At 42.0% G+C, this 237,500-nt stretch overlaps 5 protein-coding genes across 13 annotated transcripts in view; 2 read left to right on the top strand and 3 right to left on the bottom strand.

The window, feature by feature from the left end:
• ptprsb (protein tyrosine phosphatase receptor type Sb) overlaps positions 1-25,463 on the bottom strand; it is a 116,625-nt gene extending 91,162 nt beyond the window's left edge. The window contains exons 1-5 of the mRNA XM_079434799.1: positions 25,335-25,463; positions 11,054-11,136; positions 6,999-7,110; positions 2,708-2,853; positions 343-484 (exon numbers count right to left, since the gene is read on the bottom strand). Coding sequence (XP_079290925.1) covers positions 343-484; positions 2,708-2,853; positions 6,999-7,083 — 373 coding nt within the window. The 5' untranslated portion in view covers positions 7,084-7,110; positions 11,054-11,136; positions 25,335-25,463. The remainder of the gene's footprint in view (positions 1-342; positions 485-2,707; positions 2,854-6,998; positions 7,111-11,053; positions 11,137-25,334) is intronic.
• A 4,302-nt stretch (positions 25,464-29,765) lies between these two features.
• fem1a (fem-1 homolog a) lies at positions 29,766-34,123 on the bottom strand. The gene is made up of 2 exons (XM_079434820.1): positions 32,728-34,123; positions 29,766-31,238 (listed from the first exon to the last, which is right to left on the bottom strand). The coding sequence occupies exons 1-2, from the start codon at positions 33,946-33,948 to the stop codon at positions 30,615-30,617; spliced, it is 1,845 nt and encodes a 614-aa protein (XP_079290946.1). The 5' UTR covers positions 33,949-34,123; the 3' UTR covers positions 29,766-30,614.
• Positions 34,124-59,616: 25,493 nt separating this feature from the next.
• LOC306880736 (uncharacterized protein) lies at positions 59,617-66,150 on the top strand. 2 transcript variants are annotated; one of them, XM_079434472.1, is made up of 3 exons: positions 59,617-59,970; positions 60,625-61,797; positions 66,016-66,150. In XM_079434472.1, the coding sequence occupies exons 1-2, from the start codon at positions 59,806-59,808 to the stop codon at positions 61,771-61,773; spliced, it is 1,314 nt and encodes a 437-aa protein (XP_079290598.1). In that variant the 5' UTR covers positions 59,617-59,805; the 3' UTR covers positions 61,774-61,797; positions 66,016-66,150. The 2 variants fall into 2 exon arrangements, with proteins under 2 accessions (XP_079290598.1, XP_079290599.1); XM_079434473.1 differs by lacking the exon at positions 66,016-66,150 and adding an exon at positions 62,723-62,948.
• Positions 66,151-72,343: 6,193 nt separating this feature from the next.
• LOC306881303 (myomegalin) lies at positions 72,344-188,301 on the top strand. 2 transcript variants are annotated; one of them, XM_079435321.1, is made up of 46 exons: positions 72,344-72,563; positions 109,550-109,605; positions 109,847-109,911; positions 112,479-112,589; positions 113,956-114,032; positions 131,727-131,850; positions 134,771-134,919; positions 135,113-135,266; positions 135,687-135,740; positions 151,127-151,258; positions 152,682-152,801; positions 153,459-153,548; positions 153,695-153,898; positions 154,232-154,390; positions 154,472-154,582; positions 157,751-157,888; positions 158,020-158,199; positions 160,512-160,700; positions 160,784-160,972; positions 162,022-162,076; positions 162,184-162,272; positions 162,590-162,658; positions 163,106-163,212; positions 163,368-163,507; positions 167,195-167,310; positions 167,809-167,921; positions 167,997-168,324; positions 168,468-168,705; positions 170,771-170,887; positions 171,530-171,768; positions 172,100-172,299; positions 172,994-173,229; positions 173,336-173,390; positions 173,469-173,704; positions 175,140-175,340; positions 175,484-175,615; positions 176,688-176,804; positions 177,138-177,327; positions 177,462-177,586; positions 177,926-178,144; positions 184,075-184,280; positions 184,354-184,497; positions 184,585-184,723; positions 185,574-185,620; positions 185,758-185,812; positions 186,504-188,299. In XM_079435321.1, exons 1-46 carry the CDS (start codon positions 72,529-72,531, stop codon positions 186,626-186,628), a joined length of 6,375 nt encoding a protein of 2,124 aa, XP_079291447.1. In that variant the 5' UTR covers positions 72,344-72,528; the 3' UTR covers positions 186,629-188,299. The 2 variants fall into 2 exon arrangements, with proteins under 2 accessions (XP_079291447.1, XP_079291448.1); XM_079435322.1 differs by lacking the exons at positions 72,344-72,563; positions 109,550-109,605; positions 109,847-109,911; positions 185,758-185,812 and adding an exon at positions 183,625-183,711 and having other exon boundaries at positions 112,207-112,589; positions 186,504-188,301.
• prkab2 (protein kinase, AMP-activated, beta 2 non-catalytic subunit) lies at positions 187,535-193,320 on the bottom strand. 7 transcript variants are annotated; one of them, XM_079435328.1, is made up of 9 exons: positions 193,201-193,288; positions 192,783-192,860; positions 192,280-192,464; positions 191,390-191,547; positions 191,198-191,291; positions 191,011-191,125; positions 190,719-190,852; positions 189,916-189,984; positions 187,926-189,821 (listed from the first exon to the last, which is right to left on the bottom strand). In XM_079435328.1, the coding sequence occupies exons 3-9, from the start codon at positions 192,430-192,432 to the stop codon at positions 189,744-189,746; spliced, it is 801 nt and encodes a 266-aa protein (XP_079291454.1). In that variant the 5' UTR covers positions 192,433-192,464; positions 192,783-192,860; positions 193,201-193,288; the 3' UTR covers positions 187,926-189,743. The 7 variants fall into 7 exon arrangements, with proteins under 7 accessions (XP_079291450.1, XP_079291454.1, XP_079291449.1 ...); XM_079435323.1 differs by having other exon boundaries at positions 192,280-192,670; positions 193,201-193,278; XM_079435324.1 differs by lacking the exon at positions 192,783-192,860 and having other exon boundaries at positions 187,535-189,821; positions 193,201-193,320.
• Positions 193,321-237,500: the final 44,180 nt, after the last annotated feature.

Genomic DNA, 237,500 nt, shown 5'->3' with positions numbered 1-237,500 from the left:
GTGTTGTTTTCACACACACACACAAAGAAAAAATAATAATAATAAGTGTAAAATTTAATTTAAAATAAAAACAAGATTATTCTGACTGCACTGGCAGATATTTGTTCTTGTTTTAAGCATAAACTCGCTTCATCTTAATACATCTTTCAGAAAACAGTACTTAATATTTTAAGTCGTTTTGCATCTCCAATATCTTGATTTAAGAATGTTTAGATGTTTGTACTGGAAAACAAAACACACAAAGAAGAACATTTTCTGCTGCGTGACTGCAATATACAGTACATTTGGAGGAAATTATGAGTGGTGTGAGTTTATAACGATTATGATGAGCGTATATCTCACCTCTGATGATGGACAGTTTGGAGGTCACAGCGATTTCACCTTCTGTGTTTTTGGCAACACATTCGTAAACGTTCTCGTCCCGCGGCGCTCTGAGTGGCTGGATGCGCAGCACTGCTCCCGCCCCTTCATCAAATTCTATGGTCTGGACCAATGAGAGAGCGGAATGAGCAGACATCCACCAATCACAGCAGATCACATTTTGCCATAAGTTAAATATATTAAGGTTCTGCAATATATAAATATATTGTGGAAACTTAATTTCCTGTAGAGCTGCTTTGCAACGATTTGTATCATAAAAAGCGCTATACAAATAAACTTGAACTAGATCACGGTTATCAGATCAGAAAAGAGGATTCAGAGTCTTGCAGCAGGTGAAATAACTCATTTATGACCAACACATGTAAATAAATGACTTTTATCCGACCGAATAAATATGGAGACCTTTAAGAGTTTCTAAAGGTAATTCTGCAGTATTTACAGTCTAATAGGTTCATTTGAATCACAGAACACACACTAAACACACTCATCCAGTGAGGAATGAAACACACACGCTACAGTAAACACACACACAGGAAGTGACATCAGCAGCCAGTATGAGCTCTGAATACATGTTCAACATTCAGGTAGAGTTCAGCGGCTGAACTAAACTCATTTATGCTTCCTTCAGCTTATTTCACACGTGATTGACACTGACTTCAGGCGAAGCAGGATTGGTTTCCGCCGCTGACAGAGGGCTCCATTCCCCGCAGAATCACGGCCTTTCTTCTACTGCTTAAGTGACTGTACAGGAGTAAAGCTTTTGCTCTGCTCATTAGCATCTCATTTACATATTCATGAGAACAGATTAGCTCAAATCCCCTCCTGTTTGGTCACAAAAGTGCAGAATAAAGACTCTCCATCACCAGCTGTGAGGACGCAGGTGCACACACACACACACACACACACACACACACACACGCACGCACGCACGCACGCACGCACACACGCACGCACGCACGCACACACACACACACGCACACACACACACGCTCCACTGACTCCTATTGGTTTTTTTTTTCTACTGAGATGATGATATTTTCTACTTCCAGACCCTAGACCTGCCCCTCACAGATTTTTTTATTTTTTTGCATTTTTAGATATCAATTCAAATATTATTTAGAATGTTTAATAATTTGTTTTCTGCATGGGGACTATTGACTGCTTCACAGAATTTACTGGATTTTCCAGAATAAGTCACATTTTTATCATCTGAAACATTCTTTGACTTCTATTCCAAAGTGAGTTTAATATAATGCAATTAATGTCAAGCACGTAAAACATGGTCAAATCCCACACATTTGTACTGGTGCTGAGGAGCGAGAGGCAAGTTTATTTATAAAGCACTTTAAATAAAATCGTTTAGGCTTGGCGTTTATAATAAATGCTGTTTACAATGAATGCCACTATAATTTATGTTTCTTTCATGTTTAAATCTTTCATTCTGTTCTGAGTACAGTTCCATTTAAAGGGTTTGCTGTAGAGTGAGAGGATATCAGTTTATAATGCTTCTACTGTAAATGTTTCATTTACTGGTATTTTACAGAATAATAATAAAATGCAATTTACACTGATGTGACACGGGTTTTTTTCTCTCAATGCAATTGAGTAATATTCAGATGTGACTGATATTCTGGAAAACGTGTGTGTGTGCGTATATATATATATATATATACACACACAGCAGTGGCCAAAATGATTAGAAGACTAGTATTATCAGCTATTAACAATGGCTTTAAGTCAGTCATTTCTATCTTTTGCTGTAGTGTGTCAGTAGAAAATATCCGTTTACATTTCATGAAGAAACAGAACAAACTGAGACTAAATCCAGAAGAACTGTGTCTCCAAGACGCTTCTAGAAACCTCCTGAAAGCTCCTGAGAAACTCTGCTCAAGAGCACCGAGGACGAAAGCTGCTTTAAACACAAAGCATGCTCACAACAAATGTTGATTTCATTTAATTAATATAAGTTAATTGATAAAGAAAAGCTATTTATGACATTTTTAACAGCATTTTTACACAAGTGCCTAAAGCTTTTAACAGTTGTAAGTCGCTTTGGATAAAAGCGTCAGCTAAATGAATAAATGTAACAGAACTGTAGCTTTGCAGGAGGTTTCTTGAAGCGTCTTGGAGACACAGTTCTTCTGGATTTAGTCTCAGTTTGTTCTAATAGTGTTCTAATAATTTTGGCCACCACTGTCTGTGTGTGTGTGTGTGTATATATATATTTTTTTAATTAATTAATTCATTCATTCATGCTTGTCACGACTGGCTGATTCAGAGTCTCGTCACAGAGTGATCTGATTCTCTGTTGCTGTGTGTTTCTCACCTCGATCCTCTGTGAATTCACTTTCTTTCCCTTTTTGTTCCAGAACACCTGAGGCTTCGGGTCGCCTGCGGCCTGACACACGAACGACACGACTCCGCCGGACACGCCGATCTGATCCGTGGGAATCTTAGTGAACCTCGGTGCCACTGCAACAGAAACACAAGCACCTCACTGACGTCACAATCATCAATTAATCATCATTCACAGCCTTCACAGAGCTCAGAGGTTAAGAAACAGAGGAAGAACGAACGAAAGAGGCGGACCTAAAAGAGAACTGGAGGACCAAAAGATCTTCAGAATGAGAACCATCCTGAAGTTAATGAGGAAACAAGAATTAGTAAATAAATTAATAATGAAGTTAATGAGGGAAATACTTAAGTTGTATGATTTTTCATCTGAATTGCAAATGGTAACAAATTAGAGACAATAGACCTTCAAACTCCCATCATAGACCTATAAATGCTAGATGCTATACCAAGGAAGTATGTGCTGTGTATTTAAGAGCACGAATATTGATTGCTTTGTGGTTATAATTATGTGGTTATTTTGCTTGCTTCATAGGAGGGTGGTCGAAATTAGGAGATGCATTTTGCAACGGTGGTTGCAACATGGACTTTCTAGATGAGACCAAAACTTAAGTGTTACTCTATAACGTGGAGGCAGTGTCTTTAAGATCCATGTGCAGCTTTATTATCACACAAGAATGGTCATACAAGCTTAAGTCAATCACAGGCGTCAGGTACCACGTAGGCAGGGCAGAATCATAAACAGAGCTCGGGCTAGAGGTCTGGGCAGGCGGCAGACAGATAACAGAACAGATCAGCAAGGCAGGCAGAGTCAGATTAGGCAGGCAGAGTTCTATCATAAACGGGTAAACAGTCCAGGTCGGCAACAGGAAATGAAATACGGGATAAACACTCAGAAATGTCTGCATGGCAAGAACAAGACTTCGCAAAGAGAGCAAGGGTGGAGCAGATTAAGGCTACGTCCACACGAAGACGGGTTTCTCCGTATCCGATCTTTTTTTTTGCCTCAAATTCCGTAAACACGGAGTCGTCTCAGGAAATATCTGCGTCCACACGGAATCACTGAAACCGACTGAAAACGATGTAGTACACATGCCAGACCAATATGTGGCGCTGTAATTCTGCCACAGAGATACACAAAAAACAGAGAAGAAGACTTGGACCATGTGCGTAAACCTTGCACGCTGAATACAAACTTACACACAAAGCAGAAGATTTTGCTTTAATAAAACTAATGAGTTCAGTAGGTTCTGCAGCACGAACACAGGCACGTAGTCTGACATTGTTGTTGTTGTTGTCAACGAGACGTGGGCTGATGACGTCATCGTTTCAGAAAATATACGGATTCGCCGTCCACACGAAAACATGAAACCGGCGTTTTCAAATTTATCCACCCTGGGACCCGGTTTCAAAAATGATCGGTTTCACTCTTCGAAAACGCCGGATTCGTGTGGACGAAACGCCTATACGGTAAAAAAATTATGCGTATACAGAGAAACCCGTCTTCGTGTGGACGGGGCCTAAATAGACCAGTCAATGGGGAACACCTGTGCAGGTAATCAGTCTCAGGTACGGGGTGTGATGGGAAATGAAGTCCGAATGACAGAGTTAATACTCAGGTGAGGTTCCCTCTGGTGGTGATCGGAGGGAGCCACAGAGGCTGAGTTCGTGACATACTCGCACCTGCTAGAGGTGTGATATAGTGGTTTAGACAAGTGTATACAAGATTCACATATGTATTCTGAGGTGTTGCCGCTTTCCTTATAGTTTAAAATAGCAATATGCATGCTTGCTGTTTGAAGGTGTTATAATTTTTTCTTTTGAACTTCCACCAGGAGGCAAACACCGGCAGGGGGAGAAGAGGGGAAAGTGATTTTTGTTATTTGCTTATGAGTTATTGTTTTTAATAAAAAAATGAAACCATTGTACTGGTGATTCGTTAACTCTCTTAAACAAGTCTCTGAGTGATTAATAGATAATAACTAGTTATCAGAACCTAAATTAACTCCTTATTACGAGTCCCAAGAGGCCCGAATTTGACTGAGCCAGGACGGACACCGGAGGAAAAGGACGGAAGACTTCTGCCAATATCAACTGAGCTGAAAGGTGATTATGTATATATAGATAGTAATCCATTTATGAATATGACAGATAGGAATCAGAGGTTTTATCCTTTTATTCGGTATATCAAACACAACAACATATAAGAGGTCATTGTCCTATAAAAACATCCTGTTAGTTTCAGGACTCAAATCTTTGTCGTTAGTCTAAAAACAGCTTATATGGAAGGCATTCTGCCAAAACGACAGCTTGTGGAATGTGCCACTCTATGATGTAATTCTGCCAAGCAATAAGCACCGCCTCCACAGAAGAAGATCAACGCCTGCTTCTACATCACTGCCTGTTTAGCCCCGCCCACACATTCCATATCACTGTCTGTTTAGCCACGCCCACCGAATCTACATCACTGCCTGTTTAGCCACGCCCACCGATTCTACATCATTGCCTGTTTAGCCACGCCCACCAATTCTACATCACTGCCTGTTTAGCCCCGCCCACCGATTCATGCATGTAGTGTTTATGAGCGAGGCGAACGCAGGTCTATGCAGAAACCAAACGATAAAGATGCTCTGAAGACAACAAGACGCTGTTTAGTGCCAAGCTGTGAAAAAACAGGTTTGCGTTGCCTTCCTTCTGATCCAAACTTTAGGAAAGAGTGAATGAACTTTATTTTTAATGAAGATCCAGACCATGTCAGTAAGAACTTGGTCCTTTGTTCACTTCATTTTACTGCGGATTCGTTTACAAACAAGGCACAATTCAATGTGGGATTTTTCAGAAAGATTCAAACTAATAGACGATGCTGTCGACTATATTGGCTCTGACAGTAATGTCACAACACAAGTGTGAGTAACTGTTTTAATTACATGATCACTATTTGCTTTGTCCATTAAACAGTTTGATGTGAGTATTTATGTGTTTTTAACCTAAATCACATTGATGGTGCATTGATGATGAAGCATAGAAACATTAAATTGTTAGATGTCATGATATCAATAAAAGCTTACAGAGGCAGTGAATGCAGGATCATCTGTCACCAAAAACACCAGCCTGATTCCAACAGGCCACTAAACACTCGACCATGAACACGAGAAGATCAGATTCTGCAGCACAATATACACACACACATGCATGCACGCACACACACACACACACACACACACATAGGCCGGCCGTAGTCATAGATACGGCACTCAGAGCACAGGATCATAGCGGCGGTGTCCTGTTGCCATAGCGGCGAGTTACAGCTGATCCCGTGACATTCATCTATAAACCCTCCACTCATCTGCAGGTGAGACACGCAAACACACACACACAATATGACACGAGTGTGTGTGTGTGTGTTTGTGTGATATTTTGTGTTTTATTTTATTTCCACTTGTTTAACAGTTTAATTTATGCAGATTTCACTACTATTATTATTGATTGTATCCTGTACATCATCATTTCTCAGTGTATGGAGGGCTGAGGTGAGCTGCCACTGAAGCACAATAAACAGAAAGTAAACTGAACGAGCTGCTGTGGGGCGTCTCCTGCTCCACTGACAACTCTCACTCTCTCACACACACACTGGAATCTCCCAGAAACACAATAGCATCCTTCAGGATCACACACACACACACACACAGAACCTGCATCCTTGCAAACATCACCATGATGACTGCCATGAGAGGAAATGACATCATCGCTATCTAGTATCATGTGACACTGTGAGATCACGATCACAGTGAATCAGAGACTGTGATCGTTATTTACACAGCTTTCATTTGACACCACCAGGCAACTCAGGTCTGAATTATTGCAATGAAATAATGAATGCAATTAATCATTGGAATGCAATTATTAATGACATTAATTAATTGTTAACTCGTGTGAATTAATGCAATCATTATAACTATATTAAATGCTAATTACAAGTTGAACATTTTAATGAATCTTTGGTGACATCACATGAAACGGCCTCCTCAATCACATCACATGATCACATCACAGCTGCGCTTTCTTTATTCATCAATGTTTTATTGCTAAAGAGAGAGAATTCACTTTCATTCCAGCGTCCAGCAGACACCAATCTTTCTATTTTAATAATTCATTGCAGTAAAACAGCATCAGCCTCTACTTAGTTTCCATGACGACATCCCATCACAAAGAACATGCATTGTTACCATACCAACAACGGCGCGTTAGAGCGCATGGAGACCTACACAAGGAGTCGCAGGAGTTCTGCAGGAAGATGAAGAGCAACAGCAGCAGCGAGGAGCGGAGCGGACCTCTGCCCCAGACAGCCATGACCCTCGACGACTGACGCCAGACACACTGCAGACAGAGAGAGGGAGAGCTCAGCAGCAGAAACACACACACACACACACACACTCACACACTCACTCACACACACACACACACACACACACACACACAAACACTCACTCACTCACTCACTCACTCACACACACTCACTCACACACACACTCACTCACACACACACAAACACTCACTCACTCACTCACACACACACTCACTCACACACACACACTCGAAACGCCCATATAACCCACCCACCCACCCACCCACCCACCCATCCAACGTGCACATACACACAGCAGTGAACACACACACACACCGTGAACACACACCCGGAGTAGTGGGCAGCCATTTATGCTGCGGCGCCCGGGGAGCAGTTGGGGGTTCGGTGTCTTGCTCAAGGGCACCTCAGTCGTGGTATTGAGGGTGGAGAGAGCGCTGGACATTCACTCCCCCCACCTACAATCCCTGCCGGCCCGAGACTCGAACCCACAACCTTTGGATTACAAGTCCGACTCTCTAACCATTAGGCCACGACTTCCCCGTGATGTTGATGTTAGTTCAAGTTCAAGTTGAGCTTTATTGTCATTCTGCTACATGTGGGGACATACAGTGGAACGAAATGTCGTGCCTCGCAGGACCACGGTGCTACATAAATACAGACATACAACAATGAAGTAAAAAACACTATAAACCTATACACTACTAACCTACTGACAGATTTAACTAGAAGTATACTATATATAAGTATTTACCCTATACAAGCTAAAAAATAAAAAGATAAAAAATACAAACTATACGAATGCTTCACATAAATATTTACCCTATACAAACTAAAGAATAAAAGATAAAAAATACAAACTATACGAATGCTTCACATAAATATTTACCCTATACAAACTAAAAAATAAAAGATAAAAAATACAAACTATACGAATGCTTCACAAATACTGTACATGTGCAAGGAGAAACATTTTGAGTCAAGCAGCTGGTTGGGGAACAGAGCAGGATGATTTGTAGTGCTTGAGCATGTAAACATACATTTACATTTACATTTATTCATTTAGCTGACGCTTTTATCCAAAGCGACTTACAATTGCTATATATGTCAGAGGTCGCACGCCTCTGGAGCAACTAGGGGTTAATTGTCTTGCTCAGGGACACATTGGTGTCTCACAGTGGATTCGAACCCGGGTCTCTCACACCAAAGGCATGTGTCTTATCCACTGCGCCATCACCACGCCATCACCACCAAACAATACATATATTGTTTCAGGAGGTAGGGGTTTGCATGGGGTTTCAGAGGGGGCGGGGTGGTTTGAGTTCAGGGCTCTCACAGTCTGGGGGAAAAAGCTGTTGAGCAGTCTGGCGGAGCGGGCTCTGTTGCTCCGGTACCGTCTTCCTGATGGTAGGAGCTGGAAGAGACTGTGGGAGGGATGGGTGGAGTCCTTCACGATGCTGTTGGTTTTGCTGGAGCATCGTGTAAGGAAAATGTCCAGGATGGAGGGGAGAGGGGCACCGATGATCTTTGCAGCTGTGTTCACTGTCTGCTGGAGGGTCTTGCGGTCAGCAGCACTGCAGTTCCTGGACAGTGATGCAGCTGGTCAGCACACTCTCAATGGTGCCTCTGCAGAATGTGGTGAGGATGGGTGGAGGGAGACTTGCTCTGTTCAGCCGGCGTGCCCTTCGATGTCATCAGGGTATTCTTGTTGGAGGATTTCCCCAAGAGAGGCCTGAAGTTGCACCATGGCCCTTGTGATGTTCATGTCACGGCCATCACTGGCTTGGACAATGACATAGTCAATGAGATGCCACTATTTGGAGCAGGGATGTCTCCAAGATGCCTTAAATTAGTTTTTCTGACGAAAGAGAGTATTAGTGATGATGGGATCATGTTTAACACAATTGCTGAGAAACATAACTCCACTAGTGTTGATGTTTCCGATGCCTTCCTTTCCTATAGTGCCCTTCCAGATTGTGTTGATCCCTGCCAACCCTGGCATTGAAGTCTCCAAGGAGAATAATCTTATCTTCCTTCGGGATTCTCGACAGTGTCTCCTCTAAGCAGGCATAGATGGTCTCTTTTACTTCCTCTTCAGAGTCTAAGGTAGGGGCGTAGGCGCTCACAACTGTTGCTATCTGGTTGTTGGCAAGCACCAGACAGATGGTCTTGAGTCAGATTTGTACTTTCTCAACTATTGTCACAATAACTGTAAGTAACACTACTTTATTTTGTCAGTTTGAATTAGTTTGTTCACTAAATGCCTCATTCAGCCAACAAATTTTCATTTAGTTATACAATAAATTAATTAATTGTCTTGATAGCCATATATAGTCTTATAAAACACTTAATCTGTTAATCTGAACTATGCAATCTTTGTTTGTAAAGAAACAATCATCCATTAAAGCCAATATATCCAAGATAGTATTACCTGTAGTAGTCAACACACAAACACAATCAATGTACAAACATCACAACACAACAAATAACCAACAATAATGACAAAACAACCGCATCATTTATTCACACTGCAATGCATGCTGGGAAATCACTAACCCTTGACATTTCAGAAATATGAAATTCTTTTTTCAGGCTGTGTTTGACTCGTTGGGACAACATTTGGAGGAATATGGGAAAATTGCATTTCTTAGTATTTGTGATGTAAAGGTTTCTAAACTGGAAAATACGTAGTTGTATATTTTTTTTGTAGTTTCACTTGTAGTGAACTTGATGAAGCCACGTTCATCATCATTGCTGCAAGTTTTTCTGATGTAGTTTTGATCTCGTGAAGACGTGGTTTATTACGCTGATTATACGACGGATGCTTAATACAGTCGATGCTTTTCTGGTCTGGATTCAAACAGACGAGAGTAAAGTGCTGCTGTCCATAGACATCATCTCAACACCATCACTTCGCTCTCACAGAGATGGATTTTTTCAGAGAGAGCCCATTAATTATTGAAAAGCTTCCCAGTCATTGTGCGTTTTACTCTCTGACCTCATGTTAAGTGCAGTTTGGACCGTCATCTTCCAGGAGTTTTTCTGCACCGATTCCACACAGGCCTGCAAAACCTCCACGGCCAGGAGTCAATATCTTCTCTGAAAAATAGATAATTCCCATCCAGGGCTGCGTGCAGGTGTGTGGCGATCCGATATCAATCACTCCACGTCTGCTTTTCACACTCGGACAATGATGAGCGCCAGAGATTTGAGATGCTAAAAAAACAGCACAGAATTCAAAGGTGGGTTGAGGAGTGAGTTTGTCCTCATCATTCGAGCACCGAGTGAAACAGAGTCTCAGTAATCTCCTCTAGTGGGTTATCGGTGTGTCCAGACATTCGCTCAGGTCACAACCCGCTTGCGTGCTGCCAGATGTTGAGTCGCTCCACAAACACAGTTCAGCACGGGATCATCAAACAGCAGCTAAAGACCCACACGAGCATATGCTAGCAGAACGAGCTGCGCTTTAACTGTGCAATGCGCCATTACTTCCAAACAGAACAAGATCTCGTCTCAGGGGTGCCGCAAAACGCATGCTGATGTGCAGCTAACATGCAGATGGCATCGCACTGTCAGGTCATCAAAGGTAAAGTGCAAGACGAACATGCTTCTTATTTCCTTCGCTCGAGGAAACGACTGAGGAGGAGTTTGGCTTTGCTGTCAGGCTTGTCAGAGTTCAATCAAGACACCTTCACGGATCCACGATATGCTCAAATCACGCTCGAGAAGAGATGACATGTCCAAAAATAGAGGAACTGAAGGCATGTGATTATCCAGCACACACACGCACGCACAGAGATACACACACACACACACACACACACACGCACAGAGATACACACACACACACACACACGCACAGAGATACACACACACACACACACACACACACACGCACAGAGATACACACACACACACACACGCACAGAGATACACACACAGATGACAGATACTCACCGCACTCGTTTCTCTTTTTTTCTAGATATGTTTGAGCTTCATGTCCTGTTTTTCATAATCCTCAGCGGTCTGATCCGGTATTCCTACAATCAGACACGACATGGCAGATTTAAATGAACAAATATTATATAACATACAGGAAAGATTGTCTAATAAAGCGGTGAGCCAGGAGAGGCCGTGCCGTACACTGATTTTAGCAAGAGATACGTTCTCAGATACAGACTGATTTCTGAAGAGTCAAACACTGAGGCTCTCTCAACATCCCAAACACGATCTGATTTAACTTGTTTAAAAACTGATGAACTTTATGCTGTTATTGATCTGAACTGAAGCGACGCTGAACTGACTTGAGTCTTTCAGAATCTGAACTCTCTCCATAATTTCCATAATTCATTCTGTTATTTTCCTGTTTGTTACTGTGAAGCTAATTTTACACAATCTGTATTATATAAAGCACAATAGAAATAAATGTGGCTTGACTTGAACACGTGACTGTACAGTGGGGGAAAAAAGTATTTGATGCCCTGCTGATTTTGTGCGTTTGCCCACTGACAAGGAAATTATCTGTCTATAATTTTAATGGTAAGTTTATTTTAACAGAGAGAGACAGAATAACAACAAAAAAATCCAGAACAACGCATTTCAAAAAAGTTATAAATTGATTTGCATTTTAATGAGTGAAATAAGAAGTTGATCCCCTATCAATCAGCAAGATTTCTGGTGCCCAGGTGTGTTTTATACAGGTAAGGAGCTGAGATTAGGAGCACTCTCTTAAAGGGAGTCTCAGTTTGTTACCTGTATAAAAGACACCTGTCCACAGAAGCAATCAATCAGTCAGATTCCCAATTCTCCACCATGACCAAGACCAAAGAGCTGTCCAAGGATGTCAGGGACAAGATTGTAGACCTACACAAGGCTGGAATGGGCTACAAGACCATCGCCAAGCAGCTTGGTGAGAAGGTGACAGCAGTTTATAACAGATTATTCTCAAATGGAAGAAACACAAAATAACTGTCAATCTCCCTCAGACTGGGGCTCCATGCAAGATCTCACCTCGTGGAGTTTCAGTGATCATGAGAACGGTGAGGAATCAGCCCAGAACTACACGGGAGGATCTCGTCAATGATCTCAAGGCAGCTGGGACCATAGTCACCAAGAAAACAATTGATAACACACTACACCGTGAAGGACTGAAATCCTGCAGCGTCCGCAAGGTCCCCCTGCTCAAGAAAGCACATGTACAGCCCGTCTGAAGTTTGCCAATGATTCAGAGGAGAACTGGGTGAAAGTGTTGTGGTCAGATGAGACCGAAACCCAGCTCTTTGGCATCAACTCAACTCGCCGAGTTTGGAGGAGGAGGAGGAATGCTGCCTATGACCCCAAGAACACCATCCCCTCCGTCAAACATGGAGGTAGAAACATTATGCTTTGGGGGGGTGTTTTTCTGCTTCGGGGACAGGACAACTGCCCCGCATCAAAGGGACGATGGACGGGGCCATGTACCGTCAGGGTCAGGCCATTGAAAATGAGTCGTGGATGGGTATTCCAGCATGACAATGACCCAAAACACACGGCCAAGACAACAAAGGAGTGGCTCAAGAAGAAGCACATTAAGGTCCTGGAGTGGCCTAGCCAGTCTCCAGACCTTCATCCCATAGAAAATCTGTGGAGGGAGCTGAAGGTTCGAGTTGCCAAACGTCAGCCTCGAAACCTTGATGACTTGGAGAGGATCTGCAAAGAGGAGTGGGACAAAATCCCTCCTGAGATGTGTGCAAACCTGCTGGCCAACTACAGGAAACGTCTGACCTCTGTGATTGTCAGCAAGGGGTCAAATACAAAGTTCACTCATTAAAATGCAAATCAATTTATACCTTTTTTTAAATGTGTTTTTCTTGTTGTTATTCTGTCTCTCACTGTTCAAATAAACCTACCATTAAAATTATAGATTGATCATTTCTTTGTCAGTGGGCAAACGCACAAAATCAAAAAATAATTTTTTACCCACTGTATATTATTACTGTTCAACAGGACATTCAATGAGTCAAAAAACTAGAGACTAGTTGAATTTGCTAAAACAGTGTCTAAACAGCTTAAGCTAACATGAACCCATGCGTGTGCTGGCAAAGGAAACTAAGCAAAGGCTGCTTGAGTGATTACATTTAGAAGAAATATTATGAGACAAACGTTGTATATTTTTCCAGAATAAGCTGCAGTGATGAAGCAACCAGAAACTTGCATTAAAGTCATGCAGCGCTGTCTGTCTGTCTGTCGATCAGAGACTAACAGCAGCATCTGAGCCGTCTCTCTCTGTATCTGAAGCTGTTATTTATCTTTGGTGCATCGAGGCGTATCTAGTCTTACTGTTGCCTAGTCAACCACCTCTGCCCATCTCTCTCTCTCTCTCTCTCATCACTGCTGGCCGTGTTTGCGGATCCACGGATAGCCAGCGGCCGCTGGGAATATGGTTTCCATGGCAACCATCCAAACCAGCCAGCAGATGTGATTGGTGTCATGTGACCCTGAGGTCAAACGAATGCTCACTGATGCCATTCATTACCTGATGCATTACAATTTGATATGCAACTACATGCAAAAATCTAAAGAATAAACAGAAGTTTGCATAAAGAAAATTAAGCCTATTTTCAGGAAATATCTTTATAATGACATTGATTTCTTGACAATTAAACACTTGACAATCAAATTCTTATTACTTTAGTTTTAAAAAATGATGTGATAAATAATGTTGAAATGATATATGTTTAAGTATAATGCTGATTAATAATGACAATCATTGGATTGCGGTAATGGAATCACTATTGAGAATAATGAGAACAACAACAACAAACCAAACAAACCAACCAAAGAGTACATAAAAAAGGATTAGGTCAGCGCTGAGGCATAACCAGGTCAAGAGATCTGTGTAATACAAACAGTCAAACACGTCATATATCGTTTATCTCAATGCAGAAACAGCTCTAGGCATTGAAACACTTCTATTTGCTAGAAATTCTACAAAACATTGGTTGATACACTGCAAAAAAAAAAAAAAAGCTTTTCTTACGTAGACTTTTTGTCTTGTTTCCAGCCAAGATATCTAAAAATTCTTAAATCAAGAAGGATTTTCTAGAAAAGTACAAATTAGACTTGTTTGCTTAGAACAAGCAAAATAATCTGCCAATGGTGTAAACTAAATAATCCTAAAACAGAAAGCAAGACTAGTCTTCTTACACCACTGGCAGATTATTTTACAAAAAAGCACTTAATTTTGAGTTGTTTTAATTTTTACTTGTCTAGAAAATCCAAATAAATTCTATGATTTCTATGAAATCTCAAATGATTTCTTTTTAGCATCTCAAATGTTGAATTCTTTGAAAACTAAATTCTTGATTTAAGATTATTATTTTTATATATCTTGGCTGGAAACAAGACAAAAAACCTAAGTAAGAAAAGCATTTTTTGCGGTGTAAATGAAATAAAACTCCAGTGAATGAATCCGTTGTGCTTCATCACATTTGATTATTTTCTCTAATGTGGATGGAGCAGAATCCGGTCTGATAATCGCCTGTTAGTATAAACCATTAGACTAGCCAGCTCTGAACGCGTGATGGTTTGAGGACAAGCTCACATCAGACTCTGTGTACAATGGGAAGTTGCCTGAGCTGGCAGGAGTTGTTGAGTGGGGTTAGGGTTAGGCTCTAAAGCCGTCGTCTGCGCTGATTGGCCGTCTTACGGCGCGGGGACGAGCCTGCAGCTGTTGCGGGTCAGGACATCTGCGGAAGGACAGGCCGCGGGTCAAAGACAGGCAAATGACGGGCGTTGGGTTAGAGCAGGCCGCAAGCCGCTTACAGAGGGTGGCGGCAGCAGATTGCACGGCTGATCGATGTTAAATGAAGCTTGCGCCAGTGCAGATGTGTGTGAAAATAACACTAATGCTTAACAGCTGAACCGCTCCAGTTCCTCTACAAACAAGCTGCAGCCACGACCCCGAAGCAAGGATTCACAGAGTACAGCAGCGTCAGCGCACACATTCACTGGGAATCCAAGCCAAAGCAGTATGAAACATGTAAAGAGCATATAGAGGGGAAATATGAGCTCAGGTTCCAGTGTAGTCTTTAATTGTAAATGCACACGCACACATGTCAAAATCAGCAGAAACCACATTTGAATTTGACTGGATTCACAATTTGGGAGAAAGTGTAGTCATGCAGGGGGGTTCAAACACACTCGGCTTCATCAAACACATATATACAGTGTCTGCGTCTCAATATATGAGCACATGAAGTTCATCTCCAGAGCTGCTCTGAGAGTCGCTTCAGCAGCTTTACTTTGAGAAAAAACCACGTCAAACACACACTGATCTTCAGCAGAAACTGCCAACATACAAGTTTGGTTTAACTTTAAAACATTATGACAGAAATATCTCACTACTATATACAAACATGTAGCCTACTTATCAATGTAATAATAATGATAATAATATTATTAAGCAATTACACAGAGCCAGTATATTTTCTAATGTATACAGTTCTGTTGTGCAGCATCTTATTTGGCTAAAAGTAAAAATGCACTGCTCTGCTGTAAATTAAAACTGTTAAATTCTCATATAACTAGATTTGAGAAGTCTGATGAACTTGATTAAATAATTTAATTAATTGATTTCATTAGACACGTTTTTGATGCAAAATCATATAACACTGAATCCAGAAAAAAATTAAATGGAAAACACAGAATTTAGCGAAAAATAAAACGGATTTCATAGGGTCCTAAATGAAAAGGTAGCTTATGGGAAAAAAGCATTTTAAAAAAATGATACAAAATGTTTAAGGTAAGTGGTTGCAATCAATTTATTTAGCTACATTTAAATAAACAAATTTAGTTGACTAACTTTCAACATTTTTTTTTAAATGTAGCTAAAATAAATTGTTTGCAACCACTTACCTTAAACATTTTGTATCATTTTTTTCAGTGCATTGAGTATATATATATATATAGTGCACATACATCAGCAATGGAATATGCAGCTATAAATGAGCATCTCTGTTACGCTTCAAAGCTTTAATTTCACTCTCCCAGCAAACTTTGTGAGATCCAGTGCTGTTTGACCCTCAGTAGAAGCGGTTCTTCTGACCCGTCCACGCCGCTCGGAGGCGTCTACACTGCAATGTGCCGGAGGTGTAAACAATGCTAAAACACGGCTGTTCTGACGCAGAGCTCAAACCCCTGCAGGCTACAACTAGAAGCCGTCCAGAGACGAAATTTAACGTGCACGGCTTTGTGAGATCTTCCCGTCTGCTTTAGCCGGCACTTGCTATCTCTCACATGAGCAGAAAACCCAACCGTCCTTCATACAAGCCATCTATCTGAGCTCTTTCGAGGGCTTGAATCAGTGCTGCACTGGTGAAAAGCGTCTTCTCTGGGACTCTTGGTGGAGTTTTTGGCGTGTTTAGCGCAGACAGATGGCACGGCGTCATGCTGCAGACGTGAAGCTCGCCGGAACACACATGGAAAAACACACAAGACGGAGCGAGAGGAATGGAGGCAGGTGAAGCAATTCAATTTGGTGACATGAAGCAGGTGAAATCCTTCTGAATGTCAGTATTGCAGTTTCTGTGCACCATATAAATTATGCTGATTATGGCCATAACTGATACATATGACAAAACAAATGCTGGATTCAGATTAGAGAAACACTAGACACACAATCTGCATTAACGAGGTGTGAACAGCTACATCTCGTCAGCTCATAATAATAACAATCAAATTATATTTAGCCATTTTCAGATGATAAAAACACTAAAACAGTGTCAGTAAAAACCTACAGACTGTTGTGCCAATATACGGTGCACAGTTTGAGTAAATATTTTAGAAATAATCAAAATCATTTCAGCAATCTCCCATGCTGTCACTGAATTGAGTTACATATATATATATATACACACACAGTGTTAAATGATAATTTATCTTAAAGAATCTGGCAGTAAGCTTCATTTTTAGTCCTATCCTGAAAATCCTGTCTTGCAGAGATTGAATAAAAATGAATTCCAAAAACGTACTGCCAGATTCTTGAAGATCAATTCTTGAAAGAATGGTGCAAGAGGATGTGCTGCTGGTCCTTCAAGAGTCACTCTTAACTTATCTGTACATAAAGCCTATGGAGAAAATCAGTCTTCATATTAAGTGAGGGTTATTTTTCAGGATTTTTTACCTAATCTGAGTCGCTGAGAACCTGACACCTTGCACTTCTGGAGACTCCAGGAAGGTTGCAGTTCTGGGAAATGCTGGCTCTGGAGACTAAATGGTTTTCATGATGGTTTCTCACCTTAATTCTTTTGCAGTTAACGTGTCTTTTCTTCTCCACCTGTTTTTGTCTAACCGTGCTGACCCAGTGAGCGTTTAATCATTTTTGACTTTTCAGTCTGAGGTCAATCTCTTTTTGGCTAATTTTATCTACAAAGAAAACCTGATTAATAATTCTGCACACCTGAATAAAAGGAGCTTTTCACTTCTGGCCTTCATGGACAAATATTTATCACTTATAAATTATTAAATACAAAATTAATAGTAGTTTTTAGGATTGATGTGGTTTGGTATTGGAAAAATGTACTTGGAAAAAAATATGATCAGAATATCAACTTGCATAATAATTATGCACGCACTATATATATATGTGTGTGTGTGTGTGTGTGTGTGTGTGTATAGGAGCAGACACCTGATCTCTAAATATCAATATTGACATTAGCCATTGATAAACCCATAATGGTCAGCCGCTACACATGAACACACTATAGATTACATGCTTCTGGTTGGATGTGAAGCTTCATAAAACGATATCGAAGATCTCAAAATAGCCTCCTCATATAACATGAGTGAATATTATCAGATTGAAAACTCATATGACCAACAGTGTTGTGTCCGTTTATCCAGAGAGAGTGGTTTATCACAGCTTTGTGATTAAGATTCAGTGTGACGAGCTTGTGCTGTTTGTGAGGTTAACAGTGGCCCCCGCGGCCCCCTGAAGCCCAGACTAACGACACAGGTGGATTAACGACAAATGAAGCAAATCCCCTGCAGTTCATGCTTCGAAGTACAACGATGGCTCACAGACCGCCAGCGAGGAGCATGTGTGTCTTAGATTTCTCAAGACTTCTTCACCTGATCAGAGAAACCAGCAGGCGAGGATCTTTGGGCAGAAACGGAGAGAGATACTAAAAATAGCAGCAAGCTCTTGAGATTCATCCAGACTCGCATCGCAGACACCAGCTCGTTTCCTCAGAAAACTGACTGAACGAATGAATAACGGACGCTTTACTCTGAACGGATCGGACACAGAGGACAGTTCTGCTAAATTAGACGTCATCGACTGCATTCAATACAACGCTGGTGTCACAAAACTACACAGCCTCTGAATACTGATCCGCATGGCTTTAACATGCAGATTAATGCACACCTACACGTGTTATGAAGTAAACAGGGCTGCGTGAATGACTCTATACTTCAGATCATTAGAGCAGCAGATAAACAGAACGAACACAATGAAGGAAATGTCAGACGTTCATCAAAAGGACCAGTTTCACATCCCTCCTGCACCAGAAACAGGCCTCGCAAAGCCCGGATCATCCTTTATAATCTGCTGTTATTACAAATGAGAGTATGACACACATCAGCTCCACCCAGAGAGAGAGAGAGAGAGAGAGAGAGAGAGAGAGAGAGAGACACAGAGAGAGAGAGAGAGAGAGACACAGAGAGAGACACAGAGAGAGAGAGAGACAGAGAGAGAGAGAGAGAGAGACACAGAGAGAGAGAGAGAGAGAGACACAGAGAGAGAGAGCTCCATTGTGGGCTGCAGCGGGAATCAAAGGCCGGCGCGATAAGAAACGCTGCGTATATTCAGCACAAATCTCTCATTCACTCCTCTTCAGCACAGAGACAGAAAAACACATCGATTAAAGCCAAAGAACAGATCAAATATCAGGACTCACAACACGAGTCGCTCATTTCAACATTAAATCAGACGGCCTGCGCTGTTTTAACCCTTAAACGCACACCTCGTGTCTTTGCACTGCAAAATATGATCTTCTTACTTAGTATTTGTGTCTTGTTTTCTAGTACAAATATCTAAACATTCTTGAATCAAGATGCATTTACTTTAAAGGTCAAATGACTTAAGATATTATGTCTTGTTTTCTGAAAAATGTTTTTTAAAAGCTTAGCAAAAATATCTTCCAAACTAACTCAATTTTGATCATTTTTTCAAGACATAATATCTTAAGTCATTTGACCTTTAAAGTAAATGCATCTTGATTCAAGAATGTTTAGATATTTGTACTAGAAAACAAGACACAAATACTTAGAAAATATTTTTTTGCAGTGTATTCCTCAATCTATTCATCATCATCATCATCATCAATGTGACAAGAAAAAAATACAAAAGTGTAAAAGAATGTCTGTTTTCTGATTTATTTATTTTTTATATATCTGACTTCTCAATAAGTGTGAATCACCTTTATTTCTCCCGGTGACGACGTCTGATGAACAATGATGCCGTGACGCATAACAAACATCATCATTCGCTACAGAGCACATTCACTATTAAACACTGCAGGCATTTACTGCTGGACCTGATGACAAAGCTTTCAGCAAACACAATGCTGATTTTGGAACAACATGAGGGTGAATAAATGATGACAGAATGATCATTCTTGTGTGAACTATCACTTTAAAACAATCACCAATGTGACACACACACACACACACACACACACACACACACACACACACACACACACACTGTTCAAACCCTGCTGAGCACAAAAGAGAAACATATTGATGGGCATCAAATTTCCATTTAAAACAGAGCAAAGTGTCCTGCATGTCTCATGTCTCGCGGTTCTGCCGCTGCGTCACGCTTCTTCTGCCCGTCTCATTCATCTTGTGTTAATCAGAGACCGGTAACGAGCTCGTCTGATCTCAGACTGACCTGCAGACTGACTGACATCCATCACGACACACACACACACACACACACACACACACAGCTGTCAGCATCAGCACATCTGAACCCGACACACTCCGCTCACAGACTGCACTGCACTGCACTTTCTCAACGCAGCAAGCTCAAATTTGATTGGCTGGATTTACTTCTTGTAGTAACTTGACAGACCAGCAGTATGAAGGTATTACCCTGCATGCAAGCATGTGTGTGTGTGTGTGTGTGTGTGTGTATTGTACTCTGGCCAATTTGGCCAAATTGCTTCTGAATCCAAACTCTCAGGGCAAACAGCTGTAAAGCGGATCTTTCTGTGCATCAGTTTAAGCGTGTTAAAGTTCAGTGTTTGTGAGCGGCGCTCCGTCGCAGTCGTTTTAAATAAATCAGATGCTTATCTGCCACTGCAATCTACGGCGGATTCTCCTTCCTGGATTATTATTTTATCTTTAGTTCTCACAAAATTAAACATTAAACATACATCAGCGATGAACAAGGACACATGTGACTCGTCTTGAGCACATCACAGAGATTGAGACGAGGATCCAGCTCACAGGAATGAAATAAGAGCTACGTTAGTGGTTAACTAGTGCTAGTTAGTAGCTTGTAAACCATGTAAAGATGAACTGCTGTAAATTATGAGCAGCTTGACAGATTCAGAGAGCTCTGAACATCATCAAATGTGATTCAGTGTTTCTAGATCAACAGTTCTCTGCAAACAGGACTCAAATTATTTCATATTTTTAAAAAATCATAAAAACTTCAACACGCATTAAACCCCTCCTCATGAACTAATCTTCAAGAATCAGAATCTTCTAGAAACACAAAAGGAATCATGTGTAATGTATTTAGTATTTCAGCAGAGTTTGTGTTAATAAAGCGGTGGTAATTACAGCAGAAGCGCAGGAGTGAATCTGCAGTAAATCTCTCATATATCACACATTACAGTAAGAACAGCGCTTTCTGAGCTCGCCGGGGATCAGGTTGTGCTGCGAGACACACGCTCAATCACAGATGCAGTTATAGGACGAGTCAAATCACATTTACCATTCAAAATCACTCATAGGACGGTCTGAGGTTCCTTCGGCCACAGGAACAACCCTTGCAGATGCACATTTTGGCCAAATATTATCCTTGTAATACTGTAATCACTACGATAACCATCTGTAATCACTGCACGGAAAAAACATTCTCTTCCTTGTTTTCTGTAACAAATATCGAAACATTCTTGAATCAAGATACATTTATACTTGTTTTCTAGGAAATGTATCATAATAAAGTGAATTCATGCTTAAAACAAGAACAATATCTGCCATTGGGGACAGAAAATGACACACTGCTTTTCTTACTTAGATTTGTTTGTCTTGTTTCCAGCCAAAATATCTAAAAATTCTTAAATCAAGAAGGATTTTCTACATAAATCAAAATTATTGTCTTGTTTTCAGAAAAAACAAGTCCAATTTAATCGAATCTAATTAAAATCTAAGTAAGAAAAGCAGTGTGTCATTTTCTAACCCAATGGCAGATATTTGTTCTTGTTTTAAGCATGAATTCACTTTATTATGATTCAAGACTTCTTACCTTTATTTCGCATCTCAAGTATCTTGATTTAAGAATTTTTTGATATTTAGGCTGGAAACAAGTTAAAAGTACTAAAAGTCATTTTTTGCAGGGTACATTAATGGCATGTGGAACAATAGCACTGTTATTATTTCCATCTGAACATTACTTTGACACAATCTCCTCTGACATCAAAGCTTTGAATCGTTCTGTTTTGTGGAGGTCTTTATCCCGAGGTCTTTATCCCGAGGTCTTTATCCCGAGGTCTCTCTCTGACCGGCGCACACTGAGTGACGGGTTATTGAGTGCATGGATTGATGTCACCTGCTCTAGTGAATGAAGTCTGTAAATTTCAAGGCCAAAAGATCAATATTAAAGAGCAAATGAGGAACAGAACGACAGGACATCTGCTCTCAGCACGTAAACCTTCATCTGTTCCTCAGCTTCAGGATGTGACCCTACAGAAGGAGTCCAATCTGCTGAGGTCAGAGGTCAACACAGCGCATACGCACACTGGTTTAATCACACCAATCAAAACACAAACCAGATGAGCTCAGCCACACGGATGAACACCGTTTTGTGTTCTCATGATCAGAGCGACAGTCCAAAACCTGATCACCTTCAGGAAAAACCTTCAAAATCTCTCTCTCTATATGAAACACAGACTTTATTCAGTCCACAGAAAGACAAATGTATTATTGAAAAACGTCTAAACACACTCTTGTAGTCGAGGGGGAAGTCATTATACTCATTATCAGCAATCTGAGACAAATATAATGTAATTTAATGAAAAACGACAGGATTTTGAGCAGCATGGAGTGTGCCTTTTACCTTATTCTTCTGAATCTTGCTACCAGCATTAAGATTCTCACAATATTCAACATTAATATATTAACAATGTGCATGTCAAAAGAAATACTTCTTAATCACTGAAATGAACTGTCAATCATTTGGGTCGGCCAATCAGATGTCAGGAGTGTCACGTGGCTCCGCCTCCATCCAGCCTCGAGTGACTCGAGAGATTCAGTCGATTCAAATCCAAGTGAAAACGAGCTGGAGTTCGTTTATTAATACGGTCAGACCACATCATACACAGTTTGAGTTCGGCTGGGAGCGATTCGAATCAAAGCATCAATGAAAGAAAACCTCTCCAGTCACTCAATGACCTGCTGTGTTCAGCGCTAACATTCAGATACAGAAGTCTATTATAAACATTAACAGTCTGTCAGTTTCTTCAGTTCAGTTCCTATACGCCAACAGGCACGTTTACATTGACCGTATATCACAATACAGTCTGTCTTTGCTTCAGTCTTTTGGGTAAAACGCTCTCAATGTTACACATTAGCAGGATCCATGGGAAAGAAACAGTAAAAACAGCAAATAATCAGATTCTACGAGCTTCCAGAGAAACCTGAGCCATCTTCGCCATCAGCAGATGTTCTGGCACACGGATGCTGAGCGATTCTACCTTGTGTTCCCAAAATCACACGCTCCCGCTCGGCCCACAGCAGAGCCGGCCATCTTCTCATCATCTCTCGCTCCTGTCAGTCAAACCGCTCCGGACCAATCAGATGCGGAAACACAATCACAAACCACACGCATGCTACGCTCGTCTTGAGACGGACCGTCAATCACAGAGAAGCCACTGCACTTTCAGGTCAAATCATCTGGAAAGTTGAATGCACTGATCCGATCCTTCGCTGGTCTGAGCAGTAAACCAGGCTGTGTTCTTCAGAAGCTCTGTCTGAGACCAACTAACCTGTCTCACCGCTAAACCACAGCACTAACCTACTTAAACCTGCGCCGAAGAACACAAACACACGGCGCATCTGAGCGTTACAATGACAGAAACACACTCATGTGAAGCGGGAGATGAACATATGAGCCGTGCAGCAGGAGAATTAAACATGTTCTGAGCAGGAGAGATTATAGACGGATGATGATGGGGTTTAATACAGTGATACGAGCACAGAGAATATCATTCCTGTTAAACTCTACCAGCACGTGTGTTCTCACGCACATCACACCGTACTGTGTAAGGAATATTGAGCCTTTTTCAAAATACAGCATAATGCTAAGGTGTTCTGAGCATGTGATGCCGTTGCTAGGTGGTTTCTTACAGTCCCCTCAAGATATTCAACATGCATCTGTGGTTTTTCACCCATTTTGTCATTCACCGAGAGAAAACATGATTTAGTAAATGAACAGCACTTTCAGTGTTTCTGAAATGATATCTATACACTTATAAAAGCTGGAAACTCATCTTCTCTTGACAAAAGCTTAAAAAAAACAAATAATAATAATTGTTGTGATATTCTTCTGCAAACTTTGGAAAGCTAACGTGGATGAACTGACATGATTTGACGGTGATAAGCATCTCACGCCTTATATTTGAAGGTTTAATGCAGAATAACACTCACACAGCGGATGGATGAACAAAGTTTGATCCCATTGAGGGAATTTGGCAGGATTTTCACTCACGCTGATGTCCACAAATAGCCACAGCTGAGATCATTATGAGAAACCCACGAGATCTACAGCGAGGAACTGCTGATGCTCGTTTCCCAGAGCCACCGGCCACACATTCATGCTGTAGAGGTGTGTAAGTGTCTGTGTGTGTGTGCGTGCGTGTGTCTGTCTGTGTGTGTGTGTGTGTGTGTGTGTGTCTGTGTGTGTGTGTGTGTGTGTGTGTGTGTGTGTGTGTGTGTGTCTGTGTGTGTGTGTGTGTGTGTGTGTGTGTGTGTGTGTGTGTGTGTGTGTGTCTGTCTGTGTGTGTGTGTGTGTGTGTGTGTGTGTGTGTGTGTCTGTCTGTCTGTCTGTGTGTGTCTGTGTGTGTGTGTGTGTGTGTGTGCGTGCGTGCGTGCGTGTGTGTTTGTGTGTGTGTGTGTGCATATGTGTGTGTGTGTGCATATGTGTGTGTGTGTGTGTGTGTGTGTCTGTGACAAACACAGAACAAGAATCAAGCAGCCAGGTGAATAAAAAAACTGTGCAATTACATATATATATATATATAGAGAGAGAGAGAGAGAGAGAGAACAACACCTGACAACTTCTCATATATTATTGTACTGTTTCTTCACAATATTGTTCTAGATATTTCTTCACAATTACAGTTTGCTTTTTTTTAGCAGCTCATTAAAACTGAATTAAAGAGCAGGTTCTGTCTGTGTTTGCATATAAAACTCATGCATTGCTGGTGTTTGCCAATTGTAGACATGATATTCTTTGTGCTGGTAGTATTTAATGTTTTATTTGTTATTTGTAACATTACCAGACTATAACAGACGCGCTGGTTTTGCATCAGAATGAAGGCGATCGTGCATCAGTGCGCAGACAGGCTTTGTTCGCCGGAGTCCCAGTGAAACTGCTCAGTAATTTTCCTTCATATTTCGATGTTATTATCAGCCATGATCGCTGACCAGGTCAGAAAACACACATCACTTCAATTATCCGCTTCAAATGCACGAGGCGAAGGTTTGAGGTGTGAATCCGGAGAGAAAGAGAGTCGAAACCCGAACAAAGGCGCAAACGCGTCTGGATGCGATCGAACAACGAGCAAAATAACCTCTCGAAGAAATCATCTATTCCCTTTCATCAATAACTCTCTGAGCACACACAGATTGATCCGGGTGTTTCCGGGTGTTCTTCTGCTCTCCGGGAGAACGGAGGTGTAATTCGAGCACTTATAACACCGGCATGTGATCATTTCTCAACATATACAACAAAAGCCGCGTTTACCTGCGCGAAGGTGCCTTTGAAGGGAGACTCGAGCATCATATTCCGTTCTCAGACACAGCCTCCATTTCCAGAAGCCTCCGGAGATTCTTGAGCTCGTTGATGTCATCGATGCTCGCAGGCAGCAGCCTCTCCTCCTCGGTACCCTCCTCTCCTCTTCCTCCTCCTCCTCCTCCTCCTCCTCTCAGAGATGACGTGACTCGATCCGCTCCTCCAGAAACAATGAAGCGTCTCGCGGCTGATTGAGTTGCTTTTCGATTAACAATCCTAAAGGAAAATAATTCGTAATGTTGATCTATATTTATGGACTGGATCTGGGCACAAATGTGACAAATTGACTGATATTTCAAACATAGGGGAAAGTGTCTCTGTGAATTTATAACACATTACTTAATTAGCAGTTAAAACTGTTTAAGACATGGAAATAAATGGCGGTCAGACAGTTTTCCCTCGGAATTTGCGACTAAATATCATAAACACGTTCATTCAGGGATGGACTGGGGCAACATTTCAGGCCGGGAAATCTCACACTCATCCAGGCTATCCCATAAACCCACAACAACATTTGAAAGTACGGGCAACAATATTTTTTGTGACCATCATCATCATCACACAAACAAGTTTAAATCTCTAGGCTGATGCCTGTATAAAATAATTCAGTGTTATCACTTGAACTTCCATTTTCCTTTTTAGTCTCTTCATTTTCCCTGACATCTCTGTCCTCATGTGTGTTTACTTTTTCACATCTCCACCTTGTTGCAAAACAACAACATCATTATAATTTGCACATAGTATACTTTTATTTTAGAAAAAATTAAGTATTACATAGGACCATATGTTATTGTTTTCTCTTACCTAAATGTCAACATTGGTACAATAATAGCTGCATCCTGAATATATCTAATATATAGAAAAAATCTTAACACTGAACATGTTTTTGTATTATCATGGGTCATGTTTTGTCATTTCAAAGGAAAATTAACCATGGTATTATTAGGCCTATGGTAAAAGTAACCATGTTTCTTTTTTTGGCCATTGTTAATTTGTGGTTACCGTGGTTTAAGTATAGTAACCATGTTAATTTTCGTTGTGTTGTTGTATGCCTTCCTCTAAACCTATTATAAAACGATATGAATATTTGTCTGCTAAATTCCTACTCTTTACAATAGTAATTATGTCCTTTTGGTAATTTTGCAGTAATTAATTGACTGCTATTGCTAACATTTGCTAGCAGTCTAATGTTTAAGTAAACAAATACAAAACTACAATAGTCTGTTTACAGATATAAATGTAAAAAGTGTCGGCACTTGAAGTCCTGAACAGGACAGTTTAGTCTCCAGCTGGTCGCTTCACTCCATTCTCAACGCCAGTCAAGACTAACCCACTCATGATTTATTATTTTAATTCGTTTTTTTATTATTATTATTGAATGGCGAATTCGGAAATAATCACTTTAGTACATTCGGCAGGCAACAAAAACAGCAACAACAACAAAAAGGGCAGCGGGCCAAATTGACTGCCAGGCCACGGGGAATTCTCCCGGTGCTCCCGATGGCCAGTCCGCCCCTGCGTTAATTAAACATGACATTATGAACTAGATGGATGTAAACAGTATCTTTTACTTTTTGCCTTTGTTTTATACTGTATTCCAGGATGACATTTTTAAAAACGTTCTAAAACAACTCTCATCAAATGTCTCTCATTCTATGCGCCATTGTGCTTCGGGGCGTCCCGAGTTCGAGTCCCACGAGCATTCCCCAATCCCACCCACTTCCCATCTGAAATACTGCCCTCTCCTAATAAAATGCAAAAATTACAAAACAAAAATGTCAGGCTGTAATAATAATAGACAGATCAATTTCTTACACTAAATGAGATTGTAAAATATTTCTGAGAGATGAATGCAGAGTGAACAGAAGCAGAAGAAGCGAGCAGGTTAGACCGATGCACGGTGGTTTCTCTCAGAGATAATGGCATGTGTTCGGACAAAGAGCCGTGATTCTCCGCTGATCGCCGGACTCTGGCGCCCTCTAGCGGCCGCGGACTGAACTCAACTCCCGCTGGTGTCACTCGAGCTCTGAATAAAGGACTGTGATCCCAGCGAAGAGGCATCTTGTGTCATAATGGGCTCCATTGTCTTATTCTCGGATCCGAGGCCAGCTGGGTCACGGAGGAGCTCAGATGACCCGCAGATGCGTTTCCAGAGGATCCAGATCAGACTCGGAGAAACCGCATCGTGCAGCTTTACAGCATGTTATATGGTGATTGAAAAGATACTTCTTTGTGACAAAAATACAGCTTTTACAGCAAACCCCTCATCACTAACCAGCTGGGGCTACAGTTCACATGAATAGCTAAATAAAGAGCATTTAAGGGATTTCATTTATAAACACGGCTGTCTGGAAATCCATCCAATGGTGAGGCAGTGTTGTAGCATTAAAATTAAAAATTAGAATTTACTTAGTCATTTTCTTTGCCAGTAGAAATATCTAGCAAATTTAACAAATAATTACAAAGAAACGGCAAGCAACACGTTGAATTAAATGGGGATTTTAATTTTTTTTTTAAGTAGAAAGACTGAAATTGAATTTCATTGTAAAATGAACTCCAATCATTTTTATTTTACGTTGAAAAATCTTTTTTACAGCACATGAAGAACATCCCAACCTTTCAGCTGAAAACAGATTACAAAGATGACCGCAGCTACAACATCAGTCCAGATCTCCGTCCATCTGAGAATTTATCAGAGAACTTATCAGAGAATGTGCCTCTGTGATCTGAGATTGAGCACTTCTGCAAAAGAAGAATGAGAGAAACACTCAGACTCTTACTGGAGCTTCTCCTTAAAGTGCAACTATAAAATACTGACTGAAGGGCGTGAAAACTTATGCAAACAATATATATATTTTTTACCTTTGTAATGAATATTGTAAACGAAAATTGTAAAAATGTGTTAAATTAATTCCACTGTAGTTTACTGTAGTAAAATAAATCAAGCGTGTGATGGCATTTGAAATGCAGTGTATGCTACAGCTACACGTCTCGGAGCTTTATATCATCAGTGTCTTCCAGCAGCCCTTACCATGTGTTAGACAGCACATATAGAAATGACACAAGCCCATAAAGAGTATTTAAATGGAATATCAATAAAGAAATTCATCAGTTCTGATGGGACTCGATGTAATGACTGACCCTGTGCTGGACGAGCGGCTCCAGACCCTCAGGATGACTGACCCCAGAGCCAAGGGTTCGATTACACGCACAGGACTTCAGGACCCTAAAATAGTCAAGGAAACACAGGCCGTGGCTCTCAGGAGACCCACACACAGATGTTCATGACACGCTATTTATATCTGCTCGCCTGAAGATCGGGTTTCTGTTGTATATGTGGCTTTGAACAAACAAGAGCGAGCTCTGCAAGAGTGAAGGGACAGCATTACTGTTAAATATCATACAAATATAGCTTTAAACATACAATAGGATTAAACTGGATCAAGTTAATGGCACTGATGGAAATGATTGAAACGCTGCATGTGTGTAAATGTGATATGATTCTGTGAGCAAACGGAGCAGAATACAAACACTTTTCAGCTTCAGACGAGCCATTAAATGCTCGTTTAACAGCTGTCAAATTACTGCAGTTTCCACTGAAGGGATAAGATTTCTGCAACGCGTCCAAACGAAACACTAACCTTTGATCCTGTGAGTTTCCAGAGGAACCACAATCAGCTTTGAAAGCTGTGCCTGAGAAAGAAATGTCATATTTCATATTTCACCCCCACATCACTACTTCAAAGTTTTTCAATTTTGGCCGAAATTAGAAAAGTATGCCTTTTTACTGTAATGCAGTAATGAATTAAAAGCACAACAAAGCATGATGCATACCAATTACACTTCACTAATGTAATTACGACTGAACAAATACATTTCATTTCTCTGTATTTTGCTGTAGTTTCTGAAATATAAGAGGGGATTGACTAATGAATTACAACAACAGAAATAATTCTTAAATTCCATTTTCTTTACAGTTTCTTGGTTTTGGGGTGAAATATGACCTGCCCATGATTTATGAGACAAATGTACATAACAGCATTAATTGAAGATATAATTACCTACACCAGAAACTCCAATTAACACATCTATGGAAATATTTGTTTTGAGCGTGTGAAGCAGCAGCAGCACGCAGAAATATAGATAGAAACTATAGCAAGACATTAGATAATCAGTGCAGCTATTTAAAGCGTGTTCAGTTCTGAAGTTGCCAAAAGGAAGAACTTGCATAACGACAGGAAAGCGGCTGGATGATGCACATCTGATGCTGCGATCGTCCCGACCTGAAAGGAAAGACCACAATCAACAGCTCTTTATGGAGTCCCACAGATGTATTCAGATCTACGTCAGTCGCTCCGGACACCAACAAACATCAGACACACAGACGGGACACTTGAAGTTTATTCAGGCATCGCCATACACATTTTTGTCTTAAATTAACCAAATCAGTTGTAGTTTCTGAGAGACGTCTCTGGTTTTCGAGGTTAAACAGAGTGTTAAGATTTCCAAAGTGCTTTGAGTGAGTGGCATTTACAAGGACAGACCAGACAACAGAGAAATAAATCACTTCAGCAATGAAATCTTACCAAGAATACAAACTTAACTTAAGACTACAATGACGCTTTTCACGTAACCCTGCAAAGGAAAAGAAAACACAAAAACAACCTGGGTTGCCAAATCTGTCACTCCAAACCCACCGCTGTTAATAAACTGCATAGATATCAATGTAACGTCAGCGACTCAAAAATACCTGTTATCATACGGGGGGGGGGGGGGGGGGGGGGGGGGGGTTTTGGGGGATAAAGTGCCAAGGTCTATATATTACAGTCCATCCCCAGAGGAAGGAAATTCAGTAAAAACACATTAAAATCACAGCCGTACACATTCAAAGCCGTTAGAAAAGACAACTGTGTACGGCTAGCATTTGGCACCACGGGCTTCAAAAGTCCTTCAGGATCACTGAGAAGAAACAACTCAACACCATGTTAACACACTAAATGAGAGACGGTTAGAACCAGAGAGTCCGATAGAAAACGCTTGAATTTCAATTCTGTATTAATGCTCTGATCATGCGATCGATACACAGTTTGTGACGCCCTGAACCAAACCCTGTGAGGCAAAGACAAGAACAGAAAGGCAAATTTCCTGGAAGATCACCCACGCCTCGCGGAAACGTTACCCACGAGCCCTTCGGGAGCATTGCTGGCTAGTTGGGTGGATTATTGCTGGAGGTCAGTGCAGCTCGATGAAGGCCTCCATCTCCTCCGAGATCAGCCCTTTGTACGGCAGTCTGTGGCTCTCGATGGCGCGGGCTGCTAGACACTGCAGCGTGATGTAGCTGAGCGGGTGTAGCGCGTGCCGCCCGCTGCTCTGCTCGTCCAGAAGATCATAGGCCGTCTTGCGCCGCGCGTTCGTGGCGTCGAAGTGCGCTCCGGCCCGGATGAGCGCCGCCATGATCTCGGGGCAGCCGTTAGTGGCGGCGATGTGCAGTGGCGTGTTGTTCTCGCAGTCGCGCGAGTCCACGTCTGCGCCGCACTCCAGCATCAGACTCGCCACGGACAGCGACGGGAAGCGCCCCACCGGGTAACGGCCCACCGACGTGGTGTCCTTGTCCACGGCCATGTGCAGCGGCGAGAAGCCGCTCCGTGCCCGCGGGTTGAGCTTCAGCAGCCGGTACACGGTCTGCCGCTTCTGGTGCTCCTGCTCCGGAGAGCACTCCAGCTTCTCCAGCAGGAACAGCAGGTGCAGGATGATGCAGAGCGCTTTAGTGAACTGCGGCGTCTCCGGAGGACTGTCTCGCTGCGCCACGGCACGCTCCACCTCACGCACGCTCTTCCCCAGAACACCCATCAGATCCTGAGGACCAGCACCAAACACACCAGACGGGTTACCAACACTAAAACATCACCTCAAACTGCACTCTTAAAAATAAAGGTGCTTCACGATGCCATAGAAGAACCTTTTTTGACTAAATGGCTCCATAAAGAACCTTTAACATCTGAAGAACCTTTCTGATTCACAAAATAAAAAGGATGGTTCTTTAAAGAACTTTTGACCGAATGGTTCTTTGTGGAACCAAAAATGGCTCTTCTATGGCATCGCTGTGAGGAACCTTTTAAGCACCTTTGTTTTTAAGAGTGTTATATACAGTTGAAGTCAAAAGTTTACATACAGAATCTGCAAAATGTAAAATACTTTACCAAAATAAGAGGGATCATACAATTACAAATTGTACAATCATACAAATGTTATTGTTTATTTAGTACTGACCTGAATAAGATATTTCACATAAAAAAGTTTACATATAGTTCACAAGAGAAAATAGTTGAATTTATAAAAATGACCCCGTTCAAAAGTTTACATCCCCTTGGTTCTTAATACTGCGTTGTTCCCTGAATGATCCACAGCTGTGTTTTTCGTTTAGTGATAGTTGTTCATGAGTCCCTTGTTTGTCCTGAACAGTTAAACTGCCTGCTGTTCTTCAGAAAAACCCTTCAGCTCCCACAAATTCTTTGGTTTTCCAGCATTTTTGTGTTTTTGAACCCTTTCCAACAATGACTGTATGATTTTGAGATACATTTTTCCACTCTGAGGACAACTGAGGGACTCATATGCAGCTATTACAGAAGATCCAAACACTCACTGATGCTCCAGAAGAAAAAACCATGCATTAAGAGCCGGGGCGTGAAAACTTTTGAACAGAATGGAGATGTGTATTTTTCGTTTTGCCTAAATATATATTTTTTTATTTAGTACTGCCTTTCAGAAGATACTTGCATGTATCCCAGAAGACAAATTAAGTTAAATTTACCCTTATCTTCAAATTCAAAAAGTTTTAAAGTTTTCACCCCCCCCCGGCTCTTAAAGCATTGTAATCATTTATCCAGAACAGAGGTCTCCAACCCTGCTCCAACACACCTGCCTGTAATTATCAAGCAACCCCAAACACCTTGATTAGCTAGATAAATAGCTGTATTCTGACTCGTGTACGATAGTTTTCTTCCAAATATGATAATTCTGAGCTTCTGGTACGATACTTTGGGTGTATTCACACCAGGAAAGAGTGTTGGTCCGGACCAAATACAACGTTGATTTATTTTTTTGTTTGGTGCGGTTCGCTTTCACACTACCGTTTTTGTAAATGAAGTAGAAATTGTAAACAAAAGCACATGAGTGTGTGCTAAGGTCCTCCATTCAACCGTACAAGAGTTTGCTCTTCAGCTGGGTCTGGGTACGGTTGATGCTCCGCACCCGAACCAAACAACACAGGTGTGAATACACCCTTGTTAGACATTTCCAATCTGGCAACACTGGGCTATTTTGACAAGGCAAGCGGTCACCGTACCTGGAAGGTGACCCGAGCGACCCGGCCCTTAGCTCGGTCCTGCAGCACGAAGGAGAAGAGCTCGGCGAAGGAGAGGAAGCTGCTGGCCGTCATGGGGCTGAGCGGGTCGAGGTTGCTCTGCTGCATGTCCAGGGCGTACTTCCACAGCTTGATGCAGCGCTCGAAGTTACCCGAGTCGGCGTAGACGGCCCCTCGGTAGCGGATGTAGTAGGACGTGTCCGGGTGCGAGGGCCCGAGGATACGCTCTCGGATCAGCAGCGCCTGCATACGCATCTCGTCCGGGTCAGTGATCAGTGCCTCCAGCTCCTCGGCCGTCGCCGCCTCGCGGGCGCAGTCGTACGCCAAAACCGGCGGCCCTGGGGCCGGTTTGTCCAGGGTCTTCTCGCCCGCCTGCCGCAGTTCCATGGCTCTCCGCCAGTAGCGCATGGCCCCCAGCAGATCTCGCTTCTTGTCCACGAAGGTGGCCCCCAGCAGCTCCAGGGCATCGACGCGTTGCTCCCGGGCGGAGAGCGGCTGGTGCACCAGGTACTCCACGATGTTGGTGTGTCCGGTGACGCTAGCGGCCAGCAGCGGGGTCATGCCGTAGCCGTCCCGCTCCATACGCGCGCCACACTTCAGCAGCATCTTCATGATCTCCAGGCTGCCGGACTCGGCGCAGTCGTGCAGAGCGGTGTTGCCCTTCACGCTCCGGCGGTTGACGTCGGCCCCGCGCTCCAGCAGGAACCGGGCGATCTCCTTGTGGCCCTTGTAGCAGGAGATCATCAGGCAGGTGTGGCCATGCCGGTTGGCCACCTCCATGTCAGCGCGGTGCTCCACCAGGTAGCGCACGATCTCCAGGTGTCCGTCGAAGCAGGCGGCCCGGAGCGGGGTGGAGTTGGTCAGGGTGGTGTTGTTCACAGAAGCTCTGTGTTTTAGGAGTGTCTTCACCACAGGCAGGTGCCCCGCGGCGGAGGCGGCCCACAGCGGCGGAGCGCCCTCGATCGTCTCGCCGTCGAAGTTGACGGATCCGCCGAGCTCCACGCTGGCCTTGCAGTGCTCCAGCAGGTACTCCACCACCTCCAGGTGTCCGTAGCGCGACGCGATCAGCAGCGGCGTGCCTCCCTGCGTCTTCTCCTCCGCCAGCGCCTCCAGCTCCTCCGGACTCTTATTGCTCAGCAACTTCTGGATGAGCTTGAGTTTTCCGTCTCTCGCCGCGTTAAACACCGCGGTGCTGATATCCATCGCGTCGCCGCGGGGCGTCTTCGAGTGTCCTTTAAAGCGCGGCCGTGTTCGCGGGCGTGAGAAGCGCGCGTCGCTTCTTTTTTAATGAGGAGCGATCCCCGCTTTGCATTATACTGCCATTTTAAGGCTCTTGTCGAAATGGCGTCGATGTTGTTTGACAGCTCTGTTTACCAGTGGCGCGCGGAACGCTGGGTAATGGAGTCCGTGCGTCCTGTCAGCGCACAGTGCGAGCCGCGCAAAGAACTACATTAGCTGCCGAGCTTCGCGAGCTCCGGGCAAACGGGTCGCGCGAGGGCTTGTGGGAAATGTAGTCCATATACATATCGCTTGCTCGTGTGAGCCAGTGTTGCGGCGACTCACGGAACTACATCGCCCGTCATGCACTGCGCGAAACTCGTGATGTAAACACGGAATGTATGAACAACTCGTCTGGCATGTGTGAAGTCACTGTGATATTTTAATGTACCAAGAACGTGTTTGTAGGTGTATGAGTCATATTTAAATGCTTTTCGAAATATGTCTGTTTTTGAGTGTCACACACAAAACTGAGTAAAGTTTTGAAAATCTATTCTGCCATGTGCCTTATGCCACTTTATCTATCTCTTTCTTTATTTTTCTACAATGTCCTCATTTGTATATCTGTATAGTTGTATGTACATATGTTTAAACTGTATTTATCTGTATCTGAACGTGTTTAATGTTAACTGTATGCACCAAGGGTCTGAGAGTAATGCAATTTCAATTCTCTGTATGTATGTACTGTACATGTGGAAGAATTGACAATAAAGCAGACTTGCACTCGAACTTGAAAGTGCTTCGTGGTTTTATTCTGTTTGACCTTTAGACCTGCTGTCACATGCAAAAGTTTTTGCTACAATAATTAACACCTCTGTTTTTTCATAATTTAGCAGTAAGAAATTGCTAGTCATCCAGTTTTTGATATCAACTATACATTCCGTTAGTTTTGCAAATTGGTAAGTTTCATCAGGTAGCAAAGAAATATAGAGCTGGCGTAGGGCTGGGTAAAAAATATCGATTCTCCGATTTTAATCGATCTTCAGTTTAAACGCAACGATATCGATTCGGGAAATCCCCGAATCGATAATGCTCGTGCTTCACGTAAGAGGATATGAATATTCACCTCTCGTCCTGAAGGTGTCACCATCTATAGATATACTTACCTGGCAGGGGAGACACCATGATCAAGAAGGCGGTTCACCCTGTGTGCACCCTATTATTAATGTAGATGTGTATTTCAGTAAAAAACTTAAGTAGGAGAGTTTCAGTTACCAGCATTTATATCAAAATATGGATCCCATGTCTGCAAAACTAACATTTTAAATGAAATATTGATAGCTAATCGATATCGAATCGAATCGAATCAAAATCGAAATCGAATCGAATCTAAACCATAAAAATAAGAATCGAATCGAATCGCAGAATTGGTCACAATACCCAGCCCTAGAGCTGGGTATCATCAGCATAGCAGTGAAAGCTAACACCATGTTTCCTAATGATATCTCCCAAGGGTAACATGTAAAGCGTGAAAAGTAAGGGGCCATGTACTGAGCCTTGAGGTACTCCATACAGCTCTTGTGATTGCTATGATACCTCTTCATTCACTGCTACAAACTGATGTCGGTCAGATAAGTACGATTTGAACCATGCCAGTGCACTTCCTCTAATGCCAACATTATTTTCTAGTCTATTTAAAAGAATATTGTGGTCGATAGTGTCACACGCAGCGCTAAGACCCAGTAGCACTAATAGAGAGATACAACCACGATCAGATGATAGAAGCAGGTCGTTTGTAAGGTTTTTGGGACATATCCTAATGACAATGATGAGTTAATAATATTCAGAAGAGAATCTATTACTTCTGGAAGCACCTCTTTTAGGATCTTAGAACAAACACACACACAACTCTGTATAACTATCTTTGTGAGAAACAGAATCAGAATGAGCTTTATTACCAGGTATGTTTACACATACGAGGAATTTATTTTCATGTCAGAAGCTTCCACAGTGCAACAGAACGACAGTGATGAGACAAAACACAGATAAAAGAAAAAATTTATAGAACAAGTAAAGGTGGACATTCAAAGACAAATAAATGAGGACATTCATTGACACAATGTAATCTCTAGCTCCTAACCCTAAACCTACCCATCAGAACTAACCCTAACCCTTACCCTAAACCTAACCTTTAGCCAATTATAACCTTACCCCTAAAACCAAGTCTTGACCCTCAAATAGGCCTTTAAAGGGGTCTCAGAAAGTGAGGACCAGCCAAAATGTCCTCACTTTATAAGATTATCCTCACTGTGACGGTCTAAAACTCAAACCGGCCCTCACAAAGATAGCTGTACAAGTACACATTACACACACACACACACACACACACACACACTCCCTCTCTCTCTCTCTCTCTCTCTCTCACACACACACACACACACACACACACACACACACTCCCTCTCTCTCTCTCTCTCTCTCACACACACACACACACACACACACTCCCTCTCTCTCTCTCTCTCTCTCTCTCTCTCTCTCTCACACACACACACACACACACACACACACACTCTCTCTCTCTCTCTCTCTCTCTCTCACACACACACACACACACACACACACACTCCCTCTCTCTCTCTCTCTCTCTCTCTCTCTCTCACACACACACACACACACACACACACACTCCCTCTCTCTCTCTCTCTCTCTCTCTCTCTCTCTCTCACACACACACACACACACACACACACACACACTCTCTCTCTCTCTCTCTCTCTCTCTCTCTCTCTCACACACACACACACTCCCTCTCTCTCTCTCTCTCTCTCACACACACACACACACACTCCCTCTCTCTCTCTCTCTCTCTCTCTCTGTGTGTGTTGCATGCTGGGAAGCGAGAGTGTGGCGTGGGGTGTGAGAGCGGTGCGCTTGAATTCGTTTCAATTTTCCCGTTTTCTTTTTTTTTTATGGTGGGGTTTTCTTTTTTCTCTTTTATCACTTAAATATCTTTTGTTTTGTTTTTTTGTCTTTAGTTTTTTTTCAAAAAATAAAACAGGAAAAAAAGGGGGAAAAAAATTATTAAAATCCGTTTGTTGATTTAGAAAACTATGGCGTCTCCCTCGGGTGAGGGAACGCCGGTTTTCTCAATCAAGAACGGTTGTAAAGTTGCTCCGGATCAAGCGTGTACGGTAGAAGATGTTCTACTAGCTATGGGAGAAATTGTAGGACATGGAAAAATAGTCTCGGCCTCTAGAATGAACAAGGCCGTCGTGGTTTTTCTAAAAGAGGAAAATTTAGTGAACAGGCTTGTTGAAAACGGAATTGTTGTGTCCGGCACTTTGGTGCAGATAACGCCGTTGCGCGCACCTGCTACTAAAGTAACGATTTCAAACGTGCCTCCTTTCATTTCTAATGAAGAAATTATCAAAGAACTTAGTCGATTTGGTAAGTTTGCTAGTTCCATCAAAGTAGTTCCACTTGGATGTAAAAATGCTGCATTGAAACATGTGTTGTCTTTTCGAAGACATGTTTTCATGTTTTTAAATGCACCCTCTAAGACTTTGGAAATCTCTTTTCGCATACAACATGGAGATAGCTCGTACATGATATTCGCAACAACAGATAGTATGCGTTGTTTTGATTGCGGGGATTTGGGGCATAAGAGATTTACTTGCCCGCATAAAAAACAGACGGAGAATGAAGTGAAGGACGGAAATATTGACGAGCACGTAGATCGAACCGAGAATACTGAAAATCATGATAAGGAAAAAAGACTTAACATTGTAAAAGAAACAATGATTCCAGCAAAAAAAACAAAAGAGGCAGGAAACTCAAGATGAGGATAGCGAGGCTTCTGTTTCTACCTGTGGAACTCCTCAACCCAGCGAAACAACCCAGCTTAATTCCTCATTTGAGCAAAGCGCTTCAGAACAGAGCTCAAAATCAGAGGTGAGTGCTTTTAATTTATCTAAACAAGATGGTGAAAACAAAGGAGGCCCAAATGCTCCGAAAGATGTAGCTGATTCTGTAAAGGACAGTGAACTGAGTACTGGTGTTGAGGATGAGAGTGGTAGTGCTTTGGTAGTAGATGTAGATAGCGATGAGGCGCAGATGGAGGGATGTGATAGCGGCTCGGAGGTGTCGGAATTTGATTACAGTCAGTCGATGAATGACGTGTATTCTGTGGAAGAATTAAACCAATTTCTGGATCAAACTAAAGGGAAAAAAATTGACGTTTTAAAATACTTTGCTGATGGTAACAAATTTGTTAAATCGGTAATGATTGCTCAGAAGACTGTTGGTTACGACGTGATTTCGAAACAAAAAAGATTTAGGCTGAAAAAATTTATGACGGCTGTGCGTAAAGCTCAAAACGATCAGGCAAAAATGGTAAAACGGAAAAAATAAATGCACATGGGTGTGGGATCTATTTTTATTTTCTCGTTTTTCAGCTATTTCTTTTTCTGTTTCCTTTTTCTCTCCCCTATAATGCAGATTCTAAGAGTGGGATCTTTAAATGTCAATGGGTTGAGGGATGGTGGAAAAAGAGCTTTATTATCTGAATTTTTTAGGCTTAAAGATAATAATGTAATATTTTTACAAGAAACGCATAGTGACTCCAATAATGAATCTGAGTTGAATTTGTGGTGGGAAGGGAAAATTTGTTTAAGCCATGGCACAAATATCAGTGCTGGAGTAGCTATCCTATTTTCAGCTAATCTTGATGTTAATATTTTATCAAAAATAGAATTGGAGAAAGGACGCCTTTTGATTGTGAAAGCTGAAATTCATAATCAAGTATTTGTTTTCATAAATATTTATGCTCCAAATAGAGGCACAGAAAGAATTTTGTTATTTAAAAAGTTGGGAGTTATTTTAAAAAGTTTTACCCTGGATGAATTTATAGTGATCGGTGGTGACTGGAACTGTACTCTTAATTTTCTTTTAGACAGAAATAATGAGGAACCAGATTCTGTATCAGCTTCTTTCTTGAAAAGTATTATTGTTCAACATGATTTTATAGATGCGTGGAGAGAAAAGAATAATGTTGTAAAACAATATACATGGACAAGAGTTTCACAAGGGAGGATTAGTGCAGCTCGACTTGACCGGTTCTATATCAAGCGTAAAGAAAATAATAGATTAATGGAGTGTAACATTTTTCCATGTTGTGTATCAGATCATCATTTTATTACAGTAAATATTGCCTTGACAAATCAAAAATGTAAAAGTCCTTACTGGAAGTTTAATGTAGCATTGTTAAAAGAAAAAGATTTTTGTGAAAAATTTGTGTTGTTTTGGAGTGAGTGGGTTTCCCAAAAAGATGATTTTGAAAGTTTGATACAGTGGTGGGAGATAGGAAAGACCCAAATAAAAGTTTTTTGTCAGCAATTTACTTTCTTGTCTACAAGAAAAATTAAACAACAAATATCTGAAATAGAGCAAGAGATCTTTCAGATTACATCTGGAATGATTCATCATTCAGATTCATTATTAGATGGAAAGTTGTCTGAAAAGAAGCACGATCTGGAAACTTTATTACAGGTTCGGGCTAAAGGTGCCCTAATAAGGTCGCGGTTTATGTCTATACATGACATGGATGCTCCCACTGCGTATTTTTTTAATTTAGAAAAGGTCTTAAAGAAACAAAATGTAATGCACTGTTTGACAACACCAGATGGACTAAAGACTTGTGATTCAAGAAAAATGCGAAAGATTGCAGTGGATTTCTATTCAGAACTATATAAAAAGGAGGACACTGATACTGGATGCATTTCACAATTATTACAACAGCTTCCTACCATCACTAAAGAGCAGAGTGGGACTCTGGACAGTGCTGTTTCGTTTCAGGAGCTAACTGATGCAGTATTACAGATGAATGCTGGCCGTGCACCTGGAATTGATGGACTGCCAGTGGACTTTTATAAGGCTTTTTGGAAGATCATCGGAAGAGACTTTTATGAGGTGGTTCAAGAATGTTTTAAAGATAAACTACTTCCCAAAAGTTGTCAACGGGCAGTGTTGGCACTGATACCCAAGAAAGGAGACTTGAGCTTCCTAAAAAATTGGAGGCCTGTATCGATTCTAACATCTGACTATAAGCTAATAGCTAAGTTATTGGCCAATAGAATGAAAACTGTTTTGGGGGATATAATACATCAAGACCAGTCCTATTGTATTCCAGAAAGGACAATATATGATAACATTTTTCTGATCAGAGATATTTTGGACTACTCTAAACTTTATGAAGTGGATGTAGGTTTTTTGTTCCTGGATCAGGAAAAAGCCTTTGATAGAGTGGACCATGGTTTTCTGTTTGAAACATTGCATGCGTTTGGGTTTGGAAATGTTTTTATATCTTGGATCAAACTCTTGTATATGAATGTATCTTCTATTTTAAAGATTGGTGGTGGTTTAAGTCAACCAATAAGAATACAGAAGGGTATTAGGCAGGGGTGTCCACTGTCAGGTCAGCTTTATGCTTTAGCAGTGGAACCACTTTTATGTCTATTAAGAAAACATCTGTCTGGTTTAAGGATTGGTGATGATCTTCATTCTGTTAAACTGACTGCATATGCGGATGACATTACTGTAATTGTGAAAGAACAAAAAGATATTGACATTATAAATTACAGTATTGGATTGTATGAGAGAGCATCATCCGCAAAACTCAACTGGGGTAAAACAGAAGCATTTTGGTGTAATGATAAAATACAAATGCCTTTACCAGTTATCCCTGAAAATGTGAAGTGGGAAAAAATTGGTTATAAGTTTTTAGGAATTTTTATGGGTTCTGAAAACTACCAAAGAAAAAACTGGGAAGGTGTGAAGGACAAAATTTGTGCTAGATTGTCAAAATGGAACTGGATTTTGCCTCAGCTGTCCTATAGGGGAAGAGTGCTGGTTATAAACAATCTTGCCGCCTCTATCCTATGGCATCGATTAATTGTATTGAATCCACCAGAAGATATTATTGGAGGAGTCCAAAAATTGTTTGTTAATTTTTTTTGGTCTGGACAACATTGGTTACGAGAGTCAGTTTTGTATCTGCAGGTACATGAAGGAGGCCAAGGTCTTATGGATATTAAGTCTAAAGTGGCTGCTTTTAGACTGCAAACTGCTCAGAGACTACTTTATCATCAGTCTCAGAACTGGATAAGAGTGGCTTGTGCCTTATTGAATCGAGTGGGACGGTTGAATTTGGACAGACATCTCTTTTTAATGAATTTAAAGGAGATGGATCTTAGTGGGCTCCCATCTTTTTATGCCTCAGTACTCAATGCATGGCAGATTTTTATTGTTAAAAGGGAGAATTCTGAAACACAGAGTCTTTGGGATCTTGAAGAACCCTTAATTTTTAATTCTCACCTACCTAGTGCGATATTGGAATCACAGACTGTACGCACAAGCTTGGTGAGAGCAGGAGTTTATTAGATCTGCCATCTTAGGTCAAATGACCAGTGGATTACTGCAGAAAAACTGGCCATAAAGACTGGTATCCGTTCTGCTCGAACTGTGCAAAAACTGTTAGCTGAAATTCAAGTCTCTTTTCCTGTTTTGCCACTAAAAGTTGAAAAAACTGAGAATGTATTCCCCAAGATCAGTGTGGCTGTGGATGTAGGAGACTGGCAGGAGTTTGAAGGAAGTCTGCTCTCTTTTAGGACGCCTGAACTTGGTCTTTTTAACATTACTTCTAAGAAAGCTCTTTATTGTGTTTGTGTAAAATATCTCAATTTAAGAGCGTTAAAAGAACTTCCAGAAACTAAGTGGACTGAATTTGTTGAGTCTGGTACTTCCCCAAAAGGTAGTTGGAGGTCCTTATATAAGAAACCAATTGAAAAACGGAATGGAGATTTGCAATGGCGAATTTCACATTGGATAATAGCAACAAATCGACATAAGGCACGGTTGAATCCTTTGCAGGAGGAAGAGTGTTGTTTTTGTGGAATCTCAGAAACTGTTTTTCATATTTTTATTGGTTGTTCAAGGCTAAAAGACATGTTTGGTGTTTTAGGAGAATTGAGTCATAGATTTGGTTTTCATTTTACAAATGGTCTTTTTGTTTTTGGACCAAAATATAGTGCCTCAAACAGAACACAAACAGTTTTGATCAATTTCTTGTTTGGTAAGGCTAAAATGGCAATTTGGCTGACAAGGAAGAATAAAACACTTCTTAATGGAGGAATTGATCCTTTACATATGTTTAAGGCTTTGGTAAAAAGCAGGTTAATTTTGGAGTACAAGTTTTATGAATTTGTAAATGATACTGATTATTTTTTTTCTTTTTGGGGTACTAAAGGTATTTTATGTCAACCAAGTGAAGAGAGAGGTTTTGATGTAATGTTATGAATTGAATTTTCTTTTTAATGTGAGCTAATAACCTATTTATGTACATGTAGGTAGTATTCTTTTTAATGCTTCTTGGTTAATATAATGTTTGTTTTTTATAAGTGTCTGTAAATAAAAGAAGCTTTAAAGTCAAGTCTCTCTCTCTCACACACACACACACACACACACACACACACTCCTCTCTCTCTCTCTCTCTCTCTCTCTCTCTCTCTCTCTCTCTCTCTCACTCACTCACTCACTCACTCACTCACTCACTCACTCACTCACTCACTCACTCACTCACTCACTCACTCACTCACTCACTCACTCACTCACTCACTCACTCACTCACTCACTCACTCACTCACTCACTCACTCACTCACTCACTCACTCACTCACACACACACACACACACACACACACACTCCCTCTCTCAATTCAATTCAGAAAGCTTTATTGGCATGACAAAAACATACATTCTGTATTGCCAAAGCATTAAAACAACATAGAAAATTTAGTAAAGCTTATAGAAAATAATAGTAATAATGAAACTAAATAAAAGCATTATTACATAAACACATGGCTAGATATAACAAAAACAAAACAATGCTAACTGTTAATAAAATAAAGAATGAATTATAATAATAAATAAAAGATTATACTACAGACATCATGTAACAACTGAACTTAGAAAACTGAACATGGTATAGATGATATAGATGTGTGTAGCTGTAATGTGTGTGTGTGTGTGCTGTGAGTGTGTGTGAGTGTGTGTGTGTGTGTGTGCTGTGAGTGAGTGTGTGTTTATTGGCTGTTTGTCGATAAGTTTTAGGTATAGTCCTTCATGCCAGATTGAATCGAATGCTTTCTTGAAATCAACGAAACAAGCAAACATTTTTCCTTTGTTTTGATGTACATATTTGTCAATTAGTGTTTGTAATGTAAAAATGTGATCGGATGTGCGACATTTTGTAAGAAAGCCAGTTTGGCATTTACTCAAGGCATTGTGCTTCGTAAGGAAGTGTAACAGTCTGGTGTTTAAGATGCTACAGAACACCTTCCCCAGGTTACTGTTCACACAGATGCCTCGGTAGTTGTTGGGGTCTAGTTTATCTCCGTTCTTGTGAACGGGGCTGATGAGGCCCTTGTTCCAGATCTCAGGGAAGAACCCGACACACAGAACATCATTGAAGAGTTTTAGCATGGCCAGTTTGAAGCTTTGCTCTGTGTGTTTCAGCATCTCGTTCAGGATGCTGTCGACACCACAGGCTTTCTTGGGCTCAAGGACCCCTAATTTATCTTCCAATTCTTTCATTGTTATGGGGAAATCTAAGGGGTTTTGATTCGCTTTAATCGATCTTTCTAAATTGTCTAGTTTATTAATTATTTGGGTTGGGCTATATAATTCTTGTAAATGAGTTTTCCACGTCTCCCCATCTTGGATGGCCAGAGTTTCTTGATTTGGTTTGTATAATAATTTCCATTTATCCCAAAATTTGTGTGAATTTATAGATTTTTCAATTTCTTCAAACTGGTTTTGCAAAAACTGTGCTTTTTTCCGCCGGAGTGTGGCTTTATATAGTTTTAGTGCCTCACAGTAATGAAGGCGGAGGATTATCTGGTTGTCTGTGTTTCTGATTTGATAGATTTCTGAGGTTTTTTCTCAGAGTCTTACAGTCCAAATCAAACCATTTGTCAGTATCTAAACATTTTTTCTTTGGTTTAACAATGGTCAAATGACTCTTTTGTGCTGTTTTGTATAATATGTTGTTTAGATCTTGTACTTCCTGATTGATGCCGAATTGATTTTTAGGGTATGCCTGTGTTTGGAATGAGTGTAAGAGGGACTGTATTTCTGGAGATTCAACAGCATTGATGTAATTTGTGGCGCTGTTTTCTGTCCATTTGAATGACATAATTTTGATCATTTGATATTGTGTCCTAATTGGTGTGGGGGATGTTTCAGATTGCTTTATATAGAGTGTGATTTGGCTGTGGTCTGAGAAAGGTTTCAGGGGTTTGACTGTGAATGCTCTCAAAGAGGAAAGGTGGAGATCTGTGATGGTATAATCTACAGTGCTGTTACCGAGAGCTGAGCTGTAGGTGTATCGGCCGAGCGAGTCTCCTCGCAGTCTTCCGTTGACGATGTACAGAGCTGCAGCAGCTGCCGTCCGTGAGCGTTCACTGTCTGATCACAGTTTTCTCTGGCGGGGTAAGAAGGGTACAAGTCGTTATTGCCAGTGATGAATCTGGTACCGTGTGGTTCTAAGAAATCTAATTGTTCTCCGGTTCTAGCGTTTAAATCACCCATAAGCAGCACGTTTCCCTGGGCCTGGAAATGGCTGATTTCTTGTTCAATGTTTTGAAAGGTTTCCTCTTGGAAATACGGAGACTCGAGGGGGGGTATATATATGGCACAAAGGAAAACAGGCTGAGATGCTGATATTAATCCTTTTTGTATTTTCAGCCACAGGTGGTATTGATCTCTCTTAACTAATTCTATGGCCAGTTCAGATTGAATCCAGATGATCATCCCTCCCGAGTCTCTCCCCTGTGTGACTGATGTGAGTTTGACTGATGGTAATATTATCTCTCTGTATCCCGAGGGACAGCCAGTGAACACATCTCCTCTACACCAGGTCTCCTGTAAGATGATGACATCTATGTCTTCAAGTTCTTTCATAAAGTCAGAATTTCTACTTTTTAGGCCAAAGACTGAGGAGTTTAGACCTTGAATATTCCATGTAGAAAAACTAAGTGATTTCATCACAAACTTTTAAAATAATCGGTATGGTTTGTTTGCCATTTTGAGAAAAGAAAATGATACAAAAATACAATAGAGTAAAAGAAAATAATGAATGATGGAAGTAATGTTATGGTAGGAGCTCAAAACATCAACAAATCCATTTTAAATTACATGTACACGTATACTAAGAATGTGGCTTGGTAAATGGTATATCTAAGTGTGTATGTGTATATATATGTTTGAATGTATTGTATGTGAATTTTGATAACTATTATATGGTCAGATGAGAAATCTGGAAAAAAGTTAATGCTTTAAAAGTTGTATTAAGCCTCTCTCATGTAACAACTGAACTTAGAAACTGAACATTGTATAGATGATATAGATGTGTGTAGCTGTAATGTGTTTGTGTTTGTGCTGTGAGTGTGTGTGTGTTTATTGGCTGTTTGTTTCTCTCTGGCTGTCCCTCAGGAGATGACAAGATGCTACAAATCTTGCAGCTATATTACAACATTTGGCTTCTTCGCCAAGAATGAAACCCAGTTTTTGGGTTGGATTATATGTGCTAAATTGGGGGAATATTTGATTAATTTTGGGGTAGTATTGGTCTCTGATAGCTTTATATTTAGTGCATTCTGTGAGGAAGTGCAGCTCCGTCTCCGTCACTCCCAGGATGCAGTGCGAGCAGAGTCTGTCCTCACGAGAGAGCCAGGTCTGTCTGCGGCCCGTCTCTACTCTCTCTCTCGTGCAGATGTGCCCTGTGCTGAGAGGCAGACTGGGTTTTGTTGTTGGTCTTTTGTTCAGTTTCACAACAAAATCACCAGTCTTCCACGCAGCAGCGCAGGGCCGGATGATCGGGGTTCAGTCCTCGGCTCCTCGAGGGTCTGCAGGACAGAAATCAACAATACACAGATTAACTGAGTGATAAACACACTAATGAGCAGTCAATGACAGTCAAATCTTCTTACACATACACACAAATCATGAACGGTGTGTTTTGTGTGAAGAGTCAAATTTGATCATAAAAGCCCAAACTGAGCACATTTTCCCCTTCTGCACCTTTATTATTATTTTAAACATGATTCATAGAGTTCTTCTGCTTTAGCTTTACTCAACCCCGTGTCTCTGACACACAGTTCAGTTCCTAACGAGTGTTGAATAAGTCCAGGATCAGGACTGAGAACCATACTATCCACCTGATTTCTAACGAGCCTACTGCGCTTTAATTTATGGGAGGCACTTCTGGTTTGGGGAAGTTCCACTCAAAAACACTAAAACAATTCATTTCAGGTCATAAGATCACACTATAAATAATCCTCATCCATCAGGAGAATAACGTTATGTTTGGTATATTAATGTGACGTGATATAACAACGATATCTGTAGAATTATTTTCCTCCTGATTATTCTGCTGTATGTAAATGAAAAAAGACAACATACTGTTCAATTTACGATATAAACCATGAATAATTCCCTGCACTAAGAATCTTTCATTTTCTCCACAAATCCTCACGTCTCTTTCCAGGATTGTTTTCACACAGATGCTGTAAAATGTAATGGTTACAAAATATAGACATATCTTACTATAATAATGTCTCACACGTCCGTAATATGCTGCGGATAGGATGTTTAGGAGTTATTCATGGTATGTTGAAAGTCATTTGTTAATGCTTTTATACTTTTAAATTTCCTTTTAATGATCGATAGTTAAAGGCTGAGTAAAATAATGTTACCTCGTACACAGTTTTTGAAAATGCTTATTATTGCATTCATAAAGCGAACCTTTTGCTGATTGTTTACAGTGTAAACGGATGTTACTCGCATCAGAAAGAGAAATCAACATCAAGATGGGGATGTGCACAAAATAACGAGAGCAGTGGGTTCATTTAATGTTTTAATTTTAAATACCCCCTCGTTGCTTCACTTTATGGTCTGTATTACCAATTTCAGTACTGTTACTGTTTATAAATGTTAATCATCATGCCTATAAAGCTGGGGTGGTGGTGGTGCAGTGGATAAGACACATGCCTTTGGTGTGAGAGACCCGGGTTTGAATCCACTGGGAGACACCAATGTGTCCCTGAGCAAGACACTTAACCCCTAGTTGCTCCAGAGGCGTGCGACCTCTGATATATATAGCAATTGTAAGTCGCTTTGGATAAAAGCGTCAGCTAAATGAATAAATGTAAAGCTGTGTCTGATTGTGGAGCAGAGAAGAGGAGCATCTGTCAGTAAAAGAGCAGAAAAACAATCATGCAATCATAATTTCCCAGTGTTTCCTTTAAAGAGCGAATCCAGGGATGATTTCTTCCATGAATGTGTGATGATGAGACTGTGTCATATGAACAGCATTATATCAACCGCATCTGATGCTGCTTGTGTTTCAGAGCCGTTTCCACGCAACAGCGCTCAGAGAGAGAGAGAGAGATAGACAGAGAGAGACACAGAGAGAGAGAGAGAGAGATAGACAGAGAGAGAGATAGACAGAGAGAGAGAGAAACAAGAAATTGACAAATACATCCAAACAATTAAAAAAGAAGCATCACATATCTGACTCAAAATCAACAAGCACCTTACCCAAACCACTAAAGATGTTTTCTTATGTGCTGTCTATATTCCTCCCTCTGAATCTCCATACTATAACGAGGAGATCTTTGAATCTCTCCACAGTGAGATTAACCACTTCCAGGCCCAGGGAAGTGTGTTGATCTGTGGAGATCTAAATGCCAGGACAGGATCTCTTCCCGACTACACCACAGATAACGGGAATAACTACATTTTTGGACAGAGCTTCCCACAAAACACTGTAAACTTCCCAAGAAATAACTCTGATGAGCAAGTGAATAAAAACGGGAAGCTTCTGCTGGGGCTCTGTCGAAGCCTCGATCTGTACCTCGTCAATGGCAGGGTGAGAGGTGACTCTCTTGGAAGGTACACCTATAGTTCATTTCATGGTTGCTCAACGGTTGATTACATGATCACAGATCTAGATTCATTCTCTTTCAGAGCATTCACAGTCAAACCTCTAACACCCCTATCAGACCACAGTCAAATTACTCTATACCTAAAAAGGACAACAAATACGAGCATACACTCACAGCCCAGTAAGCTGTACAACATTAGAGAGAATTACAGATGGGCACGAAACAGCACAGAAAAATATGTGACCGCAATTGACCATCCAAACGTATGCTTACTTATAGACAACTTTCTAGGCAGAATTCATCCTCGCAATCCAGATGGTGTCAATCTAGCTGTAGAGAACATAAATTATATATTTGAATATTTGGCCAATTTTCAAATTCAAATTCAAATTTTATTTGTCACATACATATACATACGTAGTACGACATGTAGTGAAATGTATTGTACGACTGTCCAACAAATTGTCCAACAAAATTAAGAAAAACCTCAAGTTTACAAAAATACAAATAGAAAAAGTACAGTAAACATATATACAGAAATAAACTAGCAATAAAATAACAAATAGATATGAGGAATAAAAATAGAATATGATTCTATATAGATTCTATAAAAAGTAAAGTGTATGTCAGTGATAAAGTGTCCGTGTGCTGTGCAGTGCAGTAAAGTGTGTAAGTGAGTAAAAGGAATACTAAAGACAAAGACAAATGGTATGTAAGTCCCACTCATTTATCCTTACGTAACCTTCTACAAATTAGTGCAGATTGTACTTGAAAAATGTGCAAAGTGGAAGTGTGGGGTGATGTGCTTAGAGTGGAGAGTGGTTTAGACTCCGAATGGCCTGCGGGAAGAAGCTCCTCCTCATTCTCTCTGTGTTCGCCTTCATGGAGCGGAAGCGCCTCCCTGAACGCAGCAGAGAAAAGAGTCCATTGTTGGGATGGCTGAGGTCCTTCACTATCTTCCTGGCCCTGGTCAGGCACCGCTTGCTGTAGATGTCCTGCAGGTCAGGGAGCTCGGTGTGGATGGTACGTTCCGCTGAACGCACCACCCTCTGGAGGGCTCGTCTGTCCTGCATAGTGCAGTTCCCGAACCAGGAAGTGATGCTGCCCGTCAGGACGCTCTCGATGGTGCAGGTGTAAAAAGTCTTAAGCACCCGAGAGGGAAGTCTAAAGTCCCTTAAGCGTCTCAGATGGTACAGACGCTGCCTGGCCTTCTTCACCAGGGTGCTGGTATGACAGGACCAAGTCAAGTCCTGCGTGATGTGAACACCCAGGTATCTGAAGCTGTCCACTCTCTCCACTGGAGTCCCGTTGATCGTGATCGGCTGGTATGACCGCTCCTGCTTCGTACTGAAGTCCACTATCAGCTCCTTAGTTTTGCTGATGTTCAGGTGTAGACTATTCACCTGGCACCAACTCTCCAGGTTCTTAATCTCCTGTATGTAGGCCGTCTCGTCGTTGTCTGAGATCAGGCCCAACACAACAGTGTCATCAGCAAACTTGATGATGGTGGTGGAGTTGGAAGTGGCCACACAGTCATAAGTGTACAGTGAGTACAGCAGGGGGCTCAGAACACAACCTTGAGGAGCTCCAGTGCTTAGGGTGATGGAGGATGAGGTGTGTTTACCCATCCGTACGGCTTGCTGTCTGTCCTTCAGGAAGCTGGAGATCCATTGGCACAAGGATGTGCTGAGACCAAGGACCTCCAACTTGGAGGTGAGTGTGGAGGGAATTATGGTGTTAAACGCTGAACTGTAGTCCACAAACAGCATTTTTACATAATTCCCTTTTCTGCAGTCCAGGTGACTTGTTGTGGTGTGGAGGAGGTGTGAGATGGCATCCTCCGTGGAGCGGTTATGCCTGTATGCAAACTGTAGTGGATCCAGTGTGTCTGGTAGTGATGCAATGATGAAGTCTCTGACCAGTCTCTCAAAGCACTTCATCACCACTGATGTGAGGGCTACAGGGCGATAGTCGTTTAGGCAGGTGGGCTGGGGTTTCTTGGGGACAGGAACAATGGTGGACTGCTTAAAGCATGAGGGGACTATGGACTGTTCCAGGGAGAGGTTGAAGATTTCGGTGAACACCGGTGCTAGCTGGTCAGCGCAGGCCTTCAGAACACGACCTGTGATGCCATCTGGTCCTGCTGCCTTCCTGATGTTCACTCTCTTGAATGCCCTCCTCACGTCATGCTCCGTGATGGTGAACACGTTGTCCTCACCGGCTTCCTCAGCGTGCATGCAGTTAGCACTGCTAGCGCCGCTAGCGTGATTAGCTGCACCCTCGAAGCGAGCATAAAAAGTGTTCAGCTCGTCAGCCAGAGAAGCGTCCGCATTCCCCGATCTGGAGGGTGGTGTTTTATAGTCCGTGATGGTTCTAAGTCCCTGCCACAGACTCCTAGAGCCGCCATGTTGGAATTGCGACTCTAGTTTCCTCCCGTAGCGCTGCTTCGCCTCCTTCACCGATCTGCGCACGCTGTAAGATGCAGCCTTGTAGTCATCCATGTTCCCGGTGATGAGCCCTGTGTTGTAGGCAGCGGAGCGGGATCTCAGAGCATCGCGGATGGTTTTATCCACCCACGGCTTCTGGTTGGGAAACGTCCTGATGATGGTTTTCTGCACCGTATCATCCATTAGTTTCTCTATAAATCCCACGACCGCTTCCGTAAACAAGCTGACGTCATCAGAGCTGCGCCGGAACATGTCCCAGTCTGCGTCATCTAGCGCGTCCTGCAGAGCGGCCACCGATTGGTCCATCCAGCGTTGGACCTCCCTCTGCACCGGGGCTTCCTGTTTCAGCCTCTGTTTGTAAACAGGCATGAGGAAGATGGCGGCGTGGTCCGATTCCCCAAACGGTGGTTGTGACTGTGCCTTGTAGCTGTTCTTGTATGGGGTGTAACAGTGATCTAATGTCCTTTCACCCCTGGTGGGGCAGCTGATGTGCTGATGGAAGTTCGGCAGTGCACGCTTGAGGTTGGCACTGTTGAAATCTCCCAAAACAATGAGTGCGGCATCCCGGTGCTGTGTCTGGTGAAGGTGTAGTGTTTCATGTAAATCCCATATCGCAGTGTCCGTGTCCGCTTGAGGTGGAATATAAACGGCACTGACGATGACCGAGCTAAATTCCCGAGGGAGATAAAAAGGGCGACATTTGATGGTCAGAAGTTCAAGATTCGGTGTGCAGGAGCGTGAGAGGGGTACAATGCTCGCGCTGTCGCACCAGTGTTTGTTCACCATCAGACATACTCCACCTCCCCTAGTCTTCCCCAAGTCCAGCGTTCTGTCCATGCGGTAAACCGAGAAGAACTCGGCCGGCTGGATGGCGTGGTCTGGTACCGCTGGGTTCAGCCATGTCTCGGTGAAGCAGAGAAGGTTGCAGTCCCGAATGTCCCTCTGGAACCTGACTCTTGCCCTGAGGTCATCGAGTTTGTTATCCAGCGACTGGACATTGGTGAGCAGGACACTTGGTAAGGGAGCGCGGTGTGCGCGTGCCCTCAGCCTGTTCCTGACGCCGGCTCGTTTCCCTCGAGGACGCCGGTACGAGTCGCGTCCTTTGTTCCTCCTCAGGATCTCGCTTGGCCAGGATGGGTCCGGGTTCAAAAACGGCGAAAGGTTAGTGCATTGTGCACCAATAGAAATAAGAGTGGCCCTGTCGTATGTAAGAATGGCAAAGAAACCGGTGTTTATAGTTAACAATACGAAAAAATAACAAAAGAAGACAAAGTTTGGTCGGAGCAGTCGTGACGGCAGCCGATCTCACCGGCGCCATCTTAAATCTAACTCTAAATTTAACCAATTTATCTAACCTCACATCCTCTAAGAAAATCCATAAAACCACACAAGAAAATGAAAAATGATTTGATTTAGGCTGTAAAACCATAAGGAAAAAATTAAGACAATTAGTGAAGTGACATTCAGCCAAGTATGGTGACCCATACTCGGAATTCATGCTCTGCATTTAACCCATCCAACGTGCACACACACAGCAGTGAACATACACACACACAGCAGTGAACACACACACACACAGCAGTGAACACACACACACAGCAGTGAACACACACACACACACCGTGAACACACACACACACGCAGCAGTGACACACACACACACACACACACACACACACACACACACACACACACCGTGAACACACACCCGGAGCAGTGGGCAGCATTTATGCTGCGGCGCCCGGGGAGCAGTTGGGGGTTCGGTGTCTTGCTCAAGGGCACCTCAGTCGTGGTATTGAGGGTGGAGAGAGCGCTGGACATTCACTCCCCCCACCTACAATCCCTGCCGGCCCGAGACTCGAACCCGCAACCTTTGGATCACGAGTCCGACTCTCTAACCATTAGGCCACGACTTCCCCACAAATCAAAAACATAGACAACCAAACAATGCAGATTTACGCCATCAATATTGTGAAGAACTTAAACAGTATAAAAGTACACTCAGAAAAAAGAGAGAACAGTACATCAAAAATCTGCTAAAAACTATTGAGGAATCCATAAATTCAAACAATTTCTGGGATAACTGGAATTACCTGCATAAAAAACATCCTGAACAAGCAGCCATACAAAACGGAGACACCTGGAAAAATCACTTTAAACAACTTTATAGTGAAATTATAATGACCCCAGAACAAACCCAAAAATATGAAAAACTAATTCATATGGAACATACAATTGGTAAATATCAAAACCCATTAGACTACCCCATTACAGAAAATGAACTGATTGATCAAATCCAGGCCCTAAAAAACAAAAAAGCAAGTGGTCCAGATGGCATCCTCAACGAAATGCTCAAGAACACAGAGCACAAATTAAGATCGGCTCTACTAAAACTGTTCAGCTTGGTTCTGAGTGTTGGTCATTTCCCTGAAAGCTGGAACCGAGGACTCATAACGCCCATATTCAAGAGTGGAGACAAATCAGACCCAAACAATTACAGAGGCATCTGTGTGAGCAGTAATCTGGGGAAGCTGTTCTGCAAGATCATCAACACAAGACTTGTACACTTCCTTACAGAGCACAATGTCCTCAGCAAAAGCCAGATTATAGAACAACAGACCACATCTTCACCCTACACACCCTGATCCACAAATACATTAACCAAAACAAAACCAACATATTTGCTTGCTTTGTAGATTTCCAAAAGGCCTTTGATTCAATTTGGCATGAAGGTCTGCTGTCAAAACTTCTAGAATCAGGTATTGGGGGTAAAACATACAATATTATAAAAACAATGTACTCAAACAATCAATGCGCAATTAAAACTGGAAATAAACGAACAGAGTTCTTCACTCAAGGGCAGGGCTGTCCACTATCACCGACCCTCTTCAATATCTACATTAATGAACTGGCAAAACTCCTGGAACAATCAGCAGCACCTGGCCTCACACTACATGACTCCAACATTAAGTTCTTGCTGTTTGCAGATGATCTGGTTCTGCTGTCTCCAACAGAAGAGGGTCTACAGCAGAACCTGGACATCCTGCACAAGTTCTGTCAGACCTGGGCCCTGACTATTAATCCTAACAAAACCAAAGTACTAACATTTCAGAAAAGACCCAGGCTTCAGGGAAAGAGACACAATTTCAGCCTTGGTAAATACTTAATATAAATATAATAAATAAATACTTAAATAATAAATACTTATTTGACACAGTAATTCACAAATAAATTGTTAAAAAATCATACAATGTGATTTCCGGATTTTTATTTTTAGATTCTGTCTCTCACAGTGGAAATGCACCTATGCTGAAAATTGTGGACCCCTCCATGATTTCTAAGTGAGAAAACTTGCAAAATCACAGGGTGATCAAATACTTATTGACCTCATTGTAACGAGAACACTATTGTAAAACAAATGTTGTGAATTCTTAGGGTTTCGCTGACGTTTAATGTTAACGATCTTTTAATAAAAACATTATTTAGCCCGTGTGTGTGTGTGTGTGTGTGTGTGTGTGTGTGTGTGTGTGTGTGTGTGTGTGTGTGTGTGTGTCTGTGAGAGTGAGAGAACATCTGTAAGTATGACTGACTTGACTCTTGGTCATGTGTTTTGACCTCGACACCTCTAGCATGATTAGTAGCAGCACACGGATTCACAAACGAAACCTGAACACTTGCTGATAGCGCTTAGCATTAGTGATGCCCGAGTACTAATACAGCGATTATATTAATCCCTGCCATGATCAAGAACACTCGACACCTGTTGCACGGAGCAGGAACACAGAAGCGAACAGATTCATGCAAGAAACCATTTAAACCGAGAATGACGCTCACAAACGCCTCGACCGAGCAATACAACGCGATTGACCGAAGAACGTCGTTTTCCCGGCTGTTATGATGATGATGATGATGATCTGACTCACCTTCATCTTCGGATCAACAGGTGATGCTGGCGGCTGGAGTCGTGCACGAGCATCAGCACCGGAGCTCGTGAGTGTTTATAAGAGAGAGAACGAGCAACACCGTGACGAAGCACAGCAGCCAATGAAAACCGTGCATCTTTCACCAGGACCCCCCAAACCAGCTCTTCATCTTCATCATCATCTTCACTAGGAATTAGCCGACAAATATAGCATCATACACGATATTATTGATCAATGACACCTACAGACGTTTTATTTATAACAGCTTATTTCAGTTTTGCCTGTTTGATAGAAGAAAAAAATGCTCTTTTGCCACAAAATAGTAAATTCCTCTTTTGACCAATTCAATTTTAATTCAAAAATACAGAAACAAAAAATTTTAAAATGCAAAATTTAATTATGTTTTGAAACATACATTTCATAAGCAGTTTTAAATCTATATTTGTAAGTGATTTATTGTTTTATTATTTTAACTTCACATGAATTTATCAATTTAAACATTTGTTTATTTCTATTTTTATAATTATAAGCAACAACTGTATATTGAGAACGTCTTATGAGATATATTATATGACAAGCATTGATGATCAATAGACACTTATTCATTCACTGACAGTAATTGATCATTCATGGGTAATAATTTGACTGAATGGGCAGCAGTGAAATATGAATATAACTGTGTCAGAAGAACAACTTGAACCTGAAGAGCTTTATTAGCATGAATCACTGTATTATATTCTCCAGGCCTGTATTGCTGAAGATGTTTGAGGAGACTCAAGGTGATGTTGTCCATCATGAGGTCTGCTGGAAGCTCTGATGATCCGTCAGGAACCTGAGCAGGGGTTTTTACAGCTTGATCTCTGAGACACACAGGATTGCTCTCTATAGTGCACCAGTTTCACCTGCTGCTGGACCAGAAGAAATCAGACACTCAGAGAAAAACACAGAGACATCAGAACATTCAGCACACTAACCTGCAAAAACTGCTTAGCGGTCACATAGCAACACCCTGGCAACGGACCACAACACCTTAGCAACACAGAAACACTGCTTTCATGCCGGATCTGGTTTAATGTGGGATCTGTTCTCATCAGGAGAGAGTTCACCCATATGCTGCGTTCACGGCCACATGTGGAGCAGTAATTCTTCAGTCTGAGACACTAAACCATTTCCCTCCATCTCTGAACCAGAGTTCACATCCCACCGGAGAGAAAACAGGTTCACTTCAGGAATATTACACTCGTTCTTCACCTCTGCAGAGCTGTTTCTGTCATCTTATGGAGCTTGATGCTCCTGCTTTCACTGGATGGATGAGAGCAGCTTTACATTCATGCATCTGCTGCCGCTTTTATTCAAAGTGAATTACATTGCATTCAAAGTGCACTTTTTCAAGTTCATGCATTCACACTGCAAAAATAGATTTTCTTAGTATTTTAGTCTTGTTTTCTAGTATAAATATCTAAACATTTTTGAATCAAGATGCATTTACTTGACAGGTAAAATGACTTAATATATTAAGTCTTGTTTTCTAAAAAAAAAAAAAAAGGATCAAAATTGAGTGAGTTTTTGCTTAGAACAAGCTAAATAATCTGCCAATGGTGTAAGCAAAACAGAAAACAAGAATATTTAGCTTACACCACTGGCAGATTATTTAGCTTGTTCTAAGCAAAAACTCACTTAATTTTGACTTGATTTATTTCTGAAAACAAGACAATAATTTTAACTTTTCTAGAAAACCCTTCTTGATTTAAGAATTTTTAGATATCTGGGCTGGAAACAAGACAGAAAAACCCAAGTAAGTATTTTTGCAGTGTACCCCATTGGCAGATATGTTTCACTTGTTTTAAGGAAAAACTAACAAAATCTTGATCTTTTTTTTTTTTTTAAAGAAAAGACCTAAAATCTAAAGTCATTAGAATACAAGACAAAAATACTAAGTAAGAAAATGATATTTTGCAGAGGGATGGCACCCATGAGCTTGTGTTTGAGCGAGAGAAGCGCTCTGAGGAGCACCCGGGGTCATGCTCAGAGGAGCTGTAGCCGTTCTTCACCTGAACACAAGCGCAGATGAAGGGGATCCGCAGGAGCCGGAGCCGCACAATGAGCCTCAGTCTCAGCTTTAGGCCTGGATTATGACTCTGTGTGTCGCAGCGGGAGAAGAGCAGGATTACGCCGGTGTGATCAGACAGAGTCTCATTACCAAACACCTGCTGCCTGCAGAGACTCATCTCACATCACGCCGGAGCTCAATGATCTGCTCAGACCCTGCTATTGTTTGCTGTAATCCTCAGTCATTTCCTTCATCTCCATCCCGCACTCTTCCTGAGACACCGAAGGAGCCTTACAGAGGTCAGGGGTCGTGACCCCGGCTGACCACTTCAGCATAATATATGATAAATATATGAATATAATGTCACAGTAATGTTCGTAAAGCGTCCCGTCGAACTGCAGTTGTTGGTGGCAGGTTTGATGAGACCGATGCCGTTTCTGAGGGTTTGTCTCTGATCACAGACGATGCCGGACGCTCATGAGTGTTACTCGATGGAGCAGATAGGACATCTGATGCTGATTGTGAGCAATCGTTGTTCGTTATGTGACTGTGAATCATTATGGGCTGCACATAAAAGAACTGATGAAATTCAGACACATTTACTCGGCTCACTAAACCAGAACAAATCTTAGATTTCTAATCTTCTAGAATCAGAAGAGCTACACTGTATCCGGTGTCTTATTTTTTTTATAGTTGTTCATATTTTTATGTTCAAGTTTGTGGATCTTATATCTGCTTCGTCGGGGGTGTGTTTTGAAACATCATTACAGTGATTACATCAGCTGGTGAGAAGTTATAACATCAGTTTACCGAATGAATCAGGGAAGCATATAATTCTACATGCCTTTTTATCTCAGGTTATGTCAGATCTTACATAACAGCGAGCTAACGTGAAAATAGTAAAAAAAAATGAGTTAAGACACGCCGCTGTTATGTACATCTTTTGTATTTTATTGTCAGGTTTTAGTCTGTTGGTAATGTCTCTGTAACGGAGGTGTATTGGAGTCTTTTCTTGAGATTGAATCATAGAGGTGTTAATAACAGGTGAGTAAACTGCCATATATTATCAGAATTATACACTGGCTGCTGCTCAATAACCCACAGGTTGTAGAGGAACGGATTAGCCATATATAAGATGTTTGGCTAACAAATATTCTGAATGTTTATTTTATTATAACCTGTAAGTTGTGTTACTGTATGGTAGTTCTCTGACCATAAACTACAGTAACACTGACAGGATTGGCTCTGTTACAGGAGATTGCTCCGAGCACTAACAGGGATGCTGACTATGAGGGGCAGAATCATCAACTGGACAGCTGTCAGTTTTATTTAAATTAGGTAACTTAAAATACATTTGATTTTACATTATATTTACATTCCTGCATTTGCCAGATGCTTTAATCCAAAGCAACTTGTGCTGCATTATGTACACATTTTGAGTTAAGTTACCCAAACAGTATTTTTGGGTCTGAGCAGTGCCGACGCAGCAGAAGAAGAAGAAGCGCGTCAGGAGAGCCAGCGCTAATAATGATGAAATAACACATTATATTCATATATTCATCATATATTATGCTGAAGTGGATTGATGTAAGTTTAACACAGAAGGGTGAATAAAGTCATTCTGGAGGTTATTGGAAATGCAATGCTGACCCATGAACTCAGGAAGAGACTACTGCACATATAGAAAGAGGATTATTACTGATGTCGGCTGTAAATGTATTCCTGGTGGTAGTAAATGGGAGTTTTTATTAAAATATAAACTTATGGAATATTCGATAGCATATGGAGAAAATCTGAAGAGAAAGAGATGAGAGAAAGAAATGAAGTTAATACATCAGATTAATATGTGCTGTTGTAATTGAACTCTAACAGCTGAGGACGAGGAAGAACTTATTCATACACTCTTCATTGGATGAACTTTATAAGAACAAACTGGGTGAGGACGGGGAGGAAAATAAACCAACAATATTCTTGTTTCAGTTTTATTCATGTTTATATAATTGATCTTACTCCAGTGACGATTCACAGCATTTCTTTAAGAAAGTAAAATGTTATATTCCTACAGTTTTGACTTTATTTAAAGCATTTTGTGCTTCAGATTTCACATTAGCTCCTAAATCTCCTTAAATCTCCTTAAATCTCCTTAAATCTCCTGGGCCAGATGGTTCTTTTGGGAAGATTTAAATATTATTATTTGAAGCTGGGCTGTATTAGGAATAATAATCTATTATGAAGCAGGGTCTCATTATTTTGATTCCTAAACCTGGAAAAGACAAAAGGATGTTGGATAACCTCCAGCCGTCACGCTGATAAATACTGATTATAACATATTTTCTGGAGTGTTTAAGGATGAGGTTTCTTAACAACATTCGTTTGGTGCTCGACATCATAGAATATAATCACTTAACTGAATACAATGGTTTAATTTTATTTTGGGTTGTTTTGTGTGTCAGTTAAAGTGATTTGTATGGTGTGCAAAAAGAGTATTTGAAAGTTATTCAGTGTATTCCTTTACCATGAGTTAGTGTGTTAAGATCTGAACATAGCCCTAAAGTTTAGGATGTTAGATTAGAAAACTAAGTTCTGTTGACTACAAATGTACTAATAAGTTTATAAGACATTGTTATCCTGGTCCTATAAGAAGAAATTATATTTTTCAACATCAGTTAAGGAATTTAGATGCAAATATATATTATTTCCTCTTCCTCCAAAAATGTAAAGAAGTGCATTTTAAAATGATGTATTAATGATATTTATCCTGCTAAAGTATTTCTGAGATTAAGATTAATGCAGATTTGTCAATTCTGTAATAATGATGTAGAAACTGCTGAACATTTCTTTCTTCGTTGTAATTTGATTAATTCGTTTTAAATCTATTACTTGGAACATGGTGAAGTTTGTAAATGTAGACTTATTTTAAACTTCTTTATTCATGAATGTAAAGGAGCTAGCCATGTATACAGAGCTCTTAACATTGAGTAGTGAAATTATGATTCGTTCATAAGTGTGATTGTTAACCATTGTTTATAGTTTAATGTATTTTATTGGATTTCTTGTAGGCGTTTTGTTTCTCTGTTGTAGTATGATTCATATAAATATCGCAGTCTGTGGGGAGTTGTACTTATGTTAGCCTATATTTGTTAATGTTGAAATGCAAAATTAAATAAAATTAAAATTAAAAATTAAAACGTGCAACTGTGATGACGTCAGGCGGCGCTGCGGCGTGACGTCACGTCACGTGAGCAGTGCCGACGCAGCAGAAGAAGAAGAAGCGCGAGGAGCGCGTCAAGAGAGCCAGCGCTAATAATGATGAAATAACACATCGTGCGCGGAATAATCACAGAGATCGCGGCGCGTCGTGGAAGATATCGCGCTTCTGCAGCGGCGTTTGGAGCCCAGGCTGAGAACAAAGGCGGAATCATGTCTGACGACGAGACGCTGCGCTCGCTGATGTTCACGCTCAGTTACGTGCTGATGAAGCGGCGGCGTGACGTCACCAGCGCAGACGCGCAGCGCAGACGCGAGGTTCAGCGACGCGTCGCGCACAGACAGTATTTCCAGCAGAGACACAAGAGGATGATCATGGTGAGACAAACACAGAATATTAACCATGATTACAATAAAGCTGTAATATACTACATTTTTCCTTTATTTTGAATATTGATTACCATTTGTATACCCACAATTGTTTGTTATTACCATGGTTTAACTACACTAGCCATTTTTAATTTGTGTATATATATATATATATATATATATATTTTTTTTTGGTCATGCCTGCAAAAATTCCATGAACTTTTGATACTTCATCTGAGTCCCTGCAGCACAAAAGCAGTCATGAGTAGCACAGGTATATCTGTAGCAATAGACAACAATACATTGTATGGATCAAAATTATACATTTCTCTTTTATGCCAAAAATCATTAGGATATTAAGATCATGTTCCATGAAGATATTTTTTAAATATATCAAAACTTCATTTTTGATTAGTAATATGCATTGCTAAGAACTTCATTTGAACAACTTTAAAGGAGATTTTCTCAATATTTAGATTTTTTTGCTCCCTCAGATTCCAGATTTTCCAGATTCCAGATTCCATACATCAATGGAAAGATTATTTTTTTAAATGATGTATGAATTGTAATTTCATGTAACTGACCCATATGACTGGTTTTGTGGTCACATATCACGTGAATACGAGCTGTTCTCTTCACTCTTGAACTGTGTTTCTCTCTCAGATGATGATCGCTCAGTCGTCTCGTCCGATCGGAGGCCCGTCGGCGCGCCCCACGCGGGTCTGGAGCAGCATCGAGAGCACCGATTGGTGGGAGCGCGTGGTCATGAGGGAGTTCCAGCCCTCTGATTGGCTGGAGAAGTTCCGCATGACCAAAGAGACGTTCTTCCTGCTGTGTGGGAAGCTGAAGCCGCGTCTGAGCCGTCAGGACACTCGTCTGCGTCCGGCGCTGCCGCTGGAGAAGCGTGTGGCCGTGGCTCTGTGGCGGCTGGCCTCTAATGTGGAGTACCGCACCATCAGCGCTCTGTTCGGCGTGGGCCGCTCCACCGTCTGTAAGTGTGTGCGAGACGTGTGCCACGCCATCGTGCTGCTGCTGCGGCCACTGTACCTGCGCTCCCCGAGCGAGCAGGAGCTGGAGGATGCGGCTCGACTCTTCGCCTCGCGCTGGGGCTTCCCTCACTGCGTGGGAGCGGTGGCCAGCCTCCACGTGCCCATCATCGCCCCGTCCAGCAACACGCACAGCTACTGGAACAGCCGCGGCTGGCTGTCGGTGGTCACGCAGGGCGCAGTGAACGGGCTCGGGCAGTTCTGGGACGTGTGCGCCGGGTTCCCGGGCAGCACCGAGCACGCCGAGCTGCTGCAGAACTCCACGCTCTGGGCTCGAGGCTGCGAGGGGTTTCTGCTGCAGGGCGAGCCGGAGCGCCACTTCATGGGCCGGCCGCTGGGCTTCCTGATGCTGGGCGACGCCGGGTACCCGCTGAAGAGCTGGCTGCTGAAGAGCTTCCCGGAGTCCGGCGCGCTGTCGGAGGCTCAGCGAGCGTTTAACCGGCGGCTGGAGCGGGCGCGCGGCGTGGTGGACGAGGCGTTCCTGCGGCTCCGAGCGCGCTGGCAGTGTCTGCTGAAGAGGAACGACTGCCGCATGGACGTGGTGCCCACCATGATCCTGGCCTGCTGCGTGCTGCACAACGTCTGCGAGGTGCACGGGGACGAGTTCGACGAGCGCTGGGAGGAGGCGGTGCGGCACGAGGAGAGTCCGCAGCCTGCAGACGAGGTGTCGCCCGCCGCAGACGACCGCCACGGAGAGGAAGTGCGAGCGCTGTTCTGCGAGTACTTCCTGCAGCAGGAGACCCAGCAGAAGACGCTGGGATGCTGAGACCGGACCGGACTGGACCAGACGGTCAGTCGAGAGGAACCCTGCACAAAATGATCTGCTCACGTATTATTGTGTCTTGTTTTCTGGTATAAATATCTAAACATTCTTAAAACAAGATTAGGTTTGGGTTTCAAGTCCAATGTGGTTTAAAAAAACATTTAGATATCAAACATATTTATTCTGTGTCTTTTTTTGCAAAACATTTAGTAGCAGCTGAATACCGTGAACACAAATCAGCCGGCTACATAAACACTGGACTCGATTAAGAGCTGTTCGTGTGCAATAGAGCGGCACGATTCTGGATAAATTCAGACTTTCTCATGGAATTTCTGAATGGAATGATTCAGTGACTCACTCAATATTTACTTGTTTCATTACTGAATGAATCAGTGTTTTTGAATGAACAATTCAAAGACAAATACATTTTTAACAGCCCCTTTTCACCACCTATAAAAGAAATTGCACATTGATAGGTGGAATCAAAGTTTAAATTTTAAAATAAATATCCGATTCCTGACCTTAAATATCTGATTCTGGAATTGATTTTTGATTCCCAACCCTAATCAAGATGCATTTATTTGACAGGTAAAATTATGATTTTAAGTCTTGCTTTCTATATAAAAAAAAAAGGATCAAAATTTAGTTAGTTTTGGCTTAAAACGAGCTAAAATATCTGCCAATGGGGTAAGAAAAATAATCTTGTTTAGCCTCTGAATTAATATTACACTTCTTAAAACGAGCAGAAATATCTGCCAATGAGGTAAGCCAAAACTAACTAAATTTTGATCCTTTTTTTTTTTTTTGAAAACAAGACTTAAAATTTTAAGTAATTTTCCCTGTCCAGTAAATGCATCCTGATTGAAAAATCTTTAGATATTTGTACTAGAATACAAGACACATAAACTAAGTAAGAGAATCATTATTTGCAGTGAAGTTGTGTGTTTTTCAGAACTGTATCTCAGATCAGAAACAGCAGCTCATTCATTAGAGCATCACAGCGAGAGAGACGTGTGCTGATGAAGACGGTCAGTAGTGTGGGTTAGTTAGTGCAAACACACATCATCCGCTCATCAGCACAGACTCACTCAAAGAGACAGAAACCTGCAGCGCTGGGGTCCAGGAGCGGTCAGGAACCGCTGAGTTAGTTAGTGAGGTTATAGTTAGTGTGAAACTGAGCAGAATTGACTTCATCCATCAGTCAATCATTCTTCACAATGTCTTGATTCGTCGTCCTCACGTCACACGAGCAAACGATGACAGAACGATTATTTCTGGCTGAAGTATCCCTTTAACGCTGTTCATCATAACATGCCATCTGTCTCTGTGAGGCTTTAGATTCGGAATAAGCGGTGAAATCTGGCACAGGATTATACTCAGGATTATCTCCTGTTGTCTTGAAGTAATATAAGGGAAGATGGGTGTATTAGGGTCAAGGGTCGTCTGAAGACCTGTACATTAGAGCGTGTGGCAGTATAATGATGATGTGTGGTGTTGATGACCGCTGAAGCCGTCTGTGGTCCTCAGAACATGCGTCTCTCTCATTATTTGCCGGATTATCTGCGTGTCTGTAGAGACGGACATTCGTCTCGCTTCTGTTTAGAGAGAGCTCCACCGACACTAGCATGCTGCTTCCGCTCTTCATCATCAACATGTCCATCATCTTCTGGACCTTCTTGATGTCCGAGGTCTTCTTCAAAGAGGCAGAGCCGCGGCGGCCGTGTCTCCAGCGTAGAGTTCGTCAGTAGATCTCACGCAGTCCTCGTTAGTTCATAGAGCTTCTCTCATCAGACGCCCGATTTCCCTTCATTTAGAAGCTTTCTGTCCAGTTTATTCTGCAGTTTGGGAATCATGGAGTGCTTTTTTATTTACAGGTAAGAGAAAAACATGTTTCTCATGTTTCAATGCATTACAACTGTCCTTCACTTACACAATCATTACTGTATGAAGAGATTATTAATTGTTTAACTCTTTAGATTGGATATTTCTTTAAGAAATGACTTTTCCAGTAGGAAATGGTGTCTTTTTCAGTCATTTCATTTGACAAAGTTTCTGTTGAACTTGAGAAATCAGGGCCCGGGGCCCCAATGATGACAGTTCATGACTATTCAGATGAAGTCAACAAATATGGCTTCTCGATCACAGTCTTAAACGTGCTGATCGTTATGCTCAGAATGTTTGAGGGGGGTACTTAAGTATTTTCTCAAATACACAAAGCATTTTTATATGATGATGAATGGGGATATGCAAATTAATAATTGGTGAAAAATTGAATGCATTTCTTTGCATCATGCTCTTAAAATAAAGTCAAAAATGTTTGTCATGGAGACAAGGACTTGAGAGAGTTGCTGGTCACTATCTCACACACACCTGAATCTGCTCATTACACAGACTGTGCAGTGTGTCCGATCTGCTGGGGGTCCAGGAGGGGTTTGGAAGCAGTGCATTATGGGATGTGTTTGCAGAAGACTTATTAGATAAACTGTTGGATTAGTTTTGGAGATGCATATGACAGCGTTTTGGAATGCGATCAGTGGATTACAGCAGAAGAGGTTCACTCCAGCGCCGTGTGTGTTAGATTAGAAGAGTCCTGTCTGAGGCCAGCATGCTGCACCCGCTCATGTTTGTGATCGTCGTCTTCAACACCGGGATGACAATCGTGGAATGGACGTTTCTCATGCACGAGGTCATGAGGTTAAACTCGGAGGATCCAGATGAAGTTCATCCATCCGAGTAGACAGAGCGGCTCGGTAGCATGAGGAGTTTAGTCTTAGATCACGAGCACAAAGACATTAAGTGTCAAGGTAAGAGCTGCGCTTGAGGTCTCTACAGATCCATCAGTTCATTACAATAGAGTCTGTCAGTGAAGGGTTTCTGTGATCGTGTGACGCTGGTGCTGCAGGATTGAGGCGCTTCAGGTCTATTTTTGGTCGAATCGTTCCCATTATTCTCTCCTTTGCTGGATTAGGTGGGAATCTCTGGTAATCTTGGGAATGTTCTGCCCGCTGGTGATTCAGGATTTGATTAAAACAGGCTTAATCTTCTCCTCGTTCTCTGCGGCTCAATCATTCCCCCGTAATCCAGGCAGATAGTGTTTGTTATTAGAAAACTTTCAAATCTTCTTTACCTTCTGTATGTCATGCGCTGCCCTACACGTCTCGGTCTCTCATTCTGGTTTTCTGAACGGCAGATGTGTTGATCAGAGACATGGACTCTCGTCTCCTCGTCTGGCTCAGAAGAGCGGCTCTGGAGGGCCGTGGCTCCTCAGCGTTTGCTGCGGTCTCCGTTCCTGGAGTACAGGCCTCCAGCGCGTGACTCGTTCTCTGTGCTGCCGCACGTTCTGTACGTCTCTGTGGGGTTTCTGCTGGTGGTTGTGGTCACATACGTGGTCGTGGGTCACCTGATCGATGACCTGGCAGGTACCGTCCGCGGCGGCTCGTTGGTGGCGTGATGCTCTCCCGGTGTTGTGTCGTGTTTCTGCTGTAAGTCTTTTTGTTGGACGTCTGTTGCGATGCTTTGTGTCTCATTTGGGTTCAGACTCAGGTGTGTTTCTCCTTTCCGACTCTTAATCTGTGCTCAAAATAAAACATTGATTTTTTTATGCCCTGATGGAGGTCTTTCACATCACAGACGTGGTCCACATGTCTCCATTCTCTTGGTTCATCTGATGGTCTGTATGTTTTGTGTCTCTGTTTGTCCTGATCATTAAACTGTTCTTCAGGAAGATCCTCCTCTGCTTTTCCAGCATCTTCTGCACATTTGAGCTCTTGACCGTTTGATATTTGAGGTCCATTTTGTCACACAGAGGATAACCGATGGATTCAAACTCGGCTATTACAAAACCTGCAACCTTTCACTGATGCTCAATCTAACACACTGCTCTTTACACGTGTACGATCCCATCTGTGAAGTGAGAAGAAAGTGTGTTCATTATTGTTTCCTGAGTGTCTGTTGTTTTTGTGCCATTAAATGAGTAAACAGCTGCTGTATGAACACGTTTCCACACAAACTATTAATCACACACGAGCACTCATGCATTTAGTTCGATATGAACTGAAAGTGTCAACTAAAAAAAAAAGACTAATTTTGAATAACTGTGTAAATATTTAAGTAATATTCAAGTGTTTGATATTTAGCTTAAATATGAATGTATATGGGTTATAATATAAGCAGTGTGTGTTGTGGCCCATGTTTTCATGTCTGTTCTTTCACAAGAACTCAATGGTTTTCTTGGTCTCTCGTCAGACTGGGTCTTTGGCCCTAAAACCGAAGCTGGTGATGCTGAGAGCGCCGTGAAGAGGATCGGGTTGGTCTGGACGAAGTCTTCTGCCGGGATTCACCGAGCCCCATCATCTCACAGCATCCGGCCCTCATTACATCACATCTCTATGAGTCTGTGCCAGCCGTCATTACTCTGGCTTTCATGTTTGCACTCCGTCTTTAAGATGTTTTTATCAGACCGGATGCTCTTTTTGCTGCTGTAGAAAAGCAAAGTGTAGATAACAGTCATTCAGTGTGATAAGAGGGCGAGGTCATGTGATCGTTGTGATGTCATCAATGTAATTGCTCTGTGATGCCATTAAAATGAATTCTGGGATAGTTTCATTTTGGGACTGTAAAGTATGTATATATATATATATATGAATAAACAAGAAGGAATAAATAATGCAAATAAGATCTAGAATTAAAGCCTCTCCTCATGAGGAACCAACAGCTTGTTGTGTCTGATTCATCTTTATGAGTTATGGATTATTTTAAAGCCTGTCTGGGTCAATAAGGTCAGAAACATGTGAGATGTTCAGCTCTGAATCACTGCAGCCCAAAATCAGAAGAATGAAATGCATCATGCTAAACTAAAGCTGACCTAGTTTCATTATCAACTATGTTTATCATGTGCTGGTTTCATCGAGCTGCTGCTAGAACATAATTCAGAAAGGTTTATCTGTTTATTATTAAAGTCGAGTACTTTGTTTACATGTTCTCTCAGTTCACAATTAACAATAACCAGTCTGTAAGCCGTCTCAAAGCTGGATAATATGTGCAGATAAAGCCTGTGACCTTGAGCGTCTCAGCCAATCACAGCGCTGCACATCAACACCTCCATCCTTTATTCTTCATTCGCTGCTGGAGTTTCAGAGGAAAGGAACGACATGGACGTCTATGATTTCTCCGGACAGATAATGTCTGGCCTCCATCACGGCCTGTGAACTAACTCTCATCTGAAAGCTGCAGATCCACACTTTCACAAGCGTACCACACCTTTATAGTGTACTTGAGGTGCTTAGTTAAACAGAATTAAGTTTACAGGTGCTTAAAGATGTCTATAATATACTGACATGATAAAAGTGTAGCAAGTGTTTAAGCTCAGAGAAATATGTTGTGCAACTATCGAGATATATTATGACTGCTAAGAAATCCTCTGAAGCAATCTGTGCTGTGAGCAGATCACTGATCATTGGGCAACAGGGTTAGGTTATGGTTAGGTTAGGGTCAGTTGTTCTTGTATTAATGTTAACTGTAATATTTATAAGTTCAGGATAAGAGCGTGATGGCCGGCCCACATGAGCCTCCTCTGCTGCCACCTTCTGCTGAGGAGAAGATTTTCTTCAAGAATTACATCCCACCTGCTCGAGACGCCATCCATCTGCCCATTCACATCTTCTACATCATCCTGGCCTTCATCGTCATCGTGGTGACGCTCTACGCCATCATCGGCCACCTCATCAAAGACCTGATACACGGCCTGGCCGGTGAGACCACGCGGTTCCACATCAGCGATGATGACACTCCGCAAGAGTCTGCAAGTCCAACCTAGTAAAGGGATAGTTCACCCAAAAATTAAAATTCTGTCAGTAATTACTCACCCTCATGCCGTTCCTAACCTGTAAGACAATCCGTGTCCTCCGTATCACCCTATAGCGCCATTTTGGAAAGCATCACATACGTAAACAACATATGTATGTGGATCCGTTGTTTACGTTCAGATCAAAGAGTACATATGTTGTTTACGTATGTGATACTTTCCAAAATGGCGCTATGCGGAGGACACGAATTGTTGAACGAAGTTATTTTTGTTTTCTTTGCGCACAAACAGTATTCCCGTAGCTTCGTAAAATTACGGTTGAACCCCTGATGTGATATGGACTATTTTAACGATGTCCTTGCTAGGTTTCTGAGCCTTGATCGTGTTAGGATCCTTGCTGCCTATGGAGGGTCAGAGAGCTCTCAGAATGCATCAAAAATATCTTAACTTGTGATCTGAAGACGAACAGAGGTCTTACAGGGTTGGAACGACATGAGGGAGAGTAATTACTGACAGAATTTTCATTTTTGGGTGAACTATCCCTTAAAGGCTTTTCAAACTTTCTTAAGCCAATCTTCTCCCAAATTAGTAGCTGGGTTTCCATCCTTGCGCAAAACTGGAATATTGCATAAAACATTTGTGAATAAGCACTGTTTCTAGCCAACGAGTCAAGGAGAACAAATCGTCACTTCCTGATAAACTGGCACTAAATATCACTAAGAAAAGTGGGGGAAGCCACTGAATATAAGCATTTTCACATATAATAAATTACTTGCGCATCAGAACAAGCAGATGAAACACTATAAATGCGGTCATTGATTTCGGAGGTGGATGTGAACGCAGTCGTGTAACACAATTATACAGAAACACTTCGATGACAGATTTGCTCAGGCATTTCAGAACGACCATAACAACATTTCAGATGCTGTGAACGAGATCGGTCCACCGGTTAGTCAGGTTATGCCGTCTCATAGCGCAAAGTCACATGATTGTTTTGATGTGCGTGTAGGAATTTATTCGCAAAATGCGTTTCTATCTCCCATTATTCGCATTAACCCTTTTTCGCACAAGTTATAAACCATCTCAAGCGAGCGTAAACTTTTTTGCGAAGGGATTTTTTTTCTAAATTTGATGTTTCCATCACTCGTTTCTGATGCGATACTTCAAAATGCACTTAAAAACTGTGATGGAAAAATAGCAATTAGCATTAATGTGCATTTTGGGATATCACATAAAAAACGAAATACCAAAATGCTCATGAATTGTAAAAATGCACATAAAAAAACCTATGCGCTCAACTAAGTTGGATATATTTCTTATACGGTAAAAAAACATGCACAAACTACGATGGAAACACTTTTGCCTAATAAATTCCTTAATGTGCATCAAAAAATACATGTGACTTTGCGCTATAAAACAGCATAACCTGACTACCCAACGGACCGATCTCGTTGCACAGCATCTGAAATGCTAGTCATTCTAAAATGCTTGAGCAAAGTCTCGTCAAAGTGCTTCGTTATAATTAACTCCCAGAACAGTGTTCCCAAACAGCAGGCTCCAGAAAAAAGATGACATGACCGTGTTTCGTCTGCACACTCTGAAGCTCGTAATTTATTAAATACAAAACTTATTATACGGAGTGCCTTCTCCTACTGCAGCAAATTAAAATTTTCTTAGTGACCCCTAGTGCAAGTTAATCAGGAAGTGACTATTTTGTTCAACTCTTCAACTCACTGGATGGAAACGGTGCTTTATTTGCAAATTTTGTATGTGATATTCCAATTTAATTTGTAACTTTGGATGGAAACATACACACCACTGTTAGAGTAAAAACCCTTCAAAGATTTAATCTGATGTAGCCAGTGAATAGTTCTTCCTCAAAGGCGTCGTTCTGGAACTCTTTGGTTAACAATTGTTAACTCGATCACAGCATCACCGGTCTTAGATCAGGGCTGTGTTTCCAAAAGCATCGTAAGCCTAAGTTGATTGTAGAACCATTGTCATCAATGGAGCTGTGATCATCTTAGTTTTCTGATGCTTTTAGGAGGTTTGTGGCATTAACCCCATCTCCTCCTCGTCTCCCTGCAGACTCTCTGTTCGGCCAGCAGCCCGAGGAGGTGCCCATTAATCTGTGCGAGGCCAGAGACAAGTTCATGGTGGACTGGTGTCCGGAGACCAGCCCAGAGCTGGAGGAGATGGCCCGCACAGAGGAGATCCGGGTGGTGATGGAGGGCGCCAGATACACCCCGGCCATCTGGATCATCTCAGACGGGATCGAGCCCAGAGCGCCACGTACTGGCCCACGGGTCGCCTTCGGAAAGAATGTGTAGAAACAGAGACTTCATAAAGACTCACAGACAGAAGAACACTCACCTGTCATCTGAGCTCATACACCAGTAGAGTTCAACACTGATGGTTCATGTTCAGTTTACAGTGACTGAGCGTTACTCAGCTCTGGAGACGCCTGCTGGTATCTGCTCTAAAACAGCACTTTTCAGTCCTGATCCTGGAGAACCTCAGTTTGTCTCTCCTTTCTGAAGGCTGAGCTCACTCTCGTCTAATGAGCTGATGATCTGAATCAGGTGTTTTTACAAAATGTGTTTCCCCATCAGCAGGACTGAAAATGCACTGCTTTCTGTGAAGAACGCCCTCTGGTGGAAACACAGCAATCTACACGATTATAACAATAAAAACATACATTTCATTTAAAATGACCTTTTATTCAAATTAGGATGTCTATAAGCTTGTGTGTTTTACTCTCCATGCAAAAGTAAGAAAAACAGTGATTCAGCCTCAGTTTGGAGCATCATAATGAAGCGGACTACTCTTTTCCTACATAAATGTGCTTATTTATTACTTACTTTACTTTTACTTTTGACATTTAGCAGACGCTTTTGTCCAAAACGACTTACAAATAAGAAAAAGTAACTAAAACTAAAAGTTACAACTCTATAAATACTATATACCCACACATTTAAGAAAATAAAGAAATTAAATAAAATTGACACATGCATATAACAACATTTCAATACTAAACATATAAATGAAAAAACTAAAATAAAAAGCGATACTTCTATCCCTGCCCGGTGTCCCTGCCCGGTGGAGCTGCCCGGTGTCCCTGCCCGGTGGAGCTGCCCGGTGGAGCTGCCCGGTGGAGCTGCCCGGTGGAGCTGCCCGGTGGAGCTGCCCGGTGGAGCTGCCCGGTGTCCCTGCCCGGTGGAGCTGCCCGGTGGAGGTGCCTGGTGTCTCTGCCCGGTGGAGCTGCCCGGTGGAGCTGCCCGGTGGAGGTGCCTGGTGTCTCTGCCCGGTGGAGCTACCCAGTGTCTCTGCCCGGTGGAGCTGCCCGGTGTCTCTGCCCGGTGGAGCTGCCCGGTGGAGCTGCCCGGTGTCCCTGCCCGGTGGAGGTGCCCGGTGTCTTTGCCCGGTGGAGCTGCCCGGTGTCCCTGCCCGGTGGAGCTGCCCGGTGTCCCTGCCCGGTGGAGCTGCCCGGTGTCTCGGCCCGGTGGAGCTGCCCGGTGTCTCTGCCCGGTGGAGCTGCCCGGTGTCCCTGCCCGGTGGAGGTGCCCGGTGTCTCGGCCCGGTGGAGCTGCCCGGTGTCTCTGCCCGGTGGAGCTGCCCGGTGTCCCTGCCCGGTGGAGGTGCCCGGTGTCTCGGCCCGGTGGAGCTGCCCGGTGTCTCTGCCCGGTGGAGCTGCCCGGTGTCCCTGCCCGGTGGAGCTGCCCGGTGTCTCTGCCCGGTGTCTCTGCCCGGTGGAGCTGCCCGGTGGAGGTGCCTGGTGTCTCTGCCCGGTGGAGCTGCCCGGTGGAGCTGCCCGGTGGAGGTGCCTGGTGTCTCTGCCCGGTGGAGCTGCCCAGTGTCTCTGCCCGGTGGAGCTGCCCGGTGTCCCTGCCCGGTGTCTCTGCCCGGTGGAGCTGCCCGGTGTCTCTGCCCGGTGGAGCTGCCCGGTGTCCCTGCCCGGTGTCTCTGCCCGGTGGAGCTGCCCGGTGTCTCTGCCCGGTGTCCCTGCCCGGTGTCCCTGCTCGGTGGAGCTGCCCGGTGGAGGTGCACGGTAGAGTCGATGGTCTTCACATAGGAGGGCTTCACACGACGACTGCCGCGGTATAATAACCTTTTTTATACCAATCCAACAAATCAGCATTTCAATTCAGCTGGACCCACTTTCCTGTTTATCAACTACAAATGGCCAAGCAAGTGCACACACTGACAAGATACGCGATACAGTCTTTATCAGATATTCGTGTGTTTAAATTGGATTGCAATATATTAAATTGCCTGAAAAATATTTGTGTTTGAAATGAATCACAAAATATCTTGATTGTGGTGCATGTGTGTGTTTTTAGATGCTGATCTTCCACAGACATTCCTGCTGATAGTCAAAGCTGTGAGGCAGTCAGAACTAAAAAAAGCCTTTTAAATTCATTGAATCGAATTCGCAGCCAATCAGGAATTGTTCAAGAAAGTAGAAATAAAACAGAATGAAATTCAAAGAGATTCAGTTGTGTGCCGAAACATCTTTCTTCCCGAAATGAATCACACATAAGCTGTCATCACACACACAATACAGAGCATTTCCAGAAGCATGACATGATATTCTGCTACAAATAAGCATATTGAGATATTGCTATATTTTAAATAAATTAAATGAACACTTAAATGTTGTCATAAATTAATATAAATGTTTCTAGCTCTGTTTAGTTATTTCGACCAAAACTGATATTTCTATTGTACTCTTTAATTAAAGCGCTGCTCGGTGCAGAGAGAGGCGCATGCGCAGTACAGCCGAGGTTCTGATGAGGTTCGGCTGATGTAGGTCAGATGTAACCTGAATGAGTCCAGAAGCAGCCTCACACGGGCCTGTGAATGTAGGACAACCGAACCGAATCGGAGCTCAGCGTCGGCTCTGTCTGCGAGGAACAGCGATGGAGGGATGATCGGAACCGGCCCGGTGTTTGAGGATGAACCGGAGCGACGGAGCGGCGGCGGCCGAACGGTGAGCGCCGATCACGGCTTGATTTCACATGAATCCGCTCATCAGCGTCACAAACACGGCCTGCGTTTCATTGCACCAGTCTGTGTTTATGTGCTGATGCAGTTCATTCGACAACGGGACTAATGTTCGTGAGGGTTTCAGAGGTTCATCCATCAATGCACCTGATTCAACCTGCACTGCATTTACATCAAACATGATCCATTCATCAGATAATGTTAACTGTAGCCTATATTTTCTTCATCTTCATCTCATAAGCAGTGCAGTGAACCTGATCAGACTTGATCGATCTACATCGATCACATCATTCGGGTTTTGCATTCTCATCTGCTTCAGGAAATGCTCTGATTGGCTTCCAGAATGCAGTAAAATACAGCAGTTAGAGAGAGAAAGACATATTTCCCTGGCGCTGCTGTGAGGTGTTTCTGATGGACAGATGATGATAGAAATCTGCATTCATTTATTAATGGAAATAGAAGTTTGCTAGATTTATGAAGTTATTATTGCAGATGTTTATGTGAGGCTCGTGCTGTTTCTTTACTGAGCTCTCAGCTCCGTTTCAGTGAAGGATCGGCTTTGTCTCATGATTCTGCTCAAATAAAATCAGACCCAAATGAGTCGGTAGTTGTGACCCAGTAAGAGCACAGAGATATGAGACGTGTTTGAGCTCAGATGGAGATCATGTGATCTTGGCAGATCTGAGCTCGGTTTGAGATGTTGAGATCCGTGTGTTACTCCAGAAGAGACTCTGAGATTACTGAGGTGTTTTCTCAAGAGAAGCCTTTGAGAACAGAGAGAGTCTCATACATCTGTGATGACGGTGTGTGTGTGTGTGTGTGTGTGTGTGTGTGTGTGTGTGTGTGTGGCGAGTGGATCGTGCCATGGCCCTGCTGAAAAAAAACAATAGAACCCTGCCCAAAACACAATAGAAAATGTAATGGATTTAATGGTTATGATGGGAATTGTATTGGTTTTAATGAAAACTATAATGGTGTCTACTGGTATGTGATGGATTCTATTGGTGGGATGTTAAATCCTGTTGGAAAAATGACCAAAACACACTACAAAAAGGAATTTTGTAATGGTTTTCCTGGAAAAAGCTAATGGTTCATAATGGTATTTTAATGGGAACCATTGGAATTTCTGTGATGGTTTCTATTCAAGTTCAAGTTGAGCTTTATTGTCATTCTGCTACATGTGGGGACATACAGTGGAACGAAATGTCGTGCCTCGCAGGACCACGGTGCTACATAAATACAGGCATACAACAATGAAGTAAAAAACACTATAAACCTATACACTACTAACCTACTGACAGATTTAACTAGAAGTATACTATATATAAATATTTACCCTATACAAGCTAAATAAAGGATAAAAAATACAAACTATAGGAATGCTTCACAAATACTGTACATGTGCAAAGAGAGACATTCAATAGAGTCAAGGCTTCTATTGGTTTGTTTAGCATGTGACCTCCCAAAGGAGACCGTCGTGTTGTTTTCACGCGTGAGGAGGAGTACATCGTGACCCCAACGCCGTAGAGAAGTACATCGCCACCTCAATAAATTCATATCTTATCCTCGTGTTTTTTTCTAGGTTTTCTTATTTTCTTTATCTTTATTATCAATCATTAACTTTTTTTCTTTTACTTTCCTGTGTTCTGATGACATTGAATATATTCTTGATACAAATTGTGTATTGCATAAAAAGTTGTATGTCATTAATGTCATCTCTGTACTGTTTACAAACATAATAATAATTAAAGAATAATTAATTGACTTTCTCTTGGAGATTAATGTCTGTGCAAATTATACACCATCAAAGTCGCAATGTTATGTTCACGATTATTTACAACAACTTCAAATATAAACATAAATTTAATCATTATAATCTATAAATATAATATTCTGGGATATGTCATTCTGAGCTTTTACTTTTGATGGTGGTAAGAATTTTAATTAAAACAGCTGACTATACAATGTGTGAAGACATTAGCTCACAATATCAGACTATATGCCATATAGTTTTCAGGAGATGAACTCATTTTAATAGCCTACTATTTTCAAGAAATCAATAATGAAATATATGACAGGAAAATACTATTCTAATCACACATTTCAAAACAATGCAGGTTCATTTTCAAATGTTTTAACTAAGGCTGTCAGTAATGATTATTTTGTTAATCATCTGCTAAAGATTTTATTTATATATTTTTGGTAATTAAGATAAGTGAACAATAGCTTTTAGTACGAATTAAATACATGTAATAATGAGACAATAATAATTGGTTGAAATAAAATATCAAAAGTAAGTAGTCATATTTTACTGATCAACACTATTAAAATACATTAAGAAATGTGTATAAACTTATGTATTTTATGTATTATAACAAAAGCTGGCAGACGGCACCAGCGGCCTGACGATTGTTGTTCAACTTTACATCACGAGCAAACCATTGATTATCTAATGTTTAATTGCATGTAATCTGTAATGTTTGGCCACATATTTATGATAGAAATGCTACAGCCAACAGTTTAAAGTTTTATTTTGAAACCTTAAACATTTATTTTCATATTTATAAATATATTGATGCATTCTCATGTGTTGCTGGCTATGTTTTAAGTTGTTACAAATCATTTCAACAGCGCAAGTTCTGTCCACATTCCCAAATGCAAGTTATTGTGGAAAATAAATGACCAAGCATAGAATAAAATAATACAAGGACCATAAATGCTTTTGTCACAAACTCAACTCAGAACAGAGGGTTAAAGGGATCGAGATGTTTATGTTGTCCCAAACATGTATTTCTTTTTCTTTTTTCTTTGGAAAATAAAAATTAAAAGGAGACTTATGGAAGACTTTTCCATGTCCCTCAAAAATATGATTGTTTATTTTAAGAAACATCAATAATGGTTCATTGCAGAGAAATTGTGAAAACTTTTGAAACCATTAATATTTACTGTACAGCTCAGCTGTACGTGTTTTTTGTGTTTTTCCAATGTTTTGTTTTTCTTGTTTGCTCAGCATTTTGCTGTTTTTAATCATTAATTGAAGACATTATTTGTACTCTGCTTGCTCACGTTTAGTTAAACAGTGTATTGTATAGAAAGATATACATTGCTTTATTATATGTTGTGGGGAGTGGTCTATAATCTCTTAAATTCATCATAATTACTAATTGAATCGTTAGAAGTTTTGGGTTGTCAGAATAGTAGCTGCATAAAAAAATATTAAGAATAAAATTCAGAGTATGTTCATATTGTGATCCAGTATATAGCACCTGTGTATTCAAATGCAATACATAAGCTGTTGGAGTTTTAGGCTCTCACAGAGAGGGAAATATAAAATTATTAATATATAAAAGAAATGTAAAATTACTGTATTGGAGACCTGGGGCCGTATTCCTAAAGATTCTAAGAATCCTTTTAGAGAGCTCCTAATTTAGCTTAAACATGTCTAACTAGGAGTCTTAGCTTAAAAGTGATTCAGGACCGATCTGAGAGCAACTCTGAGGGAGAAAAAGACAAACACTTTCATCTTAGTGAGGAGGCGGGGCTGACCCCATTGCTAGCTATGACACATTCTTTTGAAGGCTGTGATTGGTTGGTTGTCAAGAAGGAAATAAAAGAGTGCTTTTAAGAGTAGGGTATATTATTAGCCTTCACTTTGAAATTACAGGTGTAATGTTTCCTGTTTTACCGTACTCGCTCTCGCTCTCGCTCTCTCTCTCTCTCTCTCTCTCTCTCTCTCTCTCTCTCTCTCTCTCTCTCTCTCACACACACATTATATATGTATCTATATTCTTTATTTTTTATTTACCATGCTGTCATACCGTATTTTATAGGAAATGAACAGAGACATAGCCTAATAAGTGCTGTAACAGACCCAAATCATCACTGCTGCATAGTTGCATTTTTCCAGTTGCCAAATATGTTAATGTAGTGATTACGTCCATCTCTGGCGCTATGGCATTTCAGCGCGGGGTCGGAGATGTTAGCGTGTCTTTAATAAGATCAGTCACAAACATGATCCCTGCACGATCTGATGTGTAGCGTCTTATTAACTCACTGTCATGCATTGTGTGCAACACATTTCTTCTCCCTCTTCATGTTTCGTCCCTTTTCTCCGCTGCTAAAGAAACTCTTAAGCCCCTTAAAAGTCCTCGTCCGTACTCCTAACAAGTTTGGACTTTAAGACCTCTTTTAAGGGATAAGATGCTTTCTGAATTACTCTTTTCTTTAATAGGATCTTTTCTTTAATTTTAAGAGGAAACCCACATTTCTGAGAATTTTCTTAGAATTTTGTTACTAGGAGCAACTCTTAGCACTAAGATTTTTCATGAATATGGGCCCAGATCTTAGATATAGTTATTCAGGTGAAGGAGATTCTTGCAAATGACAAAAGCCAAGTATTAAAAGTCTGGAATCAAAAATATGGAAGAATGCAGGTAAGTTAACACATCTCATCATGTAGCCGCCTTAGCACCTAGCAACAACAGTCATTTAAAGTGCAGAAATTATGTAAATCAATTATTGTAAACATGAAACATTATTTGATATTAAAAAAATATTTTTCCACCATCAAATATTAGTGATTCACATTTCACAAACTTACATGTAAATGAACTATATAAAACTATACTTTCAATACACAACAGTTACACAAATGAATTAGATCAATCAATGCATTTATTTCCATTCAAAGGGATAGAAAACAAATGAATAACATTAGTCTAAAACGATTCCTTATCTTATAGCTCCATCTAGTGGACAAGGTTAATATCAAAGCCTTCAGGTTGCAGTTGAAATTGCAGATGATTTGGAGCAGTGGTTATAATACCAAAAATACAATTATAATAGTTCAGGAGGAGAACAGCAAATGCTAAACCAGGAGTTCTTAACTGATTAGGGTTGGAGCTAAACTCTGCAGGAAAGTGGACCTTGAAGACCACAGCTGACAAGCCCTGGTTCAGAATGTGCTGTTCTCCTCCTGAGCATCAGAAATTCATACATCTATTATAACTGCTACTCCTTTTGGTCAGAAGTTACCATGTTAGTATTCCTTTGTTGTAACAAATTCAATAATAATAAAAAAATCCTTTCTACCATCACCTTTTTACTGTTTATTTTTATTTATTTTTTTTATTATGCAAACAAACATGCTATTTACAGGTGACAAATCAGATACAGAGTAACCAGGGTCAACAAAACATACATGACAGCCAACATGGTTTGTGTGAGTATGAGTGTGTGTGTGTGTGTGTGTGTGTGACTGGGTGTTGGGTTTGGAAGTATACTAAACAAAATAATCAAAAAATTTAATAAATTAATCAAAAAAAAAAAAGTACAACAGTAATGATAACAGTAATAATAATAATAATAATAGTAACATTAATAACAAAAATTAGAGGATAGTAATTAATTAAAAAATAAATAAATAAATAAATGTGGGGAAAGTTGGAGGATTAGAAAGAGGACAAAATAGTAATAATAATAATAATAATAATAATAATAGTAGTAATCATAGTATTAATAACAAAATAATAATAATAATAATAGTAGTAATCATAGTATTAATAACAAAATAATAATAATATTAATAATAGAGAGAAAATAATAATAATAATAATAATAATAAAGCTAAAAAGAGTAAGATATTGTAAGGCTGCCTCTGGTCCCTCCGTGGGCAAGGCATAGTTTAGGCCCAGGACGAGCCATCTAGGAGAGGAGCTGCAGGGCACAAGGACCAAAGTCTCACCCCCGGCCGCCACTCACATGCCATGTTTACCTCACATATGTACTGTATATGTATTGTTAAGTGTATGATGCATTAAAAAAGTGTGACATGCAGTGTGGAGCCAGCCCAGTGCAAAGCCCAGGCCCCCATGCTCACGTCCCACTTACCCTGTGTGTGTCTGATATACATGTATGCATTTTTTTTTCCTCTCTCTTTTTCCCCTTTTTTTTTTTTTTTTTTTTTTTCTTTTCCCTCCCCTCCTCTCCTTCCTCCTCTCTCCTCTTCCCTTGCTTGTTTTAAAATAGATGTATGTATACCGTCTAGTGATGCATTAAAAAAAACAAGGCATGTAGTGCTGAACCTGCCAGAGGCAAGAAAACCAGGCCAAAGCTGGTACAGGTTGGAGATACAAGGCCCCCGGCCCCACAGCACACCCACCAACCACTAAACCCAACCACACAGGGCCACAGCCAACTGAGGCCCAGAGGCGTGAAAAGAGAAAGAGAAGAAAAGAGAGAGAAGAAAAAATAAATAAATAAAAAGTGCAGATAGCAGAAAGCAACCGTAAGAAAGGATAGAGAAAGATAAAAAAAATAATAATAATAATAATATTAATAATAGAAAACTATTTTAAGTTTTTGATTTAATTTGATATTAGCCTTTGTTGCTACCTCTTCCTAACCCCCCTCCCCCATAATCTTATGTAGATATTGATGAATGGTGTGTTGTTGAGGGTGGCTTCAGACAGAGAGGGTCAACGGATTCATGATTGATGGAAGTTTATGAGAGATAACAAAGAGGGGTTCAATTCTGTTGTATTATTTTGAGTGGAAGTTGACAGGTTTTCCATGGAGATGTAGTCTGTTATTAAGTTTTTCCAAGATGAAATATGTATGTTATTCCTTGATTTCCAGTTCATGAGGATAGTTTTCTTGGCGATAGTTAGAGCTACTAAGAGTAATTTACTATCTGTATCGTTTGAGCTGATTATGGATGTGTCACCTAATATACAGAGGGAAGGAGATAATGGGATGTGACATCCCATATGGTTGGATAGTGACTCAGTAACATTTTCCCAAAATTCTTTAACTGGGGTGCAATGCCACAAGGCGTGAAGATGGGTGTCTGGGGTGTTTTGTGTACAGTGTGAGCATGTTTCTGAAGTAAAACCCATTTTAAATCATTTTCGTCCAGTAAGGTGAAATCTATGAAGTACTTTATATTGTATAAGTTGAAGATTGGCATTTTTCGTCATGAAGTAAATGTTTTTGCAGATTTGTGTCCAGAAAGTGGCATCGGGGGCAATAGATAAATCTGATTCCCATTTAACATTTGGTATACCTAATGTATTGTCCGATTTTGATATAATTCTGTATATTTTGGAGAGTAGTTTTTTAGAAGAAGAAATATTTAATAGCGCTGATATTGGGAGGGGGAGGTCTAGATTAATTGTCCTAGTGTCAATTTTTGATTGAATTGATGATTTGATTTGTGAGTATTCCAAAAAACAATTGCTCCCAATGCCGTATCTCTGAACCAAGTGGGAGAATGGTGCCAGGTTATTATTATGAAAGATATGCTGAAGTTGTGTGATTCCCTTTTCTGCCCATGTGCGTAAATTGAGTGGCTTCTTGTTAGCTGTAAAATCTGGGTTATTCCAAATTGGGTTGTATTTAGATGGTGCAAGAGGAGAGTTTGTGATTTGATGGAATTTCCACCAGGCTGTCAGAGCTGCTGCTATTGTCGGCATTTTAAAACAGTGATGCTTTTTGATTGTCTGATTGTAGAAGGGTAAATCTGAAGTTTTAATGTCCTTACAAATTGTTTGTTCAATATCTAGCCATGTACTTTCTGATGAGTTAGGTTGAATCCATTTGTGTATATTTTGGAGCTGATTGGCCAGAAAGTAGTGGTAAAAATGTGGTGCTTCCAGTCCTCCTTGTGTTCTCTGTTTCTGTAGGGTGGTCAATTTGATTCTTGGGGTCTTGTTTTTCCAGTAAAATTTGGTAATTATTGAATCTAGTGATTTAAACCAGGAAAGGGTGGGTTGTGTTGGTGTCATTGTAAATAAATAGTTTAATTTAGGGAGTATAGTCATTTTAATTGTTGATATTCTGCCCATAATAGATAGTGGTAGGTTCATCCAGCGTTGAAGATCCTCGTCTATTGTTTTAAGTAGTGGAGTGTAGTTGAGTCCAAACAGCTCTGACAGCCTGGGGGAAACATTAATACCTAGATATTTGATATGATCGGTGCACAGAGGAATTGGTGATGTATGGGATGTCACATCCAAACTAGTGGAATGTAATGAAAGTATAGCAGATTTACTCCAGTTGATTGAGTATTCAGAGATATTTGAAAAAGAGTCAATGAGTTTAATCGTTTCTTGTAATGATGATGGAGGATCTTGTAAATATAATAATATATCATCAGCGTAAAGACTTATTTTGTGGTGTATATTTAGTGTTTGAATACCTTTTATGTTGCTGTTTTGACGGATGGCTGCTGCTAATGGTTCAATGAAAATGGTAAAAAGTGAGGGGGAGAGTGGGCATCCTTGTCTAGTCCCGCGGTGCAGTGTGAAGCTACGTGATGTTAGTCCATTGGTGATGACAGTGGCGAAAGGTGATGTATATAGAATTTTAATCCAATTAATGAACGACTCCCCAAAACCAAACCTCTCTAATGTGGAAAACAGGAATTTCCAGTTTACTCTATCGAAAGCTTTTTCTGCATCAAGAGTGACTATGATGGTTTTGGCTTTGTGAATTGATGAATAATACATTAAGTTAAAAGGTCTACGTGTGTTGTTAGATGCAAGTCTACCTTTAATGAAACCAGTTTGGTCTGGATGTATTATAGATGGTGTGACTTTTTCTAATCTATAGGCTAGTGCTTTGGCGATGATTTTAATGTCTACATTGATTAGGGAAATTGGACGATAGCTTGACGGTAGTGTTGGGTCTTTATTGGGTTTAAGAAGAAGCGAAATTGTAGCTGTGTTCATATTATCTGGGAGTTATGATTTTTGTTTTGATTCATTTGTCATTCGGATAAAGAGTGGTGATAAGATGGACCAAAAGTGTTTGTAGAACTCAGCAGGGTATCCATCAGGACCTGGTGCTTTATTATTCGGCATAAGTTTGAGGGCATTAAAAAATTCATGTTCTGTTAACGGAGATTCAAGAGTATTTATTTGATGTTTACTAAGTTGAGGTAGGTTGATATTGTTGAGAAATGAATTGATGTCTTTCTGAGTCGGGTGTTTTTCTGAAGAGTATAATTTACTGTAAAAATTGTGAAAAATGTGATTTATTTCTTCTGGTGAATTGGTGGACTTCCCTGCTGTGTCTGTAATAACTGCTATTGTTGTTTTTTCCTTATTTTGTTTGATTTGATTTGCCAAATATTTACCAGATTTGTTACTGTGATGGAAGTTTTCTTGTCTTAGCCTTTGTATTAAGAATTGGGTATGTTTATTGATTAATTCGTTTAACTGAAATTTATATTTTCTTAATGTGTCCTGTGTTTTTTCTGTTGGATTATTTATATTGGAGTCTTCTAGTTCTTTGATTTTTTGTTCCAATTCTGCTTGTTGTTCCTTCTCTTTCTTTTTTTTGTGAACGGAGAATGAAATGATTTTTCCTCTTAGTACTGCTTTTCCTGCTTCCCACAGAAGAGAAGGAGATAATTCTGGGGAGTCATTCATCTCTAGAAAGCATGCCCACTCTCTTCTAAAATAACTGTCGAAGTCATGGTCTCTCAGAAGGGATGTGTTAAATCGCCATCTAGTAATGGGTTTATGTGGACTATTTATGTTCCATTTTAATGTTACTGGGGCATGATCACTAATAACTATTGGATGGATCTATGATTCCGAAATATTTGATATGATAGAGTTACTGGTGAGAAAGAAGTCAATGCAGGAATACGATCGGTGGACTGGTGAGAAAAAAGAATATTCTTTAATAATTTATTCTTTATTCTGCAGATTTCCAGATACGTGTATTGTCTGAACTGTTAAATCTATCTATTGTAGGGTCTAGAACTGTGTTGAAATCACCTGCTATTATGACTGGGCAGCTAGAAAAGTTTGAAATGGTGGAAAAAAATGTCTGAAAGAAAGATGGGTCATCTATGTTTGGGCCGTATAAATTGCCAATTGTAACTGGGCTATTATTAATTGAGATGTTTATGATAATGAAACGTCCCTCGGGGTCTATAATTGTAGTGTTATGAACAAATGAGATTTTTTTACTTATTAAAATGCATACTCCTCTCTGTTTTGTGTTGTAGTGAGCCGAGAATAAATGACTGTACTTTGATGATTTAATTTTGTTATGATCAGATTCTGATAGATGTGTTTCTTGCAGAAGGCATATGTCGGCTTGTAGTTTGTTTAGATGATTCAAAACTTTAATCCTCTTTGTCTGAGAGCCAAAACAACGAACATTCCAGGTTACAAAATTGATAGTTGACATGTTTTAATAGAGAGTGAACAGAAATAAATATTAATGTGTGGGCCTGTTAGTACTGTATATGTATACATGTGCGTGTATGTATTTGAAAGGATACAGCAGTACATATGTGTGTGTGTAAAACAGTGCAATGTTGTTGGCAAACTGAAAAAACTACAGATACATAATTGACAGAATGTACACAGCAGGACAACACTAACAAAACAAAAACCATTAAATACAAACATAAGGTGGAATATGGGAGTGGGGCACGAGACCTAGGTGCAAAAACAAGATCACATCTTATATATTAGAGAGCGAGAGAGAGAGAGAGAGAGAGATTGTCCTAATGACAGTTATCGGGAGTGAAATGTTCAGAAAAGCCAGGGAGTAATGTCCTTATCGTGATATAGTTGTCCATCTATGTATAATTTGTCCACTGTAATGATTGCTCTTTTTTCCTTCATTTATTTTCTGTTTTCGGATTGGGAAAAGTTGTTTTCGATGGTCGAGAATGTCCTACTGCTCATTGAGACCATAGTTTGTTCCTTTAAGTTGTCTGCCTTGTCTCTGAACCAGTTCTTTGTGTTTGTAGTGTTCGAATTTTGCGATGATCGGTCGTGGTCTATTGTTGTTGTTTTGAGATCTGATACGGTGAACACGGTGAAAGGTGATGATCTGTACAGATTCGGCTGGTAATTTGAGTTGTTTTATCATAAAGTCCTTTAGTGATTTCTCGGGGTCGTCTGGAGTTTGTTCCGGGATGCCTGTGAAGACTAAATTGTCCCTCATGCTGCGCGTTTGCAAATCCAAAATGTTTTCTTTCATGATTTTGTTTTCTGCGGCGACGGAGGTGAGTTGAGTGGTAAGTGCGCGAACTGAATCCTTTAAGAAGTGATTTTCTTTAGTGAGAGTGTCTATCTGTTCTTGGCTGAATTCTAAACTGTGCCGCAATTCCTGGAGATCCTTGTGTATGACTTCTATCAGTGCGATCCTGATGTCAAGTCCGGAAAGTTTATTTTCGATGGAGAATAGAATGTCGCTTACCTCAGTGCAGCACGGCGGTTTGGGTGATGTGGATGGTGTTTTGCTTGGACTGGAGGGTGAATCGGGACGAGGTCTCTTGGAGATTGGAGTGGGGTTACCTTTGCTTTTTTTGTTGTGATCTGGTTTGTCCCTATTCATGGTGCAGCAGAGTGTGTTGTAGTGTGCGTCGATATACTCCTCGAGATAATCCAGGTTGTAAAACAGTATAGTCCAGTTTTGAATCGAGTTGAAAGAATTTATGAAAAGACGAGAGAAAGAAGGAGGTTTACAATCTAGCAGACGGGAGCCGCCATCTTAGATCACGCACCAGGTCTCGTGGGTTCTCGCGTTACTCAGCCATCTGACGCCCTTTTTACTGTTTATACGTAACCTCTTATATTCCTAAATAGATAAACTATATACATGAAACCAAGAATGTTTTCTCAGAATAACTTGTTCTCCATCTCATTTAATGTTGAAGAAAATGTTAAATGACTTAAAGAAAATTCAGGCAAGTTTAATTTGTTCACTTCATCAACACTAACGTAACAGTCAATACACACACACACGCATACATAATACATTAAATTTAGAATTCTTACGCAATATTGCCAAGTATTGTAACTAATTACTGTAAAATCAAAAGCCTATAACAAATACATATACTAATGCAAACTTTTAAAGGCGGCAGAAACTACGTATGTATCAGGCGTCTTGTAAGTGGACACACCGAGTTCAGACGTACCTATCGCATGTCATTTTTTATGTAAATTTCTCATGTACATCGCCGCCTATGATTGGTTCTACAGTGACATCGCCGCGGGTCTATCGTTTGTCCTCCCTATCAATCCCATTCAAAATTTGACACGGACTGATGGCGACGGAAGGGTAGACTTACAATTCACTCGTCATACGTGCGTGTGTGTGTGTGCGCGCGTGTGTGTGTGTGTGTGTGTGTGAGAGAGAAGTCTGTCACCCGCTGGACATCAGTGTTCTCTGTGAGCCGAACTCTGACCGCAGTGAGAAAGTGAAGAGCTCTTTCCAGTCGTTTGTTCAATTGGAGATGCTGTGTGTTTTTCTGTAAATGACTAGCTGCTGTTCAGTCAGGAGAATGATTGATGAAACCAAAGTTTCCAGAAAGGGTTGATTCATTCTGTATGTGGTCTAAATCTTTAATTTGACTCTTTAGTTTTAGTGATTTTTGGAAAAGAAATACTGAGTCATTCCGTTTCAGCTCCACCAGAGGTCCCTGCCCCGGCTCAAATTTACAATTTTGCAATTTTTTAGATTTAAAATTTTTTCAGAAGAAAGATAAACATGTATAGTGATAAAAGCCAAAATATTAAATGTCATGGATGAATATTTATTGAGTAATCCACTATTTTGTAAAGGGGGGTCAAAATAGCAGTTTTCACCTGAGATTCAGAGCCAAATTATAGGAGCCTTCAGAAAGATGGCAGCATCATAATGTTATTTTACACAGAGATTGGAAGCCTGTTAGTAAAATCTGTTGACTTTAGCAATCTTTGCTGCATTATGGGCCAATGGTGACCATTCATATATGGAGAAAGAGTACTTTTTTCATAATAGAAGTTTTTCTCCAAAGTTTGCATGCCTGTAACTCATTAAAGCATTAAAGATATCTTCATGCCCTTTTAGTTATTGGGTCTTAACAAATGTTCCTTTTGGCATCTTTATTTAGGCCCTATATGGTTCTATATTGGTATTTTAATATGGCTCCAGGGGTAAATCGTTAAATTATACACATTTTCAGTGGTCAAAAACCGAATGGGGGTCACCTTGCAAAAATATAATGCCTCTTTTCTTTTAAAGAGGAATGTCTGAAGAACAAATAATGTTGAAACTAGAGATGTGTATCGTTTACTTCTCTCAAAACTACTGCATTGAACATCATACACTGTCTGAGAGCCATAAATATTTTTTCCAAAGTTTGCATGCCTATAACTCAAGAAGTCTTAAGGAAATCACTATATGATTTTAGATTGCTCTTCTTAGTAAAATTGTCTTTTGGAATTTTCATTTTCAAGGCCCTACATCATTCAGTCCTAATGATATGGGTGTCTCAATGAGGCTCCGTATTCAGATTGTTGAATATTAAAAACCACTGATGACGGAGGTGTATTTAGTGACAGTGGATGTTATATTGTCATGAAAGAGTTCGCACATCTTCTGAATGTGTCTGTGTGGGCATATAATATTTCAGGCATGTTTGTATTTAGGTCAGTGATGTGCCACTCTTGCTGTTGTAAGTGAATTTTAAATTATGAAGTTATATAACTTTCAATGAAAAAAAAAATAGACCGTACTAATGCCTAACAGTACTAATTCCTATCAAAATGATTGTTAAATTTTACAAGATCATATTTAAAAATGTAATTTAGATTTTAGAAAGGTTACATAAATGTGCCATGCATAACTTAACTTCAATTAATGTCCAGATAGGGGTGTTAATAATTTAATCTTTTTGTGCTTGCAATGTGGGCTGGTTTTTAAGTGAAATAAAAGAATTTAAATGTCATGCTAGATTACACACATTTTCCTGGTCAAAACAGGAAAGAATTCATTCAGCAGTCCTGTGTGTTTTCTTCATTTTTGACCATTACTGCCCGCTCCCGCAAACATTCTAATATTGTAAATAATTCTCTCTAAGGGTGCACCGATAAGGATTTTTGGAGCTGATCGTCGATCACAGGAAGCAGTATCTGCCGATACAATCACTGATGCTGATCTCTCTGAAGCCATCTTTTTAACATGTAGATTTATTTATAGTGATGATCCAGTCAGGATATTTACAGCCATCCATTCAGGGCCTGAATTTCATTTTTGAAAATGGGGGAATTCCCCTCTTAGGTGACTCTTGTAGGGGAGATTTTTCTTTTATTTCAATTAGAAATCTAAGATGGCGCCGCTGAAGGCAGCTATTGTGCGTTGCTCTTTAGTGTTTGTACTGTTTTTGTTTGTTTTTCCTGTTTTTTGTTACTCAAATACGATCAGTTTTATCAGGGATGACCTGCTGAACATTCGGCAGAACACACCACAAAATCTTTTACCGGATTTTTACTACTTGGATGTTTTGCTGGACGTTGTAGTTGGCGGAGCCGTAGCTCTGGTCAAACGCTTCAGGACGCACAGACGGAGGAAGCGAGCCGGCGCGCTTGTGAAGCTTCGTCAGCGCGGATTTAGAATGCCGTTGCCTAGCATCCATCTGGCAATGCGGTAAATGTTGAACGTCACATGATGAAACCCGGAAAACAGGTCTCATCGCTTAACGCTTAAAGATAATTGTCTGTTTTGTTTATCTATACACCTTTCATTTTTTTAAGACCAAAACAAAAGATGGATTCATTGTTATTCTTAATTAAAAAGCACAACAACAATAAAACAGTACGTTGACAATGACAAACTAGCTTACATAACATTTATCAACAAAAACGAATAAGACGAGGCATGGCACAGGACACATCACATGCTGTATTATATACCGAGTATATTACAGAATGTTTAGCAAACTCTGAGGAAGCAAATAAATATTAATATATATTTTTTTAAATTAAGGAAAGCCTCCATAGCATAACGTGAGGTAAACAGCAAAGATGATAACCCAGACAGCAGCATAGTGTTGGCCCAGATCCGGCCCAGATGTGGTATGTATGGAAATATGGAAAGTATTGAAAGCCAAAGTGCTCATAAACACCTGCTCGGGCGTCTGATTGCTCTAAACAATGTAATGACATGAAAAAATGCTAAATTCACAAAGCTTTTTTTGGGGGGTCTCAGGAGGATATAGCGGACACATGACAGAATCGGGCAATGAAGTCAGCACACGCTTTTGACGCGTGCCATTTTGAGAACACTACAGAAAGAGCACGTTGTTTTCGCCTGTGTGGATACTTCAAAAGACGTTTGCTCTGCCTGTTTGGTTTACCTGTTTACATGTTCAGAACGTGCGTTTTGTCCGACTCCAAACGCAAGTATTCGACGCCCATTTCCTGTTATGATAAACACACGTCAAAAAGCGTTTTTGGTGACTCCAACGTGCGCGTCAAGAACGCGCGTTTTATAGGAAATCACACGTCGAGGACGCGCGTTTTGATACACAAAACCGCGCGTTTCCGACACGCTTTCTCCATAATCCCAAAGCGCGCGGTAAGAACGCGCGTTTTCATGGCAAACGCGCATCCAGTACGCGCGGTTTGCTGTCAGGTCACACGCTTTTGACGTGTCAGTGTGCAATCAGAAGTCTGAGCAGGCGTTTATGACCACTTTGGCTTTCCATATTGGAGCAGCGCAGACCAGGCACTCGTACAAATGCGACCATGTCCAATTTTAACTCGCAAAAAATTACCATTTTGGTCGCAGTCTAGAGCCCTGTCATGTTAAATTTAATCTTCGTATTACAACAATAAAAAACATTTTATTTAGAAAAAGCTTTAGCAGCAACACTAATATTAGCAGTAAGCAAAATAAACGTAGAATGTCTAATGTTTTCAAATGGAGAAAATAAAGGAAAGGACAGGAGTCATATCAACTTCATTTTTAACTACAGTTTTAGTAGGTTTATAAGCTGTTTAATAGACTAAAGAGTGAAGAATAATTCACTGGATAATGTTAATTCACGGAATAATATTCTCTGGAATATTGGAATATAACAAGCATTGTATTTTATTGCATTTCTCAACTGGCATGCTCTAAATTATGCGGTTTATTTTTACATTTTTACATTTTTATGCATTTAGCAGACACTTTTATCCAAAGAGACTTACATTGCATTCAAGTTAGTTTTTAAAAATTTTTTTTTTTATCAGCTCTTTTATCAGTTTATCTATGTATTTACACAAAACTATAGGCTACTCAAACTGTGATCGATTGTAGAGAATTTCCATAGAGTTGTATTAATTTAGATGTTTATAAACGAAATAAGGGTTATATAGTAAGTGTTAATACAAATTAGGGTGCTTCAAAAAAGTGAATCTTGTTAAAAGTTACATGCAGTGGCCGTGCTGAGCATTTCTTGAGCATCAACCGCTGAGTGAACTGCAATATGAAAGCGGCTTCACGAGACTAATGATGAGCATATAGACAACAGAGAGAGAATTACATTCAGCGCTTTTATTTCCAACATGCAATCATTCATGGCTGTATTATTTAATTAATGCAAAGTTACGTCTTTATTGGGAGAGGACTTGACGGATTATCTATGTGACTCCGACTTCACGAGACTAATAGACCACAGAGAGAGAATTCAATTCAGTGCTTTTATTTCCGACATGCGCTAATTCGTGGCTGTTATTTAATTCATGCAAACTTATTTCTTTATAGGGACAGGGCTTGACAGAGTATCTTATTTATCATATTTCTTAGAGCAAAGTTGCATAAACTATATATCAGGCATTTATGTAATACATCTAATTTGTGCATTAATGACTGTAATATTAAATAGTTTACTAACTACAGCAAATCAAGTACCTGCACTCCGTTGTTGTTGTCTCATCTCCCCTCAGATGCGCTGCAATTGCGATCCTGTGCACAATTCTCAAAACGTCCACAAGATGGCGGTGTTTATCGGTGAATCCGATATTACAAAACCAATATCCGATTATGGAAAAATGCTTAAATATCGGGAAAAATATCGGAAAATCGATATATATGCCGATCTCTAATAAAGGCCCCTCTGTCAAGCTCCTGAAGTTTGTAGATGACACCACACTGATCGGCCTCATCCAGGACGGTGACGAGTCTGCTTACGGTGACGAGGCTCAGCGTCTCTCCAGTTTTTGCAATTTTGCAGTATTTTTCCTGCTCATCTCGGGTCTGTTCTCACTGAACAGCTTTGCCTTAACATCATACACCCGACAGGAGCTTTTGGATATCGGTCTGCACTTTTCCAACAGTTTTTTAACCAATCATCGACTCATCCCGGAGATCTCCAGAACACCCGAGGCTACGCACTCTGCTCGGCCGGGCGGAAGTGCTCACAGGCGGCGCCGAGATCGTAAACAAAGGCGGGGGAAGCGCGGAGGACTAAGAGCTAAGCTAAAGCTAACACCGCACCGGCTCTCTTTACCCAGCATTTTCCTCGCTAATGTGCGGTCATTGGTGAACAAAATGGATGAAATACGACTTCGCATCACCCATAGTAAGAAACTTTTGGACTGCAATGTCATGGTTTTCACTGAAACATGGCTACATAGTGTAGCGGGCTGAAGAATCACACGACAGGTTGCAGTGCAATAAAGACCCCGGAGGGTGTGTTTATTGTGCCAGACTTGTGAATAACAGGAAATAGGTGAAGGTGCCAACGTGCTCCGTGCTCGTCCACAATCTCCAGGTGATTCTCTCGGCCGGCCGGCTGCGTGCAGGGTGCTCTGGATCCTGTACGTGGGTGGCGGGCTGTGCGATCAGCTGGTGTCTGTGGAAATCAGAGAGACAGGGTTAGTTGGCCTTCTCTTGGAGACATCGCTCCCCAGTGTGTGCCAGCTCGGCCCTTTTCTAGCCCTCTCCAAACGAGCCGCAGCTGTGATCGCTCAGCCCGCTGTGATTGTGAGCAGGTGCAACTCCTTCGTTGCCAGGGCGACGCTGATAGGTGCCCGGGACACTTGTCACACTTCCCCCCCCTAAGCGTCGTCCTGATACTCCGAGAAAGGGGGGAGGAGGGGGCTGGAGGGGGGGGGGGGGCACCCTGACCGACCTGCAAAAGCTGCCCACAGGCGGGAGAGTCCGTCCGCGTTGGTGTTGGCGGTCCCTGCTCGATGTCGCACGTCAAAGTGGAAGTCCTGGAGCGCCAGGAACCACCGGGTCACCCGAGCATTGGTGTCCTTTGCTCGGGCCATCCACTGCAGCGGGGCGTGATCCGTAATGAGGGTGAACTTTCGGCCCAGGAGGTAATGCTTCAGCTCCAGGACTGCCCACTTGACGGCCAACGCCTCCTTCTCCACCGCCGCGTACCGCTGCTCGGTTGTGGACAGCTTCCGGCTGATGTAGACCACCGGGTGTTCCTCACCGTCCTGTACTTGGGACAGCACGGCTCCCAGCCCGGTGTCGGACGCGTCCGTCTGTAACAAGAAGGGACAGTGAAAATCAGGAGCGCGTAACACTGGTTCCGCCGTGAGCGCCGTCTTCACCCTCTTAAAGGCGTCCTCCTCCTCGGGTCCCCACTTCACCCTTTCCGGCTGTCCCTTCTTGGTCAGGTCGGTCAGGGGTGACGCTAAGGAGGAGAAATTGGGTATAAAACATCTGTAATACCCAGCCAACCCCAAAAAGGCCCTTACCTGTTTCTTGGAGGTGGGCCGAGGGGCCGAGAGAACTGCTGCCACCTTTTTCTCCTGCGGACGGACCAGACCCCGGCCCACCTGGAACCCGAGGTACTGTGCTTCCGGCAGGGCGAGGTGACATTTCTTGGGGTTGGCGGTGAGCCCCGCCCGCCGCAGTTCGAGGAGCACCCTCCGGAGCCGCTCTAGATGGTCCTCCCAGGTCTCCGAGTGTATGACCACGTCGTCAATATACGCGGCTGCATAGGCCCAGTGGGGCCCCAGCAAGATGTTCATCATCCGTTGGAAGGTCGCTGGAGCCCTTGCAGCCTGAAGGGGAGAACCCGGTATTGCCAGTGGCCGCTGGGGGTGGAGAATGCTGTCTTGGGCCGGGCGGAGTTGGTTAGTGGTACCTGCCAGTATCCTTTGGTGAGGTCGAGTGTGGATATAAACCGGGCTCTCCCCAGCCGCTCCAGCAGCTCGTCGACGCGCGGCATTGGATATCCGTCAAACTCGGAGACCTCGTTTAGGCGGCGAAAGTCGTTGCAAAACCGGAGGGTGCCGTCCGGCTTCGGGACCATGACGATGGGACTCGACCAGGGACTGCGGGAGGGCTCAATAACTCCTAGCCTTAGCATCTCTTGGACCTCCGCCTCAACAGCGTGTCGCCGAGCCTCTGGGATTCGGTAGGGCCGCTGACGCACAATGGTCCCTGGTGGAGTGCGGACGTCATGTTGTAGAACTGTGGTCCGCCCGGGTAGTGGGGAGAACACATCGGAGAACTGACCGACCAGATGTTGAAGCTCCGTCTTCTGGGCGGCCGTAAGGTGGGAGCTGATGTCGACGACCACGGGAGACGTGACTGCTAGTGCCGCCACCTGTGTCCTCGTCCCCTCCCAGCACTTCAGGAGGTTGATGTGGTACAACTGGCTCTCTTTTCGTCGACCGGGCTGGCGTACCCGGTATGTCACGGGTCCCACCTTCTCCGTGACAATATATGGCCCTTGCCATTTGGCGAGAAATTTGCAGGCCGACGTGGGGACGAGGACCAGCACATGATTGCCCGGTTGGAGGTCCCGTGGGCAGGCCGCCCGGTCGGAACGTCGACGTTGCGCTTCTTGGGCAGCAGCCAGGTGCTCCCGGACGAGTGGCATGACGCGGTCAATCCTTTCCCTCATCTCCCTCACGTGCTCGATCGTGGTCCGATGGGCAGCGGGCTGCTGCTCCCAGGCCTCTTTGGCGACATCGAGCAGGCCGCGAGGCTGTCGCCCGAACAGAAGTTCGAAAGGTGTAAATCCTGTGGAGGCCTGGGGGACTTCCCGGATGCCGAAGAGGACGTACGGCAGCATCTGGTCCCAATTCCGTCGGTCGTCCGCAGCCACGCGACGGAGCATTTGCTTCAACGTCCGGTTGAATCTCTCGACTAGCCCATCGGTTTGGGGGTGGTAAACGGTGGTACGCAGTTGTTTTACCTTCAGGAGCCGGCAGAGGTCAGCCATCGTCCGGGACATGAAGGGAGTGCCCTGGTCGGTCAGTATCTCCCGGGGTATGCCGACCCGGCTGCACAGCAGAAACAGTTCCTGGGCAATGGCTTTTGACGTGGCTTTGCGCAACGGGATGGCCTCGGGGTATCGGGTGGCATAATCCACGATGACGAGTATGTGCTCATGGCCCCGGGCGGACTTCGGCAGCGGCCCTACTAAATCCATCCCTATCCGCTCGAAGGGCACCTCAATGATGGGTAGTGGAATCAGCGGAGAGGGAGGAGGAGTCCTGGGCGACGTCCGCTGGCATTCCGGGCACGCCTGACAGAACCGCTTCACTTCCGTGTCGAGACCGGGCCAATGAAAGCGATCCCTGATGCGTTGGGCGGTGTTCTGTGGACCCAGGTGGCCGGCCATCGGATGCGCGTGGGCCAGCTCCATCACTTCTCCGGTTTTTGAGTGGGGTACCACCAGGAGTTTCACTGTTTCCCCTCTCCGCTGGGCGACGCAGTACAGTAGGCCATTCTGGACGACGAAGTGAGGGACTGGATGCGGGGGCGGCTGAACGTCTTGTCCCTCGACTACCCTCACTTGTTTCCAGCCATGCTTCAGCCGATCGTCCCCCATTTGCTCTTTTGCAAAGTCGCCCCCCCCCCCTAACCTGTTGAAAGACATCATAAAAAAGGTTAGAATTTTGGGAGGGGGACTCACCATCACGAGCGCTGTCCGAGGCCAGGAGGACGGGGCGCTGTCGGGGACGTCGGTTCGATGTCTTCCTCTTTTGGCGGTTCCCGGCCGGCTTGGCTGGCTGTGTGACTTCGGCAAGCAGGCGCTCAAATCCTGGCCAGTCTCTTCCGAGGAGGACGGGTACCGGCAGATCTTTAACCACGCCCACCTCCACTGGCCAGGTGCCCGGGCTCGCGGTGACGGTGACCTGCCGGGTTGGTACACTCCGGGTGTCGCCGTGCACACAGGTAATGGGCAGGCGGGCTTTGGCCCCCGCCCGTGGGGGAAACAGGGAGGCCCGTACCAGACTCACGGCGCTGCCTGAGTCTAGAAGAGCTTGGCATGGTCGTCCATTCACCGTCACCTCGGTCTGTGGTGCCTCCCGCGGTGGTGCCTGATGCACTACACAGCCTGCCAGCCAAGCGCGGTTCGGCGAGCGAGGTGGCTCCGTGGGCATCGGCTCGTCTTGCGGGTCGGGAACCGCCGGCCTACTGACTGCGCGAGGGGTGCCCTCCGGCGTGCGCCGCTCCTGGAACACCCTCCGGGGAAAAGGCGGTGCTCGCTCCCCAGCTTCGCGCTGTTGTGTTGCCTCCGCGAGCTCGATGGCCTCCACGAGCTCCCCGACGGTCTGTGGGTTCCGCATCCCGGCTGCCTGCCGAAGAGGGCGTGGAAGAGCGTGGAGCAACCGGTCCACGACGACGCGCTCGGCTACTTGGGCCGCGCTGGGTTCCCCGGCGAGTAGCCAGTGGTGGGCGAGGCGGGAGAGATCGGCCGCTTGGGCGCGGGCCGGCAGTCGACTGTTGTACTCCCAGGTCCTGAATCGCTGCGCAGCTGAAATGGGTGACACTCCGACCCGGCCCAGGATTTCTCTTCGTAGGTTCTCGTATGAACCCACCAGGCCGATGGGCATGGAAAAATAAGCCTGCTGAGGCTCGCCAGTCAGCAGCGGCGCCAGAATCTGCGCCCACTCCTCTCGCGGCCAGTCCTCTCGTGCGGCGACGGCCTCAAACATCCGCAGATAGTTCTCTGCGTCGTCGTGGGCCGTCATCTTCGGCAGGAGCTGAGTGGCCTGGACGCGGGGATCGGGCAGCGGAACACGTTGGGCAGCAGCAAAGCGAAGGGCGGCGACTTCCCTTTCGGTTTCCCCTTGTCGCGCTGCCATGTGCTCCACAATCTGCTGCTGCCGTATGCTCACCTCCGTCAGGTGCTTGAGGAGCTCGTCCATGTCTGGGGAGGAGTCACCGCCTGACAGAGAAAAAAAAAAAAAAAAAAAAAAAATCCAAAAAAAAACTGTGATTAGAACGGGTGTGTGGTGTCGGTGATTCTTCAGCAATCTGCTCGCATTCTCCACCAGTGTAGCGGGCTGAAGAATCACACGACAGGTTGCAGTGCAATAAAGACCCCGGAGGGTGTGTTTATTGTGCCAGACTTGTGAATAACAGGAAATAGGTGAAGGTGCCAACGTGCTCCGTGCTCGTCCACAATCTCCAGGTGATTCTCTCGGCCGGCCGGCTGCGTGCAGGGTGCTCTGGATCCTGTACGTGGGTGGCGGGCTGTGCGATCAGCTGGTGTCTGTGGAAATCAGAGAGACAGGGTTAGTTGGCCTTCTCTTGGAGACATCGCTCCCCAGTGTGTGCCAGCTCGGCCCTTTTCTAGCCCTCTCCAAACGAGCCGCAGCTGTGATCGCTCAGCCCGCTGTGATTGTGAGCAGGTGCAACTCCTTCGTTGCCAGGGCGACGCTGATAGGTGCCCGGGACACTTGTCACAATAGCGACATACCAAATAATGCTATTGATCTAACCGGACGCTACACGCTCCGAGCAGATAGAACGGCAGATGACTCCGGCAAGACCAGAGGCGGAGGATTGTGCATTTATGTAAACAAAGCTTGGTGTACGAACTCTGACATTGTTGGAAAACACTGCTCACCTAACCTAGAGTTTCTCATGGTTAAGTGTAGACCTTTCTATCTGCCGCGGGAGTTCACTTCCACCATCATAACTGCAGCCTATATTCCCCCGGATGCTAATGCCAAGCTTGCTATGAACGAACTGCATGCGGCCATTAGTAAACAACAGACTGTACACCCGGAAGCTGCATTTATTGTTGCGGGTGATTTTAATCACTCCAACTTAAAGACAGTGCTCCCCAAATTCCATCAGCATGTCTCCTGCCACACTAGAGGAGAAAAAACTTTGGATCATGTTTACACAAACATCGCAGGAGCTTACATCGCGACTCCCCTCCCCCACCTGGGACAGTCTGATCACCTTTCTTTGTTTCTCACCCCCAAGTATTCACCCCTCATCAACCGTGTGAAGCCATCAGTGAAGACCATCAAAGTGTGGCCAATGGGAGCAGAGTCTGTACTTCAGGACAAATTTCAACACACGGACTGGAGTATGTTTGCTTCCCAGGCTGCCAGTGGCTCTCACACGGACATTGACATCTATACCACCTCTGTACTGGATTACATCAATACCTCCATTGACAGTGTTACAACAGAGAAACAGATCACAACGTACCCTAATCAGAAGCCATGATGAACAAGGAAGTGCGGCTCCTGCTGAAAGCCCGCAACACTGCTTTCAGATCAGATGACGCTCAGGCCTACAGCATATCCAGGGCTAACCTGAAGAGGGGCATCAAGAAGGCCAAGCACTGCTACAAGCTAAAGGTAGAGGAGCATTTTTCCAACTCTGACCCCCGGCGCATGTGGCAGGGCATCCAGGTCATCAGTGACTACAAGCCATGCAACTCCACTCCAACGGTCACAGACGTCTCCTTCCTTGATGAGCTAAATGACTTTTATGCTCGCTTTGAGAATAACAACAAGGAGACAGCCACCAAGATCACACTCTCAGGAGACCATCAGACCCTCAAACTCACCTCCACAGATGTCTGCACAGCATTGAGCCGGATCAATGCATGCAAGGCCGCTGGCCCTGACGGCATTCCTGGACGTGTGCTCAGGATATGTGCAGAGCAGCTCGCAGAGGTCTTCACAGACATTTTCAACCTGTCCCTCACCCAAGCAACTGTGCCAACATGCTTTAAGGCCACATCCATTGTGCCAGTGCCGACACACTCCTCCCCGACGTGCCTGAATGACTACCGCCCCGTAGCACTCACACCCATTGTAATGAAGTGCTTTGAGCGACTGGTCCTGGCACACCTCAAGAACTGCCTCCCACCCACACTGGACCCACACCAATTTGCCTACCGTAGCAATAGGAGCACTGAGGATGCAGTATGCACAGTACTGTACTCGGTACTCACACACCTGGATAATAACAACACTTATGCACGGATGTTGTTTGTTGATTTCAGCTCAGCATTCAACACCGTCATTCCCTCCAAGCTGATCACTAAACTTGGAGACTTGGGTATTAACACCTCCCTCTGTAGCTGGATTATGGACTTTCTGACCAACAGACCTCAGCATGTTAGGTCAGGCCACACCTGCTCCACCACCATCACACTCAACACCGGCGTACCACAGGGCTGTGTGCTGAGCCCATTCCTCTACTCCCTCTACACCCATGACTGCAGGCCTGTGCATGGATCCAACTCCATCATCAAGTTTGCTGACGACACCACAGTGATTGGCCTCATCAGAGACAACGATGAGACTGCCTACAGGGAGGAGGTACAGCACCTGGCTGCATGGTGCGCTGACAATAACCTGCTCCTTAACACCAGCAAGACAAAGGAACTTATTGTGGACTTCAGGAAGAAGAAAAGTGGAACGCATGACCCCATCCACATTAACGGGATGGTTGTTGAACGTGTCTCCAGCTTCAAGTTCCTGGGAACCCACATCTCGGAGGACCTGACCTGGACCACCAACACATCCAGCCTAGTCAAGAAGGCTCACCAACGCCTCTTCTTCCTTAGGACACTGAAGAAGAACCACCTGTCTCCAATCATCCAGCGGAACTTCTACCGGTGTGCAATTGAAAGCATCCTGACCAACTGCATCACAGTCTGGTATGGGAACTGCACAGTTGCTGACCGCAAGGCACTGCAGAGGGTGGTGAAAACCGCCCAACGCATCACAGGGACACCACTTCCTGCCATTGAGGACGTCCAGAAAAAACGCTGTTTACGTCGAGCTCGCGGCATTCTTAAGGACTCCTCTCACCCTGACCATAGACTGTTTAACTTACTGCCTTCTGGGAGGCGCTTCAGGAGCCTCCGATCAAGGACAAGCAGACTCAGGAACAGCTTTTTCCCTACAGCTGTTTCCCTACTAAACTCTGCCCAATGATACCCCCCTCACACACCACCACAAACTCTTCACCCCTCCCCATCATTAAATCGGTTAAAAAACAAAAAAAAACATCCACACACTGAGTACTATGCACTGGAATTTTTATTTCTATGCACTTTCAATGTTCATTGCACTAGTATTTATATATCTTAATGTATAGCTTATTCATATCCATTTGTAATTATATTCATAGTTTTTGCTCATAGTGTACATACATTTACTGTACAATCCATCTGTATAGTATGTTCATATCACCCATCTGTATATCATACTGATAGTATTTAAAAATGTGTAAATGATGTCCATAGTACTACTGCCTTATCTGTATACTCTGTACATATGTAACATATTGTAGGCACTGTATATCCTGTACCTCTGCTTATTGCACTTCTGGTTAGACGCTAACTGCATTTTGTTGCCCTGTACCTTACATGTGCAATGACAATATAGTTGAATCTAATCTAATCTAATCTAATCTAATCTAATCTAATATTACAGCCATTTGCTAAAATCATTTAAGTTCATTTATTTTCCTCAATGTACACACAGCACCCCATATTGACAGAAAAACACAGAATTGTTGACATTTTTGCAGATTTATTAAAAAAGAAAAACTGAAATATCACATGGTCCTAAGTATTCAGACCCTTTGCTGTGACACTCATATATTTAACTCAGGTGCTGTCCATTTCTTCTGATCATCCTTGAGATGGTTCTACACCTTCATTTGAGTCCAGCTGTGTTTGATTTATACTGACCGGACTTGATTAGGAAAGCCACACACCTGTCTATATAAGACCTTACAGCTCACAGTGCATGTCAGAGCAAATGAGAATCATGAGGTCAAAGGAACTGCCTGAAGAGCTCAGAGACAGAATTGTGGCAAGGCACAGATCTGGCCAAGGTTACAAAAAAATTTCTGCTGCACTTAAGGTTCCTAAGAGCACAGTGGCCTCCATAATCCTTAAATGGATGACGTTTGGGACGACCAGAACCCTTCATAGAGCTGGCCGTCCGGCCAAACTGAGCTATCAGGGGAGAAGAGCCTTGGTGAGAGAGCCTAGAAGAGCCCGACGGAAGCCTCTCCTCAGTGCAAGACACAAAAAAAACACCTGAAGGACCACAAGATGGTGAGAAATAAGATTCTCTGGTCTGATGAGACCAAGATAGAACTTTTTGGCCTTAATTCTAAGCGGTATGTGTGGAGAAAACCAGGCACTGCTCATCACCTGTCCAATACAGTCCCAGCAGTGAAGCATGGTGGTGGCAGCATCATGCTGTGGGGGTGTTTTTCAGCTGCAGGGACAGGATGACTGGTTGCAATCGAGGGAAAGATGAATGCGGCCAAGTACAGGGATATCCTGTACGAAAACCTTCTCCAGAGTGCTTAGGACCTCAGACTGGGCCGAAGGTTTACCTTCCAACAAGACAATGACCCCAAGCACACAGCTAAAATAACGAAGGAGTGGCTTCACAACAACTCTGTGATTGTTCTTGAATGGCCCAACCAGAGCCCTGACTTAAACCCAATTGAGCATCTCCGGAGAGACCTAAAAATGGCTGTCCACCAACGTTTACCATCCAACCTGACAGAACTGGAGAGGATCTGCAAGGAGGAATGGCAGAGGATCCCCAAATCCAGGTGTGAAAAACTTGTTGCATCTTTCCCAAAAAAGACTCATGGCTGTATTAGATCAAAAGGGTGCTGCTACTAAATACTGAGCAAAGGGTCTGAATACTTAGGACCATGTGATATTTCTGTTTTTCTTTTTTAATAAATTTGCAAAAATGTCAACAATTCTGGGTTTTTCTGTCAATATGGGGTGCTGTGTGTACATTAATGAGGAAAAAAAATGAACTTAAATGATTTTAGCCAATGGCTGCAATATAACAAAGAGTGAAAAACTGAAGGGGGTCTGAATACTTTCCGTACCCACTGTATGGTGCAGTCTTAACAACCTAGAGCTGAACATGCTCAAAACTGTGGAGCTGATCGTGAACTTCAGGAGAAACCCCCCTGCTCTCCCCCCACTCACCATCATGAACAGCACTGTGACTGCAGTGGAGTCATTCAGATTCCTGGGCACCACCATCTCTCAGGACCTGAAGTGGGATATTCACATAAACTCTATTGTCAGAAAGGCCCAGCAGAGGTTGTACTTTCTTCGCCAGCTGAGGAAGTTCAACCTGCCACAGGAGCTGCTGAAACAGTTCTACTCTGCCATCATTGAATCCATCCTCTGCAATTCAATAACTGTCTGGTTCAGCTCAGCTACCAAATCTGACCTCAGAAGACTACGGAGGGTAGTCCGGACTGCTGAGCGAATCATTGGTACAACCCTCCCCACTCTCCAAGAGCTGTACTTATCCAGAGTGAGCAAAAGAGCAGGTAAAATCACTCTGGACCCCTAACATCCAGCACACTCCCTCTTTGAACTGTTACCGTCTGGTCGACGCTACAGAGCTCTGAGCACCAGAACGACCAGACACAGGAACAGTCTCTTCCCTCAGTCAATACATCTCATGAACACTTGACAATAAAACGCGGAACACACAACTCTATTATTTATTCACCACACATGCTTGCTTGTTCTCGTTTGGCTCTCAGCGAAGGCGGTCACATTTTTTCTCTCCCTCCCTTCCCTATCCTTCCCTGCTTGCCTGCTCGTCTCGTGTCGTCTCACTTGAGAGACTCTTTCTGCACTGCACTCCAAACTGAAAAATATGGATTTGATCAACTGGTCTCTCAACGAAATTGACACCATCTTCTCGATGAGAAGCCTGGGATCGGGGAACCTGACTGCCCTGACGGAACGTTCGCAGCTGGCTACACGATGGACAGGTCGTGTGTCTGGCATCTCTTTCCGTGGAGGACATTGAAGACATCTACCTATTCGGAACCACGATAACGGGTTTTCTGCTGATTGGATTAGGCTTTGCTCTGTTATTTTTAGAATTCAGGAGACGGAACAGCTGTCCAAAGCCTCAAGGCTGCCCGTCATGGAGTAGTGAGCTGAGCGGTCAGCACTGTCTGAGACTATTAACCGCAATATGGATACCATCACGGAGAAGCTCACGGTTAAAGGAAAATTGATGATTTGGAGACCAGAAATGGACTAAGAGAGTAGCTGTGAAATTGGAATGTGGCTACTCGCCCCAAGACCAAACAATCTTATCTCCTTTGGCTCTCCTAACCAGCGCAACCTCGGACAAGGTCGAAGCTGGAAAATTTCCCCAGGAAGAGCACTGCAGTTAGACTCTCTTGCGTTCCTCCCCCCTTCCAGACACCTGCTGTTGTTGACTCGGTTGGGGTCCTGATCAAGGCTGTCTCCATGGCAACCTGCTGTGTCGCTTTCACAATCTGCGGACTGAGGCAACTTGATTCGAATGCCAGCGTGCCAACTTCCCAGGCCACACATACATACACACACACATACAGATACGCACTCACCTCCCAAACCCCCATCCAATGCCTTCACCGCTTTGTACCGACATTCTGATAGGCGGGTCTGACCGGCGCCGGAAATGGCTGCAGGACCGGATGGCTGCTTGTCGGAACTGGATTACCCCCCCCCCCCCCCCCATCCCCCGTTGCAAGTCGTGTGTCTCCCCTGTTACTATGTGCTTTTTGTTGCTGGGGTGTTTTTTCTGTTCTCACACTGTACTCTCATAAGAATATAGTCTGTGAATTATTTTTTTCTCCCCCCTCTCCTCATGTCAAGCTGTATCTTTTATATAATACCTACATTTCACTGCTGGTTATACTCTGTATGATTATGTATGTGACAAATAAAATTACTACTACTACTTTTTTATTTATCTATTTTTTTCATTTCAAATTTGCACATCAGACCTGCAATCACATAATTGTCTATATTATATATCGTGTTTTTGCTGTTTTGTACATTGCCTATTTGTATTATTCTTTATTATCTGTGTCCTGTCCTGTTACTGTCTTTCTGTTGCACTGTGGAGCTTCTGTCACTACAACAAATTCCTTGTATGTGTAAACATACTTGGGCAATAAAGCTCATTCTGATTCTGAGATTTTTTTAATTTTTCAAAAATATATAATTATGTCATCTAAATGTATGATACATTTTTGTTTTTACAATGGGGCAATTGTTGCACTGTAGCTTAAACACAGCACAAGCCTGATTATGTGAGCTGGGTGATTCTATAGGCTAACTGCGGATACATTTTGTTTTTCAAAAAGTTAAGAAAAAAAAACTGTTCAGTTACAGTTTTTCTTTCCAGTATCTTATTAAAAACTTATTTAATTCTAATAATTAAATGCTTGCCAAGCACAAGTTGCTTCCTTTTTAATGAAAAAAACTGATTTCTTTATAGAATTATTTGTTAACTCAAATTAGGCAATGTGTAGCAATAACAATAAATTATAACAGGAAAAATCATTGTTTCGTTAGACAAACAGTCCTTACATTACTACACTTGAAACTGAGATAATATTTTACCTATGCATACCTTAAAAATAAAAAACAAAACCCATGTCTTGACAGAACCATCCACTTGGAGCAAATATTTTTCATCTGAAAATGTATTATATTCAAAATTCAGTAAAAAAGAAAAAAGAAATGTTGAAGGATTATAAGGGTGCAAAAATTCTTCAGTAATTTTAAACAACAATTTCATTATTTTTTGTGAAAATAGTTCATAAGAGTTGACCCTTTAAGTAACAGAATTGTAAAGTAACAGAACTGACTGTCAGTCTGACTGACTGTTACCCTACCTTGGCAGCAGAGTTTGACGGTAACAGAACTGACAACTTAAAAATGTTTAGCCAAAGACTAGCATAAATGCTAAGCACGTGGTACTAATGAAATCATGATTAAAAGACTTTTAAATAACCCAATGTGTGATCGAAGATAAATTATGTTTTCCTTTTGATATTGTGGTAACAGTTTTGACATTTTACAAAATAAGTCTTGGTGTAAAAACTTTTTTAGATTAAAATATTTTCTCAGAGCACACACACTTTTCAGTGCTTCAGATCTTATCAGTTCAAGATTCAAGATTTTTTATTCATCACATACACAATTATACAGGGTATAACCAGCAGTGAAATGTAGGTCAGGTCCGCTCCAAGGACAGTGCAATTATATAGAATACAAATATTAAGAAACAGAAAAGTTGAAAAAAATAAAAGAATAAAATAAAAGATAAAAAATATAAATGTGCAGGTCAGTATGCTGCTGACTTAAATAGTAATAAAGAGGAATGTGCAAAAAAGTTGTACAGGGTATTTAAATAGCAGCAATATGAGGTAGAGAAAAATTATGAATAGCTTATTGTTATGGTGATATTTACATGGAGTCATGTGATGTTATGACACAGAGTTAGAGTTTAGGAGCCTGATGGCCTGGGGGAAGAAGCTCCTCCTAAGTCTCTCAGTCTTTGCCATCAGGCTACGGAAGCGCTTACCAGATGGAAGCAAAGTGAATAGACGGTTACCAGGGTGATTTGAGTCCTTGATTATTTTAACAGCTCTATTTTTGCAGCGTTTGAGGTAGATGTCCTGCAGAGAGGGGAGAGCAGACCCTGAGATGCGCTCAGCTAAGCGCACAACTCTCTGTAGTGCTTTGCAGTCCTGATTGGAGCTGTTTCCATACCACACTGAGATGCACTGAGTCAATACACTTTCTATGGTCCCTGAATAGAATGTTTTCAGGATTGCTGGTGAGAGCCTGAATTTCCTCAGCTGTCGCAGATGGTACAGTCTTTGCCTGGCTTTCTTAACCTGTGTTTGGATGTGTGTAGTCCAAGTCAGGCTCTCGGAGATGTTTACACCGAGGTACTTGAAGCTACTCACCCTCTCCACAGGGGTCCCACTGATCATAAGAGGAGTGTAGGGCTGCTGCTGTCTCTTCCTAAAGTCCATGATCAGCTCTTTAGTTTTGCTCACATTCAGAGAGAGACAGTTGTCCTGGCACCATGATGTGAGTCTCTCTACCCCATCCAAGTATGCGGTCTCATCATTGTTGGAGATGAGGCCCAGAACCACAGTATCATCAGCGAATTTGACAATAGATGTGGAGCTGTGAGAGGACACGCAGTCATGCGTGTAGAGAGAGTAGAGCAGGGGACTCAGGACACAGCCCTGTGGAGCTCCTATGTTCAGAGTGATGGAGTTTGAGGTGAACTGGCCAACTTTCACCACTTGAGGTCTGCCGGTGAGGAAGTCTTGAATCCAGTCACAGAGTGAGGAGTTTAGGCCGAGGTCTGTGAGTTTAGAAGCCAGCTTGATGGGGACTATAGTGTTGGGGTTTATTGTTCTTTGGCACAGGGATTATGATGGATTTTTTGAATGAGGTGGGAACCACGAAGGTAGCAAGGGACTCATTAAAGATGGAAGTGAACAAACCTGCGAGCTGATCAGCGCAGGACCTCAGAACACGGCCGGTTATCCCATCAGGTCCGGCTGCTTTTCTGACGTTCACTTTCTTTAGCGCCCTCCGAACCTCATCCTCCGACACGGTGATTACAGGATCATCGCTGCTCTGCCTGCTGCTTCCTAACGTGCTGGTCAGCAGAGACGCGCTGCTGTCGTTGCAATCGAAGCGGCCGTAGAAGATTTTTAACTCGTCAGCCAGCAACGGATCAGCTCTCACCTCAGTGGAGGATTTGTTTCCGAAGGCACAGATGGTCCTCAGTCCCTGCCACATCCGTCGAGAGTCATTGAGCTGGAAATGAGACTCAATTCTCTCTCTGTATCTGTGTTTAGCGGCTCTTACTGCGCGTCGGAGAGCATAGCACGATGCTTTGTACTCGCTCATATTCCCGGTCAGAAGAGCCTCATTGTAAGCAGTGCGTGTGTTAACCGCAGCACGGATTGTACTGTCCACCCACGGTTTCTGATTGGAGAATGTCCTTATCGTTATTGTTTCTGTAGCTTGCTCGGTTAGCGTGTTTACAAAGCTTAATGCTACATCCGTGAACTCGCTGACGTCAGAAGAACTCGCCCGGAACATGTCCCAGTCGACGTCATCAAGAGCCGCCTGCAGCATAGCCTCTGAGTGGGAGGACCAGCACGTCACTACTCTCTGCACCGGAGGATCCTGAACGAGCCTTTGTTTGTATCCCGGTGTTAGAAAAATGGCGGCATGGTCCGATTTGCCAAAAGCCGGTAGTGAGCGGGCTTTGTAAGCATTCTTGAACTGAGTGTAGCAATGATCCAGTGTGTTTGGTCCTCTAGTTGGACAGGATACATGTTGATGAAAGTTCGGCATGACCTGCCTGAGGTTAGCTTTGTTAAAGTCTCCCGCGATGATAAAGGCAGCGTCAGGATGTTTGTTAATGTAGCCGCTGAGCACATCGTGAAGCTTAGACAAAGCCAAGCCGGTGTCCGCCTGTGGTGGAATGTACACAGCAGTAACAATGATCGATGAAAACTCCCGGGGCAGATAAAATGGGTGGCAAATAATGGAAAGATGTTCCAGATGGCGTTCCTGCTCGCCTCATCTGGACAGAATGGAGATATTCCTGGGGTCACACCATTTCTTGTTAATCATGAAACACACTCCTCCACCCCTGGATTTTCCGGCCTCTGCTGTTCTGTCCGTCTGAAAAACAGAGAAGTTATCACTTGGCATTAAAGCAGTGTCCGGGACCGAGCGCGTGAGCCATGTTTCTGACAAACAAAGGATGTTACAGTCCCTTATGTCCCGTTGGAAACTAATCCTGGCTCTAAGATCGTCCATCTTATTCTCCAAGGATTGGACATTTGCGAGCAGAATGCTCGGGAGAGGAGGACTGTGAGCCCTTTTCCTGAGTCTATCTCGAATTCCCGCTGTGTTTCTTGATCCGTCGCCTCGGGGGGTTGTTGTTTATCTCTGCGTTCTGAAGAATATCCAGAGGCCACGCTGGATTCGTGGCTAAAGTGTCCTGGAACAGGTTGGTGTAGCGGTTTCCAATGTCCAAAAGTGTTTCTATGTTATAGGTGATCAGTGCCGACGTGAAATGTGTAAAAAGAGAAAGTAAAAGTAAGTAAAAAAGTTAAAGCAAAATCTCAGCGGAGCGGCCTGTACGGCGACATCACTGTACGGTGACATCACTTCCTGTATCTTACATATTTGTGGGAGATAATTAATCAATTTAAAGGCAAAGTATGGTACAGTAACAGAGTTGATGAAAGAATTAGGAAAATAACTATTTAGTGCTTTTCTAAATAAAATAAATGAAATAATACCAAAAGTAAAATAAAATATTTTGATTACTCAATGATACATGATGGAAAAAAATCACTAATTCGGACATCAAGAAATCATGATTTTCATTTTTCAGAGTTTTTACACAAAATATTTTATTGTTATGGCCTTTAAAACCTTGTGTTCCATGACAGTGAGTAACAAATTATTAAAACAACCATTTGAAAAAAGAAGAAAAAAAATAATGACTTTGGACACCAAATGTACCTGTAATTACAGAACTGCCCAGCTGTATGTGAGGTGGCCTTAAAGGTGCCATAGAATGAAAAACTGTCTTTACCCTGGCATATTTAAATAATAACAGTTCTGTACATGGAAATGACATACAGTGAGCCTCAAACACCATAGGTTTCTCCTTCATATGTAAATCTCGTGATTAAAAAAGACCACTGAAAAACAGGTGAATCAGAACATAACACCGACTGTGACGCAACAGTCGGGATCACTACGCCCCCGACATTTGCATAAACCCGTCCTTGTTCTAAGCCGGCCGAACCATCAGAAGCTCTGCAGGTATTGTAAATAAACAAGCGCGGACAACAGCGAAAATAACACAATAAATGTTATGTTCCAGGCCGTGCAGGGGGTGTGAAGTGCAGGGATGGGTTGGTGTCTGTATTCAGAAAGGCACAGAAAGCAAATAACGCGAGCCACTAAAGGGACATGGTTAGCTCCTTGCTAGCGGTAGCCTGCTACAGTACATAAGATTTCACTCTCAGTAAGGAGAGATGAGGATGATGGCGAATGACTTACAGATCCTGAGCACCACTGACAAGCATCTGATCTTGTGAAATGTGTGGTAAGTACTGTTGCTCCATAATGTAAACCAGTGGTGTAGTGGAGGGTATACGCAGGTATACGGCGTATACCCACTTCTTTATCAGTCGGCATTCTGTATACCCACTTCTAAATCCCCTCTGATGCGCACCATTCAGTAGTGTCCTGCATTAGCCAAATCACGACAGTCCAGCATATGAGTAACTAATCCAATCGCATGTGAATATGCGAGTGATGCGGTCAGGAATGAGACGTAAACACACTCATGCAGTGTATGTTTCATTTATACTCGAAGCCGGATATCCCTGAAACGGCCTCACTGAATAAAAAGAAACGTGAAGAGAGTAAACGCATGATTGCGACATTATGGTTTGTGTGTGTTTTTCCAAGTCATCTACAGGTAATCAAAAACGGAGTGTCTATTTACACTAAGTGCAAATAGCCCATCTTGTTGGCAAAGGCTATTTACACTAACTCCGCCAACTAACGTGTGATTGAGTTAGTCAAGAATAAAAAAAGTTTCAGTTTCAACATCAGTTTCTGTGGCGTAGATGGTAAGGCGTAGGCCTATGCTTTTTGACGCGATCGACCCGAGTTCGCGCCCGCCTTTTGCCAAACATTTTTTTCCCCTTTTCAAATCTCATATCGCATCAGAAAGGCATTTATTTTCAATAAAAATGAAGGAAATAATCAAAAAGTTGAAAATAAAGTATCGGATAGGGTTAGGGTAGGTGTAGGGAGGGCTTTATTGTCCCAATAAGGTGGCATCATTTACACTCAGTACGTATTATTGCGTACTGTTTTATAATGTACTACAATACTGAGGTGCAGATCATTGCCACTATTTGCAATAAGCAGTATAAATAGCAGAAAATCTTGCTATTTTAACAGTGTAAATAGAATCTATAGCTATTTACACTTAGTGCAAATAGCCGCTGCCAATAAAAAAAGCATCTGATTCTGAATAATGCAGTGCTAATCGATAGCATTTATTACACTTGGCAATAGATACAGTACTAGGCAATAAAATATAACTTCTGCCTTATTTTGTGATAAAAAAAAAACAAAAATAAAAACAAAAAGTTATATATTAGGCTAAACAAATCATAAAACTCATTAGGAAAACTCTGGAAAAATATTAAATTATTGGTTATTGTCCAGCAGTGTATTTGATTTCTCAGCCAATTAAAAGCAAGTGGTAATAATAAATAAGCAATAATAATCAATAATAAAACCTGTCAATTAGACAAAAAAAGTTATTATATTTCTAACTTCTTAAATGATTGAGAATCATGATTTTTTTGTTTGTTTCAAATAGGGATCACAATTCTCCCACAATTCTGAACAGACAACTAAACAAAATAGCATGTAATTTACTAGAGATTCTGACAAAATGTCAGTTGCTGCAGTCTATTTATACATTTATTTTAATTGCAAAATCTGCACCTCTTCTGTGGATAATATTATTTTCATAATGATCCTTACTCAAGTAGAAGTAGTTAAGTAACAGAGTGCAAATATTACTGGCCCATTTTGGAGTGAACTAAATATGCAAGACTATTTTACATGTCACTGTTTTTGACACAGGTAGTTCATCCTTTGCAGAGCTGCTTAAAAATAAAAAACTGGGGGCATAAATTAAGAGTATACCCACTTCTCCAGGCACCACTACACCACTGATGTAAACATAGTTTGTGTGATCGCGTCTCTTGAAAGTGAACAATAACGCGATCGATGGATCATTCAAAAGCAGTTTCAATGCCTCGCATATTAATAACGGCTCCCTGATGCCCGCGTTTTATATACAGTATAATTACCCGACGATATAACTGCGAGAGAAAGTATTTAAATATATATTTTCCTCCCTGTGCTTCCTTCTTGCTGATGAGCCGTACTGTGAAACAGCCAATCAGAGCAGAGCTCATTATTATTCATGACCCTGCCAAATAAGCCAATAACAGACCGTTTCATTCTAGGGAGAAATCCTAGGGTTGTAAATGGACATGTAAAATCGTTTCTGGAGATTTTTTGCCCTTACCTAAGCCACATACCTTCTGTGTAGATATCAGAGAACAATTTAAAATACTGTATCAATGCATTCTATGGCACCTTTAAGCTCAAAGTAGGCTATACTTCGGCTGATGGTCTGCACACTGTCCTCATGACGCAGTTTTGATCAGAAGTGTCCGTAGATGTTTGTGTGCACCGTCCGCATGCAGCCCAGTGTTTGTGACTGCGCAGACGGTCTGTGTTGAACAGCGCAGGCGCGAGTGGAATGCTGTATGTGTGCATGACCGCACCGTCTCGAGAGTGCTGAAGATTCTCCTCATGTTTGTGCTGTCTGAGTCGAGACCGCCAATCAAACTTCCCAAAGCGATTATCGGCCGATAGAGATCAGTAAGCTGATCAATCGGAGCACCCCTAATTTTTGCTCGGTCAATATGTGGGTATTGAAATGGCTTTTGAATGCGTGCTCACTGTTGACTTTCACTTTCGGTTTGGTAATCACGTGCACTCTGTGTAAACATCTTACAAGATCAGATATTTGTTAATGAGCTCAGGATCTGTTGAGTTTGTGACTGGCATGGACTAGTTTTGTCACGCAGACCTGGCAACCCTGAGCAGAGCAGACGCTTTCAGTTTAGAATTATAGCGTATGTTTTTCAGATAAAATAAATGATTTTTATTTCTATAAAAAAGAAAAACAACAGTGAGGGCAGTGCCGCGGTGGGCCAGTAATGTAATCGCTGTGCGACCAAACACCATGTAACAGGACTACCGCAGCAGGCCAAGTGTTTCTGATCGATCTGCGCAGCGCCGATGCGTCTCAAGTCTGTTTATTTGTCCACCCGCTCCTGCGAGATCCCCATCCTGATGCAGCCTTCTACTTCATTGTTCTCTGATTTGTTTGATTGATTTATTCACTTTCCATTTCTGCTAAGGTACAACACAAAAGCAATTCTGTCATGTGTATGATAACTTATGATTTATGGATTCCTGTTCTGTTTTCTCAGGGATTTTGTTGTGGATGGAGAGGGAAATGTGTGCAGAACTACGGGTTACATGACAGGTAAAACACAGACACAAACACACACAAACACACAAAAATGCGAAAACATACATTTTTCTTTGTGACTTAAATGTCTAAATACTGTTTTGGATCACTGATTTCATAGTGAATATATATATATATATATATATATATATATATATATATATATATATATATATATGTATGTATATATATATACATGTGTATGTGTGTGTGTGTATGTATATTGTACGTTAAACAAGTGTTTGTATGTTTGTAGATTGTCTGAATGAAGACACTGATAAAGTTCCTCTTCAAACGCATCCGCTGAGAGAATTTGAACAGGTGAGATTTTCAGTCTTTGTCTGCAGCGGTTCAGATCCTCTCATGTATAATTAGATCAAATGAAACTTTTTCCATCAGTGATCTAAAACACATCCATCCCTTTCCAAACGGCCGCTGGAGTCTGTTTCAGAGGAAGGAAAGGCACTGGACAGACAGCCTTCTATCACAGATCCCAGCTGCTCTCTAGCGCCACCATGTGCTGTGTGCTGTGTTCTAACTGACTCGATCCTAATGATCTGAGTGGTCTGTTCGGTTTATATTCAGTGAGCATATCAGCAATATATTTAGGTCCTGGGCCATTGAGTGACTTATAAACAAGTAAAAGTACTTTAAAATCAATCCTAAATGTAACTGGAAGTCAGTGTAAGGACCTGAGGACTGGTGTGATATGCTCAGATTTTCTGGTTCTAGTCAGAATCCTGGCAGCAGTGTTCTGGATGAGCTGCAGCTGTCTAATGGTCTTCTTGGGAAGGCCGGTGAGGAGACCATTACAGTAATCCACCCTGCTGGTGATAAAGGCATGAACAAGTTTCTCCAAGTCTTGACTGGAAACAAAACATCTAATTCTTGCAATGTTTTTGAGATGATAGTATGCTGATTTAGTTACTGCTTTGACATGACTACTGAAACTAAGGTCTGTCTCCAGAATCACCCCAAGATTTCTGACTTGATTTTTAGTTGTTTGACCCCTAGAGTCAAGGTATGCATTCACCTTGAGAACTTCATCTTTGTTTCCAAACACAATGACTTCAGTTTTCTCCTTGTTTAACTTGTTTGATAGATAGCGTGAGTTTGTTGTGTTGTTAATGTCAGTTCTCATGTTCCTCCTGCCTCTTTTATTGTGCTCACTGAAACATCTAGCTAAATTCATTATTGGAATATCACACACAAATTATTTTGGGATCAATCCATCTCAATAGAGGTTGCTTGGCCATTTTTAATTTCCTAACAATTGAAGGATTATTACCTTTATGTACTGGTATTGCAAAACTGTGTATGTATATATATATATATATATATATATATATATATATATATATATATATATATATATATATATATATATATATATATATATATATATATATATGTGTATTTTTCAATTTTACTTGGCTTAACCACTGTGACCAAATCAGATTTAGTTTGCGTTTCGCATCAGTGTGAAAAGTTATAAACCTGAGCTGATGCAGCAGTGTTTAGACTCCCGTTCACATCTGATGTCTGAACAGAACAGTGCTGTTAGATGTGTGGTAAAGACCGTGTGTTGATGGTAAAGGTTCAGCTGAATGTGGGCTGTTGGCTGTCGAAGCACTTGAACAATATTACACTGAAACAATGAGATGCAGAGATACTTTATATGAGTCACTAGTTTCTCTCTGTTGATGAATTCTGAGCTCATTCTTGAGGAAAACGCTTTGATATTCCTAACAACAGCAGATGATGAGTGCAAGACAGAGACACTGACCTTTTGATTGATTAAATGCTTGAAATTGGGCCTGTGGAAGCCTGTGGAAGGCCTGTGACTGTTTCCAACATTGATAATAATCAGAAATGTTTGTTGAGCAGTAAATCAGTATATTATTATGATTTCTGAAGATCATGTGACACTGAAGACTGGAGTAATGATGCTGAAAATACAGCTGCGCATCACAGAATTAAATTACAGTTTAACACATTCACATAGAAAACAGTTTTAAACTGTAATAATAATTCACCAATTTTGCTGTATTTTTGACCATATCAATGCAGCCTCAGTGAGCAGAAGAGACTCTTTCAGAAACATTATATAATCTTAATTATTACAAAGATTTGTCCTGTAGTGTGTTTGGTCATCACAGTATAACAGTGATGTCAGTGATGATCGGTAGAAGAGGCAAAGATGAAATTCAGATATGAAAGAGTTTTGATCTCGACATCATTCTCAGACTTTCTCATCATCATCATCAGTATTATTGTGCGATGAGAGGAATGACGGCAGGTGCGTCGGACCGCTGGTGTATTTATAGACGTTGTTCTCCAGAGCCGTGAAGCACACAGGGACGCCAGTAAAGATCTGGACAGCAGACCGCTCATCTGAGCCCAGTCTGGAATAAACACACACTCTCGGACAGTTATTATTAGTAAGTCAGTTTCTGAGCGTCGAAGGCCGTCCGATGGACCGAGTCCAGACTGTTGATGATCATGTGACCTCACCTCATCTCAGCCCACTCTCTCTCCGATCGCCAGCCGTGTGACCGCAGCCTGTCCTCTGATTGGCTCGTCTCTGGGCTGTCAGGGATTCCTGGGATTTCTTCCAGAGTAAAAACAGCTCTGCCGTCTGTATCTCCGTCCTAAAGCTCATCACGGAGTCATGCGGCCCCGGGCCCTTATAGCGGCCCTCGTTCTCTGTGTGTGTTTGAGCGTGAAGATGGCGTGTAAATATGATCATGTGGATGAGGATCTTTCATGTTTGTTTTTGTAGTGTTGTAGTTGTGTGATGTGTGTGAACGGCGTGATCTTCTCTCACACACACACACACACACACACACTCTCCGGACATGTCTAACACTTATCGAACTCTCTCGCAGCACCTCAATGATCTGAAGAAGGAGAACTTCAGCCTCAAGCTGCGCATCTACTTCCTAGAGGAGAGGATCCAGCAGAAGTTTGAGGACAGCAGCGATGAGATCTACAGAACGGTGAGATGCTTTAAGATCTGCTTCATTCACAAGCAAAAGAGAACAGCCTAAAGACTTTTAATGGTAATAATGATTAAAATGATACAAAAAAAATAATTTCATTTGTATATGACCTTTCTCCATTAAAAAGAATGTATTAATTTCCTTTAAAGAAATCTGCATATAATGCAGGTCGGGACGATCCGCAGGTCGCTGTGAGAGAGATTTTGGTTTTGCTGCCACAGAAAACCTGTGTTTGTTGATTCTGAACATCTTTTAATGTGATGTATCCTCGATTGTTTTTGTTTTGCCGATTTGGAAAGTCACAACAATTACGTGTAATTGTTTTAGAAGCACCAAAGAACCCACCAGTAATGGCATTGTGTGCCATCTTTTTCCTGTTAACTAATTATTTGAGTTAGTTTGGCTTGTTGCTATTTTTCTTTGTGTAATATTTTTTTGTTTTTTTTAAGAAAAAACTAATCATAAAAAACAATGCCAAAATATTTATGTTTGCTGGAAATAATATAACAATTGATTAAAGATCCTTCATTGAACATTTAAAAACCCTTCCAAACATGCTGCAGGATCCTGAAATACTGGCTAATATACACGAACATATGTCTGTATGATAGGAAGTGATTTGTGTCTATATCAATTTGAATTTTGTGTGAATTCCAGCACAGAAATCCATCCGTTCCGCTCAATCTCTTTTTAGTTTAGTTGCTTTACTCGCTTCACATCTAAAGTGTTCATGTGAAAGGTGAGGGTTATTTTACGCTTGTGACGCATCACTGATCAGATTTCTGCTGCAACAACAAACCAATGTTACTAAAAATACACACACATCTTTGCCTGTTTTCTTGAAAGTTCATGAAACGGCTTATATCACTCAAGACTTTAGAAACTCTTCTGAATGTTCAGTACAGAACACACTAGTGTTGCAGCAGGTAAACAGTCCACAGCTGTTCACTTCACTTCTGCTTTAGTTTCAGCGCCGCACTCCTGTCCACTAAAAATAACCTGTGAGATGCCAGAACCGCCTGTTAAAGGACACTGATTAATCACACACACACACACACACACACACACACACACACACACACACACACAGAAATACACACACACACACACACACACACACACACTGAGAGATACACACGCACATACACACACACACACACACACACACACAAACACACACACACAGAGACACACACACTCGCGCACACACACACACTCACACACTCAGAGATACACACACTCACGTGTATCAATTGTATAATAAATGAGTGTAATGTGAGACTGTTTGTGCTGTGAGTGTTCATCTGTTAACATGAAGAACTCGTGTGAACAGACACATTTACAGATGTTTGGTTTGTTCCAGAACATCGAGCTGAAGGTGGAGGTGGAAAGTCTGAAACAGGAGCTGCAGGAAAAACAGCAACTGCTGGATAAAGCGCTGTATGTACATCTGCCTGTCTCTTATCAAGATTCAAGAGTTTTTATTTGTCACATACACAATTATACAGGGTATAACCAGCAGTGAAATGTAGGTACAGTCTACATTTATCCTCCTCCTGTCTCTGTGGACAAGTGAGAGCGCTGCAGAGAGAGGGAGAGAGAGGAGTGTGTGTGTGTGAGAGAGAGAGAGAGAGAGAGACGGGTGCGACCAGTTTAATAGCTGGTTATCTGATCTTATGATCCTCGTTTAAAACAGATGAACACGCTTACAGACACGGCGGCGTGAGCCATTCAGAGCCACGGCCCAAATTTGAGACGTGTGTGTGTGTGTGTGCGTGAGAGAGAGTAGTGAAGTGAAGTGTGGCGACCCATACTCTGAATTCGTGCTCTGCATTTAACCCATCCAAGTGCACACACACAGCAGTGAACACACACACACACCGTGAACACACACCCGGAGCAGTGGGCAGCAATATTGCTGCGGCGCCCGGGGAGCAGTTGTGGGTTCGGTGCAGAGAGAGAGAGAGAATTGAATTTGAAACATAACTTTATTTCACAATCATCTTTACATAAACAAATTACCAATACTAACATCTACACAACTATACACCCATATATTTTACAAAGCAAAAGTTAAATAATTTTCAGAAATCGTTCAAAGAGTTCCATCACAACACCAAGTTTTCTCAAAGGTAAACAAATCATTCATATCTTTATAACATTTATAATCACTTAATACTCTGGATTTGACCAGTATTAAAAATATCTCAATAATATTTTGACAAGGTTTTTCCAACATTTTATTCCTTCTAATTACATATATTGCCATTTTTGCCTGAACAATTATAAAATTCAGCAACTGACAGATATATGTCTTACTTTGACTGTATTTAAAACCCAAAATAAAAACCCTTTCAGAAAAAGATTAATTAAACCCATGAAAAATATTTTTTACAAAATCAAAGAAAGGTACTAATCTAAAACATTGTACAAATACATTAAAAAAAATTCTCTTTGAGAACAAAAATCATCCTTAACCTCTACATTCAAAACAGAGACAAAATAATTAACAGCTAAAATCCCATGAAGTATTCTCCATTGTAAATCACCAACCTTTTTTGATAATGGCGGTTTATATATAAATCTCCATTCTGGTTTTACATTTTCATTTAAACCAAAGAACAATCTACATGGTGTGTCTGATTTCTTAGAAAGCTGATTCTTGTTAAAAGCTATCACACAAACTCTATAAAATAGCTTTCCTTTGGTAGATAATAAATCCAACCACTTCAAATCCCACACGTTTAAAAAAAACAGCAACTTTAAATCCATCTAAATTTGGTGAAAGCATTAGACAAGGGAAAAAATATTTTTCATCAGGCACCGATACTCCAGAAAAATAATCTTTTATCATTAGGCTCTCTTCAACTGTAAAAGTAGATTTCAAATTCATTAAAAAAAGAGAGACCAGTCGAATTGATCTGGTGCCCAAAAAATTAGCAACCATTTCTGCATTGTCCAAGTTCTCTAAGTCCAGCAATTGTCTTAAAATAATCACCTTTGATTCTTTAAGCTTAGAACCCCAATGAAAAAAACTGCTGTTGTCAATTGCATCAAGAAGGGCTCCAAGAATCAAAGGTTCCTCTAGAAGCCAGTACAATGAATACGGATTTTCAGATTTCTAAATATGAAATAGACTCCAAACTTTAAAAAGACTCCCATAAAAAGATGGAAAGACAGACAAGTCCATTTTAAAGCATTCAATAAAAAAAGATGTTTGTCTAATCCAAAACCTCCATAACTCTGCAAAATTATGTGGGCACCTGCCCTCCAGCTGGCATCCGCCGCACCATCTAAAAGTCTCTGTAAGAATTGTAACCGAAACGTGGCCATTCTGCTTTGTAAATGGATCAGTCCTTGTCCTCCTCCTTCCTTTGGTAGATAAAGAATGCTCTGTTGAACCCAGTGTAATCTGTCCTAAAAGAAGTCCACAAGAATCGCTTGTATTTTTCCCAATAATTGAGGAGGAGGATCAATGCATGTCAACTTATGCCACAATGAAGAAGTGATCAGGTTATTAATAACAAGAATGTGTCCTCTGTATGACATTCTAGAAAGCAGCCATTTCCATTTCTCTAAACGTCCTTTAATTTTTTCAACAACTCCTTCCCAATTCTTCCGTCGAGTCATGTAATCACCTAAAAAAAACTCCTAAATATTTTAAACCACCTTACTAAGCCTTCAGGAAGTATTGGCTTACCATTATTCCATTTACCAACCAAAAGTGTTTCACATTTCTTCCAATTCACCTTTGGGGAAGAAAACAAAGTAAAATCATTGATTACATTAAATAAACTTTGTACATCTTTTTGTCCACTGACAAAAACTATTACATCATCAGTGTAAGCTGATAGACATACACGCGCGACTTTGACCGAGCAGCGACACCGAGCATACACTTAAGTATCGTTTTTATCTTCCCTCAAACTTTCCTGTCCTTTATCTTTCCACGTCTATCACGTGTTTCCAAACCATTCCGGTTCTCTCTCAACCTCCCTCTAAAAACACACGCAGAAGTTTACGTAACCCTGCTTACCTGCGCACTATCTCTACATCTTCCACTGCACCTCTTTCTTTCTCTGTAGGTCTTTGGAATTGCCAGTCAGCTATCAACAAAGCCGACTTCATTTCTGCATTTTCCTTATATTCCACACTCAGCATCCTCGGCTTGACTGAGACCTGGATTCGTCCAGAAGACTCGGCAACCCCAGCTGCTCGCTCTCACAATTTCTCTTTCTCTCACACCCCTAGGCAAGTTGACCGGGGTGGGGGCACTGGTTTGCTCATTTCTAAAAATTGGAAATACTTTACCCACTCTTCCCTAGGCAATCTCAACTCATTTGAATCTCATGCCGTTACTGTAACAGCTCCTATAAGACTCCAGATTGTGGTAATCTATCGTCCCCCGGGCCAAATTCTACCAACCTTCCTAGATGAGCTGGAAGGACTGCTGTCCTCTTTCATGGAGGATGGCACTCCACTCTTAGTCTTCGGCGATTTCAACATTCACCTAGACAGGCCTTATGCTACAGACTTCCAGTCACTCCTAGCTTCATTTGATCTCAAACGCCTCACCACTACTAGCACGCACAAATCAGGTAACCAACTCGACTTAATTTACACACGCAATTGTTCTACAGATAACATTCTGGTACAACCACTACATATCTCTGACCATTTCTTCATTACATTTACTTTACATTTTGCTACCCAGGTGCCACCATCTCCCTTACTGGTTACTTTCAGACGCAACCTACGCTCCCTTTCCCCCTCCCTTCTTTCCTCTGTAGTATCCTCCTCTCTTCCCTCGCCTACCCATTTCTCTTCTCTGGATGTAAATGCAGCCACTGACACTTTATGCTCTACCTTAACCTCTTGTCTAGACGACATCTGTCCTCTCTCCTCCAGGCCAGCACGGGCTGCCCCTTCTAACCCCTGGTTATCCGATGTTCTTCATGAGAATCGGACCAAACTCAGAGTGGCAGAGAGAAAATGGCGCAAATCAAACGATCCGTCGGACCTGAGTAGGTATCAGTCTTTGCTTTCATCTTTCTCTACTGAAGTCCACACTGCCAAATCCTCACATTTCCACAACAAGATCAACAGCGCTCCAGACATGCGTAATCTCTTCAGAACATTTAATTATCTCCTCTGTCCCCCTCCTCCACCTCCCACCACTTTGATAACTGCTGACGACTTTGCCTCTTTTTTCACAGACAAAACTAGAACAATCAGTAACCCGTTCTCAACTCCACAGGACCTCCAATCAACCACATCCACTGCTCTAACTCCCATCTTCTCCTTCTGTCCCCTCACCGAGGCAGAAGTATCCAAACTTCTCCTCTCCAGCCATCCTACAACATGTCCTCTCAACCCAATCCCCTCACACCTTCTCCAAACAATCTCTCCCACACTCTTACCGGAACTCACACACATTATCAACACATCTCTCCTCACAGGCATCTTCCCCACAGCATTCAAGCAGGCTCAGGTAACCCCACTGATCAAAAAACCTACATTAAACACTTCTCTTTTAGATAACTACAGACCTGTCTCTCTCCTTCCATTCATAGGGAAAACACTCAAATGAGTTGTTTTCAACCAGCTCTCACGGTTTCTTTCACAGTACAACAAACTGGATGCTAAACAGTCAGGTTTCAGGAGTGGCCATTCAACAGAGACTGCGCTTCTCTCAGTCACTGAAGCCCTGCGAATTGCAAAGGCTGATTCCAAATCATCAGTCCTCATTCTGCTGGATCTTTCTGCTGCTTTTGACACTGTCAATCATCAGATTCTCCTGTCTACCCACTCATCACTGGGCATCACTGGGATTCCACTTCGCTGGTTTGAATCCTATCTCACCGATAGATCCTTCAGGGTGGCCTGGGGAGGGAGGTATCCAAACCACATCAACTGGTCACTGGAGTTCCTCAGGGATCGGTTCTTGGACCCCTCCTCTTCTCCACATACACTACATCGCTGGGTCCCATCATACATGCACATGGCTTTTCCTATCACTGCTACGCCGATGACACACAGCTCTATCTCTCTTTTCAACCAGATGACCCAACGGTAGCTGCACGGATCTCAGGCTGCCTGGCGGACATCTCGGCATGGATGAAAGAACATCACCTACAGCTCAACCTGGCAAAGACGGAACTTCTTGTCTTCCCTGCCACTCCGACTCTACAGCATGACTTCACGATTCAGTTAGGCTCATCAATGATTACCCCATCAACTTCGGTCAGAAATCTTGGTGTAATCTTTGATGACCAGCTGACCTTCAAAGAGCACATTGCAAAGACTGCTCGGTCCTGCAGGTTTGCACTACACAACATCAGAAAGGTCAGGCCCTTTCTGACAGAGCATGCTGCACAACTTCTTGTCCAGGCCCTTGTCGTTTCTAGACTGGACTACTGCAATGCTCTTCTGGCTGGTCTGCCATCAAACACAATCAAACCTCTACACATGATTCAGAACGCAGCGGCACGACTGATCTTCAACGAGCCCAAAAGAGCGCATGCTACACCTTTCTTCATCTCCTTGCACTGGCTACCAGTGGCAGCTCGCATCCAGTTCAAGACACTGATGCTTGCATACAGAACTACCACAGGCTCAGCACCCTCCTACTTCCACTCACTATTACGAACCTACATCCCCTCCAGAAGTCTGAGATCTGCTAGTGAGCGACGCCTTGTGGTACCATCACAGAGAGGCTCAAAATCACTCTCCAGAACATCCTCGTTCACCATTCCTGGCTGGTGGAATAATCTTCCCACCCCTATCCGGAACGCCGGATCCCTGGCAATCTTCAAGCAACAACTGAAAACTCATCTCTTTCGGCAGTACTTGACTTCATCCTAAACTCAAAAAAAAAAAACTATTTCCCTCTATCTTTCTCTCCGCTTACTAGCTTGTACTTATTTGAACAATGACTGAGACTTGGTGTTACGAGCACTTCCTCTGTCTGATTGCCTCTTCAAGATGAATCGCTTTTTGTATTCCCCAATTGTAAGTCGCTTTGGATAAAAGCGTCTGCCAAATGACTAAATGTAAATGTAAATGTACATGTTTTATACTTGCACAGTTTGGCAAATGTAAACCATTAATTTTCCCTCTTATTTTTTGTAATAAAGGCTCAATGGCCAATAAGTACAGCATTCCAGATAGTGCATAACCTTGCCTTTTACACCCCTTTTAACCTGGAATGGAGCACATAAACTGTCATTTATCTTTAATACACTTTCAACCTCACTATAGAGTACTTGGACCATCTTAATAAAATCTTGTTGAAAACCAAAAGCTTCTAGAGTTTTCCACAAATAAAGGTGTTCAACTCTATCAAATGCTTTCTCTTGGTCCAGTGAAATCAGTCCAAAATCCAAATTAAGCAGTTTTGACACTTCCAATGCATCACGAATTAAAGAAATATTGTCAATAATGGATCAGTTCAAATCAAGTTTCTTCAGAGCTTTTTTATTTTGAGACTTGTCACTCATTTTTCTTTTTGAGGCATTTTGAAAATGTCTCCATAATGTCTAAATCTTCACAATCAATTTCCCTCCTTTTCTGTACAGCCTGTGCAACATTTCCAATAGTACCACCTTCTCTTTCCTTTTCAGGACGTTTTGAATATTTTTCATCAGAAACTGCAGTTTCAACCATATCCTTATTTCCTCCCTTTTTTGAGTCCATTCCTGTCACAACAACATCTATTCTAGGTATCTCGTCGCAAGTAACCACTTCTGTCTCTCTATTAGATTCACCCTGTACACCTTCACTCTGTGAATCCACACTAGCTTTACTTGTGCTTGGATAGGAACAATCATCCCCTTTCTCAGTCACTCCCTTTTCTGGGCAATTACGAATCAAATGTCCTATTTTTTGACATCCAAAGCACTTTGTTCTAGCAGTTGTCACAAAAATAATGTAATCTCAATCGTCAAATTTAAAAATAAGTGAAATATACAATTCCTCATCATCCTGAACTAACATGTATGCAAATCTCCTAAAAGACATGATGTGTTTCAAAAGAGAAGTTGCACTAATCGGGATCTTTTTTATTGGGGAAACCAATTTTCCATATCGTGATAAAGCTTTTACTATTATCTCGTCACTGAGAAAAGGGGGAACATTAGATAAGGTGACTCTTTAGAAGGCATCGAGAGGGGAAGAACGGAAACAAACTCGCCATCAATCACAACTCCCTTCTCAACTACTTCATTCACCTTTTCAACACTACTCAAAAAAATCACTGTAGCGCTATTCATCCTAGATGCTGATAAAATACATCCATGTCCTACAACTTCACCAATCGTTAGGCAAATCTCCTCTATACTCGCCTCCAACGCCACCTTAACTGCATGGCGCCGTGTGAGTGTAGACAAAACCCGAGCAGCCGGGGCAGTCATGCTTACTCCGGTAAAAAAAAGAAAAGAAACGGTAGCACACAGCCCAAAACTACACCAAAAGTAACACTAAACAACAAAAACAAAAAATAAGACAAAAAAGGACAGAAGTCACTCACTCACCACGCACCCGCTCACAGCACTCAGTCCACTCGTGCGCTCATCACTCTCACCGGAAACGAGAGAGAGAGAGAGAATTCACAGTCAGCCCTCAAACACCTCTGTCAAACCACTGTAAAATTACACAATCTGAAAAGATCTCAAAACAATGAAATATGCAGACAGCCCTCTCATTTATTAAGGCTACATAAATCCTACAAATGGACAAAAAACAGCAAAGAAAACTATCAAAGTGCACTAGAAAGTCAAACTATAAAATTATTATTGGACAAATTTATAATTAACACATATCCAGAAAATAAAGTAGGCATAAATCAGGCACTAAAGGACATTACAGATATATTCCACCAATCAGCATCCATGTGTAATTTGAAAAAAATAATCAAAAAGAAAACAAAACACCAATGAAAAGTGGTTTGACGATGAGTGTAAAAGAATTAGAACGACAGTACAAAATCTATCAAATAAAAAACACAGAGATGCTGACAACCAAGAACTCCGCCTTCAATATGAAGCTCTTAAACTGTACAAACAAACTCTAAAAGCAAAAAAGGAAGAGCATACAGAACAATTATTTCAAGCAATGGAGGAATCAATCAATACCAATAACTTTTGGAACAATTGGAACACTCTCTATAGACCACAAAAGGAAGAATTGGCCATTCAAAATGAGAACATATGGAGGACACACTTTGAAAATCTGTACAAAACAATTGAAACAAATCCTGCTCGAAATGAAATAAAAACCAAATTAGAAATCCTGAAAGAAAAAATGACAATCAGAATCCCCTGGATTTCCCAATCACAGTAAATGAGCTAACAGACAGACTACATGCACTGAAACCCAACAAGGCATGTGGCATTGATGGAATATTAAATGAAATGATCAAATACACAAAAGACAAATTCAAAACTGCAATAACCAAATTATTAAATATTGTTTTGAGTGTAGGATATTTTCCAGACACCTGGAATCAAGGCCTAATTACACCCATCTTTAAACAAGGAGACAAGTTCAAGCCAAGCAATTACAGAGGCATATGTGTCAATAGCAACCTGGGGAAATATTCTGTTCGATTATTAACATACGATTACAAAACTTTCTCAAAACCCACAAAATCTTGGAGAAAAGTCAAATTGGATTTCTGCCCAAACACAGAACATCTGACCACATTTATACTCTCCACACTATCATTGATAAGCACATACACCGAAACAAAACCACAATCTTTGCTTGCTTTATTGACTTTGAAAAAGCTTTTGATTCAATCTGGCATGAAGGACTCTTTCTAAAACTTCTGGAAAATGGGATTGGAGGGAAAACTTTCGATCTAATCAGTACCATGTATGAAAACAATACATGTGCTGTAAAAATAGGGAACAAACGAACATAATATTTCTCTCAACGACGAGGAGTTAGACAAGGTTGCCCATTGAGCCCCACTCTGTTTAACATTTATATAAATTAATTAGCCAAAGAATTAAACAATTGGACTGCCCCCGGCCCAACCCTAACTGAAGCAGAAATCAAATGTCTCCTCTTTGCAGATGATTTATTCATTCTCTCAAAAACAAAAGAGGGACTACAACAGCTCCTCGACATCATAGAGACATTGTCAAACATGGGCTCTTAAAATTATTATGTAATTATTATGTATAATGATTTTTCAAAAGAGACCCAGGTGTAAGGAAAATAAATACACTTTCAGAGCAGGAAACCAGGTCCTCCAACACACCTATAGCGACAGCCTATAGCCGCTGAGAGGCTAAGCAGAAGGAAATCAAATCCATGATGCGTTCCTACCCATTGCATTCTTTTTTGATTTATTAACACGACGTAAAAAACAACTGTATCATTAAAAACAACTTAGAACTATCTAGAACGGTCAACAGAAAGTGAGCGTTCCCGCTACTCACCCCCTCTCTACACACGCATGTCAAACAGGAAACACGATCAGGTAAATATCCACCTGCACCCATGTGACCAAACACCCGAAAATACAAAATCCCAATACAAAATAAAAGACAAACATTTTCTACACTTACACACTAAACCTGTAATAATCACCAACACACTCAAAATACAGGTAATATGACATACACATTTCATAAATCATTGTTGTACATATTTCTACCATTTTTTTTTTTTTTTTTTTTAAGTATTTAGGAAATGTGAAAATGTGTATGCTTGTGTGTACTAGTGTTGTTTTTGGCGGCCTGTTTTAATTTTAGTTTTAGTCTAGTCTTTGTGTGAAGCTGTCATTTTAGTTTTTATTAGATTTAGTCACGTTCATACTCTTTTTAGTCTAGTCTAGTTTTAGTCGACGAAAACTGATGACATTTAGTCTAGTTTTCGTCAATGAAAATGGTATTTTAGTCTCTTTTTAGTAATACAATTCTATTTAACCCAGTCAATATAGTATAAGTACCTAGTAGTATAGACGAAACCAAAATTTTCTTTTAGCCAAACCCATTTCAAACAAGGTTATTTTATTATATTATTGTTACCTTATAGACTCAAGAATACATCCATTCCAGACACGGAAGACGCTCTGATTTGAATTTACAACATTTATTTTACAAACCAAGCATGTTAGAAGTACACACACATCTCCCAAAGACGAACCCCGGCCGGCCGGCCATCGGTCCCTTTCTCTGTGTCAGACTTAACTTTATTGGCGTCTTCTAAATAATGCCGCGAGTGGGGCTTGAGGAAGTGACGTTGCCTGTGTCTGCGCAGTGCGGCCTGACGTGAGACACCGGAAACAGAAATACTGCAAAATAATAATAATAACAAGACTAAACGAGACGAAATAACGTTATAACATTTAGTTTCGTCTCGTTTTAGTCAACGAAAATGAAGAGACATTTTAGCATAGTTTTTATTTTGTAAACCACATTTAGTCTCGTTTTTATTCGTCAACAATATTGCATTATGTATTTAATTATCATCATCGTCACATGACCAGCATTTACGTTGCGTCTCGTCTTGTTTTCGTCACGTGATAAAGGTTCGTTGACAACGATATTTAGTCATAATTTTCGTTGATGAAAGCAACACTAGTGTGTACGCAGCTGTAAATGTTCAAAAGTTAAAATTTTCATATAGTTCAGAATCAGAATGAGCTTTATTGGCCAAGTATGTTTACACATACGAGGAATTTGTTGTAGTGACAGAAGCTCCACAGTGCAACAGAAAGACAGCGACAGGACACAGATAATAAAATAATAATATACAAATATCCAAATAGGCAATATACAAAGCAGCAAAAACACAATATATAATATAAACAACTATGTATGTACAGGTCAAGTATGTGCAAATTAGAAATGAGAAAATGAAAATAAAATAAGTGAGTGTGGTGAATGGATAATGTATTATAGTTGTGTGTTCCACATTTATTGTTGAGTGTTCATGAGATGGATTGCCTGAGGGAAGAAACTGTTCCTGTGTCTGGTCGTTCTGGTGCACAGAGCTCTGTAGCGTCGACCAGATGGTAACCGTTCAAAGAGGGAGTGTGCTGGATGTGAGGGGTCCAGAGTGATTTTACCAGCCCTTTTGCTCACTCTGGATAAGTACAGCTCTTGGAGAGTGGGGAGGGTTGTACCAATGATTCGCTCAGCAGTCCGGACTACCCTCCGTAGTCTTCTGAGGTCAGATTTGGTAGCTGAGCTGAACCAGACAGTTATTGAAGTGCAGAGGATGGATTCAATGATGGCGGAGTAGAACGGTTTCAGTAAGTCCTGTGGCAGGTTGAACTTCCTCAGCTGGCGAACAAAGTACAACCTCTGCTGGGCCTTCCTGACAATGGAGTCAATGTGAATATCCCACTTCAGGTCCTGGGAGATGGTGGTGCCCAGGAATCTGAATGACTCCACTGCAGTCACAGTGCTGTTCATGATGGTGAGTGGGGGGAGAGCAGGGGGGTTTCTCCTGAAGTCCATGATCATCTCCACAGTTTTGAGTGTGTTAAGCTCCAGGTTGATAAGACTGAACCAGACAGCCAGTTCCTTAACCTCCTGTCTGCAAGCATTTACATTTAGGCAAGGCAAGGCAAGGCAAGTTTATTTATATAGCACATTTCATACACAGTGGTAATTCAAAGTGCTTTTACATAAAAGAAAGTGAAATAGACATTAAAATCAATAAAAACATGGAAATAAAAATAATAAAAACAAGGAATTTTAAAATGATATAGAAAATGATTTAAAATAAATTTAAAGAAAATGATTATACCAAAAATTCATTGCAGTCAGTTCGGACATATAGCACAGTGCTCATTCAACAAATGCACAGTTAAACAGATGAGTTTTGAGTCTTGATTTAAATGTGGCTAATGTTTTAGCACATCTGATCTCTTCTGGAAGCTGGTTCCAAATTTACATTTAGATTTAGTCATTCGGCAGACGCTTTTATCCAAAGCAACTTACAATTGGGGAATACAAAAAGCGATTCATCTTGGAGGCAATCAGACAGAGGAAGTTCTCGTAACACCAAGTCTCAGTCATTGTTCAAATAAGTACAAGTTAGTAAGGGAGGGAGAGAAAGATAGGGGGAAAGAGTGAGGTTTTTTTTTTTTTTTGAGTTTAGGATGAAGTCAAGTACTGCTGAAAGAGATGAGTTTTCAGTTGTTGCTTGAAGATTGACAGGGATCCAGCATTCCGGATAGGTGTGGGAAGATTATTCCACCAGCCAGGAATGGTGAACGAGAATGTTCTGGAGAGTGATTTTGAGCCTCTCTGTGATGGTACCACAAGGCGTCGCTCACTAGCAGATCTCAGACTTCTGGAGGGGATGTAGGTTCGTAATAGTGAGTGGAAGTAGGAGGGTGCTGAGTTCTGTATGCAAGCATCAGTGTCTTGAACTTGATGCGAGCTGCCACTGGTAGCCAGTGCAAGGAGATGAAGAGAGGTGTAACATGCGCTCTTTTGGGCTCGTTGAAGATCAGTCGTGCCGCTGCATTCTGAATCATTTGTAGAGGTTTGATTGTGTTTGATGGCAGACCAGCCAGAAGAGCATTGCAGTAGTCCAGTCTAGAAACGACAAGGGCCTGGACAAGAAGTTGTGCAGCATGCTTTGTCAGAAAGGGCCTGATCTTTCTGATGTTGTGTAGTGCAAACCTGCAGGATCGAGCAGTCTTTGCAATGTGATCCGTGCAGCTACCGTTGGGTCATCTGGTTGAAAAGAGAGATAGAGCTGTGTGTCATCGGCGTAGCAGTGATAGGAAAAGCCATGTGCATGTATGATGGGACCCAGCGATGTAGTGTATGTGGAGAAGAGGAGGGGTCCAAGAACCGATCCCTGAGGAACTCCAGTGACCAGTTGATGTGGTTTGGATACCTCCCCTCCCCAGGCCACCCTGAAAGATCTACCGGTGAGATAGGATTCAAACCAGTGAAGTGGAATCCCAGTGATGAGAGGGTAGACAGGAGAATCTGATGATTGACAGTGTCAAAAGCAGCAGAGAGATCCAGCAGAATGAGGACTGACGATTTGGAATATTGTTGCAATTTCTAACAATAATAGTATTACGTAATTAGGTATTTTATTCTATTTTTAGTTATTTTCTTTTTCTTTTTAGTTTTATTGCATTTAAGTCGAGGTCTTCATTAGGGATATGTCCCCGGGGCTCATCCAGGTGTCCCGGCCTCCGCCGACGATCAGGGAGACATCATCTCCCGGCGCCAATCCACCATCTGATCCGGACACGGACTGAGAAACAGAATAAGAAAGAAACAGACAAATATTAGCCTAGATGCCATTCTTCTTATGATGTAACGAGTACATCGTGTGTTATGGGGAGTGTTCCCGGTTAAGGTTGATCTAATTAATGCAGCCTAACAATCCTTTAATCGATTTGAATAATAGAAGCGTATTAGTGTGTTATGTGTAAGCCAGGTTAAAGAAATGTGTCTTTAATCTAGATTTAAACTGACAGAGTGTGTCTGCCTCCCGAACAGTGTTAGGTAGATTGTTCCAGAGTTTGGGCGCTAAATAGGAAAAGGATCTGCCGCCCGCAGTTGATTTTGATATTCTAGGTATTATCAAACGGCCAGAGTTTTGAGAACGCAGCGGACGTGGACGACTATAATGTGATAAGAGCTCGCTCAGGTACTGAGGAGCTAAGCCATTATGGCCTTTATAAGTAATTAACAAGATTTTAAAATCTATACGATGTTTGTTAGGGAGGCAGTGCAGTGTTGACAGAACCGGGCTAATATGGTCATACTTCGTGGTTCTAGTAAGAACTCTAACTGCTGCATTTTGGACCAGCTGTAGTTTGTTGATCAAGCGTGCAGAACAACCACCCAGTAAATCATTACACTAGTCTAAACTTGAGGTCATAAACGTATGAATTAGCATTTCTGCATTTGACGTTGAGAGTATAGGTCGCAATTTAGATGTTTTTGAGATGGAAAAACACAGTTTTACAGATGCTAGAAACATGGCTTTCAAATGAAAGATTGCTATCAAACAGCACACCTAGGTTCCTAACTGATGACAAAGAATCGACAGAGCAGCCGTCAAGTGTTAGATGGTGTTCGAGGTTATTACATGTGGGGTTTTTAGGTCCGATAATTAACACTTCTGTTTTTTCTGAATTTAGCAGTAAGAAATTACTCGTCATCCAGTTTTTTATATCGACTATGCATTCCGTTAGTTTATCAATTTGGTGTGTTTCACTGGGCCGCAAAGAAATATAGAGCTGAGTATCATCAGCATAACAGTGAAAGATAACACCTGATAATATCTCCCAAGGGTAACATGTAAAGTGTGAACAGTAACGGCCCTAGAACTGAGCCTTGAGGTACTCCATACTGCACTTGTGATTGATATGATACCTCTTCATTCACTGCTACAAATTGATGGTGGTCAGATAAGTACGATTTGAACCATGCTAAGGCACTCCCACTAATGCCAACAAAGTGTTCTAGTCTATTCAAAAGAATGTTGTGGTCGATAGTGTCGAACGCAGCACTAAGATCCAGTAGCACTAATAAAGAGATACAACCACGATCAGATGATAAAAGCAGGTCATTTGTAACATGAATGAGAGCAGTCTCAGTACTATGATACGGTCTAACTCCTGACTGGAATTCCTCACAGATACCATTCTCTAAGAAGGAATATAATTGTGAGGATCATACCTTTTCTAGTATCTTTGACAGAAAAGGGAGATTTGAGATCGGTCCGTAATTAACTAGATCTTTGGGGTCAAGTTGTGTTATTTTTAATGAGAGGCTTAATTACAGCCAATTTGAAGGTTTTGGGGACATATCCTAATGACAATGATGAATTAATAATAGCCAAAAGAGGATCAATGACTTCTGGAAGCAGCTCATTTAGTAGTTTAGATGGAATAGGGTCTAACATACATGTTGTTGGTTTAGATGATTTAACAAGTTTATACAATTCTTCCTCTCCTATAGTAGAGAATGAGTGGAATTGTTTCTCATGGGATCTATAGTGCACTAGCTGATGTGATACTGTAGCTGACGGCTGCATGATTACAATTTTATCTCTGATAGTATCCATCTTGAAAGTAAAGTAGTTCATAAAGTCATTACTGCTGTGCTCTTGGGGAATGCCAACACCTGTTGATGCTTTATTATTCGTTAATATAGCCACTATATTGAATAAATATTGGGGGTTATGTTTGTTTTCTTCTAGAAGAGATGAAAAGTAATCAGATCTAGCAGTTTTTAATGCTTTTCTGTAGGATAGGGTACTTTCCCACCAAGCAATACGAAATACCTCTAGTTTTGTTTTCCTCCAGCTGCGCTCCATTTTCCGGGCTGCTCTCTTTAGGGTGCGAGTGTGCTCATTATACCACGGAGTCAGACTGTTTTCTTTGATCTTCCTTAAGCGTAAAGGAGCACTGTATCTAAAGTGCTAGAAAAGAGAGAGTCTATAGTTTCTGTTACATCAAGTTGTTCTGAGCTATTGGATATGCTGAGGAATTGAGATAAATCAGGAAGATTACTTGTAAAGCAGTCTTTTGTGGTAGAAGTGATGGTTCTACTATACTTGTTACAAGGAGTAGAATTTACAGTTTTAGCTATATGGAGTTTACACAAGACTAGATAATGATCTGAGATATCATCGCTTTGCTGCAGAATTTCAACACCACTAACATCAATTCCATGTGACATTATTAAATCTAGAGTATGATTTCGACAATGAGTAGGTCCTGACACGTGTTGTCTAACCCCAATAGAGTTCAGAATCTCTATGAATGCTGATCCTAATGCATCTTTTTCATTATCGACATGGATATTAAAATCACCAACAATTAAGACTTTATCGGCAGCCAGTACTAACTCAGATAGAAAATCTGTAAATTCTTTCAAGTCTGTATGGTGCTCTGGTGGCCTGTATACAGTAGCCAGTACAAACATCACAAGGGGTTTATCACTAACACGTGTTTCTCTAGATGATAATATACGCAGCACCATAACTCCAAACGAGTTATACTTAAAGCCTGCCCTCTGAGAAATGCTGAGAATATTGCTATAAATTGTAGCAACACCTCCCCAGTTACCTTTTGGACATGGCTCATTTTTATAGCAGTAATCTTGGGGGGTGGACTCATTTAAAGTAAGGTATTCATCTGGTTTTAGCCATGTTTCTGTCAAACAAAGCAAATCTAGGTTATAATCATTGATCAAATCATTTACAAAAAGTGCTTTTGTAGAAAGGGAGCTGATATTCAGTAAGCCAAGTTTTATAAATTGTTTCTCTGTATTGTAAGCATTTTTTATTTGTTGAACATAAATTAGATTGTTATTCTTAATTTGGTTTGGATGTTTTCTGTATTTTCTAGTTCGCGGAACAGACACAGTCTCTATAGTGTGATATCTAGGTGAAAGAGTCTCTATGTGCTGAGAATTAACTGACTTCTGTGATGTGAGGCGGCTAGCAGATGGTCGGTTTAGCCAGTCTGTCTGCTTCCTGACCTGGGCCCCAGTTAGTCAAGTACGAACTCTAAGACTATGTGCCATATTTCTAGAGAGAAGAGCGGCACCACCCCAGGAGAGATGAATACCATCTCTTTTCAACAGGTCAGGTCTGCCCCAAAAACTTGTCCAATTGTCTATAAAACCTATGTTATTCTGTGGGCACCACTTAGACATCCAGTCATTGAGTGACAGCAGTCTGCTATGAATCTCGTCACCCCGGTAAGCAGGGAGGGGGCCAGAGCATATTACAGTGTCTGACATCGTACTTGCAAGTTCACACACCTCTTTTAACATTTATTTTTAGTGATCTCCGACTGGCGAAGTCGAACATCATTAGCGCCGACATGAATAACAATCTTGCTGAATTTACGTTTAGCATTAATCAGCACTTTTAAATTTGCCAAGATGTCAGGCGCTCTGGCTCCCGGTAATCAATGGACTATGGTGGCTGGTGTCTCTATTTTCACATTCCGTACAATAGAATCGCCAATAACTAGAGCACTTTCATCAGGTTTCTCAGTGGGTGCTTCACTGAGTGGGGGGAACCTGTTTGATGTTCTGATCAGAACGGAAGAGCGGTGTTTTGACCCGCGACTAAGCCTCCTCACTGTCACCCAGTTGCCCTGCTGCATGGGCTTTACCGGAACCGAACAATGTACATGACTCGCTGAGCTAGTCGCATCCAAAGCAGTATCTACAGCCCTCACATTCTTACTGTCCTCAGTTAAAGTTTGGATGCGTGTCTCTAGTTCTAAAATCTTCTCTGTCAGCCTAACTATATCCCTGCATTTATCACATGTGAATCCCTCGTCACTGACAAAGAGAGATAAACTGTACATGTGGCAAGAGGTGCAAATAACGCGAATAGAAACGCGAATGGAACTGCGAGTAGCAAGCTAACCGGTTAACGAATGCTAATGTAGTGCACGCGCAAACGATCAAATTAGTTTGATAGATAATACCAGAAATATGGTGGGAATTAAGTTATATATTATCACTTTAAACAACAGAGAGTGAAAGTAAGATAGAGATTCAACAGAAAAGCAAAGATACACGGAGCTACAATCGCAAACCTCTCAGCAGCACGACAGATAGAGACAGACAGGAGCAATCGATCAGCAATCGAATGTCTAACATGGACAGGTAGTGTAACTTGTCCTTCTGGAAATATGACATTTCCATATTAGTTATATATTACATTAGTTATAATATTTGAATAAATGTTAAAATGTTCAGATGTTCTAAACTATTTTCTTTGTAGTCTCAATGCTTTGACAATATAAAATGTATTTTTGTCATGCAAATAAAGCTAATTGAATTGAGAGAGAGGTGTGTGCGTGCGTGTAAGAGAGAGAGAAGGAGGGAGGGAGTGTGTGTGAGTGAGAGAGAGAGGTGTGTGTGTGTGTGTGTGTGTGAGAGAGAGAGAGAGGTGTGTATGTGTGAGTGAGTGAGAGTGTGTGTGTGTGTGTGTGTGTGTGTGTGTTGTCCAGGTTCACTCAGATGGTTTAGTGTGATGTGCTGCTGGTGGTTTGTCAGCAAACTGACTCTCAGATAGAATCACAAATCACTCGATTCAGAATTACAGCCGTTACTCTGTGCTCTCCAGTTCTTACGAGCTCACCGTTTCTGATGTGATTTTTGACAGGAGAGCAGCAGAGAGTCTGAGCAATCACAATGAAGAGGAGCTGCAGCGACGGTGTGAGGAGAGACAACAGGAGATCGATCACATGCAGCAGGTGTTGGAGACCAAGATACAGATACTGCAGGAGGTACAACACACACTCACTCACACACACACACACACACACTCACGAGTGTGTATAACACCTGTGGTGATGATAATGATGGTGGTACTGATTATGATGATGATGGTGGTGGTGGTGGTGGTGATGATAATGATGGTGGTACTGATTGTGATGGTGATGGTGATGATGGTGGTGGTGATGGTGATGATGGTGGTGGTGGTGATGGTGGTGGCGGTGGTGATGATGGTGTTAGTGATGGTGGTGGTGATGATGGTGGTGGTGATGGTGATGATGATGGTGGTGGTGGTGGTGATGATAATGATGGTGGTACTGATTATGATGGTGATGGTGATGATGGTGGTGGTGATGGTGATGATGGTAATGGTGGTGGTGGTGGCGGTGGTGATGATGGTGGTGGTGATGATGGTGGTGGTGGTGGTGATTGTGGTGGCGGTGGTGATGATGGTGGTGATGATGGTGGTGGTGATGGTGATGATGGTGGTGGTGATGGTGATGATGATGGTGGTGGTAATGGTGGTGGTTATGGTGTGATTATGGTGGTGGTAATGGTGGTGGTGATGGTGGTGGCGGTGGTGATGATGGTGTTAGTGATGGTGGTGGTGATGATGATGGTGGTGGTAATGGTGGTGGTGGTGGTGATGGTGGTGGCGGTGGTGATGATGGTGTTAGTGATGGTGGTGATGATGGTGGTGGTGATGGTGATGATGATGGTGGTGGTAATGGTGGTGGTGATGGTGGTGGCGGTGGTGATGATGGTGGTGGTGATGGTGATGATGATGGTGGTGGTAATGGTGTGATTATGGTGGTGGTTATGGTGATGATAATGGTGGTGATGATTATGGTGGTGATGATGATGATGGTGGTAGTGATAGGGCTGTGAAGGTTGCCATGATATCCATGCGTTGATTGCCACCAGCGCAGGGCCGTCGCCAGAACGTATAAAACGGGGAGGCATTTAGTTTTGATGTGATCTGAGAAACAGACATTCACCAAAAACAATAACATCCCGTATTGTAACTGTCATGATACATGGATGGAGCAGACAACTCTGTGAACTCTCTTTTAACTTTAACATGCACACTGATAAAACAATCTCTCTGCATTCAGCTGCGCCCCCGTTGCCCAGCAACCCTGGACCCTGACACAGAACAGCCAATCACAATCTAGTATTCACATATCGGAACAGTGACTGAAACAGACCAAGTTCTATATTAAAACAGAACACCAAGACAAGATCATTCAACCTACAACTTACTCAAGAAACACTATGTCTGTAAAGGCTAATGTTTTTTGTGTGTTTGAAGAGCGGATAAGTTAGTATTTGCCATCTAATTGTTGCCAATATATACTTTTGTACGTTTTAAATATATCCTGTGCATAGCGGTTCATCTTTATATCATGAGATTTTGGCCAAGTGTATTAAACAACAAGAAAAACTAAACGCCTATATAGCAACAATAAATGTTATAACCTGTAAGTTGTTGAAGCGTAATACGATGGCCATACACCTGTGACAGACAAAACAGATCTCCGTCATTCACTGGTCAAAAACGTTAACTCCAGCTTGATTTTCATAAAATGTTAAGTGCAAGTGTTATGTGTCTGATAAAGCCACAATACCAACTCTGCAATGCAGTGTTTTATTTTATTTTTTTTGTATTTTATTTTTTTTATATAATTTTTATAAATAAGAAAAAAGGTTGGGAAACACAGTGTTAAAATATGTTCTTTTGGGGTCAACAAAATAGGGGGGCACTGCCCCCCCAATACCCCCCCCCTTGGCGACGGGCCTGCACTGGCGGTAATGCGTGTGACGTCTCACACACTCTATAACAAGCATAAAATACAACGTTTTGTATACAAGTGCAATAATAGTAACAGTTGAAATAGAATTCGGTATTTCTAGCATATGCCATTTAGCTGTAAATTGTTTTATTTAGACTGTTAATTCACAAAATTCACAAATTCATGACATTTGCTTTACACCGGACGCGAGAGGCGTTGCGCGGCACATCAAAATACAATAGTCAAAAGAACACAATACATTATAATCAGTGATGCTGTCTACACTGGATGCGGTGCGACATGACAAATCCCCAACAGTAAACTCATGCCTCGTTCTATTTATGACCTGATGACACAAAGTTCAAATGATTTTAATGGTTGCTTTGTCGCGTCCAGTGTAGACAGGCTTTAGCTGTTGCGGTGCGGCGAGTTAAGTGATAAATATGCGGGCACTTCATATCTCAAGTGCAGTTTCCAATTGCTATTTGCGAGAGGAGGCCAGCGAAGACTGCTTGCTTGGTAGTGGAATAATGAGGCAAGATACCTGGCCACGGTTGCTTAAAATGCATTTGCACAACAAGCACACCATCTGAACACATGTTCAGTGCGGCTGGAAACATCGTAACACCAATGAGGTGGTGGTGGTGATGGTGGTGATAGTTGGTGATGATGATTATGGTGGTGGTGATAGTTGGTGATGATGATGGTGGTGGTGATGGTTGGTGGTGGTGATGGTTGATGATGGTGATGATGATGGTGGTGGTGGTGATGGTTGGTGATGGTGGTGGTGGTGATGGTGGTGATAGTTGGTGGTGATAGTTGATGAAGATGATGGTGGTGATGGTTGGTGATGATTCAAGATTCAAGATTTTTATTTGTCACATACACAATTATACAGAGTATAACCAGCAGTGAAATGTAAGTCAGGACCGCTCCAAGGACAGTGCAATTATATAGAATACAAATATTAAGAAAAAGAAAAGTGTAAATAAATAAATAAATAAAAGATAAAAAATGGTGGTGATGGTTGGTGGTGGTGGTGGTGGTGGTGATGGTGATGATGATGGTGGTGGGGATGGTTGGTGATGATGATAATGGTGGTGGTGATGATGATGATGATGAAGTCTCTGTGTGGCAGGAGGCTCAGTTAGCACGGGATGAGGCCGAGCGCATGGCCAGCGTCGCTGAATCTCACCCCCAGCATCCCTCTGTCACCATGGAAATGGTTGCCAAGGACACACCAGGAGACACAAGCACACAGCCAGATGAAGATGCAGACAGTGAGAGGTGAGATTCAGCATTCACAGCATCTCAGACGGATTCACTCCACACTGAAGATACAAACACAGCGATGCACACAGAGTCTCTTTCACACTGACCTTTCAGTCCTGCACACAACTAGTCTCCTCCTCTCTCTCACACACACACACACACACACATGTGAGTGGTGCTTATGGTGTGTGTGTCTGTGTGTGTGCAGGATCGAGCGGCTAAGCGCAGCACTGTGCTGTAAGGAGCGGATGATCAGAGAGCTGACGGAGGAGAAGACCGAGCTGAGACAGAGAGTGAGACACATGGAGGAACAGCTGCAGCAGCTGTCTGTGTCTCTGCTACAGAGAGAGAGAGACGCGCAGGTCTGTCTGCACACACACTCACACACTCTTACACACACTTTCACACACACACTCTTACATAGACTCTCTCTCTCTCTCTCTCTCTCACACACACACACACACACACACACTTCTATACACACTAAAACTCACACAAACACACACACACACACACTTCTAAACACACTAAAACTCACACATAGACACACACACACACACTTCTATACACACTAAAACTCACTCATACACACACACACACACACTTCTATACACACTAAAACTCACACATACACACACACACACAGAGACACAAACACTTCTATACACACTAAAATTCACACAGACACACACACACACACTTCTATACACACTAAAACTCACACACACACAAACATACACACACAAATGTAATCATTTCTTGATGATGGTTCTCTCTGTCAGTTCTATCAGGAGGAGTTGGGTCGTGAGAGGCTCCGTGTGCAGCAGGAGATGCAGGTACGTGTGTTTCTGTGCGGTTCTTCACTCGTCTCCAGCACGGATCAAACTCACTGGACCTTCAGGAGCATTACAGGCGGCTGAGTTTGATCTGGTCTGAAGCTGACCTCTGCTGGACCGAGGCCTGTGATCTACAGTCACAGTCTGACCTCTGCTGGTCCGAGCGAGAGGCGATCTTAGGGTGACTTCCGGGCTATAGATCTGTAGCGGGACAGTAGATGTGATTTTGTTGGAGACGTGTGAGACAGATACATTTACTACTGTTATGTTATGTCAATACTGATTTACACAGGGCTGCCAACTCTCACACATTCAGCAATTGACACTTTTCTCACACTTTCACACTACATGTCTGTTTCTCATGCAGTGATAAGCACCCTCAGTTAAAACTGTAATAGTAGGATATTGGCAAAACTAATTTGGCAAATGCTTCAGTGCGCATTTGTGTTTGCTCTCTGGAAAGGGTCGAAAGATTATATTTACAATGTGTTTTCGTAGCGCTGAGCAATGTAGCCAATCACCCAGGTATATGTCCTAACCTAGTCTTTACTAAAAGAACATTTTGTCTTTTTGTTGCTATTATGACGCCTTGAAAAATGCATTTTACTTTACAGAATTATCCGGTACACGGGCAAGTTTGTTTTCTGACAGAACACAAGGAATCATCCACTTCACATTTTGATTGACAGCCGTCACAGCCTCTGAGTGACTGTGTACTTCTTTCTTTTCAACCATTGAATAGGATTTTTAAATATGGCTGTTGTATTTGTGTGAGGCAGGTTGCTACTTCTGAGCGCTGTTAAATATAGGTGAAACTAAGCCGCAAAAAGAATAAATAAAAAGCTTTTTTAAAAAGGGAAAAGAACGCATGCACGTTTTCTTAATATGACAATTAAAACCCATCAGACTGATGAAAATGCGGGACATTTTCTCATTGTGCGACGTGCGGGACATGGGATCAGCCTCGGCACACGTTGGAGTCCACTGTTGGCAGATTTTATTCCTGATTTTTAATTTTGTAACATAATTTTGGCTAAAATAGATTTTAGTCTTTGTCTGGTTAACTAGATGGATCTGTTCTGACATTAGTCAGTGTTGAATGTTGTAACACCGAGTTTAAATGTTAAGCAGCCCGGATGGGAAAACTATGTGGTGCTAATAATGCACGGGAGACGAGAAGATGGCGTGTTTTCCCCGAGTTTAATAAAGCACCTCAAGCACCAACACACTTGCCCACATACATGAGGAATGAGTGAGGAAAAATGTACATAAGCATCCAACTCGGGTCACAAACAGAAATTAATGAAATTAAATAACGATAGACAGAAAATAAAGATGTCGGTAGAGCAAGATAATCTCTTCACCTTTTCATATAGTACAGACAGACGCTATGCACATGCGCAGTTGTCAATCTGCCACAAAACTACCGTAAATGCTCTAGTGGCCGTTACAGAGTCCCGCCTGGAACAAATTGGCTGTCCTCAGCCAACAGCACTGTGAAAATACAGGACATAAACAACTCCATACATGAATAGTTGTAAATACTCCCCTCAAAAAGAAAAACAATGGTACGATGAGAAATACCAACATACATGACAGTTTTTAAACTCACCAAACCACAATACATCAAGAAAATGTGACAAGCAAACAGAAAAGAAAATACATTGGCATTTCAAAAACCCATGGCAAAACACATTTTACAGAGTAGGTTTTACTTTTATAAGAACAAAACACAACAGTGTTGGTAAACCTAAAAACAGTCTACAAAAACCAATAACAGTACGGTATATTGTTATAATATTATGGTGACTAAGAGAAATATGCACACCCCACACTCCATTAACAGATGTGTGGAATGGATTGGTCCACTTATTGGTCGCCCAGCCTGAGGTAATCCTGGGTGCAAATCTAGGTCGCAGGTTATACCCTTGATCAACGCAATCAACCGGACTCTCCGTCAAATCAGAGAGAATGGCAGGATCACCACACTCACTTGCACCCTCATCAGTGACATCACCAAATAAATCAGACAAAGAAACTCTGGCGTCAGATTCCAAGAGATCACTGACATTATCAATTGGACAGTCACTGGACGGCTCACCAGGACTGGTATGACAGGAGCTGTCGCCACCCAACAAAGTATCATCCACCGCAAATTCCGGAGGTGGATTCACATGCACCCTCTTTGATACATTCCCAGAATCCCATGAACGAAAAGGCTCCATGTTCACCACGTGAAACACTCCCACATCCTTTCCCGTAGTCACATCAGCAAGTCTATAATTCACATCAGACAACTTCTGAGTAACATGGTAAGGGCCTGTGTATAGAGGCGCGAGCTTGGCAGCAAAGTTCGTAGATGAGTCAGACCTCGGATGAGTTTTGACCCACACCAGATCATTTATGGATAAAGAAACTTGCCGACGTCTCTTGACATAATAGTGCTTTTTCTGTGAAGTGAAGTGAAGTGACATTCAGCCAAGTATGGTGACCCATACTCGGAATTCGTGCTCTGCATTTAACCCATCCAAAGTGCACACACACAGCAGTGAACACACACACACCGTGAACACACACCCGGAGCAGTTGGTGAGTGACTCGCCTCCAGAAAACCCCTGACATGATCAGATGCTTCCTGGAGCAAATGCTTCAGGGCATCCAAAGAAGTCACCACTGGATCTTCCATGCCAAAAGCATCAGGCTGAGAAAGCAGATCCAAAGGGATGTCCAGTTCACGGCCGTACAACACCATCGATGGGCTCAGTCCCGTACTGTCATGCTGAGCTGTCCGCAAGCAAAACAAATGTGGGGGAGAAAACGATCCCAGGAAGTATGCTTGGTTCCAACATATGCCCTAATGGCCGTTTTCAGTGTCCGATTTACTCTCTCCGTAGCATTTGTCTGCGGGTGGTAAGCTGCTGTAAGCCTGTGCTCTGTACCCAAAGCAGAAACCGTGTGTTTGAAGAGGTCACTCATAAACACAGATCCCCTGTCGGATATCAAGTACTTGGGAGCGCCATGCCTAGCAAACACTTCACTGAGAAGCTTACTGGCAGCAATCAAAGCTGTAGCTTCCCTCACCGCACACACCTCAATCCACTTAGAAAAATAATCCACAAACACAAGGATGTATGCATTACCGTTCGGGGCAAAGGGCCCACAAAGTCCACCCCAGCATATTCCCAGGGATATTGGGGGCAGATTGGAACCATGAAGCCACCAGGCTTTTTCTGGGACGGCTTAGTGAATTGGCAGATGGCACATGAACCCCACATACTTCTTCACATCTGACAGCATGTTGGGCCAGAATAATCTCTGCTTAAGCCTTGTCACCGTTTTTGTCACACCCAAGTGACCTGCGGTGGGATGGTCATGATAATACTCCAACAGAGACCTTCTGACAGTCTGGGGAGCATAAAGCTTAAACTGTTTCATGGGGTGTAATGTACAAGACGATTTTGGATCCTTGTGATACAGAAGACCATCAAGAACAGCATAAAGAAGATCTTCCTCGGAAGACACACTTTCACCATCCTCCAATGCACTGAATACTTTTCCAATGTCCGGATCATTCAGCTGCAGACTTCTCAACTGATCACGGCCTGTAAACAACACAGACGGCAATGAGCGCAAGTCCAAACTTCCAAGAACAGCACGATAAGGGAGAATGTCAAATGGCTGACCACAAGAAGGTAGAGAGTTCCTTGACAAACTGTCAGGAACGCTATTGGACACTCCTGGTTTATGGATTATCTCAAAATCAAAATCTTGCAACCGAAGTGACCACCTAGCCAATCTTCCAGTGGGATTAGGTCGTGACATCAACCACTTCAAACTGCTGTGGTCAGAAAAAACAGTGACGTGCAAACCCTCAATGTATGGTCTGAAATACTCAAGTGCCCAAATTGAGTGCTAGGCACTCCTTCTCAGGAGTAAGGGCGCTCGGACTTGTGCAAAGCACGGCTAGCATAGGCAACTGCACAGTCCCTGCCTTGCTCATCCCTCTGCATTAAAGCAGCACCCAGACCAACATCACACGCATCCACGTGAATGAAAAATGGAAATGAAAACTGCGGAAACCTCAAGACCGGTGCAGACGTCAGTTTATTTTTAAGGAAATCCATAGCACTCTGAAAGTCTTGTGTCCACACAAAAGGAATATCAGCTCTCGTAAGAGCGAAAAGAGGTTCAGCATGTCGGGCATATTCATGAATGAACCGCCGGTAGTAGCTGGTTATGCCCAAGAACTGTCTCACTTGCTTTGCATTTACTGGAGTAGCAAAGTCTAACACGGCCTTCACCTTCTCCACATTTGGTAGAATACCCTCCTTGGTGACCCGATAGCCCAAGAAGGTAAGTTCCTTTCTACAGAACTGGCACTTGTCCAACTTGATTCAGAATTCAGAATTGATTGACAGGCCAGCAGTTTTCAGCCTAGCCAGGTCTTCCTCAAGATCTCTCAGGTGTTGTTCGAACATAGGTGAGGCGACTACAATATCGTCGAGATAAACTGCGCATGACTTGTAGATGAGGCCTGCCAGCACTGTGTTCATGAGCCTCTGAAAAGTGGCTGGGGCATTGCACAGGCCAAAGGGTAGAACACGGAAATGGTACAGCCCACGGTGAGAAATGAAAGCGGTCTTTGGCCTAGAAGATTCTTCCATGGCAACCTGCCAATAACCCCTAGCCAAGTCAACTGTGGACACAAAATTACCTCTTGCTAGAAAATCGAGGGACTCGTCTATCCTTGGAAGCGGGTACGAGTCTTTTACAGTAAGTCTATTCAATCCTCGATAGTTAACGCAAAACCTTGGTTCACCAGAAGGTTTTTGAATGTTAACGATCGGCGTGGCCCACGGCCCCGATGCCGGTTCAATAATGCCTTCTGATAACATCATGTCAATCTGCCGCTCAATCAATTCTTTCTTTGCAGGTGAAGTACGTTATGGAGCAAGATGGATAGGTCGGCCTGTCCAGTGTCAACTGTATGCTCAACTATGGATGTATGGCCTAGATGTCCATCAAACAATTCAGCAAAAGAGCTCAACAACTCGGCCAGCTTGACTTTTTCACCCTCATTTAAAGCAGCCCCATCAACTTTCATGTCCAGACAAGAAGAACCATCTTGTAAGCCAAGCAGACTGTGATTCGGCAACATGACGTCAACGCCCTCCAGTTCAGCCTCAGCCTCTGGCACATCACCCAGAACAACAGTTCTAGAAGGAACCTCGATCACAACAGAAGCTCTCATCATAAAATCCATACCTAAAACAAGTGGGGTTGAAAGAGTTTGGATAACTGCAAAGCGATGGTAAAAACGTTGACCCATAAACCCAAACTGTAACCAAGCTAAACCTGATGGACAACACATTCCCCCATCGGCAAGCTGCAAAGGAGATGCAGACCATGCTTTTGTTTTAAAAGTCCCCCCTGGAACAAATCTAGAAACATCTGCACGCACAGCTGAAACAGAAGCCCCCGTATCCAGAGTAGCTTCAAGTGCCTGGCCATGAAAATTGACCTGAACACGAAAAGGTGTGTTCCAGTAAGATAAGGATGCGATGTCTTCCACGTTACCAAGAGCAAGCTGAGTGGCCTGGGATGAGTCAGGTGAGTGAGGCTCAATTACTGTCTCGGGGGGGAAGGATTGCCTCTCTGAAAAGTCCCCCCCCCCCCCCCCCCCGAAGTTTCCCGACCTGGGCCTAACTGAAGGATCCAGACCTGCAACCGTTGTTTGAGACATGTTACTTGGGACTTCAGAACCCGATGTCTCTATGGTCTGTCCAGTCTGACAATTGGGTAAACCTCCCGAGTGCACATTTTGGCTGTTTTGCTGCCTACAGTTTGGGCAGTTACGGGAAGTAAACCCCGGTGTCAGACACTTAAAACAATGAAGTTCTCTTGCGACCAGAACTGACTGTGGAACCTCGGGCACATATTGACCACATGGACCCAAGACTGCATGCAGCTCATGCGCCCGCAAGAAAAGGTCCATCACAGATGTCAACGCTGTGCCATAGAGCGCTACCCTGTATTTTTCGACAGCGTGCTTACATATTAGCTCAATTTGTTCTGGCTGAGGAGGTGGACTTCTTAATTTTCGAAATTCACTCAGCATATGGGCGACAAACGTAGGAAAAGGTTCGTTCATCTGAACCCTGTCTAGGATACCCCTCATAATGCGCTCCTGATTGTCAGATGGCAGAAAAACCTTCCCAAATAAACAAAACTGGGCCCATGTGGAAACATGGGAGCTCAAGACATTAAACCACTTCTTCGGCTCCTTTGACAGAAAACGCGGGAGCTTTGACAGAAAACGCGGGAGCACTGGATCTTACTGATTACTCATCTGGCAATCAGTAAGATCCAGTGAAGTCCTGTATATATCAACAGACTGAAGCCAGTCGTCTGGACTCACCTTTCCTCCACCGTCAAAAATTAGAGGTTCAAGACGTGACTGATGGAGGACAGAGGCCAAGACCCTAGATGTAGTCGACAAATAAGCCGAGGCCGTTTGAGCCACCACAGGCACACATACATGAGGCACATTAGCAGAAACTGACCTTGAAACGCCTTGTGGAGGATGCCCTCGAACAAACGGTGTAGAAGCGGCCAAGGGGTTAGACTGTGGACGTGGCTCAACAGGAACCGTACCATCATCAGGACTCATACAATCAATCATACTCTTTTGCAGGTCCAGCGAGTCACGGAGACACCGCTGCAGTACAGCAACCTCGTCCCGCAGGAGCTGCACCTGAGACCGTATGTCTCCATCCCCACTCGGAGATGTACCCTGTCCTGGCAAATAGTCAGAGCATGTCAGCAAGTCGAATAGTTCACGATTTGTGGCCATTTTATACACCCCGTAGTATAACAGCAAATTTCAGAAATATCAAAAGAAAAGTAAAACAAAATATTACATGCAGATGCACACAATTCACAATGAGTTAACTACAAAATAAGAATAAACAGTACAATGAACCTGCTTGTTCCCTTGTAGAAATATCTAGCCTGTATGCTAAAGCACAATAAACAATTTACCACAGAGAATGTGCACCAAAACAAATGCAATCTGAAATAAAGTAAAAAAGTTGTTTTTTTTTTTTTTTCCAGTCCTTCAGAATCAGCGTTCCTTGTTCCACGTGTCAGGCCACGTGAAGTGAGTGGAAAAAAAATGTGACTGAAACCAGCAAAATGTTATATGGTTACTTCAAACATGTCCATCCGGAAAAAAACAAAATAAATGTGTTTATCATCCAAAGAGGAAAAAAAAAAAGAGTAAAATCTTCCAGGTGTCCCTTCCTCCTTTGTCTTTTCAATCGCAGGTCCGTAACTATAGAAGAACGAACCGTCTCCCCCGTCGAAAGAAAAACAAAAATCTGTCCAAACTAGATGAAACACAAAATTCACCTTCACTCTTTTGTCGTTACACCTCCAACCGATCCCAAACAAGTTTTCAAAGTACAGCAGAAAATCCGCGGAACGCCATCACACGTCTTTTTACCCCGGATCCGCGCGGCCTCCTCTCTAGCTTGCCAGCAGTCTTTCCTGGATAACGTTACCCCGCCGTACCACGAAGACATCCGTTGATAATCAGTAGCCGCCAGGAGAGACGCATAAAAGAGATAACCTGCACGGGAGACGAGAAGATGGCGTGTTTTCCCCGAGTTTAATAAAGCACCTCAAGCACCAACACACTCGTCCACATACATGAGGAATGAGTGAGGAAAAATGTACATAAGCATCCAACTCAGGCCACAAACAGAAATGAATGAAATTAAATAAAGATAGACAGAAAATAAAGATGTCTGTAGAGCAAGATAATCTCTTCACCTTTTCATATAGTACAGACAGACGCTATGCACATGCGCAGTTGTCAATCTGCCACAAAACTACCGTAAACGCTCTAGTGGCCGTTACAATGTGGACTGAGTGACACTTGATTCCTGATGAGCTGAAAAACTCTAATAAGAGTGTTGATTAGATTCAAACAGAAGCTTCATCTGAGTCACATTTTATAGACTTTAATAATGTCCACCACTGGCTTTGGCACCCCTGTTCCTCTGAATAGTTTAACTTTCATATCAAACATTTCATGACAGTCAGAATTCAGAAAGAGTTTTATTATTTGATAGAGATGTACAAATGAAGAGACATTTGTTTTTATTGATTTTCATTTAAAAGTTGTATGACAACATTATTTCTCACGCTAAGTGTCTGAGAACTGTCTGTCTGTGTGTGTGTGTGTGTGTGTGTGTGTGTCTGTCTCTCTCGCTGTGTGTGTTTGTGTGTCTCTGTGTGTGTGTGTGTGTCTGTCTCTCTCGCTGTGTGTGTGTGTGTGTGTGTGTGTGTACCTACTTAACCATATTTTGGAGACAAATTTGTACCCTAAAGTGAGGTAAACCTGACAGAATCTCCAAAAACCTCCCTTTGGGGACGTCCTCATTTGTAAAACGGGTTTAAAAATAAACAAAGTTATTTTGAAATTGTAAAAATGCAGAAAGTCTCCTGTGAGGCTAAGTTTAGGTGTAGGGTAGGTGTAGGGCAATAGCACACACAGTTTGTACAGTATAAAAACCATTACGCCTATGCAATGTCCCCATTTAGATTAGATTTAGATTAAATCTAATATTTAGATTAGCTAAGTAAACTAAACTGTGTGGGTGTGTATGTGCGTGTGTTTGTGTGTCTCTGTGTGTGTGTGTGTGTGTGTCTGTGTCTGTGTCTGTGTCTGTGAGTGTGGGTGGGGGTTAAATTGTAAATCAGTGTGGTGAAATATGCAAACAAGCTTTCAGGATGTTCTAGTGAATGAAGTATTGAGCAGGTCTGCGATCAGCTGTTTTCAGGGAGAGTCAGAATCATATAATGTGATAATTTTAATCAAATACAGAAACAGTCAGATTATTGCTTCTGCTGCAGTTTTAATCAAACAGCAGATGAAGTTGTTGGAGGGTCAGATCATCTCAAATGGCCCAAAACCTGTTCAGCTGGTTGTTCATTTTCTTCATGTTTTTGAGTGATCATATCTGTGCATTAGTATTGCAAAACTACCAGTTTTTATTATTTTATTTGGTTTAACCACTGCGGCCGTGTTTGTTTCATGAAGCCCAACACATTTTATACGGATGTTCATGGAAATCTAAATATCTCTGGCTCTCATTTTGGACACATTTTTCCCACTGGATTGACACTGGCTGTGCTTTGTCTCATGAATCAGTGTGCGATTACTTTAAATAAATTAAATTACAGCATTGATTGCAAAAATCTTTGCCTTCTGTAACCATCTGGACAGTCTTTGGAAATCACAATAATTATTCCTGTGGTAATGAGACAGGTGCACTGTGGGAATAATATCTACAAATACAAATAGGACTGAATATTGAATGCTGTTTTTGGTTTTGTTTGTCCTTACATAGTGTTTTACCTCAGATCACATATCAATTCAACATATCAATTCAAACAAACCATATACTCCCTCCTCAGAGAATCAGACGTCAGGTTTTGATGTGGTCTGTCTCTCAGATGCACGAGCAAACAGGGAGAGACTTCAGATGTGGTCACTATTGTGTCTGTGATGAACCAATGTTTTGTTCCTCAAATAGATCAGTATCAGCACAGTCTAAATGTGTGTTTGCGCTCAATCACATAAGAGCACAGAAACACAAGATCAGAGCGACTGGAACCTGTTGAGTGAGAATGAAACCCTCAGGGTAAACACACTCACTCACACACACACACACACAATGTAGACACACAGAGAGACCTCAGAATCTATATTAGTGACATCTCCTATTCATTTAAAGGGATAGTTCACCCAGAAATTTAAATTCTCTCATTTACTCATCTTTTTTCTGTGGAACGCAAAAGATCATTTGGGAAATGTTTTTTTGTCCATACAACGAAAGTCAGTAAGCTCCAATGTTTTGGTTCCCACCATTATCCAAAATATTTTCTTTGTGTTACACAGCAGTAAGAAAGTAATACAGGTGTGGAATGAAGTGAGGGTATCGATCTGTCCCTTTTACTGATAGACTGAATCTCATACAAATAATGGTGAAATTTAAAGCAGATTTAGGGACGTGTGGCTCACAGGGTCAGGGGTCAAGGTTAGGGTCACTCAGGGATGGACTGGGGCAACATTTCAGGCCGGGAAATCTCACACTCATCCAGGCTATCCCATAAACCCACAACAACATTTGAAAGTACGGGCAACAATATTTTTTGTGACCATCATCATCATCACACAAAAAAGTTTAAATCTCTAGGCTGATGCCTGTATAAAATAATTCAGTGTTATCACTTGAACTTCCATTTTCCTTTTTAGTCTCTTCATTTTCCCTGACATCTCTGTCCTCATGTGTGTTTACTTTTTCACATCTCCACCTTGTTGCAAAACAACAACATCATTATAATTTGCACATAGTATACTTTTATTTTAGAAAAAATTAAGTATTACATAGGACCATATGTTATTGTTTTCTCTTACCTAAATGTCAACATTGGTACAATAATAGCTGCATCCTGAATATATCTAATATATAGAAAAAATCTTAACACTGAACATGTTTTTGTATTATCATGGGTCATGTTTTGTCATTTCAAAGGAAAATTAACCATGGTATTATTAGGCCTATGGTAAAAGTAACCATGTTTCTTTTTTTGGCCATTGTTAATTTGTGGTTACCGTGGTTTAAGTATAGTAACCATGTTAATTTTCGTTGTGTTGTTGTATGCCTTCCTCTAAACCTATTATAAAACGATATGAATATTTGTCTGCTAAATTCCTACTCTTTACAATAGTAATTATGTCCTTTTGGTAATTTTGCAGTAATTAATTGACTGCTATTGCTAACATTTGCTAGCAGTCTAATGTTTAAGTAAACAAATACAAAACTACAATAGTCTATTTACAGATATAAATGTAAAAAGTGTCGGCACTTTTTACGGGAATTGTCCCGGTGCTCCCGATGGCCAGTCACTGGTCAGCATGATTCACCGGTTATGACATGTTGGCACTCACAGATATAGACAAACACCCCACAGCCTCGCTTTGTGCAGCAACCTGATTAGACATCAGTTTAATGACCCTGGAATGTCAAAATATAAAAACAGGAAACGTACTTCCTACTTACAGAAAAACATGTTTCCTCCTGAAATACATATTCAAATAAAGCACGCATCATTCAGAAACTGTAATGCATTGTTTTCTTCAGTTATGTGCATCTATGTAACGCTTGTAGCGCTGCTGCTGATCTGTCAATCATCGGTCGCTCAGGGGCGCGCGGGGACACACGGCCGCTTCACCGCGCTTTATTCTGACCTGGAGCACGGAGAATATCCCGAAAATATTATATTTCGCACATCATTATTATTTTTCTCGGCTTAGCACGTTCCAGTCGATATCTTGTTTACTGTCGTGCGCGCTGTGGTGACTGACGCACCCCTCTGTGAGAGATGGTTCAGCCCGCGCTGCAGGTTTCGCGGCATCGCTTCCTTTGATCTCATCACGCGACAGCACCGGAGAATCTGAGGTGTTTTCACCGGATCGCGCGGAGAGGAGGCTGCAGCGGCGGCTCCGGGGGTCTCACGTCACTCGCTCTCCGCCACTGATGCTCCGGTGAAGAAGACTGACAGAGGACTCGTGCTCCGCGGTGAAACATGACACAGACCGAGAGCGAGAGGCGGCGGCGCTCGTGTTTCTGACTCGGTTTGAGCGGCATCAGAATTCACCGATCCTCCGCGATCCTCGATGCGTCTCTGGGCCAGCGGATTAGCATTCATTTCTCTGATGCTTTTGAGAAACAGCCGCAGGACTTCGTGATTCTGAGCCGCAGCGTCTGATGGTGATTATACCGCGTCTCTTGTCTTTATGCGATCTTTGATCTCATCTTAAATATATTAAACTGATGTCATTTTGATTTTAAACGTATTGGATTTACATAAGAACAGAATAACTGTAAATGGTTGGAATACAGATCTTGTTCTATTTCTCTCTGACCCGAAGGTGAGCTGCTAGTGTCCAGAGCTGTCAGGATCCGGAGAGTAACGTTAAACCGGCGCAGATGAAGGAGGCGTGTCGCATCTGTGCACGCGAGCTGCGCGGAAACCAGCGGCGATGGATCTTTCATCCGGCCGCCAAACTCAACCTGCAGGTGCTGCTGTCTCACGCGCTGCGGCGCGGTCTGCAGCGGGACGGACGCCGCGAGTTCATCTGCAGCAAGTGCTGCTTCATGCTGGACCGTATGTTCCGCTTCGACACGGTGATCGCCCGCGTGCAGGCACTGTCCCTCGAGCGTCTGCGCAGACTCCTGCAGGAGAGAGAGCATCTGCGCCAGTGCATCGCCGTGCTTTATAACAAAAACAACGGGCTGGAAATGGAATCATCGGGGGCGACGGAGGTGGTGCGCGGCGAGTATTGCGCGCTGCTGCAGGAGGACCTGATGTACTGCATGCAGGAGTACTGGGCAGGAGACGAGGAGGAGGCGCTGGAGTGCTCCCACAATCCTCACTGCAACCGGCACTCGCGCAGGTGCAGAGTCTGCAGGTCACTGCGTGTGCCCGACTCGCTCTACGAGGCTGTGTGTAAGGTGCCCAGGAAGGTGGCGAGAAGCGTCTCCTGTGGCGCGTCGTCACGTTACTCAGCCAGCGGCGCTGAGGAGCAGACCGCGACCTCAAACACGCTCCTGCCCGAGACGAGTCTGTCAGACGATCAGCGTACACTCCTGCACCATGAGAGCTCCGCCGACTCGCTGCAGTCCCTGGATAAGAGTCACAGAGTGTCTGAGGAGCGTCTCGGTGCGTCTGAGGAGCGTCTCGGTGCGTCTGAGGAGCGTCTCGGTGCGTCTGAGGAGCGTCTCGGAGCATCTGAGGAGCGTCTCGGAGCATCTGAGGAGCGTCTCGCTGTGCCTGAGGAGCGTCTCGGTGCGTCTGAGGAGCGTCTCGGAGCGTCTGAGGAGCGTCTCGGAGCATCTGAGGAGCGTCTCGGAGCGTCTGAGGAGCGTCTCGGAGCGTCTGAGGAGCGTCTCGGAGCGTCTGAGGAGCGTCTCGGAGCGTCTGAGGAGCGTCTCGGAGCGTCTGAGGAGCGTCTCGGAGCGTCTGAGGAGCGTCTCGGAGCATCTGAGGAGCGTCTCGGAGCGTCTGAGGAGCGTCTCGGAGCGTCTGAGGAGCGTCTCGGAGCATCTGAGGAGCGTCTCGGAGCGTCTGAGGAGCGTCTCGGAGCATCTGAGGAGCGTCTCGGAGCATCTGAGGAGCGTCTCGCTGTGCCTGAGGAGCGTCTCGGAGCGTCTGAGGAGCGTCTCGGAGCATCTGAGGAGCGTCTCGGAGCGTCTGAGGAGCGTCTCGGAGCGCCTGAGGAGCGTCTCGCGTTCGCTCTGTTGCTGCTGCAGGACTGTGTGTACAGGCCCATCCGGACTCAAAGGGGCAGCAAGCTTCCCGTTTTGATGAATCCTGTTTTTTTTAATGGAAGAGATACACTGGACAGTCCAGACCAGGAGAACCTGTTTGACGTAGAGAACCACATGCTGGAGGAGGTGGAGCTGGATCCAGCGCTGGAGGAGCTGTGGGAGCATGAGGAGTACCTGCCCTTCCGTCTCAGGAACCTCCCGAAGGTGAAGTGCTTTCTAACGGGACAGTAAGATTCGTGGATGCACTCAGATGACGCTCCCCACTAGTGCTGTCAAACCATTAATCGCATCCAAAATAAAAGTTTCTGTTTACATAATATATGTGTGTGTACTGTGAATATTTCTTATATATATGTATATATGTGTGTGTGTATATATATATATATATATATATATATATATATATATATATATATATATATATATATATATATATATATATATATATATATATATATATACACACAAACACATACAGTACATATTTTGATAATATTTACATGTATACATTTATATTCATATGTGACCCTGGAGCACAAAAGCAGTCGTAAGTAGCACAGCACTGTATGAGTCAAAATGTTAAATTTTTCTTTTATGCCAAAAATCATTAGGATATTAAGTAAAGATCATGTTCCATGCAAATATTTAGTCAATTTCCTACCGTAAATATCTCAAAACTTAATTTTTGATTAGTAATATGCATTGCTAAGAGCTTTATTTGAACAACTTTAAAGGTGATTTTCTCAATTTAGATTTTTTTGCTCCCTCAGATTCCAGATTTTCAAGCCATACATCAATGGAAAGATTATTTATTAGTTAAATATAGTTAAATTGACCCTTATGACTGGTTTTGTGGTCCACGGTCACATATAATTTATATTATATATAAATATATTTAATATAAAAAAAAATTCTTACATATATACTTGCATGTGTGTGTGTTTATATATACATAATACATATACACAGTACACACACATATTGTAAACAAAAATGTATTTTGGAAGCGATTAATCGTTTGACAGCACTACTCCCCACACGGTTTGAGCTGAGCACGGTGTGTTTTGTGCATGCAGTCATTTACAAACACAATTGTCCCGTTCGGCCTTTGTCATGTTTTGTATGATATATGATGCAGTTGTTGAATTGAGTTGCTACTTAAATCCTGAAGTAAAAGCAGTTGGAAAGCACCAAACTAAAAACATTTGCAGTGTTTGAAGACATTCGGGTAATGTTCAGACGTCTTTATTTACTGTATTGTGGATCCAGCACATGATCTGCTTATAAACAAAAGCAAACCCAGCACAAACCTCTTGATTCATTTTAAACCCTTAAAGCTCAAACTGTTCCTGCTGGATATCAGCATTATAAGAGCCGATGAATGAAGTCACTGTTGGAGCCGTACCATCATCACATCACTGATGTTTTGTTCTCGCATCTCTCTCTCTAATACTCGCTGAAGTCTCCTCTATTAACCCAATGATAACCATGCCATTTTCAGTTAAATAGGTTAACATGGAGAGCGTGGCACCACCATTGGCCTAGTTCTCTCTCAAAACCCTGAGGGAGCACACACATACACACACAACACACACACACACGTTTACACACACACTCTCTCTCATACACACAAACACACACAGCGATGTCTGACCTCAATGTATCCCAGTTAAAGCACCTCAGATGCTTCAGAATAACGTCTGTGAGATTAAACTACAGTCCAGCACCATTTAAACCAGATTAGGATCATTTACTGACAGCTTTTTCAGACATGGTCCCTCAACACACTTTTAATTAAATTCATCGACCAAAATTGTTATTTGATCAGTGTCTGTGTCAATCGGCTGATATTAAAACTAAATAAAATCAGGGCTCATTTTTCCCATTGCTTATACAATAAAATATGACTGTTTTCAATAGTATGCATCTGATATTAATTTTTCTATTGAACATTAAATTAATTTGATGTTTGGTGTGTTGTAGAGTCTGATAGAAGAGCAGCAGCTGCATCAGTATGAACACGCCGCTGGACAGTGTGTGAATGAACTACAGCAAGCACAGCTACAGCTCGAGTCTCTGCAGAACAAGATCCACGAGAGCGAGACCAGCAACAAGGTAAGAGAGCTACATTACCCACAACCAGCAGAATACTGTCACCACATCATATGTGTGTGTTTATATGTGCATTTATATCTGGGACAGGGTGCCTGCGGGTCCTTAAAATGTCTTAAATTCAGATTCGATGGGTCTTAAATATTTTGGCCACATTACCGCTAAAATATCTTCAGTCTGACGGACCTAATGACTGTTACCGTTAGCAGAATACAGGTCGAACTACCTTCTTTGTGAATGTAATGTTCTCAATAATAATAAATATAAGTCCAGCTACAGCTAGCTGACCACCAGCCTTCTTGCTAGTTTAAAATGTTTTTGGCTTTTTTATTTGCCTGACCGGACAAACATCCTGGTTAAAACATTAGTGACAAAAAAATAACCAGCGACGCATCGAAATGAAATAATGATTATTCTGATTTGAATACATTCAACGTAACCAGCGATTGATAATGGAATGGTATTTCTGGTATCAAGGTCGGGCTGCCTATCTCTTTGTGAGAGACTTCAAAACAAATGAGCATAACGACACAAATAAAGAAACTCTGAGGAAACACACTGAGGTAAAAAATGTAAATATGTAGTTTATTTATAACATGATATAGTTCAGTAACATATCAAGGGAGCTATTTCGCTGAATATTCTCACGATTGAAAATGTTACATTGATTTTAGTTAAATAAACAATTAAAGTTTGTCAAGTTAAGTTACATTTTAGACACTAATTAGATATTATTTACTGTTTTGTTCTGTTTAACCAATGAAAATAGTTCCAAACAAGGATCACAGCAGTAGTATAGCACATTCTCCAAGTAACACTCTGCCAGCAGTGTTTTGTTACTGAATGATTCAGTGTTTTGAACAAATCAGTTAAATGAACGACTCAATGACTCACTCATTAAGTGAATTACCTCCACCTGCTGGTGGTTTAATATGTTGAAAATATGCATTTTCCCCCCAACATTTCTTATTTGTATATTCATAAATGTATTTAAAACATTAATCTCATAACATTATTTATTGCAGTTGTGATTTTGCTGAGTAAATTATTTAATCTGACTGCTAACATTAGTACAATTTATTGATAAATAGTAATAATTTGTCATGAAAGGTGATGCATACATTTAAAAAGAAAAAAAAGGCCTTTATAAAGGTAGGTAAAAATATGCAGATTTAAGTATGTAAAAGCTGATAGAACACTGATGAAATTATTGCTTCAGAATAATTTATTACACCACCAAAAATCTCAGTGATGTGGTAGCTTTGTGGGGATATTTTGTGGAATATTGTCTGCTGATATGAAAAGTTATATTGTAGTGAAAAATATAATTTATGACAGCGATTAATTTTTTTTCTTTTCTTTTTACATTAAATATTACATATACGTATGTAATATAATGTGTGTGTGTGTGTTTCTTGTGTCTCAGGTGCTGCAGGAGAAACTGTGTGAGATGGAGTCAGAGCTCCAGTCCATCAGACAAGCTGCTCAGAGCCAAGAGAGAACCATCCAGAACCTCACAGACAGCCTGAGAACTAAAGACACAGAGGTCATTACACACACATCACAAAAGAGACGTCTAGTGTATGTGAACAATGTGTTTCCTTCTCCTAACCCGTCATTAACTGAGTGATTCAGGCATCGTGTGGATGGTGAGCTGAAAAAGAAAGTTAAGGAGTCTCTTTAGATAAATTCTGAATATTCCTAAATGCAATGATTAAAAATGCATAAAAGTTCTAAAATAATTAATGTATTTAAGAATATATTTTCTTAAGAACATTTGTTGAAGTAGTTGACAGGGCTAACATGTTATCTGAAATGTTTGCCAAAGATTCAATGTTGATCAACTCCATTAACTCAACAAAATAAAAGTTATTTTTATAGCATTCATAGCATTCTTTTCAGGAATTCTTAAGTTTTAGCTTTAGAACAATCTTAAGGAAAGATAAGAACATTCTTAAGTAATATTTTTGACTACAAAATGTTGTACTTTTATTAAGTTACAAAATAAAAGTAAACTAGCAATTAAGAAGAATTTATTCATAATGTTTTGTGAATCCGGCCCTTGTTCACTCCAGTTCTCAGTCATTGTTTTCTTCTGTTTGTGTGTGTGTGTCGCTGTGTGTGTGTCGCTGTGTGTGTGTCGCTGTGTGTGTGTCTCTGTGTGTGTGTCTCTGTGTGTGTGTGTGTGTGTGTGTGTGTGTAGACTCAGGAGCTGCACCAGGTGATTGAGGGCCAGAATAACACACTGCGTAAAATCACAGAGACCCACCAGCAGCAGCTGCAACACACACAGGTGAGCACACACACACAAATCCGGTTGAGGACAAACACACACACACTGAAGCCATGACGTTGGTGTTGCTAGCGTCATGCTGTACTGTTTGCTCTGCAGCTGCTCCTGATGAGTGTTTCCCTCTTGCTGTTTCTGTTTCTCTGTAGACTCCAGAGGGCACTGTGGACTCGGGTTTGGTTCTGGGCTTCCAGAGTTCTCTGTTCTCATGTCAGCTGGAGTTGGAGGCGAGTCAGCGCGCTCACAGACTGACTCAGAGACGTCTGGAAGATCTGACATGTTCAAGAGAGCGACTGCAGAACGACCTCCAGGAGGCGTTGCAGCACAGAGACGTCAGCCACAAACACAACCAGGTGAGACTTTACCTGCACGCTGAACCAGCTAATCTCACTGTGATGTGAAAACAGGTGTTTGTGCTGTAGATGTCACCGTTATTGGTTTGTTTGTTCCTGTTTCACTTCCCGTGGACTGATATTAGTATTTAAATTTTTGTCATGTTTTTAGAAATCATGTCATAACTACATTACTGCCCTCAGTCCTGTAAATATAATGTGAACATGATCTGTAGACAGAGTTTTGGAGCGACACCAAAAGTAGAAAACAAGACAATTTGGAAACCATCATTGTTTCTGTGACTGATTGTGTGTGTGTGTGTGCGTGTGTGTGTGTGCGTGTGTGTGTGTCAGGAGCTGCGTGAGATGGTTGAGCAGCTGCGTTCTGAACTGCAGGTCAAAGTGTGTGAGCTAAGAGATCATGAAGCTTCGACTCGCTCAGAAATCACAGACCGGGACAAAAGCATCGCTCAGCTCCAGCAGAGCTTATGCCGTAAAGACGCGCTGCTGCAGGTTACTCTCTCCTTCGTACTGTAATGAAGACAGGACCTTTCTTGTAGTTTTTGTCACACTTCAGCTGTGTTTTTCTTCCAGGAGTATGCAGAGCTGCAGAATGACTCGAGTGACTCCAGCAGCCGCAAGCACAGAGACGCGCTGCTGCAGACGCTGAGGAGCCGCATCCGAGACAGAGACGCCACGCTCGAGGTGTGTGATCCATCACATTTGTTCTGTCCTGTCTGGCTCTTGTAGCCCCACCCACAGTCAAATTCTATTGGTCCCAAATCTGAGTTAGGTAGCTTTAATTAAAATCAAATACTGTATGTTCTGATTGGCTACACCTTAGAATCATGGAAGCCTTCAGTTCAGTTCTGTCCTGGTCCTGGTCCGTTGCTCTGCATATTTTGTGTGTCTCCTTTATTCGACACACCTGATTCAGATCATCAGCTCGTTAGGAAAGAGCTCCTGTGTGTCAGATATAAAAGTCAAGTCACCTTTATTTATAAAGCGCTTTTAACAATACAGATTGTGTCAAAGCACTTAACAGTATCAAATTGGAGGATAGAGTGTAAGTAATATATAAAAATTAAATTGAATTAAACACTCAATTTTCAGTTAAGGCATTTCATTATTGAATTCAGTGATGTCATTGTCTAGATCAGTTTAGTTTAAATAGTATCTGCGAAATCAAATTGACGATAATCACTAGAAATTAAGCGTCCCCAACTAAGCAAGCCAGAAGCGACAGCGGCAAGGAACCAAAACTCCATCGGTGACAGAATGGAGAAAAAACCTTGGGAGAAACCAGACTCAGTCGGGGGGCCAATTCTCCTCTGGCCAAACAAACCAGCAGTTCAGTTCCAAACTGCAGCAAGTCAGATTGAATGGGCTCAGCTGGTTCCAGTGGTCTTTTCCGATGGCTGTCTAAGTGGCGGGGTCCTCAATGGGGATCTGTCTCTGGCGCTCATCCAGGTGTCTGGCCTCCGCCTACGATCAGGGCCACATACGTCATCTCCCAGCGCTGATCCTCCATCTCAGGTGTTCGGTCATCTCAGATCATGTAATGGTTAGATCCAGACTGAAGTTCTGTAATTCCTGGCAGAAACGGAGAGACAAGCAGAGACATGATTAGCGTAGCTGCTGTTCCATCTAAGCAAAAATAAATTGTTCAACCCAAGCTAAAGAATAAAAATAATAGCCAAAAGAGGATCTATGACTTCTGGAAGCAGCTCTTTTAGTAGTTAAGATCTACAGGGTTAGCTCTTTTAGTATAGGGTCTAACATGTTGTTGGTTTAGATGATTTAAAACTTTATGCAATTCTTCCTCTCCTATAGTGATGCGATACTGTAGCTGACGTCTGCATGGTTACAATTTTATCTCTGATAGTATCGATCTTGGAAGTAAAGTAGTTCATAAAGTCATTCCTGCTGTGCTCTTGGGGAATGCCAACACTTGTTGATGCTGTATTTTTCGTTAATTTAGCCACTGTATTGAATAAATACCGGGGGTTATGTTTGTTTTCAGAATCAGAATCAGAAAGAGCTTTATTGCCAAGAGTGTTTGCACACACAAGGAATTTGTCTTGGTGTTATGAGCTTCCAGTACAGAAAGTACAAACATAGTGCAGACAACATATAATTAAGGTGATAAAGAACGCTAATGAAGAGAATATACAATAATTAAGAATAACAATAGTAATAAAAATAAAAATATACAGAAAAGATACATGACCATAGACAGAACTGTGAATGTGCATGTGTCCTATGTACAGATGAAGGTTTGATGGGTTATTTACAGATGTACAGTACCGGGGTGTGTTATGTGTTGTTCAGGTGGGATACGGCCTGGGGGAAAAAACTGTTCTTGTGTCTGGCTGTTCTGGTGCTCAGTGATCTGTAGCGCCGGCCAGAGGGCAACAGTACAAAGAGAGAGGGAGCTGGGTGTGAGGGGTCCAGAGTGACTTTCTTAGCCCTTTTCCTCACTCTGGAGGTGTAAAGTTCTTGGAGGCTGGGCAGAGGGGCACCGATAATTCTCTCAGCAGTCCTAACTGTCCGTTGTAGTCTTCTGATGTCTGTTTTGGTAGCTGAACCAAACCAAACAGTTATAGAAGAACATAGGACAGACTCGATGATTGCAGAGTAGAACTGTTTCAGCAGCTCCTGAGGCAGGTTGAACTTCCTTAGCTGGCGGAGGAAATACAGCCTCTGCTGGGCCTTTTTCGCAATGGAGTCAATGTGATTGTCCCACTTCAGGTCCTGGGAGATGGTGGTGCCCAGGAATCTGAATGACTCTACTGAAGTCACAGTGCTGTTCATGATGGTGAGTGGGGGGAGAGCAGGGGGGTTTCTCCTGAAGTCCACTATCATCTCCACAGTTTTGAGCGTGTTCAGCTCCAGGTTGTTAAGACTGCACCAGACAGCCAGCTGCTCAACTTCCTGTCTGTAAGCAGACTCGTCACCGTCCTTGATGAGGCCTTTGACTGTAGTGTCGTCTGCAAACTTCAGGAGCTTGACAGAGGGGTCCTTTGATGTGCAGTCATTCGTGTAGAGGGAGAAGAGCAGTGGGGAGAGAACGCAACCCTGAGGGGCGCCAGTGCTGATGGTGAGAGTCCTGGATGTGAGTTTGCCCAGCCTCACTAGCTGCTGCCTGTCTGTCAGGAAGCTGGTGATCCACTGACAGATGGAGGAGGGCACAGAGAGCTGTCTCAGTTTGTCTGAGAGAAGGTCAGGTATGATGGTATTGAAGGCCGAGCTGAAGTCCACAAATAAGATCCTTGCATAATTCCCAGGTTTGTCGAGGTGTTGCAGGATGTAATGCAGTCCCATATTGACAGCGTCTCTTCTAGAAGAGACAAAAAGTAATCAGATCTAGCAGTTTTTAATGCCTTCTGTAGGATAGGGTACTTTCCCGCCAAGCTATACGAAATACCTCTAGTTTTGTTTTCTTCCAGCTGCGCTCCATTTTCTGGGCTGCTCTCTTTAGGGTGCGAGTGTGCTCATTATACCACGGAGTCAGACTGTTTTTTGGGGGGGGGGATTTTATCTTCCTTAAGCGTTAGAGACATACAGAATGAGCAGAGCGGCCGGATTGAAAACCACTGCGCTGCATCTGTCTAAATACTGGTGTCACGTGATAGTGATGTCGCACTGTGGAGCTACTGTCATTAAAACAAATTCCTTGTATGTGCAAACATACCTGGCAATAAAGCTCATTCTGATTCTGATGTGATGAAACGTCTATCAGTGAGTGTTAAAGTTCAGTGTGTGTTTGTGTGTGATTCCTCAGATTGTGTGTGTGCTGCTACTCAAGTGATCAGATGCACCACTTTCCTTTTCTTCTGGAAGTCTAGCTGAAATCTCCCTGTTGTGTTTCAGCGCTCAATCGATGAGAAGTTCCGCTGTCTGGAGGAGAAGGACGGTGAGGTGCGTCGACTGCAGCTGTTGCTCCGCGAGAAAGACCGAGACCTGGAGAGACTGCGCTGCGTCCTCAACAACAACAACGACACCATCACGGTGTGTGTCACGACCTGCCCTACTGCACACACTGTGTGTGTATGTGTGTGTGTGTATGTGTGTGTATGTGTGTCACGACCTGCTACTGCACAGACTGTCTGCTTCAGTGTGACTTAACTCTGTGTGTGCAGGGTTTGGATGCTCTGGTGCGCAGTAAGGATCTGGATTTGGAGAGAACACAGGAAGCGTGCCGGAAACTGGAGTGGATGAGACAGCAGAGCATTGAGAAACACACATTCGCTGTACAGGAGAGAGACAGCATCATTCATCAGCTGCAGACGGTGCTACGCTCACACAGCAGAGAGAGCGAGGTAACACACACACTAGGCTAGTGTCACACACCCTACAGCGGCGCTTTCTGTCTGTTCAAAACATCTGATCACCTCATGAACACAAGCAGCAGGATCTCAGCTTGACTGATGTTTACATTTCTACATTCGGTAGACGCTTTTATCCAAAGCTACTTGTGTTACATTCAGGGAATGTGCTTTATCGGTCGCAAACCTGCACCGCCGCTGGTGTTATACTCTACATCAGTGGTCGGCAACAGGCGGCCCGTGGGCCAAAAGTGGCCCGCCAGCAATAATATCTGGCCCGCGCCCGTAGCCAGATTATTTTGATAGCGGCTGGTTCTGAAATAGATCTGTCATGACAGCAACAGTTACTCACAAACAGAGTATGTGAGCGGAGTGGAGCTGGAGTGGAGCAGAGTGATTTTGAATGGAACGAGGAGTGGATTTTATAAAAGTTGGAGCGTCATGGTTTTCACTCGCTCCAAGAGCCCTCCATCACCGCTCCATCACGAGTACAATTCATGCCAACGACCCGTAATATAACTACATATTTAGAAAGAATTCACGTTAAACACATTTAGCTAGCTAGATAGAGAAGGATCACTCAAATCAGAAAGAATGTGAAGGCTATGATGACTGCAGTGGACATGAGCCGGAAGTTAAATTCAAATTCAAATTTTATTTGTCACATACATATACATACATAGTACGACATGTAGTGAAATGTAGTGTACGACTGTCCAACAAAATTAAGAAAAAAACCTCAAGTTTACAAAAATACAAATAGCAAATAGAAAAAGTACAGTAAACATATATATAGAAATAAACTAGCAATAAAATAAAATAACAAATAGATATGAGAATAAAAATAGATATGAAGAATAAAATAGAATATGATTCTATATAGATTCTATAAAAAGTAAAGTGTATGTCAGTGATAAAGTGTCCGTGTGCTGTGCAGTGCAGTAAAGTGTGTAAGTGAGTAAAAGGAATACTAAAGACAAATGGTATGTAAGTCCCACTCATTTATCCTTACGTAACCTTCTACAAATTAGTGCAGATTGTATTTGAAAATGTGCAAAGTGGAAGTGTGGGGTGATGTGCTTAGAGTGGAGAGAGGTTAAGACCCCAATGGCCTGCGGGAAGAAGCTCCTCCTCATTCTCTCTGTGTTCGCCTTCATGCAGCGGAAGCGCCTCCCTGATACAAAGCTGTGATCGAGACATGCGTTCCAGTAGAGCAGTGGTCGGCAAGTAAGTTTGGCATCGGGCCAAAAAACAATTTTCACCACTAGATGGCGGGCCAGAACATAGTCAAAGGATAATTTAAGATATTAATTGATGTTATCAGTTATATTTCTCAAGGAATTTATTTGTTCCTTCTGAATATTTTTAGCTGACAGCTGACCTTTTTTTCTCAGAATTGCGTGATATAAACTCGCACTTGTGAGTTAAAAATGTATAATTCTGAGATATAAACTCGCAATTCTGAGAACATAGTCTTTTTCCCCCTCAAAACTGGACTTTAACTCGCAATTCTGACTTTATAACTTTATATCTTTATATCTTTTAATAGTTTATATCTTACAATTCTGTGAAAAAAAAAAAAAAGTCAGAATTGTGAGAATTTTTTTATTTTTTATTCAGTGGCGGAAACGGGCTTCCATAGAACTGTGATATTTCAAACATACTGAAATACTTTAGATGCGGAGCGGTGTTTCTGATATCAGTGAGCGTGGCGTAGAATGGGAGCAGAGTGATTATTAAATGCTCTGAGTGCGGAGGGAAAATTGTTGACTATCCGCTCCGCTAACATACTCTGATCGGACACCGCCACAAAAATTTGGCTTTTTGTTAATGACTGTCAGGATTTTACACAGAGTTGCAGTTCACTACCAGTTACAAAATACACTGGAACAGTAAGTCACAGGCAATTATGTTTGCATTTTTCATCAATTAATATCTTAAATTATCCTTTGACTATGTTCTGGCCCGCCATCTAGTGGTGAAAATAGTTTTTTTGGCCCGATGCCAAACTTACTTGCCGACCACTGCTCTACTGGAACGCATGTCTCGATCACAGCTTTGTATCTGTTTGAACCCTTGTTTCCCGGTGCACTGATATAAATGTGCACACAAACGTCTGAAGGATGCGTAAAATCAGCCAATCAGATTATAGCTTGTGATTTCAGCAGCTTGTGGCATTTCTGAGAGGGATACGCATCAGACGGTTAACACTACACACACTGACACACACAAACTTTAAACACACACGGCTGCTCGTGAACGGTGTGTGTGTGACTGACCGTCAATCTGTTCCTCTGTGTTTGCAGGAGCTCAGGTCAGTGCTGCTGGGAGAAGTGTCCGCCGCTGACGTGCTCCAGGAGCTCCAGTCCCATCTGTCCGTGAAGGAGCATCTGTTTCAGGAAGTGATGTCAGACCGCAGCCGGCAGGCGCAGGAACACCACAGACAACTGATGGAGCTGCTCCACACCATCAGCTCCAGAGATCAGGACATGAAGGTGCAGCTGATCGTCAGGAACACACTTCATAAATGTCTGCTGGCTGGTTTCTTCATCGTGTTTGATGTGTTCTGGTCTCTCAGGATTATGGCGAGCGGTTGGGTCAGGTGATTTCCGAGCGATCGGGTCAGTTGCAGGAGTTGCGCCAGCAGTTAGCATCACGAGAACAGGAGCTGAATGACATGAACAGGGAGCGAGAGAGAGACGTTTCTGTGACCAGAGAGCTGCAGAGACTTCAGGACGTTCTCAAGGAGAAAGACGCCTTCATACAGGTCAAACACATGCACACACTCGAGGGAACCTCATGAAGGACGTGCCTTTTATAGCTGTTCGGTGAAAGAGAATCAGACTAAATAAAAACAAACTGACATTTTTGTGCTCCGTCTTCCTTTTTCTCATTTAAAGGGGTCATATGATGCAATTTCAAGTTTTCCTTTGTCTTTGGAGTGTTACAAGCTGTTCATGCATATATAAGATCAGTAAAGTTGCAAAGACTAAAGTCTCAAACTAGGGTTGCTGCGATAGACGGTGTTGACGGTTTTACTGGTGTGAAGCCGCAACACTGGTTTTGTCACTTGCCCACCCCGGCACCGCCCGCCGTCGTTTTGATTTTTATTATAGTGATAAAAATCATTTAGTTCAGTTAGAGCACAGACACAGAATTAAAACGGATCACGGCTGCTCAATGCAGCGTGTCGAACGACAGTCGCATCACATCATGTAAGGAGAAGCTGAAAAGAAGAGTGGTGAGACAGACGAGACAAGACGATCGCTGAAGAGTTTCAAAAAGCCATTCAAAAGCGCCTGTTTTAAAAATATTTGGGATTTTGAAAAGCCTTTTGTCTTCGGCCATTTATCTAAGGTTTTATTGGAATTTTTAACAAACATTCGTTTCTTATTTATTTGATTCCACAGTGTTTGCTGATTTAAACTGTGTATTATTATTATTATTATTATTATTTGTTTTTATACTGTGCGTCAATTTACCGCGGTAATGATAGGCTAGGTCAGTGTACCGCGTAGGGCTGCACGATGAATCACATGCGATTGTCATGCGTGTCTCGTCAGTAAAGCCGGTTCTGTGATTAGTAGTAAATGTCAATCACCCGCTTTCAAATGGAGCGCCAATTACTACACAGAGCTGTAGTTCGCTGACAAGCTACGCAATATCGCGTTCATAATCAAATTCGATTCATCTGCAATTATGAACGCGATATTGCGTAGCTTGTCAGTGAACTACACGGGCTGCACGTCAGTGTACAGCGGTAATGATGGGCTGAGTGTCAATGTACTGCGGTAATGATGGGCTGTGTGTGTGCAGGAGATACTGCGGGGTCCGAGTGAGATGTTGAACTCCACACCAACACCAGTTCAGGGTGAGTTTCACTGCGGTACCTCCCAGATTAGAACAATTAAAATGATTGATTCACTTCATTCTGTGTGTGTGTGTGTGTGTGTGTGTGTGTGTGTTTATGGTGAGCAGCCGTGTTTACGAGCAGCTCAGGTGATCTGGATGTTCAAGCCATCAGAGATGAACTACAGCTGACCCTTAAGAAACACAGAGAGACTGAGGTAAAACACACGTCCTAAACCTGGGAAAACCTTTCCTATTACTGTGTTCATTGAATAAATGAAGTGATTCTTTAAAGTTCTTTAGTCAGTACATTAATCTTAGCAAGGACAATGACTCCATGAACATTTTTATACATTTTATGAGTGTACATTATTTTAGTTATACTCCACAGTAAATCATAAACAACAGGCAAAGTCATGGGGCTTTGAATTTTTGTTGTGTACAGTGGGGGGATTTGTAGTCAAAAAGGTAAAGAAAAAACACTGTAGTAATTGTTTTTCTGTCCGTGGGTGTGTGTGTGTGTGTGTGTGTTTAGCGGGAGCTCTCAGAGATGCGCTCGGTTCTGGCTGCAGGGCGTCACGACTCATCAAGCTCTGATCTGCAGGTAACATCATGAGACAGCATGTGTGTGTGTGCGAGTGCTTGCGTTCCCTCTGTGTGTGTGTGTGCTTACATTCCCTCTCTCTCTCTCTGTGTGTGCGTGTGTGTGCGTGCGTGTGTGAGCTTACGTTTTGTGTGGGCTCTTGTTTTTGTGACATATCAGGACATCAATTTGTATAATGACACAGGTATGACAGGTATTACAAGGAGAAGGTGACTTATGAGGACATTACCCCATGTCCCCATTTTTCAAAACGCTTATAAATGAGTTTTTTTGAGAAAATAAAAATGCACAATGTTTCCTGTAGGGGGTAGGTTTAGGTGTAGGGTTGGTGTAGGGAGATGGAGAATACAGTTTGTACATTATAAAAACCATTATGCCTATCGGATGTCTACGCAATTCACCAAAACAAACGTGTGTGTGCACTTACATTTTGTGTGTGTGTGTCAGTGTGTCCTGCAGCAGCTCGTGTCGGAGCAGCAGGCGCTGAATGAAGCTCTGAGAGCAGAGAAGAGCGTTTATGAGAATCTCAGACGAGTCCAGAGTCAGGACGACAGGTCAGAACTCCAGCACACACTCACACTGCACTCTATGTTAAAATCCATCACTCATGATGTTGATCTGTGTATGAATGTATTCTTGAAACAGTGCCATTTTCATTTAGAAAGCATTAGTTATTGGTTCTGTTCTGATGCGTCTGTGTTGTTAGCAGTGCTGAGAAGCCTGGAGCGCTGCACGCCAAACTGGACTCGCTTCAGGCGCTGCGTCAACAGCTGGAAGAAACCCTGACGAGGGCCCGTGAGACGGCGCTGGTGCTGGACCCGGCCACGCTGATCCAGACCGACTATGGAGGTGGGACACGGCAGGGGTGCTGACGCTAATTCTGAATGAACCGCTAGCTCATCGCTGAAACGCTCGTGCGCTAGTCGAGCATGAAGACTCATAACCAGCCAGAACTCACTCGTGTGTGTGTGTGTGTGTTTTATCCAGATGATGTTTGTGTGTTGATGTTCTGTGTACTGTCTGCCTCATTCATGAATTTGAGTTCCAGAAACGCCTTTGTGTTCCATTTGAATTACACAGCCAATGCATGTCAGAGCAGCAGGAGTTTGGCTTTGTGACTTTAAGCACTTCAAGCCTATTTTCTGTGACTCAAACTGTATGGGCTGGTATTCTAGTGCCAAATGAAGCTGATTTTGATGCATCATATAGCTTGGTTTGTTCTTGTATATGGAAATATGAAATCTATTTAATGTACTTCAAACTGAAAAGAAATAAATGTAACCAGATTTCTTGGCCGGAATCTTTTGTATTTTATTTTTTTTGTTCATTATCTGTTTTGAACAGTAAGAAATCATTTTGAAGTAGGATAGGTGATTCCTCCAGGACGCTCACTTTCCTCAGATTATTAGAACATAAACTAAAACTAATATTTATTTGACATGTAAACATCACAGGTGAGTATGTGAACTGGAGTTTTCCACAGAAAAGCCTCTTCACAGTGTTCATTGTCATTTAGTGTCATCTAATTTCCACTGATATTGAAATGTTTTGTTAACCATTGAACAGTTTAATGATAATTAACCAAACAAACTCATTCACACGTACATGTAAAGGCATCACATGTTTGCATGACTGTGACTGTGTGGTTTGATGACAATATGCAGATTTAAACCATCAGCTAAATTAGAAAATGAAACCTCTCATGAAACACCAAAGAAACCAGATCTCCTGTTAAACTGGTCCTCATCAATAAGCTGCAGGACACACACTGTAAATCACAGCTCACACACTCTTTCATGAAATCCTCCGATGGGTTAATCGTCACCCTCATACTACACACTACACTTCTGATCACGCCAGATTTCTTTGGACTCTGTGAGGGAGAGGATATTATGTTACACTTCTTTTAATAAATAATCACAAGTAATAATATAATGTGGACACTGTCCATTTTTCTGCAACATTTCATTTTCCTGCAGCTTAAGTTTGTCTTTGAATCGAGTCAAGCTCAGTCTGACATGTAGCCTGTTTCGGCTGAGCATCTTTGAGTCATGAATCTGCAGGTCAGAGTTCACTGTATGTTTGCTTCCTGTTTCCTGTTGTAATGGTGGCCACTGGTGTGGCCACCATTACAGGAGCTCAGTGCTGATGGTTCGAGTGCTGGATGTGAATTTGCCAAGCTTTACTAACTGCTGTCTGTCTGTCAGGAAGCTGTTGATCCACTGGCAGACGGAGGTGGGGACGGAGAGCTGAGTTAGTTTATTTTGAAGGGTTTCCGGGATAAAAAGCAGAGCTGAAGTCCACAAACGGGATCCTTGCATACAGTGGCATTCGAAAGTTTGGGAACCCCTTGCAGAATCTGTGAAAATGTGGATAATTTTACCAAAATAAGAGAGATCATACAAAATGCATGTTATTGTTTATTTAGTACTGTCCTGAGTAAGATATTTTCCATAAAAGATGTTTACATATAGTCCACAAGACAAAAAAATAGCTGAAATTATTAAAATAACCACATTCAAAAGTTTGGGAACCCTTGGTTCTTAATACTGTGTGTGGTTAGCTGGATGATCTACGACTGTTTTTTTGCTTTGTGATGGTTGTTCATGAGTCCCTTGTTTGTTCTGAACAGTTAAACTGAGCACTGTTCTTCAGAAAAATCCTCCAGGTCCTGCAGAATCTTCAGTTTTCCAGCATCTTTTGCATATTTTAACCCTTTCCAGCAGTGACTGTATGATTTTGAGATCCACCTTTTCACACTGAGGATGATTGAGGGACTCAAACACAACAATTAAAAAAGGTTCAAACATTCACTGATGTTCCTGAAGGAAACACGATGCATTAAGAGCCGGGGGGTGAAAACTTTTGAACAGGATGAAGATGTCCAAATTTTTCTTATTTTGTTGAAATATCATATTTTTCCATTTAGTACTGCCCTTCTGACGCGACAGAAGATACTTGCATGTTTCCTGGAAGACAAATTAAGTACAATTTACCTTGATCTTCAAATTCAAAAAGTTTTCACCCCCGGCTCTTAATGCATCGTGTTTCCTTCAGGAACATCAGTGAATGTTTGAACCTTTTTTAATTGTTGTGTTTGAGTCCCTCAATCATCCTCAGTGTGAAAAGGTGGATCTCAAAATCATACAGTCACTGCTGGAAAGGGTTCAGATATGCAAAAGATGCTGGAAAACTGAAGATTCTGCAGGACCTGGAGGATTTTTCTGAAGAACAGTGCTCAGTTTAACTGTTCAGAACAAACAAGGGACTCATGAACAACCATCACTTTCGAATGATTTCATGGCTACAGACGTTACGGCCACAGGTCTGTAGTCATCAAGTCCAGTAAATTTGTGTTTCTTTGGGACGGGGATGATGGTGGAGCGTTTGAAGCATGAGGGGACTTCACACAGCTCCAGTGATCTGTTGAAGATCTGTGTGAAGATGGGGGCCAGCTGATCAGCACAGATTTTTAGGCAGGCTGGTGACACACCATCTGGACCAGGTGCTTTCCTTCTTTTGTTCTTCCTGAAGACCTGGCACACATCTTCTTCACTGATTTGAATTGTAGGTGTGGAGGACAGAGGGGTTGCTGGAGGTGTGAATGGTTGTGTGGAGGGGTGTTCTGGGCGGGTGTGGGGTGATCGTTCAAAACGACAAAAGAACTCGTTTAAGTCGTCTGCCAGGTGTTGATTCTCCAGAGTGCTGGGGGGTGGTGTTTTGTAGCTGGTGATGTCCTTCAATCCTAACCACACTGAAGCCGTATCACTGGAAGAGAATTTGTTCCTGAGCTTGTCAGAATAATTCCTCTTTGCCACTCTGATCTCCTTTTCCAGTGTGTATTTGGCCTGTTTGTACAAGACTTTATCCCCCTTTCTGTGAGCATCTTCTTTGTTGTAATATGAAATATGAAACACTCCATCTATATTTATCTGTCCTGCATGATACTGTACAAATATTCCTTTCATACAGTTAATGACATTATCACTCTCGCTCTCTCTGATACTGTAGTTTCAGGACTTTTATGTAAACTCAGGTTATATAACCAGAATAACAGAGCAGAATGTGACTTTAAAGGGAGAGTCCACCAAGAAAAGATCATTCTCTTCTTTACTCACCCTTTATGTCATTTTAAATCTTTATGACTGATTTGTTTCTGTGGAACAAAAGAAGATATTTAGAGAAATGTTGGGATATAAATAACATTGAATCCCATTGACCTTTATGGTACGGAGAGAAAAATATGTGACCTATATGTTCATTTGTGTTCCTCTAACGAAAGTCATACTGGTTTGCAACAACAGAGTGAGTAAATGATGAGAGAATGTATGTTTTTGTGTGAACTCTCCCTTTAACATTCAGTGTGGAAGTGGTGATGAAGGAAGGAATGAAAAGCAGCTGGACTGACAGACGTTGAACGGATTGGCTGTGATTCGGCTCTGGAAACAGACAATCAGAGACAGCAGAGAAACAAACAGAAATATAAGAAAGGGATGTATGAAGAGGAATCTTATTGTCTGCCTTGTTTCTTTCTAGAATCCAGCAGTGATGATGAAGATGAAAATGATCGTGAGAGCAGCAGCGAGGAGTTCACAGACAGCATAGAGGACGATGAGATCAAACTGACAGCTCAGAGTCTGACGAGCGCGCAGGTAAGAAAACGGCTGAGAAACAGCTCTTAACGAACAGACACTGTTATTCAGAGTGTTTTCTGTCAGCATCTACTGAAGCTCAGGGTTTGAACTGGAGTCGCTCATCTGTGGTTCAGACCTTTCCATTACTGGACCAGATGAAGGCCACAGCTCCTTCAGATTATTGGAGTTACTTTAAAGACGCCACAGCAACAAAATACTTGTTTTATGGTTTTAATTTCACATTTGAGCTTGAAGCTCCTTCATCTCCAATACTAGCATACTTGTAAAAGACTATTTCTCATATACATAACTCATATACACATTTAAGAATCTGAAATATAATATTCTTTAGAAATTGTCTGTTTCCTTGAATTTCTTCCACCTGACTTCCTGTGTCAACAGGAAATGCAACAACAGGCATTGGAAACAAAAGGTTGCTCGCTGAGCAGTTTCATGGAGTCTTTAGCATTTGTTTGTGGTTAGCGTATCTCAGAGTTCACTGTGTTCTCCTGACAGAAAGCTGAGGAGTTTGGCAGGGCGCTGATGTCCCACAATGCATCAGAGCAGAGAAACCGAGACGAAAGTGAGACGGGCGAAGAGACGGGCCACTCCTCACTCGCTCGCACCAGGTATCAAATCCATCACCTTCAGATCGCTTGTGTTTGCTGGCGTCTTCCTGCTCTGATGGATCGTATCTCTCGCAGGAACACTCTGAATGAAGACGAGTCTGGATTAGCAGCGGATGAGGAGGAATCTGTCAGGGGTCGAGGGTCTGAGAAGCGTGAAATAGAACGGCCAAATTCCCGTGAGCCTCAGAGAGTTTACCGTACGTTTCAAGAGGAGGAGGAGGAGGAGGAAGAATATGATAATGATGGAGAGGAAGGGGAAGATGTCAGGGGTGCTCAGGGCAAGCGCGGGCCCCCGAGTGTGAAGCTGCGGGAGGGGAGGTGGAAGAGGAGGTGCACCAGACCTCATTCTCTGGACCTTGGAGCTCTGCTGTCTCACAAACCTGCAGCCCAGCACACAGTTCAGGTGATGCATCATTAGCCAAATAACTAGCACTGGTTAACCCTAACCAGCTTAATTTTCATACAGCAAAGTACAGACTATAATACTAAAGCGTTCAGGTAAGAACAGTGGGTTTGTGAAGGATTCGGTGTTTGTTTTTTGATCAGGATGTAGGAATGGAGCGGGAGGTCGAAGGGGACAGCGGCGGTTCGAGCGCAGGAGGGGGTGGAGCCATCGGCTTCTGGCAGCACGTGGAGGCGGGGCTCCGGGAGCAGGCGGAGCGTCTCCGTAGCGACCTCGCTGTGAGTCGTCAGGAGAGCCGCGAGCTGCAGGAGAGACTGATGGTGTCAGAGGCAACGGTGCAAGCGCAGGCAGAACAACTGAAAGACTACAGAGAGCTGCTGAGTGAGGAGACACACGCATACAGAGAGAGACACATTTACATACTCACACACACAAACATACACACACACACACAGAGAGAGAGAGACATTTACACACTCTTTCACACACCTAAACACACACACGTCAAGTCACCATTATTTATATAGCACTTTTTACAATGCATATTGTGTTAAAGCAGCTTTACAGTATTAAACAGGGAAATAGTGTGTCGAAATAGTGTTCCATTCTCCTCTGGCCAGACGAGACCAGCAGTTTAATTCTAGGCTGCAGCAGAGTCAGATTGTGCAGAGGACCCATCTGGTTCCCAAGGTCGTGTCCTGATGGCCGTCTAGGAAGCAAGGTCTTTGGAGGAGATCTGTCTCTGGGGCTCATCTAGTTGTCCTGATCTCCACTGACTTTCAGGGCTGTAGAGGTCGTCTCTGGGTCCTGATCCACCATCTGATCTGGATACAGTCTGGATCTGGGTGGCTACGGTGATCTCGGAATAAGAAAGAAACAGAGTAATATTAGCATAGATGCAATTCTTCTAACGATGTAACAAGTAAATCAGGTGTTTTGGGAAGTGTTCCTGGTTCCGGTTGACCTAATTAATGCAGCCTAACAATCCTTTAACGGATCTGAATAATAGAAATGTGTTAGTATGTTATGTGTAAACCAGGTTAAAGAGATGGGTTTTTAATCTAGATTTAAACTGACAGTGTGTCTGCTTCCCGAACAGTGTTAGGTAGATTGTTCCAGAGTTTGGGCGCTAAATAGGAAAACAATATCCCACCCGCAGTTGATTTTGATATTCTAGGTATTATCAAATGGCCAGAGTTTTGAGATTGCAGTCGACGTGAAGGACTATAATGCGATAAAAGCTCGCTCAAGTACTGAGGTGCTAAACCATTCAGGGCTTTATAAGTAATTAGCAAGATCTTAAAATGTATACAATGTTTAATAGGGAGCCAGTGCACTGTTGACAGAACCGGGCTAATGTGGTCATACTTCCTGGTTCTAGTATGAACTCTAGCTGCTGCATTTTGAACCAGCTGGAGTTTGGTTATTAAACGTGCAGAGCAACCACCCAATAAAGCATTACAATAATCTAGCCTCGAGGTCATGAACGCATGGATTAACGTTTATGCATTTGACATTGAGAGCATAGGATGTAATTTAGATATTTTTGAGATGAAAAAATGCGGTTTTACAAATATTAGAAACGTGGCTATCGAAGGAAAGATTGCTATCAAATAGCACACCTAGGTTCCTAACTGATGACAAAGAATTTACAGATTAGCCATTGAGTGTTAGACAGTGTTCTAGGTTATTACATGCAGAGGTTTTTAGTCCTATAATTAACACCTCTGTTTTTTCAGAATTTAGCAGTAAGAAATTTCTAGTCATCCAGTTTTTGATATCAACTATGCATTCCGTTAGTTTTGCAAATTGGTAAATTTCATCAGGTCGCAAAGAAATATAGAGCTGGGTATCATCAGCATAAGAGTGAAAGCTAACACCATGTTTCCTAATAATATCTCCCAAGGGTAACATGTAAAGTGTGAAAAATAACGGTCCATGTACTGAGCCTTGAGGTACTCCATACAGCTCTTGTGATCGATATGATACCTCTTCATTCACTGCTACAAATTGATGGCGGTCAGATAAGTACGATTTGAACCATGCTAATGCACTTTCACTACTGCCAACATAATTTTATAGTCTATTCAAAAGAATGTTGTGGTCGATAGTGTCAAACGCTAAGATCCAGTAGCACTAATAGAGAGATACAACCACAATAATAACGGATGATAAGAGCAGGTCATTTGTAACTCTAATGAGGGCAGTCTCAGTACAATGATACGGTCTAAATCCTGACTGGAAATCCTCACAGATACCATTTTTCTTTAAAAAGGAACAGTTGTGATGATACTACCTTTACTAGTATCTTTGACAGAAAATGGCGATTCGAGACACACAGACTTACACCATACTCACACACACACACACACACACACACACACACACACTCTCTCTATCACTCACTCACCCCTGTGATTTGTGCTGATGGTTCTGTGTTTGTCAGCTGAGAGTGCCGTGCAGCAGGACAGTAAACAGGTGCAGGTGGATCTTCAGGATCTGGGATACGAGACGAGCGGCCGCAGTGAGAATGAAGCTGAGAGAGATGACGCCAGCAGCCCCGGTACACACACTGGCGCACACACACACACACACACACGTTGGTTTTTGTTGTTTATGGGGACTCTCCATAGGCGTAATGGTTTTTATACTGAACAAACTGTGTGTGCTATTGCCCTACACCAACCCTACACCTAAACTTAGCCCTCACAGGAGACTTTGTGCATTTTTAGATTTTCAAAAAAACACCATTTAGTATGTTTTTTAAGCCTTTTGAATTACAGGGACATAGGCAGTGTCCTCATAAACCACCTTCATATTGTAATACCTCTGTCATACCCATGTCATTATACACATTTGTGTCCTCATAAACCACATAAACATGCACACACACCTGACACACACTGACAGTCATAAACACAGCAGCTCCAAACTAGTGCTTCTGTTTTCTGAAGGAATGAAAACCTTTTAAAAAGAGAAAAGTGGAACAATAAACATGAATGTGGGAAGGACTTTTGCTTAAATGACAGCAGCACTGGAGCTACGTGAACAGAAGCTGATGATCATGTGACCTCCCTGTACATAACACATCCAAATTTCTGATGCGGCGTTTCTCAGTCTCAAATGTTTTGCCCTTGATGAACATTCATGCGCTGATTGAAACAAGTGCCGCAGCTCAGCGCATGTTGTGTCCTTCTGTCATCAGAGTTTGATGAGCTGGAGACGGGCATCTCTCTCTCGGTTAGGTTGAGCAGACGCAGTGGTTGGAACGCAGACCGCGACAGAACGCCGACAGATGACCCGTCCTCGCTGAAGCGTCTGGTACAGGATCTGCGCTCGCAGCTCTCTCACTGCCACAAAGTGATCCGCGGCCTGCAGCTGCGCGACCGCTCACTCTCAAACACCTCCGACTACGCCTCCAGCCTGGAGCGCACGCCGCGCAAGGTAACGTGATGTTAGCACTGACTGTTAGTAACGTTACCACCGCTTCATGTGCAGAATCCCTTCAGACTGATCATATTATACTTTGATATGTCGCTCTCAAATACTCGGCTGTGATTGGCCAGTCATTCTGTGGTCAAAATCGGTAACGACACCAAACTTTATAATGAATTGATTTCCTGCAGAGCCGTGCTGATTTCATTTCTTTCTAATCACTCCTGTCTCTTACTTTGGTCTCTCCCTCAGATTAATAGTTCACGTTCATTCATGTATTCATTTGATGAAGAGCCGCAGAGGCTGGTCGTGTGACGATAAACTGTGTGTGACCCGACAGGTGAACTGGGCATTTCAGGTGAGCTCGGCTCACAGCGGTGTGGATGAGGACGAGGGCTGGCAGTCAGACGGGCCGCTCAGACCCAGCCGCGAGCTGCAGGAGCTGGTGAGCCGTGTGACACTGCTGGAGACGCAGATCAGGAGCTCCGCACATGAGGGAAAGAGCAGCCTGGAGGATGGGAAATGTGCCACCTGGCCCGGGTGAGGCCCTCTCTAGACATCCAACCTTGAATTTCCGCAGCGCTTTGTGCTATACAGATTGAGTCAAAGCAGCTTCACAGCAATAAACAAGAAAATAGCAATCAGTGATGCAAACTTCATCAAATATAACAAATTCCTTTTCAGCTGTCAAGCAGCTCTACAGAAGACAAGAGCATCATTATTCTGATCAGGGTTCGCTGCATAAACACAGTCACATATTAACTGTGTCTTAAGAACACATTTCATCAGCTAGCAGGTAGAGATAATCAGTCTTACATTTCAGATTTAGATTAGATCCATCTTCCTTTTTGTAATTTAATTTAAAAAAGTTATGACAAGGCTTGAAGAAAAAAATTAGATTAGACTATCTTTGTAAGTGTAGTCTTAAACCGGTCACACACCGGACGAGAAGCACTGTGCAGCACCACGTCTTTAAAATTCGAACACACACTTTTGAACAATGTCCTGAGTCGTTGCTGGCCGTTGCTGTGCGTACACTCGTAGAAAACAATGTGTTTGAATTTTAAAGACGTGGCGCTGCGCTTCTCATCTGGTGTGCGACCAGCTTTAGTAGTTTATGAAACCAGCCACAGTTCAGTTCAACTGCAACAGATGTGCTGGACATACAGCATATATTTCTGTGTTAAAAAAATCCAGCAAAGCACCAATTTTTTTCCTTTTCCTGTTTGTACAGGAAGTACAACACACTGATCCAGGCACAGGCACGAGAGCTGTCCCACCTGCGTCAGAAGATGCGAGAGGGCCGGGGCATCTGCCACATCCTTACACAGCACTTGAGTGACACGACCAAAGCCTTCGAGGAGCTGCTGCGCGCCAATGACATCGATTACTACATGGGCCAAAGCTTCCGGGAGCAGCTTTCCCAGAGTTCCTCACTTGCTCAGAGAGTCAGCACCAAGATCAGTGGACGTGAGTGTGTGTGTGCACACTCCTTACACACTATCGGATCCTTTCCTTAAGTGTCTGCTGGTTTGTAATATACAGTCCTTCACTAAATGTTTTCTTTGGTTGTCAGGTGATCGTTCAGAGCAGCAAGATGATAAAATGGGTCATGAGCTGCTCGCGCTGAGGTGAGCGTCTCCTCTGGAATATAATATGTAGAAGTTCACTTCACTTTATTAATGACAGGTGGTCGTGTTCTTCAATAGGCTGAGTAAGGAGCTCCAACACAAAGATCAAATCATCGAGTCTCTCCACACCCAGTTACAGCAGCGTCCGGACATGCCCTGCAGCAGCCACGCCCCCTCCGAGACAACAGACCAATCAGATTGCACCTCGTTTGTGTCTGACGAGAAAGGATCCACCAATGAGGACGTGGACCTCTGCTCAGATATGGACGCTGCCAGTGAGTTTCCACAGGAGGAGTCCCGACCCAAAGACAGAGGTGCGAAAGAGGTCCGACTTGTTTTTGTGAATTATGGGGACATCCCATAGGCGTAATGGTTTTTATACTGTACAAACCGTATTTTCAAAAGAAACAGAGGAAAGAAGGAGAAGAAAGAGTAAAGAGTAAAAGAGAAGAGTAGGCAAGAAAAGTAGGCACAAGGAATATATGTGCAGGAAAGTCACGTCCTTCCAAACTGGTATTACTACTTTCAAACAATAAATAATAAAATGTGCATAACATACATATTTTTGGAGAATACTACGATTATTAGTTATGAACACACATCAAACAAAATAAAAGATAAACATATATGAGTAACAGTAATTAGTAAATACTTGAATATGAATATCTGATGAGGATTAATATAAGAATCATAAATCAATAAATAAAAAATTAATACATGGATGTGAAAATCAAGGAAAATATAACGACATTGATCATTTGGATGCACCGTATGAGTGCATGTTGGAAATCTGGGATTATATTCATTTAAACATGAAAATGCACAAAGTTTTTGGATTTTTGAGAATTCAGAACAAAGAAACCTAACATTTATTGAGTGACTCAGATCAGATTTCTGATTCTGGAAAACATGATCATCAGGTTTTGTTCATGTAGCTGCAATGCTGCTGTCATTAAAACAAAAGACAAAATGGAACTAAAAATAAAATCTGTGAACTTCACAGTTTGTTTCTTTCTGATCTCAGACTGTTAATGCGGCTGTTGCTCCCAAAACTTCACAGTCTGTTTTACCCGAATGCTAATAAAGATGATCTCATTGCTGTGGTACTGCCGTCAGTCCAGTGTCTCCTCCTGCGACAGTATGTCATTGACACACATAGAGACACATACATCTGTGCTCCACCGTCTGCAGGTGTTTTCACTGGACTCTGGTCCAGCTCACAGCCTCTGATCCAAACCCAGAGCTGGCCTGCTCACTCTAACCCCATGACCTTTGCCCCCCTGACCTGCCATGACCCCGAGCGCAGTATCCTGACTGTCCCAGCACAGCGGAGGCCGCCCATGAGAAGTGAGCGCATGGCATGTTTGTCCCTGACTGACTAACAGCTGCAAACTCACAAACAGAAGCAACCAGGTTTCTGTTAAGCAGAGTTGAGGACATTAACATCCTAAGTCATTTATTTCAGCTGTATTATGCATCACAAACTCCGCTGTGCCATGATGTGAATGATCTACATTGTCTGGAAGCCCCTCATTTCAGCACAGGTTATAGATTTAGAGATTCTCTCATGAATTGTGTTGGAAAAGTGACTAGGCATTATTAATTTCTTCCTATTTATTATTATTTATTCATGACCTGGCAGACTCCTGTGGTATGAGCAGAAGTGAATGTTTTCACCTGATAGAAACCATCAGTTTAGAGACTGAAGTGTGTCCTGAAGTGAATTTCTGCTTCGCTCTTCTCCAACAGCTCTCAGCGCTCCTCATTCGCTCTCCAGCTATCAGCTGACCGCGCATTCCATCGATTACACGTCTGTATCCCATCATGCACTGGGAAACAGTGGAGGCCCATCTGTGCAAACTGATGCATTGTGGGACATGGAGAATATGATTCAGCCAATTAGAGGTTTTGATGGTTCATCTTATTATCAGTCTGGCAACAGCCAATCAGGTGTGTGTGTGTGTGTGTGTGTGTGTGTGTGTGTGTTACTCTCCAGCCGCTCAATTAGCAATAAAAACAAAATTAAATAAACAAACTGAGAAACAACATGATATTCATATTCAGTTGCTGTAAATATAATGTGATGCTGACAGGTGTCGACATGATCGAGGAGCATCTGAGAGAAATCCGATCTCTGCGTCAGCGCCTGGAAGATTCCATCAGAACCAACGAGAGACTGAGACAGCAGTTAGACGGACGTCTGGCCACAGCGGCGAGAGACACCGGTGTGTGAGTGTGTGAGATCATTTAGATGAATCAACAAGCTCACATTGATGCTGTTGATCTGTGATTGGACTGCAGACCATCACATAACCAGTGTTGGGGAAAGTTACTTTTAAAAGTAATGCATTACAATATTGCGTTACTCCCTAAAAAAGTAACTAATTACGTTACTTAGCTACTTTTTATGGAAAGAACTTTTTAAATATGAGCAGGGTTTGATTGTTTTTAATACAAGAAGTTCTAATCATAGCAAATGTAAAAGCCATTTCACACCAAAAAGTGTAATGAATAAACCTCAGGCTGAAGGAAAAGTAAATTCACGTCTGTACAGTAGAACGCAGGAGAAGGTTCAACACTCTTCAGCAATAAAAAAAACAATGAAGCACAATTGTTAGTTTATCTAAATTAATTTTTGCTTATTAGTATGGTTTGAACTGGATCATCAAAGGTCAGCAGCAAAGACATTGGTTAATAAAATGGGATTAAATACATTTGTGTTTAACATTTAATTATTGCAGGTTTGCGTCATATTGTGAGTTTGCATTTCACTGTTTTAATTCATTTTGATGAATACTAAATCAGTTTTTTGCGAGTGGGATGAATTTAATGCACATTCGCATTTAGTCTAGAACTACAGTAACAGCATGTTCACACAGTGCACTGACAGTCAACAAATGGGAAAAAAGTAACTCAGATATTTTCTTGTAAATTAAAAAGTAATGCTTTACTAGTTAATTGAAAAAAGTAATATTACGTAACTCGCGTTAATTGTAATGCGTTACCCCCAACACTGCACATGACTGATATTCAGAACAACAGAATAATTGTGTGTCATTTTGTTTTTATACAACTGTTCAATAAACTCAGTAAACAATTGTTCGCAATCATCCAGTAAATCTGTGTTCACTCATGATGGCTGATCTCTGAGCTGCTGTATACAAATAATAAAGTTTGAGTTTAATTTGCTTTATGCAGTGTTTAAATTGAGTATGTGTGCTTGTGTAAACATGTGAGAACCATTTCAAACATAAAACAAAGGCTCATTGCTGGTGTGTGTGTGTGTGTGTTTGACAGTGGCTCCAACCAACATCTTTATCCAGAGTCATGATGCAGTCAGTCAACTGACCAATGAAGTCAGAGCGTTAAAGGAGGAAAATCTGGCACTACAGTCAAGGTTACAAGCCAGCAGAGGTACAAACACACGCACACACACAAACAGATGAATGGCTCAGATAAGTGCTAAATGCATACTGTTGTTGTGCCTCCAGGAACAGGAACTGTTTAGCTTTTCTTTTACCCAGCCCAGCAATCTGCAGATCACGTAGACATAATTTGTGGACAATATTTGCCAAACATAAGTGCTACAGATCACATGCATTTAATGTCTCTGCTAAAAGCAGATATTTCAGCAAAACACACTCATTAATTCACATGAATCATATTACAGTCTTGTGTTTTTGCAGAATGAGCATCACTGTCTCTAAGAATCTGGAGAGTTAATAATTTGACGTTTGTGTGATGCAGACTGCAGTGAAGAGGCGGAGCAGCTCCGGGAGGCGGTGCTGTCTGGGCGTGTCCGTCTGCAGCAGGCGGAGTTAGAGGCGGGGCAATGGAAGGAGGAGTTGAGGAGGCTGCAGACACACAACTGTGAACAAAGCCAACAAATCCAACAACTGCGACAGGACAGACAAAACAGTCAGGAGAACAACAACAGGTCAGAGAAACTATGTGAGCACTTAGAAAGAGCAGCTCCGTGTGAAGAAAGCAGTTTCTGCTCATTGTGATCTGTTTCTTACTGATAAGTGTGACACGTGAATGAAGGCTGTGTAACCGCTGATCTGTGTTCAGACTGCAGCACGAGGTGACTTTACTCCAGCAGCAGTTAGCAGAGAGCAGACAGCTGCTACACTCCCTACAGAGTGAACTACAGCTGTACGACCGCGTGTGTGGCGTGAGAAAGAGCGCCGCTGCAGGTGAGATGCTGTGAACAATACTGGAATGGTCCACACACATCCAAAATAAAAAGATTCTGCCATGGTTTATTTACTCTCATGTTGCTGCGAACCTGTCCGAGTTTCTTTTTTCCTGTGAAACGCAACAGATGTATGTAAAAGAGCCTTCACTGCTGCTCACTGGTGTGATTTGCTGCAGTGCATTATCTATCATAAGAAGTGTGAATATATGCTCGAGTGATGTTGAATATTGAGCACTAGACAAAGGACAGTTTCCAGTTACTCCAAACAAATCACGTATAGATTTTATCATCCAGTCGGTGCATTGAGCCTCTCTCTCTCTGTTGGCTGCTGATTTAGGGTTGATATGTGGCGTGCGCTGCCCGGCGGTGGAGCTCGGGGAGCTGCTGGTGGAAGTGCGGGCTCTAAGGGCCCAGCTGGAGCACAGTGTACAGGAGAACAGTGCTCTACGAGCTCTGCTGCAGAAACAGCTGGATCATTGCATCGATCAGCGCTCGTCGCCCATCATCCCGGCCAGTTCGCTGCGAGACGTGCTTTACCGCCGACAGCTTCTGCACGGTAACGTCTGCACCTGTCGATTTCACATTGACTGTTCTGCATGTGATTTATAGGGTGGCCATATGTGCCAATTTATTTGGGACACGTCCTGGCCAGGATTTTTATATTGCCTGAAACATGCAAAGTAGTTTGACCAATAAAGTCTCAGGTTACGTATGTAACCATAGTTCCCTGAGTAGGGAAAGAGACACTGCGTCCTCTAGGGGTCGCTATGGGGAACACCGTCAGCGTGACCCGTGTCTGAAGCATACATACAAAAACACCACATGTTGGCCGGCGACAGCCTATGACGTCACTATTGGCGCGACCACAGTATAAAGGTGCGCTGGGAAAATACATCATCCACTTCTTCGTCTGAAGCTTGCATCCGAAGCATGGCACAAAGCCTAGAGGATGCAGTGTCTCGTTCCCTACTCAGGGAACCATGGTTACATACGAAACCTGAGATGTTCCCTTTGGAGGGAACTTCGAACTGCATCCTCTAGGGGTCGCTATGGGGAATGGAATGGCCACGCCACCATGCTGAGGGGAGTGCAAGCCAAGCACAAAAGGGGAGCACTAAGTATCATCTCTACCGGGTTAAGGGAGTTGCCCCTGGGACGGTTAGACAGCTGTCAGTGACATTATCCCCTACGGCCAAAGACCAGAGCTGCATACCCTAAAAGCTTACCTGTTAAGGGCCGGGACTCCCGGACCCAGGGTAGAGCTCAAAGGTTTAGAATCATAAGGAAATATTCCTTTAAGGGGATACGGCCAAGTGCCTAGGATAGTAGCTAGGTCCTGGCCTGTCACCCAGGGGCTACCGCTTGCTCTGCACGAGCTCCCTGAGGGAACTGTCTCAACAGACCCTCGGTAGCACCCCACTTTTCAAGCCCAGAAATATTGGGAGAAATAGGTAGAGTGGGGCCCAAGGTGAAACCGGGGCCTGACCAACTCAAAGAAAGGACACGAAGCCTCAGCGCGTAACCCCTACCGTACAGGTTTTTAGAAAGAATTCAAAAACACTTGATGTGCGATCTTACCACAACGTGGCTTTAAGAAAGTGCACAGAGACTAGCGTGCACACTTACCATAACATGGATTTTAAACACCAGAAACAACGGGAGAAATGGGTAGAGTGGGGCCCAAGGCGAAACCGGGGCCTAACCAACCCAAAGAAAGGGCACGAAGCTGCAGCGCGTAACCCATACCGTACAGGATTTTAGAAAGAACGCAATACACTTGATGTGCGATCTTAACACAACGTGGCTTTCAGAAAGTGCACAGAGACTAGCGTGCACACTTACCATAACATGGATTGGTAAACACCATTCTAGGAAGCAAAGCGAGCAACTTAAGAGGGAGGCAAGGCAAGGCAAGGCAAGTTTATTTATATAGCACATTTCATACACAGTGGTAATTCAAAGTGCTTTTACATAAAAGAAAGTGAAATAGACATTCAAATCAATAAAAACATGGAAATAAAAATAATAAAAACAAGGAATTTTAAAATGATATAGAAAATTATTTAAAATAAATTTAAAGAAAATGATTAAACCTAAAATGTATTGCAGTCAGTTCGGACATATAGCACAGTGCTCATTCAACAAATGCACAGTTAAACAGATGAGTTTTGAGTCTTGATTTAAATGTGGCTAATGTTTTAGCACATCTGATCTCTTCTGGAAGCTGGTTCCAACTGTGGGTGGCATAATAGCTAAAAGCAGACTCCCCTTGTTTTGTGTGAACCCTTGGTATTTCTAACTGACTCGATCCTAATGATCTGAGTGGTCTGTTCGGTTTATATTCAGTGAGCATATCAGCAATATATTTAGGTCCTAGGCCATTGAGTGACTTATAAACGAGTAAAAGTACTTTAAAATCAATCCTAAATGTAACTGGCAGAGAGTCGAGTCAAGTCAAGTCACCTTTATTTATATAGCACTTTTAACAGTTCAGATTGTGTCAAAGCACTTAACAGTATCAACGTGGAGGATAGAGTGTCAGTAATGTATAAAAATAAGATTAAACACTCAATTTTCAGTTAAGGCATTTCATTATTGAGTTCAGAGATCTCATTGTCTAGATCATTGTCTAGATGTCAGAGAGAGGCCTAACAACCTGATGTTGCTGACTCACAGAGCTCTGGGGAGTGGAGAACTGAACTCTTAGGATGAGAGGGAAACTCCAACGCTCAGGGAGGGTTAGCGTGCTCGTAAGAGACCCTCGGAGTGAGGGAAGCACTGCCGAACACACCATGAGATCAGCCTAAGTGGAAGGGGGCGGAGAAAGGGCCTGACTCGTTGGCATGACTGCACGGTGGATCCCACAGAGCAGAGAATCCAATTCTCAGGACTCAGATGCTCGGAAGGGAGCAGCATGCTCATAGGTGACCCTCTATGGTGAGGGGAGCAATGCTAGCTCAACCAACAAGCAGAGCGACCTAACAGGGAGGCATAAAGAGGCCTAATAACCCGAGGCTGCTGAATGACAGAGCTCTGGAGAGCGGAGAACCCAACTCTCAGCATGAGAGGGAACTCAGGCGCTCAGAAGGGAGCGGCATGCTCATAGGTGACCCTCTATAGTGAGGGGAGCAATGCTAGCTCGACCAACAAGGAGAGCAACCTACAGCAACAGTGTTGCTGATGTCACTAACAGTTGTTTTAGGGTCTTTCTTTACAGCTGTCACAATGTTTCTGTCATCAACTGCAGATGTTTTCCTTGATCTACCTGTTTGAGGTGTGTTACTTAGTACACCAGTGGTTTCTTTCTTCCTCAGGAGAGTCCAAATGGTTGTACTTGCTATTGTCAGTGTTTGTGCAATGGTTTGATTGATTTTTCATCTTCTCTCAGCTTTACAATTGCTCGTTTTTCACCCATAGACACCTCTCTGGTTTTCATGTTGGTTACACATCTAACTAACTATAAATGCAGTCTGCACGGATCTGAAACTGAGCACAGACATTCAGTCCTATTTATTGTTTGAATAATCAATTAATAGGACACACCAGGGCAACAAAACACACCTGTCAGTCACATGTTCCAATACTTTTGGTAACATGTAAAATGGGTGGGTTCAAACTAAAGGTTCTATCTTCTAAGTTGTGTATCAGATCCAGATGAAAATACCTGTAAATAAAAGCTGAAATGTTAATCTCTCATTTCATATTCATCTTTTGATGTCAAACCCAAATGTTTACAGTCTATAGCAAAAATAAAGGAATTGGCCTTACTGTTCCAATACTTTTGGAGGGCACTGTAGACATCCTCAGATAGCCATGCACCTAGGAAGGTTACCAGAAACTGAAGTAAAAAGACCTGCAGGTCCTGGAATTGCAGTGCTGGAGACCTGATGACCAAGGAGGCTCCCACAGAAACCCACGACTGGGCCACACGATCCAGGGGTATGAGGCCGGGAACAGGGCTCTCATGCTAGCCTGGATCTAGTATTGATGATTGAGATCATCATTGCACAGAGTCGAAGGCAAGTTATAAAAACTTGCATGAGATCAGTCCCGGAGCTGTGAAGTCCAAAGAGCTTTGGGTCTGGACCATCAGTAAGGTAGTTTCTGTGAAACATAGAACTAACCAAAACATCATAAGTCCAGCATAGAGACTTCAAGTCTTACTCTGGTCCGGGACGAGAGTGTTGAGAACGCCTCGTCTGGATCACCTCCCTCAGGTCTTGCCTACCTCTCTTTGACCCGCGCCTCCCTCTAGCCCTACCCGCAGGCGGGGGAGGGGCACGAGTCGCGACACTAGCCTTCTGTGCCTGCTTAGTGGAGAGCCAAATCCGTGGTGCGGCACAGCTCAGCTACCTCATCAGGTGACAAGCCCTGTCCCTTATCCCTGTCTTTCAGCAGATCAGCCTGGTATGCCTGAAGCACCGCCATCGTGTGCAACGAAGCGACAGCCTGACCTGCTGCTGCGTATGCCCTGCCATTTAAGCTATATGTTTCCTGAAGGGGCTTAGATGGCAAGGAGGGAGCCTTGAGAGAGGATGTCTCGCCCATAGAGAGATAGCTGGCTAGCGTCTCTTTTACAGGGGGCATCCGCTCATAACCGCTTTCACGCATCCCCTCAATGTTAGCATAACTAGTATGCTGGAACCTATGAAGGCGAGATGAAAACGGATTTTTCCATTCCCTCTCAACCTCCGCATGGAGATCAGGAAGAAAAGAAAGGCTCACTCGAGCTGGGGGGCTATGGCCAGAAAGATAACGCTCATCGAGATGACCCCGCGGCGCCACCATATTGGCCCACTTCGACGGCAAGTCAAGCCTCGCCGTGGTGCGTTCCATAACCTCCAACAACTCTTCATACGCAGGGCAGGAGGATTGAGATGGCTCAGTCTAAACTTCATTGCCCTTCGACATCTCAGGCATAACCCAGCAGAGCACTAGCTGCTGGATCAGATGATGTCAGAGAGATCGCATCATCATCATCCAGCAACTCACTCTCGTTCGCGGCCGATGAGCGTGAGAAGGAAAGCCCCCTCTCTAAGTCATCAGCCAGATCCGTCTACAAGCCCCACGAGCTCATTCTCCCCCATGCCTCGGCAACAGTGGGTCTAGAACCGCGGGAAGCAGATGGCTGCCCCTCCTTCCTTGAAAAGAGAGACAGACGGGAGCGGAGCTTTCTCATAGAAAAAAGCTCACAGTGCGCGCAGATTGCCCCCTTGAGGACATCGCGTGCGTGCTCCTCGCCCAAACAAAAGACGCAAAGATTGTGTGTGTCGTCAGGTGTCAAATAACGAGGACATGGATGCACACATCTCTTAAACGCCTTGCTAGTGCTCGCCATGGTAACAGTAGAAAAACGTTCTTACCAGTAGAATGCACGCTTCAAACAAAACAGTCACTGAAGACGAAGAAGAGGATGACGTATTTTCCCGGCACCCCTTTATACTGTGGTCACGCCGGTAGTGACGTCATAGGCTGTCGCCGGCCAACATGTGGTGCTGTGGTCCCATAGCGACCCCTAGAGGACGCAGTTCGAAGTTCCCTCGAAAGGGAACATGCAGGTATTATACATAATCGACCAATCGTGAGAATCGTGACCAATCGTGAGAATCAAGACTTGAAGCGTCGCTGTGCACCGATCATTGTATGACACCACAGTTCCGCAATTAATAACTAATTAAACACACCTGATCCAGCTAATCAAGTCCTTCAGACTTATTTGAAAACTACATGTTTTGTGTGTTGGAGCAGGGTTGGAACTAAACTCTGCAGGGCTGTGACCCTCCAGGAACTGAGTTTGACACCCCTGTTTTAGGCAATATAGATATCCTGGCAAGGACGCGTCCGGTAAAAATGACCCCTATGGTCACCCTAGTGATTTAACAGCTAGAAAACATGACACTCATGTGTGAGGTGTTGGCATGTGCCCTGAGAATCTGCTTGAACATGATGAGCATTACCTGCAGTTTTCCAGTGCTGTTGTTTGTGAATGGATGTGATGGTTTTGTGACATACTAACCACTCTGCCGTGCTCCACAGACCCGTCTCCTTCTCCTCCTGTCAGAGACGTGGGGCCGCTGTATTCGCCGTACTCAGAGATGGAGATGAGTGCTGTGAACACTAACGGTGTGTGCTAACATCCGCTGCAGCTGGGATGCTCTCATTACTCTTTCATTGTGTCTGAAATGCAGGCCTATCAAGTAGTTTGAATTGGAATTTAAGTCATTATTGTTTATATTATAAATTTTCTGCTGTGTAACAGTAAATTAAACCTACTATTAGACTCGGCTACTCGCTTCATTGAGAACCTGAGCTTGTTTGTCTTGCACAAGTTTAACAGTTCTGGCAGCAGTTACAAATAAACTTTCCATCGACCTCCTGGAACCTGCTGAAGTACTTCTGATTGGGAAGTAGTTATTAGTGGTGCTGCTTGAGGAATGTTCAAGTAATTAGGTTGATGAGAAGGACTTAAAAGCGTCTTCTCTTCAGACTCACTGGAGCCTCATGCAGATCTGGAAGGAGAAGCTCCGGACGGCTCATTCGCCAACCGTAACGGGCGGCACGCCATCGGTCACGTAGACGACTACAGCGCGCTGCAGCAGCAGGTGATGGAGGGCCGGGCGCTGGTGCAGCGGATGGAGGCGGCGCTGCAGGCGAGTCTCGGATCAGCCCTGCTGGAGATCAGCGGAGGGAAGGTGATGTTCAGATGCGTGACATATCCGAGCACTTGTGCAAACGGCAGTAGTGTCATGTTTTTCGCTCTTACAGGCTCCAGGCGACAACACAGAGAAGACGCTGCTCTCCGACACCAAGACCTTGAGTCAGATTCTGGACGAGGCCGTCTCTCTGCTCAAGATGTTCTGGCGGGCGGCGCTTCCGAGTAGCGACGGCCCCGCTTATCTCATTCAGAGGGTTCGAACCACATTTATTGAGCCCTAAAAATCAAACACAGTGTTAATGTGAATGAACTGAGCTGAATGTGGTGTTGTTTCCTCTCAGGAGCAGTCGATGCGTGAGGAGATCCAGTCGCTGCGTTTGCGGATCGCCGAACAGGAGGAGGTTCTGCAGGGAACCATCCAGCGTCTGCGCTGCTCCAATCGAACCAAAGAAAGCATGGAGACCTTCATCGTCAACCAGCGTGAGTCCAAACATGAACAAACAGTGCTTTCTGTGGGGAAGTCGTGGCCTAATGGTTAGAGAGTCGGACTTGTAATCCAAAGGTTGCGGGTTCGAGTCTCGGGCCGGCAGGAATTGTAGGTGGGGGGAGTGAATGTCCAGCGCTCTCTCCACCCTCAATACCACGACTGAGGTGCCCTTGAGCAAGGCACCGAACCCCCAACTGCTCCCCGGGCGCCGCAGCATAATCCGGGTGTGTGTTCACGGTGTGTGTTTGTGTGTGTGTGTGCATTTGTTCACTACTCACTGCTGTGTGTGTGTGCACTTGGATGGGTTAAACGCAGAGCACCAATTTCGAGTATGGGTCACCATACTTGACAATACGTCACGACTTTACTTTTTTTACTTTTACTTTTACTTACTTTACTTTTCAGCCTAACAGCAGAATTCAGGCCAGTAATATACATTGAATAAAGTAATCAAATGTAAAATAAAACACTGCAAATTAGTCTTCACTGCGTGAATTAAACATCCCAAACACGACACATGACACCCAAAGTATACTTAGCTTTTTTCATTTCGCTCCGTCACAGAAAAACTGTATGGGGAACAGTGTGAGTTCTTACGTGGCTTAATGCCTTTGTAATAACAACTGCATTTGGGCTTGTAGAGAGGAACGAAAGCAAAAAACAAAAGGGTCTCACTATTTGAACAATAACCAGTCAGAAGCTCAGGACCACAGACGAGTCACTGATCACCTTTCATTTGTTTCAGTATTTTGAAGTTTGGACTTTTGGTGTTATATGTGGTTGGTTTGTTAATGTAATGATGTAATCAACATCTGAGCTTTAACAAACATGTTTGTCTTACAGTTTCCCGGACGCGAGATGTGCTGAAGAAAGCGCGAGCGAATCTCGAGGTAAGTGTTTGGTTTCACCTCAGATAAATTGTTCAGTGCTGTTTGTCTTGTGTTTGTCCCTCATCTTGAATCTCGACCTCCTTATTTCTTTCTTCTGCCTTTGCTCTATTTCTCTCATTTTCTCTGAGTGTTTCCAGAAGAACGAGCTCAGGATTTCCTCTCTAAGCTCCTTCTCTTCCTCTCTTTGCCATGGTAACGGTCTGGTTTGTGGTGTGTGTTTCAGCTCATGCTGCTTGTGCAGTCAGTGCTTGAGTACTTCCTTCTGTGAGATCAGTCATGTGACATCTGGGGTTGCTTGAGTGACTTATGATTTGTCCAATCACAAATGATTTATCACATCTCACTGACATCATAAAACACAACTAGTGATGCACCAAATTTTTTCCTGAAAATTTTTTTTAGTTTTAGTTTATTTAATAACACTCAAAATTAGTAGAAACATTTAAATGTGCACATAATGCAGTTTTTATTGTGGCTCTACTCCAATTGAATGACTTTCCTGAGGTAAATGTGATGTGAATCCAGCATCCACACATTTAACATGTAGTTTATCCACACTGTGTGCATGAAACAGACATTGACACACTCAAAAAGTGCCACTGAAGAAGCGCTAATTAAACATCAGCGTTTCGGACTTACAGAGCTGGTCGAATATTTTCAGTCATCAAGAACTTTGGTGCATCACTGCACACTATAGCATGTGCTAACAGACAAATCAACTGATCATGAAATGATTAAAAAACATTACAGAATCTCCAAACCGACTCTGTGTGTGTGTGTGTGAGTATTAAGCTCAGGAATGCATCTCAGCTTGCCCTGATGTGATTCTGATAATCAGCAGGATTGATTGTAGGGTCATGTAGGTTCTTTCACTCTTCTCCAGGTAAAGTCTTCACAGGTGCATCCGCAGGTTCTTCTGCTTGGGGTCGCATGACCCCTGCGTCTTCTGCAATCGCCATGGAAACAGCCAATCTGCAGCAACCTGCCAAGAAGCGTGTCAGGGAGTGACTTGAGCCTCTGCCTCCCGTTAAACCAGCCGACAGCCAGTCAACGCCTCTAACTCACCCGCCTTACCCTCCTTCTATGTGATCTTACTTCTTTCCTTTAACAGTGTGCTGTTAATATCCACATGCCTATTGATTGACGGTTTGTGAGAAGACAGTATTTATCTTTTGACACGAGACAAACACATTCTTCACTTTCTGAGATATAAACAGACTGCCACAGAATTCCCTTGAGTATCTCAGGGATTTTTGGCAAAAATACATTACATTTGTGTGGCTGATCAGCATGCGAGCCGTTCTGAGTGCTGACCGCTGTGTCACGAGACAAAAATGGCAACTAAAGCGTGTGAAATAAGTTCACGTGCTTGACATTGTGCCATATATTGTGCCACTGTTAGTACTATGATTGTTGATATTGTCATCATCCAGTGCTACTGATTGAAACTGAATGTTGTTTTTAGTATTTGCATGATGGAGGTTGATAAAAAGAAAGTACACTTTTTTTGTGAGGTTCACCAAACAAGCCAAAGTTTGCATCATTAATTTCCCTCATTTTGGCTGTTGATGACGACTTGTGTATGTAAAATGATTTCAAGTAACCCATGTTTACTAGCACTATTTTAACCACCTTGTAGGAACTGTGTAGGAGTGCTTTGGGCGTCTTGGCAGTCGCTTACGCCAGAACTTCATTCACAAGCAAATAAATGGGTTGAGGACAATACAGAAAGTTGAGATTTTCTGCATATGCAAAAATGAATATAGAATGCGAGTAAGTTGACATTGATTTGTGCAGTTATTCCTGTGCAAATATAATCAATGACACTGTTGAAGATTTCTGAATTACAGATTGCAAACTTTGGCAGGGGATTGGTGGAACCAGAGCTGCTGATGTCACAATCAAGTAGCCAATCACATTCAGAGATGTCTTTATTGCTCTTAGATTTGTGCTGCTGTATATTTTCTTTCCAAGCTGTACATATACACTGTATACCTTCCTGCTGTTTGAATTTGGCAGTGTGGGTCAATCTAGTCAACGTTTGCTATAGCATATGCAAATTTATAAAGCATGGGTAGCTGTGCAATAGCCATTTGATCTTGATGTGAGACATCATATAGATTAATTTACTGTGTACATTGTAGTTTATAAACCGTAGAAGTTGCATAAAACATTGCAGAGTTGCCTTGCCTCAAATCTCTCGCATAGGATGACAATATATGCTTGTAAGTGAATGTTGCTTTGCCTTTAAACAGCCATGTAAGTGATTTCTCTTCAGAGAGAAATGCAATATCAATCTTTAAATGGCCTTGTGAGCGCTCCACAGTATTTGGGTCTCGTATCACTTTATTAAGAACCACAAATGAAATGAAACCGAAGGATTAATGTGATACAGGAATGTTTTGGATGAAATACCAAAGCCAGAGGAGGAAACAGAAACCTGAATTCAGGTAGAGAGAGAAATAAGCAGCAGATGTTGGTTCTGAAATCTGTATAAAATGTATATAGTGTTGAAGGCTCATTTGTTGCTATAGTTACTGATGTTATGGTGTAATGTAACAAAAGATTGCCGACACGAGCCAATCAAACTCCGTGTCTGATGCTGATGATAATGTGCCATGCTTTATTACAGCTGCATTTGGAGTTTAAACAGGAATAAACAATAGAAATGCATTCGTTTTCATTTTGTCTGTGAAAGTTTTTTGTAAACAAATAAATCAACTAGAATGGTTTGCTTTATTAATTTTAGAAGCAAAACATCCATCTATATGCATAGCTCAATTAATAATTTATCATATATGATAAAAAACAAAAAACAAAAAAACATTTCAAGTTATTGGACTTTCCCTCAAAATCGTATCCTGAAAGCATTTAGCTGTGGTGCTGCCATTATCTAATGAAATTCATATTTTCATAATCTTTCACACAATTCAACTCACAGCAAACAAATAAAACCTCATGAATATAATTTATATCATCCTCAATGTTAAAAAATTCCTGAGTCAACATTTAATATTGATGACCAGAAATGATAAAGCAAACAAAAGGAAGTACTTCACACTACAATATTTAACAGACAAACATTATACACATTATGGCCAAACATATGAGGACGCCCCGTTCTTAGTTAATGAGTCTGTCTATTCCAGTAATTCTAGTGCAAAATTAATCCTCATGATACCGATGCAATACCAATCTACAGAATTCTGTGCTTCCAACTTTGTTGCAGGAGCTTGAGGAGGGTTCACCGACTCAGACCGGTCTAGTTCAACACCAGAAAGACCAGACCTGAACACCACTGGAACAGACCAGTAAGACTCAGGTGTCCACATACGTTTGGCATAAAATTAATATTTGCAGATGCAAAAATGCATTCCTGCTTGACAAAATAAAACATGTCTGTCTCTCTGTCACAGTGAAACAGCTACAGAGCTCGTCTGGCAGCATAATGGTGAAATTCAAATCACATGCAGTAACTCTTTAAAAAAAAAAAAGTTCAAAATCTATTTGCGCCATTCTGTGATGCTGTTGGAAATGTTTTAATCTGTTCAGTCCTCCCTTACAGCTTCCTTTTGCTGAACTCATAACACAACTCTGCTCAAAGCACATCTATCAGTGCCGACGTGAAAGTATTGAAGCGAATGGTTCTGTTAAGAGCACAAATACTAAACGCCACTTTCCTTTCGTTCTGAAAACAGACACGTAAAGATGTCTTTCCCTTAGTTTACAAAACGAATGATGAGACTATAAACTAAATGCTTAGAATGAATAGTTACATTCAAATGTTCATCTGTGTTGAAACTCAAAACTTGAGCTCACTTGTATTTATGAAGATCTTCTGTCTGTAGTTTTAATATACGAATCCTTTTTGACAGCATTTTATAAAGAGCTTTGGACAGATTCAATTCTGGCCATCAAGACTGTAAAATGCTGCATCCAAGACGGCAAAAAGGAAATTTAGATATCCATGTATTGCATGTGTGATGACAGGACACACACACACACACACACACACTACTGCTGAAGTCTCAAGCGGACAGATCCACTGTATGCATCGTGGGTTTATAGTGCAATCTGGACTATAATGGATGAGTACTGTAGATCACGTGTCATCCACAGTCATTTAAATAGGCTTGTACAGAAGAGATGTCACATATTTCTTCTTATAGCGATGAGTTGCACTGAGAACCATCACACCATCCTGAGACAGAAAATGTTCAATCACAGTCAGTTATTTACGATTGTATGAGAGATTGTTTGGTAGCAGACAGCTGTTATACAGGTGTGTAACGTACCTTTATCGAGAGCGCGTACAGATGATTGAGCATCACGTGGTTGGGTTCTGGCAGCAGGGCAGGATCACACTGAAACACGCAAAAGTGTTAAACGAGACTCACCTGTCTCCAACTGAAACCGAGGCTTTTCATTCAGCCTCAAGACACTGACAAACCACACGATCCATACACATCTACCTGACCCAGACCGATTTAAAAAAAAATGCAAGATGCAGGAATTAAAATGTTTTTAAAAAAATAGTTCATGGGTTCAATTCTATTAACTTTTTAATTTAATTGAACTGACAGAAAGAATATTGATAAATAAAACAAAGCAACATAAACATCATTAATATCTTGTTGAATGTTCATTTTAAAAGGTCATGAAACCCCTGGTTTTAGCACTGCGTGTAAAGCTGTATGAAAGTGGAAGAAGAGAGGAGACAACCAATAAAACAGGCCTGTAACACACTTATACAATTATACAGATGAATGAATATTAAAATGTGAGTGAAAAAACAAGACTCCGGCTGCATGTGTTAACTACATATTTTGTGACGTAGTAGCAACTTTGCTTTTCAAACCAGAAAAAAAAAATGAAATGGCTGAGAAATTAACAAACCTAATGGGTGCTATTATTTTTTTCCACGATGTGCAACCTGATTGTATCTGTTACCATCTCAAGAAATGTGGTTCAAGGTGTCATGACTCTTTAATAGTGTTCTGTTATTGTAGTTTTATCACCATTACTGGCACATATTTCTTCCTGACGCTTTGGCAATACCGGATGTAAAACAGTGATGGCAGTAGGACAGGAATCTCACCGATATGTTGGTGTCTTTGTTGAGAATGACTTGTAGGAGGTGAGGCGGCAGGATGGGGGGCGCTTTGAAGCGTTCTTCAGGTTTGAACATGTACACTTCTTGTCTGTACGGCCCAGGCGGAGAGCTGGACAGATCTACACATAAAACATATCACATTAACACTAGCTTGCTTTGCTGGATCTTATGTATTGAAACAGCATTTCTATCAGACATCCATGACTGTGATTGTTTGTGTAATGATGTTATAACATGACTAATAACATGCTGCATGGACTGTGAGAGACGCTCTTACCTGACGTATCGGAGCACTCGAGAGAGTCCACCTGCAGCGCGTCAAACACCTCAAAATCTGATTTCTTCACGTGGATCAGATTGTTAATGGTGCCCATCTGACTAGTGACAACCGGCTGAAGAGAAAACACAAGCATTTCAGCCGGTCATCCTGGTTTAAATGCAGCCCGTTATGCAGATATACTCACCTCAGAGGGGTCATGAAGCCACTGGCCATCAACAAAGAATTTGTACTGATGTTCACCTTCAGGCAGGTCCAAGATCGCTACAAAATCATTGTGGCTTCAAAAAAAAAGAGAAAACATCTTTACATGTAAAGAATTTGTGAAATAATGTGCATGGTTCTGTTTATTATAACCGTTTGTGCTGTAGAAAGATACCTTTTATTCATGGGGATCTTGCTGCTCCAGTTGTTGAAGGATCCGGTGATGTGAACGTCTTTGCCTCCTCCGGCCCAGCGGATCACTGTGGGTCGAGCCTGCGGAACCGTCTTCACCATGTCCTCTAAATCTGGAGCGAAGTCCTTCTCACCCGCGGCCTGACCGAACAGAGCTGATTAAACTACAAACTCACAACCGGTAATTAAGCGCTGTTTCTCAGGAGGGCAGCTCATTTATATTACAAACTTTTGATTACTCTTTACCTATTAATAGTCTGTTTAATTTTCAAAAAGAGGCTGGAAGATGGTTATGATGATGATAGTGAAATATTACGTGAAATGGAATAAAACATTGGCAAGTGATCAAATGTACGAGAGCCTTTTAAGCAGGATTTTCTGAGAATACTTGCTTTATAACATATATGTGTTCTTCCTCCTACTTTGGCTCTCAACGAAGGCGGGCGCATTTTTCTCTCCCTCTCCTCCCCCTTACCTTCCCTGCTGTGCGCTCTCGTCTCGTCTCGTGTCTAACCATCGCCATCGCCGCTTTGTACCGCCAGTCTGACAAGCGGGTCTGTGACCAGCGCCGAGAATGGCTGCTTGCCGGAGCTGGATTACCTCCCCTGTTGCAAAGGCGTGCGTCTATGCTGTATTGATTATGTGCTTTTGTTGCTGGGGTGTTTTTCCTGTTCTCACACTGTACTCTGGGGGTTATTTGTTTCTCCCCCCCTTCCTCATGTTATGCTGTATTTCTTCCTAAATTCCCTGTCTTCCTGTCCTGTCTACCCCCTTGTCATATTGTATGTATGTTATGTATGGACAGGTTGATGGCTAATTTCGCTGGTACTTGTGACTAGTGACAATAAAGGGCTACTACCACTTCTTGCATACTTTAGATTCAGGCCCGTGTGTGTTGAAGATATTGGGGTCGTCGGTGCTGTCCATCATTTTGCTGGGCTCCAGGTCTTTGTGTCCTCCGCTGTCTGACCGCTGTGTTTTTGCTCCATGTCTATCTCCAGACACACGATCGCTGGTGTTTCCCATGATGGAGGAGATTCCTCTACAATCAGCCTTCCCTACACAAACCAACATTATGAGGAATAAACATATGTTACAGCAAACACTTCATTACACAGATAATTACTTTCTGATTATCAGTGTTTCTGGAACTCAACTACACTTCAAAATCACTCATCTTTACAGAAATGCTTTAAAATGTGAAGGACTATTATTAGTCTTGAAAACACGTCCTCCATCAGATTCAGAAGATGTTTAAAGACTACTGTAAAGGAAATATAAATATGATTAATTCTCTCACTGGTTTCTAAAGGGTAATGAACAGTGCTGTATACACGTTCTAGGAACATTTATAACTTTATATTTTGATAACTTACTGAATGTTCAGTATTGAGCGACACACTTCTGTATTCTGCGCTTTTTAATTCACGAACAAAACGCGATTTGATGCATTTCTACAAAATCAGAAAGATTTGACCCTTAAACTCATAAACTGTTACTGTAACTAAACATTACTATATGTGGCTAAATACGAACCCAAACAACATTACAAACGCACTAGTAAAGGCAAGATGAACTTATGACCGTTATTAAACGCTTAAAATAGGAGTATGTTATATGTTTATATCTGAGAAATACGTGTTATTGATGGCCAGCTCGAGTTTGTTAGCTGTTAGCATGCGGATTAATCAAACATTCATATTTAGAAGAAACTATTATGATATAAACTGCCAGTGTTAAAGTGTTTGTGGAAAAGTAAAATGAACAGCGCAATCAGTACCGCAGATACTTAACTAAGAATGAATTGTACTTCCACTGCCTCGCACGACCGAACTTTAACAACACACTGCGATCTGACCGCTACGGCGAGCCGAAGGAACCTAAACAAGTTAGGATTACTTCTTCTTCTTCTTTGAACTTAATGGCGTTTGGCAAACCAGCTTTGGTGCATTTCCGCCACCTACTGGGGTGGAGTGTGAGGCAGTGATATAGAAGGAAATAAATAAACCACGCACAGAGAGGAGGGGAGAAAAAAAACACACCTTTTCTTACTAAGATTAATTCCTACATTTCTTAAAATTACTACATCGATTAAATTCGTCTAATTAAATTGGTCTTTTTTAAATACTCTAATAACGCTTTAATTATTGTTAAATTACCATCTAGCAAGCTCTTTAATGTTAACTCTTTGATTCCTCCATAAGCTGAGATCTTTCTTCATTATAACCATAACAGTAGAGAAGAACATGCTCGACTGTTTCTGGATTTCCACATATATTGCACAAACCTGTATCGTTTGTGTTGATGGCGCAGTGGATAAGACACATGCCTTTGGTGTGAGAGACCCGGGTTCGAATCCACTGTGAGACACCAATGTGTCCCTGAGCAAGACACTTAACCCCTAGTTGCTCCAGAGGCGTGCGACCTCTGACCTATATAGCAATTGTAAGTCGCTTTGGATAAAAGCGTCAGCTAAATGAATAATGTAATGTAAATCGTGTTTGCCAATTATAAGAAGTGATTGATTCAATGCAGTGTGCCCAATACAGAGGCGTGAAATTACTGTGTCATCCCTTCTTTTGCCACAAACATTTCTCATTCAAGATTCAAGATTCAAGAGTTTTATTCGTCACATACACAATTATACAGAGTATAACCAGCAGTGAAATGTAGGTCAGGTCCGCTCCAAGGACAGTGCAATTATATAGAATACAAATATTAAGAGAAGAAAAGTAGAAAAAATAAAATAAAATAATAAAATAAAATAAAAGATAAGATAAAAAATATAAATATAAATGTGCAGGTCAGTATGTTGTTGACTTAAATAGTAATAAGAGGAATGTGCAAAAATAATGTGCAAAAGTTGTACAGGGTATTTAAATAGCAGCAATATGAGGTAGAGAAAAATTATGAATAGCTTATTGATATGGTGATATTAACATGGAGTCAAGTGATGTTATGACACAGAGTTAGAGTTTAGGAGCCTGATGGCCTGGGGGAAGAAGCTCCTCCTAAGTCTCTCAGTTTTTGCCGTCAGGCTACGGAAGCGCTTACCAGATGGAAGCAAAGTGATACTTCATACTTCGTCATACTTCCTACTTCGTTATTTATTTCAAACAAATGTCTTCCCTTTTCTTCCTGAGTCCATATCATTTGCCATCTTTTCTTTACTATCTTTTTAATTAACCCCTTCATTTCAGATTTCCCCAATGGGACATTAACATTTATTCTAGAACAATTAAGAGCTTTCTTTGCCAACTCGTCTGCTATTTCATTTCCCACAACATTACTTCTTCTTCTTCTTCTTCTGTAAATTTATTGGCAGCTTGCAATCATTGTGCATTACTGCCATCTACTGGGCTGAGGTGTGACCACATTGGGACGTCATCATTCTAAAAAATAAAAATAAAAAAAATAAAAAAAAATTATCATCCTATAGGATCAAGGCCCAAGCTTCAGCTGTCGCTGCGTGTTCAGCTCCTCCAGCTTCCACCTTGAGCTCCTCAACCTCCAGGAAGAAGAAAAAAAAAAAAAAAGAAAAAAAAAAAACTAAATTCTACTCGCTAGTTGGTTTTCTTTATTAAAAGTTATAACCGCCCTAACTGTAGACTGTGTGCTGGTTATACTCAATACATTTTCCATTGTTAAATCTTTCTTTACCGTTCTCTTCATTTTTTCCCCTTTCTCTGGTGTATTGTGTACAATCTAAAAGTATGTGTTTTACATTTTCTATTACTCCACAATTTGTGCATACTCCAGTCTGATGTTTCCCTATAATATGTAATCCACTATTTAAACTTGTATGTCCCATCCTCAGTCTGCTAAACCATGTTTCCTCCTGCCTTTCCAATCCACTGATTTTACTAGCTGTAACCTCTTTGTGTATTTTATACAAATGTCTGCCTTTTACCTCCTTATCCCATCTCTCCTGCCACATTCTGTTAATTTTGTCCTTAATAATACTTTTAATTTCTGACCTGCTTAATTTAAATCAGGATTACGAAACGCGCTCTGGCTTTTAAATCTATAGATTTATTTTGTTGACAAATTATTACATAGATATATTAAACATACGCCAAAGAGGTGTCATCTTCCGCAATACAACTAGCACTCGTCCCATGCACTTTTTTATATGAATGAGTGTAATTGAAGTCGTTCAAAAATAGAATATTACAGGAAATGTGGAGAACACTGAAGGTGAAGGTGTGTCATCTTCCCTAAGTTACCTCTTTACATCATTGGTTTTCAAACCGTGGGTTGCCAGAATAATTTAAGGAAAAGGTATACATGCAAGAAAGTTCAAGACTCAGGGTAGGAGGAAGCGAGAACCAGCAAACTTCACTTTAATCACAAAATAAACAAATAACAAAACGATACTGCTTTTGCAGCGCTGATCATTATAGCCAATCACAGACGTATCTCTGGAATACAACAGCCAATCAGAGGCGTTTAATCAGAATCCACTCACCGCTCAAAAAGCCCGAAGAGTTTTATTCTGTCCTGATTTCTGTAAACTCCTCTCACTGTAATGAACAACGTGTAGACGAGATCTAAATAAGAGATCAATTGTGCCTTATGGAGAGATTTATTCATTATAACGGAATTTTCGGAGATTGCGATCAACTGAAACGAGTGACAGCTTTTTAGTGATTAAGGGATATTATAATGACTGCCAGTGAGAATCATAACAATGGACTGTAAAAAATAATAAGATATGTCAAAACATTCAATCGCTCTTAAAGTTGGAAAAACACCGCTTAACACTGAATTTCTTCAACATATTCATAAACCCCCAGATTAGAAATTATAGTCAGAATTGAGTTAAAAAAAATTAAAGGAACTCCTGGAATGAATTTTTATATCTTTGCTGTGGTGCATCATGGGAGGTGGAAGAAACCAATCGTCTGAAGGGATTTATTGGTTTGTTTGTGAGAGTTTTTGTATTTTAATTGAACAGCTTTATAATGATGAATCTATTGTTATCAAATATTTTAATTTTTTCATTAAGGCTTATAATATAATAAAAAGCTTATAACATTGACGTTTGATCATTGTGTTAATTTAATTTGTGTTTGTGTGCATGTCTGTAAATGGTTGTGTTTATGGGTATAAAAGGCCACAAGTTGAACCGGCAGAAGACTGTCAGTCTGAAAAGGCATTTGATGAATGAATAACCTCCAGAAGATGGGGATTATCAAGAGTAAGTTTCAGTGTTTGTTATTTCCTTGTATTCTGTTGTTTTATAGTAGAGATGGGCAGATGAAGCCTTAAGAAGCTTTTGAGGCTTTTTCCTGATTGTACCAAAAAAGATTCTAAGCTAGAGATGTGCCGAACGAAGCTTCTGAAGCAGTGAGGCTTTTACAACAAACTGCTTTGATGCTTCGAGGCTTTTGACAGCTGCTGCTCAATAACAATTCCTACACCAACTGTGTCATTCAGATCATTTGTTCGTTGGGATGTCATTTGTAAGGTTTATTTGTATATTAATACACATGTCATTAGCAAGATGGTGGCGCGTGTGTGTGCAGTGATAGTTTCCTAATATTATTGTTTTATGCACTATACATGACAAAGACTTTCTGTTCTTCATATGTACTCGCATCAAACATGAGTGCAGCTGCGAGTACATATGTTTATATCATGTTTAAAGTTGAGCTATGGGTCAGGATAGAAAAGACTGAGAAGTGTTGTACTTCAGGGACAAATATGTGGATCCAGCCATCTAAGAGAGAGGTGAAACCAGCCAGACTGAGTGAGATCAGCTTCAGAAAGGCTAAGAGGACAGACACCCAGCTGCAGCCAGTCAGAGTAAAGCATAGAAAGATCAATGTAAAAGGTTGAAAATCTAAATGTAGACAAGATCGGGTCATGTAGCAAACAGGTATTGATTATATTTTTATAACCTGTCTTTTAATCACTTTAGTTGCAACAATGTACAGTACAAATAAGGTGAAGTCGTGGCCTAATGGTTAGAGAGTTGGACTCGTAATCCAAAGGTTGTGGGTTCGAGTCCCCGGCCGGCAGGGATTGTAGGTGGGGGGAGTGAATGTCCAGCGCTCTCTCCACCCTCAATACCACGACTGAGGTGCCCTTGAGCAAGGCACCGAACCCCCAACTGCTCCCCGGGCGCCCCGTGTGTGTGTGTGTGTGTGTGTGTGTGTGTGTGTGTGTGTGTGTGTGTGTGTGTGTGTGTGTGTGTGTGTGTGTGTGTGTGTGTGTGTGTGTGTGTGTGTGTGTGTGTGTGTGTGTGTGTGTGTGTGTGTGTGTGTGTGTGTGTGTGTGTGTGTGTGTGTGTGTGTGTGTGTGTGTGTGTACACGTTGGATGGGTTAAATGCAGAGCACGAATTCCAAGTATGGGTCACCCCACTTGGCAGTATGTCAGTTCACTTTAACTTATTGTAAAGCTTCTGATGGTGTATTAACATGTTTACACATTGAAATACTTGTAGAAATGTGTGTTTGCATCAACTTTCAAGGCTTTGCTTACTTCCATTGTTGCAGAATACCTTGAAGTTGTTAATTTGTTACTTTAACCCTGACAATTGTGTATCTCTGAAAATTGCTTTATTTCAAAATTTTGCTGATCCAAACTTTGTCTTTTATCTTCTTTGATTATTCTAAAGCAATAGAAGTAAATGAAGCCTTGAAAGTTGATGCAAAAAACACATTTCTACAGGTGTCCCAATCTGACAACACCCTGGAACAGCCTGTGTTAATAAGTAAATGTTCTTTTTAAATTTGTCAGTTTGCTGTACCGTTCACTGGACTTAAACTACTTATATTTCAATAAAACTACAAGATGGAGATGGTCTAAAACTTGATTGGTAGTGTACGTTAATGTAAAAACAAGTTATAATCAGTGCCATGTAACTATTAATGACTAACCAGATTTGAGTGTAATTTGTATTCAAATTAGTTTAGTCTAACACTTATTTTGTGTATTCAGAACTGACAGATGAAGACATTGCAGAACTGAAAGTACTGGCACCTAATGCAGCTGTGCTCACTAGCATGGACTACAGTGACACCGATTCCGCATCAGAATCTGACACGGAGACCGGAGACCTGCCAGAGCCCCTGGTAGCTCTGTATGGTGCCGATCTGAGATGCCTCTGCCAAAATGAACTACAAGAGAGGAGTGAAGAGACATTTGAAAGACTGGGGAAGGAGTTAACTAATGAGCAGTGTGTTAACCTTGAGCTTACGACTAAAAAGCAGACCCACTCTCAGGCCTGGCACACACACAGAAATGGAAGGATAACAAGCACAATCCTACATCATGTATGTTATAATAACTGAGAATGCTAAAAAAAAAACCTTGTAAAACAGGTAATGCCCTACAACAAACAACAGTTTGGCCATGTCCCAGCAGTACTTTGGGGAAAAGATATGGAGGACACAGCCAGAAGACAATACACAGAAATAATGAAAGCACAACATCAAAACTTTGACGTGGAGCTCTGCAGTCTTTTTGTGCGGCCAGACGAACCACATCTTGGGGCATCGCCGGATGGAATAGCAAACTGTACCTGCTGTGGGAAAGCAACTGTAGAGATTAAGTGCCCCTACAAATACCGTGATGGTCTGAGAGGGACACACAGTTCTGCTTAGACAAAGCACTACAACTAAAGAAGAATCATGAGTACTACCATCAAGTTCATGGATCCACTGATGCAAGCACCTACACCTGCAGCCTGCTCACGCTGTCAAAGGCCAGACTTTGGCACATGGTAGTGGAAATGGTTCTTGCACTTTGCACAGTCAATCATCATCCCAGAGGAAGACGAAAGGTTGTGAACCGGTATTGTGAACAATGCAAAAAAAAAAAAAAAAAAAAAAACACGACGATTTCATGTTAAATTAGTAAATAAAAGATTGCTCTGCAAACTACCTCTTCGGATAGTCTGATAAAAGACTGTTCTCTTGCCACTTTAAAGGGGTGGTTGATTGCGATTTCACTTTTTTCATTTTAAATAGTGTGTAATGTTGCTGTTAGTGCATGAACAGTACCTGCAAAGTTCCTGCGCTGAAAGTTCAACGTAAGCAGAGCTATCGTCTTTTAAAAATCAGGAAGTTTAATGCCTACAAAAACGACTCAAATGGGACTACAACGAGATACTTCCCGGGTTTTATGCGTAACAAACCCATAAATTTACATCAACCCTCCCTCCGGGAACATGCAAAAAAGGGGGCAAGGCCATGTTCTGCGGCTTTGTCGATGAGGAAGAGTTATGGTGGAGAGCTGTAGCCATGCCGTCGAAAGTGTGTTATTTTCACCCAGCTGTCAGGTCTTCTGTGTTCGGGCTTCCTACGGACGCTGTAGTTAATCAACAATGGTTAAAATTTATGTTTGATTATGTTCCTGACAATTACAATCGTAACTTAGCTCTCTGTGCTGCTCATTTTACGGAAGACAGCTTCCAGAATCTACACGAGTTCAATGCCGGATTCAACCAGAAACTATTACTAAAACATGGAGCAGTTCCAACTTTAAAACCAGAGACAGCAGTTGTTGGGCCACAACCTGTAAGTAAGATTTAATCATTTTAAATGTATTTGCATGTATAATTTCAGACGTAATGTTTTAGTTTTATCAAGGACATAAACAAATGCCAACGCTGGCTTTAGTAGCCAGTTAGTTATGCTATTTTGTAATTATGTACTAATTTTGTAAATGTATTTTCCATGTATACTTTATGGCGTAATTTTTCTTGTAATTACTCAGTCATGTATTCAGTTATATTAAATGTTTAATCAGGAGAAAACCGTATCTCAAAAGCTAACAAACAGCAGTAGCATTTTCAAGTAACAGCGTATCGAAATTCTTTGAGAGAATAATAATAAAAAAAAATTTACCATTCAGAAACATTTGTAAGAGCCATGTTTGCAGAGGTTCTGCTTTACTCTCTTCATTACAGCTTTCTGGGTCTGATTCTGGCTCAAACTGGCTCAAACTGAATGTAAATAATTGACACCATTATTTACATTTGACCGGAGCACATGCAACTGTCGCCCGTAAAGGTAATGGGCGTGAAGTTTCCGGACAATGTGCAGTACGCAGTTTAGCCAATCACAACACACCGGCCCAACTAACCAATCAGAGCCCATTGCCTGTTTCTGAGGGAGTGGTTTCATCAGGAAGTCAACCGGTCGTTCAAATGACAGAGGAGAAAGCAGCTTACAATAAAGGTGAAATTTATGAAAAATAAGGCATTTTTTAACAAACGAAACACGAAGACATGTTATATTGCACCCCATAAACACAATCAAGCAAAGAAAAAAGGCAGTAAACCACCCCTTTAACAGACTGATAAGCAGTGTTAATTTCGTCGACGAAGACGACGACGAAAAATATTCGTCAACGAACCTTTTTTCTGTGACTAAGACGAGACGTTGACGAGCTAAAACTAATATCTGATTATAAAAACTATGACGAAATTTATGCCACATCTTCGTTAACAAGACGAGATGGGACTAAAATGTTATTTGAGGACTACCGGACATTCAAAATACATCCTATAAGCTAAGTTAACTGTCTTGTCTTTCAAAATGTCCTATCATTGGACAAGGTGCGTTTGCATGGCAGCCGCAGTGGACGGATAGGCTAGCAAACTAGCGATCTGAAACAATGGCCTCAGCACCCGAAGGGTTAGGGAGTGGGTGACCAGACATTTTTCCCGGGAGTCACAATTCATTGTCGATTAACTTAAAGTCAGTGAAGGTGCGATAGGCGGAAACGCGCTGATAGAAGTGCTCTCTCTCGCGCGCGCTCCACTTCTTCAGTTCTCATACAGCGCGCGATCAGTACTCAGTGCTCAAATACACACACAGCAGTCCAAATGTCTCTCATGTAGAGCATCTCACGGAAATACAGTCCGTTATGGTTTAAGTGAGCTTAAACAGGTGGGTGAAAACTGAATGTATGTCAGTAGGCTATTACATACATACCTTCCATCTTAAATGGACAGCATTCCTAATTATCTGTCATAAATGTTAACCAACAAAAGATGTTAAATAAATGTATACTTGTTAAGTAAACCTACTGTATCTGAAAAATGAGTTTAATTTATATCTCTACCAAAAAATTAAAATTTATTCCAGTTTTTCCAAATTCAATCCTTGTGTAGAGGCCAAAGTACAATTCAAAGTAATGTGAATAAGAATTAATGTTAAAAAGGGTAAATAATTTAATTTAGAAGTTCATGTAATACTTAAAAGGTTAAAAGCATACTAGAATTCATGTGTTCATAGGATTTGGTACATATTGGTAAAATAGTGTACTGCCTCTTTAAGAACAGGCAAAACTCCGGCTACCTTACGTTGTTTCCTTTTATGTAATTCAGATCTTGAGAGCTGTGGAAGCGAACAGTTTTCTTACCTGCTAACTGCTAACTTCTAGCTATTTCTATTAAGAATCTTTTATTTCATTAGCAACTAGAATAAGTGTATTAATCAGCTCACATTCTCTTTTGTAAATCAGAAACCAAGGAATAAAACCGGAAATCTTCATCTTTTATTTCAACAACGTTTCTGAAGTGAATTTATTGAACTGTGTTGCTATTCTGACAATGGACACTGCAAATGGGACTAGCTGTTTGGAATAATGTTAGATGGTTATTAGTGTAAGCCATTGCATATCTCAAGATCGCAAACCTCTACACCTTGATTCAAATTTCTCATAACTAAGCTTAATTGATTTGGTCTAAAGAGAGAAGAATTGATGACTATTTTTGTTTGAATACTACATATAAAATAGCTACCAAAATAAATGTTGGTAACTGCAGTTTGACTAAAAGTAATGACTAAAATTTGACAAAAATGCAATGACTTTTCGTCGACTAAAACTAGACTAAAACTATGAAAGACTCAAATGACTAAAATGTGACTAAGACTATTAACCATTTTCGTCTCAAGATAAAGACTAAGACTAAATCAAAAATGCCTGCCAAAATTAACACTGCTGATAAGCTCTTCTTGCACTACACATATATCTGCACCAGTGGCGGCTGCTGGTCTTTCAAAGAGGGGAAGCTCATTTTCGGCCTACATCATAAAAATTGTCCATTTATTTATTCATAAATTCTGCCATCGTGTGCAGTTTGCTAGCTGGCTAGTTCACCGCCTGGCCTACTGTATGAATGAACAAACGATGTAAAAAAAACACATTAAAGTCGATGGAGGAAATGTGGGAATTAGGTTAAACTGAAACAAGGAATGTGGTGTATAATTGTGTGAAATGTATAATGAAAATTGGCCAGCAATTTCGCCAAGCAAATATCAAGAAATAGTTGCAGCAGTTTGTCTTTTCACTACACTTGCAAAGTCCACTATGGGACTGAGCTCGAATCAGTGTTGCCAACTTCTTTCGATGGAAAGTAGCTGATGACGTCATGCGCTAATTAGCATATTCATTACGTCATTGCGTCATATTGCTTTTTACATTTGTTTGTCTCTCTGTGCTCATACTGTATTTTAATGCAGCCACATTCTCAATAAAACTGTTTTCCTTTATATATTTTACTGTTTATGTTGTCAGTCAACGGGATAAATATGAAATAGTGACTGAAACGCAGCCCTGTAAGAATACATAACCAGCTCTCCCTCCCAAGAAGTTAGTCTGCACAAAAATCCTAATTTATAATCGAGCCGTCGTCTGATTAAATCAAATAATACACACAAGATAAGACAAGACAATTCCTGTGCTGTGATTTCGGCTATATTTGCATGTAAAATTAGAGAAGCAACATAATAAAAAAAAATTTGAACTGAATGCGCTGCTCCTCTCAGCCGCTCACTGAACAGAGAAAGAGGTGCGTGCGCGCTGACCTCGCGCCGTCGCGGCAGTACCAGCGATCACAGAGACTCTCTAAGGTTTGTCAAAGAAGTCGCTAGATTTGTCGCTAGTCACTTTTGGGGAAAAAGGTCGCTAGGGTGGTCTGAAAAGTCGCTAAATTGGCAACACTGGCTCGAATAGCTTCAGCATCAGCGACTTCTTATAGGACACAATCGCTGTCAATCAAAAGGAGATGCAGTCTTTCGACAAACCCTCCAATCATCACGCAGAAGCCCGGAGTCCAGCCCCGCCCACTTCTCCATTCACCCCCAGAGACGCTGAGCGTCCGGGGGCGGGACATAATCGCAGCATTTATCCAATGAGCGTCTAGTTTTGAAGCACTGAAAAAAACTGTTCAAAGCAGCCCCATAGAAGTCAATGGACGCTGGGCTTCAACAGGCAAATACACTGATGCTACGGGACTATATGAGAAGGAAATCGAGTCACCTGCTATATGTAGCTGATTCTGAACGAACTCGTCTCTGAGATGAACATGTTCTAACGCATTTGTAATCAATAAAATGTTAACACAATAATACATGTTTGACCATTCATTTTTTGACATTGTAGGGGAAGCCGAGCTTCCCTTGCAGTCTTAAAAAAATCCCCACTGATCTGCACAGTTTTGTTTTATTTAACTGGTTTGCACTCTATCTGTCATGTGCCTTATGCCACTTTATCCATCTCTCTCTTTATTTTTCTACAATGTCCTCATTTGTATGTCTGTATAGTTGTATGTACAGATGTTTAAACTGTATTTATCTGTATTAGAACGTCTACTGTCAGTGTTTAATGTTTACTGTATGCACCAAGGGTCTGAGAGTAACGCAATTTCAATTCTCTGTATGTATGTACATGTGGAAGAATTGACAATAAAGCAGACTTGACTTGATATGTCATGTAGGCTATTAGGGCTTAAACGGATCGCAGTTGATCCATGATATACGGACCAGCACTCACAAGAATAGAGATGTGTTTAAGACAGCGTGGCATACCAATTTGTTTCCTCTTTCATGTATCCTTACGTTTAAGATACATGTGCATAGGGGTTTGCGGTTATGTCGCAAAACTGGAAATATTTCTGTTTTAAACCATAAAGGCGAGCCGATTGATATCACACAAGCAACGTGCAAACTTTGCACAATAGTTATGCCGGTGAACGTCTTAACTTCTGTCATACAGAAAGTGAAAGTAAAAAAACCTCGCTGCATTAACAGCGCATATTCTCTCAGAGACGACAAGAGACGAATCTACTTCAACATGTGCTGATAACAGTATAAATGAATAGACCTGTTTTAAAGACCCCATCCACAACACACCCATTCACCAAACGAAAACGTAACCGGTCCGTGGTGTAAAAAAGGTTGGAGACCCTTGATCTAAGAGATCAACCTGTGTGATTGGAATAACAGTTGTCAGAATTTGGACATTTTTCCATCCACCTATTACTCTTTCAATGTGTATTCTCACATTAGACAAACGCCTCGATGTGTCCACTTCTTGAGCAGAGAGCTGCTTTCTACCTTTGGTAAAGTGAGGGATCCTAAGGGTGGCACCACGTGTAGCAAGCTCATCTCTGATGGTAAAACCACGATCTGCTATATTATGCTCTAGCAAGTCATAAAATCCAGACTCGGCTGTAATTTGTTTATCTGAAACACACCCACCCCAACCTGCCGACAGAAATGTAATGGCTCCTGCAGGTGACATGCCAACCAAATACTTAACAGTGTTGTGGTTATTATAAGTAGAGTACGTCTGGGCTCTGGAGGTTAAATTTGTGGGTCTGTCAATCAAAATTTCTGTACAGTCAATAGTGCACCTGCAATATTTATATTTAATTTTAAAACATTTTGGCATATTCTTTAATATTGCATGCTTGCTTGGCCACTTGATGAGAGGCTTTAAAGTTGCAGGCTTTAAAGTTGCAGACATAACAGGGAAGAGAGATAGTAGTATACGTTATGTCAGAATGATTGATTTTATTACCCTCATAAAAATTCCACCCCCCCTCCCATAACTGGACACCTGTTTGGACACCTGTTTTGTACACCCCCCAGCCCCCGTCTAATCGGCCATCTGGTTATTCACCCTATAGTGAACTTAAGGAATTTATGACAATGTGTTTGTGTGTGTGGGGCCAATGTTATGTGCTTTAAACTTTAAATGATGAAACTGTGTTAAATGGAGTAAAGGGATTTTTTATTAAAGTGTTTTCACATACATATCAAGAAAAACATCAAGCATGTACGTAAAACGTACAAAGACTGTTTATTTCCCTACAAGTCGAGACTAGTGTTGCTAAAACAGGAAAAACGTAGAAACTAAAACAAAAAAGCAATGACATGTTAGTTAAACAATGCGGTAGTTTTTCTATCATTAGAATTTAAAACCAGTTCGTTTGACAAAGTTAAAAAGGAGATGTGAGCGCGTTCGTTCATCTATAACAAAAAAAATAAATCATCGGACGCGTTAGTTAAAACAATAAGATATATTTATCAAAATCTATGTTGTGGTTTTTAAAAAAGTTTTGAGTTTATAACAGATACAAAGTTAAATAATATAGAATTGTTTTTATCTTACCATGGTACGCCTGTTTTTCCCTACAAGTCAAGACAGTGTTGTTAAAACAGTTTTAGGAAAAACGTAGAAACTAAAACAAAAAAGCATTGACATGTTAGTTAAACAATACGCTATTTTTTTTTTCTGTCATTAGAATTTAAAACCAGTTCATTTGACAATGTTAAATAGAAGAGCAATCTTTAAAACACCAGCATAAGATACTTGTCGAAATCTAGTCTATCATTAGCTACACTGACAGAAAATTAAACAAAAAGAAAAAGCCCTGACCATCTTACACAGCGTCCGTCAGATAACCTCTCGCTTCTGTGTCAGATTCAGAATGAGTTGAGTGCTGCGGTCAGACCACACCCACTAACCGCCCTCTAACGCCGGAGGAGAGACCGGCCTGAAGATTTAAAAGTTAAAAGAATTAAACAAAGTAACGTTTTAAAGTTATTTTTAATAAATATTTTACATTTCTTAATGAATGAAACCATTCAGTATTCATCTTAAAGCTTTTCACTTTAAAGGTTACACAAGTTTTCTCCTAAACAAACGCTGCAAAAAAAATGTTGTTTGTTTTGTCTTATTTTATTTAAGTGCCATAAGTCCTTTATTTATCCTTTGATTTTTGTCAAGCTTAAGACTTCTGTCGTACTATATAACCCAGACTTTTTTGTTTTTAAAATTAGGTTACACAAGTTTTCTTCTAAACATTCAACTCTAACCCACAGGAAAACATTATTTGTTTTGTCTTATTTTATTTACCCTTCGATTTTTGTCCATCTTAAAACTTCTAGTGTACTATGTCAGTTAAAATACACATGTGCGAGAACAAACTGAAATGTATACAGAGTAATAAAATCAGTAGGCTACACCTCTCTGATTTTCTTGCCGTAAGACTTGTTATCAGTTGAAACAGACGTACAACCTCTAAACTTTTACAACATCACACAATATGCGCCGCAATGAAACGAGAGAAGTTTTGAAGATGGCGCGCAGAATCCTTGACGCTGCGCTATAGGCTATCCTATCAGTAGCACGCGCAAATATCAGAATGAAAAGTGGTAATAGAGGATTACACTTTGATTTTCTCGCCGTAACACTTGCGGTGTGTTATCTATCAACTGAAACAGACGTGCGTAATTAAACCTCTAAAGTTTTACAACATGCACCTGTGAGCGCGCCGGGTCTTCTGGTGATGCGAACTTTGCCTAAAGTTCACTGATCAAAGCATCTCCATCGCATCTATTTTATGACGTGCACCTGCGCGTGTGCCCTCTATCAAAGGTTCAGGCCGGAGTTCACTAACTGGTCAGAGGATGTGTGCCCTATTGAACCTTTTTATGACACATCTGGCGAAGTTAGGTAAAGTTGAGAATTGAGTATTTATAATGTATTTATAATCTATTCGAATGTGGCTTTAAACTGATGTTCAGGGTGAGATGAGATGGACAAAGAAGTCGATAACCACAAACTTAAATAAATAGAGGTGATTGTTTTAATAAGATGGTCTGTGCTGTTGGAAAATCTTGTTTAATTTACTTAATTTTACCTAGTTTTGTTATTTCTTTTTTTTCACTCATATATTTTTCAACCGTCAACACAAACACAAACACACACACACACACACAAACACTCAACACATAAACATCCACATAAACAAACATAGTTAAATATTTAGACTTTTATGATGTCTCATACAAACCTTTTTTTTTTACTTTTAGAATCACGCTGGGTATCTTTACAAGGTGATGAAAAGTAGCATGATTAAACAATGATATAACTTTTGTTTTAACAAATACGTTTTTAGATCTTTCAAACCTAAAACCACAATCCTTTAGACTAGAACAAGGATTAGAAGCAGTCAAACGATCATCTGAGTAACGCAAGACACTTACAGAGATTTTTCTTTAGGAATTGGACCTAAATTAGATAGATAAAGAAGGTAGGAATTAGATAGATAAAGAAAACACACACACAAATCTGAGTATGCTAAATTTTAAATACGAGCAAAATCATATATGTTGTTTTTACTTTTTGTTGTTATTTAAGAAATGTTTTCATTTTAATCTACACTGTAGATAGTATGTGTACTGTAAAAGAACAAATATACATTTCACTTAAAACTTCAGTAAAATAATTACACCGACAGTTTTAAACATGATTAAAAAGTTTTAAACACTTTCCCCCGGTTTCACAGACAAGGCTTAAGCCTAGTCCTAGACTAAAATGTAAATCTTAGCTGTTTCAAATGAAATAAACTTGCACTGACTGATCTTAAAATATATCAGTGACTTTCTTTTGTCTCAAGATGCGCCCCAGTAATGTTTTTTTGTAAGCATGTTTATAAAAATTACTTAAATGTCCTAATTGAACTATGGCCTAATCCTGGTTTAGTCTAAGCCCTGTCTGTGAAACCGGGCCAATTGTGTGTCACTAAAGTAAGTCATGATGTCAATTGTCTTTAAATTAAACTTTAGTTTTATTCTTCAATTTCTTTAAAATAGCTTGATGATAATGTGTCCCATGTGGTTTTCTCACATGAGCAGATAACTCTTTGGATGTCTTTGTGACAAACACATATTTTTTTAATTCAGAAAAGTTTTCGAAACGTATGACTGAACTTTTACTCATTTGACAGACCTACGTTTCAAATTATTTACCCGAGGCGTTTAACAGCCAGAGGGGATACATGTTGTTTTTCTAATGTTCATGGGAACCTTTATTGGTGTAAATTTCTCACCTAGAACACAAAACTTGTAAATTTTTTGGATTGTGTATGTTTTTAGGTGAAGACAGCTCTTTGCGAGCTGTCATCATAATAGGAATAAGTGAAGATCATGAAATTAAGTAACAGTCTTTTCTCTTTGAGATATTTATTTTAGTGCAGCTTTTTGTGTCTGTCCATGATATGCAAACACGTGAAGAATCAACGCGAAAATTAAGTCTTGCTGTTTAACCTTAAAACTATTACAGCTGAAACAAATCAAACTATTGCACTGAAAGCTACACATTCATTCAAGTTTGAACATGTTAAAATTTCCGCACTCTTGTAAAGAGCATCGATAAATTTCATCCATAACCTTTTGTACATTCAAGAGACAAAATCACTAAGAAAGAGAGTATAGCAAGACAAGAAAATGTTTATAATGCAGATAGAATTCAGAAAATCTGTTTCATAAATAACTGTGAAAGTTTGTTAAACGTGGATTTGTAAATGATATTTGTATTACTCCACTGGATTTAGTCATCTTGCTCAGATAGCAGATGACACAATTCACATTTTTATTCAAACTCTCTTACGCACACCCACACACATATATAGTATAATAAAACATAAGCACTCACAGATGTTAAGTGTGTAAAACATATACAAAGTTCAATATTACTGTTAAAAATAGTATAATAAAACACAAACACTCACATAAAACACACACACACACACTAAAACAAACCCTATACAGTTAAACATTTAGACTATTATGATGTGTATTTATGTTTTCATCTCTACAAGACGAGGAAAACAGTATGATTAAACAATGATATAACTTTTGTTTTAACAAATAAGTTTTTAGATCTTTCCAACCTAAAACCATGATGCTCTAAAGCAAGAATTAGAAGCAGGCAAGACACTTACAGAGATTTTTCTTTATGAATTTGACCTATATTAGACTGAAAATTACTTGTCATAAGGTTCTCTGCAACCAAAGTATAAGGTGGCACAAATGCTTCTCAGAATCTTTACAACAGATTAGACTGCATTTCTCACTTTAAAAATGGTATTATTAACCTCAGGGTTTAAATGTAGCATTTTTCACAGTATAATGTTTTATTAAAATAAAAACAACTGGTCTACATAGGATCATTTGACTAAGATTTGATCAAATAACTGATATAAGAAACATGCAAATATTCGATAAGTCCATCTTATCTGACGTGTCTGATGGTTTGTGATGACATACATATCTTCCTGATACAGATGTGTTAAGTGTCTGTAAAATAGTTTAAAAAGTCATCCTTTTTAGCGTTCATGTAGGATTTGTGTCCACGCTCAAGTGGTTTTTGTGTAACAGGATCCTGAGACAAATGAAAACAGAATGTGTGAAAGGCTTTTCTCTTTAAGATATTTGTAATGACAGACTAAAAACTTTATAAAACAATTGTGTGTATGCATTTCTCTCGTACATGTATACAGTATGTATACAGTACACGAGGCAGTATTAAAAAAAGTTGTGACGTATTGTCAAGTATGGTGACCCATACTCGAAATTGGTGCTCTGCGTTTAACCCATCCAAGTGCACACACACAGCAGTGAGTAGTGAACAAATCCACACACACACACACACCGTGAACACACACCCGGAGCAGTGGGCAGCCAGTGCTGCGGCGCCCGGGGAGCAATTGGGGGTTCGGTGCCTTGCTCAAGGGCACCTCAGTCGTGGTATTGAGGGTGGAGAGAGCGCTGGACATTAATACATAACCTCATAAATTCAGCGTTATTCTATCATATTAATCAATAATAAAAGATTTAATTTATATACCGTATCAGACTTTCTCTTCAAAACCCAATAAACTTTCTTACGACTTTTTTAAATGTGTTGAACAACCGGTTTTGGGGGAAAATCGTAGAGTGTTGTGTTTCTAAGTTAGGATGTTTGTAGTTAATCACGTCTTTACCTAAAACATTTTTTATTCAAACTCTCTTACGCACACACACACACACACACACACACACACAGAGAGCTTTCCCGGACAGCTGCAAATTGGCAACAAATTCTTAACTTTGTTTTATCATTCAGCTGTAGCTAAAACCCTATAACGGAGTTATTTTATTAATTATAGCAACTACAGATGCTGAAAGAGCTCATTAACCTGTTTAACTCTAAAAATGTGAACAATGTCGCTTACGACTAGTTTAACAAACAAGGGTACGCTCATAAGACAAGTCTGGAACCGATTTGAAGCATTCTGACAACAACTTCAACCGCTGCAGAAAACGTATTATAGCACCGCAGTAAACTCTGGATGTGATAACGACCGACCTATCAGATGTTCAACATATTATTACAAGGCCTTGCTTATAGTTTATAATGAAACTAGAAAAATAGAAGAACGCAACCAAATCCTAACACTATTTCACAAAATAACGCAACAACGGGTGCTCCATTTCAACATATACATGTCAAATCTGTTTTACCCTAAGTATATCGTATTCTTCTTATATATATATATTTGTTTAGGCTAAATACGTTTTAACAATTCTTTTTGTTTTTGTTTTTACAAAGATGTTAAATTGAATGCGTGTAACTAATACCTCATTCAAACGTTGCGGCCTTTCAGGTCAGCGAACTACAATACCCAGCATACACCTCAGACTACAAACGTGGCCGTCGGGGATCCATATCCCAAAATGCTTGCGCGTGACAGCGCTCTAAATCGTCGGACTTCTGATTATACGGGCGCTCAGTTGTCCTATATAAGAAGATACGCATTTCCACGCTTTTTGTGAAATACACGCACCTTTCCGTGTTGTGATGATACAAACCCTTTTGTGGTCTCTGTTAGCGACCTGAAGCCCGATTCATTTCTGCGAAACGATTCTTTTCCACAGTTCGGTTCAGTGATTCGGTTCAAAGAACCGATTCATTGTCTCATTAAGTCATCTCGCTGTAATCAAAATGCATGTAAAAGGTCGGATAACATATTAACGTGATGTTTTGGTACGCGTCTTACACTGCGCGTTACTTGACGTTTTTATTAAGTTTTAATATAGAAGGTAATAGACTGTTAACAATTTAGCCGCTTTTATTATGAAATCGCACAAAGAACCACTGAAGTACGCACCGTTTGTTAACACGGAATTAATCGAAATAATAACCTACTACGAGCTTTATTTACAGCATGCTGAATGTAATACAGTTAAACAGAAACATCAAAACTTGTTAAACAATAGCTTCAATACATTCCTCTTATGAAAACGGTTAAAATCGAATGCTGTCAAACAGAACCTTGTCTGCAAGTTCCCAACGTGTAAATTACCAACAAGTTCTCAAAGAGAAACATACTTATACCGAGCTTGAAAATATGTTCAAAACACATAAATATCCATCACGCATATAGTTCGTGCGTCGATCTAACGCATTCTGTACATTCAATCAAAAACACGACCGACAGACAGACAGATAAAACCTCAACGATAGCTGAGATGGATCGGGAGGGAGGACAAAATTATTCTTCTTCGCCACAATAACATACCGGGTCCGAGAACTTTGATACCCTTACTGCAGATTTTCGCAACATTCTTTATTCTAGTTGCTATTTTCCTCTCATTCATTCATAAACCTGCAAGAGTTAAATTAATTGATAACATTTTAACAAATTCTCTAAGTGAAAAAATGAAATCCTGTGTTTTACGTTCAGATTTGTCTGATCGTTTTCCGATATTGCATTATTCTGTAATTAGGATTAACAGGGTTAAATTCTCAAAAGAAATACAACAACAATTAAATGACAGTCCTTCTACATGACACTGCTTAAGACTAAACAACACTAAAGGAGATCTTTCTGGTCTGTCTACGATGTGGGCGTTCACAAGATAAACCGAGTATGAAAAACGGATGTTTGTGTCTTTCTGTTAGCTACATATGACTATTTCACTTCAAACTTTTCTAACTATTACGCTTCAAGCTACGCATTTCACAGTACATACGCAGATACGCGTTTCTTTTTCGTATGTCTCTAAACAATAGTTAGGTAAATGACTTACAGTTGATACGACATTTTAAGTGAAAGGTGGGACAATTCATGTCTTTTTTTTATTTTGTCCACATCAATGCTTTGATACCCACGTTTTCGACGTCTGTCTTTTAAGCCTGACCCCAGAAAACAGATGTCTCAACATTTTGTTCTTCTTTTTATGAAAACGTGTGGTAAACAGTTTTTGTCCTCATCTGCATACCGACGCATTTTAACACGTCATAAATTCCAATAGTTAGTTAGCAAACGCGACTGTTTATTACTGAGATAAGTCACATCAGAGCTTCATTCTAGTTTATATTTAACATTTTTCATCTACCTACATGTTTAACGGCGCTACTGTTCTAGGTCTCCTCACGCCGTTGTGAGATGTAAACCGCAAAGTTTTTCATAGCGTTAAGCTTTGAAACCAGAACAATTTTTAAGTTTCCATGGCTTTGTGCGCTCTTTCTGCTTGAATTTGTTTAACGCAGTTTCACCATCCTTATCTTATTTTCCCCCGCCTAATTGTATTTGTTAGGTCTTACGTTTGCTAGTTTGCTATTTTTTATTCAATAAATATAGCGTCTTCATTCGAGACATTTACGTTACATTATTGTATCAGGTATAAGATACAAGATCCTTTCTTATTAAATGGATAAACAAACAAAAAAAACTAACTATCTGTACCTCGTAAATCGTTACATTTAAACGTTTTATATAAAGAAATTTTTATGAAGTCAGAGAACAGAATAAAGAGTTGAGACAGCCATTTAATTTAACACTATATCGTTGAGTAGCTATACAATCATACATTGAAGTAGTGACGAAAATTATCAAATTGACAAAGAAACAGTAGTAACGACATTAAACCGGTGGTCTAGCCAGAAAAGAAAATCTCTGCAGGCAAACATGTTTTTCTCAAATATAAAATCAACCAGCGATGCAGCAATTTTACACGTCATAGAATCACAATTTTTTGCAGCCAACAAGACACACTGATCTGTTACAGACGTACACAGACAGAGAACTTCGTTAATGTCCATCTAATCCTCATATTCAGACATCGCATCCAGAATTTTTCTGGTAATTACACAGACTGACTCTCTGCTGATGAGAAATATGCTAGTCAAATCAGGCCATGGATATTTCAGTCTTCTTACAATTTTCATTTCGTTCTTGAGATTTGTTTCACGTTCGGTATCTCCCATACAATCGTGATTTGGATTGCACGCCGCCGCTATGATCTTGAGCATCAGACCGATCATTTGTCCTCTGTAGTGTAGTTTAACAGTGGGGTCTATGACATCTTTTACAAGACACGTTTTTCCAGTACCGTAGTCGCACTCCAGTTGCTCATCCGCAACATCTCCAGAACTCCGGTCACGATCCATTAGCTTTTGCGCAGCGTCAGACGTCTTTTTCAGAATTCGATTCTTTCCAAGAGATACGTTTTGTCCCCCTAACCGATATAGAGCGTTGTCGCCGTTTCCTAGAATCTTGACTGTTTTAATCCGTGACGGTCCTGTGGAATTTCACTTTCAGTTTGAGTTTCCGGTTTATGGTTCAGATCCGCCGAAGCGTTATCAGTAGAATAATTGCGGAGCACGTCAGGCTTAGACGAATTGGATTCTTGAAGCTGATTCTGTCGATCCATTTAGATAACGTTTTGATTGACAAGACGTAGCTCGCCGTCTGCACTTTCAAACCTGGTAGTAACGCCGTAACTGAGTTTATCAGGCCAGTCATCGTCGGTTTTAGATTTCGGAACTGCCTTCAACCTGTTGCGTGGTGTACAGGGGGGGGGGGGGGGGGTCGCCAGGAAGTCCTAAACATCGGTCACGACCAAGTTAAGTCACGTTTTTTTTTTCTTGTTATCCATTTAATAAGAAAGGATCTTGTATCTTATACCTGATACAATAATGTAACGTAAATGTCTCGAATGAAGACGCTATATTTATTGAATAAAAAATAGCAAACTAGCAAACGTAAGGCCTAACAAATACAATTAGGCGGGGGAAAATAAGATAAGGATGGTGAAACTGCGTTAAACAAATTCAAGCAGAAAGAGCGCACAAAGCCATGGAAACTTAAAAATTGTTCTGGTTTCAAAGCTTAACGCTATGAAAAACTTTGCAGTTTACATCTCACAACGGTGTGAGGAGACCTAGAACAGTAGCGCCGTTAAACATGTAGGTAGATGAAAAATGTTAAATATAAACTAGAATGAAGCTCTGATGTGACTTATCTCAGTAATAAACAGTCGCGTTTGCTAACTAACTATTGGAATTTATGACGTGTTAAAATGCGTCGGTATGCAGATGAGGACAAAAACTGTTTACCACACGTTTTCATAAAAAGAAGAACAAAATATTGAGACATCTGTTTTCTGGGGTCAGGCTTAAAAGACAGACGTCGAAAACGTGGGTATCAAAGCATTGATGTGGACAAAATAAAAAAAAGACATGAATTGTCCCACCTTTCACTTAAAATGACGTATCAACTGTAAGTCATTTACCTAACTATTGTTTAGAGACATACGAAAAAGAAACGCGTATCTGCGTATGTACTGTGAAATGCGTAGCTTGAAGCGTAATAGTTAGAAAAGTTTGAAGTGAAATAGTCATATGTAGCTAACAGAAAGACACAAACATCCGTTTTTCATACTCGGTTTATCTTGTGAACGCCCACATCGTAGACAGACCAGAAAGATCTCCTTTAGTGTTGTTTAGTCTTAAGCAGTGTCATGTAGAAGGACTGTCATTTAATTGTTGTTGTATTTCTTTTGAGAATTTAACCCTGTTAATCCTAATTACAGAATAATGCAATATCGGAAAACGATCAGACAAATCTGAACGTAAAACACAGGATTTCATTTTTTCACTTAGAGAATTTGTTAAAATGTTATCAATTAATTTAACTCTTGCAGGTTTATGAATGAATGAGAGGAAAATAGCAACTAGAATAAAGAATGTTGCGAAAATCTGCAGTAAGGGTATCAAATTTCTCGGACCCGGTATGTTATTGTGGCGAAGAAGAATAATTTTGTCCTCCCTCCCGATCCATCTCAGCTATTGTTGAGGTTTTGTCTGTCTGTCGGTCGTGTTTTTGATTGAATGTACAGAATGCGTTAGATCGACGCACGAACTATATGCGTGATGGATATTTATGTGTTTTGAACATACTTTCAAGCTCGGTATAAGTATGTTTCTCTTTGAGAACTTGTTGGTAATTTACACGTTGGGAACTTGCAGACAAGGTTCTGTTTGACAGCATTCGATTTTAACCGTTTTCATAAGAGGAATGTATTGAAGCTATTGTTTAACAAGTTTGAAATGTTGTAATGTTTCTGTTTAACTGTATTACATTCAGCATGCTGTTGGATTACAAATTTATAAAATGATAAATCTAGGTTCCAATGTAATAGTATATAAACTGAAACAGTGTGTTTTATATTTTGAGGTAAAGATGATGACATTCTAAGATGAAGTCAGGCAGCCCAGGTGTCTGAGACATTAACCTTTTGTCTTTAGGCACTTCCTGACCATTTGGGTGATACTGTCAGGATGATTGGATTAGCACCTATGCATTTGAATCACACTGTTATGCTGATGATGTCAGGGCTAGGGAAATTCTGGTAATGGGCCGATTCCTGTACTGTATTTGCATGCTTTGTTTAGATTGTCTCCACCTCTGTATCCCTCCCCCTCGAAATGTATATAAACTACAATGCATACTGTTTGAGTCAGACTTGGATGACTACAGCGACTACAGCGAGTTCTCAATAAAGAGTAACTTATCCCAAAGTCTCCTGGTCTCTGATTTGACGAAGGAAAAGTTTCCAACAATGCTGTAAATAAAGCTCGTAGTAGGTTATTATTTCGATTAATTCCGTGTTAACAAACGGTGCGTACTTCAGTGGTTCTTTGTGCGATTTCATAATAAAAGCGGCTAAATTGTTAACAGTCTATTACCTTTTATATTAAAACTTAATAAAAACGTCAAGTAACGCGCAGTGTAAGACGCGTACCAAAACATCACGTTAATATGTTATCCGACCTTTCACACGCATTTTGATTACAGCGAGATGACTTAATGAGACAATGAATCGGTTCCTTGAACCGAATCACTGAACCGAACTGTGGAAAAAAATCGTTTCGCAGAAATGAATCGGGCTTCAGGTCGCTAACAGAGACCACAAAAGGGTTTGTATCATCACAACACGGAAAGGTGCGTGTATTTCACAAAAAGCGTGGAAATGCGTATCTTTTTATATAGGACAACTGAGTGCCCGTATAATCAGAAGTCCGACGATTTAGAGCGCTGTCACGCGCAAGCATTTTGGGATATGGGCCACGTTTGTAGTCTGAGGTGTATGCTGGGTATTGTAGTTCGCTGACCTGAAAGGCCGCAACGTTTGAATGAGGTATTAGTTACACACATTCAATTTAACATCTTTGTAAAAACAAAAACAAAAAGAATTGTTAAAACGTATTTAGCCTAAACAAATATATATATATAAGAAGAATACGATATACTTAGGATAAAACAGATTTGACATGTATATGTTGAAATGGAGCACCCGTTGTTGCGTTATTTTGTGAAATAGTGTTAGGATTTGGTTGCGTTCTTCTATTTTTCTAGTTTCATCATAAACTATAAGCAAGGCCTTGTAATAATATGTTGAACATCTGATAAGTCGGTCGTTATCACATCCAGCGTTTACTGCGGTGCTATAATACGTTTTCTGCAGCGGTTGAACTTGTTGTTAGAATGCTTCAAATCGGTTCCAGACTTGTCTTATGAGCGTACCCTTGTTTGTTAAACTAGTCGTAAGCGACATTGTTCACATTTTTAGAGTTAAACAGGTTAATGAGCTCTTTCAGCATCTGTAGTTGCTATAATGCATAAAATAACTCCGTTATAGGGTTTTAGCTACAGCTGAATGATAAAACAAAGTTAAGAATTTGTTGCCAATTTGCAGCTGTCCGGGAAAGCTCTCTGTGTGTGTGTGTGTGTGTGTGTGTGTGTGCGTAAGAGAGTTTGAATAAAAAATGTTTTAGGTAAAGACGTGATTAACTACAAACATCCTAACTTAGAAACACAACACTCTACGATTTTCCCCCAAAACCGGTTGTTCAACACATTTAAAAAAGTCGTAAGAAAGTTTATTGTGTTTTGAAGAGAAAGTCTGATACGGTATATAAATTAAATCTTTTATTATTGATTAATATGATAGAATACTGAATTTATGAGGTTATGTATTAATACTGCCTCGTGTACTGTATACATACTGTATACATGTACGAGAGAAATGCATACACACAATTGTTTTATAAAGTTTTTAGAGATGTAAGACTTCTCTCGTTTCATTGCGGCGCATGAGCCGCGATCTTTTGCATATTGTGTGATGTTGTAAAAGTTTAGAGGTTGTACGTCTGTTTCAACTGATAACAAGTCTTACGGCAAGAAAATCAGAGAGGTGTAGCCTACTGATTTTATTACTCTGTATACATTTCAGTTTGTTCTCGCACATGTGTATTTTAACTGACATAGTACACTAGAAGTTTTAAGATGGACAAAAATCGAAGGGTAAATAAAATAAGACAAAACAAATAATGTTTTCCTGCGGGTTAGAGTTGAATGTTTAGAAGAAAACTTGTGTAACCTAATTTTAAAAATGAAAAAAGTCTGGGTTATATAGTACGACAGAAGTCTTAAGCTTGACAAAAATCAAAGGATAAATAAAGGACTTATGGCACTTAAATAAAATAAGACAAAACAAACAACATTTTTTTTGCAGCGTTTGTTTAGGAGAAAACTTGTGTAACCTTTAAAGTGAAAAGCTTTAAGATGAATACTGAATGGTTTCGTTCATTAAGAAATGTAAAATATTTATTAAAAATAACTTTAAAACGTTTCTGTCACGGTGTACACACGAGGGAGGAACAAGGAACACGCACACGAGGATGTAAACTCAAATAATACTTTACTAGACATCAGGACAAGACAAGGCAGGGCAGACACTGACAGGAACACCGGGGAGTAACGAGTAGACCAGACAAAATGGCACTACACAGACAGGACTATAAATACACAGGTAAATTAACAGACACGGCTGGACAAGGATAAACTACTAATTACATCAGACAAGGACAGGAAACAAACCAAATATGGGCACAAGAGGCAGGAACACATGACACACACACAACAGTTCCCTTACATTACTCCCCCCTCCCGAAAGGCTCGTCCCGAGCCTTAACAGTTCCATCGGGGAGGCGGGGTGGGCGCTCTGGAGGCCTCTCAGGACAGACACGGACCGGAACACAGGACAGGGACCTCCAGAGCGGAACAGACAGACGGAGAGCTGGACGAGACCAGCGGAGACACAGGAGAGCTGGACGAGACCAGCGGAGACACAGGAGAGCTGGACGAGACCAGCGGAGACCCAGGAGAACTGGACGAGACCCAGGAGAGCCCAGGAGGCCATGGTGGAGCCAGGGGCTCAGGAGACCATGGCGGTGCAGGGAGCACGGAAGGCCAAGGCAGATGGTCTACCTAGCCTTGGCCCCCTCTCGGCCCGGCCCCTACAGCCGGACCCCTACTACCCCCCCAAAAAATTTCCCTGGGGACGGTGGGGATATCAGGAGCCCTCCGGGGCTAGACACAAGTTAAAAAGACCTCGGTCACTGGTCAATACGGCGGCAGCCGGCTGACCATCCCAACGGCAGGGACCGGTGGGTTGGAGGCAGCCCCAACCGGTGTCGGGCCGAGTGACCTCGGACGGCGGGTTGGCCTTCCCCGCGAAACAGCGGGCTAGGTGAGCCGCGAACGGCGGCGTGATCTCCCGCGAACAGCGGGGATGGTGAGCCGCAGACGGCGGCGTGATACCCCGCGAACGGCGGGGTCCTTGAGCCACGGACGGCGGCGTGATCTCCCACGAACGGCGGGGTCCTTGAGCCGCGGACGGCGGCGTGATCTCCCGCGAACGGCGGGCTGGAGTCAGCGGCGATCCGGCGGGCATTGAGTCAGCAGCGATCCGGCGGGCATTGAGTCAGCGGCGATCCGGCGGGCATTGAGTCAGCAGCGATCCGGCGGGCATTGAGTCAGCGGCGATCCGGCGGGCATTGAGTCAGCGGCGATCCGGCGGACATTGACTCAACGGCGATCCGGCGGGCTTGACTCAGCGGCGATCCGGCGGGCTTGACTCAGCGGCGATCCGGCGGGCTTGACTCCCGCAAATGGCGGGTAAAACACAAAAACAAAACACTAGAAAAACTTGAACGAAACAAAACGAAGTGAAGGGACGACGCTTACTGGTCCGGTCTTCTGTCACGGTGTACACACGAGGGAGGAACAAGGAACACGCATACGAGGATGTAAACTCAAATAATACTTTACTAGACATCAGGACAAGACAAGGCAGGGCAGACACTGACGAACACCGGGGAGTAACGAGTAGACCAGACAAAATGGCACTACACAGACAGGACTATAAATACACAGGTAAATTAACAGACACGGCTGGACAAGGATAACTACTAATTACATCGGACAAGGACAGGAAACAAACCTAATATGGGCACAAGAGGCAGGAACACATGACACACACACAACAGTTCCCTTACAGTTACTTTGTTTAATTCTTTTAACTTTTAAATCTTCAGGCCGGTCTTTCCTCCGGCGTTAGAGGGCGGTTAGTGGGTGTGGTCTGACCGCAGCACTCAACTCATTCTGAGTCTGATACAGAAGCGAGAGGTTATCTGACGGATGCTGCGTAAGATGGTCAGGGCTTTTTCTTTTTGTTTAACTTTCTGTCAGTGTAGCTAATGATAGACTAGATTTCGACAAGAATCTTATGCTGGTGTTTTAACGATTGCTCTTCTATTTAACTTTGTCAAACGAACTGATTTAAATTCTAATAAAAAAAAATAGCGTATTGTTTAACTAACACGTCAATGCTTTTTTTGTTTTAGTTTCTACGTTTTTCCTAAAACTGTTTTAACAACACTGTCTTGACTTGTAGGGAAAAACAGGCGTACCATGGTTAGGGCTTAAAAAAAAATTAAAACAAAGTCCTCAGAATCCGGTCGTCCTCGGAATCCGGTCCGGGTTTTGCTCCAATCCAGGAGACCGCAGAATCCGGTCGTCCTCAGAATCCGGTCTGGGTTTTGCTCCAGTACATGATTTATGAAAATGTCCATCTGAAATACATGATTTTTTAAACCAATTTCCAATGTGAAATACATGATTTATGAAAATGTCCATCTGAAACACATGATTTAAAAAAAAAATTCCATCTGAAATACATGATTTATGACAATGTCCATCTAAAACACTTGATTTAAAAAAAAAATTCTATCTGAAATACATGATTCATGAAAATGTCCATCTGAAACAGGGTTAGGGCTTAAAAAAAATAAAAAAAATAAAAAAAAGTCCAATTCCGGTCGTCCTCAGAATCCGGTCCGGGTTTTGCTCCAATCCAGGATACCGCAGAATCCGGTCGTCCTGAGAATCCGGTCCGGGTTTTGCGTCAATCCAGGATACCGCAGAATCCGGTCGTCCTCGGAATCCGGTCCGGGTTTTGCTCCAATCCAGGAGACCGCAGAATCCGGTTTTCCTCGGAATCCGGTCCGGGTTTTGCTCCAATCCAGGATACCGCAGAATCCGGTCTTCTTCGGATTCCGGTCCGGGTTTTGCTCCAATCCAGGAGACCGCAGAATCCGGTCGTGCTCAGAATCCGGTCGGGGTTTTGCTCCGATCCAGGAGACCGAAGAATCCGGTCGTCCTCGGAATCCGGTCCGGGTTTTGCTCCAATCCAGGAGACCGCAGAATCCTGTTTTCCTCGGAATCCGGTCGGGGTTTTAATCCGATACAGGAGACCGAAGAATCCGGTCGTCCTGAGAATCCGGTCCAGGTTTTGCTCCAATACATGATTTATGAAAATGTCCATCTAAAACACATGATTTAAAAAAAAAATTCCATCTGAAATACATGAGTCATGAAAATGTCCATCTGAAACACATGATTTTTGAAAACAATTTCCATCAGAAATATATCGTTTATGACAACGATTTATGAAAATGTCCATCTGAAACAGGGTTAGGGCTTAAAAAAAATTAAAACAAAGTCCAATTCCGATCGTCCGCAGAATCTGGTCCGGGTTTTCCTCCAATCCAGAATACCGCAGAATCCGGTCGTCCTCGGAATCCGGTCGAGGTTTTGCTCCAGTACATGATTTATGAAAATGTCCATCTGAAACACATGATTTTTTAAAACAATTTCCAATGTGAAATACATGATTTATGAAAATGTCCATCTGAAACACATGATTAAAAAAAAAAATTCCATCTCAAATACATGATTCATGAAAATGTCCATCTGAAACACATGATTTTTGAAAACAATTTCCATCTGAAATATATGGTTTATGACAACGATTCATGAAAATGTCCATCTGAAACAGGGTTAGGGCTTAAAAAAAAAAAAAAAAAGTCCAATTCCGGTCGTCCTGAGAATCCGGTCAGGGTTTTTCTCCAATCCAGGATACCGCAGAATCCGGTCGTCCTGAGAATCCGGTCCGGGTTTTGCTTCAATCCAGGATACCGCAGAATCCGGTCGTCCTCGGAATCCGGTCCGGGTTTTGCTCCAATCCAGGAGACCGCAGAATCCGGTTTTCCTCGGAATCCGGTCCGGGTTTTGCTCCAATCCAGGATACCGCAGAATCCGGTCTTCTTCGGATTCAGGTCCGGGTTTTGCTCCAATCCAGGTGACCGTAGAATCCGGTCGTCCTCGGAATCCGGTACGGGTTTTGCTTCAATCCAGGATACCGCAGAATCCGGTCGTCCTCGGAATCCGGTCCGGGTTTTGCTCCAATCCAGGAGACCGGAGAATCCGGTTTTCCTCGGAATCCGGTCCGGGTTTTGCTCCAATCCAGGAGACCGAAGAATCCGGTCGTCCTGAGAATCCGGTCCAGGTTTTGCTCCAATACATGATTTATGAAAATGTCCGACTGAAACACATGATTTTTTAAAACAATTTCAATTTGAAATACATGATTTTTGAGAATTATTTCCTTCTGAAATACATGATTTTTTAAAACAATTTCCAATGTGAAATACATGATTTATGAAAATGTCCTTCTGAAACACATGATTTAAAAAAAAAATTCCATCTGAAATACATGATTTATGAAAATGTCCATCTAAAACACATGATTTAAAAAAAAAATTCCATCTGAAATACATGATTCATGAAAATGTCCATCTGAAACACATGATTTTTGAAAACAATTTCCATCTGAAATATATGGTTTATGACAACGATTTATGAAAATGTCCATCTGAAACAGGGTTAGGGCCTAAAAAAAAATTAAAACAAAGTCCAATTCCGATCGTCCGCAGAATCCGGTCCGGGTTTTGCTCCAATCCAGGAGACCGCAGAATCCGGTCGTGCTCAGAATCCGGTCGGGGTTTTGCTCCGATCCAGGAGACCGAAGAATCCGGTCGTCCTGAGAATCCGGTCCAGGTTTTGCTCCAATACATGATATATGAAAATGTCCATCTGAAACATGATTTTTTAAAACAATTTCAATTTGAAATGATTTTTGAGAATTATTTCCTTCTGAAATACATTATTTTTTAAAACAATTTTCAATGTGAAATACATGATTTATGAAAATGTCCATCTGAAACACATGATTTAAAAAAAAAATTCCATCTGAAACACATGATTTTTGAAAACAATTTCCATCTGAAATATATGGTTTATGACAACGATTTATGAAAATGTCCATCTGAAACAGGGTTAGGGCTTAAAAAAAAAATAAAAAAAAAGAGTCCAATTCCGGTCGTCCTCAGAATCCGGTCCGGGTTTTGCTCCAATCCAGGATACCGCAGAATCCGGTCGTCCTGAGAATCCGGTCCGGGTTTTGCTCCAATCCAGGATACCGCAGAATCCGGTCGTCCTCGGAATCCGGTCCGGGTTTTGCTCCAATCCAGGAGACCGCTGAATCCGGTTTTTCTCGGAATCCGGTCCGGGTTTTGCTCCAATCCAGGATACCGCAGAATCCGGTTGTCCTCGGAATCCGGTCCGGGTTTTGCTCCAATCCAGGAGACCGCTGAATCCGTTTTTTCTCGAAATCCGGTCCGGGTTTTGCTCCAATCCAGGATACCGCAGAATCCGGTCGACCTGAGAATCCGATCCGGGTTTTGCTCCAATCCAGGATACCGCAGAATCCGTTTGTCCTCGGAATCCGGTCCGGGTTTTGCTCCAATCCAGGTGACCGAAGAATTCGGTCGTCCTGAGAATCCGGTCCAGGTTTTGCTCCAATCCAGGATACCGCAGAATCCGGTCGTCCTCGGATTCCGGTCCGGGTTTTGCTCCAATCCAGGAGACCGCAGAATCCGGTTTTTATCGGAACCCGGTCCGGGTTTTGCTCCAATCCAGGATACCGCAGAATCCGGTCGTCCTCGGATTCCGGTCCTGGTTTTGCTCCAATCCAGGAGACCGCAGAATCTGGTCGTCCTCGGAATCCGGTCCGGGTTTTGCTCCAATCCAGGAGACCGCAGAATCCGGTTTTCATCGGAATCCGGTCCGGGTTTTGCTCCAATACATGATTTATGAAAATGTCCATCTGAAACACATGATTTTTGAAAACAATTTCCGGTTTTCATCGGAATCCGGTCCGGGTTTTGCTCCAATCCAGGATACCGCAGAATCCGTTCGTCCTCGGAATCCGGTCCGGGTTTTGCTCCAATTCAGGAGACCGCAGAATCCGGTTTTTCTCGGAATCCGGTCCGGGTTTTGCTCCAATACAGGATACCGCAGAATACGGTCGTCCTCTGATTCTGGTCCTGGTTTTGCTCCAATCCAGGAGACCGCAGAATCCGGTCGTCCTCGGAATCCGGTCCGGGTTTTGCTCCAATCCAGGAGACCGCAGAATCCGGTCGTTTTCAGAATCCGGTCCGGTTTTGCTCCAATCCAGGAGACCGCAGAATCCGGTCGGGCTCAGAATCCGGTCCGGGTTTTGTTACAATCCAGGAGACCGAAGAATCCGGTCGTCCTGAGAATCCGGTCCAGGTTTTGCTCCAATACATGATTTATGAAAATGTCCATCTGAAACACATGATTTTTTAAAGCAATTTCCAATGTGAAATACATGATTTATGAAAATGTCCATCTGAAACACGATTTAAAAAAAAATTCCATCTGAAATACATGATTTATGAAAATGTCCATCTGAAACACTTGATTTTTGAAAACAATTTCCAACTGAAATATATGGTTTATGACAACGATTTATGAAAATGTCCATCTGAAACAGGGTTAGGGCTTAAAAAAAAATTAAAACAAAGTCCAATTCCGGTCATTTTCAGAATCCGGTCCAGGTTTTGCTCCAATCCAGGATACCGCAGAATCCGGTTGTCCTCGGAATCCGGTCCTGGTTTTGCTCCAATCCAGGTGACCGAAGAATTCGGTCGTCCTGAGAATCCGGTCCAGGTTTTGCTCCAATACATGATTTATGAAAATGTCCATCTGAAACACATGATTTTTTAAAACAATTTCAATTTTAAATACTTGATTTTTGAAAATTATTTCCTTCTGAAATACATGATTTTTTAAAACAATTTCCAATGTGAAATACATGATTTATGAAAATGTCCATCTGAAACACATGATTTAAAAAAAAAAATTCCATCTGAAATACATGATTTATGAAAATGTCCATCTAAAATATATGATTTAAAAAAAAAATTCCATCTGAAACACATGATTCATGAAAATGTACATCTGAAACACATGATTTTTGAAAACAATTTCCATCTGAAATATATGGTTTATGACAACGATTTATGAAAATGTCCATCTGAACCAGGGTTAGGGCTTAAAAAAAAATTAAAACAAAGTCCAATTCCGATTGTCCGCAGGATCCGGTCCGGGTTTTCCTCCAATCCAGGATACCGCAGAATCCGGTTGTCCTGAAAATCCGATCTGGGTTTTGCTCCAGTACATGATTTATGAAAATGTCCATCTGAAACACATGATTTTTTAAAACAATTTCCAATGTGAAATACATGATTTATGAAAATGTCCATCTGAAACACATGATTTAAAAACAAAATTCTGTCTGAAATACGATTCATGAAAATGTCCATCTGAAACACATGATTTTTTAAAACAATTTCCGGTTTTCATCGGAATCCGGTCCAGGTTTTGCTGCAATCCAGGATACCGCAGAATCCGTTCATCCTCGGAATCCGGTCTGGGTTTTGCTCCAATCCAGGAGACCGCAGAATCCCTTCGTCCTCGGAATCCGGTCCGGGTTTTGCTCCAATCCAGGAGACTGCAGAATCCGGTCGTCCTCGGAATCCGGTCCGGGTTTTGCTCCAATCCAGGAGACCGCTGAATCCGGTTTTTCTCAGAATCCGGTCCGGGTTTTGCTCCAATCCAGGATACCGCAGAATCCGGTCGTCCTCGGAATCCGTTCCGGGTTTTGCTCCAATCCAGGATACCGCAGAATCCGGTCGTCCTCGGAATCCGTTCCGGGTTTTGCTCCAATCCAAGAGACCGCAGAATCCGGTCGGGCTCAGAATCCGGTCCGGGTTTTGTTACAATCCAGGAGACCGAAGAATCCGGTCGTCCTGAGAATCCGGTCCAGGTTTTGCTCCAATACATGATTTATGAAAATGTCCATCTGAAACACATGATTTTTTAAAACAATTCCAATGTGAAATACATGATTTATGAAAATGTCCATCTGAAACACATGATTTAAAAAAAAAATCCATCTGAAATACATGATTTATGAAAATGTCCATCTAAAATATATAATAAAAAAAAAAAATCCATCTGAAATACATGATTCATGAAAATGTCCATCTGAAACACATGATTTTTGAAAACAATTTCCATCTGAAATATATGGTTTATGACAACGATTTATGAAAATGTCCATCTGAAACAGGGTTAGGGCTTAAAAAAAAAAAAAAAAAAAAAGAGTCCAATTCCGGTCGTCCTCAGAATCCGGTCCGGGTTTTGCTCCAATCCAGGATACCGCAGAATCCGGTCGTCCTGAGAATCCGGTCCGGGTTTTGCTCCAATCCAGGATACCGCAGAATCCGGTTTTTCTCGAAATCCGGTCCGGGTTTTGCTCCAATCCAGGATACCGCAGAATCCGGTCGTCCTGAGAATCCGGTCCGGGTTTTGCTCCAATCCAGGATACCGCAGAATCCGGTTGTCCTCGGAATCCGGTCCGGGTTTTGCTCCAATCCAGAAGACCGCTGAATCCGTTTTTTCTCGAAATCCGGTCCGAGTTTTGCTCCAATCCAGGATACCGCAGAATCCGGTCGTCCTCGGAATCCGGTCCGGGTTTTGCTCCAATCCAGGAGACCGCTGAATCCGTTTTTTCTCGGAATCCGGTCCGGGTTTTGCTCCAATCCAGGATACCGCAGAATCCGGTCGTCCTCGGATTCCGGTCCGGGTTTTGCTCCAATCCAGGAGACCGCTGAATCCGGTTTTTCTCGAAATCCGGTCCGGGTTTTGCTCCAATCCAGGATACCGCAGAATCCGGTCGTCCTCGGAATCCGGTCCGGGTTTTGCTCCAATCCAGGAGACCGCTGAATCCGTTTTTTCTCGGAATCCGGTCCGGGTTTTGCTCCAATCCAGGAGACCGCAGAATCCGGTCGTGCTCAGAATCCGGTCCGGGTTTTGTTCCAATCCAGGAGACTGAAGAATCCGGTCGTCCTGAGAATCCGGTCCAGGTTTTGCTCCAATACATGATTTATGAAAATGTCCATCTGAAACACATGATTTTTTAAAACAATTTCAATTTGAAATACATGATTTTTGAAAATTATTTCCTTCTGAAATACATGATTTTTTTTTAATTCCAATGTGAAATACATGATTTATGAAAATGTCCATCTGAAACACATGATTTAAAAAAAAAAATCCATCTGAAATACATGATTCATGAAAATGTCCATCTGAAACACATGATTTTTGAAAACAATTTCCATCTGAAATATATGGTTTATGACAATGATTTATGAAAATGTCCATCTGAAACACATGATTTAAAAAAAAAATCCATCTGAAATACATGATTTATGAAAATGTCCATCTAAAATATATAATAAAAAAAAAAAATCCATCTGAAATACATGATTCATGAAAATGTCCATCTGAAACACATGATTTTTGAAAACGATTTCCATCTGAAATATATGGTTTATGACAACGATTTATGAAAATGTCCATCTGAAACAGGGTTAGGGCTTAAAAAAAAAAAAAAAAAAAAAAGAGTCCAATTCCGGTCGTCCTCAGAATCCGGTCCGGGTTTTGCTCCAATCCAGGATACCGCAGAATCCGGTTGTCCTCGGAATCCGGTCCGGGTTTTGCTCCAATCCAGGAGACCGCTGAATCCGTTTTTTCTCGAAATCCGGTCCGGGTTTTGCTCCAATCCAGGATACTGCAGAATCCGGTCGTCCTCGGAATCCGGTCCGGGTTTTGCTCCAATCCAGGAGACCGCTGAATCCGGTCCGGGTTTTGCTCCAATCCAGGATACCGCAGAATCCGGTCGTCCTCGGATTCCGGTCCGGGTTTTGCTCCAATCCAGGAGACCGCAGAATCCGGTCGTCCTCGGAATCCGTTCCGGGTTTTGCTCCAATCCAGGAGACCGCAGAATCCGGTCGTGCTCAGAATCCGGTCCGGGTTTTGTTCCAATCCAGGAGACTGAAGAATCCGGTCATCCTGATAATCCGGTCCAGGTTTTGCTCCAATACATGATTTATGAAAATGTCCATCTGAAACACATGATTTTTTAAAACAATTTCAATTTGAAATACATGATTTTTGAAAATTATTTCCTTCTGAAATACATGATTTTTTTTTTTAATTCCAATGTGAAATACATGATTTATGAAAATGTCCATCTGAAACACATGATTTAAAAAAAAAAATCCATCTGAAATACATGATTTATGAAAATGTCCATCTAAAATATATAATTTAAAAAAAAAAATCCATCTGAAATACATGATTCATGAAAATGTCCATCTGAAACACATGATTTTTGAAAACAATTTCCATCTGAAATATATGGTTTATGACAACGATTTATGAAAATGTCCATCTGAAACAGGGTTAGGGCTTAAAAAAAAAAAAAAAAAAAGAGTCCAATTCCGGTCGTCCTCAGAATCCGGTCCGGGTTTTGCTCCAATCCAGGATACCGCAGAATCCGGTTTTTCTCGGAATCCGGTCCGGGTTTTGCTCCAATCCAGGATACCGCAGAATCCGGTCGTCCTCGGAATCCGGTCCGGGTTTTGCTCCAATCCAGGAGACTGCTGAATCCGGTTTTTCTCGGAATCCGGTCCGAGTTTTGCTCCAATCCAGGATACGGCAGAATCCGGTCGTCCTCGGAATCCGTTCCGGGTTTTGCTCCAATCCAAGAGACCGCAGAATCCGGTCGTGCTCAGAATCCGGTCCGGGTTTTGTTCCAATCCAGGAGACCGAAGAATCCGGTCGTCCTGAAAATCCGGTCCAGGTTTTTCTCCAATACATGATTTATGAAAATGTCCATCTGAAACACATGATTTTTTAAAACAATTTCAATTTGAAATACATGATTTTTGAAAATTATTTCCTTCTGAAATACATGATTTTTTTTTTTTATTCCAATGTGAAATACATGATTTATGAAAATGTCCATCTGAAACACATGATTTAAAAAAAAAAATCCATCTGAAATACATGATTTATGAAAATGTCCATCTAAAATATATAATAAAAAAAAAAAAAATCCATCTGAAATACATGATTCATGAAAATGTCCATCTGAAACACATGATTTTTGAAAACAATTTCCATCTGAAATATATGGTTTATGACAACGATTTATGAAAATGTCCATCTGAAAGAGGGTTAGGGCTTAAAAAAAAAAAAAAAAAAAGAGTCCAATTCCGGTCGTCCTCAGAATCCGGTCCGGGTTTTGCTCCAATCCAGGATACCGCAGAATCCGGTCGTCCTGAGAATCCGGTCCGGGTTTTGCTCCAATCCAGGATACCGCAGAATCCGGTCGTCCTCGGAATCCGGTCCGGGTTTTGCTCCAATCCAGGAGACCGCTGAATCCGGTTTTTCTCGGAATCCGGTCCGGGTTTTGCTCCAATCCAGGATACCGCAGAATCCGGTCGTCCTCGGAATCCTGTCCGGGTTTTGCTCCAATCCAGGATACCGCAGAATCCGGTTGTCCTCGGAATCCGGTCCGGGTTTTGCTCCAATCCAGGAGACCGCTGAATCCGTTTTTTCTCGAAATCCGGTCCGGGTTTTGCTCCAATCCAGGATACCGCAGAATCCGGTCGTCCTCGGAATCCGGTCCGGGTTTTGCTCCAATCCAGGAGACCGCTGAATCAGTTTTTCTCGGAATCCGGTCCGGGTTTTGCTCCAATCCAGGATACCGCAGAATCCGGTCGTCCTCGGATTCCGGTCCGGGTTTTGCTCCAATCCAGGAGACCGCTGAATCCGGTTTTTCTCGAAATCCGGTCCGGGTTTTGCTCCAATCCAGGATACCGCAGAATCCGGTCGTCCTCGGAATCAGGTCCGGGTTTTGTTCCAATCCAGGAGACCGAAGAATCCGGTCGTCCTGAGAATCCGGTCCAGGTTTTGCTCCAATACATGATTTATGAAAATTTCCATCTGAAACACATGATTTTTTAAAACAATTTCAATTTGAAATACATGATTTTTGAAAATTATTTCCTTCTGAAATACATGATTTTTTTTTTTAATTCCAATGTGAAATACATGATTTATGAAAATGTCCATCTGAAACACATGATTTAAAAAAAAAATTCCATCTGAAATACATGATTTATGAAAATGTCCATCTAAAATATATAATAAAAAATAAAAAAATCCATCTGAAATACATGATTCATGAAAATGTCCATCTGAAACACATGATTTTTGAAAACAATTTCCATCTGAAATATATGGTTTATGACAACGATTTATGAAAATGTCCATCTGAAAGAGGGTTAGGGCTTAAAAAAAAAAAAAAAAAAAAAGAGTCCAATTCCGGTCGTCCTCAGAATCCGGTCCGGGTTTTGCTCCAATCCAGGATACCGCAGAATCCGGTCGTCCTGAGAATCCGGTCCGGGTTTTGCTCCAATCCAGGATACCGCAGAATCCGGTCGTCCTCGGAATCCGGTCCGGGTTTTGCTCCAATCCAGGAGACCGCTGAATCCGGTTTTTCTCGGAATCCGGTCCGGGTTTTGCTCCAATCCAGGATACCGCAGAATCCGGTTGTCCTCGGAATCCGGTCCGGGTTTTGCTCCAATCCAGGAGACCGCTGAATCCGTTTTTCTCGGAATCCGGTCCGAGTTTTGCTCCAATCCAGGATACCGCAGAATCCGGTCGTCCTCGGATTCCGGTCCGGGTTTTGCTCCAATCCAGGAGACCGCTGAATCCGGTTTTTCTCGAAATCCGGTCCGGGTTTTGCTCCAATCCAGGATACCGCAGAATCCGGTCGTCCTCGGAATCCGGTCCGGGTTTTGCTCCAATCCAGGAGACCGCTGAATCCGTTTTTTCTCGGAATCCGGTCCGGGTTTTGCTCCAATCCAGGAGACCGCAGAATCCGGTCGTGCTCAGAATCAGGTCCGGGTTTTGTTCCAATCCAGGAGACCGAAGAATCCGGTCGTCCTGAGAATCCGGTCCAGGTTTTGCTCCAATACATGATTTATGAAAATGTCCATCTGAAACACATGATTTAAAAAAAAAAATTCAATTTGAAATACATGATTTTTGAAAATTATTTCCTTCGGAAATATATGATTTTTTTTTTTAATTCCAATGTGAAATACATGATTTATGAAAATGTCCATCTGAAACACATGATTTAAAAAAAAAAATCCATCTGAAATACATGATTTATGAAAATGTCCATCTAAAATATATAATTTAAAAAAAAAAATCCATCTGAAATACATGATTCATGAAAATGTCCATCTGAAACACATGATTTTTGAAAACAATTTCCATCTGAAATATATGGTTTATGACAACGATTTATGAAAATGTCCATCTGAAACAGGGTTAGGGCTTAAAAAAAAAAAAAAAAAAAGAGTCCAATTCCGGTCGTCCTGAGAATCCGGTCCGGGTTTTGCTCCAATCCAGGATACCGCAGAATCCGGTCGTCCTCGGAATCCGGTCCGGGTTTTGCTCCAATCCAGGAGACCGCTGAATCCGGTTTTTCTCGGAATCCGGTCCGGGTTTTGCTCCAATCCAGGATACCGCAGAATCCGGTCGTCCTCGGAATCCTGTCCGGGTTTTGCTCCAATCCAGGATACCGCAGAATCCGGTTGTCCTCGGAATCCGGTCCGGGTTTTGCTCCAATCCAGGAGACCGCTAAATCCGTTTTTTCTCGAAATCCGGTACGAGTTTTGCTCCAATCCAGGATACCACAGAATCCGGTCGTCCTCGGAATCCGGTCCGGGTTTTGCTCCAATCCAGGAGACCGCTGAATCCGTTTTTCTCGGAATCCGGTCCGGGTTTTGCTCCAATCCAGGATACCGCAGAATCCGGTCGTCCTCGGATTCCGGTCTGGGTTTTGCTCCAATCCAGGAGACCGCTGAATCCGGTTTTTCTCGAAATCCGGTCCGGGTTTTGCTCCAATCCAGGATACCGCAGAATGCGGTCGTCCTCGGAATCCGGTCCGGGTTTTGCTCCAATCCAGGAGACCGCTGAATCCGGTCGTCCTGAGAATCCGGTCCAGGTTTTGCTCCAATACATGATTTATGAAAATGTCCATCTGAAACACATGATTTAAAAAAAAAATTTCAATTTGAAATACATGATTTTTGAAAATTATTTCCTTCGGAAATACATGATTTTTTTTTTAATTCCAATGTGAAATACATGATTTATGAAAATGTCCATCTGAAACACATGATTTAAAAAAAAAAATCCATCTGAAATACATGATTTATGAAAATGTCCATCTAAAATATATAATTTTAAAAAAAAAATCCATCTGAAATACATGATTCATGAAAATGTCCATCTGAAACACATGATTTTTGAAAACAATTTCCATCTGAAATATATGGTTTATGACAACGATTTATGAAAATGTCCATCTGAAACAGGGTTAGGGCTTAAAAAAAAAAAAAAAAAAAGAGTCCAATTCCGGTCGTCCTCAGAATCCGGTCCGGGTTTTGCTCCAATCCAGGATACCGCAGAATCCGGTCGTCCTCGGAATCCGGTCCGGGTTTTGCTCCAATCCAGGAGACCGCTGAATCCGGTTTTTCTCGGAATCCGGTCCGGGTTTTGCTCCAATCCAGGATACCGCAGAATCCGGTCGTCCTCGGAATCCTGTCCGGGTTTTGCTCCAATCCAGGATACCGCAGAATCCGGTTGTCCTCGGAATCCGGTCCGGGTTTTGCTCCAATCCAGGAGACCGCTGAATCCGTTTTTTCTCGAAATCCGGTACGAGTTTTGCTCCAATCCAGGATACCGCAGAATCCGGTCGTCCTCGGAATCCGGTCCGGGTTTTGCGCCAATCCAGGAGACCGCTGAATCCGTTTTTCTCGGAATCCGGTCCGGGTTTTGCTCCAATCCAGGATACCGCAGAATCCGGTCGTCCTCGGATTCCGGTCCGGGTTTTGCTCCAATCCAGGAGACCGCTGAATCCGGTTTTTCTCGAAATCCGGTCCGGGTTTTGCTCCAATCCAGGATACCGCAGAATCCGGTCGTCCTCGGAATCCGGTCCGGGTTTTGCTCCAATCCAGGAGACCGCTGAATCCGTTTTTTCTCGGAATCCGGTCCGGGTTTTGCTCCAATCCAGGAGACCGCAGAATCCGGTCGTGCTCAGAATCAGGTCCGGGTTTTGTTCCAATCCAGGAGACCGAAGAATCCGGTCGTCCTGAGAATCCGGTCCAGGTTTTGCTCCAATACATGATTTATGAAAATGTCCATCTGAAACACATGATTTAAAAAAAAAATTTCAATTTGAAATACATGATTTTTGAAAATTATTTCCTTCGGAAATACATGATTTTTTTTTTTAATTCCAATGTGAAATACATGATTTATGAAAATGTCCATCTGAAATACATGATTTATGAAAATGTCCATCTAAAATATATAATTTAAAAAAAAAAATCCATCTGAAATACATGATTCATGAAAATGTCCATCTGAAACACATGATTTTTGAAAACAATTTCCATCTGAAATATATGGTTTATGACAACGATTTATGAAAATGTCCATCTGAAACAGGGTTAGGGCTTAAAAAAAAAAAAAAAAAAAGAGTCCAATTCCGGTCGTCCTGAGAATCCGGTCCGGGTTTTGCTCCAATCCAGGATACCGCAGAATCCGGTCGTCCTCGGAATCCGGTCCGGGTTTTGCTCCAATCCAGGAGACCGCTGAATCCGGTTTTTCTCGGAATCCGGTCCGGGTTTTGCTCCAATCCAGGATACCGCAGAATCCGGTCGTCCTCGGAATCCTGTCCGGGTTTTGCTCCAATCCAGGATACCGCAGAATCCGGTTGTCCTCGGAATCCGGTCCGGGTTTTGCTCCAATCCAGGAGACCGCTAAATCCGTTTTTTCTCGAAATCCGGTACGAGTTTTGCTCCAATCCAGGATACCACAGAATCCGGTCGTCCTCGGAATCCGGTCCGGGTTTTGCTCCAATCCAGGAGACCGCTGAATCCGTTTTTCTCGGAATCCGGTCCGGGTTTTGCTCCAATCCAGGATACCGCAGAATCCGGTCGTCCTCGGATTCCGGTCTGGGTTTTGCTCCAATCCAGGAGACCGCTGAATCCGGTTTTTCTCGAAATCCGGTCCGGGTTTTGCTCCAATCCAGGATACCGCAGAATGCGGTCGTCCTCGGAATCCGGTCCGGGTTTTGCTCCAATCCAGGAGACCGCTGAATCCGGTCGTCCTGAGAATCCGGTCCAGGTTTTGCTCCAATACATGATTTATGAAAATGTCCATCTGAAACACATGATTTAAAAAAAAAAATTCAATTTGAAATACATGATTTTTGAAAATTATTTCCTTCGGAAATACATGATTTTTTTTTTTTATTCCAATGTGAAATACATGATTTATGAAAATGTCCATCTGAAACACATGATTTAAAAAAAAAAATCCATCTGAAATACATGATTTATGAAAATGTCCATCTAAAATATATAATTTAAAAAAAAAAATCCATCTGAAATACATGATTCATGAAAATGTCCATCTGAAACACATGATTTTTGAAAACAATTTCCATCTGAAATATATGGTTTATGACAACGATTTATGAAAATGTCCATCTGAAACAGGGTTAGGGCTTAAAAAAAAAAAAAAAAAAAGAGTCCAATTCCGGTCGTCCTCAGAATCCGGTCCGGGTTTTGCTCCAATCCAGGATACCGCAGAATCCGGTCGTCCTCGGAATCCGGTCCGGGTTTTGCTCCAATCCAGGAGACCGCTGAATCCGGTTTTTCTCGGAATCCGGTCCGGGTTTTGCTCCAATCCAGGATACCGCAGAATCCGGTCGTCCTCGGAATCCTGTCCGGGTTTTGCTCCAATCCAGGATACCGCAGAATCCGGTTGTCCTCGGAATCCGGTCCGGGTTTTGCTCCAATCCAGGAGACCGCTGAATCCGTTTTTTCTCGAAATCCGGTACGAGTTTTGCTCCAATCCAGGATACCGCAGAATCCGGTCGTCCTCGGAATCCGGTCCGGGTTTTGCTCCAATCCAGGAGACCGCTGAATCCGTTTTTCTCGGAATCCGGTCCGGGTTTTGCTCCAATCCAGGATACCGCAGAATCCGGTCGTCCTCGGATTCCGGTCCGGGTTTTGCTCCAATCCAGGAGACCGCTGAATCCGGTTTTTCTCGAAATCCGGTCCGGGTTTTGCTCCAATCCAGGATACCGCAGAATCCGGTCGTCCTCGGAATCCGGTCCGGGTTTTGCTCCAATCCAGGAGACCGCTGAATCCGTTTTTTCTCGGAATCCGGTCCGGGTTTTGCTCCAATCCAGGAGACCGCAGAATCCGGTCGTGCTCAGAATCAGGTCCGGGTTTTGTTCCAATCCAGGAGACCGAAGAATCCGGTCGTCCTGAGAATCCGGTCCAGGTTTTGCTCCAATACATGATTTATGAAAATGTCCATCTGAAACACATGATTTAAAAAAAAAATTTCAATTTGAAATACATGATTTTTGAAAATTATTTCCTTCTGAAATACATGATTTTTTTTTTAGGGTTAGGATTAGAAAGAATCCAAGAGCTGAAGCAGCGTCCAGCTCTGGTGATGCACAGTCCTTCATACTCCTTCTGGCCGCTCTCCCGCCTCGCCGAGGCCCGCCCCCACGGCCTAGGCCCATCACCCACCACCAATATATTTGGTCTTTCTATTGTACCACAGACCGTGAGATTTTTAAATGTTTTAACGAGTATTATTTTTAATTATAAGTGTTATTTATGAAGGTTTATATAGGTGTTATTTATTAATCAGACATTTCCGCTGAGGGTTAGTTTTTAGGTATTTATTAATACTTATGGATGATACTTCTCAATGTAATTTATTAGGGGTGGAAAGGGTAGGTTTAGGGATGGTGTGGTTGTGTCCATAAGGGGTGAAATGGGTAGGTTTTAGTGTGTCTGAGGGGTGGAAAGGGTAGGTTTAGGGATGGTGGGGTTGTGTCCATAAGGGGTGAAATGGGTAGGTTTTAGTGTGTCTGAGGGGTGGAAAGGGTAGGTTTAGGGATGGTGGGGTTGTGTCCATAAGGGGTGAAATGGGTAGGTTTTAGTGTGGGTTAGGGTTAGGGTTAGGTTAGGTTAGGGTTAGGTTAGGGTTAGGGTTAGGGTTAGGGTTAGGGTTAGGGTTAGGGTTAGGGTTAGGGTAATATAGATAAATGCGAAATTGCACCCCCCTATAGGGGGGGGTGCACTTGGTTTCTATAGGTCCTAGGAGGCTGAAATTTGGTATATATACTATATAGGGGACGCCCGATCGTTTGCACATAGTTTGGTCGCTCTAGCGCCACCAGGTGTTGAGATATTGTATTGCACCCCCTTTTATTTTGCACCTAGAGAGCTGAAATTTGGTGTGTATACTAATTGGGGGACGCCCAGTCGAATGCACTTGGTTTCGTGTCTCTAGCGCCACCAGGTGCCGAGATATAGGCCTGCACCCCTAGGGTTGAGTTTCGCTGTCCAGCCCTAGGGTTGAGTTTAGGGTTAGGGTTGAGTTTCGCCGTCCAGCCCTAGGGTTGAGTTAGGGTTAGGGTTGAGTTTTGCCGTCCAGCCCTAGGGTTGAGTTAGGGTTAGGGTTAGGGTTAGGTTAGGGTTAGGGTTAGGGTTAGGGTTAGGGTTAGGGTTAGGGTTAGGGTTAGGGTTAGGTTAGGGTTAGGGTTAGGGTTAGGGTTAGGGTTAGGGTTAGGTTAGGGTTAGGTTAGGGTTAGGGTTAGGGTTAGGGTTAGGTTAGGGTTAGGGTTAGGTTAGGGTTAGGTTAGGGTTAGGGTTAGGGTTAGGGTTAGGGTTAGGGTTAGGTTAGGGTTAGGGTTAGGGTTAGGGTTAGGGTTAGGGTTAGGGTTAGGGTTAGGTTAGGGTTAGGGTTAGGTTAGGGTTAGGGTTAGGGTTAGGGTTAGGGTTAGGGTTAGGGTTAGGTTAGGGTTAGGGTTAGGGTTAGGGTTAGGGTTAGGGTTAGGGTTAGGGTTAGGGTTAGGGTTAGGGTTAGGGTTAGGGTTAGGGTTAGGGTTAGGGTTAGGGTTAGGGTTAGGGTTAGGGTTAGGGTTAGGGTTAGGGTTAGGGTTAGGGTTAGGGTTAGGGTTAGGGTTAGGGTTAGGGTTAGGGTTAGGTTAGGGTTAGGGTTAGGGTTAGGGTTAGGGTTAGGGTTAGGGTTAGGGTTAGGGTTAGGGTTAGGGTTAGGGTTAGGGTTAGGGTTAGGGTTAGGGTTAGGGTT

This window comes from Barbus barbus, assembly GCF_936440315.1.
Source record: "Barbus barbus genome assembly, chromosome: 15".
Lineage (NCBI taxonomy): Eukaryota > Metazoa > Chordata > Actinopteri > Cypriniformes > Cyprinidae > Barbus > Barbus barbus.
Note: the sequence above shows the minus strand (reverse complement) of the source record. Positions and strands in the feature narration are given on the sequence as shown.

Bases quoted from the DNA above. Each gene is read 5' to 3' on its own strand.
- fem1a (XM_079434820.1), bottom strand. From the start codon at position 33,948: ATGGATATCAGCACCGCGGTGTTTAACGCGGCGAGAGACGGAAAACTC. The intron at 31,239-32,727 runs GTACGGTGACCG...GCTGGTCCTCAG, and splicing joins TCGCTCGGGTCACCTTCCAG to GATCTGATGGGTGTTCTGGG.
- LOC306880736 (XM_079434472.1), top strand. From the start codon at position 59,806: ATGTCTGACGACGAGACGCTGCGCTCGCTGATGTTCACGCTCAGTTAC. The intron at 59,971-60,624 runs GTGAGACAAACA...TTTCTCTCTCAG, and splicing joins GACACAAGAGGATGATCATG to ATGATGATCGCTCAGTCGTC.
- LOC306881303 (XM_079435321.1), top strand. From the start codon at position 72,529: ATGAACCGGAGCGACGGAGCGGCGGCGGCCGAACG. The intron at 72,564-109,549 runs GTGAGCGCCGAT...CTGTTTTCTCAG, and splicing joins GGAGCGGCGGCGGCCGAACG to GGATTTTGTTGTGGATGGAG. The intron at 160,973-162,021 runs GTCAAACACATG...GTGTGTGTGCAG, and splicing joins AGAAAGACGCCTTCATACAG to GAGATACTGCGGGGTCCGAG.
- prkab2 (XM_079435323.1), bottom strand. From the start codon at position 192,480: ATGTTGGTTTGTGTAGGGAAGGCTGATTGTAGAGGAATCTCCTCCATC. The intron at 191,292-191,389 runs GTATCTTTCTAC...TTTTTTTTGAAG, and splicing joins AAGATCCCCATGAATAAAAG to CCACAATGATTTTGTAGCGA. The intron at 190,853-191,010 runs GTAAGAGCGTCT...TTTTATGTGTAG, and splicing joins CGAGTGCTCCGATACGTCAG to ATCTGTCCAGCTCTCCGCCT.